General features: G+C 40.9%; 1 protein-coding gene across 1 annotated transcript; it reads right to left on the bottom strand.

Annotated features, from left to right (window-relative positions):
- Positions 1-100,340: 100,340 nt before the first annotated feature.
- LOC143716398 (leucine-rich repeat and fibronectin type III domain-containing protein 1-like protein) lies at positions 100,341-238,309 on the bottom strand. Its single transcript, XM_077208932.1, has 7 exons — positions 237,670-238,309; positions 183,683-183,886; positions 153,024-154,414; positions 123,385-124,016; positions 118,514-118,627; positions 117,781-118,110; positions 100,341-100,743 (listed from the first exon to the last, which is right to left on the bottom strand). The coding sequence occupies exons 3-5, from the start codon at positions 154,400-154,402 to the stop codon at positions 118,560-118,562; spliced, it is 2,079 nt and encodes a 692-aa protein (XP_077065047.1). The 5' UTR covers positions 154,403-154,414; positions 183,683-183,886; positions 237,670-238,309; the 3' UTR covers positions 100,341-100,743; positions 117,781-118,110; positions 118,514-118,559.
- Positions 238,310-288,358: the final 50,049 nt, after the last annotated feature.

Raw genomic sequence — 288,358 nt, 5'->3', positions numbered from 1 at the left:
GTCTATCATTTTCCAGAACTATATTAGAGTAATATAACATGTTTCCTTATTCCTTTTTAGACCTGGAACATTTTTTTAAAGGAATAGTTCACCTCAAAATGAAAACTTTGCCATGATTTACATTTTTTTTTTAAGTTTTCATGCTTCAAAACAGATGCTACAAAGTTTCATAAAAAAGTGTTCCTTATGGCTTGTGCACTATATTTCAAGTCATCTGAAGTAAATGATATCAAATATATATCAAATACGAAATATATAGCAATACGTTAGTCATTATTCAGTGGGTTTATGGGAGATTTAGCGATGAAAAAAAATACATAGTTCAGTCATGAAACTCTAACATAGCTCTGATTGGTTCATCTAACACCATGGCATTAGCCAACCAGACCCTTCCAAATTTACATTTCATTTTACATTTTTATTCATTTAGCTGACGCTTTTATCCAAAGCGACTTACAAGTGCTATATTTCAGAGGTCGCACGCCTCTGGAGCAACTAGGGGTTAAAGTGTCTTGCTCAGGGACACATTGGTGTCTCACAGTGGATTCGAACCCGGGTCTCTCACACCAAAGGCATGCGTCTTATCCACTGTGCCATCACCACCCCTGAAATCTACGATGTTCACCATATGTGTTCCCTTGCCTGCAATCACCCTGCTGCGCAGTTATGAAAAGTTACGTTTACCCCTCCTCCTCCCCAGCACCACCTGTCAGATCTGCTATGGGGGTTTAATATATTTGTTCAGCACCATGTCCTTTATGTATGTTATTTAACTATGCTGAAGAAATTCTTATATTTGGTCAGCAGTAGCTTAGCAGATTTTATCTACCAAAATCAAGCATGTACATTTCATGCCCCATGCCAATAAATGCTGGTTAAATAATTCACTTCAAGAGTTGTCATGATGAAAACTGGTTCAAAATGCTTATTTTACTAGTTCAGCTGATCTGGATTGACGGCTCAATGTTATCATTTCATATATTAATTTTGTCTGTTTCGGATTGCGCACAAATTGCATGGAGTACAGTTTTATGGTGCTTTTGGGTCCTATTTAGAAGTTATTATAACTGCTTGGAACAAACTTGAAATGTTTCACTTTTAGTGTAAATTATTCTTTTAAGTATATGGAACAAAAAACAGTGTGATCTTTTCAACATGTTGAGGTCATCTCTTGTTTAATAATTCCCAAAGACAACATGAACATGAAACACCAGAGATTGCCACTCCCTAAAAATCAATTTCCTATTATCTCACTCACAACAGTTGTGGCGTGACAATCACTTCAAATCCCATTTTGGTCCGACAGCTACAGCCAGCTCAATCTAAGGTTTCACTTCAACTTGCTGTAAAAAAAAATATATATAGATTTTTTTTTCCCAGAATGTTGGAACAGCAAAGAGTATTACATTGATAATAATTACTAAATTACTAAATAAATTACTAAAAACTGATTAAAAAAGTAAAAAAAGGGTTTGAAAGTTTATTTGTGCATTATTTAGGCATGAATTAATGCAAATTAGTGTTACCGTTTGTGAATTGTTACCAGTAGTTGTTTTAGTTATAAATGTGTGTAACATGCTATATAAAAATAATTACACTGTTTCGTTTTTTTTTTAGCAATGTATTAAAGTAATTACAAAATTCTTAACAATAAATAAATGCAGCCTAAAGAATATGAGCATTATATTTTGTTAAAACATATTGTTATTTCATAAATGAGACAATCACTACTGTGAATTTATAGGAATTCCCAAAAAATCGACTATAAAATAAACTCATTAGGGTAATGAGAATTTTGGGGAAAATGCAGTAGCGTATACCGTGGGGTTTCAGTCAGGGCCTTCAGTAACGCACAACCCCACGTGTCGACTAGTCAGACAGGCAGTAGCCTAACATCAACAACAACTCCGACTACATGCTTGTGTTCCTGCTTCTGAAGCTACGGAGCCTCTTTTATTTCTTTATTTATTATTTAGGCCTACTTTAATGTATTTTTATTTTACTTCTTTAGTTACATTTCTTTCTAATGCTATGATGCTTGTATTTTGTCTGATTAAGACATTTCGTATTTTGTAGGGATGGGCATTTCAAGCAAAAATAATATTCGACGATCGCAGGCAATAATTTGATTATTATTATTCAAACCCCGCCCCCCCTTTCCATTTCATTTCATAACATTACATTTCTCAGTACTGTAGGCCTATGTGTTGTAGCCATTAAAGTAAAGTTAGTTTCATATTTATGTTTAAATAATATGGTATTTTTTTCCATTTCATCTTTGTTGATTATATGAAAAGTGATCAGCCTATCAGCCAGTATGAGTAGCCTAATCATAAGATGCGTAATATCGAGAGACATAATTTTGACCGCTTTATTAAGTTTTGTTTTGTATAAAGCCCTTCTTTGAAGTGAATTTCGTTTTGTATAAATTGTATCTTAATTTTAATCAATGTTTCATCAACCAATTTCCTGGATTTAATAAATAAGTAGCAAATATAGCAGACAATAGCCATCAGGACACGGAGGCGCCGACGCGAAATAACTTGCATCGCACGTGAACTGGAGCTTGTCTCATAAATGAACAGAAACTCAGAAATATATCTAAGCTTGAAATGTCTACTTTTAAACAAATTCAAAACGAAACAATTCAAAACGAAAAGAAACAGACAACTCTCTTATAATCCATATGAAGTGTGCATTTCTCTCTGTAGGCACCTTCACAATACTGCGAAGGTGGCGAGTCAGCATCGTCACAGAAAACACTATTTATTAAGAAACAATTAAAATGTCTCCTTGTTATATTTGACACATTCATAATGCTTAGGCTACATTTGCCGGTTCTTTGTGGCAAGCTTTATGCGTCTTCTTACTGATCCAATATCGTGACATCCCTATTTTGTACCGGGCCATTTATGCACATTGTTCAATAAAGTTATTGGTAAAAAAGAAAAGAAAAGAAGCTACTGTGCCTAATATTATTGAATACAGCTTGTATTTATAATAAGTCTTCTTCTCTGTTTAACAAACGGCTCTTAGCCACCAATTACATTAAACTCATAGTTTAGCTAAGGACTTATAGTTTAAAAGTGTATATAACATGGATTTAAAAATAATATGAAACACACAACCATGAATGTTGAAAATATTTTTGTGCATTTATTTAAAATGATTAAAATGTATTTAAAACTGATTACAATATGTATATACATAAAAAATAATTCATACAACGTAACTTTCTTTTATTAATGAGCTAGTCGATGAAAATGCTTGCATAGCGACAAAACTTACTCTTACTCTTTTACAATACATTTACAAAAACTTGGTCCCAACAGGGCCTTTAACGTCAACATGTTGAACAAGTCTGCTGGCTCCAGCATTAAACAGACAGACGTGAACGTGGTTCATCACTGCACTTTGGTTCTTCATCCCGTTCCTCACTGCACTTCCTGTGTGAATAATACTGTGTGTGTCTGTGTGCGTGCGTGCATGCATGTGAGGGAGAGAGAACAGGGGCAGCTCACAGCACTGCGAGGGTAACAAGCTTACTAACACCCCTCACAGTGTTGTCGGCTGCACCCATAGACAGTAAAAGAAAGGCTGCACCCCGTTCCTCGCTGCACTTCCTGTGTGAATGATAAATAACCTGTTCCGCTCAGTGATAGGCAGCTGTTAGCCAGTCATAGCGGTCATAGTTACCCTCAGTGAAGTGCCGCACAAAACCTTTTCCGGCCTTGGTCAGCCCATCCAGCTTAGGTGTAGATATTTCTTTTTAAATGATCTCTTTCTTCTCTCCGAACATACGCCTTGAAAAAGGCACACAAAGAAGATCGTCAACTGGACCGGTAAGAGGTGTGAAGGCAGCGGCCATAGCTCAGTTCACTGACATTGCTCACAACCCGCCATCATTTCAAACGGTTGATGACATCAGCGGGGGCTAGCGCCGACACATTGCTGGGCCCTGAGGGCGTTCTGTCACTGCGCATCGAAATTTGATTGGCTAATGATACACGTCAGTCAAAGTTATGATCAAATGGGAAATGGCAGCTTCAACGGAAGGGTAGCTATACTTCTAGTGCTGGTCCACGGAGCTGTGATGCGTTTAGATGACCATATGGAAAATCCAGCTCAGCCTCACAAAAAATAACCATATTCTTTATGCAAATATAATCGTAAACATGAAAAAAATATATTTTACATATTATATATTATATTATATTATATTTTACATTCTGACAGGGCCAGCAGAGAAGTGAACAAAAATGGGAAACATTGTCATGTTTCCCATTTTTGTCTTGTGATCCTGTCATGTGCTCTTTTCATTTGGTCCATTTATGGTGCGTTCACGCAAATTTTGTAATTACCATATTTACATTTATTCCTCTTCACTCATGCAGCCTATTCTCTGATTATCTTTGAGAATCTTCGAGATGAGCAGCTTCCAGTCGGTGTTGGTGTGACGGCGTGTTCCAGCAAGTTTCACATTCCTGCCGGCTGATCTGTGCAGTGATCTGCAACAGCGTGTGTGTTTCTCCCTGGGCGCTTCAGCACTGCTGCGAGCTTTCCACTCACAAAAAGAGCTCGCACATGGCACGTCTTTTTAAAGATGTCTCGCCTCTGCACTTCTGGGTGCGGTCATTCCGTTTTGTTGTCTGATGGGCACGAGCGCTGTCTTGCGTTTTTGGGTCTAGAGCACGCTAAGGCCGGCCAGCGTCACCCCAATGTGGTTAAAGACAGTAGCGGATGGCAGTGTGTGCCGCTTACAAGCCTCGGCACTCTCGTCCCTCTCTATCGCCAGACCCCCATGGAATGCTGGTCCTTCCCTGGTCTTCTCTGACAGGACACGGCTTATGACCGTGCCCCCACACTGGGATGCTACGCCTCCCACGTCCGGGCCGGTCATTCCGCTTTGCTGCCGCACCGAGGGTACGTCTGTGGTTCCAATGACCCCGCTGGTTCAGTTCTTGGGAGCTTGGCTAGAGCTTCCCAACCTGTCCCGCTGGGTCGTGAGAACCACCAGGCTCGCCTATATGATTCAGTTTGTACGATCTCCTCCCCGCTTCCGGGGAGTCCGCTGCACTATGGTCGGTGGCAATGCCCTGTCATGAACATCATGCATGTGGAGGACGCCACCCTACTGGCGAAGGGTGCGATTGAGGTTGTCCCTCCAGCCGAAATGAGGTCCGGGTTCTACAGCCCTTACCTCATTTAACCTAAAAAAACCCGGTGGGTTACGCCCAATCCTGGACCTGCACATCTTGAACCGATCCCTTCACAGGCTTCCATTCAAGATGCTAAAGACTAAACACATTTTTGAATGTGTTCAGCCACAGGATTGGTTTGCAGCGATCGACCTGAAGGACGCGTACTTTCATGACTCCATTCTTCCTTGACACAGACCGTTCCTACAGTTTTGTTTTCGAGAGGCAGGCAAACCAGTACACAGTTCTCCCAGTCGTCGAGGCAGCCCTTGTGCCACTACGGCTACACGGGATTCGCATTCCTGAACTCGATCCTGATCTCGATGACTGGCTGATCCTAGCTCACTCTCGAGACCGGGTTTCCGAACACAGAGACCTAGTGCTCCGGCACCTAGAATGCTTGGGCCTTCGGGTCAACTGGGAAAAGAAGCAAAGTAATAGTAGCCATGTATTTCCAGAGGGTTTTGGATCTGATGCGGAGCTTGCCAATGCTTTCAACTCTTTTTTTACACGTTTTGAAAAATATGATTTCAGCCAGGAGGTCCAAGGACTCCAACACAAACTCAAGCAAACATTACATATAAAGTTGTTGAAAATGTCTTTAGCAGGACAAAGATTAATAAAAGTCATGGACCTGATAACATTTGTGGGCGTGTGATCAAAACATGTACAAGAAAGCTGAGTCACATATTCCAATATATTTTTAATAAATCCCTGCAGACGCAACGTACCAAAAATTTGGAAGGATGCGGTAGTGGTCCCAGTTCCAAAATGCAGTAGTTCTAAAACTTTAAATGAATTTAGACCAGTCCCTCTAGGGGATTTAGAAAAATTGATAAGGTCACATATTTTAAGGATAACTGAACATGCATTGGATCCAATGCAATTTGCCTACAGGCCATGCAGGGGTGTAGAAGATGCCACTCTCACTCTGCTTCATTTGGTCCTCAAACATCTTGAGGGAAGTGGGTCCCATGCACAAATTCTTTTTATCGATTTTTCGTCTGCTTTTAATACAATTCAACCGTATATTTTAGCCAACCGTCTTATTGAGCAATTAGATTTTTGTCCTAATCTTGTTGGTTGAATTTTGGATTTTTTAACAAATAGGACACAGAGAGTAAATGTGAATGGAGCTCTGTCTGGTCATCTTTGCTCTTCTACAGGTTCACCGTAGAGGTGTGTACTTTTGCCCCTTCTGTTCATTTTATATACAAACATGTGTCAGAGCAAATATGTAAATATGACCATTATTAAATATGCGGATGATTCCGTTATAGTAAGTCTGCTCCATAAAAATGATAGAGGCCATGGTCCAATAATTGAAGACTTTGTAAAATGGTGTGAGGAGTCACACCTTCAATTGAACATATGGTTCAAAAATGGTCAACTAGTGGATCAAGTACAAACATATAGATACCTAGGGACAATTATTGACTCTAAATTAAACTTTCAGGAGAATTGTGAGGCTGTCTGTAAAAAAGGACAACAGCGTCTATACTGTCTGAGAAATTTGTACCATTTTAATATAGACAAGACTATGATGACATTATTTTATATCATATCACATTTGACATACCATCAAATCTTTCTCCCTAGTGGTATGGTTTGGTTGTGTCTCAGTCAAGCACAAGAATCGCCTAAACCAAATTGTAAAATGGTCAAGTAAGCTGACTGGGGAGCCCCAGCTGGACCCCGCATCCCTGTATGCTAAACAATTACAGCGGCTAGCTATGACTATCAAAAAAAGATAGCCTACTGTACATCCTCTGAATAGGGAATTCCAGTATCTCCCCTCTGGAGGGAGGCTAAAAGTTCCTGGTTACAGAACCACAAGATTTAAAAACAGTTTTGACCAGCGGTAATCACTCTGTTAAACAAACGCATAAGTAATCTGGTCATATACTGTTTTCTGTTCCTCCTTTTTTACTACTTGTTTTTTTGTTTTGTATGTTGCATGCTATGTTGTGGTCAACAAAGTTGTAAGGATGTCCTGCCTCTCAGACTGTAAAACTAGTTTACCTACGGGTACCAAGAAAGTAACCTAACCTAACCTAATCTAACCTAAAAGAGCAAACTCTACCCGGTATGAAAATCGACTCGGTCGCCTAGCGAGCGTGCGCAGTCATTGCTGGCTTGCCTGAGAGAGTTTGATTGCTTCATTTGAGGCCGCTTCAGCACTGGCTTCGCGATCGAGTCCCGAGATGGGTATGGCAACAAGGCACGCTCCGGCTACCAGTTACTCAGGCCTGCCGTCTAGACAAACCTCAGCTTTCTACGGGCAAGAGTGCTCTTAGAACGAGTTTCCAGGCATATTGTGTCAACAGATGCCTCTGCCATGGGCTGGGGTGCCATGTGCAATGGACATGCTGCCGCGGGCTCCTGGACAGGACCCCAGCACCTTCTGCATGTCATTGCCTCAAGTTGCTCAGTACATTCCGCTCTGCACCACTTCCTGGCGTTGCTTAAGGGCCAACATGTACTAGTCCGGACAGACAGAAGTGTCTGAGGTCGCTTCGTGTCATTTACATTCCCGGAGATCTGAACCGTGCAGCCGACAAGCTCTCACAGTTTCAGCCACATCCAGTGGAATGGAGACTCCATCCCCAGTCGGTTCAGCTGATTTGGGAACAGTTCGGTGACACACAGGTAGATCTGTTTGCCTCCCACGAGTTTTCCCACTGCAGCCTGTTCTATTCCCTGACCGAGGGCACGCTCGGCACGGATGCACTAGCGCACAGCTGGCCGCGGGGCCTCCGCAAATATGCGTTTCCCCCAGTGAGCCTTTTCGCACAGACCCTCTGCAAGATCTGGGTGGACGACGAGCTGGTCATTTTGGTTGCGCCTCATTGGCCCACCCGGAATTGGTCCTCTAAACTGGTGTTCCTCGCAACAGACCCTCCAAGGCCAAGTCCTTTGAGGAAGAACCTCCTTTCTCAGAGACGGGGCACCCTCTGGCACCCTCGTCCTGATCTATGGAACCTACATGTGTGGCTTCTCGATGGGACGATGCAGGTTTGAGTACCCTATCACCTCAAAAAGGTAGTGGCTACCATCACTTCCACTGGGCCCTGTCTATGCGACACGCTTATCCGTTGAAGTGGAAACCCCTTCATCACCTGGCTCGTTTCTTCCCAAGAAGGCCCCAGAAATGCCCAATCACTGCCGTGCTTCCTCCTGCAGCATGGGATGGAGTGAAAGTTGTCTCGGCTCCTCGTCAGGTTCCTCTCCCTCTTGGAACCTCGTAGTGGTACTATCTGCCCTGCGAGAGCTCCCCTTGAACCTTTGTAGTCAGCCTGTCTATGTAACAGGATTCTGGATGCATTGGCCCCCATCAAGAGACTAGGGGACCTGTAAGCATTTTGGCTGAAGAAGCGTGCCTGGAATTTGGGCCGGCTACTCTCACTTGTTCCTGAGACTCCGCCCTGGATACATGCCCAAGGTTCCCACCTTGGCCAGGTGCTGAACCTGCAAGTGGTACCCTCATAGGAGGCAGACCCAGTCTGACACTGCTCTGTTCAGTACGCGCCTCTGTGCTTACGTAGACATTTCCCCAGACCAGCTCTTTGTCTGTTATGGCGAGAAGCTGAAGGGAAAGTCTCTCTCCAAGCAAAGGTTGTCTCACTGGATAGTGGACGCCGTTGCTTGGTTTACCAGCAGCAAGGTCGACCATGTCCCCTTGCTGTGAGGGCTCACTCCACCTGAAGTGTAGTCCACTCTTGGGCTCTAGCGCATGGCGCCTTGCTAACAGACATCTGCAGAGCAGTAGGCTGGGCGACACCCACACATTCATGAGATTCTCCAATCTCCGAGTGGAGCCAGTGTCCTCTCTTGGACTCGCCCCCAGGGGCCGGTCTTAGGATACACTCTGTGTCATCGTTGTCTTGCCATTCCACTCCTCGGACTGGATACGTACGATATTCTCCTCAGGTGAGTTTCCCCGAGAAGCTCTGAGTTCCTGCAGCACTGTTGAAAAAAAAAAAAAAAAAAAAAAAAACCCCAGAGTTTATGCCTGCGGCAGCTTTCACATTGGCTAGGTGTCTCCATGTGCATGGTTCCCCCCTTGGACAATCCCCACGTGTGTATTTCCACTGTAAGCCTCTCCGAGCGTGAGAGTGAGCGTGCAAGCCTCTCTGAGCGTCTTTTCCTTGGGAAGCCACCTTGCCGCCCTTGGGGTTGAAAGGTTCCACCCTGCAGGCTGGATACCCCAGTGTTCTCCATATGCATCCCGCTCGCGGGTCACATGTGTATTCTGTAAGTCCTCCCTTCGGGCAGGCATTGTTCGCATATTACCACTGAGATATGCTTCCCAGTGTACCTTGGTATTCCTTTGTTAAGTAGGAGTCCTTTTTTCATGCTAGTCTCATGACAGGGAGCTCAGACTTACACAGGGCACTGGAAGACAGCCGAAGTGGCGTGATTATACTGTAGACTGGGAGTGACTGAAACATCTCCCTGCCACTTCCGCTGTACCGCTGGAACAGCATGAGTTCAGTCTCGGCTCCTCAACAGGTACCATAACTGCGTGTTGCCAGCGTACTTCCTTATATACCCACGAGGTGGGGCGGAGTTACGCTATGCAAATTCCACAGACCCATGGCATTTCTTGGCCATTGGCTCGTTTTGTAAGAACTCGAAGCTGATAAGCTTTCTAAGCGAAACCCCATTCATCAACTACTAATTGTAAAATACAATCGAACTACTAAACAATGATTAATCCTAAAACAAGATATAAGCTGCATTGGCATAGCAATACCAGTGTTTGAGACAGAATTTTTGGTAAATCTGTGGTGGGTGGACCTCTGTCCCTTTTGGGGGGTTCGGGGGGGTTCTGGGGTAAGAAAAATCTGTGCTTTTTTATGTTAAATTCATCAATCTGGTGCACTTTGAGAGTTAAAAATTAAGAGCTCCAACCCATAATCAGTGTGCAAATTGAACAAAGAAAAACTCAAAACTCTTTTAGCTGTGATATAGTGTCTGTCTGCATTACACTACTACATAATAATAGTTATAATATTAATTCCATGACAGTAATAGCCATATATATGTAAAACAGTGCACTGAAAATAATTAGTTTACATAATTAGTTGTGTACTAATTTCTATGCTTGTGGTGACGGGAGCTAAGGTGTTGTCATCACTGTCGTAGTCATTACAAATTGTTTGTGGGCTTATGTTTCTTTACATTTGTTATTTAGGGTTTTGTGTTTCTGTTGACTATGGTGCAGTCCCGTAGCTTCATTATTCTATAATACTCATTTATAATAAGTTTAAGATATGCTGTTGGAGTTGATTGCAGATAGGTGCACATATCAGTGGTCTTCACAACATGTTATGTCTACTATAGTTTCTTTTTGATTTTCTCATTAACCACACAGACAAGTTTTTAGTAGTGATGTGTCCTCCCGTATCGAGGCTTCGAAGCGTGTGTCGAGTAGCGTGTGTCCTCCCGTATCGAGGCTTGTGTCGGTGACGTATGTGGTGACGTTTGAAGCCTCGCGAGCCGCCTGTACCACGTGACTGCTTCAGGAAGTGGTTCGCGGTTTTTGCGGTCTATTTGAAATATAAGGGCCAGCAAAATGCAATGGATTCCCCCTCACATTTTGTGGACTTGGGACTTTGCGAGTTTGTTAGCGATCTATTCAAGCTTCTTTTTTTGCGATGGAACCATGCAATGTCATTATAATCACACTGCACGTTTTACATTTATTGTCCACTTGATGGCACAATAGAGCAAATGAAGCACCATGAAGCTTCGGCACATGAGTGAACCAATTGGATAAAACGCTTCAATGCTTTATGAAGCTTCATCTCGCCATCACTAGTTTTTAGTTATGCTTTTTTGTTATTTATTATTTCAAATTTGTATTTATTCCCACATTGCAAACAGTTACCCCACATGCTGTCTACTCACCATTTCCTGTTCCTGTGACTCCTCAAAGGAGGGGGCGGGTCCACAGCTTTCCTTTTCTTGGGTCGAGTTAAACCATTTCTACTAATAAGGAACTTAACCCTTGGTAATGTAGGCATGGAGAAATGTCTTATGGTGTTTGCATTTAGTTTAAGTTGCTGAATGAGTTTATTTGATTTATTTTTGATTTTTGAAAGTTAATTGGATAATGGTCATATATTTAAGCTACAAAGGTTTTGTATTGATACCCCTGTAGTTGGTATGGTCTTGAGAGTAATGAGCCTGTTCTGGGCTATATAAGACAGTCTAAACTGAACCTTGAGAGGAAAGGAGGGGGTTATATTGCTGAACGTACCATGAAGATTTTTGCTGCCTGTAGCAATTTGTTTTTTCTTTGATTATTGTCATATCAAAGTTTGCACTGAGTCCAGTGTATGTGTATTTTTGTAAATATTTTTTTTTTGGTTTAATTTTGGAATTGTTTCCGTGACATTTCACTGAGAGTTTGTATACCCCTACTACTCCACTGGCCTTTAATAAAAATCCTCTTTGGGATGATATCTGAGTCCTGAGCCATATACCACCTCCCCTTGATCTCTATGGGACACGTTATGACAATGCTTGACAGAGATAGACACATTATTTTCTTATTTTGGCGGAAAACATGGTTTACAAACGCATCTCATTACAATTCTAGTAAAATGCGTAATCGTCAACTATGCAGCTGTGTAAATAATGCGTAACTGGGTAATGGGTTCCTACACTCATCGCCTCAGTGTTCTGAGAGTTGCCTAGTTCTGCTACACTCCAGTTCTCTACACTCACTCATTCTCTCCTGATCCTTCTCAATATCCTCATCAGACACTTGAAGGGCCCATTTCTTTTTTCACGCTATTTCTCTGCACATTCCTTGCGTTTCTTCTCCATCTCTGACTATTTTGACAGATACACACTGACACTGCACGGTCGCTCTGAGCCCAAAGGGAGAGGAGTTTAAAGATGTGATTGGACCAGCCCAGTGCCAATCAAGAAAATAACCAATGGGCCGCTGATCTATGTGTTTCATGTGCCGGTCTGTTAAAAAAAAAAAAAAAACTACGCTGACTTTTTTAGTCCAATGCATTACACCGGCACAAAGATCCCAGCGCTGCCAATTAAGCAAAACTAAACGAATGGGCCGCCGATATACGAGTATTATGGGCCGTTTAGACAAAAATAATATATATATTTTTTTTAAAGAATGATCTGTATCGGGCCAAAAAGCACGTCGGCCCACAGGGAAAGTACCCGGTATGCCCGATGGCCAGTCCAGCCCTGTATGTAACTGAGACATTCTGCTTACTTGAACTAAATTTCTTAACCTAAATGTTTTGATGTAACTGATTACCTCTTTTTTTTAGTTCTGCCAACTTATTCAGGTTTACAGTCTATTATAAATAATATTTTTTATATTCTAGTTAACAGATGTTAGAAGGCAGATATTGCAAGCCACAAAAGTTTATTGTGTATAATTAGCTCTCGCTAATCAACTTTAATGACGATTTTTGAAAGTGATGCTCTCTGGAGAAAGAGTCCTATATAATGTACCATCAATTACGAATTAACCATCACAACACAGGAAAAGGTGTAGCCACATGCCCAAAACGAGCAAACAACAAATCACGCTCTTAAAGAGACGCTCACCGCATCTGCCTGCCTTGGTTTCACTTCTAAATAGTTTGCATTTATTTTCCTCCAGAACAGGCTGGGTTGTGGCCTGACACAAGATAGTGATTAACCTTGCAGGTCATTAAAAGTAACACAGCGTGAAGAATTTACAAAGTCTGGCCCATTAAGTGTGCTGGTTTTAGAAGTTTTTAAATTACCCTTTCATTCTTCTATTGGACTCAAGAGTGTAAGATCAGTAAATCTGTAATAGTAGATGAACTGGAACCAATACAATACATCCAGGTCTCAGCTGTGTATAATACAACCTTTCTGACATTGGGAACTTCACTCGTCCCTAAATGAGAAACTGCTAGAGTCTCCCAAGACTTTGAGAAATAGTCTGCCTTTACACCAAGGTCACTCTGAAAGAGGCAGACATTGCTCACAGTGACAGCACAGAATGGAGACAGCGCTAAAACACAGTCATTTCACTAAAATCTGCCATTACAAACTCTTCTCATTTCACAAACGATGGCTTCAAATAAATACTGAATGTGGTGATAAATTACTGTTACAACCGGGCATCTAATACAGCAGTGATTCTTAGCTCATTGGTATCACCCAAAAAGGGGTTTCAGGTCTGTTCTAAATAAAGAAAAAAATAAAGAAAAGAAAAAAAAAAACAATTATAAATGTTTATAATAATAAAAGAATGGAGTAAAAGTATAAAATGTAAATATAAAACAGGCTTAAATCTAAATGATTCATATATGTTTGCCAATTTCGAATTCATTACTACTACTACTACTAATAATAAAAGTAAATAACCATATTTTATTACTGTAATAATCTGAAAAATCAACTCAACTCGTTAAAATTAGCAAAATGACATTAATTTAGCGTAAATCATACATTCCAAACTTTTTATTATTATTATTGAACTAAAATCAATTATGGAAATATTATATACAGGTTAACACATGATAATAATAATAATAATAATAATAATAATAATAATAATAATAATAATAATAATAATAATAATAATAATAATAATAATAATAATAATAATAATAATAATAATGACATTTAAAAAAAAAAGTGGTACAACACTTGTGGGTCGTCTTTAAACCATGTTTTATTTATTGTATCATTTAAATATGGAAATATTATATAAAGGTTACTTAGTGCAAAAAATAAAATAAAAAAATGGAAATTTGGAAAATAATAGTTTAATAAAAATGTGTTATAACAATTTCCAGTCTTTTTAATGACTAACTGATTGTGGATTTTCTTATTTTGTGTCCACAGACCTGAAAATTAGTGACTGTGCAATCATTTGTAAAGGTCATTATCTTTTCCTGAAAGGTTTTGTGAATTAAATAAGACACTTTCATTAATTCTTGGACAATGTGGTATCTGTGTTTGTGATAGTTTCTGTCATGCTTTCCCAAATCCTGTCGGCCAATCTGGCAAAATAATTAAACGCTGAGTTCTCCTAAGACTAATTAACGCTCAAAGAGGAAAGGTTATTTGACTGTTAAAATAAGAGCCTCCCTCAGCTTCCCGTAAGTGGGATGTTCACCAAAGACTTTGGGCTAGAACTGAGCCAGATGGGTGTTTTTGACTTTCAAAATAAAGCTGTAACATATGTTTTCCATGTTTTCCATTTGACTGGCATAATTATTACCTTAAACTGCTTTGACTGGGTTTATTTTTTTATTTTTTTTCACATTATATGTTTGGGTCTGAATCACGGTCCATGAATACCGGTGTGATTACTAGCGGCAGCTGTTTATCACTAACTGGGTGATTTCTCAGGAGAAGATGCTAGTTTCACTGTTATTCTAAGTATTTGTCCCTTTGGATGTACCAACAAAACATGAAGAATAGTGCTTGTTTCTCTCTGCCATAAATGTACTACAAGAGTTGTGAAGAATGTGAGCTGTCTCCAAATGCAAATTATCTGGATACAAGCAGCAAATAAGTGTGACCGGGAGCATACAAAGAAAAAAATAAATGTTATAATTTAGGCTACCTGAATTTCACATGAATGTTTTTAAAGACACTGTTATTTTGAGCCAAGTGGATTTTGCATTCCCAAAAAAATAAATAATTGCATTTAATACATTTAAAAATTGTATCAGTGCTGCAAATTCAGGCTGCATTTATTTAATAAAAAATGTAATACAAATTTTAACTTTGTTAAATATTATTGCATTTTAACTGAAGAGTTTTCTAAATATAAAATGTAATTTATTCTAGTGCAGGCAAAGCTGAACTTTCAGCAGCCATTTTCAGCAGCTATTATGAATATGCTGATTTGGTGCTCAAAAATATCTATTATTATTATCATCAAAGTTCCTTCTAAATATTTCTGTGGAAACTGTGATACATTAGTTATGTATTACTAATATTCAGGAAGATTACATTACTTTTTATATTAATATTATTAAGGAAGATCAAAAGAATAACATTTAATTAAAAAAATAGAAATCTTTGTATGTCAAACTGAACACTTTAGTGTGACTTTTAATCAATTTAATGTATGGTTGCTGAAAAAAAAGGTAAGTACTAACCACAAACCATATATCCATGCTTATATAGATTTTAACAAAATACTTTATCTAATTTAACATTAAAAAAGCAACAAATCAAGAAAAAATATGCCTTATTTCCCTCTGCTTTAATCCGTTTCAGTGGAAGATATCTTTATAGACATAAGACATTGGGCTACAGGGCAATTAGTGGTAGTGTGTGTTGGCCCATCCTTCCCCTCATACTAGTTGAACCATAACCAGCGTAGATCTCTCATCACAGGGGCATCTTTCCATCCCCTCTCGGGCCAAACTGACAGGATTAACAGTGAGGCAGCAGGCTGCTGTTATTAATTGCTCTACCTCAGGAGAAGAACCTCTAAACATTCAGTAGGCATTATATATTTTCACACTCCATCAGCCCGTGCCATTCTGGGAGTTTTATGGTTTTAGTATGTGCCGCTTCGCCTTTGCCAAAATTTCTTCACTTTCCCAGGCCACGTGCCATGTGGTTTCACAGCAATATGCTGCACTAATGTCATTTTGATGTCTCTCCGCATTCGTAAGCCAGTGGTTAACAAAACTTGAAATGATCGCTTTTTTTTCTTAGTTCCTATTCATTTATTCACTCCATCCCACTATGATAAGGCTTAATTCACAGTCACGGTAAAATGGAGCGTGGTCTCATTTGCAGAACTCGCTAACTTTCAGACCGCTCCAGTATATCAAAGAAGAACAAACACTGTCTTTTCAGCTTCTTTCAAGGTGGTTTAAAACACTGCAAAGGGAGTAATAGCGTTTGCAATTCTTTCAACCCATTAATGGGTTTCCTGTCATAGCTTATAGTGTCATAGTGAGAGAGAAAGAGAGAAACCGGCTCCATAATTACATTTGAAGTACCACATTTCAAGCTATATTCAATTATGTAGCTGTCAGTGCTAAGTTCAAAACTGCCAGCTCCAAAACTGTTATTACCGTAACTACATTTACTCACATAATAAATAAGGTGAGAGGTGTACTTTTTAGATAGAATAATTTCTGACCGCCTGGAAATGGATGAAGGGCTCATCCAAGGATTATTATTTTGGCCATGGACGTCTGAACCCGTTTGCATACTGGAAAGTAGTGACCTGATCCATTAGAATCGATGAAACTGTCCATCTAAGTGTTGCAACGCTGCACAGCATTGTTGCTCATAATCAGAGCACTCTAGCCTTGTTGCGGTGCATATTTTCAGTGTCCAATAAGTGACATTGGGTCAGAATGACAATATTCCTGCAATTTTGATTAAAAAAATTATAAATAAAACGCCTGTTTATTTTTCAGTCCAGTCCATTTTCTTTAGTCTATATTCCAGTCCAGGTAATCCAGTATACACGTATACAGCTTCATTTAGCAATTATACTCAATATCTGTTGCTGATACACATCTACTGATATGCAGGAGCAATTTTGCTTGGTGTATTAAAGGTTGTGTCTGCTGGTGGTAGGTCTGCCCTCATATATATACACACTAGTCACATACGCTCTCCATCTGCCCATCTTCTACAGTACATAACAGTCATCTGGTCAAAAACAAAATTTCCCAGCATCCCCCCCTGTTCATCAACCGCACTCACTGCCATCACCTGTTTCAACCCGTCATCTTTCAGCTAGTGTTATTATTTTACAGTATGCAACTACCATCAAATGTTCTTGGAATTGTCTTCATTATGTATGTCAAACATATGTTCTATATGAGGATGGGACTGAGTGGGTTTTCAATCTCCCTTCGAGCTGCATATCTTTTCTTCCATTACCTGTATCAATTTTCTGCCTGAAAGAGCCCTCTTATCGTGCTAACATGCTCACTTGACTCTGGGTCTTATCCAAGAACTTACTGACAGCTACTGTAGACATTGTCTCACACAGCAGAACTGCCTTTGCATGATATTGACATCCATGGAGGGTTGTGGATTTTTTATTAGAAGTGGCATTAGTCATACTGGTCGTGAGGATAAACTGTTTCAGTTCCTGTTTCTTTACAAGCTTATGCATCCAAATTGCACCTTAAAGTAATCTAATGTGAACAGTAGGCCTACATACTTTACAAATGTACAAGAGATACTCAACCGTAAATTGGATAAATGCCCAATTATTTTACTACATTTTTTTACATGAAGTGTTCTTCTCATCCTACATTCCATGGATTCTTCTAGTAAGGTGTCTCTCATCATGTGAATTTATTGCTTTTAAAGGCACACCATGTAACTTTTATCCCTAAAAAACAAAACGTCCCGGGTTACGTATGTAACCCTAGTTCCCCGAAGGGACGGACGCTGCGTGTAATCGCAGTGGGAACGCCCTCCAGCGTAACGCGTCTGAAGCATGAATGAAATCAGTCAATGGAGAGATGGAGCGTCATAGCGAGTGACGTCATCGACCAGGAAGCTATAAATATCCCCTCAGCACACAATACGCCAGCTTAAAGTTACTGAAGCAAGCGACCCAAGGGGATGCCGGGAGTATGGCAGGACACGCAGCGTCCGTCCCTTCGGGGAACTAGGGTTACATACGTAACCCGGGACGTTCCCCTTCAGGGACTACCGCTGCGTGTAATCGCAGTGGGAACGCAATACCCACATCCCCATACGACCAAATCCCCATCGTGTGTCATTAGGAGACACAAACCGACGAGAGAACCTGAGCCCCGGGAGTGGAGCTAAGATCAAGGGAATAAAATCTAACGAAAGTGTGCGGTGAGGACCAGCCTGCCGCATCACAAACGTCATGGAGAGAAGCTCCTGAAAGAAGAGCTGTAGAGGCAGCCATACTCCTGGTGGAATGAGCCCTTACAGCCAAAGGTGAAGGCTGATGGGCCGAACCGTAAGCAAAGGAGATGGCCTCGACCACCCACTTGCTCATCCTTTGCTTAGATGCCGGACACCCTTTCTTAGGTGACCCAAAACAGACAAACAGTTGTTCCGATCTCCTCCACAGGGCAGCTCTGTGGACATAAGCATCTAAAGCCCTAACGGGGCACAGCAAATTAAGTCACTTCTGGTCTGACGTCAGAAAAGGCGGAGGACAGAAAGCCTGCAGAACTATAGGTCTAACAAAAGTAGTTGGCACCTTAGGAACATAACCTGGTCTCGGACAGAGAAAGGCCTTAACCATACCAGGAGCAAATTCCAGGCACGAGGGAGCCACCGAAAGTGCTTGAATATCTCCAATTCTTTTTAGAGATGAGATAGCGAGAAGAAGGATAGTCTTTAGCGTAAGAAACTTTTCCGAAACTTCCTCGATGGGCTCGAAAGGAGCTAGGGAGAGACCTTCTAAGACGATGGCCAGATCCCAAGCTGGTACCCTAGTGCGAACTGCAGGCCTCAGCCTCAAGGCGCCACGAAGGAAGCGAGATATAAGTGGGTGTCTCCCGAGAGAACCTCCGCTCGAAGGGGCGTGGTAAGCAGCTAAGGCCGCCACGTACACCTTCAGTGTGGAGTGAGATAACCCTGTGGGGAGACGGTCCTGCAGGAAATCCAGCACTGTACCAGCCGGGCAGTTAACTGGGTCCTGCTGGCGCTCTCCACACCAAGAGGTGAAAAGTTTCCACCTCGCGGCATATAACTTCCTCGTGGCGGGAGCTCTGGATTGGAGGATGGTCTCAACGACCTCAGTCGAGAGACCAGAATCTATGAGCTGGGCCCCCTCAGAGGCCAAGCCCACAGCCTCCATAGTTCTGGGCGGGGGTGAAGGATCGACCCACTCGCCTGAGAGAGTAGATCTCTCCTGATCGGTATCTCCAGGGGAGAGCCGTCGAGGAGAGACACTAGGTCCGCAGACCATACTCGGGCCGGCCAGAACGGGGCTATTAGCAGAAGACTGAGCCCGTCCCGGCGAACCCTCTCCAGAACTCCCGGGAGCAGAGCGATCGGGGGAAAAGTGTACAAACGTGACCTCGGCCACAGATGTACCATCGCGTCCAACCCCAGTGGGAGTGGCAGGCTGAGAGAGAACCACAGTGGACAGTGTGATGTCTCTCGGGAAGCAAATAGGTCAACCTCGGCACGACCAAAATGTTCCCATAGGAGCTCCACCACCTCGGGGTGAAGACTCCATTCCCCGGGCCTCGGCCCCTGCCTCGACAGGATGTCTGCCCCCTGATTTAAATACCCCGGGAGATAAATAGCTCTCAGAGAAATAATTTTCCCCTGGGACCATAGAAGGATCTGACGTGCCAGTTTGTAAAGTGGGCGAGAACGCAGACCCCCCTGATGGTTGATATAAGAGACCACCGATGTGTTGTCTGACCGGACAAGAACATGGTGGCCCCTTAGGTCTGGGAGGAAATGTTTCAGAGCCTGAAACACTGCCAACATCTCTATACAATTTATGTGCCATAGACGGTGACGGTCCTCCCACAGACCCTGAGCTGGGCGACCAATCATGATCGCCCCCCACCCCGTGAGAGAGGCATCTGTCGTTAGCATGACGCGACGACAAGGAGCTCCCAACACAGGGCCTTGGGACAGAAACCGAGGATCTTTCCACATAACCAGGGCGCGATGACACCGTCGCAAACTCATGATCATGCGAAGCGGATTTCCCCTCGGGGAGAATCCCCTGGTTCTGAGCCACCACTGTAACGGTCTCATGTGCAGGAGGCCAAAAGGTATCACGTTGGACGCAGCTGCCATGAGACCTAACAATCTCTGGAACTGTTTTACAGTGGATGACTGGCCTAGCTTGACCTGATCTACTGCGGCGAGAATCAAAGCAACACGAGCAGGTGACAACTGTGCCTGCATCGTCGTCGAATCCCACACTACACCGAGAAAAGTGGTTCTCTGTAATGGAGAAAGAACACTCTTCTTGGTGTTGCGCCTCAACCCCAACCTCTTGATGTGAGCAAGAACGACATCTCGATGCCGAACCGCCTGTTGTTCTGATTGAGCTAGAATTAACCAATCGTCTATATAGTTCAGAATACGGATGCCCTGCAGCCTCAGCGGGGCTATAGCCGCATCCATACACTTCGTGAACGTGCGGGGTGACAGTGCTAGGCCGAACGGAAGAACCTGTTATTGGTAAGCTTCGCCCCCGAAAGCGAACCTCAGGAACTTCCTGTGTTGAGGTAGGATAGATACGTGGAAGTAAGCGCCCTTTAGATCTATCCTGACGAACCAGTCCTCGGATCTGATTTGACACGATCTGCTTGAGAGTGAGCATCTTGAATTTGAGCTTCCCTACAGCCCGATTTCAGATCTAGAAAGGGACGCAGCCCTCCATCTTTTTTCGGAAAGATGAAGAACTGGCTGTAGTATCCTAACTCCCTGCTGGGTGGAGGAACCCGCTCTATAGCTCCTTTCGCAAAGGCTCTCGAGGCTGGCCTCTGGATGAACATCCCGAGTGACAGACACAGCGCCCTGTAACGTACTGGCAGGGAACAGCTGGTCTGGGCACTCCACAACCCTCCTCGGAGGGGGCGAGCGTCCCTCGGGAAATCGCTCGCCGAGTCTCTCTACGCCCTGTATAGGCAGGGTTAGTACAGCAGACCCCTGAGGGCATCGGGAAAGACAGGGCACCGTGTTTTTGTGCAGTGAACTCAAGTCTTCTACGATGGGGACCACCCTCAGAGTCCTGACGTTCAGCACGTCAGGATTTTTTCGACGCAGCCTTCTTGGCGATAATGACTGTCCTCAGATCAGTCCTACCCCGAGAAGGTTGCGCCGGAGAGCGCCCCGCCTCGTCCCTCCAGTTTCTCTGCGGGGGGGCACGAGACGCGACACTCCGTTTCTGCTGCGCTCTTTTTGAAGTACTCGGCGACTGGGACTGCCCTCGCTCAGCAGCCCCAGCGACACGCACTTTAAGGGGCATAAATTTCTGAAAAGCAGCCGCCTGTTTCTTCTCTTTCTGGAACCTCTCCGTGACAGAGTGAAGAGCGTCACCGAAGAGGCCCGCAGGCGAAACTGGAGCATTAAAAGGAGAGTCTTATCTTTCTCCTTCATAGAGGTCTGACTCAACCACAAGTGTCTCTCTGTGGCCACCATGCCATAGACCGGCCGATAGATTTAGCGGTCTCCTTGGTGGCCCGGAGAGTGAGATCAGCAGTCTGCCTGAGCTCATTAATCATATCCACAGCAATTTCACCCCCCTCACAAGCATCTATAAGCAGGTCAGCCTGATAAGCCTGCATAATGGCCATAGTGTGCCGAGTAAGCCTTCCCCACTAACACAGAAGTATTTTTTTTTTTTTTTTTAGTGGCTTAGAGGGCAGAGCCGGTGCTTTAAGTGAAGATGACGAAGCAGGAGAGAGATAGCTGGAGAGCGTCTCCTCTGCCTTCGGCATGGTCACGTACCCTGAAGCTTTTGCACCAAAAATGTTTCCATAAGCATTAGACTGGTTAGTATAAATTCTATTTGAAACAGGTCTAACCCAGGTCTTTGAAACCTCAGAGTGAAGATCTGGGAAGAATGGTAAGCACCGGCGAGAAGGCTGAGGACGTGCAGACAGAAGTCTATCATCTAATTTGCTTTCATTTCTAGACTCCTGCCTATCAGTTGGCCACTTTTTTTTTTTTTTTTTACAGCCCGAGATAACACATCTATCAGCTCCTCTTCAGCAGTATGCTGGAGTGACGAGTCAGTTTCTTCTGATGCAAAACTTTCGACATCGAGCTCTTCAGAACTGGACAATCTAAGTTCGACATCATGTGCCTCGAGCCGGGCAGAAGTAACCGCCGCAGCGCGTGCTTCCAGAGCCGGGTGAAAGGCAGTAGATCTCGCTGGAGATAGCTGAGATAGGGCGGAGCCCGTCTCAACGTCGCCAGTGAGATCCATCTGCGAGCCCCAAGACAAGCGCCGCCGCTCTGCCTCAACAGAAGCGGGACCCGAGCCTCGGGGAGCTCGCAGCAAACTACTCTCCTCGAAGAGCGATCGCCGCGAGCGCAGAGTTCTCAAGGGAAAACGCTCGCAATGCTCACAATCGACCCCCTCGAGAGCCGACTGGGCATGCATCAATCCCAAACAAGCAACACACAGCTGATGTGTATCCCCACCTGTGATGTATCGTGTACAGGGGGAAACACACTTTCTATATTGCTCGCTCGTCACTTTGACACTCATATTGTTTTTTTTTTATATATATATATATATATATATATATATATATATATATATATATATAGTGAGAAACTCCTGTCTAAACAGACAAACACAATCGCTAGATTTCAGACACACACAGAGCTTGCTGAAGTAACAAAAAGCTGGCGTATTGTGTGCTCAGGGGATATTTATAGCTTCCTGGTAGATGACGTCACTCGCTATGACGCTCCATCTCTCTATTGACTGATTTCATTCATGCTTCAGACGCGTTACGCTTTACGATTACATGCAGCGGTAGTCCCTGAAGGGGAACTGCATTAATTGCGGAATAACATTGTTTTGGTTGTGCTTCGGCTGAATGAATATGGTTATCCTACTGCTCATAAAACATTCACTCCCAGGCTTAAAAGATATTGCCAGTTTAGATGGAAAGGATATTAAACTGACTGGCTGAAGTCGTTACTGTAGATTTACCCATATATAGACACAGTACTTCCTTGAAAATAATTTAGCTTAATTTAATTTACTATTTAGCTGATGCTTTTACAGTATACTCATATTAAAGTGAAAGTCACCTTGGAGTAACCTGAGGTTAGGTACAAAACACATATCATCTAAATTATCATTACAATTTATTGTCATGTTATACCGAGAGCATGAGGTGTGATAAAGCATGCATATCTAATTATATCCTGTTTCACATTCTGTCTAGAGGGGAATTTAGCTTTGCATTCCAGTGTTAATGGATGTTGCAGTGATCTAATTAGTAATTTAGTTAATGCTTTTAACTAAAGGTGCACTCAGTAATTTTGTGCTAATTAAAAATACACAAAGAAAAAAAAGTAATTTTAGAGAAATGTCATGAAGATGTGGTGGACTCACACGCGATGAAGACTCCATTCATATCAGTCTAATAATAAAAAAAAAATCCTCTCATGGGTGCTTTGAGATCACATGACCAGCCATGTTACACAAGTTAATACTACTACTACAAATAATATTAATAACAATAACAATTATTTTTATTTATTTTACAAAGCTCTTTAGCTAAGTCAAGGCATTGTACAACACACACACACACACATGTTGGGTTCTCTTACGAGAGGTTCTCTCGTATTGTGTAAGCTAGCTACGCTATGGGTGAAGTCATCTTTGTTTGAGATATTGAAGCCAAAAATTATCCTTAATTTTGCATTTATTGTCAACGCAGTGCAGCAGTTAGCAGAGCTAGAGCGGGCAATCTTGCGTGCTCATTGGTTGCCCTGCGGCAACTGCTGCAGCCTACCACTGAGCCTCGCACGTGACGTTGCGCCCTCTACGTGTCACAGCCCGCCAAAATGGGGGTGGCTTAGCGTATAAAAGCCAGGCTTAGAGGCTGCTTCACTGATTTCATCATCTTCAGCGAAGCTCTCCGCATCGCTGGACTCTGAGAGAAGCCTTCCACCGTCGAATCAAGCGACCAGCAAGCTTAGGAAAGCGCCTGAAGAAGCCGGCCGTCTTCGCCACCTTCAGCCTTCCGTGCCTGCTTGAGTATCCTTTTGTGTGCTTCTGTGTGTGTTCGCCCCTGCAACACTCACTCTCTCTCTCACACTAAAAGAGCGCAAGCATTTTTATTAAAATGCCTCGCCTTTCCTGCGGCTCGTGTAGAGCCCCGCTCAGCGCAGGATCGCCATGTCATTTGCGCTCTCTGCCTGGGCCCAGACCACGCAGCCCTCGCCCTGGATTCGGGCGGCTGCGAGCACTGTGAAGCGCTTCCGTTGTCGACCCTGCGGGCTCGACTCGAAGCCTTCACACCGGACGCTCCGGTCACTCCACCCTCTGCACCGCGCAAAAAGAAGCGCCGTGCTCAGAGGATGCCGGAGTCTGTGGCCACAGTGAAGTGCTCGTTGGATCGCATCCCGCCAGCCTCACTCTCTCCTTCTCCGCCCCTCCCGGACGCGCAGCCACCGGTTTCGGCCCTCACTGCCGCCGCCTCAGGGGACGAAGCTGACGGGGCATGCCCAGAAGACAGCTGTTCCATCCTGGCATCGGACAGCGAGGACTGGTCGAGCTCTCATCTCTCCGCCTCCTCCTCGGTCCAGGAATCCAGCAGGACTCGGGCTGGCGTGGACGCCAAGCTCATGCGCCTCCTTTCTAGGGCCGTCGACCAACTCGGCCTGGATTGGTCACCGCGTAAGGAGCCCACGCCCAATAGGCTCGACGGCTGCTTCCTTCACAGCAGCCGCCCGTCTCCAGATCTGCGCCATTTCTGCCAGACCTTCATGCCGAGCTTTCTAAGTGGTGGAATGCACCATTCTCCACTCACATGTCTCCTCGGCGCTCTCCCGAGTGGACGGCGCCGCCGAGAAGGGGTACACAGCTATCCCCCCAGTGGAAGACACGGTCGCAGCGCACCTTTGCCCGCCCTCTGCGAGATGGCGCTCAAAGTCTGCCCTCCCGTCTAAAGCCTGCAGGACCACCTCAGTCCTTGTTGGCCGCGCGTTCACCGCCGACGGACAAGCTGCTTTCGCCCCGCACTCGATGACTGTGCTGCAGATCCTCCAAGCTGATCTCCTCCGCGAATGGAACGAGAGAAGCAAGGACCCGATCGCCATCACGGATTTAAGGGGCGCCCCGCACACAACTCCGGTTCAGTTTACCGAGCCCGCGAAGCTCGGCGATTGGAACCCGGATTCCATTCTGCCCCTAGCTATACATGTAGAAGCATGGAAGGCTATTCCAGGTCAGAAAGGGTGCTGAGCACAATAAGACAGGGCTATTCCCTTCAGTTTGCTCGCCGTCCCTCTCCCTTTCGAGCACGGACCGAGACGAAAGTGAAAGCGGATGTAGCACATCTACTCCGCGCAGAAATAGCCAAACTGCTGTGCAAAGGGGCCATAGAACCAGTACCTCCTTCTCTGAACCAGTCAGGCTTTTACAGCCGTTATTTTCTTGTACCCAAGAAGGACGGAGCTCTAAGACTTATCTCAGATCTGAGATATTTGAACAAAGCTCTCATGAGACGGCCGTTCAAAATGCTCACGACCAGACAAATCTTTGCTCAAATTCGCCCGAGGGACTGGTTTATCTCTCTCGATCTGAAAGATGCATACTTTCAGATCCCGATAGTCCCCCGTCACAGGCCATTCTTTAGATTCGCATTCGACAGCTGGGCATATCAATACACCGTCCTCCTGTTCGGCCTGTCTTTGGCACCCCGTACATTTGCGAAGTGCATGGATGCGGCTCTCGCCCCTTGAGACTGAAAGGGCTGTGAATTCTGAACTACTTGGACGATTGGCTGATTTTAGCTCAGTCAGAGATAGAACTGTTATCTCACAGAACAGTGCTTCTCAGCCATCTGGAAAGCTTGGGCCTCACGGTCAACTGGACCAAGAGCTCTTTACTGCTCAGTCAGTCAGTTTCCTTTCTAGGAATAGAACTGGACTCTGTGGCTATGACGGCCCGCCTATCGACACAGCGCGCGCGCCGTGTTCGACACCTGGCTGCGTCTTTCCATGAGGGCAGCATCACATCTCTGAAGACATTCCAGAGGATGATAGGCTGCATGGTGTTAGCTGCGGCTGTGCTTCAGCTGGGCTTGCTGCGCATGTGCCCGCTACATCGCGGGCTGAATGTCCAAGTGCCTCACCATTGGGTTTCAGGCTACAGGCGAATCAGAGTGACTCAGAACTGCGTTTTGGCTCTGCAGCCCTGGTTAGCGGGCAACTGGTACCAGCGGGGAGTGACAATGGGGGCTGTCTCACACCGAAAGGTCATCTCGACGGACGCCTCCAACTCAGGCTGGGGCGCCGTCTTCGAGGGCAGACCGGTCTTTGGTCTGTGGTCAGACCAAGAGAGACGCTTCCACATAAACTGTCTGGAAATGATAGCGGTCGAGAACGCGCTCAAACGGTTCCTCCCATTCATACAGGACCACCATGAGCTAGTCCGCTCGGACAACATGTCTGTGGTGTCCCACATAAACCGTCAGGACGGTGTCAGGTCCAGAAGCCTCTGCCATCTGACAGAACGCCTTCTTGTATGGTCTCAGCACCTCCTGCGCTCGCTGAGAGCTGCGTATGTGCCAGGCCACTTGAACGACGGTCCAGACAAACTGTCCAGGAACTACGTTTCCCCAGGGGAATGGTCCCTGCACCCCCAAATAGTCCAGTCACTGTGGCACCTTTTCGGCAAAGCGATAGTCGACCTGTTTGGTTGTCAAAAGACAACGCTCATTGCCTGATGTTCTTTTCAAAGAACGAGGATGTGCTGGCCCAAATGACCCAGCCTCCCACTTTATGCTTTCCCTCTGGTCTCTCTGTTACCACAGGTAATCAAGAGGATCAGGGAAATGCGCCACTCGGTGCTCCTTATAGCCCCGCGCTGGGAGAATCAAACTTGGTTCCCGGAGCTGATGCGGCTGTCGCACACATCCCCTTGGCCGATCCCGGTGAGGAGAGATCTCCTCTCTCAAGGCCGCGGCTCAGTCTGGCATCCCCATCCAGAGTGCTGGTCTCTGCACGTATGGTTAATCAACGGGTACCCGTTGTCCTGCCAGAAGGAGTGATGAACACGATTACACAATACAGAGCTCCCTCTACGAGGCAGCTTTACGCTTCTAAATGGGGAATTTGCACGCGCTATCTGTTAGCGCGGCGTGTCTTGAGTTCAGGCCAAATGACTCTAAAGTGATCCTTAAACCAAGACATGGTTATGTTCCTAAAGTTTTGGGCACTCCCTTCAGAGCGCAGGTCATTTCTCTCTCGGCTATCCCAGCATCCGATAGTGAGGGTGATGTTAATGTCCTCTGCCCCGTCAGTGCGCTGAGGGCTTACATTATGGCTCCGCCTCTTTCAGGCATTCGGATCAGCTCTTTGTCTCGTTTGGTGGGCGCACCAAGGGTCTCGCCACATCGAAACAGAGCCTGTCTAGATGGATAGTGGGAGCTATCACATCCGCTTATAAGTCTAAATTTCCGCAATGCCGCTTGGGCATCAGGGCGCCTTCCACCAGAGGCGTGGTCTCGTCGTGGGCTTGGTCCAGCGGAATTTCCATTCAAGACATTTGTGCGGCGGCAGGCTGGGCCTCTCCATCCACATTTGTTAGGTTTTATAACCTGGAAGTTCCCGCCTTGCAGGCTAGACTTCTGTCAGTGTGAGTAGTGTGTATACTCTGCCCAGTTTGTCATGTGAAGGTTACTCTCACGCGACGTTGGCTCTCCTGGTTGAGCTGCACTATATGGTGGATAGTTATAATGACCGGCGACGATGCTCTGTATACCCTGTATGTGCTTATAACATGTGCTGGCCACCCGTTTCCCACTTATCTATGTTCCCCGGGAACCCCTGGGACTCATGAATTGGAGGCTGGGCGCGCACGGCGTTGACAATGGGTTCCCATAGCGTAAGCTAACTTACGCAATACGAGAGAACCTCTCATAAGAGAACATACTCGGTTATTTATGTAACCTCGGTTCTCTCTAGAAAAGGGAACGAGTATTGCGTAACCTGACCGTGCAGGTGCCTCGAGAGATTTTTCGCTTCAGCTGATGAAACCAGTGACGCAGCCTCTGAGCCTGGCTTTTATACGGTAAGTCACCCCCATTTTGACGGGCTGTGACGCGTATGAGGGCGCGACGTCATGCGCGAGGCTCAGTGGTAGGCTGCAGCAGTTGCCACAGGGCAACCAATGAACACGCAAGATGCCCTGCTCTAGGTCTGCTGGGCTATCCCACCATCCGATAGTGAGGGTGATGTTAATGTCCTCTGCCCCGTCAGGGCGCTGAGGGCTAACATTAGCTGCACTGCATTGACAATAAATGCAAAATTAAGGATCATTTTTGGCTTCAATATCTCAAACAAAGATGACTTTACCTGTAGCATAAGCTAGCTTACACAATACTCGATCCCTCTTCTAGAGAGAACCGAGGTTACGAATGTAACCGAGTACGTTTCCATGGTTTATGGGGACTTTCCATAGACATGCTGATTTTTATTGTGAACAAACTGTATATTCTATCTACTAGACCTAGACTTAACCATCACAGAAAACCTTCTGTATCTTCACACTTTCAAAAAACATCCGTTAGTATGATTTATAAGCGTTTTTCCTCATGGAGACCAAAACATTTCCCCACTAGGACAAGGATTTCAGACATCTTTGTGGGGACATTTTGTCCCCATAATGGGGTTTACCTGATGGATTTATAAGTGATTTAGTATGATATTCAGCAAATCAAAACTTTATTAAAGCACGACAAAAGATTTTTAAAACAGTAGCTGCGTTTACATGGACCCTTATAATCGGATTGACGGCTCAATCAGACTAAAAAACCTTCACGTAAACACCTTAATCGATCTGATTGAGCTCGATCCGATTGGAATTTCGATCCGATTGAAAGGGGTGGTTTATTCTTTTTGTAATCCGATCGAGAGAACATGTAAACACTTGATAGGATTGAAAAACGAAACTGAAAGGATTGCGCATGTGCAATGATGTTGAAATAGCGTAATGACGTATGACGCGCTGAATGAGCTGTTCTTCCTTTTGAATATATTCTCATCTAAATGAGTGTGTCCCATTATTCTAAAATTCTCCGTTCACTCAGTGTCTGAGAAGTGGAGCAGGACAACGTCCCACCACTCCTTGTTTTAGACTCTCATCCACAGACGACTTGTTTTTGGCGCGGGTTTTATTGCGTGATATAAGCAGAGCGGCAAAACTGTACATATGGTCATTGTCTCCAAATCATGACCATGCAGAGACGGATAAATATTGCTGTTTAAAACAAATAAAGAACCAATAGAGGAGAATAGTTATGCGCGAACAGCAGCAGTATATTCGTGCAGTGAGCGCATGTCAAAATATCAATTCCGATTTGAAGCTTGTGACATTTATCGCTCATGTAAACACCATGTTTGGATTCATCAATCGGATTGATTTAATTCCGATTGAACCAAAAGGTGTCCATGTAAACGTAGCTAGTAATTTAAAATGCACTTTAAAGTAAAACTTTTTATTTGACACTGTTACAAACTGCACTTTTTAAAAGAGTACTTAAGTGTTGAGCAATATAGCCATGAAATGGTACTCTCTTTAAGTAAACTTAAGTGGCCTTTTATTTCATTCATTATATTATATTATATTATCTACAAGAACATTTTTAAAAATATACATTCAATACAATTAAGCACAATTCTTTTTTCACAAGGGAGGCAAACCAAACAATATAATCAGCACAATGGAGTTCTCCAATCCTGTTCCTATCTTCCTGCTTCAACCCTGATCCAGCATAACTGAACCATAATTCATTTCTTCAGGAGCACTTGATAATTACAGACAGGTGTGTTGGATCAGGCTTGGAGCTGAAATCTACAGGTAGGTAGATATCCAGAAAAATAATTGGGCACCCCTAGCCTACACACACAACATAACAACAGAAGTTTAGTCAACAGCAATGTTCCAGGTGATGGAATGGATCAGCATATGTGCAATCCTCCTGGTTGATTAAACATAATAAGTATGAGTGGCAAAATAAAATGTTTAAACAAGTACCTTGAGGTTTTGTAAAAACAAAAACTCAGTGAGTGCGTCTTGTTTCAGGCACCGTAACCCTTGAGTAACCTTAATGTGTCTTGACCAAAAGCACAACTGTGATGTTTCCCCTGCAAGATTTGAATTTACAACCTTTAGCAATCAGCCAAAAATCCATTATGCTTTACCCATTACACAGCAACTCACAATGTGAAATGATATGCTAAAATGACGTCATTGAATCCTCAGTGGTGTTATTTCTGAAAGCTGCATGGACATAAAAAGGAAGAGCTTAGGACAGAAAAGCCTCAATCCCACCTCTAATTTCCATGTTTCACATGTGTCCTGTAGCGCTGCACATCACAGGCGGTGGGAGTTATCTTCTGAATATGCTGCAAAAATGCTGTTTATATTACAGAGAGGCTTCACTCAGTCGGACCTGAAGTCCCTGTTGAGTTCATTTTATTGTTTGACCTCATTCTTGGATTCTGAACACTAATAGACTGGTGAGCTTTTTATGAGTCGTGCACTTTTGAGATGTTCATTTGCATTTCTAAGAGAATTAGCTGCTGCATATGCGGAGTGCAGCGAGTTGGAAACTAATCACTCTAGCCTGTAACCATTACAGTAAAAGCTCTGCAATTTCCTTTTTTGTTATTTTGACCCTCAGTAGCCTACTGCACAGAGTTTTTATCATTCAGTTTTATCAAGTCAGCGTCTTGATGAGATAAGACCAAAGTTAATCAGTGTTAGTCTGTACTTTCACTATATGACTAATGCTAAGTTTAAATCAACCCCAAAAGTCACACTGTACAAATTCCTACTTCGGAAAAAGCATTAGAACGGCACTTGACACACACAAAAAAAAAACATTCAGAAAATTTCACAAACTTTCATTACAATTTCCACGTGAATTATCTGATAAAACCACCATGTAAAACAGGAGACGGCTGAATGAAAATGCAAATTCACTCTCTAAAATTAGGTTGCACTTATGAAGAAGCAGAAATACCGTAACCTTGGTGCACAAAGTGCTGCGCAACTTTCAGTTTCTGCTTGTAATAGAGAAGAAAATAAGTTTTGTATTCACAACAACACCAAATACAAGAGTACAAAGACAAGATGTCTGCTTTCAGATTCTTACTCTGCGTCCACCATAAAAATGGACGATAAGCAAATGTTCGTGTTGATCTGTGCAGATGCGATAACAACCATTCAACATTAAAATGTATAAGATGCCTTTCACACTAACCCTCGTCTTGGTGTGAACAGGCCGGTGATTGTATTTTCAAATTGGAAACTCATGAAAATCTGATCTTGACAAAATGAGGATATAGAATGTCACACAAACATAGTGATGCCCAGGGGCGTCGCTAGGTCCTTTTTAGGGGGGCTTCAGATATTTGTGATATAATGTAGGCTACACAAATTCGTGTTCGCTTCAGTCTGGTTATAATCAGATTCAGCGCGTTCTTCATCTTCAATCCGCAGCGGCGCCGAGCAGAGAGCATGTCAGAAACACAGAACAGGGTGTGTGTGTGTGTGTGTGTTCATCTGAGCCTCATTGGTCTGTCACTGCTCGTCAATGTCAGAATATTTTAGATGACCAATCAAATCAAAGTAGGCGGAATTTATATTCACAGACGCTGCAGAGCGAATTTTAACAGTGCGACTCGACGCGTACGGTCAAGTGCGAGATAAGATGTAAGTAGCTAAACTTAACATTTCATATTTTACATTTTTTAGGTCATAAATGTTAAACGAATGACAAAAATAATCAGGCAAACTAATATAGTTTGTCTAATTTCGCCATTTTGAATGGAAAATATGCCTATTACCTATTTTCAGTTCAAAAAGTAGGCTACGTGACTTATGTAATGTAGGCTAATAATTAGTTTACTGTCATTGTGAGGGGACAAGAAACATTAACAAAGCCATTTTCATCATGTTAGGCACAAGATTAATAATGAATGTGTACATATTGAGAATATAATACAAATTGTAGCCTTTAGTAAATTAAAAAAGCTCAGCTTTAGGAGGGGAAGAGAAAGGGATGAAGAGACGGAGAAAAAATTAAGAGTGATGGAGATGAGGAGAGAGCAGGTATTGACAAATAATATACTGCCCACTGACATGGTTTTAAAGCTATTTCTTATCCTTGTTTATCTTAAAAACATCTTGAAATGCACATCAGAGAAATAAAAAAAATTAACCCCCTACCAACCTCAAATTTTGGACCTCTTTGATTATAAAGCCCTGTATTAGGCATAAGATCAATAATGAATGTGTAGCCTATATTGTGAATGCATTTAATAAACTTAATTACCTAGCTTTAGTAGCTTTCAGTAAATAAACACATCTGAGAAAATGATTCATAGGAAAAATCAACCTATCATTTTACCCTATTTTTACTTTCTTCACTGACAGACAAAAATGAAAAGCCTATATCAGTCAAAGCTCAGCTTTAGGAGGGGAAGAGACAGGGCAAGATAAAAACAAAGAGAAAAAGATTGTGATGCTGATGAGGAGAGAAAAATAATCAGCTGCCCACTGACATGGTTTTAAAGCTGTTATCCAATTCTTTTGGCCTTCAAAACATCTCAAAATATGTAGATCAGAGAAATAAAAATTTTCTCGGGGAAACCCAGAACCCCCCTATCTGCCCTACCTCACATTTGGGACCACAGTGATTATAAAACCCTGACTTTGCATGGTATTGAAACTGGTTAATAGTGAGCATTAGATCCTAAACTAAAGTGTTACCTTTTTTTATAATGTTTTTAAAAATCATACCCTCATTGGGGGCTTAGCCCCCCTAAAATGAAAATCCTAGTGACGCCCCTGGTGATGCCTATGGAACTCTAAAGCTAATCCTAAACAAACTTGTACGCAGATAATATACACGCATGAGTCAGAAAACACGCTAATAAAACTTTAGCAAACATTTGGTCAGACTTTCAAATATGAAACGCATGTGGAAATCTGATTTTGCCAAGATGAGGATGTACAATGTCATGTGAACAGTGACAGACATGAAGCGCTAATGCTAATTATTCACTTCTATAAATGAAAATCATCAATGAGTAAAAGTTCCAATGTAACATGCTAATAAAACGTGTTTAGCAAACTTTTGCAGATGTAGATTTGTAAATTAGACACAGTATATAATCCTTTCTGTTGATAATTGTACACCTGGTAGCATTATCCAAAATTGTTTATCCAAATATTTTTGTTACTTTATTAGCATTTAAACACCCGCAAAGCTAATTTTGCCATTTTGTTTTCTTGTTCAACCTATTTCTAGCATCGCGCAAAGGAACGACTTTATGGAGATTGGAGATCCAATATAAGCAACAGCGAGATTGTTCAAATCATCAACATTTATTTTAGTTTGATTCATGGATTGAAAATAGTTCATCTTGTTCATCTGAAATGATGCATTATACATGGCTTCAGTTAATATACCAAAACTTTCCCCCAATGAATGACATTGTTTAGTAGAGTAAGAATCTATTTTTTTTTTTTTTTCACGAACAATATGTCCCATTCAGCTGCAGTAACTACCAACAATAATACAGTGAACCTGGTGACCTAGGGTGATAGAATCACCATCATTGTGAATAGACATAAGAAGAAAGGAAGGGAAGCAATGTGGCATCAAAAAAGTCAGAGATTTCTTGTGGGGAAACTATTCAAAGCATGGTGTGATGTAGTCCATTGCAGTATATAGATTGGTTTTCAGGATTGACATTGAGGAAAGCAATGAGAAAGAGTGAGATATATAGAAAGTGGGTGAAGACCGGTGTTTTTCTGTGCGACCGTGCCCCAGGGGGGCTTTCACCGACCACAGTGAAGGAAATCCAATAATCAGCCCACTCTGAGTTAGGCACGCCGTCGCCCATCAAAGATAATCTCAGTTTAACAACTCCTTCATGGCAAAGACTGGTACAGAGGAGCCCATCGGATATCCACACAGCTGGCTTTACCTCAAAACATGACGTCTCACAGGAATCTCTTCTCCTTTTTAATGAAAAAGAAGATTCTATAAATCCAAAAATCCCAGATCAGTTTTGATCAGAATCTGTGTTTGACTAGCCAAGTTCAGGACAGATCCTCAAATCAAAGGTATTATTGATGGACAGAAGACTAGATGAGATGAGATTATAGATGTTTTAGGAAGCTTGAGGTATCTTAGCACAAGTGTGCTACATGCATGATCTTTACAGTTAAATATAGATTAAATAATAACAGGTGCAAAAAAATAAAAATATTAGAAAGTGCACATTTCTAGTGGTACATTAAAGTTAACCAAAAACAGTTTTTGTTTTTCTATTGGGGGGGGGGGGGGGGGGGGGGGTATAGGGATGTGTATTAAAATTATGTTTCGATTAGCTATTTTTTTTTTAAATGGTATGACTAATACGTCATGAATGGCCAATATTACAATTCCATAATATTTAGTTTAAGTAAATTAATATAAAACACTAAAAACTAAAATCAGTAATTTTAAATGCCACACGTAAATTTGGGCATCACAAAATTATAATGTACAGTATAAAAAAAAAAATTCAGATTTGAAAGATAACAAGATTACATTATTAGCTTCTTTAAAGATTAACTTTAAGTGAGTGTAACATGATTGCAGAGGTAATCTAAATGTAACAATAGATGACATGATCATGCTCAATTAAACATTCAATATTAACTGACTATTGATAAAAACTTGGTTGAATGGTTGATAACGACTTGGTAAGATTGATTAATGTTTTAAAGAAGTCTCTGATGATCACCAAGACTGGATTTATTTGATCAAAAATTAAAACAGTAAAATTGTGAAATAGTGGCATCATTTAAAAGGTTAAATATTTTCTTTCAAATGTAATTTATTCCTGTAATGTAAAGCTGATTTTTCAGCATCATTACTCCAGTCCAAAGCCGTTAACGGCTCTGCTCCAGTCTTCAGTCTCATAATATGATTATTTGGTGTTAAAAAAAAACATTTCTTATTATCAGCAATATCAAAAAATCATGATACATGTTTTTCATGATTCTTTGACCAATAAAAGGTTCAGAAGAACAGCAACATTTGAAACATAAATTTATTGTAAAGTTATATATGTCTTTGATGTACACCGTTTAATTAATCATTGCTGAATAAAAGTATTAATTTCTTTATAAACATTTTGACTGACCCAAACTTTTGAACGGTAGTATGTTATGGCCAATAATTGTTAAAAGGTCAATAATTACAATTGTAAACTATTTTGTTTAAATAAATAATCATCAAACACTAAATTTCACAGTTTTAAATGCTACAATGGAATTTACACATCACAATTTTAATGTAGGGTATGAAAAATATATTCATTTTGACATGATATATATATATATATATATATATATATGTACACATTTATACACACACAAACTTCCAAATTTGTTGACCACATGCATTCATAATTCAGCTTTGAATAATCTATAATATAACACATCTGACACCTGGAAATATAATACCAATAAATTGTAAAAAAAAAAAAAAGCCATGTCATACAGTAGCCCATGCTAAAGGGGGAAAAAATTGCTATTAATAGTGACGGTGGAACCTTTCACGGCCTAAGAAACTCATTGCCTCTCTTTCCTGCCACCCTGCTGAGCGTGCTGCTTATTCCTAAAGCAATCTGTGCCTCTCCATGCAGCAGCCTAATCTCAGCCTGACGGAACCCCACAGACCACCTTCACATGCCCTCAATGTGTCTTCCTGAAAATACAGCTGTTTAGTCCCCTCCCAGAGCTCCACAGTCTCACTGGAATAATTACTGGCCCAAAGGTACAGCACTCTTCTGTTCCATTTATACGTCTCTTATCATTTGCATGGCAAGTAGTTTTGTGACGCTGGGATGTGTTGACAGTCTGCGAAAAGGAAAGAAAAGTGCGCTCCTGAAACAGAAATCAAATCCTGGATGATCCCATTTTAGCATTAATCTCAGCACAAAACTGAGATGCAAGCAAATAATGTGATTAAGAGGCACTTTGATTAGAATTGGCATCTGATGAATTGCTCTCAGCACTCTACACCCCTAAAGATGGATATATATGTTGCTAAAGAGAATCCAATTACTCAGAAATTGTTGTCCATGGATAGGATAAGAAATTGATATCAAACGTTTCGGTCATGATTAATTTTGCACCTTGGATGGGCCAACAAGAGGCGCTTCCAGCGATGCAGTTTGATGTAGTACGGGTTATTGACTGATCGCGGGCCTTCATCGCAAAAAAAAGTGTGTACTTTTAATCATTGAGGCTCAAGCCTTCGTGGTTGTGAATTGTGCATTTCTTGCAGCCCATAGAATGTGTCTAAATCAAGGCAGTGATGAGAAAAAAAAGTCAGATAAATGATAATGGCAATGTGAGAAGATATTGAGAGGGTAATGTAACACAAGTGTCACGGCGCAGACATTATCGGTTAAGGCTGAGGTTATTTGTGGCTCACTGAAGATAAAAGCACCATTAAAGCGGGGTGATAGAACTTCCCTCCTTTTCCCTGCAATGTGACAGGGCACCAGAGTGTAGAAATCCTTGGATTTGCATTTTAAAAAATGTGAGCAGGGAACTGCAGAAAAGAAGCAAAACATTGGGTGAAGAATATGCTGAAAAAGATAAGTTCAACATGAAGTCATTTTAAGAACTTTTACCTTTCCGGAGACCTGATGTTACTGCTGAAAAAAAGAAAAAAAAGACCACAAATCTGCATGAATCTGGTTCGGTGCTGGTCTAGCTGGTTGGACGCTTGTTAGCTAAAATAGTAAAAGGGATAGTTCACAGGAGAATGAAAATTATGCCAGTTGTTTCATGTTGCAACATAGTGTCGGCCCAGATCCGGGCCATATCTGGTACATGTGGGTTCAAAAGTTTTACTTTAAGGTACATTTTAAATAATTGTTTTAATAATCTTTTGTCATGCTAAGTAAACTTATTTTGATGCGTTGACTAACATGTTAAAACACTTGTAAAGGACTTGATTATATTTTGTATTACTGTAGGGTGTTTTGTAGTTATTTGATTTTTTTTTTTAAAGTTGATACATTTTAAATGTGTTTGACCTACAAGTTTAAATATAAATGAAAGTAAATTTTAGTTTACTAATAAATGCTTGTCATCAGTACATCATATTTCAAATACATTATAATTATAGAATTACATGTAAAGATTTACTTATGTTGGTCAAAAAAGAGCTCAAAAGTTCATGTTCATGGATCAACATATAGTTAATCTGGAACAACTTCCTGTTTGAAAATTTAGTCTTAACCCCATCCCTAACCCTAAATCTAATCCTAACCATAACTTATCTCTAAATTCAGAAGGAAATGATGAATAACACTGATGTAGAAGCACTTAACCCTGGTTGTAAGCCTAAACTTGACAAACTGTAAACTTGTCCCTCAAATCTGATTGGTTGATTCTAATGTTTTTCCAGGATCAACAGAGATGTTTCTACAGGAACATGTTGAACAACAGAAATTCTTCTCCTTTTGATTACCCGGCTTTTCCTGCAGGATGATCTCTCTGTTACCTTTAAGGGGTCATATAATGGTACATGCACTTTTACAAGTTGATTGTACTGCAATGTGTGTTGGCAGTGCCTGTACACAACCATCATATAATGATAAAAATCCATCCAGTGTTTTTGTTTTAATCTCCTTATATGTATTCCCGTCTCAAATCGAGCCGTTTCACCGTTAGACGTCACACGGCACATTACGCCCCTCCCACGGTTGTTGATTGACAGCAGTGTTTCAATTCAATATTCCCCACAATCAACGTAAATGCGTTCATGTTTGCTCGAATCATTTCTCACCAGACTGCTTTTTAAACGAGGGTCAATATAAAGCTGGTTTTGCTAAGAAGCTGCTCCTGAAAAAGGAATCGGTACCAACTATGTGTTCCTGCTGCACCTCCAGAAGAAGTGAGTGTGTTTTATTAACCTTTTTACGATATTAATCTTTGCAAATCGCTTGCACGCTTCACAATGAATGCGGCTAATGTTTACACTCAGGGTACATTACGGCATGTATTCTATGTAACGTTACGACGTTCTCAATATAATTCATAATCCCACGTTTATAATGAACAACACGTTATGGTTATTGTGTTATTAAAAACTATGTACGCAGGTGTTACAGTTAACGTGCTAACACTAAGTAAAACTGTAATAACTTGCAGGAGACAAATCCATTCAATGCAGTTAATTTACTCAAGGAACATCCAGCCAGCAGTACACTTGAGAACAGTCCAGGTGGAACACATGTCTACTCACAGTTTCTTCTTTGCTACTCTTAAGCCCAAAGCCAAAAAACATTAGATTGCCCCCTACAGGTTAATCTACAAAAGCTCACTCTACAACATCCCCTTCCCCCTAAGTTTACAATATAATTATCATATATGAACTTCATGTGACCACAATACAGTAAAAAAAAAAAATATATATATAATTTTTTTTTACCTAATTTCATAATCTTTCAAATGACCAGGCAATTTCCTGGTTCTTTGTGACCTTCTCATAATCACAACAGGACTAACAGATTTGTCCATTTCAGTTATTATCTCAGCAGCTTGAGAAGAATCCCCAGCTGCTTCAAAGGGATCGACGTCCTCCGGAATGTCCTCAGCCCCTGTTGTCTCCGTCTCTTTCGAACCCACAGAAGCAGAGTTGTCAAAAAAGTCATAATCAGGAGATTTACCATCCATTTCCTCCCCTGGACGTTTCACCCGCAATTCCTGTCGGCCATGAATTTGGTCCACATGTCTTCGGACCACTCTCCCATCGCCCAGCATTACTTTATAAGAAAGTGGTCCAGTCACAGTCTCTATGTTCCCCGGAATCCATTTCGGTCCATAGCTAAAGTTACGAACCAGAACTGGATCTCCCACACCAAAGCTACGTTCGTGGGCCTTCTTGTCATGATGTGCTTTTTGCTTCTGTTGTTGTTTCTTAATCTTCCTAGTCAAGTCAGGATGCATAAAGTCCAGAGAACACCTTAATTTCCGTCCTTGTAACATTTCAGCTGGAGAGAGACCGGTGGTGGTCTGAGGAGTAATCCTATAGCTGAATAACACTCGGGCCAATTTAGTTGCAATCGTCCCTTCAACACATTTTTTTAACATGCCTTTAATAATTTGTACGGCCCGTTCCACTAACCCATTACTCGAAGCATGATAAGGTGCAGAAGTAACATGCTGAACTCCATTTTTGTTCAGGAACTCTTTAACTTCAGCACTAACAAAACAAGTAGCATTATCTGATACAATAAGTTCCGGTAGTCCCTGGTTACTGAAACTTTTACGCAAACATTCAATGGTGGCAGCAGATGTGGCTGAGCTCACGGGATACACGTCCATCCATTTTGAATGTGCATCAATCAAGACCAAGAACATTTTACCCATAAATGGTCCAGCATAATCCACATGCAATCTTTGCCATGGTTTTTCTGGCCAATTCCAAGGATGCAGTGGGGCTACAGCCGGAACGTTCCTATGCTCTTGTTTTAACCTACCTTTCAACATCTTGATCTAACTTGGGCCACCACATGTAACTTCGGGCCATAGCTTTCATCCTGGACACTCCTGGGTGACACTGATGCAATTGTTTCAGGACTTCTGATCTACCCACACTGGGAATGATGACCCTGGCCCCCCAGAGCACACAATCATCCTGTACACTTAATTCATATTTTCTTGATGTAAAAGGGTCAAACTCTGCTCCAATTAACTCATGCCCGCCACGTTGCACCATTTCTCTCACCCTGGATAATACCGGATCTTTTTGCGTCCACCCTCTCACTTGTTCTGCAGTTATCAAGGTTATGTCTGCATTCTCCAGCATCAGGACTCTTTCCTCCTGTTCAATGCCTGATTCCATTGACACTGGTAACCGACTTAGAGAATCTGCATTTCCATGATCTTTTACCGGCTTGTAGATGATGTTGTATTCATAGGCTCTTAGTGTCACAGCCCATCGCTGGATCCTAGGAGATGACATTTGGGGAACAGCTTTTAATTCATTAAATAAGGACAACAAGGGTTTATGGTCCGTAACTATAGTAAACTTCCGACCATACAAATACTTATGGAAGCGTTGTAAGCCGAACATGATGGCCAACCCTTCCTTGTCCAACTGCGAATAATTCCGCTCTGCTTGATTCAAAGTCCTTGACATAAATCCAATGGGTCTCTCACTACCATCCGGCATCTTATGCGAAAGAACTGCACCTAGGCCATAAGGAGAAGCATCACATGATAAAATCACATCCTTCTGGGGGTCATAGTGGACCAGAACTTGTACTGAGTTGATAATTTCCTTGGACTGAGCAAAAGCAGCCTCTTGTTCCTCCTCCCAGTTCCATTTTTCATCTTTTCGCAGCAATTTGTGCACAGGGGCTAAAATGGTAGACAAGTTGGGTAAGAACTTATTATAGTAGTTTAACAGTCCCAAATAGGCCTTCAACTCTGTCACATTCTTTGGTGAGGGAGCGTTTTGAATAGCAGTCACCTTTTCTGGTACTGGGTGGAGGCCAGTCTCATCTACTTTATGGCCCAAGAAAGTTACCTCTTTTTCCATAAAGGAACATTTACTCCGTTTCAAACGCAATCTTTACTCCTGCTTCCTGCAATCTTTCCAATACCCTGGCGAGCGTTTGGAGATGCTCCTCATCATTACAACCAGTCACCAGGATGTCATCCAGGAAAACCGCCAAATACGGAAGACCTTGCAGTACTCCCTCAATGGTCCTCTGGAAGATGGCAGGACTAGAAGACACTCCAAAGGGTAAAACACGGTAAGTAAACAGGCCCTTGTGGGTATTCACTGTGACATATTTCTTGGACTCCGCATCTAATGCAATCTGGTGGTAAGCATTGCTCATATCCAGGTTGGTAAACTTTTGTCCACCTGACAATTGTGCAAACAAATCGTCTATTCGAGGAAAGGGATATTGTTCCAACTTTGAAACTCTATTCACTGTTAGCTTGTAGTCACCACATAATCGTACAGTATTATCCGATTTTAAAACCGGCACTACAGGGGCAGCCCATTCAGAGTGTTTAACAGGTTCTATGATTTTTTCTTTTAACAGGCGTTCTATTTCAGCTTCTACCTTTGTCTACCTTTGCCACATACCAGTCTATCTCGAAGCATTTCTGTCAATTTTTCTCCATATTTACAATCATGAGCCAATTTCCTTAATACTGCCACATACTCAAGTACAATTTCCCCCTCTTCTCTTGATCTTGAATTGAATTTAAACCGTTGTACAATTTCACTAGGTTTTGGGTTGAAATGCTCTTTAAGCAATTCTACTAATTCACCAAATGTCTTTGTTCCTGGTTTAACTGGGCTCAGTAAATTCCTCAGTAGACTGTATGTTTGACTTCCTACAGTGCTCAACAATATAGCTTTTTGCTTGACTGCTTCTGTAATTTCATTTGCCTCGAAGAAATGCTGCAAGATCTCACAATATTCTTCCCAAGACTGAGATTGACTATCAAAAGGTGTGACTGTTCCTATCATATTGGCCATCTTCTTTTCCCAAGCTCCAACTTGTATGGATTAAACTTATTCACCTTCCAACACTTTTTCCTCTTCAAGGCGTTTCTTCTCATGCTTTCATCCTCGTCGCCAAAATGTAATAACTTGCAGGAGACAAATCCATTCAATGCAGTTAATTTACTCAAGTAACATCCAGCCAGCAGTACACTTGAGAACAGTCCAGGTGGAACACATGTCTACTCACAGTTTCTTCTTTGCTACTCTTAAGCCCAAAGCCAAAAAACATTAGATTGCCCCCTACAGGTTAATCTACAAAAGCTCACTCTACAACAAAAACATAAAACATTTTCGTACTGCACTAAACATAAACATACAACAAATTCTTAGGCATCCTTCAACTAGCCTACTGCTAGAATCATTACTGACATGACAGGACATGTTTCAGTCACTAGTTGTAGGCTACAGAACACTGAGATAACGTTACGCATCACTGACAAGCCTGTAACCCTGTATAATTTTACAAATTAATTATAAAAGGGAAATTAATTAATTCGAGTTGTTAAAATAATAAATTAATCAGAATTTGTAAAAAGTGTAAGAAAAATTATAAAATCAAAAAGAAATGCATGTCAGTGTGATGATTGACATTTTAATGATTTGTCCAATTACGTGAGGTTTATGTTGAAGTCCCGCCCCACCACGTTAGTTGCTGTATGGGGGAATCCATTTTCTTTTCTCTGCGTGACTGTGTGAGACGAGCAGCAGCGTAACTTTGTGTAAAAGTTAAGATCGTCAGAGAGGACTGAATAATAGACATTTATATGATATATTTTCCTTGGATTTGGTCAGGTCTTTATCCTACGCTGGAACTGCGTTCATTTCAGCGTTACGATCTAAGATGGCGAGCCTTCCCAGCGAGATGAACGTTGATTGATGCGATATTTGAGTTAATCCAACACCTGTGGATTTGGGTAGGAAAGTTCTGATTGCCTGTTATTTTTTTCCCTAAACGGGACTGAGCTTTATTTTGGAAAGACTGCTCAAAGTATTTTGTTCCCTGTGCAAAACGATCTCTGGAACTGTTGAATCACTTTTCCGCGATTCTAAGGAACTGTGGATTTCCTTAACTGAATCAACGAATCGAATCTTTTGAATCAAATTCTTCTAAACGAATTTGAAGTGAACTTTTCCAACTCAGCCTTTTGAACTGAACAGTTCAAACGAGTATTTTGAAGTGATCTATGTGAATTGTTTTCTTCTGAACTGTTGTTTTTACATTTTGTTAATTTTTGTTATGTTTTTGAATGTGATTTAGTGAACTGTGCAATTTTTCAATTGTGAACATTTATGAATATTTATGGGGTTGTATTTATATTGAAAGTTAAGTACCGTATTTTCCGCACTATAAGGCGCACTTAAAAGCCTTAAATTTTCTCAAAAAACGACAGTGCGCCTTATAATCCGGAGCGCCTTACATATGGATCAATTGGTTAATTGGATCAATTGGTTAATAACATAACCAATTGGTTAATAACATAACCAATAGTCCGCGTTATTAAATTCGCCTGCGAACTCGCGCTCGTGTCCATCTTATGCGCATTATGTCACACGGCCAGTTCAACGTCGTATAAATCAGGTTATGTGTGTAAGTCACGTGCCCGCTCACGAGCGCTCACTCTTACTAACCGACATACGAACAGACACACTGTCCCCGGCGCTGCTCGCGCGTCACAGAATGTTCATAAAGCGTTCCCCGTTCACAGTAACCGGGTCGTCTCATTCAAAACAGCCAGCTATTGCTGTCAGCGAGCTGCCGCACATGAATACTCATATGAGTCAGGCTGCGAATGTAAGTTACGTGCTCGCCCCAACGTGCTCACGCTTGGGCTACTAATAAACGCCTCGCCTCCGGCGCCGCGCACTCGCTACAAATGTCTCAGAAAACGTTCCCCGTTCAAGCCAAGGTAACCGGGGCGTCATATATGAAACAGAGTGCCATCGCTGTCAGGGAGCCGCCGCACATGGGCACTCATATGAGTCTGGCTACGAATGTAAGTTACGTGCCCACCCATGTGATTATGAGCTGATGAGTTGAATCAGGTGTGTTTGATTAGGGAGACAGAGAAAACATGCAGTGTTGGTGGGTCGCCAGGACAGGTTTGGGCACTGACCTAGAGGGGTGCACCCAACTGAGTGAATGAACAAAAAAGTCAAGTGAAAGTGTTCACTTATTGTGAATTGAAGTGAATCCCTATAACAGTGGTTTTCTTAACATTTCTTGGCGGCGCAAGAAATGCGGCCGCCATCTTAAACCGGTCATACTCCTATTTGCGTTGCATAGCAGCATTAGATGCCAGAGCACTGTGCAGCATATTCGGCGGACCATCACTCGGGGATTACTTTTCACAAGTAAGATTTAACATTTAACATTACCGCACTATTGGTTGTGTAACACGTTGTATCACTCTATTGTAAAGTTCTAAATAAACTGATCAGGTTGAATGGGCACAGTATAGCTAACGTCTAAGTTCGGAAAGGAGGATTGAGACAGCAATTTCAACACAACTTGAGATATTAAACAAAATGTACTGTATTGGTACCAGTTTGTAAACATACAGTTAACAAAAAAAATAAAATAAAATACAACAGGCCTGTTGAGTATAACAAATAAAATAAATGGTTCCCCCAAACACAGTTCAGAAAGTCTTTTCCTTGTGTTGTTATTTGTTTTTTTTTCCTTTTAAAGTCTGATCCTTCCAGGAAAGGAATATTGAAATAGGAAAAAAAATAGAAGCAGAAGTGGTCACGTGACAGGGAAAAGAAAACAGAAAGAATTTACTACCCGGGTAGTTTTAAACTCAGTTTCACTCAAAGTATCCAAAGTCTATGGTGTGTTGTATTCTCTTATCTGTTTGATGACAGATTAAGGATACTGAGCTTGCTCCAGTGAAAGATGCATTGTCCTTCAACTAGGCACTGTTGGCTCGCCGTTCGCTCGTCCGCAGTCAACTCAAGAAGTACACATCAACTGGAAACAAGGAGGAAGAAAAAAAACCAACCTGCATAATGCAGAGAACTTGTCACTCATTGACATTATCTGAATTGACAACAGATATAAATCACATGAAATTTCAGATCTTTTGCTTTTCTTTGTTCAAATGTATATTAACTCATTAACTTGGTTTACAAAGAAAATCCTGGGAGAATATACCCACTTAAATCAACATTAGACAGAGCAATGTCTGACATATTATTATTGTTATATGACTCAATACTAAATGAAACTACTAAATGTCATATATACATATTCATCAAATCACTTACTCTGATTATTTTACAACAATATCCCCAGAGTTAATTAACATCAAACTATCGTCAAATGGCTCTGTTTACACAAACCAATGCACATTGATTAGTATGTGACGCAGTTGATTTTAACATCACATTGGATTCAACTCCGATTGGTTTAATGACAAAACTATCCTTTATCTATTTGTCACAACATGGATATTTCAATATTTACTCATCATCAGTTAGTTATCAATCATATTTCTTATCGCAAATCATTAATTGAACACACATGACTGATTACAAAAGCAACAACAGAGTAAGAAAACACTCACCGGAGTTCTTCGAAATAAAAGTATGAAAAGATGTTTCTTCCCCCGGATTTCAGTAGAAAAGAACTAAAAAAAATGTTCTTCACACTCTATTTCTTTCTTTTGTTTGAATAGTTACACTCTGAATCGTCTTATTCTTTCTCCGCTCTCTCTTGCGTTTTGTAATAATACTTTTTTTCCCCAATTATTTTACTAGTCACGGAGAAACGCCCTCTAGTGGCAAAATAGTAGTTACTACATTTTTTCCAAGTTAAGAGTCTGTTAACTACCTAAATTTAAAGGGGTTACAGTTGTATTTTATTAACAACATTTTCAATGCGTCCTGTATCGTAGCTACATGTATGACCTTTGCAGCAAAAAAATCCGTGTGAAAATCAGTTAGGTATTCAGTGAGATATGATTATTTAAATGCGCTGACAGCTCATTGCACCTGCCAAACAGATTACACTGAGCGGAGCGGGTGACCAGTTTAAGATGGCGGCCCCACGGCTCGTCCACGCCAATAGGCAGTAGCGGTCGAAAGGGCGTCTATCTATATGATGTCTATGTCCTCAGAGACTCCCGCTGCTATTCTTTCGCCAAAAGATACCATCAACTGTTGTCAAGGCAACACTCCATGTGCGTTGTCAAAAACGCCCCATATAACAGAGGGGCGGAGTCAGCAAGCTCATTATCATTTAAAGGCATGAACGGCATGCTGAAAACAGCTGTTTTTGAGCAGGTAAAATTAGTGTTTTCTTAAAATGCTAATGAGCATTTTTATAAAAGTATATTACAAAGTTTTTATTTAGACCCTAAAGATTCATATTAACTTGTACAAAAATGGCATTATATGACCCCTTTAAAGCCACTTTAATTTCTACCAGTTACCATGATGTATTGCTTTTATTGGCAGCTTGTGGAAACTGCACTTTTCAAGGATTTCATCAGAACAACAGAAAAGTTTCTCCTGGCCCTGTCCACACGTTTGTTAAAGGGGTGGTTTACTGCTTTTTTTCTTTGCATGACTGTGTTTATGGGGTGCAATATAAAATGTCTTTGTGTTTTTTTTTTAAAGCCTTATTTTCAATAAATTTCACCTTTGATGTAAGGCGCTTTCTACTCTGTCATTTGAACGACCGGTTGACTTCCTGATTCTATGAAATCACTCCCTCAGAAACAGGCAATGGGCTCAGATTGGTTAGTTGGGCCGCTGTGTTGCAATTGGCTAAACTGCGTGGCGGAAACGCCCATTACCTTTACAGGCAGAAGCTGCATGCGCTCCGGTCAAATGTAAATAATGGTGTCAATACTGCGTATCAGCTTGAGCCAGAATCGGACCCAGAAAGCGGCAATGAAGAGAGTCAAGCAGAACCTCCCCAAACACGGCTCTTACAAAACGTTTCTGAATGGTACATTTTTGAATCATTATTCTATTATAAGAATTTCGATATGTTGTTACTTGAAAATGCTACTGCTGCTTGTTAGCTTTTGAGGTTTTCTCCTGATTAAATGTTTAATATAACAGAATAAATGACTGAGTAATACCGTTTTTTAAAGTTATTTTGTCGATATAATGAACAACCGTTTATCTATTCACAAAACTTAGTTTACTCGGTGTATCGTTTTCTTTAGGTGTACATGTGGCAACTGTGTTAAAATGCCAACAGAATGTTAAAACATCTGATAACAGCAGCTGAAATTTGCTGTTGCGATAACATAATTTTTTGAACTTTATACACATTTGTCTTATACACACAAAATAGCAAAGAACTATCTAGCTACAAACAGCGTTGGGATTGGTTTACGTTCTTGATCAAATCGAAAAATTAAGTAAAGTATACATGGAAAATACATTTACAAAATTAGTACATAATTACAAATTCAGGTCCAAAATGTTTGTACGCGTTTGTCATAGACACACGAAATAGCATAACTAAGTGGCTACTAAAGCCAGCACTGGCATTTATTTACGTCCTTGATAAAAAACTAAAGCATTACGTCTAAAATTATACATGCAAATACATTTAAAATGATTAAGTCTTACTTACTGGCTGTGGCCCAACTACTGTTGCCTCTGGTTTTAAAGTTGGAACTGCTTCATGCTTTAGTTACAGTTTGTTGTTGAATCCGGCATTGAATTTGTGGAGATTCTGAAAGCTGCGGTCTTCCATAAAATCTGCAGCACAGAGAGCTAAATTACGATTGTAATTTTCAGGAACACAATCAAACATAAATTGTAGCCATTGTTGACGAACTACAGCGTCCGTAGGAAGCCCGAACACAGAAGACCTGACAGCTGGGTGAAAATGACACACTTTCGACGGCATGGCTACTGCTCTCCACTATAACTCTTCCTCTTCGATAAAGCAGCAGAAATATGGCCACGCCCCCTTTTTTGAATTTTCCGGAGGGAGGATTGGTTATGGGTTAGTTACGTGTAAAACCCGGGAGTATCTCGTTGTAGTCCCATTCGAGTCGTTTTTGTAGGCATTCAACTTCCTGTTTTTAAAAGACGATATCTCTGCTTACGTTGAACTTCCAGCACAGAAACTTTGCAGATACTGTTCATGCACCAACAGCAACATTACACACTATTTAAAATGAAAAAAGTGAAATCGCAATCAACCACCCCTTTAAGGTGGTAATGCCGAGTTGCTGTGACAGCGAGCCAGTCGTTCTTCTCCATGCCTCCCGTAGCTTCCAGACCAACCATGTGTGTTTTTCCTTCTAATAAAGAGAAGTTTCTTGTTTAGCAGTGATTATGAAATCAGTTGCATTTATTAGTCAGGCAGCTATATTTGTAAAGGTAACCTGCTCTTTTTCTTTCATGTTGTTTTTTTTTTTTTTTATACAATTTACTTTGCCTGCAGTTTTTTCACCTTCTTTATTTGATAGTTATTTTTCTCTTATTTTCTATATCTGTTCTGTTTGTTGTTATGGGTCGGGTGTCATACTGATGATAAAACAAACATCTGTTGCTGTGTCCTTATTTAGATTATAGAAATATAAAGAAATAGTTTGACTGGACTTGTAAATGAATAGATTGATTGTTCAATGTTATCTCTTTTTTGCTTTTATCATGATGCTAATATTTGGAAACCTCCATTCAAATGTAAATCTGCAGTTCAACTTTTAATAGAAAATGTTTTTAAAAACTCTTTACTTACTGTGCAAGTTTTTTAATTGAAAATTCAGCAGCAATTTATTTTACAGTCCTGTTCCACATTCACTACCGTTTCAAGGGGTGAGTACGATTTTTAAATGTTTTTTTAAATAAGTCTCTGCTGCTCACCAAGGCTGTATTTAATTGATCAGTAAAAAGTAGTATTATTAAATGTTTAAAATAACTGTTTATATTTGGCTATATTTTAAGATGTAATTTATTCATTTGATGCAAAGCTGAATTTTCAGCATCATTACTCCAGTCTTCAGTGTCACATGATCCTTCTGAAATCATTCTAATATACTGATTTCCTGCTCAAGTAACATCTATAATTGTCAATGTAGAAAACAGTTGCTGCTTAACATTTTTGTGAAAATCGTGATAAAACAAAATGTTCAGGATGAACTAATAGAAACTTCAAAAGAATAGCATTTATTTTGAAATTGAAATGTTTTGTAACATTATTAATGTCTTTTACTCTCAACTTTGATCAATTGAATGCATCCTTGATGAATGAAAGTATTCATTTATAAAAAATAAACTCCCAAACTTTTAAAAGGTTGTGTACATATGTACTTATTATAGTAATAACAACAACTGGGTAATAACTAGATAATAACCATTGACCTACCCCTACCTTAATCCATGTAGTTACCTTATATTAATCAGGTAAGTTTGCTATAAGTGCACATACTGTAAAATACAATGCAACTGAATATTCCCATTATGAACATTATGTAATTATAAAACCAATTAAAAACTGTTCAATTTAGCATCAATAAAGTATTATTCACTGAAGTCATAGACAACCTGACAGCTTTGGTCATAAAATAGTTTGAACTCTTCAGGCCAGCAGACATGCGTTGAGATTGATCTTATTAAATCACTCCATAGGTATATGCTGTTAATCACAGGCCATTCAGAATGAAGTCGTCAGTCATGTAGTATAATAACGCAACAAACAATTAATCCCTGTGACTCTCGCCAGAGCTCTCTGACACCAGAGCACCACTTTAACTTACCACATGCCAATCACTTCTGATTGCCTGTGAATTCAACAATATTAGTTTGTTTTTCAGACCATGGTTGAGTTAGTAATGAATGCCAATGTACTTTCAGAGTCGGTCACAGGTGAAAAGAGAGCCAATTTAGCTAAAAAAAAAAATATATATATATATATATATATATATATATAGAATTGCTGGTCTGACTATTAAACTAGAGTGTTTTATTGACAGGGGTCAAAGGAACTGTTGCCAACCTTAGAAAATCATTAAAAATACCAACTTAAAAGCATAAAACTTGCCTTTGAGATTTTATGTTTTGTGTTAGTTGTATTTTTTACAAAAAATATTCAAAATAATTGTACATTACAGTATTTATTTACATAATTTTATAAGTGTTCATATAATGCCATAACATTTTAATATACAAAATTTTTATTTGTCAGGGAAACGTATTGAATGCGCAATACCCAGGTACTGGAACGCGCGCAATACCCAGGTACTGGAATGCGCAATACCCAGGTACGAAGGAACCTCAGGACAACAGGTAAGTATCTTCAGGGTGGTTATCAGGTAAGATGAGTCTGTAGTGTCGAGAGACAAGACCAGACACTGAGGTTCAGGAGACTGTGACTGAAGTAGTGAGTGCAGTCATGACGTGCAGGTGCCGGTGATTAGAAATCAGGTGACTGTGATCTGGTGCAATGATCGGGTGCAGTGGGCGGGAGTGATGACGTGGATGGCTCCGTGACAATAAGAGATATGCTTCGTCTTACCCCAATCAAAAAAAGTCTTAACTCACCACTGATTATGGAATAAACTGCACTGGAACAATGGCTATCTAGTTGCTTATAGTTTTTAATGGATCTGTAATAATAATTGAAAGATTTATCAGAGCTGGCATTTTGTACAGCGTAATGTATTCTAAATCAAATTAAATAGACAGTTTTCTGACTGTAAAAGCATTTTACCCTAAGTACACTCTATTCACAGACATTTTCTCTGGATTTATGCAACATTTTTAACAGACTGAGAGGTTCATTTATAGCCTTACTCAGAATTATACATTTATAATGCACTATTTCAGAGCTGAGACACACAATATCTACAGAATTCTCTCAGGATCCTTTTGGGACTCCAAAATAAAGAGAAAATATTCTACCATTTTGAAAACACCCACCAGTGACTGTGGGGTATGAATGAGTAATATCCAGACACAGTCAATATAATCAGTAAAAGCTATTAACCTAATCAGATACAAGAGCAGCACAGACACAGAGTCTATGACTAAAATCTGCCTTAATCCACACAAAAGTCAGCTGGAAAAGTCGAGGTGAATCCCTAGCATTAGATATTGTGAGCTGTTTTTAAGCTATTTAATGTCTGCATCTAGCTAATATGGCAGAACTAGCATTGCCCCAAAAGCAATGCATCTGTGCTAAGGCTAGCCTGGTAATGTTATTTTACCCAATTAACAGTTAATATGTTGGAGTTCTACAACAGAATTTTATAGTCCATTGATTTTATGGCATTAGGAGAATCACAAAGGCTGAAGTAAACGGATTTAACCAAACAAAGGTGCAGTTCTCGAACAACGATGCAACTCGCTTTAAGGACAATTCTGGCAAAAAATGAACCTGGGGTAAATAACACATGGGTACCGAGTCGACCGTTCTCTGGGATGGGTTTTCATGATAATCAAATGTACCCGGTTTTAACGTTAATTTTAGTTTAGCCACAGATTAGCTTATAACGCTAGTGTATGGGGCATTGAATAAGTAAAAATAAAAATCGCTAATTAATACCACTAACAAGGCTCAAAATAGCCCCACACTAACACAGTAGAATAATTGGGGTCTCTACCTGCAAACTGAAGCACAGTACACTGTACACACAGTACACAGTCTCGACCAGTCGAACCACAAATGCCGTGAGCTGAACTGTGATTATCGACCAGGATGTAGCACGGCATTTGTGGTTCGACTGGTCGAGACTGTTTTCCAAAGATGGCTCCGGCCTATATACGCGAAGTGTACTGTCTTCATAAAGTATCTCCTTATTAAACTGTCTGTACACTTACACAGTTCTCAATTCTTCAGTTTGTAGTTAGGTGTGGCGAGGGGGGCGTGGTTTAGCGGAGTCTGTAGCGGAGAGCGAGGGCGGAGCCGAGCGGTGAGTAAGTAGGTCAAGTGGAAAATGACGAACACCTGATTCTGATTGCAGTAATTGGCGTGGGGAGACCGCATAAAAGCCAGCTGGTGCGAGAGAGTGGAGGACTGGGGACTCGTACCAACACCCGTGACTTGCTGGCTGACAAATGGGAAGAGTTTTATGAATGGACTGAGTTTACACATCGGGAAGAGTTTGATAAAAGTGGACTGAGAGCTGAGTCAGCGGGGAATTGTGTTTTTTAACTGTGCTGTAGACGTGTCCACGGTGAAGGCGCATTTGGCGCACCTTTTCTTTTCTGTTTGTATATTTTTGTATTAATAAAGTGTTTGAGTCCCCGTTACGCCAACCCTTGTCTTCTTTCATCCCCACACACTTTGAACCATCGTTACAGTAGGGAACCTCATTTTTATTTGTACTTAGTCTGTGAATACACTAAAAATACACTAGCGTTATAAGCTACAGTAATCTGTGGTTAAACTAAAACTAATGTTAAAACTGAGTACATTCGATTATCATGAAAACTTATCCCAGAGAACGGTCGACTCGATACCCATGTGTTATTTAGCCCTAGGTTAATTTTTGGCCGGAATTGTCCTTTAATTACAGTATGATGCAATGAATGCGAAACTAAATAGCTAGTTGCAACTGTTTCCTGAGACCGTAGTAACTTTGTCGCACGCCCTTGTTTGAAACATGTTGTTTAGAATGACATCACACAGGTGGTGGAGTGATAGTTTCTGCTAATGAAGTCAGATTATTGATGTGAATAATGAACATAGCATCTGAGGCCTTCTTCGCTATTTTTGTTTTCCATTATGTTGCTTTATTTCAATTCAGTTTATTCAATTGCGGGTTCCCTCTTATGTCACTCCAGAGATTCCCACATCTTAGAGCAAGTTCACACATGCACATTCATCCTAACAACGCTTTAATTCTCTTGACAAACTAAAAAACGTAAGATGAAGTTTGTTTATTACACAGCATATTAGCATAGCTTAGCATATTGCTAAGAACATGATCTGTCCACATCCACAGTCCACATTTCATACCAACAACAGCTCGAGAGCTGTGGTTCTAACCACACAATTTTGCGATGCTGTTTGCTACTGTTCATTGGAACTATGGTTTTGGGAAACAGTGAATCACTTAGCTACATTGGTAATGATGGAACTTGTGACCAGTTGGCTAACAATGCTTTAGGGAAACGCACCCCGGTGAGCGTATTCTTGTAGTGTTGCGGTCTGTTGCGTTTGCGGTAATAAAGATGACTAAACGTTTTTTTTAATGTTATCCAAAGACAGCAAAATATCCAAACATGGCAGATAATATTTCACCTCTGTGCCAGTACTACTCTTTACAGTTCACTGCTCATGTGGATTATGCAAATAGGATTCACAAAATCATGTAGCTAATGTACCCTTGATATGATAACTGCTCAAGCAGTACTGTCAATAGATTATGAATATGCTAATACAAGAAGGTTAAGTTTAAATATATGGTTCAAATAATAGTGATTCAGCACCAGTTGAAGTATATGCAAAAGCTTAAGAGGGCATCTAATTTCTGTTTTGTTGCAATTATTGTTATGCATATATAAATGTCAATATTTCCTGACATATTATGATCCAGACTCTCAGAGAGCTGGTATTTTAAAAGCACTTAAACACAATAATTTGTTTTGTAATGAACAGCATCCGCACATCATACACTTTCTGTCAGATTCTACAAAATAACTAGTTTTTATATTTTTATATTATTTATTTAATGTTAAACCTGCTGACTGTGTGATATGCAACAGAAAAAAACCCTGTATTTTTGTCATTCATGAATATTTAGAATACATCTAAGGGATCATTTACATTTTACAATTTTAAAAGTAATGCATTACTTTACTACTTGAAAGTACTATTGATTGTTACTTGAAGAAGCAAGCACCAACACTATGTGCGTATGCATCATTTGCAGGTTGGACATATCCCCACTTTCTGATCGGTCTTGTCCCCACCACTATTTTTCTATGAAGAACAACTAGAATTTATAGAGAGAGACTGTGCATCTGTTTGTTACCAAGTATTTAGATGAGTGCACCAGATGAGGTGATCAGTTGAGATTTAATCAAACTCTTAGATCACAAGTGCAGCCTACATTTATGCAAATAAGGTTAACTGAGACTCAAGAGTCCTCTTAAAAGGGGGTAATTTTTAGCATTATCTCTCTAGCTTTATTTAGAATGTTTTAAATTGTGGAAATATTATAGGCAAAGGTTGAGATACAGTTAGTAGGCATGACATCAGGCCTTTTTACCACTCTGCAAAAACTACTGTGTTGCAGAGTGTATGTAAAGTGATCCATGTGAAGAGTCATTTAGATTCAGCCATCTAACCAATCAATTCCACAAACGAAGCGCCACCTTATCTTCAGGTGCAATGCACCACTGGTAAGCTTAGCATTGAATTTTTATGTTTAAGTGTCATCTCTGCAGGAAGCATGTGTACAGACTCTAAACTCGTTCCAAGCACCAGTGAAAGATATGAGTTTGTACAGAAGGTTCTGTTTGAGTGTGAGACTGGAAAATAGCTGCAGGGTCGAGAAGTTGCCGCCTCATGGTCTCTCATGATAATTGTGTGTTAGAACAGAGCTTAAGATAACCCAAGAAAGTCAGGCCTGTTACACTCATTTAGGTGGTTTTTGCCCCTAGTGTTTGTTTTTGGCCACTTCTGGTAGTTCTCGCACCTTGTTAGTATATGTTAAAGGAAATCTTGCACTGTAAAAAATGTCTGTGAAATTAACTGTGTAATTCTGTAAAATCATGACATCAAAATTTTGTAAATAGAAAAGCAATGACATTTTGTTGAATTTACAGTACTATTTTGAAAATAGTTCAAATGCTGTTGTAAAATACTGAACCAAACAAAACTGTCGATTTTACAAGAATGTGTTAAAATAATCATATTAATTTGTAGAATTTACAGATTTATGCAATTTAAATCACAAAAAAAACTGTATACAGAAAGCAACAATGCAGTTAAAATTACAACATGACAGTGTTAAAATATTTTTCGGACATACAGATTTTCAATAGCCTATACAGTCTACAGAAAGAAAATGTACATTTTATAAATTCATGTTATATTTTACAAATAAAATATGTTCAAACTAACTGTGTTAATATGAATCTTAAAATTCATATTTAAAAACAGCCAATGGGTCTTTTAGGTCCAACAGCACTGTAAAAATTACTAGCTAAATCTGAACTGGTAGGAATTGCAAATTGCATCTCTCTTCCTAATGGACATTAAAGCTCCAGTAGGTAATTGTCAAAACTGTCATTATGTCCTGACAGTAGAATATGAGACAGATAATCTGTTAAAAAATCAAGCTCCTCTGGCTCCTCCCTGTGGTCCTATTGCCATTTACAGAAATACACCGCTCCCAGTCAGAAACAACCAATCAGAGCCAGGAGGAATGTCTTAGCAGTGTCAATCACGCTCGTGTATACATGAATATCAGATGATGTCACCAACGTCTCCTCACTGACGTCACTCAATTCTAAAACTTGTCTTCCGCCATCTTGAGTACCTGATTCAGCAAGATCGATACATCAGTCGCAAAGGAACTAGAGCTTATTCTCTGGCCGAGCCCGAACTTGCGGGCCGATATTTCCCGTCACTATCCTCGGGCCGGGCCCTTGATCTAGAGACGTGCACTCCCAATGCAAAAGAGTGCGGCGCGGGACTAGATTTCATGGCGAGTGCGAGCGGCAATGCACTCTCTGTGTGTGTGCGCGTTGCAGGGAGAATAAAACGATTCGCGGGACTCCCGCAAACTAGAAATATCTATGAAAAAAACATATAAAAACTAATACATTTTTGCAGAAAAGCAACAAGAACTAAAACAAAATATAAACGATTTACAGGCCAGAGTTTTCCTTTTAAAACACATTTGCAGCGTTGAGCAATGTAGCCAAAAACAGACATATGTGTTGATTTCTTCAACGCAAAGGCCAATCAGAAGCATTTAAGATAGACTCTCCTCACCGCTCAAAACCTCTATGCTCAAAACTGACTTTTTGTTCAAAGCTCTGTATGCTGAGAAATCCTCTAATTGTAACAAACAAAGTGTATATATTATGAAAGATTCATTGTGCAGTCAGCTTAATTGATATTAACAGAGATGTGAGATCGCGATTAACTGATGTCAGCTTTTTAGGAATTATTAAGGGAGCGCACTTTGCGCGCATTCAGTCAAAATCCTTCAATCATATCATGCCCAACCATGCACGCAGCTGCTTGTTTTTATGTTATAACAGTGGTTTGTGTGTGCAAACTCTCTGTGCAGTGTTCATGTTGTCTGTGGTGAGTGGATGTAAATGACAATGAGCTTACGCTAGTTTAGGGCTGTGCGATATCCCGATTTATGGTCGTGGATTAAAATATATCCACCATCTGCTTTTGAAGAAATGTCGTAGTATCGTGCGTTCTATCAGTTGCAGTTCTGGCGCCTCCGTCTCAGCATAGGCTACAACGCGAAGTATATTCACATCAAATGTTAACGCAAAGGAACGGGACAATGCAGTTCACATAAGTTCATTATTTGCATGTGCTAACAAGTCATTCATGTGTTGATGCGCGGTTCTAACGAGCGCTTTTCTGAGCGCATACACCCGAAGCGCACGCACACTAAGCCTGTCTAACAACAGCGACAGGTTACTGAACGAAGTTATCTTTCTAGTCTTATTGCGCGAATACTGTCAAATACACACAGGGTTTACATAAACAAAGTTGGTTATGTATAAATTGAAACAAACAGAGAAAATCTGCTTCCTAGCTAATGCCGTCAGTATTGTAGACAGTACCCGGCAGGTACTCAAGATGGCGGCAGTCAACTGGAAAAAGAGCGGATGACGTAAGAGGTCATGTGACTGATATTCATGTATGCGCTGATCACCCCTCTCCTGCACAGCGCGAGCGCGTACCATCGTTCATGACTCTCCTGTTCGAACTCGTTCATCCAAATGAACGAATCTATTTTAGAGTCATTTTGTTCATTCAACGAACGAAATGATTCGAAAAAAGATTTGTTCACTTTGATGAACGAGTCCGAACAGGATCAAGAACGTGCTTCACAGAACAGAGCAAGGCGAGCATTTGTGCTTATAAAACGTAAAGTTTTTTTATTTATTTTTTAAATGTTTCGCTAAATAAGACTCTTATTCATCGTCTGGTATCGTTTAAAGCCCTTTGAAGCTGCACTGAAACTGTCATTTGGTCCTTGAAACGTTTGTGTCATATTGAAGTCCATTATATGGAGAAAAATCCTGGAATGTTTTCATCAAAAACTTTAATTTCTTTTCGACTGAAGAAAGAAAGACATGGACATCTTGGATGACATGGGGGTGAGTAAATTATCAGCAAAAGTTTTTTTTAAAGGGAACTAATCCTTTAGATTATCTTACTAGCTATTTATAACTTATAGAAAGAGTGCAACGTTATAAAGTTACTTGTATTGCAAAATACATAATGATTTGAGGACCAAGTTTGTAGTCAAAGTATGGGCAGGCCATAGTCAATGTAAAGCATATTGTTGATGTTTCGTCCCTATTAGTGAATGTTCCATAACTGTTTATAATCTGCCATCATCGGTGGTCCTGCTTACTAGCCTGCGCGTTCACGGCAGGCTGCGCTGTGGGGGAGGAGCTGTGGAGGGAGGGATGTAGCGCAGCAGAGAGCAAGGGGGTTGGACCTGTAAGTTGTGCTTGTTCAAATTTTCAGGCTAAGTCAACATTTTCTCAAAACTCCCTACTGCAGCTTTAAGGGACATTTGTACAATAGCCAAACCGTTCATCTGTTATTTTGAACAATTTATTAATTCAATTGTAAATGATAAAAAAATAATAATAATTTACAGAATAATGTAATTTAGTAATATTCATATTTTCTTGATGTAAAATTTACATTCCCATGTAACTTACATGAGCATCTGCGTTTGAATGTCGAGAATCAGATTTTAAATTATTGCGGGATCAGTTTTGATGAACTTCACGAGAGTGCGCACTGAGCAGTCTGTGCACACCAATTCTGCCAGCGAGTGCGTGGAGTTTTGCGTGACATAAAATCTGGTAAGTGAGCGGTTTGTTTTCTACAAACTTGAAAAACATTAACATTACTTGTAAGACAATTATATGTTATGACTGAGGCTATTTTGCCGTGGACTGGGTTTCATGTTCAACTCTTTTAGTTTGTTTCTTTCATGCTGAGTAACTAGGATAAAACAGAGCGGTTTTGTTAGTTTGCTTAAAAACGACTAATGTTAACGTTTCTGCAGCAAAGCATTTTTGTGATTATCACGGGATCAGCCATTTTGACGAACCTAACAAGTGAGAGCACCCACCAATTCTGCCAGTGAGCTAAAGTTAGTGTAGTTTTTGCATGACGTAAACTTGCGAGTTCTTGCAGTGATAAGTGAACAAACAGTTCGTTGTATTCAAAAAAAAAAAAAAAAAAAAAATTTATATATATATATATATATATATATATATTGTAATTATAGTCTTAACACTCCTTGGCCAGTCATCAACAGAACCGCAGGGTCTACTCTTCAGCACAATGGTAACTCAGAAATACCAGAAAAAACTTTTAAATTCCAAAATTATAGAACATTAAACACTAGCAGCTTGAATATTACAAGTAATACTATTTTTGTCTTCATTTATAAATATTTTATATGTATTAATATATAGCCATACATGGTAAATGCATATATTGCAGTGTATTGAAAAATATAAGCACTAGACTGTGTTGGTCACTATTTTTTAAGCATTTACAGTGCATTGGGAGTCTCAATTAAAAGTAAAAAATGCACCACTCTTAAAAATAAAGGTGCCAAAAGGCCGTAGAAGAACCATTATGGGTTCACAAAAACCTTACAGTTTTTAAAATAACTTTTTTTCTTTGTGTGAAAAACCTTTTAATAAACTAAAGAAATAAACTTTTTCTACTGTAGAAAAAAAGTGTCCAATGGAAGTGTTCCATGTATGTTAAAGGTTCTTCATGGAACCACAGATGCCAATAAAGAACATTTATTTTTAAGAGTGTATCATGGAACTGTTGATGCAACATTTTGTGTCAGGAAACGACAAAATGTAAGTCATTATTCACTGATAATGATATATGATTCAGTATGTGTACATATCTCTTCTGTGGAAGCCGCATGACCAAAAAACTTTCATCCAATCATTGCATTTGGTTATGCAGAGCTGTAGACAGACAGTCACCAATCGTCTCAAACAAACAGCAGCCACCGTTTATGCCTGGTTCAGATTACACGATTTTAGCCCGATTTTGGCACGATCCGTTTGACGTAGGGTGTCGTGGGGATTCGTAAACGACAACAGGCGTCGGGACGCAAGATTCGATCGTATCATCTCGTATAGTGTGTCATAGTGGGCGACAACCTACGTCCTACCATCTGCGATGCTTCACGACATCACGACAAAAAGACTAGCATGTTTAATTTTTTTAACGGTCGTCCACGACGGGTTCCGTCACATGTATGAGGTTGACCAATAGGAGCACAGAAGCGTTTCCGTACACAACTTTCAAAAATCGCGAAACGAAAGAGAGATGATGGTGCTACTAGGTGGAGTTATGAAATGGAGGAAAGGTTCGTGGAGCTGTGGCAACAGTACTCCTGCCTATATGATGTGTCATCGAGGGAGTACCATGACAGAATTCAAAAAGAAAAATGCTGGCGAACGATAGCGGAAACACTTCAGCAACCCAGTGAGTACTGAAATTAGCATTTAGCTAGCTAATCATTCATTAAATTTTCCTTCGCTATAGAGCAAATTGTTGTGTGATTATGTATGTAACGTTGTTATGTGTATGAGTGAGTGCGTGCGTGTGTGTGTGTATGAGTGAGTGAGTGCGTGAGCGAGTCTCTCTGTGTGTGTGCGCGCGCATATGCCATGTATGTGTAAATGAACGAGAGTGAGTGAGTTTAGTGTGTGTGATTATGTATGTGTGTGATTAATGTGTATGAGTTAGTGCGTGCGTGCGTATGAGTGAGTGTGCGTGAGCGAGTCTGTGTGTGTGTGTGTGTGTGTGTGCGCGCGCGCGCGCGTGCGCATATGTAGGCCATGTATGTGTGAATGAACGAGAGTGAGTGAGTTTGAGTGTGTGTGATTATGTATGTGTATGAGTGAGTGCGTGCGTGTGTATGAGTGAGTGAGTGCGTGAGCGAGTCTGTGTGTGTGTGTGTGTGCGCGCACGTATGTAGGCCATGTATGTGTGAATGAACGAGAGTGAGTGAGTTTGTGTGTGTGTGTGATGTATGTGTGTGTGTGATGTATGTATGTGTATGAGTTAGTGCGTGAGCGTGTGTGTGTGTGCGAGTGCGAGTGAGTGAGTGTGATTGACAATTACAGAGACTAGATTTTACATTTGTAATCTGATTTCTTACCTACAGCCGGTGAGGTCCAAACAAAAGCTGCTTCCCTCCGAACACAGTATGGGAAAGTACTCCGTTCAAAACCGAGTGGCAGCGGCGACAAAGAATTAACTTCCAGACAGAAGTGGATTTTAAAAAACCTGCAGTTTCTACAGCCTTTTGTTGTACAACGCGTGTCTCAGTCTACACTGAATGTAAGTTTGGGGTAAAGGTTGTTACAGTACTTTCCAACTTTTAAATACATTTGTGAGCTTTCTATAGTATGCTTCCAAACATGTATTGTGCCATTACTTGTTATGCCTGATATTTCATACAGCTTGTTTTATCGTAGTTGGATGACCTGGAACACAGCATCACAGATGAGGGTGGAGAAGATCAGGAGACAGAGGAGGATGTGTTCGAGTCATCCACCTCCACCTCCACCTCCCACCACACATCTGGACCATCAACTCCACAAACCTCACTTGAAGCCTCATCATCCCACCAGCATCGTCAGGTTCCTGAAAGAGCACATTACAAACCCAAACAAAAGTTACGAGACAAATCATTAGATGAACTTGAAATGGAGAAAGTAACCATTTTAAAAAATGTATCTGAAACACTGGTAAATGCCGGTACGGATGTTGATCAAACATTTGGCAAACAGGTAGTTACTGAGATTAAGCTAATTAAAGACCCACTGACCAAGATGAGACTCCGTCGTAACATCCTTATGATGTTATACGATGCACATGAAAATGAGGCCAGATTAGCATTACATCCTGGCCCCCAAACACCTTGGCAGGGACACACAAATTTGAATCAACCCTACCAGAATACATCCATTCATGTACCCTCTGTAACACCTCCAGTGAGCTACCTCAGGGCAGTAGAAGTGGCATATGACCAGGAAATAAATGGGGTGTAAGTTCAAGGATTGATCCCTTTTTTGTGTGTGGTGGTGCTAGACTGCAGTCACATTGTGTCTTAAATGCTGTTTGTTGTTGGCACTTTGAATGCTGTTTATGTTTAAGCTGTTTTGCAATATTTGTACATTTTAAAAGGGTTAATGTTTGCGAGTCATTTACCCTTTGTTCAAAACCTACGACTTATGAAATGAGTCAAGAAAAGTGTTATTTGATTTCAATAAAAGATTTTACTAAAGAAAATGTATCTTGTGCATTTTTAAAACACAAATCATATTACCTTCTTTAACCATCACACATTCTACAATTTTTTTAATTACACATATATAATTAAGTCTTTAAAGGGTTAATTCACCAAAAAAAATATTCTGTCAGTATTTACTCACCCTCATGTCGTTCCAAACCCTTCGTTCATCTTCGGAACACAAATTAAGATATTTAAAAGTATCTTAATTTGTGTTCCGAAGCTGAATGAAGGTTTTACAGCTTTGGAACGACATGAGGGTGAGTAATTAATGACAGAATAAATTCTTTGGGTGAACTATCCCTTAACATTTTACTAAAGTTTTCAACCTTTCTGTTGGTTGTATATTGTACTAATTTGTATAGTGTAAAAAAAACAAAAACAGGACGTCTTTCTGAGCGAGTGTTCTATACGTCTTGCAAAAATGGTCAATATGAAAAGATTTAACCAGTTGGTGTTTAAATCATATTTTCCTGCCAGGAAACAGATCCAGCAGGTGAAAGAAAATATGCCTTTAAATTGTCTCTCTGATTTTTGGCGGCGGTTGTGGCATTCCGTGCACTGCTTGCTGCCACAGAGGGGAGTTCTCCATCCCTTCTCCAAGCTCCAGGAACCATGTTGTGATCGTCATCTTCTACATCTGCAAAGGCTGAAGGCAGGTACACATCTGACGCCTTCTTCCTCAGGAAGTTGTGCACACAGAGTGCAGCTAGTGTAACTGTTGTCACTTTCTCAGGCTCCAGTGCAATGTTGGAAAGAAAAACACGGAGTCTATTGGCCAAAATTCCAAATGCGTTTTCAACTGTACGCCTTGCCCTTGATAGCCTGTAGTTGAATATTCGCTGCCCATGGTCCAGATTTCGGAAGGGGTATGGCTTCACCAGGTCGATTCGGAGAGGGAAAGCTTCATCACCAACAAATGCATAGGGCAAAGATATGTTACTCCCTGGTAGTGGCTCTGGGGGTGGGACATTCAGCAGATCTCTGTCCATGGCAGCTCGGAGGTCTGACTGGCCAAATATTCCTCCATCTGACACTCTTCCTTGCACGCCAACATTTGCATAAATAAATCTGTAATCTGCGTCGACTACTGCCATGAGTACAACAGAAAATCTGGACTTGTAGTTGTGGTAAGTACTTCCAGAGTTTGCAGGTGGCTGGATGTAGATGTGCTTTCCATCTATGGCTCCTAAGCAATTAGGAAATTGCCATTTGTTTTCAAATCCCATTGCCACCTCTCTCCACTCTGCCTCCGTTGTAGGAGTCTGAAAAAAGAAACACCATATATAATTAATACATGTAATGTTCTCTCATTTTTTACAGAGGTTCTAATGTACTTTTTTTTTTAAAGTATTTTTTCTAAAGTCCACTAATTATAATTTAGAAAATTATCCATGATCTACTCTGGTTTTGACTCTCTGGATAAAACACGTGGTTTTGGGACTTCTCCAGTAAAGGCTTCTCTTTGTGTGTCCACCCACTGTTGTGAAATGTACATCTGTCTTTTATTTACATCAAATGACTTACCTTTAAATGATCATCCTTTAAGACTCCATACAAGGCTTGACAAGTCTCCATTACTATCTCACTGATGGTACTACGGCCGATCCGGTACTGGAAGCTCAGAGATCTAAACGTCTCTCCTGTGGAAAGGAGCATGTGTATAAGGTGCATAATACACCATGGCCTGGTTTTACAGAAATGGCTAATTAAGCAAAGATTAGGCATTAAATTAATTAGGGCATCTGAGTAGCTTTTATAAACTTGCCTTAAAAACATTACTGGTGTGCATCTTGAGACAAAACAATGTCACTGACATATTTTAAGTGCATAGGCTATTGCTTTCAGTTTAAACAGCTCAAACTTGCAATTTAGTCTGGGACTAGCGTACATTTTGTCTGTGAAACCAACAATATGATCTTTTTAAATGGACTTTTTTACCGGTAGCAAGGAATCGTAGCGTAAGTGACAGCCTCATTCTTGCACTGATTGCTCTTCTCAGTTTTGTGTCCCTTCTTTGGATACATGGTGTGACTTTGCCAAGCAAGTAGCTGAAATCCTCCACATCCATCCTAAGCAGATCACGAAAACCCTTCCTGTCACTGTCCTACAGTGTAAATAGGGAAAAAAAAACATGGTGTGGTTGTTTGGTTTACAAAGGCGAAAAATAATCACCCCCAATTAAAATGTATGTGCTTTTCACAATACATATAATTTCAAAGCAGCTTTACGATAATGTTAGTGTTTGTAATAATTTAATAGATTAGAGTTGGTCGATAGCATAGTTTACATTTTGTATACTAGTATAATTTACAACACAAAATATTATTATTGAGAGTGAAAAAAAACTCCTTCCCTTAATGTCTTTAAATATTTATTTGTGTACAGTTGGTGACTTTAAAGACATTAAGGGAAGGAGGGGTTTTTTCACTCTCAATAATAATATTTTTGCGTATAATGGTATTGCAATTTTTATAATTAAGATTAAGCCTATAGATGATGGTGTTATGAATCAATCAAAGGCATTAAACCATTGAACTGATATTTTATGTTAAAGGCTAAATTACCCCATGTGACTGCATAACGAAAAATGTTTACTTCTGAACATTAGAAGTATTTAATTACATTGGTGAACAATTACAATTTTTAACAGTCTGTTTTTGTAATATGTTATCGTTGTGGCAAGCTAGCAATATTATTACTTGTACTACTGGCTAAAGTAAAAATATTTAAGAAAACAATATTTTACCTCAAGTTCTCTTTGGAGGATTGACAGCCCATACTGTCCTCTTCGAGCAATCCAGGAACGTGTCCATTGTCGGGTTTTCTTTCTTTTTTTATGTTTTTCTGAACACAGGACAGCCAATACAACACTCACCGCTTCATCCATTGTTTGTTTACGTTCGTTTCCGGAAGTCACTCGCTACTAGCAGTTTCGCCTTCTCGATGACGTCACGCACATCGTTAAAGACGGCACGCGATGACTGGTCAGGAAGCAACGTGTAGTCTGACATGTTTCTTGTCCACGACACGACAAGATTTTAGGAGTCAAAATCGCGTAATCTGACACAGTGACTATCGTAACAGACAAAAAAATCGTGTAATCTGAACCAGGCATTACAGTTCCTCCTGAACCAAGACAACGAGCTTATTATGTGTTCACACCATGTCGTAATTACCGTAATTAGGAGACGCCAACCCGTGATGTTCTACTCGGAGATGTTCACGTCCTCAGTCTTGGATGTGTTTCTATGGCAGCGCTATAAAAGCTGAAATGTAGCTGCAGCAGTCAGTCAGTATAGTCAGAACTCTTTAAGTTGTTTACGGTCATTATTATTCTAATGTTATGTGCTTTGAGACGTGAGGTAATTAAACGCCGTCTCTCATGATGCTTTGCAGACTCTCTCTGGCTGTGCACGTTCATGTGTTTTGAAGGAAGCGTAGCTTTGGAGACGCTCTGAAGGGAGGGTAGGATCTTATCCTTTCAAAGCTAGCTTGCTATTGCTAGCCTCCCTGAAATTGCCTACTCAGTTTTAACTAAATTACATCAGTCACAATTGTAAATGGTTTTGCAAAACATTCTAAGAGATTATAAGAATCAGTGCTTCTTTTACGAACACAGCAAGGAAAAGAAGGATGTCAAGTTTGGTGTTTCTTAGACAAAAACTTACGATCTCTGCCTAAACATTTAATCCCTAAACTACCACTTGTCCACAACATATCAAAACGTTTCCATGCAAGTCTCCAGGACACTTAAAGAAGGCTTTCTAGATAGGAACTGGTTAAAGCCACAAGACACCTGCTACACAAAATCTGGATAACCGCCAGCAATTTTATAACCTTTTTTTAATATTTTACTAAGAATACTGTTACTAATTACACTTATAATGGCAATACCACAGAATATGAAAATTTATCAAATCCACTTACTTGTGTTTTCTATTGGTTTCTGTCCAAAATGATGTCCTTTCATAAGGAAATGGCTTTTGTTGGTTAGATTAAAAGGATAAAAGGTGATATTGAAGTGACACAGGACAAATCTATATGTTGGTTACAATATACTGTATATGAATCAATATATAATAATATAATATAATATCATATAATAATTTTTATTGTAGAAGTTTGTTCACATAGCACCCAGGGACATGGGGAAAAAATCCTTATGTCTGCGTATGATATAAGAAACAAAACTAATATGATTTCCATCTTGTATCACAAAAAAAAGTGATATTAATATTTAATTCAGAATGCTAACAAATATATAATGTGGACATGAATATACAGAAAAGTAGGACATGCCTGTAGTGTTTAGCCTTTTTCAGGCTGCAGTTTTTTTTCTTCCAGTTTAAAAATCAACAAAACATATGTTTATTTTTTAATTTTTAATTTTTGTGTTGATTGTTTGTGGGTTTAGCATCACTGCAGTCATCCAGCTGTCTTACACGACATCCACAAAGCCTGGCCTAGCAGGAGCTCATGTTTCTGTCATGTGAACCGTCTGATTAGGCTGGAAAGAGAAAGGAACAAGGACTGGAACAGAATATGGCTCTCTGATAGCTTTGACAGCAAGTAATGAGCCACTTAATGAAGTCCAGGGTAATTTCGCAACCACAACAAGAGGGAGATGCAAGCCGTGCCGTGTTAGGTCCGTAACAGCCTTTAATCAAATGGGAAAGGCAGGCTGAAAATGATAGCCTGGGTCTGTGGGGATTTTGACGGCAACCGCAAGGTAGCAGGTGCTTCTCTTAACCTGTTGGCATGGCAACCACAGCGTAGGTTCTTCCCCAACAGTACATTTACAGCATCACCAAAATGATCCTCACACAAGAAAATATGTTTGTTTTATTTCTGTTCATCAGGAGGCCTTCCACTGCCGCCCACACATCTGCTACTGTGACTCTGCCTCCTCCAGCTTGTGTGTTTACCATTTGCATGTTTTCAAGATTTCCTCAATCAGCAACATGATGCTTTTCCTTTTCGTCATAAACAATCAGTGCTTTTCGGTTCCTGGTGGAATAGCGTGAGAAACAATACTGAGTATTAGTATAAATACTCGACATTCCTGCACCTCAGAGGTCATCAAAATGTCAGGCGAACACTGTAGCATAGAGTTTTGATAATATTTTTTTTGATAGAAAAAGATAGAAGTCTCTTATGCTTACCAAAGCAGCATTTTTTTATGCATACAGTGAAAACATTAAATATTATTGCAATTTAAAGGTACACTATGCAACTTTTTTGGGTTCAAAATTAACTCAATTTTCTCAATCAATCCTTCAAAAACTTGTTTTTGTCTTATCCTGATTCGCTATGGTAAGCCTATTTTAAGTGTTTATATTTTAGAATTAGCATGATGTTTTTTTTCCATCACTCTCCCATGTGTCTCGTCATATCTGTAAACAGAAAAGTTGCTCTGGCAACTTTAACGCATGTATGGTGTGAGTGTCAGAGGTTACTTGTCACAGCGAGTGAGAAAGGTCGACATGGAGCCGCTAAATCTCGAACTCGGCTCTGGCGAATCACCCGCTTAAAACAAACGCCAAGCAGAGGAGAGTCTGCTGACATTAGCTTGGCTTTTCAGAGGATAGCGAGAACTTAGGGATTTTAAATGTTGTAAAAGCGATGCGGAGATGGTGATTTTATTACTCAACAGGCGAGTAAGGTATTTTAATGAACAGACAAATTGTCGCATGCAGCTCTCTAACAGAGTTGATTGTAAAGCTTTATCTATTGTGAAGGTTCATTTCATTATGGTCATTGTAGCGTTTTGCTGAAATTTATTTTCAAAGAAGTACCCTGTTTATTAAAGTCCCTGTAAAGTCAAAATTAAGTATGTGTTCTGAGTTTGTCACACCACAGAATAATGTGTTATTAGCCACCCAGCAAAATTTGAATGATAAAAAAAACCCGGCAAGTACATACAATAAGCTATCAAAATCTTGGAAAAATGAGCAGTAGTCTCTGCTACGCTGAAACCACGCCCACTCGCGAGAAGTATAACACTCACCAGTTGAAGGAGGATGAAGGCCGAGGTGGGAGATAGTCGGTTCGGCCCCATTCACCAGTAACAGTGGATTATCAGTGAATCCCAGTTGTCTTCGACGAAAGTTTATAAAACTATCCCGTGTAAAATGATCACTACAGAGGCGGGTGTTTGCGGTGATCCTCAGCTCTCCATCAAGGTGTCTCTTCCCAAAATTAATCCACTTCTTGATGTGATCATTTTTCGGAAATGTAAATAAGGACACCGATCTGTTTTGTACGTGACTGCATCCAGGAAGTAAGCATTTCCGTGACGAACGCATAGCTAGCTAGCAAACTGTAGGCTGTAGTAACTAATAATACTGAAAGTAACTCGCGATTGAGCGGCAAACTGATGTTATTAATGTGCTCTATTTATATTGTTAGGGGAGGGGCTAGCGTCAATGGCTCTCGTGCGTCATCAAGTAGGGGCATGTCCAGGAGCTCATGCACTCCAGTGCGCCATCAAGACCCCGTTTTAGCCCCGTACAAAAAATCCGGAACACAGCAATAGTGAAAAACTGTTTAAAGGTCTTACTCCACAATTACTTCACAGTTCACAGTCTTTGTAATATGTTTTAGCAATACATTTCTGACATTTCTAATGTGTTTAGAATTGCCTTTACAGGGTCTTTAACTCTTTCCCCGCCAGCATTTTTTCTTTTAAGTTTGCCAGCCACCACCAGCCTTTTTGTTAATTTTCACAAAACTTTCAGGACCACCCAAAATATTTTGTTGTATGTAGGCTTAGGCTGAGCATGCTACATATGCATCTTCTTACATACAGTATGCTATCATTTGTTTCTGATTCTTTTTCACCTGTGTTTGGAACCGGAGATTCTGTATTCTTTCAGAAGATGCGTAATAGCGGCCCTAACCGTATAACAGTGAAAACACGGAAAGCCGGAAAAATACGTCAATGGCGGGGAAGTGTTGTCTCATAAATGATGGAAAATTCTGTCAACAGTGTGGAAAGAGTTAATGGGTGTAGCTACAGTAACATCTTCAGCATAGTCAGCTTGAGATCCTTTCCATTTAAACTGGTTGGCTGCATCCGACAACATAGACAACTGACTTGTTGCCTCTCTGCCCTATCAGGCAATGACTTTGCAGGCAGCGTTTACGCACAAAATTACCTCACAAAACTGATTTCGGAAAGACTTCTGAGGCAGCGTTATGGTTTAATGATCTACAACAAAATAAAGCGAATATTTAATTACTACAATAGTAATTTATCGCTAGAAATTACATCAAATGTGGAAAACATTGGTCAAAAACATACATTTACACACAAACTGACAACCAAGCACAATTTTCAGACGTCATGTTTATTTTTTTAGCTAAACTGTCACAAAATAGAAAGCACAGGATTGTGTAATATCAAAGGCAGCGAAGGATACATCTCCGCTGCCTTCAAAAATCAATCAGATGAAGGTATATCTGGAAACAGGAAGTGGGGCTAACTTTGGATTCGGGCATGCCTCAATGCCTTCCCACCTTGGAATGCTTTCTCCGAAGGCAGCATTTTTCAGTATTTGGATACAGCAGTTATATCTCTTAAGCCAAGTAGAGAATGTTTTATTAGCCGTAGGATAACCATATTTATCCACAGAGCCAAAGCACAATCAAAACAATGTTCTTCCGCAAAATCCATGAAGTTTTTTTGTTTTTGTTTTTTTTAACCGTTAGAGGGCCTTAAGTTACATAGTGTACCTTTAAAATAACTATTTTCTATATTAACAGTTTACAATTCAGAAGTCATTCTAATACAATAAGCTGATTTGGTCCTCAAGAAACATTTATTATTATTATTATCAATGTTGAAAACAACTATTTAATATTTAGTGACAACTGTGATACATTTTTATCTTCAAGGATTATTTGATGAATAGAAAAGAGATAGTTCTAAAGAGCAACATTTATTTCAAATGTAAACATTTTTGTAACAGTATACTTTACTCACACATCAATTGAATGTGTCAACTGATTCAATTAAACCATCCAATTTAGGAGAAAATATAATGTGTGTGTGTATATATATATATATATGTGTGTGTGTGTAATATATACATAACAATTCTACAATTCTTTCTTTATATGACAGGCTAGCCAAAAATTACTTGGCATGTTTCAATTGCGTCATCACAAATAAACAATTTATATATATATATATATAATTTCATAATATTTTAATACATTTTCCTAGGCCAGACATCACTTTTGGCCACTACTGTATATATTAGCATGAGAAACTCAATATTTGTAGCATTGAAGCACAAATGTTCTGGGCCTGTTGTGTTCTGTTTGTGCTCTGTTTTTCCTTTCAAAAACACAAATAGGTTTTGTTGAAGTTCCTAATTACTTCTCCCAGTCCATTCCTGATTACCCCCTCCCTCCCTCCCTCCCAAAGTGCACACAATCAAAAATAACTCTTTTTTTTTTTTTCTTTGATTGATGCTCAACATGAGCTAAGCATAAAAAATGTGACAACAACAAAAGCAAATCTGAAAATCTGAAAGCATATAGCTGAAACATTATACCATGTGATGTTGAACACAAAAATGTCTCTAAACTCCCAAGGATCAAATAGTATTTCTTTTTTGTTATTATTACTGTTTGTTATTTTTACTTTTTGGACAAAATGATCGGTTAGTATTTGTCTAATAATAGTATCTAATAAATAAACAAAGACAGTAATTATACATAATTATAGTGCTTTACTCTTGTCTTTCTCATTGAAAATGTGCCAATAAATTTGCATGGAAATATAGATTTTATATGAATTCCCAAATCTGTTCTAGTAGATAATGAGTAAGATTTAGTGTGAACTGAGATTCACTCTTCTGCCCAGTTAACTTACACTGCCCAGTAATGGCTAAATTAATGTTATATCAAATACAATGCATTAATTTAATTCACCACTTGAAATAAATAAAAAACATTATAAACACGGAATATATATATGTATATATATATATATATATATATATATATATAAAACACATGACCCAAACTCCAAATATTCCATTAAACTGGAATGTCTTTAAATGATAGGGTATATCGCAGCCACTGCACTTGGTAGGAGTTACGTCCTGCTCCTTATGTGGGGTGGCTAGCATTGAAGTTGCCCCCCTCAGACGTCTTCAACTGAGGGCAGAGCTGCATGATTCCGACCTGTTGACTTCACTGGGTTTGCAAGTGGGCACCTCACCGGTGTTTCGTCAACTAGTCCACGACACCTCAGAATCAGAATCAGAATCAGAATCAATTTTATTGCCAAGTAGTGTTGTGCACATACAAGGAATTTGCTTTGGTAATAAGGTGTTACCGGGGCTGCTATAATCAGCGCCAACTTGAGAAAAAACGCAGCATGACATGAGGAGAGGTGAGGAGAAAAAAGGCAACCCCCAGACTATGCTCCTGTAAGGAGAACCGTCTGGGAACAGGAAAAAACACCTCAGCAACATTAGCACATAAACAGTACACTCTACAAACAAGACATTGCAACACGGTTGGGAGTGGGGGATGGAGGTAGTCCAGCCCAGGCAAGCAGCATCCGGTCCTGCAGCCATTATGGCGCTGGTCACAGACCCGCCTGTCAGACTGGGGGTACAAAGCGGCGAAGGCGTGGGATGGGGTGTGGGGCAGGTGCATATCTGCGTATGTGTAAGTTCATGTGTGTGTAGGCCTGGAGAGAGTCGCTAAGCCAGCACCATAATCTAGGAGCCTCAGTCCGCAGGATTGTCGTAGCGATACACAGCAAGTTGCCATGGAGACAACCTTGATCATGTCCCAGGCAGAGTCAACAATTACCAGGAGCCGATTGCACCAACAGGGCTTTACTAAGCCTGGTCCTAACTGCTAAGTAGGTCTTAGTTAAGACCAGTCTTTAGAGTTGACCTAACGTCGGTTGCACCAACCAAACTTAAGCCTTGGCATAACTACGCCTGGTTTTAGCGATGCGCGTTCCTGTGAATGGCCACGGAACTATAGCGGTTGCCTAGCACCGTGCGTTGCTGTGGTTACGTTGTAAACTATCTTCCGCTGTTTGGTTAACTTGTAGCCGTATCAATGGAGGATCAAAGAAAAAGGAAAGGAAATATCACCGACATTGAGATATGAAAACTAATAGAGCTGTACAGTCAGCACAGACACACACTGACTGCCAAGCAATCAAACGCAATAACCAACAAGAAGAAACAAACAACATGGAGACAGATAACGGAAGCGATTAACGATTGCTCTGACTCCGGCTGCTTTCGGACAGAGAGCGATGTAAGAAAAAAGTGGAAAGACCTCCTGAGCAAGAAAAAAAGATGTTTCTTTAAAAAAACACCACTCGACCGGCGGGGGTCCACCCCCAAAAACGTCTGTGTACAGTGACATAATTGTTGATATCTTTGGAGAGGATTCCCAGGCTTTTATTGGTTTGGTCGGTGCAGAAAGTGGCGGTACCGACCTAGAAACTGCCGTCTCTCCAGAGATGAATGACGACCACTCATGCGAGAGTGTGAATTGTGAAGGTGTGTAGCCTATATATTAGAGTAGCCTACAACAACAGTTTTAGTAGTTGTAAGATAACCAGTATCCCTATGACAGATTCTCTGTATTTTCAGACTCGATAGAGCCACCAGTCACTCCACTAAGTTCGTATGAAGGCAGCAGTGGTGCACCGCCGGTGAAACGGATGAGGAGGCTGGATAATCTGCAGCAGACACTTCTTGAAAAAGAAATTGTTAGAGTGGAGGCTGAAACTAAAAAATTACAGACCGAGCAGGAAAAGCTGGAACTTGAAAAGCGAAAAAATATCATTAGAAATACAGTTGCTCCAACAACAGATAGGCCTAAACAGATCATCTTCGCCTATTTCTGAAGAGGATGGGCGGTCTTATAATTCTGAAAATAAGCCTAATGACAAATTGTGTGCAATGAATCAATGACAATTATATGTAAATTAAAAAAAAAAGTTTATTATAGACCTACTGGACTTTCTTTGTGGTTTATTTTTTTATGGTTTATGGTTTACAACCTGCAGATAATTAGTAGAATTGTTTTAAGTGAAGCAATAATTTTATAATAGTTGTTGTGGAAATTTTAATAGTCATTGATCCCAAACAGGTATCATAAGAGAAAGAACCTATTCAATGTATAAAAGTATATGTGTGTACGTGCTTGTGCGTGACTTTTCAGGAACATATGGGACAGGACCTCTGACCTTAGAGACGGTCAGTTTTGGCCAGTTTATTTCAGTACCAGTTTGTGTCTTTAAGTAGAAACTGAACAGCAGTAAGGACCTTATCTGAGTGGGTGAAAGGTACAGCGGGTGAGGAGGAACCTTGAAAACAGTATAAAGGCTGTCTCATATCTTCCTGTTGTGTGTCACTCTCTTGCACAGCGTAACTTCTGTGTACTAGACTGAACCTATTCTTGCAAGAATAAATACTTCTATTTTATATAATTTGACTCTGAGTGTCTCTTACGCAGTGATGTTTGTTTAAGATGAATTTTTGCCACAACAATTTTGGTGTCAGAGTGGGATTCCTTGGAAGTGCCTTCTGGACCTGAGAGCGGACGGTGTTTGGCCACCTGGACTAAGCAGTTCCAGCTCTACCTCGTAAATTTCAGAGAGAGGGGCCGACCGCTATCAGGGCCAGGAGAAACTCCACTGGAATCAATTGAAAGAACCCGGTGGCAACAGAAGCATCTCTGGTAAGAGACAGTTCAATTTATTTTCTTTTGGGTAAGTTAATTAAATTCAGTTTAATTGGGGAGAAGAGTGAAATTGAACCATATTGGCTGAAGGCTGTTTCTGTGGTACGTAATCTGAGATTAATTGAGATCTATATAGATCAAGAAATTTCAAACAGATACGAGGGAAAATGATCTGAGATTAATTGAGGTCTGTAACAGAACAAGAAATTTCAAGCAGATAAATAATCTGGGATTAAGTGAGAACTGTAACAGATCAAGAGATTTCAAACAGATAGGTACCCTGAAAATTAGTTGTTCCACGACGGAGCAAATTGTTTTTAGGTACTGAGGCTAATTAGGGGGAACCAGAACAGTTTTTGGTAAACCTTAATTAGGAGGGCACTAATAGTGCAACCCGACCGATTTGGGTTAAAAGAAAGAATCGGGTCTGTTGGGGACGCCTAAACAGATTAGAGAAAACGCGCGTTGAAGAGAAATCCACAGGGAACAGAAAACAGCCAGTATGGGAAAATCTCAGAGTAAGCATGCCAAATTTGATACACCGGTTTTCTGTAGAACTAGGAAAGTATGGGGGGAAATGTATGTTTTAGATATTGAAGTAGGAAGAAGCAATAAGGCTGTCTGTGTGAAATAGAGGGAACTGTAAGTGAGACTTGGTGGAAGAGGGAAGTGAAAAAACAAAAAGGTGGTGTGTGAGAGATATGTGTGTGGGGATTGTTAGCAAACAATCATGTACTGGTTAGATAATGAAGGAACTGGCATGTAGAGAAAAGAAAGAATTAGCATGTAGAACAGAGGATGCAGAAGGAACTGACATGTAGGGAAAGATTGAGAAGGAATATAGTAGAAAACTATATGTGATGAAAATAAAATGTCTGACAGAATTTATGGAAGTCAAATTAACTGTATGAAAAATGAGTTTCAGAATAAAAATAAGGCATTGAGTATGATTGACAGGGATTAACATGATATGAAGAATGTTTTAAGCAGAATGGGGAACAATTCTAGATTTTGATAAAATAATGATTGAAATGATGATATATCTGCTTTATTTTATTAATGTTAAGAAAATAAGGGTATTGAAGCAAGTAGCTATAATGGTTGTCTGTGTAATTTACGGACTGAGTAATATAATCTGTTTTGGAGAAACAGTAGAGATAAGACTGAGACAATAATGATAATATTAAGTTGAATCTGCAGACTGACCATGTGATGGAAGGGAAAAGGCTTCAAACCAGTTGTAATGAAAATAATGATGTACAAATTGTTACACTTTATGAAGAGTAACTGAACAGTCCGGGAAAATAAATAAATAAATAAATAAATAAATAGTGAGACAGAAGAGAGCAAATGCTGTAAACAGCTCTGCTCTGAAGATCTCATTTTGAAGAGATTTGCAGATGATGTTTTGTAAAAGATAAGCTGGGATAACAGCAACAGTACTTGTAATTAGTGTTGTTGATGATAATACCAAATTAGTAAGGTAAAGACAGAAAACAAATTCGAATATTTTGAGCATTCTCTGTGCTGCTCATGAAATTATGTTCTGCCAATAATAATGATGAAGAGTATGAGTTGGCTATTGTGATTGAATCCGCCATTGGTGGATGGTCAAAGGAATACAGAGAACTGCTTATCAGTGGGTCTGTTTACATTCCTGAATGGGACACACACTGCTTCAAGGGTGTGCAGTTAAGTTGAAGCCCTTTGGAAGCTCACAGTGATCAAACTGCAAGGTGTCTGATGCTGTAGTTGAGGCTGACACACGAACCAACCAGATGACAGAGAGTGTCTTGATTGTGGTCAGCAGGACCATTTAACACGTGACACATTTCTGATAATAATGTGGGGTTGAAAATAGATCAGTGTTTAAATGACGACAGTGACAATTTTTGGTCTGAGAAATAAGAGATAAAAAAACAAGGTCAAAAGATTGAAGTCTTAAAGTGAATCCTTTTGTGACTCCAACAAATGTGAGTTGCAAAATATGTAAAGGTAATATAGAGAGACAGATCTCAAAGATGATTTATAATAACTGCACAAGATGCAGAGAAGCCTTGTCAAAATTAGTGTGAATCCTAATTGGAGATTGATAAACTCCAAGAGAAAACTTAAGTCAAATATTAAACTATGGTTGAGAACTTGACAATTAAAATTGAGATTGAGAAATGTGAAACGTTAGTGAGAACTAGAATAATTATTTTTATGTAAGAACAAATAAGCAGAAGCAGCAGGCTACTGAATTAACAGTTGCTAAATGTAAAATGTGTTGAAAGGCATCTGATTAAACAAACAGCTTGAAAAGTTGACCATGAAAGAACTAGAAGCTGATGTTTTGCTTTCAAAAGATAAGTCTGCTATTGGCTGTAATGAAACAGTTCGCTTATCTAAATCTGATGTGTGCTGTGGCTGAAACTGCCAGTGCGACAGAGACTCAATCTGAGTGGAAATTTGTAATGTCTAAATTCCCTGAGGTGGGCAAAAGACAAATATAAATAATATGTTTATTTGAAACACATGTAATTTCTGGCAAAGATGCCTTAAGCTGGGCTAGAGTTAAAATATGGTAGATAAAGTCTGATGTTAAAAGTTTTATGAAAATGCAGTGTACCAGTCCTGAATGCCTCAGAGTCTCTCTCTGATTCAATGTCAGCTAAAAGCTGTTATCTGAGCCTGTGTCATAAGTAAAGCACAGTGTTTAAGTTGAAAATCATAGACATGGAGAGGTTAAAAGAAATCATTGCCGTTCAGAGGGCAATTTGTATTTGTAAATGGATTTAAGTAAAACTGAATGACTTTAAAGAAGTCTTTAAAATAATAATACAGACCTTAAACGATAGAGGTGACATTTTGATTAGCGTATTTTAGGACCAGTAACAACTTTGTCTCATTTAGTCTCCACCATTCAGGACCGATGGCTCCGGCTACAGATGAAGTACACTGAATGTACGGTTGTGATATAAATTCACTGAGTATAGTCTAAGCAGCTAGGTTTCTGCTTTTAAGATAGTTAATGGATTTAAGTGATTAAATACTGTTGTTATTAACCTGTCTCCCTGTGAACACTATTAGGCAATCGGAATGGCTCTGGTGACTCTTGAACAGTTTCCTAAGCTCCAGAAAACAGCTGAGTTCTGTTGAAGAAAACTGATTGTATTGGGAATGAGCGGTCACCAGTGTGTACGTGTGTACGAGTGGCTACTCAATGACGGGATGATCTTCCTGGCCAGGGGACAGCCCAACGCAGGGGGTCACGAAACAGGTGTTATTTGTGAGAAAGGTATGAGAGTTGAGCGCTGATTACTGGAGGCCACCGGGGTCAGCAGAGCATTGAGAGGTGAGATGGGCTGTGAGGTTAAAATTAACTTTACGGCAGTCTGACCCAGAAATGTGAGCTCCTCTATACCACTCACCAGAAACCGCATTCGTTGTATGGCTTGTTTTTCATTGTGACAAGTGTCTGAAACTATGCCAGGGGACAACACCCTGAAGAGAAGAAAATTAAAGATAAATGATTAGCGGGAGTGGACTTTCAAAAGCCAGCTGATTCCATGAGGTGATTGCCATTATTTGCTGCGGAGACAGTAACAAAACTTAATTATATGAGGGACATGATGTTGGTTGCCATATGGGCAAGTAAAATGTATAGAAGAGTTAATGTTGAGCTAATATGTTTATAACATAGTTTTAACTCCTGAAGGTCGTTGGACATGGTGGTGGCTAAAGATGAAGACAGGCTTTTGTAGATTTGAGAAGAGTCTGGATAACAAAGGTGAATGGTAAAAGGTTAATGTAATAAATTTAATATTACAATTTGTCTAAATTACAGTCTTAGGAGGCTGTTGAAAAAGATTATTTGTTTATAGTGAGAGAGACTGCTTGAGTGGAGGAAGGGATGGTAACTGTGTCTGTCTTTCTGTTATCGGCCTGATAGAGCAAGCTAAAGAACAAAATAGTGATAATGAACCAAAACAACCCAGCTGACTTTGCTAAGATGAAATGAATAATGAACAGACATGCTTTGTAACTGGTTAAGAGACCATGTAAAAATAGGTAAAAGCTACAGTAAAATGTGAAGTTTAAAATCTTACTTAAAATTTAAATCTTTTTAGAGATGATATAATGAAAAGCGAACATTAAAAATGAACAGTTAAAATATGTGTCTAATATTAGTGTGTGTGATGGTGACTGCACTCTATGTCTTGTATGTATTAGTTTGGGGCACTAATATTCCGCCTGAATGGTGTGTATATTGCGTCATTAACCTCTGGAATGAGTTTATCATTACAGATGGGTTAAGGCAAATGACAAATTTTAAAGAAGCTGATAATTCTGATGAAGAGACAATACAGAACATGGGACAAGCTTTAAGTTGATTGGCCATCAAGCTCTGTCTGGTAGTAATACTTTTGTCATACATAATGTAGATTTGAAGATCAGTAAATTGGAATTGTGTAGTTGTAGATCACCATCTGGCATGGGCTGAGATAAATGAAAATGTTGTAGATTTGAGGGAAACAACAAAGTGACATATTGGCTAAGTCAACATGAAATTATCAAGAGAGCCCCTCACATTTATGATTATTGTGAACAAAGGGGGAGAAATGATTGACTGACATTGACCAAGTCTGCACAGCACGACCTCACCTGATAGGGAAAATTGATGACTTTGGAAATGTTTGTAGATGACTGACTTGAGAGACCAAACAACAGGCCTGAAAAGCAGAATACGCTGTGAAACTGAGGGCCGTTGCCTTTCAAATACTTCGATAAGAAGATGAGATTGTGGCTTTAAGTGAAGAATGTAATATTTTTGTTTCAGAGGCAGAGAAAGATGTCTGGAAGAAATTTGTCTGAAGGACAACGTTTGGGTTAGTGTTGATGGCAAACTTTATAAAAAACACTATGTTAAATGTTATGTTAAATTGATGCTCGAGTTGTGTCGTGCATCAAGAGGGAGATGGTATAACAATTGCCAAATATGGTTTATTAAGGGGTTCACATTTGCTGAATAAATGTTGGGAGAACACTAGGGGTAATTTGATAAAAGCCCTGAAAGAAGCCATTTTTTCTGCCTAACAAAATGGATGTCTGTGAGTGTGCCGCACACACCAATAACAAAGATTGTTTCAACAGGAAACGCCAGGGCATCGAAGGCCACGGGAGAACAGTAGACAAAAGAAACTACGTACTTTACTATCTGACAATAACCTCGAAATCTGTTTCTCTTTACAGAGAGCATGCAGGATTGGGAGACAGGGCAAAATGTGCCCACTAAAATAATGGTTATGGATGAATTTGGCTAACTGTCCTGGCCTGGGTTATTAGTGTGGCAGAAAGGTGCTACACCTGCGCAGCGCATAACTTAAAATTTTCCTTTTACAGAATGTCAGGAAGGATTGGATCAAACAGAACTAATTCTGTTCCAAATGTATAAATATTGTGTGGACATGAGGACAGGGGTTGAGTGTTTTTCAGGGTAAAAGGACCCCGAGTGCTATTAAGTGAGCAAGAAATTATCCGGAGATAATGTTTCAGGTTGTTGATTCCACAGGTCACACCAAAGGGGAGCGGTCAAGCGGTCACTAACAAAATACTTAAGGTCTCCATTCACAGGTGACAGTTCACTCCAGTGGGGGTGCGGTCGTGATTTAAGGGAAAACCTTATAAGGATCAGAAAATGGTTGGAGAGTGTGACACCTGGGTCCAAGCCTCTCACCTACACCAACAGGCCACAACCATCCCATAGTCCATGGGGCGAACGAGATGATCGACACGCCTGGAGGAGGATGTGAACCAACTAATGGTTTAAGAATGTGGTTTTGTGATTATTTTGAGGATTTGATTCGATTAAATCAAAATAGGGCTTAGTATTGATATACACTAGATCAAAAGATTTGATTGGTTACTTATTCATTAGGAAATATTTAAGGAAAATGTTTTTGGGAAGAGAAGATCTATTAATTAATGTAAATTATAGGGATAATTGTTGAAGCTTATTAAGTAGAACCACAGCATGTTTGAATTGAAAGTTAAAGGTAAAAGAACACGGAATGTCCATGGGGTAAACGAGATGACCAACACACCTGGAGGAAGATGCACCAACTAATGGTTTGAGTTTAGCAAAAGAATCTGGTTTTGTGATGATTTTGATGATTTTATTTGTTTGAATCAAAATATGGCTAGATCAAATGATTTGATTGATTAAAGATTCATTAGAAAATATTTCAGGTAAATTATAGGGATTATTATTGAAGAAACTTGATGATTAGGCTGTCCATTAAGGGTAAGAAAGGCCGATCATGGGAGAATATGTATGGTAATAAGCTAAAAGATGGTCCGTATTTGAAATATTAGAGTTAATTTTGAACAAGTACATTGGTTAAAAGAATGGATAAAAAAAAATATAAAACCTTTTCTGGATAGATTTTATTAAATATGGTGTTAAATAGAGCTTACTAAGTAAAACCATTGGCTGAATCGAGTTAAAAGTTAAGAAAATATGGTTAGGAAAATGGAGGCGATGTATGGAAATGGGCGTGGACTGATGGTAAATGGATAAGATTGGTTAATCTTTGGGGGGTTGGGGGTACTGTACTACCAATTTCAGCGATAGGATTATCAATATTGTTATGTTTACCATGCATTATAATGTGTTTCCAGCTCAGTACAGAGACTGGTTAAAGCTGGGAGTCTGTTCAATTGGATGAACAAAATATGATGATACAAGTAGTGGGAGCTACTGTGACATGTGCTAAAGTGTATGTTTCCTTTTCTTTTTCTTTCTTTCTATGAATGTTTTTGATATGAACAGAAGGTTAAAAGCTGTGGTTATCCGCTATGTGATGACGTACAAGGAGAGGGGTCGAAATGAGGGATTTTATTCTACTTTTATTTCTTCGTATTTCTTAGCCTGTTGAAATGCCATGTGGGTTTCAAGATGTGTAATGATAACCAGGGTGTTAAATTGATGTGTTTCCTACTTAAACTATACACTATTTCTTGTTTATACTGAGGTGACTGAGGGTCCGACCTAGGTCGGGAGTGCAATAACAGTGCTTATTCATTCAGCCCGGCCGCAGATAAAGTCTTTACTTGCTTGCTAATACTTAAGGGACTATCCCCACAAAAACAGCCTAGGCTTTTTACTTTTCCAAATGTTATTTCACAAATGTTTAAGAGAGTGGTCAGTGAAAACCAGAGATGAAGAGTATAAGTGTGATGAAATGACTTAAAATTTGTTCTATTATTTTTATTATTATGATTGGGTAATCTGAATGATAAAAAGGGGGGAATTGTTGTGGAAATTTTAATAGTCATTGATCCCAAACAGGTATCATAAGAGAAAGAACCTATTCAATGTATAAAAGTATATGTGTGTACGTGCTTGTGCGTGACTTTTCAGGAACATATGGGACAGGACCTCTGACCTTAGAGACGGTCAGTTTTGGCCAGTTTATTTCAGTACCAGTTTGTGTCTTTAAGTAGAAACTGAACAGCAGTAAGGACCTTATCTGAGTGGGTGAAAGGTACAGCGGGTGAGGAGGAACCTTGAAAACAGTATAAAGGCTGTCTCATATCTTCCTGTTGTGTGTCACTCTCTTGCACAGCGTAACTTCTGTGTACTAGACTGAACCTATTCTTGCAAGAATAAATACTTCTATTTTATATAATTTGACTCTGAGTGTCTCTTACGCAGTGATGTTTGTTTAAGATGAATTTTTGCCACAACATAGTTTACATTTACATTTTATAGTTTTACATTTATAAAGAATTAATAATGCGTGTACGGACTAGTCGTCCACCGACATCTTCATGCCCTGCATGGTCCACAGGCTCGACATCTTCCTCCGGCACTGGCTGATAGTGTTGCCTAGGGAGAGGGATCCTCTTGGTGACACAGATGTTGTGGAGGACAGTGCATGCTGCTATTACGGTGCAGACTCGCTGAGGGTGCATCCATATCTCTCCATGAAGACAATGAAACCTAGAAAAAATAGTTAATGATTACTTACTTTGATTGGTGACTAATCAAAGTTTAACCTGATAAAAAATATATATTTAATGTAATCCGTGTTATATTGTATCTGCAATAACAATGTGGGCTTTTATAAAGATCCGATTGGCCATTGACTTTTAAATGTATCATTATGCATTAATATGAGGAGAGTCTCAGCGATTGCAGATCAACGTGCTGCTGCATTTCTCTCCGATTCGGTAGGAAATTAAATTAAACGAAATGTGGAGGATTTTAACTGCGACAAGATGATGGGCAGGTCAGTTTACTGTGACAGGATGCGACAGACAGCAACTGTTAAAGACGCAATTTTATATTTTGTTATATAGCCTAGGCCTAGTCTATTTATATAGTTTTCAGTGATCGCACTATATCAGTACCATGGATAGCGGCACAGGCAAAGGATTTTACCTATGCTTGAGGACTCCAATGCACCGCTCAACGAGTGACCTAGTGGTGGTGTGGATGGTGTTATACCGTCGTTCTTGCTTAGTCCTCCAGGCAATTATTGGCGTCATCAGCCAGTGTTTCAATGGGTATCCACTGTCGCCAAGAAGCAGCCCGTTTACTCTTCCAGCCTCGAAATCCTGGTATAACGCACTCTCCCGGAGGATGCGTGCGTCATGGGCAGATCCAGGCCATCTCGCCACCAAATTAAAGATGTTACAATTGGCGTCACACGCAATCTGCACATTGATTGAATGGTATCCCTTGCGGTTGACATACAGATACTCATGCTCAGATGGTGCCTGGATCCGGACGTGAGTCCCATCGATGCAGCCCACAATACCAGGAATGCCAGAGGCCCGGCGGAATCAGTGTTTCATCTACGCACACTCAGCCTCAGTGGGAAGGTGAGCAGATCGCGGAAGGCGGCGGCTCAGTGCCAGTGATGCTCTGCGGTTGTCCCGACATGCGGTGGATTTGTGGACATTAATCATGTCTCCAACAGTGTTTTGAAACGCACCATTTGCATAAAAACGTAGCGCTATTAACAGCTGTAATGCCGGTGGCAATGCTGCGTTGTGGTTCGACACAAACTGTAAGTCGGGTGACAGCTCTTCAACAAGTTCATATACATCTCTCCGACAGAATCGAAACCTCTCAATCAGCTCCTCATCATTGTAAATGTCCAATGGATTGTTTCTGTCCCTAATAACTCTCTCCCGTCTAATAGCCCGCTCATTGTAAAGTCTGTGTATAAGGCGCGCCAAGTCTTTCCTTCTGAGTTATCAAGTGGTTACTATAGAAACTTGCCTAGATTTTGACTTTACGCCTGCTACTGACTAGGCGTAAGATTTACGCCCGGTCTTAGCGAGAAGAGGACTTAAGCCTGGATGGTGCAACGGCCGTAACTATTAGGTCGGACTTAGAATGCTGAGTTAAGACCTACTTACCTTAAGACCAGGCGTAAGCCCTGTTGGTGCAACTGGCTCCAGGTGTCTGAGGCGTGGAAGGAACGCAAAAGGGGCTCACTGCAGTGCTCTTCCGGGAGAGTTGTTGTTCCAGCAGCGGCCTTGGCCAAGGCCAGTGCTGGTAGGGGGGTGCAGAAACAGATAAGATTGTGATTGTTTGGTCTTCGGGCGAGTAGCCGCATTCAATTTATACAGGCTATTCTCCTGGTCCATTTTGGTCTCTGAAACGATCCATTTGCCTTTGCAAAGCTGTGAGCTTCTCTATGATGTTATCCATATTGTGGTTCATAGACCCAGTCTGAGTGCTGACAGCTCTGCCCACCGCTTCAATCATGACGTGCAGCCTTGCGGGGCTTTTGACAGCTGTCACCGTCTGTTTAGTTCCTCGATAAACCAGGGCAATGCCTAATCCAATCAGCAGAAGACCTGTTATCATGGTGGCGAATAGGTAAATATCTTCAATGTCCTCCACGGAAGGAGCCGCCAGACACACGACCCGCCACTTCTCCCACGCGTCCATCGTGTAGCCAGCTGCGAACGTTCCGGCAGGGCAGTCAGGTTCCCCCGAACCCAAGCTTCTCGTCGAGAAGATGGTGTCAATTGCATTGAGAGACCAGTTGATCAAATCCATAATTTCTTGGTTTTGGAGAGCAGTGTAGCGAGAGTCTCTCAAAGTACAAGACAGTAGACGTGACGAGAGAAGCAAAGCAGGAGAGGTAAGGGGAGGGAGAGGGAGAGAAAATGCGACCGCCTTCGTTGAGAGCCAAGAGGGATTCAATGGGGCTTGACGGCAGAATCAGTGTCCTGGAACTGCTCCCTCGCCCATTCAGGACTTCACCACTCAGCTCTGACCCCCGCCCCCTCTGCCAGCCTGGTTTAGCCACTGCTCGCTCCTCTTTAACCAAAGCCATCTGGATGCTGTCTCTGCCTGCTTCGATATGCCTTGGAAGGATGCCTTGTTGGTAGCTCCATACCTTGTACTTGTTGGGCAGGCCACTCCTCTCCAGGGCTTTCAGCAAATCTTCTGCTTGGTTGAGCATCTTCTTCACGCTTGCTTTGTCAGTCAGGTCAGCTCTGTACCACCTCCCTAAGCTCTTTACCAGCTTCTCCATGACTGTTGGGATGGTATCTTCACCGATCTTAAACCGGAAGCGGTCCTGGACACGACCACGCTTCAGGACCAAGCCTCTTGATTTTGAGGGTTTGAACTCGATCCTAGCTGCTGTAGTGAGCTCTAGGAAATCTTCCAAGATCCATCTGCCCTCCGGGACTGACCTCGCTGAGATTTTAAAGTCGACCATAAAAGCCCTGATTGGGACCTGTTGGACTCCACTCGACAGCACAGCTCCCCCTCTGGGCTTCTCCACTGACTTGACGAGGAGGTCCATCGCCGCTGTGAACAGAATCACAGAGATGGTACATCCGGTCATGATTCTGACCTCCAATCTCTGCGAGTTGGTAGTGAAGTCACCAGAGGTGAAGCATATCTTGGAGTGCCCAAAGTAGTTCCAGAGGAGCAGCTGTACCTTCTGGGGGACGTGATAGGTTTTAAGTGTGTGGTCGACCAACTTGTGCGGCACTGTGCTATAAGCATTCATTAGGTCAAGCCACAGCTAGATCTCCCTGGTTCCTCTTAGCGTCCTCGATTATCTTGGAGATGACGCTGTTGAGTTCCATACAACCGGGGACACGTGGTCCTCCCTCTTGGCTGGATCAGGCTTAATTCAAACTTATACCAAACATTTATTGTGAGCGAATGTTATCTGCGACTACATCAAAGCGCACCATAAATGCAAATCTGAAATAATTATAATTTCCCTACACTTTATGGACTTAATCTTGCATATTTACCAAAGGTGTTTTTGTTGCTCACCCCTTACAAACAACAACAATAGTAATATATTGATTATGATTATTAAATGATAATAATAATAATAATAATAATGTTTTATGTAGTTTTGCATTTATGCTAATTACCTTTCATTTAATAATTATTACTTAATTAATTTTCGTTATTCATTTAATACTTTTTTTGTATGGTTATGGCTTTTTTAGTCTATATAAATCATACAGCATAACATTAAATAGAATTAATAGAATGAAACAGTTCTGCAACATTTGGTAAATGCATTAACGTTAACATCCCTAAGCTGAAAGGTGTGCATCTGTTGTACCGTAGTCAATTTGTCTGTCGATTAGCACCACCTATTGTACAGGAGTTATGGTTTGAATATACCTTTTGTTTCTTATTGCACTTTCATTTGCATCTGGTGTGGATGGAAGTTTCTTTCCCTGCAAACCAAGCATGTATTTGCTGGTGCTCTGGTGCATACACAAACATCCTTCACTCCCACTCTCCCTCATGTCCTTTTGAGGATGTTCATATAACTTGCCAGCACCACAATTAACTCCCAGAGAGACCTGCTCACCACCCTGTTGTTGAATCGGATTAGGTCTCTCCCCGTCTCCGCCAAGCTCCTGCCAGCTTATCTGGGGCATGTTTGGAGGGCGCAGCAACAGGACAGGGACACATGCCTGGAAATAAACGGAGTCTCGCGGTGATAGCCTCCCTGCTCACCCAGCCATGAAGGTTAAAACGTCTCATTCTTGCCTACAGTCAACTTTGCTCCATGACTGTGAATAAGGATGGAGGAATTCTGCACACATCTGCGTCTGTGTCTGCTGTCATGGGTCAGCAGGTAGACATATGATAGAGAGCATGCTGGGGGTCTCGGTGTGTTTAAACACAGAGGGCAGAGAAGTCAATCAATGGGTAGAAAAAAGAAATGTGTCAGGCATCACAAAGCAGCCAAGTGCCCAATATTTTCTGTATTTATTGTTTTATTGATTTGATCTTTGCTGATGCTTTATTGTGTAGCATTATGAGATAAACTATAAAACTATGTGCATGTGTCAGTACTGACCTTAAGGTTGTACTTTCATGAACCTTAAATGATCAGTCAGCAATATTTTATTCAAAGTGTTAGTTCACCCAAAAATAATAATTAAGTCATCAATTACTCACCCTCATGTCATTTCAAACCCAAAAGGCTTTCATTCATTTTTGGAACACAAATGAAGATATTTGAATGAAATTATATTTAATTCCCTCCATTGACAGTCGATTTAACTACTACTTTGATGCTTCAAAAAGTATTTTTTTGAATTCACATATAAACATTCATCAACGTGCACATCAAATATGGTAAAGATAAGCTGAAGCATGCTTGCTTGATGTGCGAAAACCAAAGATTAATTCTCGTGTAACGCACACGTTTGAGCTTTAGCAAGAACCAATGAGGTTCATTCTCGTGTTACGCAGCACGTTTGAGCTTCCCTAAGAAACAATGAGGTTCATTCTCGTGTTATGCAGCACGTTTGAGCTTCCGCAAGAACCAAGCAGGTAAAATTGAGATTCTGTTTATGTTTGCTGATCAATGTTCAAATGTGAAAAAAGACTAAATTCAATCACAAAAAACTATTCTGATTGAATTGTCCATATTTGTTTCCCCAAAAGTATTGTTGGCCAACTATGGTCGCAAGTTCCTTCGTTATCATAATAGTTCAACAAGTTGGTGTTTCTCGAAACCATAGTTCGAACTAACATCCCCGAAAAGCATGGCATGTGTGTTGTGTGACTGGAATGACAGTTCTCAACCTGTGGTTAGAAGCATAGTTTGTTATTGTTTATGGCATGTGGACTTATGATGCTTTATTAAGAAAAAAAAAGGGAGGAACACGCTCAAATGATCTATACAATCATCATGTCATTCTAACCAGCAGTCAGCAATCAGTAATCAACATGTTTACCCAATCAGCATGAGTGGAGGCCTACAGTATATATACACAGTCAACCCACCTATGTTCCTTGACAGTTTTCAGCATCCCTCCACCACCCAGTCTCCAAACTCACCTGGTTACTTCCCAACCAGAAATATGGAGGCAGTACTCTGGGTTCGGGCCAAATTCCGAGCTCGCAGTCATCCCCTCAGACAGCACGCCAAATATGCAAACTACTTTACTCATTATTTGTAAGTGTGAACTTGTGAAAATAAATCCTTATCTTGAACAAAATAAGCAAGCTGACATTCTATGGGCCCTATCTTGCACCCAGCACAATTGACTTTGTACACCGATGCATTTATCAATCCTATTTTGTACCCAATGCACCGCAGACTTTTCCCTCCACAGACGCACGTCGGTAAATGAGGGAATGTACTTGCGCTCCCGGGGTCGGTTCAGTGAAAAAAGGAGCCGTGTTCCGGCGCAAATGTTCCCTGGTGCTATTATGCGGTTTAAGATAACAATTCCGCCACAGACCAGGAAAAACCTAGTCTAAAGTCAGTGGCGCATTATTCAGATGCTATTTTAAGGGTACATGCTTGGCCATAATGTAGCATGTGCACAACGCGCATAAACTTTGCTTCTCTCATTTACACAGACGCAGCAGTTCCCATTTTGCAAACCATACATAATTACAAGGAAAAATATTACCACACGAGGGAAAGCATTGTGGTGTCCGTGAAGATGTGAAAAAATAGGTATACACCTTGCTAACACATTTACCCAAATTATTATATGCCCGTTTAACCAAAGCTAATTTGGGTGGGTTTCTCCCATCCCCATACAATGTCACTTCTGTCTTTTACATCCGTGATGAGAACGTCGGTCTCCTCGGCTGTGACCCGTTACTGGTGTGCGCCTGGCAAATCCGCCATTATAATAGTAATCCACCATGGAACAAGCAGGCCTGCTTTTAAAGGTGAATGTGAGATGACGCTCTGATCGGTTTATTGCACGTTATGCCCAAACCACACCTATGAGTAATGTAGCTACTTCAGACCAACCCATTTTAGATTTGCGTGAGGCGCAAGAGTTATTTATCCCGCCGGTATAAAAGCAACAGCGTCCGAGATCCGCCCACAAAGTTGCTTACGTTTCGCGTTTGATACTTGTGTTTCAGATCGTTAAAATAGATTTGAAAAATTTCATTTGAAAAATTTACAAATTTATTTAGGCTACGTCTTTTAGTTGAGATTTAAAGCACCGTTTTTGAAGAGTGTGCATACGTGCTCTAGTACATAAGAAGGAGCCTATGATTGAATCTGGAAATAAAGCAAAATTGGACCATGTCCATCATTTATAGTAAAACATCTAGCATTAATTCGATCACAAACAGATTCGTTAAAAGAAGTTATTACTCCACCACCTGTGTTACATCATCAACCAACTTGGCTCAATGACAAATTTGCGAAAATACTGTTTCGGGAAATATTCGTGACTAGCTAGTTGATTTCTTCAATGATATATGATACTATGATAGTTAAGCAGTAAGTTATGTTGTTGTACTGGAAACTCACTCCTGATCAGGCTGATTCATGAACAAACAAGCCTGTTCTTTTTAATTAACCAGTTGAGTTGGCCGTTATATATATATATATATATATATATATATATATATATATATATATATATATATATATATATTTATATACGGATGCATCATTTAGATAATAAAAATACAATAAAAAAATAACAAGCACTTGTTCTTGAGCTAACACAAGTTCACACAACGTATCTGCTTATGAAAAAGTGCATCACTAGCCACATTTCCAAGAGGACACTATTAGATTCTCTCAAACCAGCACATGTAATTGATTCAATAATACAGCTGGGCTGCATTAGCCACCAGCCTTTGCTGGGATGTGTTCCCTGATGGCCGTATAATCAAGGAAGTGCTCTTTGCATTATGTTCCAGTTCAAGTATGAATGAATCATTCTCCATCAGCAAACATCTGTGTGGTCCAGCATTTCACTGATAATGGATCCTGTGAAACCGAGTAGCGAATGAGCCACAGTGGGATGAGGCCTGAGAAAGGAGACCGTGTTTCAAAACAGACACTGTATGTCCATGGCAACATTAAAATAAGATTATTTAATAAAGCCCTAATCAAGGAAGTAAAGCAAGTAATTCTTCTTATATAAAGAACTTAGGTTATCAAAACAGGTATTAAGTGTGTAGGGAATATGCTACCATCAGATTTGATGTGCGGATCACGTAATTGTTGCATAATCAGGATACTCATAATATCATACAGTGACAAAATAATCAGAACACCACTACATTTAGTAAAAAAAAGATTTTATCTTAGTTTTATTGTGTATATAAAGAAATATAGTAACCTACTATCACCAGAGAAGGTAGGAATAGGAGCCAAATTTGTATTCTTTTCCGAGCATCTCTCAAGATGTTGACTTTTGATTCAGTTCACCAAAAAGACTCATTTACAGATTAATTCTGTATTTTTTTTTTCTCTGGGTGCATCTTTACACCAGTAGGTGGATTATTTTTCAGTGTTAAAACACTGTACAACAGTGGGTACAGATTTAAAGTTGATATGCTACAGAAGTGACACTAGTCTTTTCTTCTTGATTGTGATGTATTTTCGAGTGAAATGGCTTCTCGACCAAGACACGATGCCAACAAAGGCTCATTGGAAAAACATACCTGTGGCAAAATTTTAACAAAATATGTACCTATACGGACACATCACTGCAGTTTAACATAAATGAACACTAGAGGCAGTAAAACAGCAAGCATGTTTAATCGTTTTCACACACAATTATGATTACAGGGGCAGATTATGCATTAATAAAGACTTCTTTTCACGCGGCTCCTTGCACAAATATGTTATGACCTCAAAATATATATATATATATTTTTACCATAGTGCATGATTGTAAACTAAACAAATATATTTAGGAGATTGCATCACTTAACCAGCTCCATATGTTCGGTTTTACTGACGCACTTAGATTGTACAAAATCAAATCTTGCCCTACATTTTGTTTTCTTGTTCGAGATGCCATTTTATTTACATCACAATAGAAAAGACAGTTACAACTTCCATTTCATGCCAACTTTAAAAGCTGAACTTCTTATAATTTGAGCATCGTGTTTTTAGACCGCTATGTTCTGCGCGAGACGAAGTTTTCCGCATATAAGCTGAAATATATGACAGAATATACAATGTAAAATGCTCTATTAATCTATTTATTTCTCTATTGTAATACAGATCTTCAAACAGCAATATAAAATTTTGGAGAAATGCTATTCGCCCAACATAAACAACTTGAAAGTTGTTGCTTTTTCTCTCCAGCGTCACTTATGTGCTGCTTATGCATGCGATGAGTGTGAAATGGGCTTTATTGTGTGTTTGGATGAGTTTGCTGATTACGTTTTTGTAATTAATTAGTAATTTCTCCTGGAATTACGGTTCTAAATTCCTCCCATCTCTGGCTGCTTCTGACACATTCAGAAAAGAAAATCCCCTCGTCTCTTTGCCTTCCCAACACATTCCGTCCCTGATCCTGGTGTCAGCTTGTGAGGGAGGTGTGTCTAGGAGGGAATTCGGTAACCACATTATCCATGTTCTCTACAGTGGCTGAGTCTCCTGGAACCGTTCATACGACAGATCAAAGCCTCACGCTCTCTCTGTGCTGGTCCAGCTACTTTGGCGATGCTACCCTTCAGCTTTGGCTCCAGAGACAGGCTTCTGCCTTCACAGACCACGGCTTGGATTGTTTCCTCAAGTGCGGACATTCGGCTTTGATGGTCAGTTTGCTGTGACTGAGACCCAAGGGTAGGCTTAGAAGAGCTGAACATAGGAAAAGAGGATGAAACGGAGGCCGGAAAATATGAAAACGTCAGTTAGCATCCATGCTTCACAAGATGGAGTTAGCATGTTTTCGGTTGTGTCTAGCACTGTGGGAATTGAACCAATACATAAGCAGAAGAGATATCCCACCAATGTCTTTTTTTATAGGGGGGATGACATTTATTTAATTAAAAAAGCTTAACTAAATCAATCACAGACCAGGCTTAAGCCTAGTCCCAGACTAAAATGCATGTTTGAGCTGTTTTAACTGAAAGCAACTTTCACTGGCATATCTTAAAATATATCAGTGCCATTGTTTTGTCTCAAGATGCATACCAATATGATTTTGTTTGTTTGTTTTCTAAGGCATGTTTATAAAAGCTACTTAAATTACATAATTTAACTAAGGCCTAATCCTGGCTCAATCTAAGCCCTGTCTGTGAAACCAGATAGGTTTATAAATAATAAATAAAATACATTTTATGTAAAAAAAAAATTTTTAATAATAAATGTCATTAATTTTAAACGCACTAAATTAAATTTAATAATAATATACTAAATGATAAATTGCCATTATTATCTGACAACCCATCCTTTTTATTTTTATTTCTCTGTTTCCATCTCTTCGCCTACAAATGATTCAGCTATGCTGTGCGTGTCACAAACCCCACATGACTATCATTTAAGTGCCCCTCCTTCTGCTCCTAGATAAAAGCAGTGTACTGGTCTGTCTCGGCTGGACTTCCCAACCAACACTAATTATTGATATGTATTTGTCTGGTTTGCATCAGCCTCCTCTGTGATCTTGGCTTCTGAGGTGCGATTATTCCAGCAATTGTTCATGGAAAAACGCACTGGGACAGGCAGGGCTGTTTATGGATGCATCTCAGCCTCTTAAATTATGGATTTCCTTTGCCCTGAATCTTCCTTCGCTGCCCCTATTTGCTTTGTTATTTTTATTCCACTTTTTATTGGATGAACAACACAGAATTCTTAGAAACGAACATGTAAAAAGAGCTACATTAAAGGTTCAACTATTTATAAAACCTCATATTCTGAATTTAGACAAGCTAATGTTCATTCTTAAAACTAGCCAATTTTAGTTGTGAAACTCAATGAAAAATCATATCTCAGTAGAGACACTTCACACATATGTTCCAAAACCTATAGTGAGCTACCTTTAAGAGAGCTATCAAGGGCATTACAGACATCAGAAAACATTGCTTATAAATATAGTAAGCTGCCTTTTGCCTTAAAGACCCTTGTGAAAAAGGATTATTTTATATTTTTAAAAAGAGAGCTTATAACAGAAATAATATACTTTAAGGTGCCTTTTATTTAATTAATATTATATTATCTGCAAGTAGATTTTTTGCATTTTGTTCAATCTGGGACTGCCAGTTTCAATTAAGGAATTGAAATGACTATTTGCGTGTGCTATATTTTTAGTGCTTATTACAGTATTGCATTGTTAGCTTAGGAACATGTGCAAACACAAAACTTGTTTGTAAGCTCTAACTGAATTCGTAACAGCATACTAGCATAGGCTACTACTCTAATTATTATTTCCATATATGGCAGGAATAGTAAGAGAGAAATGCTAGCCAATCATGCTACTGATGCTAATTCAAATTAAGCTTCTCTCATGTGGTTAACAAGAGGACTGCTAAAAGAGTAGTGCAGGTATGACATCCCTTTGAAGGACAAAACGCTGAAGCGAGTTAGCATTTTTGCACTTCCAGTTCCATTGTCCCGAAGTCAATGGGTTTATAAATGGGATTTTGTTTTGTTTTTGGCTGAAATAAGGTTTGTGGTGAACACAAGCTTAAGACACGTTCACATTTTATTCTACAACATAAAATAATTACCCCACACGTGACTTTTTGAAGCTGTAACGTGTCTTGAAAAAGGTCCTTGCTAACAAGTGGCTAAATGGGACTACAGATGCAGTTGGGGATATTAAACATCATCATGTTAGGGACCGTTCGGTATTTATGGAAAGGGCCACCGGAGGAAAATAGGGGAGGGTCATGTCTTTTTTATTCTTTGTTGAAGGGAGGCTCATCAACTTTTTTTAGTCTAGGGGGAGGGTCACCCAACTTTTGTATTCATGAAAACAGCTACATTTCAAAGTGGCTTGTTTGGTGAATATTTTTTCTATGTAGCTTTATGTAGCTCTCTCGGTCTCGGTCCCCTATCAGATGGGTCTGACCCAACAGAAATCCAGTTTGGCGCTGTCTGACAGTGCACGCGCGCACTTCAGTAGGCGCTCAGAAACAGTGCATCATGTACAGAACGCCAATGAAATGTTTACCCGGCATAGCTTTAAAGCACGAGCAAATAATGAACTTTTGTGATTGCGAATAAGTGCAGTGTCCTGTGAGTGTAACTCTACCACGGCATTAACATGTGATATGAATGTACGTTGAGTGTATTGGGACTGAGGCGCCAGAACTGCAGCTGATAGAATGTGCGCTGTACGATACTACCATATTTTAGTTTCCATTCTTATTGTGTTTCCACAACAATGTTAGTGAGTAAATCTACTGAAATTGCCACCATAACAGTGGAGTGTGATGTGTTAGGCTACCACATTTGTAAATTACTATTAGAATTATTTTAAGTTAACATAATAAAATACGCAGACCTACACCAAAAAAAAATAGTTGAGGATAAATTCTTTAAAATTGTGCAATTCCAGCGTTATCGACTTGACATTTGCAGTCAAAACTTGAAATATAAATTATCAGAAAATGCATTTAATACTGAATCTGTATATATATCCATATACCTTAATGAAGGAGTCAAGAAATTAGAAAAATATCAGTCTACACATGCGTTTTATATTTAATATGAGCGAAATACACATGTGACGTGACACAACAAATCTTTAACTTTTAGGTGGCAAAATATTTTTTTAATAATTCTACGAATTAGGCTACACTGCGCAAAACAAAAGTAGGCTAATAACCGGATGAAGAAGGGTCGGCCTCCACAGAACATAAAATATAATTTTTTATTTTACTGTTCGTGTTCGCATTTATGAGGAAAAAAAACAATGTTACGGACGTGACAGTTCTCCGTTACGGACATGACCGCTCTGAAAACGACTTCAGAAAGCACAAAGCCTTTCTTTAAAGTAAATTTCATTTTTTATTAATTGTATCTTAATTTTAATTAATGTTTCATCAACCAATTGCCTGGATTTAATAAATAAGAAGTAAATATAGTAGAAAATAGATCATCATGACACGGAGTCGCCGGCGCGTGAACTGGACTCTCGTCTCATAAATGAACCGAAACTCACCGTATAATGTACTTGCCTCACAGACTTGAGAAATATATAAAAAGCTTGATGTCTACTTTTAAACAGACCCTTTAAAAACAATATAAAAACAAACAAAAAAAACAGACTGCTCTCTGCTTATGTAATCTGTATGAAATCTGCATCTCTCTCTGGCGCGTTACTGTGCAGATCACGAGTCAGCATCGTTAACTTCATCTTGACACAGAAAAAACTGGTTTATTAATAAACAATTAAAATCTCTCCTTGCTATATTTGACATATTCATAATCATTACTTTTGCCGGTTCTTTGTGGCAGCTTTAAGATACTTTATTGGGAGCGCCCCCCTTGTTACATGAACGCATCACCACTGCATCATGCCTTTTTCCAGGGGAGGATCATGCCTTTTTTCACAATCATTTTGGAGGGTCATAGAAAAATGTATTACTGGTGAAGGGAGGGTCAAGTCTTTTTTGACTACAGATCTCAAAACTCCTCCGGTGGCCCCTTAAATAAATAACGAGCAGTCCCTTACCGGTCTTTTTTTTTTTTTTTTTGCGATAATCCAAAAGCCTATGGGAAAATCCTATTGGGTTTTTATCGAGTTGGGGTTTTATCTGTCAATTGGCCTACAAAGTGACGTCATACCTGCACCACTCAATTGTGCAAGAGTAATGGTTACATTAGCGGCTTGTGTACTAGCAGACAGCAAGGCAGTTTAGTAGGATTTGGAACAGAGCCATTGTTTTGACTAGTAAATTATCTTAGAATCATCATGGTCATTTTCTGTGATCGATTGTGGAGCTTAATTCGTGACTGCATGGGTCTGGAAACACTGCCCTGGAAATTGGCCATATGGTTTGACAAAGTGAGGTTTCCCCTGAGTGATTGCGCGCCGTAGGAGTGTGAGGATGTTTTGCAGAAACACCTTTGAGTAGGTTGTGACATTACATGTCTCCAGATTCTGTGCTGAAAAATACAAATGGAGAGAGATTTCCAGACACACAGAAACAGGGGTGCATACGGTTGACCATATTCAGCCACTCAGTTGCTAATGGACAATTTATGTTAGCTATAGACTAAAAAAGATGAGTCTGAACTCTGAGGTGCAAGTTTTGTCGGAAGAAAGAATTGACATTTAAGACTAAAAATGTCTATGTCTGAGTTAAGGGGAATTGGATGTAATGAATGCAGCACCACTGCTGATGGTGGCCATCCCAAATCCAAGATATTATACAACAGCAGAGCAGCTTTTACTGTAGCAAGATGGTCTCAGATATATTGTTTCAATAAATATATACTGTACACATTATACAGTATAATAATGTGTGGAAGCCTCTTATCTTCACAAATGCTACTCTTCAGGAAATGGAAAAAGCATTTTATTTTAAAAATAATTAAACCCTACATTGTCATGGTTGATATTGTGGCTTTATATATGGTCAGACACTTGAATGTGTCGTTATATTGTTAACATTTTACCAAAATCAAGCACAAATAGAGTTACTAGGTTTTTGACTCGTGAATTTCCGAATTTTCAGAATTCAACATACAGTATGTGTTTGTCCAACATCACATTACGTTTTTATCAACTTACATGTTATAAAGTTTACTGTCGCTATTTGGGCGCTAAATTTTTTCTTTTGTTTGCCTAAAAACTCATATTATTAAAGACAGTATTTCACACCGGCTATTTAACACGCTATGACTTTTCCACATTTTCATGTCACTACCAAACCAGTATGTGTTTTAGTCCATTGGCTGAGAAAAATAAAGTATACTGAATTATCAACTAAGATGTTATTATAGTGGTTGGTTCAATGTATATTCAAACTAATGAATTTTTATTTTTGAAATCATTAACGTAATGCCTTTTACAAAGAAAGATTGGGTTCAAAATACAACAAATCTTATAAATTACACCTGAAATATTGTTAATTTTAATTGTTATTGATTTACAAAGTGAAAACCTTTTTTACAAATAGCAAAAAATATATTTACAAGGTAGACGCAAACAAAATATTAATAGGTCAATATAAGCCTTCTTATCAAATTATTTATTATTGTGTTTCGGTAGTGACAAATTTGGGGAGAGGAAAAATATTCCAAAACTTTCTGAAAATACAATATGATAATTAACTGCACAATTACTAGAAATGTGTACCTTTGGATACATACAATTTGCATACATAAAAAATTGTGGAATTTTTTTTTTTCAAGACGTTTGAACCAATTCTGTAGAATGGCCCATATAGGCTAGTGTTTTTCTTTTTTTTTTTCATGTGTTTGTTTTGAGTAAAGGAAGTGGTGTGGTTATTCAAACAACCATTTCTTTATTTACTTGCACTGCAAACAAGCAGAAAAAGTCCAAACTGTGTAAAGGGTGACCAATAGTATTTATGTTCATCATATGCACACTTCAGAATCTCGCTGGAAGTAGAAAGTCATCCAGGTACTTTTTGCAAACTCTTTTATGAGTACTGTGAATTCAGACAGGAAGTATGTGATTTCGAATGCAGCCATAGCTTTCCTTAGGTAATTTAGAGTACAGCTCTTTAGTGCTCATTTATGTGGGTGTTTACTTCCTCGACCTGACAAAACAGAATCCTGTTCAATTTTAACAGCTTTGACAAATTTAGCACATGCTAAAAATAATTTAGCATCTTTTGTGATAAGTCAAGCATCGCGTTAGTTCTGGCAGTTCACGTTAGTCAAGCTCGCATCAGCTGACTCTCAGCTGATCCACATCTACCTATAGGAATACGACGCCTATCACTGTATACAAATATAAGCTCCTTCAGTATTATCAGCAGCTATCGCGTTTCTCAGGAGCTAATTAAATGGCGAAATTCGGCAGGCAAACCACATCATCGCACAAGGAATTGTGCAAGCGCGAATTAAGCAGAGGAATTCGTTCCCCACAAGGATAGCTGCCTGATTTGGAAGGGTCTTCAGTCTGCATTATTGACACAGGACTTGATGTGATTCACTCTCCATTCATCTCTGAAGTCTTCACGAAGCTAAGGTAAGTTCCTTTTTAAAGGGTTAGTTCACCCAAAAATGAAAATTCTGTCAGTATTTACTCACCCTCATGTTGTTCCAACCCCGTAAGACCTTTGTTCATCTTCGGAACACGAATTAAGCTATTTGTGATGAAATCCGAGAGCTGGATCACTCCTCCATACTAGTCCATAGGCTTCTTCAGGGATTGAAACTCGCCAGCCCCGAAAAGTCATTAAAGACATCGTTAAAATAGTCCAAGTGACTACAGTGGCTCAATCTTAAGTTTATCAAACGACGAGAATACTTTTTGTTCGCAAAAAAACAAAACAAAAATAACGTCTTTATTTCAACTATTCATTTCCTTCTCTGTGGGCCTCTAGTCAGTTCACTAGTTCACCCACGCATCACCCACATGACCAGCGTCGGCCAATAGTGAGCCTACGTGTGACGTATCTCTACGCAATCATACTAAGTTAACTGACAAGAGGCCAATAGAGAAGGAAATGAATAGTTGAAATAAAGTCGTTATTTTTGTTTGTTTTTGCGCACAAAAAGTATTCTCGTCGCTTGATGAACTTAAGATTGAGCCACTGTAGTCACTTGGACTATTTTAACGATGTCTTTAATGACTTTTCGGGGCTGGCAAGTTTCAATCCCTGAAGAAGCCTATGGAGGAGTGATCCAGCTCTCAGATTTCATCAAAAATATCTTAATTCGTGTTCCGAAGATGAACGAAGTTCTTACGGGGTTGGAACAACATGAGGGTGAGTAAATATTGACAGAATTCTGAACTTGGGTGAACTATCCCTTTAATGCTCATTGCTAAAACTTTCAAGGTAATGGCAACATGCTTGTTGCTAATGCTATCCGTGTTGCCTGGGCTTATCTAGACGTTTTCACTAAAATGCTCTTGCTAGGCTTATGTGATCATATTCGCATGTGCGCATGTGAATTGGCAACTGCTTGAGTTGCAAATGCTTGCTCTTAGCACTATGCAGCACAGATTCAAGCCGGTTATGGTGATAGTTAGGAAATAACAATTCATGGTGCAAACGGAATAATTTCTGCTGTGGCACAGCTGTATTGGACATGCTCGGTCAATCTAGTTTTTGGACACACAACGTTCTTAAAGAAATAGTGTATGTATATCTGATTGTTTCTAACTATATGTTATTGAAACACTGCTCGTTCTAAGGATATCTAGTGGCTATTGTAAGCTGATTGCTCTAAAAGCTGTTAGTTGTTATCGGAAACATGGTTTTACTTTTAAGGTTATTTAGCCCAGTCGTTAATCGGAACATGGCTGTGTTTTAGGCTTATATATGTTGTAGTTCTCACATGCTGTGCTAAGCTTATCAGGTATCAGCAATATGCTGTCGTTTCAGCAACATTGCTCTCAGTACTGTACTGATGGTTGCTAGTGCAAATGTTATAGAATATATGCTGGTTACTTAGGCTTCTAGTATTATTGCGCATACTGTCCTAAGCGACATGCTGTGTAGTAATCAAGCGTTGTTTTAGGCTTATCTGGTTGCATTGAAAAAAATCCTCGTCATTTATTCTATCCGATTATTGCAACTTGCTGTGTTAAAGTTAGCACAGGCTTGTGGCTAAAGCTTATTTAGATTATCGGCAGTGGTGGGCCGTCAGGGCCAGCAAGGCCTTTTTCGCTGGCCTAAACACTATCAGAATCACTGGCTTGCACTTTAATATATTTTTTCTTTAAATGAGTATGATTACCAATAGTCCATTTTCTTAATTTCATATATTTTCGTGCTGCTTCCAGCAGTGTATGTTTATGTTAGAGCTTTTATACAATTATATTTCAGCCATCATGTGTTGTCATGGCCAAATAAATCTGCCTTGAGGCCTTGAGATTCAATACTGCTGGCGGCTGCACTTAAAATCAATGGCAATGAAACTGTTGGTTTAACCAATCAGATAATCAGTCAGATTTAAACAGCTAATCAGATTTCGATTTGACTGCATTGGGGCCATCTAGCAGGCGTACAATAATGTCGGCATTTTCATGTCCTTTGATTGGATGGTCAGAGCGGGTATTATTACTGGTAGTCAAAGGCTGAGCTAGCTAACCACATCTGTAGCGAACTGCATGAACAAAAATATATTCTGTAGACTTAATAGTTTTTCAACTTACAATTAATGTTTTCTTTCCCTCCTCGACCCCAGGTTTAAACGTACCTGAAAAAATCCCTTATTCAGCCTTATCCAGCTTAATGCAGAGTCACGAAACTCCATTCGATCTGTCCGGGTTCACCGCAGAGGTCTGTTATTCAACACTAACAACATCATAGCTTGATGGTCCTGTGAAGGAGTGCAGAATCACAACTAATGGAATTCAGTACGATGGGAGCAGAAATCATTTCATGAATGAGGAAGCACGCTGTACTTCATTGCTTAGCCGTGCACTGCATTTGACTCAGAGCTACAGGGTGCATGCTTCCCCGACCGGACTACACTAGTTTTGATACTAGTCCTATGGTTATATAACATGCTTGTTTGTATCAGATTTTGTTGCCGCTAGTCAGACCATTGCTGTAGGGTGTATGCTTCCCCTGCCAAACTACACTAGTTTTAGCAATAGTTCTGTAATTTTACAACATGCTCGTTGTATCAGTTTGTTGCCGCTAGTCGGAGCTATTGCTGTAGGATGTATGCTTTCCTTGCAAAACTACACTAGTTTTAGCAATAGTTCCACGATTCTACAACATGCTGCTTTTATCAGTTTTTGCTCCCGCTAGGGGTGAAAGCTACCCCCAATAGATCCCATACAATTGTTATATTGGCTACAGCAACACGCTTGTAATGTGTCCTTGCTGGATCCAGCTCGGGGTGATGCTTCCCCCATAAGATTGGATCTATAGTGCTCAACTTATGTTGCTAACATCAGGATGTATTAACCATTTTTATTATATCAGCATCAGCATTGGGGGTAGTATGTTTAAAAAAAAAATCTTATTTCTTGGTTTCTAAAGAACTAAACTTCAACCAAGGTCATGACGTCATTGACAGGTGAAAGTGTATGCAGTTATTTAAACCTACATATTTGTGACTAAATATATCTAATTATCAGCATCATGCTTGTTGCATCATACCATACAGCTGTATTAATGACATGCTTAATTCTGTGTGAAAAGGACGTTTCCACAAACATTACTTTAGTATTGTAACGTATTTCCAATGAAAAGGATAATTGAAAGGAAATCTCCATCTCTCATCTCTAGCTCACAGTCGTCACTCAAAGAAACTGGAACTGGACTGTATATATACAACCACAAGCAAGCATCTGATTAATTTTGATATCTCAATTTTCACTTTTTCATTTCAGGAAGCATGTCATTCATGGCAATATGCCTGTTTACAGCTTAAGCAGTTCGGGTATTGAAAACATGCTTGTTGGTATGGCTCATGCGGGTATTGGCAACATACTCGTTTAGGTCATCCAGGTAAGGGCAACATACTGTTGCTTAAGGCTTCCATATTGTTGGTAACATGCTGTTGCTCAAGCTTTTCAGGTTTTGGCAACATACTTGTTGCCTTGGCTCACTCAGGTAACTGCAAAAGCATCCAGAATTACGCTGTCAGTTGGGTTTGGGGGTTATTGGCATATGGTTTTGTTTTGGGGGTTATTGAACAGAACCATAACGCCAATCCAAAATGTATGCTAGTTGTCAATCATATTTGACGAAAGTGGTCCTGACTGAAATCAAGCATCGCGTTAGTTCTGGCAGGTCACGTTAATCAAGCTCGCATCAGCTGACTCTCAGCTGATCCACGTCTACCTATAGGAATACGACGCCTATCGCTGTATACATATATAAGCTCCTTCAGTATTATCAACAGCTATCGCGTTTCTCAGGAGATAATGACACGCCTCCATCCCTAGCTCCTCCTCTCGTCAGTCAGGATTTGGAAATAATTGTACTTTAAAATCTTGAATTAACGATATTGCATGGATTAATATTGGGTCTGTTCTGTTTACCCTAATGGCTGCTCTCCCTGGTATTATCCATGCTAGGGTGCATGGATGCAGGGAGTTCTCGCCCAGAACGGAACCATACCGCCATTCCAAAATGTATGCTAATTGTCAATCGTATTTGACGATAGTGGTCCTGACTGAATTGTACTGCCTGCAACTTTATTGTTTATAAAGGGAAGAGGAAATGAACATTTAGGAGTGTGAATCCATAGACAAGAATATTCCTGAAAGGAATGTCACACGTTAAAATGAGACCATTAGAATTGATCTAGTCTTTTATTTTATAAAAAAAAAAAAATCACACACCATAAAAATTACATGTACAAAACTATAAGATCTTAAATTGATTTATGTACAGTTACAAAAGAAAATGGCAAAATAAAAAGTGACCAAACAACTCAAATTAACATGTATACTTGTGCTCCCATTTGAGACTGTTGTCACCGTCTGTTTGTTGAGTCCTTTGAGTTTCAGTTCTCACTGGGCAGGAGGGTCATGGATGACACTGTAAATCCGGAGGAGGAGGAGGAGGAGGAGGAGGAGGAGAAGGGCAAATTGATGAAAGTGCAGGAAGCACAGACATGCTGTTTACTTTGTTCATCTGAGATTCCTCTCACTGCTGCAGTTTGCATGATTGAATGGGAGGATGATGATGAATATCTAGAGGAAACAAGAGAGAGAAACAAGATCAGAGCCCTTGGCAGAAGGTGTGAAGCATCTGAAGAGATAAGAAAAGACTGCAGCCCTTGCCTAGTCATCGTGGGGCTGCTCGCAGGTCAGCTTACATACAATTTACAAGAATGATCCAGTTCGATACAATTGAAGCTCTATTGACAGCATTTGTGGCACGATGATTACCCAAGTGAATTTATTTGTATGGAAAAATATAGGGAAATCTGTCTGTCTGTCTGTTGCCTTTCAAAAGTTTGGGGTATTATTTAATGTGAAGTATTAAATGACATGAAAGGTTTTAAATGAAAGAAGTATATCACGCTCACCAAACATTAAATTGATCAATAACACAGTAAAAACAATAATAACAGAAATATTACTACAATTTAAAATAACTGTTTTCATTTCAATACATTACTGCAGTAACCATTTACTCCAGGATCCTTAAAAAAAAATCATTCTAAAAATGCTGATTTGGTGCTCAAGAAACATTTATTATTATTATAAATGAATCTTAATATTTTTGTGGAAACGTGATTCTTTGATGAAAAAACAGCATTTATTTGAAATCTGAGACATTATAATTGGCTATATATAATAAAACACCAATATATACAATATGTATGTGTGTATGTATATGTATATGTATATATATATATATATATATTCCTGTATGACTGTGTATTTGAATCTTTATTCCATAAATTCATGGTGGATTACTGTAACACTGTCACTTTTTACTTCAAATTTCATGCAAACCATACATAAACACACACGCTAAAAATGAAAGGGCATAGTCAACCACCTATGACCAACATTATGCCACAAATGCTGTCGACTAAGCTTAACTTCATAGTCTGAAGTCTTCAAAGACCAGAGGGAGCGGGTAAAATTGGCTTTCATAAGTGGTGATTGACATCTAAAATTATATTGATTTTATATGCATAAAGGAACAAAAGGAATCAACAGCAGTGCTGGCATTCTCTCAAATCTATGATGGTGGTCTCCTCTTTGGGCTTCTGGACCCTTTGGATGGGAGAACAGATTATATAAATGTTAATTTGTTGGCAGGAGCAGCAAACGGTGCCGCCAAGCTCTGGAAAGCTAGAGAGACTATGAAAGCAGCCGGGATTAGATAAAATCTCTGCCAGTGACTCGACCCCATGCCTTTTCTGCTTCTTTCAGATAATATATTCGCCGACACCACCTTTAACAGCTCAACACCTGGACAAGGACCTCCATCCATGCACTGTTTCAGCAAACACCACAATCAGTCGTATATCAAAACCTAAATGAACGTCCATCAATATTGATCTAAGCATGTCACAAGAGATTTATTTTTAGCTTGGCCCTGACAAAAGAAAATTCATCGGCATGAATTTGGCCTCTAGAGCGGCCATATGTTCCAGCCAAGCGTGCTCAGCTCTGAGACAGATTCTGGATGTTTCACACCACATGTGGCCTCCGAGATGGATCTGTCTGGAGCCTCGCGGCATAGATGTGATAGAAGACCGAACACACAACCAAAAACATCCAAGCACTGCTAAGATCAACAGCTCCGGGCATTTCCATATTAGGTGAAGTTTCTGTTCCTGCTTGTTTTTAATCTCAGCCGTTTTCTTCTCTCAACTACCCCGAAAAAGCCATGCGGTCCGGTGTTTAATCTTGTTAGGTGAAAAATGAACGTTTTCAGTTTGGAGTGTGACGACGTAAACAGACTACTTAAGATATATGGGAGTTTATACAAAGAGAAAAGATATGCCGGTTGTTCCGGTGAAGAGACTATTTAGAATATAAGAAAGAAGATAAACTTCAAACTACAATCCCATTGTGTCATAAAAGCTTGATCCCTCAGCTCTTCAAATGCTTGCCCTGAAATCTATTTATAATTCCCTGCAATTAAGTCTAGATTTGTTAATATCTTTCGATTGCCCTGCAAAGTGTCTCCTATTTTTTTAAATATATGTCAACAACAGTGTATTCTAATATGCTCTATTGTTCAAAAGTTTTGGGTCTGTAAAAAATGTTTTATTTATTTTTATTGTTCAGCAAGGATGCATCAAATTAATCAAAAAAAGACAGTAAATACATTTATAATTTTACAAAAGTTTCAATTAAATTAAATGCTGTTCTTTTCATCAAAGAATCCTGTTTCCACACACAAAAATAAAAATAAAATACAATAAAAAATTAACAGCATAACTGTTTTCAACATTGATAATAGTGATGAATGTTTCTTGAGCAGCAAATCAGCATATTAGAATGATTTCTGAAAGATTATGTGACTGAAGACTGGATGGAGTAATAGAAGGCAACTATTTTACGGTGTGGTAATCTTTCACAAAATTACAGTTTTTAGTGTATTTTTTATCTAATAAATGCAGTTTGGTGGACTTCTTTAAAAAAAAAAAGACCTACCACAAACTTTTGAACGGTTTATGAAAATACTTTTTTTTTGTATGTGAACAAAAGTACACATTTAAAAGTATTTTTTTTTTTTTTTCTGTTGGCGGTGCAATTTCTTTTAATCAGCCAATTGAGAGGACTGTTTCAAGACTAATCCATGCTTAAATTGAATTGATGAAGAACTATACTAAACTCGTAGATTAAAACTTTAGCGTAAACACGTCCATTCTTTTTCATCAGAAAACGAGGACTGCATTCAGTACTGGGAGAATCTTATTACTTGGTTTTGGCAGCCATTAAAGCTTTCATTATGAGTTATATCGGCACACCTTGTTTCTCGTCAGCACTATTGATTCTGCAATTAAATCCAGCCTGACCATTAGATATCAAATAAAGGAGTCTTTCAATGGATTTTGTGCAAACCCAGGGGCAAACAGTGAATGACAGCTGGGCATAAATCACAGAAGCTCTTTAATAAAACAACAGTCTGTCATGCAAATGACACACAGGGGAATGACAGCCACATCACTTTTCAAAAGAGAGAGATAAGTAAACTCCATTTCAAATCAAATCACTTAAACGCTAACCTATTTTATCGACGCATACACTTGAAAATATGTGTATGGAAGAATAGGTATATATGCATAGAATGTTTATCTTTTAAACAATGTATTTATTTATTTTTTTACTAAAAAAAATGCTACAGTAAAAACGTCTCGGGTTACAACTGTAACCACTGTTCCCTGAGAAGGGAACGAGACACTGCTTGATTGGTGTTGCGTCATGACGTAAAGTGTGACGGCATAAACGGAAGCTACAAAGGGACGCCGGCACACAACAGCATCAGCTTCTGTGATGAAGCAAGCGCTCCCATGCACGGGAAGGCGTGGCGAAGGGAGGCAGTGTCTCGTTCCCTTCTCAGGGAACAGGGGTTACAGTCGTAACCCGAGACGTTCCCTTTCAAGGAAACTCGAACTACGTGGACTATGGCACTTTGGGGAACGAGTACCCACTATGCCACAACGAGCCCTGCCTGTCCCAGTGTTTAGCTGCACACAGGCACACTTAGGACGAGGGCACTAGAGTGCCAGGAGTATAGAAGGGATGTCCAGACTATAAAATCTAATAAAAGTGTGTTGGGCGGCCCATCCAGCTGCATCGCCCCTGAGAGGACCCCGCTCTGAAGGACGCATGCCTCTGGTTGAATGAGCCCTCACGGCCAAAGGTGAAGGCAAACTGCGCACCTGATAATCCATAGATATTGCCTGAATGATCCAGTTGCTGATGGTCTGTTTATATGTTGGAAGCCCCTTCTTGGGCGACCCGAAACACACCAGCAACTGGTCTGACTTCCTCCATGAAGAGGACCTCTGAATATATACCTTGAGAGCTCTGACAGAGTAAATTAAGTCTCTCTTCATCTGCCGTCATGTGAGGTGGAGGATGAAAAGCCTGCAGAACCGTAGGCCGTGCCAAATTAGAAGGCACTTTAGGCACATAGCCCGGCCTGGGATGCAAGATAGCCTATATCGAGAGCGCTTGAATGTCTCCTACTCTCCTCAGAGATGTAATGGCTAGTAAAAAAAGCTACCTTGAGGGAAAGATTCTTGGCCTCAGCCAACTCCAGAGGTTCGAAGGGGGCCTCGACCAGCCTTTTGAGAACCACTGCCAGGTCCCATGTGGGAACCCTGGTATGAGGTCTCATCCTCCAAGCCCCACGGAAGAAATGTACGATCAGCTGATGTCTCCCCAGAGGCCCATCACCCAGAGGACTGTGGAAAGCCGCAATGGCAGACACGTACAGCTTGAGTGTGGACGGGGTAAGACCAGCTGAGAAGCAATCTCAACAAATCTGGAGAAACTCCAGCACTGAAACCACCCACTGGGTGCAGAGTTCTTCAATTTTGAGCGGCGAGGAAGATATTGTTTAACCTCTGTGTGCAGACTGGCACCAGCCCGACCTGCAGCCATATAAGCCCTGCCCACCAAAGATGTATCACGGCAGGGTTTGGTGGGCATCACCGGGGTCTTTAGTGATGAATCAGCATCAGGGGACAGATAGGTGGCCACAGGCTCTTCCACCCGAGGCATCATCCTATAGCCGCTCTATCGTCCCCACAATATTGCTGTAATCTAATACTGGGGGGTTGGACACACGAGATGAATGTGGTTTGTTCCACAATTTACACAACTCCTTGTGTAAATCGGGAAAGAACGGCAAACCCTGGTGATAAGGCTGCTCTCTGTGCTGCAGAAAGCACTCGTCCAACTTGCTTTTTGTGACCGCTTCCTGCCTTTCACGTGGCCAACTGATATTAAGATGGGCCACGGCACGAGATACAACCTCCACCAGGTCCTCATATGCGGCGAAATGGAGTGGCGAATCTTCTCCATAATCCCTGCCATCGATGCTGAGCACATCCACTTCCTAGGAAACAGACAGCTCAAGCATCAGGTTCTCCACTCATGAGGAAGAAGACGCTGGGCGGGCTTCCGCACAAGGAGGGAGAACATCAGAACTGGCAGAGGAATCCTTAGAAAGTACCTCAGCAGTCTCAGGATCCCCTGTCAGATTAATTTGCGAGCCCCATGATGAGCGCCGCCGTGCCGTGCCGCGCCACCTCAACGGACGCGGGATCCGCACCACGGGGTTCGCGAGACTGGCTATCATCATCAAAGATAGCCAGGCGGAAGCGCAACACTCGGATTGGTAATGCTTTGTAATCTGCGCAAGCAGCCCCCTCAAGAACTGCCTGCACTTGCTGCGCTCCCAAACAGTGCACAATTGGTGTGTGTCACCACCCGTGATATAACGAGGGCAGGGATACAAACACCGCTTGTAGCTCTGACTACATATGCTTGTGTACTGACAGACAACATCAAATAAGACACACATGACAGAAAGCGCTTGCTGAAGGACAGAAAGCTGACACGGTTGTGTGCCGGCGTCCCTTTGTACCTTCCGTGTATCCCGTCACACGTTACATCATTATGCAACACCAATCAAGATTGGCTTAGTTTCATTCATGCTTCAGAGGCTCGACATAAAAGGTAACACACAGTTCCCTTTCAGTTGATAACGTCGGACGTAGTCGACGCCGACTGAAATGGGATCACACCAGGGAGCCCATTGTCTTTGACTATTATTGAACGAGCCAATACACATTGGTGTGCGAGATTTTGCATCTCACACTCCGCCCTGCGGCGCGGGTATAAATACGGAAGGAGATGCACGCACCATTTACCTTTCGCTTCGGAGCCGAGCTTCATGTCTGGGTCTGAAGAGTGTTGTTATTCAACGAGCGAGTGTGTCGGCGCTTCTTTGGGAAGTCTCTCCTGGTGTCGGTGTTACAGCGCGAGTGCAGCGGTGATCGCGAGCTTTCAAGCACTCAAACCAAATTTTCTGTTTGTATTTGTTTGTATGGCGGTCGGTTGAGGGCGAGAAGGTGAGTGCTTCACTGACACAGGCTCCATCAGTGTTGCCACGGACATTCCCCTGTGTGCTCCGGCACTGGTGAGAGTTTTTTCACTTCCTAAAAGAGCAACACAGGTGCGTTTGCGTCTTTTTCAAGATGTCATTCCGCCCGTGCATTTCTGGATGCGGTCATTCCCTGTCTCCCTCTGATGGTCACAATTGTTGTATCACGTGTTTGGGCTTACAGCACGCTGAGGCAGCTTTTGTGGACGGTTCATGTTTTCACTGTGGGAACATGACTGTCGCAGTGTTGAGGGCGAGACTCGCCTTCGTTCGCGGAGAGTCCCCATTACCATGCCCCACCCTCGGGTGCCGTGTGGGATGGGTGACCGGAGGATAGTGTTGGATGTCCCGCCCGGTAACCATTCCCTGTGGGCTCCTCACTTCTCCCTTCCACTGCAACCATTGGAGCCCCTGGTGTTATCTGCTGATCCATCTGTAATGGGTGGATCGGCGGTTTCACTCGGGGCTCCCCTGGAGGGCAGGACGTCGATTGCAGCATCGGAGGGTGAGCTGAATTCTGGAGATGATGACTCGGCTGCGTTGTCTCCCTCCGGGAGTGCAACGTTGCCTCAGCCAGATCCAGATCCAGAATTATCAGCTATGCTGAAACGGGCCGCCGAGGCTGTCGGGCTCGACTGGAACCCTCCATGGTGTCCTGCTCAGTCTCGGTTGGATGATTGGTATCTCGGGGCAGGCCGTGCTGGTTCTCAGCCCGCCGCCCCAGTGACTTTCTTTCCCGAAGTGCATGTTGAGCTTACTCGGTCCTGGAAGGCTCCTTTTACTGCTGGAAACGACTTGAGTGGTTCTTCCTCCCTCGCTACCCTTGTTGAGGGAGCGGTGAAAGGTTATGAGGCTATCCCTCCAGTGGAGCGGTCCGTTGCGACAGCTTTATGTCCAGCGGCCCCTGTATCCTGGAGTGGGGATCCTCGTTTCCCCTCGCAGGCCTGTGAGTTCACGTCAGGATTGGCGGTCGGAGCTTACAAAGCTTTGCATGCCTTGGCGTTGTTGCAGGTCTACCAGGCCAAGACACTCAGAGACATGCAGGAGAGTAGTCTAGACCGGGCGCTCATGAGTGAGCTCCGCACTGCTGTGGACCTCGCCCTCCGGGGTACAGGTGTAGGAGCATGTGAGGTCGGTCTAGCGATGTCCACCCTAGTAGTCCAGAAACGCCATCATTGGCTCAGCCTGGTTGAGATGGCGGATGCGGACAAGGTTCGGCTCCTTGGGGCATATGGCAGCTGCAGCCGCAGTTACGCCGCTCGGTTTGCTTCATATGAGACCACTTCAGCACAGGCTTCACGACCGAGTCCCGAGGTGGGCGTGGCAGAGCGGCACGTTCCGTGTAAGAATCACCCCGGCCTGGCGCCAATCCCTCAGCCCGTGGTCAGACCCTTTGTTTCTCCGGGCCGGAGTGTCCCTAGTACAAGTGTCCAGACACGCTGTGGTATCCATAGACGCCTCCAACACCGGCTGGGGGGCCACGTACAACGGGCATGCAGTAGCTGGCACTTGGACGAGGTCCCACCTGCATTGGCACATCAATTGCCTCGAGTTGTTAGCAGTACTCCTTGCTTTGAGACGCCTCAAGACGACGCTGCTCGGCAGGCATGTAATGGTCCGTACGGACAACACAGCGACCATTGCGTACATCAACCGCCAGGGTGGTCTACATTCCCATCGCATGTCGCAACTCGCCCGCCACCTCCTCCTATGGAGTCAGAAGTATCTGAGGTCGCTTCGTGCCGTTCACATCCCTGGCCTGCTCAGTCGTGCCGCCGCCGAGCTCTCACGACAGATTGTGGCCTCAGGAGAATGGCTCCATCTCCAGGCGGTCCAGCTGATATGGGACCACTTCAGGGCCGCACATATAGATCTGTTTGCCTCCCCGGACTCGACCCATTGCCAGTTGTTTTATGCCCTCACCGAGGGGATCCTCGGCACGGATGCACTTGCCCACAGCTGGCCCCGGGGCCTCCGCAAGTATGCGTTTCCCCCAGTGAGCCTTATTGCACAACTACTGTGCAAAGTCAGGGAGGAGGGGAGCAGGTTTTGCTAGTTGCCCCTTATTGGCCCAACCGTACCTGGTTCCCCAAACTTTTTCTCCTCTCGACAGCTCCTCCCTGGCTCATTCCTCTGAGGGAGGACCTCCTCTCTCAGGGACGGGGCACCTTATGGCACCCGCGTCCAGACGGGTAGCGGATTTTCTAGGTAATCTATCGCAGTCAGTCGTAGATACCATCACTTCAGCGATGGCCCCCTCCACGAGGCTTGCCTACTCCCTGAAGTGGAACTTGTTCATTGAGTGGTGTGCGAGAGGACCCCTGAAGATGTTCGTTCATTTCCGTGCTTTCTTTCCTGCAAGAGGGGTTGGAGCGCAGGCTGTCCCCCTTCACCCTCAAAGTGTACGTCGCCGCTATTGCCGCACATCACGATGCAGTGGACAGGAAGTCCCTCGGGAAGCATATTCTGATCGTCAGGTTCCTCAGGGGAGCGAGGAGATTGAATTCGCCCCCCCTCCCCCCCCCCTCTATAACCTCTTGGGACTTATCTCTGGTGCTAACCGCACTGCAGAGATCACCCTTTGAGCCTTTGCAGTTCTCCTGCTTGCTCTGGTCTCCATCAGGAGGGTAGGGGATCTGCACGGATTTTCGGTCACCGAATCGTGCCTGGAATTCGGGCCGGCTAACTCTCACGTTATCCTGAGACCCCGGCCTGTGTATGTGCCCAAGGTTCCTACCACTTCCTTTCGGGACCAGGTATTGAACCTGCAAGCTCTGTCCCGTTTGCGCCCTGAGCTTGTACGTGGACAGAACGCAAAGCTTTAGGACCTCAGAGCAGCTCTTCGTCTGTTATGGAGATCAGTAGAACGGAAAGGCTGTCTCCAAGCAGAGGTTGGCCCACTGGATAGTGGATGCCATCACCTTGGCGTATGAGCCTCAAGGTGAACCCTGTCCCCCCGGTCTGCAAGCTCACTCCACAAGGAGTGTTGCCGCCTCGTGGGCGTTGGCGCAGGGTGCCTCTCTGGCAGATGTCTGTAGAGCTGCGGGCTGGGCGACACCTAATACGTTCGCCAGATTCTATAGCCTACGTGTCGAACCGGTTTCTTCTCGTGTGCTCTCTTCTCATAGAAGCCAGTAACACCGTGAGCCGTGTTCAGTGTCGGCTTGCTGCGCCATTCCCCTCCAATGGACTGGATACGTGCGCCATTCTGCTCCAGTGAGTTCCCTTATCCGAACCCTGTTGAGTTCCTCCGCACCCCTTCGACATCAGACGTGGCGGAACGTCGGTGTTAGGCCTACCACTTGTATGCAGTGTGGAACCTGTGCTAGGCTGGGCCCATAGGTTGTGATCCCTTCGGCGATCCCTTATGTGTTTTTCCACGGTTTGACTCCCTATGGTGAGCCCGTGTCTTTCCCATGGCAGTTCCTGCCGTCACTGTAAATCGGTGTTGTCTCCCCCCTCTTTAGGCTGGAGCCACCCCAGTGACATTCCATATGTCGTACTGCCCGGTTTTCCGCCGAGTTTATATGTGTACTCCGAGTTACGCTCGGCTCCTCAGCGAAAAGCAAATGGTGCGTGCATCTACTTCCGTATTTATACCCGCGCCGCGGAGCGGAGTGTGGGATGCAAAATCTCGCACGCCAATGTGTATTGGCTTGTTCAATAATACTCGAAGACAATAGGCTCCCTGGCGTGATCCCATTTCAGTCGGCGTCAACTACGCCCTCCGTTTCCTTCCTTCAGGAGGTTCACCAATTAACAGGTTCCCTTTCGAGGGAACTCAAACTGCGTCGACTACAACACTTTGGGGAACGCCCCCCTCAAAAGGGAACCTGTTAATTGATGAACTGAATGTTACCTTTTCACATGGCAGAAACATTCTAAACTGTTTAATGTTGCATTATGTAATTTGACTGATATTTTACTGATATTTTGAATAATCTATCAATTTTCCAAACCATCTGTCCTATGTAAGGTCAGAGGTGGGCACAAATACATCAAAAACGATTTTGTTACAAAATACAAATACTGGCTGATAAAATGTAACAAAATAAAATACAAAATACTGATGTGAAAATGTGTTTAAATAAAATACAAGTAATTAGTATTTTGAAAATACAAAAATACTCCCACAATAATCTTGTCTTTTTTTTATTACTGGAAGGTCAATAACACAAATAGTAGCAATAACACAAATATGAGAAATGTGTAAATTCAAAATGGCGAAGAACCAAAATAAAAAAGTATGGGCATTTCACTAAACCTCTACAGGGGCTGAAATAGCTCCCTCTGACGAGGGTGAAACTCACCGAGTGGTCTGAGGTGTTCACTGATATGCTCAAATAAAAATCGCTTGAAAAAGATGCTTCCCAACAGGTGTTTTACCATTCGTTGTAAAACTGTGGACCTATTTTTCCAAATGCCTCACAACCGGACATTCTTCCGTTGAGAGCTGGAATATTAGACACTCCAGCCCAGATGGTGGCGATAATGCACCTTTGCCAATGTTTGGATAGCGTAGCCTACGATACCGCGACTGCATAACTACAGAAATAATACAAACAACCCCATTCTCATTTCCGTCAGCGGAGTAATACCGTACCTCACAGAACATCCAACACAAGTCAATGGAGTTGGACAAAAACTATGATAAAACCTGTTGGAAAGCATCTTTTGCAGCGATTTTTGTGTAAAAAATAACAGACCGAGAATTTTCGTCACAAAATCAAAATTCCATTTTAATCATAATATATATGCTTAATCATATTAATCATAATATTTGGGGGTATGTTTTACACACAAGACTCTAACTGCCCTGACCCCGTGTGCCTTTTCCATAGTAGAATCGCGCTGCGTGCGCAATTACTGAAAAACAATAGGATTGATGATTATTTTATACAAAATCAATATCAATATTTCTCATGTAATACGTTTAAAAACGTGTAAAAACTGCAGATGGTGAACATTATATTGTGAACGCTTTACTTGCTTAGCATGGAGATTTCAGTGGAGTTACGACAGACGCGCTGTTTCATAATAGGTAGGGCCTATGATGTCCGTTTATGAATGACAACACAGTGCATTGGTCTCATAAGGCACAATTATTTTCTCTATAATGCCGTTCAGTGTGCAATATGTGTGTGTGTAGACTGTATATTTATCACAAAACACTTTACCTTAATGACATTTTTAAGAGTTCAAAACTCATTCACTTCTTGGAGGGAGCCCGGTCTACAGGGTGTCACGTGATTTTCGTGCATCTAACCTGGACATTGCCATTGCCAACATCAGACCGAAAATATGGCAAAATCATTTACTATGGTGATTTTTCTTAAGTATTTAAGTATTTGAAATACTCTAAATACACTCCCTCAAAATATTTTGTTACAAAATACATTTTAATTTTTCCACACCTGCAAAATACAAATTACAAAATACACTAAAGTAATTAAATATGTATTTAAAATACATTTAATTGAAATACTGCCCATGTCTGTGTAAGGTGCTATTAATAAAATAAAATAAAAATAAAATAATGACTTTTTGGAAGTAAAAACTATGAATTATATTTATAGTTTATGGTAAAAATGGTCAAATAACTTTCCCAGAAGTCCCTGCGTGACACATCAAATGATTATATATTAATATTGTCATTATATTTTATTTATCAGTAATGCACCTTGTTCTGTTACATTTTCTGTTAATGTTTATTGCATTATTATTTTAGTATCGTGTGTAACCATAATGTTTTTTTGTCTTTGTTTGTATGACACTGTCTATATATGAGTGTTGGTTATAATTGAGCCCGTTCTCATCCTTTGGCGGCATATGTGACGCCATATGACAAAACGGCGAAATACTACGCACATGGCACCCTTTAGCGTGAATATAACACGCGAACCCAAGGCATCATAAAGTTGACTGGCATCCTTTAGCGTGAATATGAGACGCAGACCCTACCCCACACCTAAACCTACCCATCACAGTGCGTGTTATATTGACGATAAAGGGTGCCATGTGAGTAGTATTTCGCCGTTTTGTCATATGGCGTCACATATGACGCCAAAGGATGAGAATGCGTTATATAATTTATCTGATTCATCGTGTCGCTTACTATTTTGTCATCTGTGTTATCATGGTGGTTATCAGTATACGTTTAGGTAAAAACAAAAGCAGATTTTGTCCAAGTAACTTGTTATATTAACACTATATAACTTACTTATCTATCTGGTTATACAATATAGCGGCAAAATGCCATCCTGAAATAGTTCAAATTAGGGGAAATCTCACCTGTAAACTTTCAAATGTTTCAAAAACTTCAATCAAGGAAAGAGTTGCAATATTACTTGAATGTGAATTTACAAACATATTAACATTGTGAATAATCCATTAATATTCCAAACCATATGTGCTTTGTAAAATTAAATTAAATAAGACATTTTTTAAATATATTTCTTCAAATCACAAGCCATGAAATGTGGGCATTATATCCTGGCTGTTGCAATATTTGGAAAGGATTTTACAACCTTAAAATCCAGTGTGACCACCTCCGAACTAAACAAGATGCATTTGGAGAAGTCAATGTGGGCGACCATTTAAATCCATTTGGTTAATCTAAGTAGTGAGTAAATTCGCGTTTTCTCTGACCCTATGAGGGGAGCATCTGGGCTCATGGAAAGGGCAAATACGTGAGTCTTTATATGTTTCATTCCTAATTTCAATTAGCTAGAAAACGCACGCTGTAGGGTCTCCAAGAAACAAAACATTAGCAACAAAACCGGGCCATTAATTTGGAGGAACGCGGCTGTAATATGTGATTAACAATGTTGTGGTAATTACTAATTGCGGAGTACTTATCTCAAAGAGGTGGAAGGTGGAACAAAGAATTAAGGTATCAGCAAACATCCCCTCTGGGTGAGCAGACATAGGCCAGATAACATCGCCGTGAACTCCTTCAACACCGTGTTCACAAGAAACAACAACAACAAATCACAAGAGCAGCTAATTAAAACAGTAGAAACTATGCTTTTCCCAATTCCAATCCAATCCAACATTGGTAAAGGACATTTCAAGGTTTTTACCATGAGCCAACTGTCTAAACCAGAGGTGAGATTGCATTTATGATCCCGATATAATTAATTATTACATATCAATATTTAAAACTGCTCTTGTAAGTGTAATTTATGTTTTAATGGCATGTATATGATTAAATGGCAAATAAGTAATCAAAACAGACAACCTGCATAAGCGTCTGTGGCAGCAAAATGTGTTCAGTGAGCTTATCGCTGTGTCATCGGCATGGTAAAGTGATTAGTCACGTAATGATTTTTTAATTGGCAAAGAAATGAGGCTTGACAAGTCAAAATGAAATGCTAAGTGTGGCGAAGGGGTGCCAACAACTAAAATACTGTGTAATTGCAGTTCAGTTGGACTAACTTTTTTTTTTTAAATATATGAACTTAGATGCACCACTGAGAGATCAAGGTCTGAAATAACAAGGTAGAAAAGCTCAGTCAAAGAAAATGTATATTTTTTAGCATTATTACTCCAGTCTTCAGTGTCACACTATTATTCAGACATCATTATATTATGCTGATACTCAGGTAACATTTATTATTATCAATGTTGAAAAAAGTTGTGCTGCTTGATATTTTTGTGGAAGTTGTGATACATTTTCTTCAGGATTCTTTGAATAGAAAAGCATTTATTTAAAATGTTATGTTTTGTAACATGTAAATGTCTTTACTGTCATTTGTGATCAATGTAATGCATTGTATGCATTGTTGCTGAGTAAAAGTATTACTTTCTTTAAAAAAAAAAAAAAACTATCTTCCCCCAAACATTTAAACAGAAGTCTATAATTTATGTCACAGTTAGAAATGATTGCTCATTTTTCTCTCAGCTATTGTTGTTAGATGCCCGAAGAGTTATATGTGGATAGTTTGTCAATAGCCTCCTTACATAATCAAGATGGTATCACAGAGGTAAATCTCAGTCGACACCTGACAGCTAGGTTTGATTCACAGCTTTAAGCATTGAAACAGGGGAATAAACATCTCAATCCATCTTAACTTTGCATTTCGAACTTTTACTGCTCTCGTTTCTCAAAGTTATGGAAAGCAGAAGCTTTGATTTTGGGATCAATAGCCATGTGAAGCGCCAATCGTTGGCCTGTCAATTTATCCTTGTCAGGTGAGGTCCTTTATCAGGAAGACTTTTAAACAGAATCCCACTGATTGGTTATGACATCGGCATCAAACACCTTTCTGAGGTCACAGACAGCCAGGCCACATGTGTCATCAAATTCAATCAATGTTTCATCAAGAGAGTTGCAACTTAATTGACAGATAAAGTGTTTTTTCTGTTTATTCTCTAACAATACAGCATCGAACCATTAAGTATTAGAACAAAAAGTACAATATAAAATACACATATAAATGTATATTTATATGTACACACACACACACACACACACACACGCACGCGCACGCACGCACGCACGCACGCACGCACGCACGCACGCACGCACGCACGCACAAACACACACACACACACACACACACACACACACACACACACACACACACACACACACACACACACACACACACACACACACACACACACACACACACACACACACACACACACATATATATACTCCTATTTCCTTAATATCTTAACTAATTTTGCTTCTCATGTAAATTTCTCTTGATTTAAGAATTTTTAGATATCTGTACTGGAAAACAAGACAAACATTACAAGAAAATAGTAGTTATTTCTATAACTTCCAAATTCCATGTTCAATTCATTGTTACTGCAGATTATTTTTAATTATTTCTGAAATTATAAACCAGCTTTTTTTGTTGACGTGCTATTTCAATAGATTTTCCAGTGTCTGAGTAACATTCCCTGGTGCATTTGGTTTGCGTGCAGCATCCTGTATATTTCTTTTGACATGCTCTGTCAAACCTCTGTTCTGACGTCACCAAGTATGAATGGTGAGGGAATTTTTAGCAATAGCTAAAATAAAAATACCAGTATGATCAAATAATTCATGAGGCTGTTGCGCTGTTTCTGAGCTTGAATACAATCCTCATATCCACTGTTCAACAACTATGCTGTTAAGTCACCTTAACCCTAATGTAAATTGTAAATTGTGAATGGCTCAATTATAACCTCTGCTTGACGTCTAGTCTTAAATGGGGAAAATGTACATACTTGGCATTTACTATGGCCTTATGTTGGCATTTGTTTGCAGACAGAGGTGATACTTGGAGATGAAAGGTACTGATTATGCAACACAAACAAGTTAATTATATTTCCACATGAGTGATCATGAGTTTTGGTAGAGCTTCTGATACATGAAGCTGAGGTGCAAGACATTAACTGATAACCTCAGGACAGATACAGCAATGTCAACACAAGAGCTGAGAGCTTCCTAATCACTGACTCTGATCTATTTTGAGTGACCAAACTTTACTATATAATATTAGTGTAGTATAGTATAGTATAGTATAGTATAGTATAGTATAGTATAGTATATATTAGACTCTTGTGCTCATACTGTAAAATATTATTACAATTTAAATGAACAGTTTTGTATTTTAGTATTAGAAATGCACCGATTACACTTTTCTTGTGGGTCTCAGTAGGTTATTATTCAGGTAAGAAAGTAATCAAATATAAAATAACACTGGATAGTCTTCATTGTAAACGTTGAATACAGATTAATGCTTACAATTAAAGTAATACAACACATTTTGTAAAGAGCAGAGAGTGATTTTCTTTGTCTTTTGTTCTTTGATTAACATGACAGACAGCAGCAGGAATATCAGACTGTTGTCACTTTAAGAGGTTATGCACAGATCCAATACACTGTTACACAACATCCGTTATTTTTCTCAACTATTCCATTCTGTTTAACTGAATACTCGCCAAGATGGGCATTTTTTGCCTTTATTATGACAGGACAGTTTGTGAACAGGAAGCAAAGTTGGAGAGAGAGGGGGGCATGGGATCAGGAAAGGCCCATGAGTCGGATTTGATCTCGGGATGCCCGAAAGCGTAACTGCGCTATATGTCGCCGTGCTGCCCACGAGGCTATTGGCACCGACCAAGATGGGCATTTTGATATAATTTTGTGTGTAATCCACTCTTGTTGGTACTTGCGACTCGCAGGCTGCTTAGACTGAGAGGTGGCTTGTTCGCTTCACTTATATAGATCAGTGGTGCGTGCAATTTTGGTCTGAGCACGAAACCTGCGGGAAAACTAAAATGATGCACAATACAAACACTATTCAACTGGAGCAAATGAGAGGAGGCAGGTGTGTGTCAATTTGCCGACAGATAGAAGAGTGCAAGATTACAAAGCTGATGTTGTTTCCTGTGCTGCTGGTAACAAAACAGGCTCGGAAAGACTGGGCTCGTGAGAAAAAAAGGCTCGTGAGACTGACCGGCCGGTCACCCGTCGGGACCGATCCTGCGCAAAATTGTCATATTCTGGTCCCTGACCAGTCGTTTTGTGCATCTTTATTTAAAATATTTTTTAAATGTATTCCTGTGATGGCAAACCTGAATTTAAAGGATCCTTGCTATTATATTTAAGTAATATATTTAATTATTAATAACATTTATTTATAATTTTAAACAGATAATAGAATGTGTAATAACACTAGTGTACATGCACATACAAGTGTGAATTGCATCTATACTGTAGATACAGTATTTATGTGTACACATACACACAAATATATGGGTATATAGAGTGGATTTTTATACGTTGTATTACTTGTTTTGACTTGTTTTATTCAAAACTAGATGGAATTGGAAGAATTACAATAACTTTGAATTCTATTATGTTTGTGTAAGATGAGCCCTATGTCAAATACAAAAGCATTATTGAGAATAACATTCTACAGAATTTTATTGACAAAACATTTAATGTTGTTAAACCAGTGAGAACAATTATGAGAACTTATTGGATTTCGATGTATTGCATCTTGATATGAAACATTCTAAGTAAAATGTTAGACTCGTTCAACTTTAAGAAAATGTTTCTAATGTTTCAGTTTGCATTAGCAGGTAGAGACACATTTAAGGTGAATATTCGCTTTCCAAAAGAGCAAGTGTATACTCACCCCTTCCACTGAGGTGTTATTCTCGAACCCAAACCATCCAGTAAACAATGTATACTGAAGTCGGCAGCAAACACATAGACAGTCCCGGCAGCGGGGATGTAAAAGGCAATATGTTCCAAAAGCCAGCAATGGAGAACAATTATTGTGCTCCGTTTCCATTCGTTGCAGTAGTGGATTGAGTCCTCAAATATGTCCCGGTAGGAAACGGTTGGATAGTCCTTGTACAGATAGTACAGTGTGAGAAGTGAACACTCAAGGGAGAAAGTCCAGTAGGGGTTCAGACAAATTATCCCATATTCCTCTCCCCATAATCGGATGACCTGGCGAGCTCTGGGGTGGGTTGAAAACAGAGAGAGAGAGAGATATAGAGAGAGGGCAACAATAAACATAACAGTTTCAAAACCCAAATGATGAGCAGATGTCTCATCTGGTAGTGCAGATTTTTTTTTGGAAATACAAACCCCGAATAGAGAACAAGTGCATCTGTCACACTACAAAGAGATGAAACAGAGCTGTCATATGCACCAGACAGGACTGCAGAAACTATGCCAGAACCCGTGTAAAAAAAAAAAAAAATAGTTTGTCATGGGAAAGGACAGTATCTGAGTCTTATAACTTCTTCGTTTTCAGTCTCTTACAGCAAAGTTTTGACCATTAACAAAAATAAATGAACTTTATAAAATTCCGCAAAGCAGATGACTTTAGAAGAAGTAAAAAAGAAAGGTGGCATTACTCTTTAGGGATGATGGCTGTCTCTTGCGGGACAGCGGAAGGAGTCATCAAATTTTAAAGTCGCTCCAATCTCGTTGAACCCTCTTCTCGTCATTGACCTGTGGGTTTGTGGTGTCTAGGGAAGACAGAAAAACAGCCGTGAGGGATGGGTAGGACTGTGCTAGTGACAGGACAGAGCGTTCTCGTGCCTCTCTCAGACCACTCAATGCGATGAAGGTGAAGGACAACAGCCAGTCTGTGGTGGCAGAAGAGCTACAGTAGTATAGCTGATCTTCTCTACTACCAAAACTACAATATAATGTGTCACAGAATAGATAAATTAGGGATAATATGCAATCAGCTGATTGTGAAAACAAAATAAACACTGGTAAGGTGATCAGGAAGGAGAATAAACCCTGAAATATGATACCAAAATATCATAGTAATACCGATACAAAATTTGATTTGTATCCCACTTATCTGGCTATACGCAATACATAAATAAATTGTGGCATTTAATTATAATAAATGTATCCTTCAAATCTTAAAAGTATGTTTTTTATTATTATATAGTATTAATGAAATAAAATGCCACTTAAGTGTGCTTAAAGAGAGTTCACTTTCATGTCTGTTTCTTAAAGGGTTCAATAGTTCACCTAAACATACAAATTCTGTCATCATTTACTCACGCTCTAGTTGTTCCAAACCTGTATTTCTTTCTTCTGCTGAACACAAAAGGAGATATTTTGAAGAATGTTGGTAACCAGACAGTTTCTGGTCCCCATTGACTTCCATAGTATTTTTTTTTTTCACCATACAGTGGAAGTCAAGTCAAGTCACCTTCATTTAGAAAGCGCTTTTAACAGATCGGATTGTTTCGAAGCAGCTTTACAGTGTTAATATAAATTACCGTAACAGATTGTTTAGGCTTTACCACAGCTCTAGTTATTGTCCAGCTAGAGTTAGTCTTGATTGATTCACTTCCGTTGCGAAGATCATTATTTATTAACTTAGAGGCCGCTAACACGACACCGTTCTAACAGAAAAACCCTTAACGCGCTCCGGCCACCCATCCGCATAAAACAGTGCCTGGTGTCTCGAGAACGCACTGCATGGACGTCAATGGGGTCCATCAATTGTTTGTTTATACACGTTCATCAAAATAGTTTCTTATGTGTTCAACCGAAGAAAGAAATTCATACAGGTTTGGAACAACTTGAGGGTGAGAAAATGATGACAGAATTTTCATTTTTGAGTTAACTATCCCTTTAAGTACACTTTTAAAAGGTGTCATTTGTAATAATGCCAAATTAAACGTTTTAATTTATCAGTTTAAATTGTTTTATTAATATTTTTTTGAGTTAAAAATAAGTATACTTGTTATGACTAGTTTGACTAACATATAAAGCACATGTAAAGTACATGATTATAATTTTAACTTAGTATGTTATTCGATGTTACTTCACATACAAATTTCAACACAGATGACACCATAGTTTACCATACATTTTCGTCAGTACATTTGGAAGTACACGTGAACCATATTTCCAAGAATATAGTAATTATGAAATAACATATAAAGATGTACTTAAGTTGGTTAATTTCACATCATTTAATTTAATGTAAGTGTAAACTACTTTCTACTATTTGACTTTATTGAAATGAAATGTCAGAGAAAATATTACATTGAGTTTGTACTTTTTTAATGTATTATTTCCGTAATAAGAACTCTTCTTAAAATTATGCTAAAGTGTACATCCTATTCACAAGGGGAAAAATTAAAATGAGTGATGAGATACGAGACTGCAAAGCTGCTTTCATAGAACAGGGACAAGGGTCAAATATACAGCTGCAATTGACCAATCAAGATCAAATATTCTACAGAGCTACAATCCTGACTCTTATGCAGTGCCAAAACAAATTCTCTGCTGGTACGAAATCTTTTGATTTACAACAAGCAAACGTCTTTCAGATGTCAAGATCTGTCACTACTCTTGCTGTTCAACTAATCAGCAAACTGTTTGTTGCACATGTAGAACAGAAGGTAAAATACATCATACTATTCCATACACGGTTTCCTCTGATGTATTATGCAATACACAAAGCCATTTTGTATCACTCCGTGTTGTTTATTGACCGAGTGTTGGTGGGATGCCATTTTTGGATTTTCTACTCAGAAATGCAATCCTGTGAGGTATATGTTGGCGCTTTTGAGTCCAATGGTTTGTATTGTTTTGCTGTGAAAACTTATAGATATGTTAGGTGAAATATTAACACATTAACATATAATATATATTATAAAATTAACATATTAGCGTGACAAGTAATATGAGTATCAAATTCCTGTTTGTACATTTGTAATTAAATTCATATGACATTGTTATGTGAAATAATCAGCTCATAATACAATTCACACATTGTAGTAATAGCAATTTTTTTTTAACTACCAAAAACATACTGTGTAGCTAATACTACATGATTTTCCCTATTACAGAAAACAAAATATCCTCAAAAAGTGACTGTTTGGACTCTTTCTAAATAAAAAAGTCAGGCAATAATAATAATACAATTTTCATTGTTTTATATATACAAATTATAGATTTGATTCACCAGGCTCAAACATTCAACCCTATTATTCAAGCTATTGTAAGAAAAATTAGTCAAACATATTATCCATACTTATGACTTATATATATATATATATATATATATATATATATATATATGATAACAGGGTTGAAACTAATCAGAAACCACATATAAAATTAATATTAAATGAACCAGTACATATTATGCACTAGTATATAGTATTCTACTATCTACTGAAGTTGCCTGTGAATATTATGTAGGTTAAGCCTAATTTTTCTGGCCATTTACTAAAAAAGCAAAAATGTTTTTCCCCCCATTCCTAAAGAGCCTGTCTGAGTCATTATGCTCCTTCAGACATAATATATTTTAAGTCACATCCTGTGCCAACTTAGTTGATTGATGATTGCATTTAATGTGTGGTCATTAGGTGTCTGAGTGACTGACGGGATCAGGAGAATCATGGAAGTTCAGCCTTGTGGATCACCAGCTCTTGACTTAATGGACTTTATCGATTTAACGATTTAAGGATGAGGTCCTCTTGAATTCCATGAGCATTCATCTAGAAACTGCAATTACCTGATTGGACCCATAACTCCAAATTCCACAAAAGGAAAAGCTCTTCAAGGAATACCTGGACGTGGCCCATTGAATAAGGTGAATAGCTCTATTCCTGGCAATTACAGGAGTCTATATATATATATATATATATATATATATATATATATATATATATATATATATATATATATATATATATGCATTACGAGCAGCTGTAAAGTGCCAAGGCATTGTTAAAAGCACACTGTCAAAGGGTCATATGAATGTGCAATTACCTGAAACCACCTTAATCATTTTAAATCAAACGATTTGCCTTTGATTTTGGTGTGCTTGCTGTTGTCTGGTACCTAAAACTGTATTAACTAATGCCGTGTACACACTGCATGATTTTCCAAGTCATTGGATCGCTGTACTACTCACACTACACAACTGTCTGGGTTACCATTTAGTTGTTTTTGTCTGCACAGTACACAACATATTAATACAATCACTGACAACTCTGTCTGGTGTACAAAACTACATTTCACAACCAAACACAAGCAAGAATGGAAATAATGAAGCTCTGAATAAACATATAATCCTCCAACTCAATTTGGGACGGAATTAAAACAAACCATTCACTTGTTCATGACTATGGAATCCTTCTGAAGTCCATAAAGAGATGCATTGCAAACAAGCTTGCACACAAGCTGTTAAAACTAGACTTTGTCAAAGTGAACACTCTTTCACCTTTCCTTTTGTCGTGTTCTTGACAGACTCAAGTGCGTGGAGTATGTCAGAAACTTAACACACATCTGTATACTGTATCCAGTGATTATAATGAGCCATTTTTGGAGCTTGATTAAATAAATGCTTTGTTTTTAATAAGGAGCATGTTTTAAAGGGGAAATATCATGTAAAATGTACGTGTTTAAGTGGTATAATTTGGTCCCCGGTGCATTTTATGGTGGCCAGCCTAAGGCACTGTGAGTTGGATGGATTATCTCGGCAAAGGAGAAGTGCTCACTAACACAGATTTAGACAGATTTGTGAACAACATTTGAGAGAAATAGGCCTTATGTGTACATAAAAAAGTCTTAGATATTTGAGTTCAGCTAAGCAAAAACAAAAGTGTTGTGTTTATAATTTTGTTCATTGTAATATTACTACCCCTTAAACTGCACGTTTGCAACCGCAGTGCCACCGTTTGGTTTTGCCAGTTCTAACGCAATGGCAAAAGTTCGAGCAAAACATGCAAACTGTACTGTTAACTTATTTTCAATGGAAATCCCCCAGAAACAGTAAGCCTATATCTTCCTATACCTCTCTGTAATGCTGCACTCCGCTACTGGCTATTTCTGAGATTTGGAAGAGTGTCATTATTCGTGTGTTTGTTATTATCTGAGTATCCGGAGTTTGTGTATAAGGATCGGCCCTCTTCTGAACAGGGGCAGGGAGCAGCAGCTCATTTGCATTTAAAATGACACATAAAAACGGTGCATTTTTGCTCATACCCAAAAAAGGGCAAATTTGACAAGCTATAATAAATGATCTGGGGGGTATTTTGAGCTGAAATTTCACAGACACATTCTGGGGACACCATAGATTTATATTACATCTTGTGGAAAAGGAAATATATGCCAACTTAAAGCTATGAAACTTGCAGGATATTTTAATGATACCTCTTATATATCAAAGATCAATGCAAATTTGATATCTCATGTCATGACCTTTTTGTAAAGTGTAACCACATTTTCTTTGACTTACCTCCTTGTGTGTCCATTGTGCTTGTACCCTCTTTTGAGGAAATCGAAGGACGTCTCTTGAGCTCTACACAAGTTCTGGGATGGTGCCTTTGTGTGGGAGAGACTATGTCCTCACAGGTCATCTCTGAAATCTGCAGAGCTGTCTCAGAGTCTGTGACCAGCACCATGGCAGTGGAGTCTTTTAAACTAGCGGTGGCCCCAGCGGCCCCCCCTAAACCCACTCCCGAGGCCTCCTGGCCCTCTACGATTTTGGAACTGGAGCGCGGGACCTGCCCCGCCGCTTGACCCCCATTTGTTTGCAAACGTACGTTCGTCATGGCGGTTCCCTTTCCAGAATCTGCCCCCTGATGGCTATAGACTTTATATCGGATCATAAGGATGATGATGAAAACGAGGACGGAGGCTACGATGATTCCTCCGATGATGATGATCATGGTGCCGCCCAGGAAATGGCTTCGAAGCGACTGGCACTGACTGTACTCTGTCTCCGTGACAAATGAGACGCAGCCCACCTGGCGCGTGGCGGTCAGCGAGGTCATGCCATCGTCGTACACGGCCAGAACACACAGGTCATATTCTCGTCCGGATACGAGGTCTCGCACCAGGAAGTCGTAACTCGTGGAGGGAATCATTCTGCAAGAGAGACAGGGAAGAGTTTAACATTATCATGTATTCCTCAGATAATACATGAATATAATTAAGATTAGCCAGCATGTGCATGTATTATCTACAGCCACATGATCACTGTAGAGAAACTTGAGTAATAATATCATAATTCTGAATATTATGGACATTATGTTAATTCTCAATGATGAATTTAATATACTGCAATGCAAGTTCTAGTCATTGCAGAACTACTTCCCATCATGAAATACAGTGTCGGCAAAAATGTACTATTTATTAAAAGGCTCCATCAACATAAAGTCAAAATCAATACCCAAGATATTACATTGGTTTCCAATGAAATGTACAACATGAGTAAGGTGTGCTGAACGTGCAATGAAAATCTATAGGTGCAGTGTTAATATGATAGGCAGGATGATTTTCAGATCATTTTGAAGCAAAAACTCTAGGCGACAACATCCATTAGTCAAAAGTATTGTGGACATTTAGTATGTGTTTTGTGGCCTTATTTCAGATACTTTAAGTTTTAGTTTGTTCAATAACCATGCATAAACAATATTCTCTCAAAAATACAAACATGTACATACATGTTACTCACATATTATGGTAGCCCTGTTTGTGCTAAATAGAGTGTAATGACAACTTTGCCATTAATATGTTTATAAGCAACTGAAACACAAATGTCAGGGCATTTCAAAACATCTAAGGGGCCCCAAAACACCTTAGACCCCAGAAGGTTAAACAATATACAGTATAAAGATGTTAGAGACTTCCCAGGACAAAAAATATATATATATATTTTTTTTTTGGAGGAGGAGGGGAGTGGTAAAGGAAAATATAAATTTGAATATATTTTGTATCTTATTGTATACATTGTAGCACATAATTTTATCAGACACTGCACTAAGATCACAACAAACACATTTTGATTGGATTTGAATGTTTTATTGTTATTTACTGTGCAATTACTGAGACAGTATGGGAAATACATTATTTGGAGGCATCTATTGATCTGATTTGCATATACTACAGACAGTGTGTGTCTTAGTATTGCTTTTAAAATTATTACAGATACAATTTATATGCGACACTCCTTGGGGTTGACATCAAGGGAGAAATTATTTTCTTTTAGATAAATTATGTAAGAGCTTGATACAATAAAACCTATATTAAGTATTTTATTGCTTCAATTGACTATTCGAAAAGTCATCAGAGTTCATTGAGGGTATCTGAAAATTGACCATTTATCAAAGCAAACTTTCCTGTGAATCTCTCAACAAGAACTATGGTACCCATAACACAGAACTCAACAGTCATTCGATTCAGTTCAGAGAAATCCTGGTTCTTGTTAATCTGTGCATTTTCCAATCACTAATACTGTACATAATAATCCCACATATCATGATTAAAGCATAAAAAAGACCATTACAAGTCATGGTAGACCTCAGTGTAAATGCATTGCATATTACACTGCATTTATACATTGCATGTGCAATGCAAATGACATTGAGGGATATTTTAGTATTACATTTATAATCTTATGTCAGATTACTTGCACAGTACTACTTGTTAAAATAAATCACTTGCTTTTTATGAGGGCTTCTCATACCATATCGGTCTGAAAAAAAAACAAAGTTCTGTCATAAAACTCTAGATGGCACAGACTGATCGTAAACTCAATATGCTTGTACTCACATTGTCCTCTGTAGGACACAGCTGATTGGTTCCTGCTGTATCAGCAGCCAATGAGCTTTCTGCTCTACTTTCAAATACTTGGTCTTTGGTCTTTCAGAAACCCTACACCTTCCCCAGCTCCACATGTATAGATCTGCACGGGTAATTCATGTATGCTATTGTACAGCAGCAGCATGTCTTACTTCCTCACAACAATGTGCCGTGTATGTATTGGACGTAGCATGTCCAGTACATGCTCAAAACAGCAACAGCAGCATAGCAAAGGCCAAGACCAAACATAATATATAATATACAAATCTCATAACATGCACAATATAAGCGTGCTTATTATTTAGTGGAAATCATACAAGTTATCAGTGATGTCCCACTCATTGTGCCAGTCCTCAGATGGCAATACTGGAAATCTACTGTAAAAAAAAAAAAAAAAAAATTTAGATTCTGCATTCAGGGATATTTTGATTGCATGCAACATTTGAACGGCTGCACCCGGGAGCAGGGGGAAAAAATCCAGCCTTTAATTCCACAGAGGTCACTGTAAAGTCAAGTTATAATAACTTTTTTGCTATAATACCTTTTTCACTAAGAGTATGATGGTGAATAAGAATATGGTGGTGTTACACGTATAGGTCAGCCAAAAAAAGAAAAATTCATGTTTATTTCAAACCTTTATGCTGTAAATTTTCTTTTTCTCTCTCTTAGAACACAAAACTAGAAAATGTTATGCAAAAAAAAAAAAATCAAGTAATGATCCACACTCTTATGGGAAAAAAGGTTTAATGTGGTTTAAGTATATACAAATGAATTAAAACAAACTTAATTAATTAAAACTAAATCCATAAAATGATGATGGGAATCCCTAAAAGATTTTATATGTGAAGTGCCTGACAGAACCCTTTAAGGTAACCTATATAGAGTGCATTTTAGAGGCTGTTCACAGAATGCATTTTTCCATTCCACATGCTTTTACTTTCCATTGTTTGATCTGTTTGACCGTTGTGCTCGCGTATTGCGTCTTTTGCAGTGTCTCCTTCATGAAACTGTGTTTTAAAAATGCGGCACTCAAGTTAAAATGTTAAACTTTTATAAAAATGCATCTCGAAACCTTGCACTTTTTCCCCATTCCACTGCCTTCATCTCACGTTTTTCATAGCAAAAATGCGTTCTGTGTGAACCGGCCCTTATGGTGTTTTCATGTTTTTTTGTTTTTTGGAGCTTGACAGATCCTGGTCACTGTATTCTGTATCCATTGTATTCCAAACAAATAAACAAAAAAGTGTATTGTTTGGAAGAACACAAAGGTGAATAAATAATGACAGAATTCTCCTTGTTTGGGTGAACTATCACTTTAAGGCCTATTTCAAGTTTTATATAAAAAAAAACAATGATAAATTGAAAAATATGCATCCTGTTACAACGTGTCAAAGGAAAAACAAGCAACTTCTGGTTATTGATTTTAAAGCCCTCTTTGAAGTGTTCTCATTTGCGTCCTTCCTTCTGTTCATTCAACAAGAAACCGTGCCTTTGTTTTTCCCATTGAAGATGACATGCGTCAGATCCCTCTGCACCTTAATTCATTACTCAAACACACTTCACACACGCTCGCTTCATTTGCATGCAGTCCAGGGCCTTTCCTTTCTGTATGATATTAGGGCGACCAGTAAAGTCTCAAGTTATTACAGAGGTATTCCAGGCCATCAAAGACCCTTGAAAAAATCGCTTTCAAAAGAAAAGACCTGCTAATAAAGAAACAGAAAGATAATACAATAGAGGACTGTGTGCAGCTGCGACACAATAAAAAATGTTCGAATTAAAACACCCATAATTTGGTGAACAACTGAGAATCCTTTTCTCTCTGGTGCTACACAAATCAAAGGCGTTCTCCATTTTTGCAAAGTGGTTTATTGTCGTCATACTCAATTCTGTTGATTTATCAACATCCCCTGTCTGATAAAGTCTGGAAATAAAGAAAAACAGTATCAAAAGACTGTAAGTTTGAGTTTTAAAACATTATTCTCCTCCTAATGCTGATTCTTCAACAGAAACATGCATTTCGAAACAAGTTATTAAAATAATGTCCTTGAGGGATTCACGTCATCCAATTCCTGCATTCAACCTAAAGTAATAAAACACTGCGGCATGTAATTAACATGGCTGCTACACTGTTAGCACACACCTGCCACAAACCAATCGGTCATTTATTAACTTTACTGAAAAGAAAATAGAAGAAAACTATGCTCTCAAAGAGAAATCACACTAATATGCTGTGGGGGAAAAGCAGTTAATTTCATTGGCAAGGTGAAACATTATCATAAAAAATGTAACTTTAAATAACGCCTAGATTCATGCTGTCATGCTTACAGACAAATGATGCACAAAATACAACATACGCTGCTTTTTATAGCATTACGGGCAAAATAAATCTAACAAAATGTGCTGTAATCCTATTTGTCAATGCAGTTTTTCACAGTATAGGCTTTTATTAGGCAATACGCGAACATGTAAACCCAAATGGCATCAAAAAAGGCCTTCACTGGTCTAGGTGTAGGTTTTTGATTCCCTAATAAGAACTGCTTGAGTGAATCATCTGTTCAGGAATCAGGCTACTCTGGTCATGGATGCTTTTGATTCGCTAAAAAGAACTCGCTCATAAAAGTAATTTGTTTGTGAATCAGACTAAATCACACTGGTAACACTGTATGCTCTTGACTGATTAAAAATAATTGACTCATAAGAGTAATTTGTTTGTGAATAAGACTATGTTACATTGGATGGGCTGTATGTTTTTGATCACTAAAAACGACATACTCATATGAATCAGTTGTTCAGGAATCAGGCTACTCTGGTTGTGATGCATGTTTTTGATTTCTCTATAAAGAATTAGCTCATTATGGTCATTTGTTTGTGAATCAGACTAAACCACATTGGTCACACTGTGTACTTGATTCATTAAAAAGAATTGACTCATACGAGTCATTTGTTCGCGAATAAGACTACACTACATGCGCTGTATGTTTTTGATCATTAAAAAAGTAGACTAATATTATTTATTTGTTCAGGCATTGGGCTACTCTTGTCTTGCTGCATTTATTTATTCATTTATTTATTTATAAATTTTTGGATTAACTAAAAAAAAATCGACTCACAAGAGAACTGGCCCATAAGAGTAATTTGTTTTGCAATTAGACTACACAACACTGGTCATCCTGTATGTTTTTGATTTTCTAAAAATAATAAATTCACATGGGTCATTTATTTCAGGAATCAGGCTACTCTGCTTCCACCGTTTGTTTCTGATTCATTAAATAAATAAATAAACAACTTATAAGAGTAACTTTTTTGAGAATAAGAGAGCATTAGTCCACACAGTAGAGGTAGTGACCCAAAAGCATTGCACGCATTGCAGATTTTTCCAACACGTGTGCATTTTTTTCCATACGTTAGCATCCACTAAGCTTATTTATTTGTAAAATTATCAGTGCTGTAGTCTCCTGCCTACCTGACCAGTTTGTTAACAAGGGTCTGCTTGGGGAGCATCGCTGAGTTCAATCTTTCTGTACGTGCGAGCAGAATCCTGCCACAGCAAGATTGGCTCTCGCAGGTTATGATCTCAATGCTGCTCAGTTTCAGGGACCAATTTATCACACAAATTAATCTCATATTAGGCCACAGCTAAAAGCACACCTGCTAACTAGCAGCTGAAAAGCTATTTGATACAAAATTCTTTATTCACATTGCATCGATATAATAATCAGGCTCTCAAAATTATATGTACAGTCTGCTGTCAAAGCAAAATGAACCAGAATCGAGAAAATTATAGTTTATTAAGCTACAAGCTAGTCATAAAAGTAATTAATCACTCAATATGCTACTAACAAAAGGTAGATAACTGCTAACAGCTATTTACAAAGTTAATTTGAAAATAACAAATGCATAAATCTTAATTAGGGTGATGGTATTTACATTTTTAACTTTCTTTAATGTGCAATGTTGCTGTTTGTGCATGAAAAAGGTCTAGTTACAAATCACAAATACACTCCAAAAGGAGTTATTCTCTATATCAGTGTGCACTATTTCTGAACTCCCTGTTACACCTTGATTGTAGTCGAGTTTTCTTCTGGGAATGTCTACGTCACAATATTCCTCATTTAAATAATTCCCGGACAAGGCATACACAAAAAAGCCTGGTTGAGTTGTGTTAGTAGTGTGTTGAATGTCGTGGTTATGGTAAGGGGCGTGACATTTCTGAAACAGGCTGGAAGCAGTTGGCCAATCATAACATACTGGTCCAACCGACCAACCAGAGCACATTGCGTTTTTCAGAAGGAGGGGCTTAATGGAGACAGGAACTAAACAAAGCGTTATTTACAGACAGAGAAGAGAGGTGGGTCAACAATGTCAAATATGTGATTTTTTTTTGGTTGATTTTTTATAATCAAGCATAAAAAATATATTGTAGTAGTCCCCAAAAACAAAATCGAGATTTTGAAAAAGAGCTCAATAGCTCTTTTAATGATAATCCCCTATAAAAGTAGACCGTAAATACAAATAAGCACCCTCATTTATATTTAATAATAATACATAATTATATCTTAATTAAAATAATTTCAAAATGAGTAAATAGTTTAATTTCAATATTTTGTGACATCAAACTATTATATCTAAAAATGCCATATACACGGACTTGGTGCTCTTATTCAACTATATATATATATATAATTTATTTATTTTTTTACTAAAAAGCATCAACTCAAAAGATAACTGGCTCACAAGAGTAATTTGTTTCAGAAATCAGGCTAGCCAGGTTGTGATGTATGTTTTTTTACTAAAAATAACCAACTCATAATAATAATAATAATAATAATATATTTTATTTGTAATGTGCCTTTCTCAGACTCAAAGCGCTACAGCACAGAACAAAACAATCAAACATGAGGATAAAATAAATAAAGAAATAGTACAAAAAGTACAAAAAAATAATACAATTATATATTGAAAGCTGGACTAAAAAGATGTGTCTAAAGAAGTTTCTTAAAGCAATCCAGAGATTCAGCATCCCTAATAGTTGTAGGTAAAGTGTTCCATAATTTTGGTGCGTTGTAGGAAAAGGCCCTTCCCCCCATGGTTTTTAATTTACAACGAGGCTGCCACAGAGAAAGAGAGCCAGCAGAACGGAGAGAGCGAGCGGGAATGGATGGAGAAACTAAATCACAGATGTAATCTGGAGCCAACCCATGTACTGCTCTATAGGTTAAAATCAGAGTTTTAAAATCAATACGCAGCTGAACTGGAAGCCAATGCAGTTGCTAGAGCACAGGTGTAATGTGTTGGCGTGAGGATGTATGAGTCAAGACACATGCGGCCGAGTTTTGTATATATTGCAGCCTCCTAATAGAATTTGCTGGTAAACCCGCAAAGAGAGAGTTACAGTAATCAAGCCTCGATGTGATGAAGGCATGGATAAGCCTCTCTACGTCAGGCCTAGAGAGAAATGGTCTAACATGTGCAATGTTCCTCAGATGGAAAAAAAGAAACTTTCGTTATGTTTTTAAAATGTGAATTAAAAGTTAACTGGGCAACAAAAATCACACCCAGGTTACGCAACTGGTCAGAAGGGGACAATTGGGTATTATCAACTGAAAGTTTAAAATTAATAAGATTTCAGTTTTGGAACAGTTTGATTTTAGAAAGTTTAGTTTCATCCATGCTTTAATTACCAACAAACAGTCAGCAAGTTTTGAAGAGGAATAATTAAGATTAGGCTGAGAGCTGATATAAATCTGGGTGTCGTCCGCATAACAGTGGAAGCTCAGGCCATACCTCCGAATGATCTGCCCAAGAGGTAGCATATAAATACTAAATAAAACAGGACCCAAAACTGACCCCTGAGGGACACCCTGACATAGAGGCACAGTCTGAGATCTGTTAGAACCCAGGTAGACAAATTGGGAACGATTTGAGAGGTAGGATTTAAACCAGGTTAACACAGTTCCAGACAGACCGGTCCACGTATGCAATCTGTCCAATAATATGCAGTGACATATGGTATCAAATGCAGCATTAAGGTCTAATAAAACCAAAATGCCACAAGCCCCAGAGTCAGCTATAATGAGGAGGTCATTCAGGACCCTGACTAGAGCGGTCTCTGTACTGTGGCCAGATCTAAACCCGGATTGAAAAGTTTCTATTATGCTATACGCAGAAAGATGAGTATGGAGTTGCCCAACAACCACACGCTCAAGTACTTTTGCCAGGAAAGGTAAATTGGAGATGGGTCGATAATTTGACATATCGGTGATATCACTCCCAGGCTTTTTAAGAACTGGTGTAACTGCAGCAATTTTTAAAGCAGAAGAGACATTCCCTGTGTTGAGTGAGGTATTGACAATAGCAGTGATGTGGGGCACAATGACAGGCAGACAGTTTTTCAAAACAGTCGTAGGTAGTGGATCAAGTATGCAAGTAGTAGAATTCATTGACAAAATCGCCTTTTTCAAGTGGAATGCAACATGCATTGTTTATCAATATGTTAAGAAGATGATTGATGAATTAACTAAGATATATGTTTCTATGTGATTGGTGGATTGATTCAAGTGTCTGCTTGTCTTTAAAGTATGACTTAAATGTCACAGGCGGCATTGAATATGTGCCAGCTGATATCTGATTCCGGACTGTGGAAGCACACAGACATCAAGACAGACACATAGAACTGTTCTTCTGCCCAGCATAGACATTGAACTCAGTTGGACGTAAAAATATTTCAGTTAAACTCAACATAAAACAGCATTCAAAACACATCTCACATTATGGAAGTAAAATATATATTAAAAAATTGTGAAATGTGAGCGTTAGAAACGTCTTCAACACCCACATTTGAGGAGGCTTTTGACCAGAAGATGAAGGCTAAAGGTCAAGCTCACCCTCGAGAGAATCTTGACATATTCCAATGGTGACGCTTCTTTTTAAAATCTATTATTATGGCTATTATTGCTGTAACCTTTACTACATGAAGGTTAACCAGTATTAAATTACTATTGTAGACTACTCACACAATTTCAGAAAGGCCACATTACCTACAACTGCAGCCTGAAACAATGCCTGAATAGCTATTTGGCTATTGGTTAACATTAAAATGAAAATAGAAATAAAACAAACAATACATTGACATCCTTATCCACTTTTTTTTACTATCTTCATTTGAGGGCTTTTCTCAGCAGATGTTGACTTGTGCGATTATTTGACTGAATTAATTACAAGACATTCTGATTAAGTAATGAAAATGACAGGCCTAGTTATTACATTCTAATAAATAATAATATTATGAAGACAAAAAGTTTTCTTTTTTTACCTTTAGAATTAAGTGCCCTGATAAATCATACACAATATGACTAAGAATATTTATTAAAAAAAGAATACAATTCTACGTTGAGTTTAAAATCGAACTAAATGATGGAATAAATACACTATTACACCATTCAATATTTTTGTTTATGTTTTTGAAAGATTATGCTCACCTAGTCTGCATTTATCTGATCAAAATACAGTAAAAATATTATTGCAATTTAAAATATGTTTTCTATTTTATAATGTAATTTATTTCTGAATTTTCAACATCATTCCTCCAGTCTTCAGTGTCATATGATTCTACAGAAATCATTCTAATATGCCGATTTGATGCTCAAAACACATTTCTAATCGTGAAAACAGATTTTTTTTTCTGGAAGTTCAAAAGAACAGCATTTATTTGAAATTTAAATCTTCTGTAACATCATAAATATCTTTATTGTCACTTTGGATCAGTTGTACTGGATTTTGTATTGTAAAAAAAAAAAAAAAATCTTACTGACCCAGAACTTTTGAACGGCAGTAAAAGTTGTAGTACAAATTGGAGGACAACAAAAGTCAACCTGAAACTTCATGTTACATGGAGCTGTACTTCATCAGAGATATTCAGAAGCAATTGACATTGGGTTGTCAGACTGCTGGCAGGCCTGTGGAGAGGGAGAAGGGAAGGGGGTGGGGGTGTAAGGATGTTAGAATGGGGGTTTGGCCCATTCCTCATTCCCGGAAGAGATCCAAGGAGACCATGAGCCTCAGGCAACTCAAGATGTTCTCTATCTCCTTTCCCAGCTATAGAGAAGGTCTGTTTCCAGTTTGCATGCGAAACGGAGAGTCGCAATGCATTTGCAAGTCTCGCGTTCCCAGAAAATCCCTGGGAGCCGAGTGATGTACAAATACGTTTTTCAAAAGATGGAGACATCCAGAGAGCCACTAGGTAATGAATTCTCCAGACTTCGCCCCGTTTCATGATACTTCATTACCATTGGCTCCATCCTCATTTGAATTCCGTGATAATAATCGTATGCAGTTGCATAACAGCTTTCTCATTACAAACTCACGGTAACGTAGAGCTAGTGCCCTCCGTCCCAAATGCACATTACACAACGGCGAGCTTCTGCGTGTCTGCGTCTACCTTGTGCATTGTGCCAGGACTTGCATTATTGATGTGTGGTGCATTTCAAAAGAGCTTTGCGGAGGGTAGCCGGTGGGCGGCAAATACAACCCCATGTCTCCAAGCCCTCAACGTCCCTCTTCTGCACTAGGACACCAAGCATAACCGATTGCTGATTCACTTATCACTTATTCATAAGCTCACATCAGTTGTCTGTACCTAGCAAACATAATTTGAGTAATAGAAGTCTTCGCTTGAGTTTGGAGGTCCTTGAATATTGATCCTTGTAACCAGAACAGCCAGAGAAATGGCTTAATGCTAACCTGAAAGCGCAGTCTGTCTTACCTTGTGAAAAAAAGTGCACTTACCTGTACTGAATGTGCACTTGTATTATACTTAAAAAAGTATATTTGAAGAAAAACTGTACTTGTAGATACTATAATTTTAATGAAAAAAGTCAATTTAAAGAGAGTACACTTTCATGACATTGTTTTGTAACACACTTTGTAATTATATCAAATTTGACCTTAAACATCAATCAGGTTTTACCTTAAAGTTAATTTCTAGTCAGTTTTAAAAATATTTTGTTGTGCTATAAAGAAGTACACTTATATAGATCTGCTGACTTGCATATTAAAGCACATGTAAAATACTAGATTATTATTTGAATTATATTGTGTTATTTGATAATACATTTAAAGTTTGTTTTACTGAATTGCAAATTCATTATTGCAACATCTAATTACTAATATTTAAATATATGACATACAAGTTTATTTTAGTTTACCATAAATGCTTGTCCTTACATTCACCAGTACACTTTAGCCATATTTCAAAGACAACAGAAGTAAATACATTTTGAAATATACATATATGTAATTATTTCCTACTTGAATGGTTTAAAAAAGTTCAGTTCTGTCATGAGAACTCTCTGAGTGTTTGGCATGGAAGTGGATATGACAATGTTGATATATTTGGTTTTGGCGGAATAGATCCTCTATGATGTTGGTTATTGCTTCTGCAGAGCAAGTACAGACTTGCTACTGCCAATACACACACAACACGCTGCTGTGAGCAAGACATGCCGCTGTTACATGAATTACCCATAGCAGATCTATACAGTTGGAGCTGGGGAAGGTGGAGGGTTCCTGAAAGCGCGCTGCAAACTGCTACAACAAAAGCTGACCAAGTATTTGAACGTTGAGCAGCGAGCTCATTGGCTACTGATACAGCAGGAACCAATCAGCTATGCCCTATAGAGAATGATGTGATTGCAAGCAGATTGAGTTAAGGACCAATTAGCCTGCGCTATCTAAAGTTTCGTGTCAGAACATTGCATTTAATTGCATTTCACTTTAAATTATTGTCAGTTATTGTCAAAAAATTGAGCATTTTGATTTTCATGGTGACTTTAAGTGTATATATTTTTTTTAAAGTTTATTATTTCTGTAAAATGCTAAAGTGTAATAAAAGTATGCTAAAGTGTACTTCTTTTCCACAAGGGTACAAACCAAAAGCATGCAAACATTTACTCTGAGAAAAAGTGATTGTTGGTGGAAATGTAAAGCCTTGTTAATAATTTATGCGATACATTTCCACTTTGCTCGGACACTCCTTTGCTTGTAAAAGGACACCGCTACTTCACTCTCCAGTTACTGAGTATAAATGAATGGCTTGTGTTGGTTTTAGCAGAAAGCTGAATGACGTACAGTCAACTGTGAAATGTCTGGAGCATGTGTGTGCAGATCCATGCATAAATACCAGCCAACACACGAATGTCATTGAGACTGCAAGTTGTTATCGAGATTCTGTAATGTCTGAAATCAACCTTCCAATTAAATATGGATTATAATGTTGGATGTTTTTGAATTAGAGGTTTTAGAGGTTGCATTTATTGCCTAGATAACATGCATTTATACATGGATTTCATTCCACACGAGTTTTGTTTTCCCACGCTTAGTCTACATCGTTTTCAAATTGAGATCTGGGGATATGAAAATAGGTTACAAAATGTATTTTTAGAGCTGTCAAAGTTCACATGTGCACTTAAAGGTATACAGTAGTTCAAAAAAAGAAAGAACATTCACTCACTCTCATCTAATTTCATTCCAAACCTGCATGACACTAAATAAGATATTTTGAAGAACACTGGGGTTCAAACAACATTAAACCTGTCACTTCTGTCAAAATATTTTTGGGTGAACTATCCCTTAAAGATGTTAATGATACATGTTTAAGTAATGCTTTTAATGTTTGATAATACATGATCATTTATAATGATGATTTCATTCTGGTTTCTAAAGACTGGTTAGAAATTATGCAATTAATCGTGCATTATATTCTATATTTCAATTTTAATCTGTTTGAGCTTTTTACAATATGCAATAGACACTATTCAAAAAAAAGATTAATTCATTTTTGACAGCTATAGATTTATCAGTAAAAATTGTTATTAAAAAATCAATACCTTATAAAATGTTAATGTCAGATGTCAACATAAAAAGTAAATATTTATAACACTTTATTGTAACTAAGAAATTCATTTACAAAATGACTGTAATTCTATAATAAATAAATAAATGCCAATTAAATAGCAGTTATTTAATTGTTGTCTTTCACACTTAAAATTTGCCCCACAAATTGTAATATAGTATTTCATGTACTGTATTAAAACATAAAGAAACAGGATCACTTGAAGGTAATACGTGCCACAACTCAGCATTAAAAACAGAAATGAGATATATTACAAAATTCAGTAAATCTGCTTCATGGCTAACTTTTAATTTTTTCCATCAGAGCATCATAATTATGAAGAATTACAGAGGGTGCCAGCATTTAGCTGCTTAGACTTAAATTAAAGCACGTTATGTCACAGCCAATTATAAGAGGCGCTTCTATAGATTAACTCAGAACAGTAACTTACTGAAGATTTAAAAACAAGTCCCATTTCTTTCCCTAAACACTCTATGTTTTTATTTGTCAGTACCATTTAAACTCAACACAGATATATTTGCATTCAATGCAATACATACGGTTCTATTTTCGGCAAACTGTCGCACTTCCTCATCACAGACCACAGTGAATAGAAGTGTTCAAATCGTTCCTCCTTTTCAGTCATCTGAATAACATCAACTAATTAAGAAAGACGGAGACTGCTTGTTTCCTGCAGGTAAACAGTGGCTTGTGTGACATCAGTCTGACAGTCACCCTGGAGTCAAATAATCACCGCAAATGAAGGTATAACGGTAGCTCGTGCTCAAGGAGATGTCTGATTGGAGTATGATTACATCCAGTCAGAGAGAATATCTCTATATTGACATGAGAATGCGGTTGAAATTGCATTTAGGCGTGCCTGCCAGTAAAGAGGCGGTGACATGCCAGTGCTTTCCTCTGAGAAATGCCAATTCTATCCTCACATGGCCCACGGTCTTCTGGTCGGCCCGCGCTAGTGTGAGTTAGAGCTGTCTCTGAGCTAATGTGGTGTAAAGTGAGCTGGGCCTAATAAAGCATGGAGAAATGGGAGTCGACAGACCCGAGATGTCATCAAGGAGTGGGTCAAGAAAATGAGACATGCTGAATAATGCTATATTAGTCTGGCAGATCTCAAAACTAAACTGCCACAGTTTGAGTCTGTTTAATTGTCTGTTTAATTGTCTATCTGCTTATGCAAGTGATCAGATAAACTGTTAGAAGCATCCTGGTACAGGCATTTAGAATTTTTTTTTTTTGTCCCGTAAAACACTCTGTAGAATGAGAACATCTCTAATACCATCTGTCTGCAATCAGTAAGTACCAAATCATACTGGTGCTGTGCAAGTGTGGCATCAAGCCTCAGAGAGGCGTTTATTAACAAAAATAAACATAAAAATAAACATATAATGTCCAAAAGGGGAATAAAGTGTCTATGGGGATAAAAGTGTCCAAATTAAATAGGGGATCTGGTGTTCTCATTGAGCTTGGGTAATTGCAGGGAAGGTAGTGCTCAGATGGGTAAGTCCAGGTAAACAATTAAATTGTATATTAAATAATATATGAAATGTATAAAGGTTAAATAGATGTATAAAGGTTAAATAGATGTATAAAGATCAACAGATAAATATCAAATACAAAGTTAATAAATATATTTACTGTTATATACTATTATACGGAGCCCCTAAAGGGACGTGGCGAAGAAAAATAGAGAGATGTTTTTGTGTTCTCTTGCAAATGTTTTGCGTTCCACTGAGAAACTTTGTGTTCCCTCGCAAAAACATTTGTGTCCACAAAGAAAATCGGTCACAAAGAGGTCACAACGTTTTGCAAGCGAACGCAAAGATCTTTTGGGGGAAACGCAAAAGCAATAGGGGCTTTCGCACCGAGTAGTTCTAGCAACTTCTAGGAACTAGCCACCAGGGTGGTTCCCCAAGAACTAATGGTTCCCTTGAGAACATTTTCCTGGTTGCATTCGCACCGCCAGTAGGAACTCTGAAGTGACGTAAGCCGTGTTTTTTGTTGTGACTTTTTTTGTTGTGATTTTGACTTGTTTGATTTATTTTGACGGCGCTGAGAACACCAGAGCCTGAGCTCACAGTGCTCGCATTCTCGGTGTTCATTCGTTTACGATCTGTCTAACACAGTCCTGTCTAATACGTTACATAGAAAGTAGACAGCATATGAAAATGTACAGTATTAGCGTATGCCGTGGTTGATGTCCAATGTTGCTAGCTGAGCAGGAATACATAATCATGTTTGGATTGGTCCCCTCAAAGATGCGAAAGGTTAAGAGGAGCACCTATCACTTTTTTCCATGTTCGTATAGTGTCTGGAGTAAATATACAGGCTATAATCTGTATGTTTACAATGCTTTTCTTTTTAAATGGCGGTTGCTGGTGTTTCACGTGTGTTCGGCCAATCAGAGAACACTAATGTCACTGGTAGTTCCTATAGTGCTGGTCTAGACCCTACTCTGAAGTACAGTAGGAGCTAAATTAGTTCCTCCAAAAGGAGTTCCTAGAACTAAAATCATTCCTAGTTCCTGCAGTGCAGACATGTTAAAGTGAACACGTTCTAGGAACTATGAAAAGGTTCCTCCGGTGCGAAAGCACCTATTGACATATTATTTTTCCACCACCATGTCCCTTTAGGGGCTCTGTACATATATACTGTTATTGGTGTAAATGTTATAAATCTAATATCCTCAAATGTAACTTCATTCGGACATTATCCCACCACAATGCAAACTAAACCTCACCAGAGGGGTAGGCTTCCAAATGAGGTTTCTTCTTATTTCATAAAACGTATTTAAATCCCACCTAACCGCCTTAATTGAATATTAGGAGTTCATATTTACTTCATATTCACATCTCAGTACTGGATTCTAATGAGCCTTCATTTTTTTTCTATCAGCCATGGACATTTGAGCTGGCCATAATTAGAAGAAATACAAAATTGGAAAATATACCAGAGGCAATAGAAGTAGAAAGCTACGAGAACATGGGGAGTCAAACCACAGTCCCATCTTTCCATGTAAATGCCGTAGGCGATCTGGCCACGCTGGGAAAGATGCATTCCCGCAATTAAATCGGTACATGCTTAAACAGTCCTGCTGACTCCTCGCTGTACTTCTGAATGCTATCTCGCGTTCAGCCAGGGGAGGAAAACTGTTTGCGGTAACTGCCTGACAGACTGGAGGGGAAGAGGATTGGATTGTGTTTCACAATGCCAGCTAAACAGCTTTCAATGCCAGTTGTATGGATAGATAGGGATTTTGTAGCAAAGCTGCTGTCCGACAATCAACTCGTTAAGTCTCACAATATGGCTTTTCAACTCGCAGACCTTGCGTAGGCCTCAGTTGGGAAGCGCAGGATACTTCATCGTTTTATTGTCACATCTGCCAAAGCAATAGCTATAATTTTACACAGCCTAGTAAAAATAAACGGCCTACTGGATCCAGGTCAAGATCAAACACTCAACAAACTAGGCTCATTCGCAAACTGCCCGGATAATCCATCAGTTCCAGTCCGAAATAAGATTCCCAGGCACCTTGAATATTTCTATATGAATGTCCTCAAAGGAAGAAACCTCTCTCTCTCTTTTTTTTTTATAATGTTGACTGGCTTTTCTTCTGCCACATCTTCAAAAAAAAAAAAAAAGAGATTTTCTGGCCAAAGTTGCACAATAAACAAAATGCTGAGAAAAAAATAAAAATGGTCTGAGAGAGAGAGAGAAAGAGAGAGAGAGAGCAGAGAGGAAAAAGCTGGTTCAACAGAAGAGCTAGGCCTCATAAATCTCTCCTCTTTCCTTCTAAGGATCGATTGATTTGATAAACGGGGAAAAATATGATGGTGCTAGTCACTTCTTCAAATCTGCCTGGTTTCACTGTAAGCACAGAGACTTTAAGTAGCTCTAGGAGGAGATGGTCTGGCTCAGAAATTCCTTTATTGCATTAAAGTGAAACCTCAGTCACACATGCTAGCTAAAGGGCTTTGCTGTCTAGCTTAAGGAAGGGGGTGTACTTACATTACAACAGATGCATTTCGTCCTGCATAGCGTTCTTTTGATCGCTGAACTGCACTGCAATTGCACTGATTTTGAACGATTTGGTATTGAGACCCTTGTAACGCAACCTTGTTTATTCAAGGCAAATGCTGCATCTGAAACGGACCGCTCAATCAAATTTGTTTCACCCTAAAATTCACTTTACGGTTTTTGTTTGAGGTCTCAGACCCCATGGTTATTTTGAAACTAAACTCTTATTTCCCCTTCAAAATCTTTTGAGATGTTCCTCTGGATCAAAGCCCAGACAGATATTACTGAAACTGTATCCCTCAATTTTAGACAAACTCTTTTAGAAAGGTATTTGCTAGGGCCACACTACTTAGGGAATAAATCAAATTACTTTTTTTTTCTGTGAATAGGATTTAAAATGCCCTAAAAGACCATCACACAGATGACCAGCGTTGGCCAATAGTGAGCCTACGTGTGACGTACAACCAGAAGCATTACGCTATCACACTACGTGAACTGACTCGAGGCCCACAGAGAAGGAAATGAATAGTTGAAATTAAGTCGGAATTTTTTTTTTTTTTAAATTGCGCACAAAAAGTATTCTCATCGCTTGGACTATTTTAACGATGTCTTTAATAACTTTTCAGGGAGCAATTTTCAATCCCTTAAGAAGCCTATGGAGGAGTGATCCAGCTCTCAAATTTAATCAAAAATATCTTAATTTGTGTTCCGAAGATGAACGAAGGTCTTACGGGGTTGGAACAACATGAGGGTGAGTAATTACTGACAGAATTTTCATTTTTGGGTGAACTATCATTTTAATATTTTACTAAAAAATCAGGGTAAAATGGAGTTAGGAGGTTTTTGACCAGCGAGTTCCTGAGATTTTCAGACCAAAGCATTTTCTCATGCAGCTGGCGTATAATTCCAATTGTTTTCAATGGGAGCGCCGCATTTTTTAAACGTCATAAGCGTAACGAGGCGCTGAGCGTGTATTTAACGCTCAAGCGCTGAGCGCCCAGCATTTTTTAAACGTCATAAGCGTAACGAGGCGCTGAGCGTGTATTTAACGCTCAAGCGCTGAGCACCCAGCATTTTTTAATGGTCGCAGAGAGTTGAAAAATTTACAACTTTGGCTAAAACGCTGCGCTCATCACTGTCACATTTTAGCCAATCAAAGTGGAGGAGGGGCGGGACAAATACCACACGACCAACTGTCACAACATTCTTTCTGTACAACGACGTCAACCAGCAGAGCTAACCGAACAAAATGGATGAAAAATAAATTTAGTATGAAACAAATTATCTGTGAAATCAGTTACAAGTGAACTGTGCTGCGGATATTCTGTATCATAGCAACGAATCGTCTCAACTGAAAAAACGCAGCGCTGCCAGCAGAACGCTCTCAAGCGCCCACAGCTAGGCATTTTTACAGCAGAGCGCCTAGCGTTTTCAGCCGGCTAAAAACGCTTTGGTGGACACGCGGCCTAAGTGTTTTGTCTGTCATTAGAATGCATCGCATTACATTTTCATCAACTTACAGGTTCTGAAACACACAACGCATAAATGTATTCAATTAATCACATCCTTTCCAATTTAATAATCTCACTATGCCATGTCACGATTTTTTTTATTTTATTTTGATTAATCATGCAGCTCTAGAGACTGCTATCCAATACAGCAACATTGTTTGTGTTGGGGTGAGAGTGACCCCTGCAAGAACCCATTAGGGATGGGACGATTACCGGTTTCACTATAAACCACGATAAAATGTACTGACGGTTAGTAATATCGTTTAAAATTCAATTATCATTAAAACCGTGTTTGATTATCACAATTTTAATATAAATGCTGTACTGCCAGCAACAGTCTGACGCAGGCGCGCAACGCGCAATGTTGGGTTTTTCTTTTTATTCGAGAAGGAATGGCGGAAGGCGGTGACCGTGTTCGGGAGATTTTTCAGCCTTTTAAAAGGACCAAATCTGAGGTGTGGTCATATTTTGCCATTTACAAAAATCCTGAGGGAAACTTAATCGAGGATGGTCACTGTCTGCAGAACATGCACAAAAAAAGTCGCTGCGACAGGGGTAAACACTTCAAATCTGCCGAGCCGTCCTGTGTGACCGTCATCCACTGTTGTAGCGAACGCAAGGCAAGTTAACTTTGACCTCAATACTAAAACTACGTCTGGGAAATCATTGGGCACAAAATGTTGTTTTGAGTTGAAATATTTTATCTCACTCACTTGAAATAAACTTGAAGCTTCCGCAAAGAAAAGTTCGCAACAAGTGGCTTTGAACCAAAGACGAACGAACAAGTTAAAACAAGACTATTAAGAGTGACAATTAGCCTAAGAGATAATAATTTATATGCATTGTGCACTTATAACATCGATTTCTTTTTACCACATAATTACGGGGACATATTGAAAAGAGATTAATGTCTCTATTCTTACCAGTTAAATCCATTTTGTACAGCGGACAAATCTCGTCCAGACAAGATGATCACAACAATATTATCAAATTCTGTAAACAATAAATCAACTCCGATTTCATTTTTAATACAATCAAAACAGGAGACGCAAGATGACAAGTTGTATTTTAATGAAATGAGAGCGCGCGTCCGTTTGATACATGGATGTGTGTTGTGTTATAATATGTTGCTATTGACGACGGTCATTATAAGGAAGGAAATGCCACAGAATAGAATCTTGCTTTAAAAAGTGCATAGAGCTGCTTGTTTTATTTGTTGTTTTTTTGATTCTTAAATATAAAACTTGTTGAAATGTTTTCAGTGTGAGCATAAGTTCTTTTTTAACACTTTCATCTTGTTTTAAAAAAAACGTGATAATATTGATAATCACGATAATTTCGGTCACTATAATCGTGATATGAAATTTTCATACCGTCCCATCCCTAGAACCCATATTAGAAAAATGCAATGAAGCAAATAGAAGTCAATGCCAAATAGAAAATTATATTCTGAGGCCCTGAATCCAAGTAATGTATAATTTTTCAGGAAGATTAAATTGAAATTAACATTGTGATTAGATTAGGAGAAGTCAAAATGGCAAACTGAACATGAGAGTTAAAATACATTCTTCTATAACACAGAACACCCAATATCTACAGTAGATAAAAAATCCCCAGTGTCGCAGCTTACTAATACATGCTAATTACACCCCCAGAAGGAAAATTAATTTTATGCTTCGTTTAGAACGACGACAGTATAGAGGATGGAAAAGACAAGCAAAATATTTTTCAAAATCAATCTTTAATAGGTGGCTGATTCAACCAAAAATGGTAAGTAAATCCAATCCATAAAGACGAGGTGCAGAAATGTTAACTGTATAACCGAAAGGTAAAGTGTTTCAATGTTAAAATACCTTCTTCTACCCCTGCTTAATGTGGACAGACAAAAATTAGTACATCTTATGTACGTATAATTCTCTCTAAAACGCTTTCAAAAACACAAAGAACGGGAAATGTTTTAGTAGTACTAATTAAATGTGTTTTGTGATGTCATTTTAAAGACATTAACATATTTTAATGATTAAGAAATTTAATAATAACAGTTAAGTGCTTTATTATTGTAATCAGGCACCAAATATTAAAACTAACAGTTAGTTTTAAATAATTGTTTGCTTTCTGCAAATATAATTGAACTTTATGCTTTGAAAACAGTCATTATTATTATTATTATTGTTGTTACTTTTGCCATTATGTTAGGTTAGAATGTGTTCTGTTCTGAAATTTAATTTTAAAATTATTAAATCACTTTGTGTTCAAGAAGAAAACATGGTCTGCGGCAGAAAGAACCCTTCTCTTTCATAACAATAATTCCAAGTTATTTTGTTTTGCTAGATTAGCATATTTTTGTATTTTTTTTTTTAAGGCTACCTGTTGTCAGCTGTCATTAAATCATTATCTAGGGCAGGGAGACCTGTTTTATCTGGAGGGCTATGGCACGTCATTTTAATTAAAGCGTGTCGTCTTGCTCCAGTATAGAGCGAGGGGAGTCATAGTGACGTCCATAATTAAAAATTGATCTGGGGCACGGCAGGGATGATGAAATTCCTGGAAGGGAGGAAGAAAAGAGGAGGATCGGTTGATCGAAATGCAAACTCAACATTTTGACAGTCTGCATCTTTTGATGGTATATAAGGTATGCATTGCAATATGGCCGAGTGGAAAATAAACTGTAAAAATCTAGTTAATAGAAAAAAAAAATCTTTGTATGTGTTCTGCACTGTTTTCCACACATGCACAATACTGCTCAAAAGTTTGGGGTCGAAAATATTTTGTTTATGTTTTTGAAATAATTCTCGTCCTCAACAAGGCTGCAACAAGGATTTTATAAAAATAAATAAATAAAAAAAATCACAGTAATATTCTGAAATATTATTCCAATTTAAAATAACTATTTTCTACTTATATATATATATATATATATATATATATATATATATATATATATATATATATATATATATAATTCATACTTTTATTCAGCAAGGATGCATGAAATTGATCAAAAGTGACAAAGACATTTATAATGTTATAAAAAGATTTTCATTTCAAATTAATGTTGTTCATTTGAACTTTCCATTCATCAAAGAATCCTGGAAAAAAGTATGATGTTTTCCACAAAGATATTAATTTATATTAATTGTAATTTATTCCTGTGATTTAAAGCTGATTTTTTTGCATCATTACTCAAGTCTTCAGTGTCTATGCTGATTTGCAGCTCAAGACACATTTCTTAATATTATCAATGTTGGAAAGAATTTGAGCTAATTAATATCTTTGTGGAAAACGTCATACTTATTTTCAGGATTCTTTTATGAATGGAAAGTTCAAATGAACAACATTCATTTGAAATGAAAATCTTTTTATAACATTATACATGTCTTTGTCACTTTTGATCAATTTCATGCATCCTTGCTGAATAAAAGTATGAATTGTTCAACAACAACTAATCTTGAACAATTTGAACCGAAATGATTCACAGAAATTAATCAAACTTACCAACTAACATTGCTTTTCTATTGAAGTATAAAACAAAAAAAAGTTCTGAAATTATCTTAAACACTCGAGAAAAGAAATGTAATGACAGATGTCCAATGACATGATCTTTATGAAACCTTCTACATACTCTTTCCATCACAGCCGGCATCCCGTCATTATCAGTATGTGGGCTGTGTTTGTTTGCCCGTGTAACATGCAACAACCTTATCTGAGTCACGGGAAAGAATCCTATAGCTGGTTAGAAGCCTGGTAGGAAGATCCCATGCTAAAGACTAGCACTCAAAACAACACATAGCTGTAGTCTGCTCAATAGAAATATATTGCTATAACATGGCAACTATATTTTAACATTCACCAGGTGCATGGTTTTTACAGGTGCATTACTATTTATGTAATCATGGCAGGTTGTGCAGGTATGCCTTATTATTTCTAACAAACAGGACATCTTGGTCCAGTCAAATATCTGCATATAGGGTACTTTTAGATGGCACATTTTCATTTGTATTAAAAATCTTTTTTGAAATAAGTCCCTGTGTGAATAATAATTGAGACAATTTCATTGTCAATGGCTGCATCCGAAATTACACACTCTCTTGAGTAGGTACTTATTTTGAAGAAGTAATTACTTTGCAATCCCTAAAAAAAGTATGTTTTATACAGTATGAATGTGTGTAGTGTGAATGTAATCTGGACGTTCTACATTCTCCATGTCACTATCATGTTATCTACCAGCGTCAGTTACGTCGCTTCACTTCCATTCACAAATCCTCTCCCATGGCCTCATGGGATCGTAAAGTGTCCATCGTATCCACACTTCAGAATCTCACCGAAGGTTGTAGTTCATCTGGGTACCGGTTTACTCTTGTATGAGTACTCTGAATTTGGACATACTTCTTTAGTCACATACTCTTTTTCGCCTACTTTAGTAAGGAAGTATCCAGTTTAGGATTTAGGATGCAGCCATGGATTTCACTGTTTACTGGTTGCCTGCGTTTGTGAGCCTTTCTTGTTACCATGGTTTCTAGATGACTTGCACACCTGTTACTTGTTCCGATCAATCCTGTGTATTTAAACTCTCTGTTCAGTTCAGTTTGGTGTCTGGTGTCTTCAAGGTTATGTTTGCTCCTGTGTACTTCTCATGTACCTTCCTATGACAGAGTGTTTTGTTATGTTTATTAAGTTTTAAAAAGTTAGATTGTTGCAAACGGATCCTCTACTTGCGTTCATCGGTTCCAAAAGTTCCATAGGGTAAACACTAATATGGTGAGCTATAACACATAATGATGGGGTCATGAAAATTATAGAACAAAATACATATAACCAACAGGAAAAATAGTTCAAACATATGGAATTACAATCACATAGCTATTTAACACAAGTGGGTGCCAGACAGGCAGGTTGCACCAAACATCTGTCCCACTGTTTCAATAACAAGCATATCCACCTTTTCATCCAAAGGCACAATTTACATTACCTGCTTTTAAAGCACACATGATCTGATCTAATTAAGATTTCAGGGAAGCTCTGGACTTTGCTTTTGTCTGGCTGTGAAGTGGATAATTGCTGTGTTTCTTTAAAAACATCTGGTAGGGGCCCAGTGAAAATAAAACCCTAAATTTTTCGGTGCTGGTCTAATATCCAATAAGAAAGCAATTAGCAGATTGCTAAGAGTAAAACCTTTCTGTCATGTGTATTAGCAGAACACCCTTCTGCCCGTGTTGGGTGGCAACTAATTAAAAGTACCAACGCTAATTACTTCAATTCATTTTCAGTCACATGAAAGTACCTCGGCAGTTTTTAAAATAGTAGCTATACAGTCTTGTCAGTAAACAAACAGTTTTTAAGTTTTTCATCTATTATTTATATATTTTTTCTCATTATTTTAGCTTTGTTTATTTCATAAAACAATTGTAATAGTTTAAGCTTTAGTTAACAATTACAGTACAACACTGCTTTCAGGTAGTGTAAATGTAGGTATTCAAGTCTAATGCAACTTTATATGAAAATCTTATTTGTATTTTTTTTGCCACCGTTTTGATAATGGTAATTCAAAATGGTAATTCACCACTAGTGAAAGTGCTGCTTTATGTAATGTAATAGATTTTTTTTTGTTCTTCTTCAAATCCATTATCCATCCATGTATCTCATGTTCAGTGACATTACCACTGTGTGATTTACAGTTAAACAGTGCAGAAATAACAATAATGCACATGCACATACCCACAATACTCATGGTACTGTCACTCGCACCAACTGTGCATTTCAGCACGTCATTCCCTCTATTTGCTTGTCACACTGTATTTAGTATCCCCTATACAGTCTGAGGAGTTTGTGTTTTGCAGAAAATCCTGTTCAATCCCATCCGAATTTAACATGTCCGGTCAACTCTACTTCTTCACTTATAATATATGTTGACCTTGTCAAGTTCACTACCTGGTGCACCATAATTATATATTTCAACCTTTTTGACAGGGTCAAATAACAGTTGGTGGTTCCAGTACTGCTGGCATCCCATCCAATGCACAAAAGTAAACAATTAAGGAAAGTCTGATCACAAACTCTTCTGAACTACTTTAAAAGTCAGGTATGGTGCTCATTAGATTTAATTCCTCCCATAGTTATAATGCTGTAATTATATCTCACATGCAAGTCTTGCACATTTCAATGGGTTTCGATCCTGTCCGAATCAAATCATATAATAATTGTAAATGAAACATTGTTTGGAAAATGAATCCTATCCGAAGAGTGCTTATCGGATTTCAGAATTAAAATTTGGAATGGAAACAGAACAAAAACCAGCGTTTTGGCTGTTAAACAACAAAGTGCTCAGTCTCTGATTTATGAGGAGTTGCTGCTTTTAACCACTTTTACCATGCGCTACATGGATAAGCTTATTTTCTGCAGTCTTACACAAGGCTTTCTTAAGGATCTTTATTTAGGGAACACAGCTGTGCTCTTTTCTTCCTCAAAATAAAACACTCAGTCTCAGAGAATAAAAGTATTACCATCACAAGATGTGCTTTAAAGACAAAGCCAAGCATATGCTGCTGCTCAGAGCATTCATTTGAAACAATGACAAGCTTAAGTTGTGATCACTTATAGATGTGCATGCTTTCCTCCTATCAGACACCTTTATAAGCAAAGCCACTTAATCAACGCTTTCAACCTCAATTCAGGCACATGTTTGTTAACTCTCCTGTACACATTAGCTTATGGCTATACTAGCAACAAATGCTACTTTCAACCAAATGATAGCATTGAATGTGATTTGGATTACTTAGATAAGAGCCTACCTTAATGTGCATTCTTTCACTGCTTACAAAATCAAATACTTCTCTACTATATAGTATGAGAAGTACGCCAAAAAATTGGTATGTCCAAATCCATAGTTTCCTGAAAAAAAGTGAGCGAAAAATACCCAAGAGGCCATGGGAGAGGATTTATGAATGGCAGTGAAGCAATTTGAGTCTGGCAAGTCTGGAATTTTGAAATGGAAAATGTGTTGGAACCCTGTACCCTTATTCATACTATATTCATACTATATAGTACATACTTTTTTTTAATTAACAGTCACACAGTAAATTCAGATTCAAATTCCTATTCAGATTACATGCAATTTCAAATGCAATGCATGTCTACGTTTTTTTTTTTTTTTTTTTTTACATTTTGCCTCTACTTTTTTCCGATGTTCTTGAATGTTATTCTGGCATCTATTGGCCTGGATGAATAAAGTTTTTTTTTTTTTAAAGCCATCTGTCCCCAATACCTTTTAAACTTGGCTTTGTGATTGTACAATTCAAAGTTTGCCTTGATAAACGGTACCTTTTTATTTACTTTTTATTTTACTTTCAATTCATATTCAATTCAAATTCAAAAATATAATAAGGTCATCAATTCATTTCTGAATGATGCGCAACCCTGGCAAACATGCATTTAATAAATTACTGAAGTGTTGTTGCCTCTATTTTGTCTATTCATATCGCATACCTACGGTGCAGTCTTTTTGATGTATGACTGGTGTTTGGTTGGGCTCTTTGTTTTCATGTGTTATGTGATCCCCACATTTCCCTTGTGTTCATGCCATGTGTTTTTTTTATTATTATTATTATTTGTATTATATTCTCATTGGTTTCAATACATTCAGGTGTTGCTCAATTGCTCATTAGTAGTCTATATGTGTATTTATAGTCCTGATTTTGCCATTCGTGTTTGTCAAGCTTGTCATCTTTTGATGCTGCAGTCAACTCCTGTGAGTTTCATGTCAACACCATGCTTTAGTCAAGTTTAAGTTTAAGTATTTTTATTTTCAAGTTGTTGCTTTGTTTGTTCACTTTTTAAATCATGAAATAAACTGCATTTGGGCTCAGAAAATTGACAGCTTCAATGGCCTATTAGCCTACAGAAAGCTCAATGTTACAAATGAAAATGAAAACAAAAGCAAATGGCATGAACACAAGGGAAACGTGGGGATCACATGACACGTGAAAAAAAAAAGAGAGCCCAACCAAACACCAGCCTTACAATAGGCAGCCTTTAATTTATGGGATAAAAAAATGCATAAAGTTACATGTATTGGTTGAGAGTGTTCTGGTCCCCTCCAGCTCTCCTCTAGTGTGAAGCAGAAACCTATTTTGATATGTCTCTATTCGCCTGTTCTTTCGGAGAGGCTGTTCAAGGTGTTGCTCTTAGCTGTCAGTGGTACATGTACTTCCTGTGGCAGCCTGTCAGAGGGAAGTGTGGCCAGTATCATCACTGATAATAGAGCACAAGTGCCTGTCCAAATCCAGCATAGCCTTTATGGATTTTTAACTGTTTTTGTATGTATTTACCCGTATCATGACTTTAATAGAGAAATATGGTACAATGTGGCCTAGACAAACCTATTGACGCGCTTATTCAATCAGAAAGAGCATTGTGGAAATTTTGTTAAAAGGTTAAGCAAAAGTGACTGGATGCCTTTTTTTAGAATCAATCGCTCTGCTTTAATGTGCATGAGGTTTGGCAGCTGGACTTCTCCTTGGGATGACCCAGTTTCCCAGAATTTCACAGTAATCCACTCTTAAATGAATAGTTCAGCTAAAAAAAATGAAAATATATGTGCTGTTTATGCTCTACTTACGCATGCGGTGTGAAGACTTTTGATGTTATTTGATTGCTTTATATGAATCCAAATTATAATTTGTTATTCCCTTTTCTAAAATTGTCCCCTCTGGACTCATTTTGTGCTACACGGAAGAAAGAAAATCATATAGCTTTGGAAGGAGGGCAAATAAATAATGACAAAATTTTCACTTTGGGTGTACTTTAAAACCCCTTAACTGGCAACCCCCTTTTGATAATGCACTATTCAAACTTAAATTATTGTAATTCAAGAATGCTTTGTAATAGACCTAAGTTTGGTCTTGTTTTAAAGAAAACACTCTGCAGATTATTGCTGAAGTGAAAGCAAAAAATGAAAAAATGAAAAATGAAAGTATGAAAAAGTTATGGAAGTTACAGTAAATAAAATATACTGTACTTAATATTTTTCTTTTATATAGTCAAGTCAAGTCAAGTCATCCTCATTTATATAGCGCTTTTAACAATGTAGAATGTTTCAAAGCAGCTTTACAGAGATAAACATGTAATTTAAGGTAACAGAGATTGGTTTGGTTTTATAGTGGTTCTTGAAAAATGTTTTTTCCAGCTTAAGTTAGTTTTGATTGATTCACTTCCGTCTAAATGATCATTTGTTATTAAATTAGGGGCCGCTAAGACGACACCGTTCTCTCTAAACAGACTTTAAACGTGAACCTGTGATAGACGCTGATGGCGTTCACATGTGCATTAAGAATTGATTCTATAGTTATGTGCGTTTGAATATATGTGTGCAGGTTTGTATTTCCTTACAAACCATGCCTAAACAAACTACTTGTCTTGTCTATTAATTTTGATGCAGAATTTTATTTTATCTTATCACTTTGGGTAGGTACGCGAACCGAAAAATTCCACAACGCTTTAGAATATAATAAAATATATATTTTACAAAATATTTTTTACTATAAAATTACTATAAAATGTAGCTGAAAGGGAGAAGCACGATAAAATAATTCAGTGTATTGTTTCTATGGTAACGCAACGTCCAATTTCAAAATGGTTTTCACAGGATTAATTATGAGTTCGTAAGCTTTCAAATGATATCTAATTTATGATAACTACTAAAATATGTGATCTAATAAAAAAATATATATATATATATATTTTAGACCTTTATTTTAGAGTCTTAGACCTTTCCAGCGATATATAGTTTGTCATGATTAAATTAGGATTTAATAGTAATATATTGACGTAAAGTTAGGTGTCCCGCTAGCGGGATGGTGACAGTTAAAACTTTAATAATTTGGGTCCCTTGAATAATGTTATTGAATGAATGTATAATTTGCATTAGTGTCCCTTGCCTTTTTCTTCAAATCCAGCATGTACAGAATGTTCTTGTATCCCTGACCCAACAATACAGCTACCAGTATCAATGATTCATGAAGCCAAAGTAGCCTATCTTTCATCCATTCAGTTTTTCTTTTCTTCCAGGAAATGTGTTTAGCTTTTATGGCCATTCGTTTCACTGTAGCATATTGCCCAAGGTTGTGATATGGATGCTAATGCACTGTCTTCCACAGCACCCAGACTAATTAAACATACAGAACAGCTGTGAATGAGAAGATATCACAATTGGTGTGGATTCTAAACATTAGAAAAAGACAAATTAGCCTGGTTTGGGCCCACCTCTCCCAGCACATATTTTGTTTTCTCTATCACGTCAAAAAGAGTCATCTGTTAGTCTGACCATAGAGTCATCTTCTCTGATATTTCTGTCTTCTTTCATGAATGGGATTTCTGAAGCTCAAAGAACATTGTGCACAAACACTTTGAATTTTGGATATCCCACAGCTTTAGAAAGTGCTCTGGGAATACATGGCCCATAAACAGTGCAACTTCTGACAGATGAAGCAAATATTTTCTCTTTTATCATGACAAAGACATCCTGCAGTGCAATACAGATAAAGTTGCACCTGACATTTTTTGTTATACTGAAAATAATAACCAGCATAAGGCAGGTCCATGGAGATGAAGGCCATTGACTGTTCAATTAAACAATGCAGTAAATAAACAGCAGAAATATTTAAAGCGAGTCCCAGTAATGAAAGCATTTTAGATACTTAACAACACATGAATATCATATCATTGTAATACACTTATATAGGAGAAGGCTAGATATGTTATTCAACGCCCGATTGCGCAACAATAACATTGCTATGTTAGCACAACCATTTAGCCTTCTATAACTGTAATTAGATTTCACAAAATAATGAGACATCTTACCTGTAGACCAAGGTGTCATCTGTCGAGCTGTTGTACTGAATCTGATACATCCTGATTCCAGGGAAATGTTGTTGCGAAGGCCACCTGATGAGTGCAGAATTTGATGTAAGCTCAGCAAGTACCACCTTCCTCTCCTGAGATCTGGTCTCATTGCTGACTGATGAAGTCGACTTAGCAGAGGTTAGAATATCGGATGGACCTGGATCAGGTTCTCGGATCCGGTTAGTGCTGTTAGCTAAGTGTGGCAGGGGGCTGACCACCAACTCCACCGTGCCTGTAGATTCCCCCGCAGCATTTGACGCAATGCAGGTAAAGACTCCTGTGTCCTTCAAGGAAGTAATGTTGATCTCCAAGCTCCCGTTGCTAAAGCTTAAAGTACGGGAGGTGTTGGCGATTAGACGGCCCTCTGGGGAAATCCAGTGAACGTCTGGGTCTGGGTCCCCATTGGCCTTGCATTTCAGGCTGGTGGGTTGACCTTCCATGACAAAGGTTTTGGGAGATTTCCTTGTAATCACTGGGGGATCACAGATGAACTCCTCTTCTGGAATTGTCCAGAAGTACTTTGCCATAAGGTCGGGTGGTGACGCGCAAGTTTCCAGGTCATCCTCTCGCGTTACCCTTCTTAGCCAGAGTAGTTCACAGTTACAATGTAGTGGGTTCCCTCCAAAACTTAGGACGAGTGAGGAAAGGGGTGACCCTTTTGACTTGGCATAAACTGGTATCCTAAGGAACAATGGATCAGGGGGTATTTTCTTTAGCTTGTTGGATGTCATATCCAGACGTGCTAGTTTGTGTAGGTTCGAAAAGACTCCTAAAGGGACATGCTCTATGAGGTTATGGTCCATGTTGAGAGTGTTTACATTGGTGAGGCGTCCTATAGTGTCCCATGGGATGTCCACCAGGTTATTGTATGAAAGATCCAGGTCCTCAAGAGTCCCTAAAAAGTCATCAAATGCATGTGGCGAGATGTTGTGCAGTTGATTGTTGGCAAGGATAAGGTGCCGTAGGTTGGTGAGTCCTCGGAAGTGGTCGTCCATGATGACGCTTATGCGGTTACTGTCCAGGTGCAGTGCACGCAGTCGCTTAAGATCGGCAAAAGCATAAGGCAAAATCTGGCTGATGGTATTGCGGGACAATGTCAGGTGCAAGAGACTGGTCATGTTTGCGAAATCCCTCCTCCTTACTGCGGTGATAAAGTTCTCTGTGAGACGGAGCTCCACTGTACGCCGGTCGATGACTGTTGGCACAAAAAGCAGGCCAGTCTTGGCACAGAGGATGGCTAGAGATGGCGACAGGTTCTGGCACATGCAACGCTTGGGGCACAGCTGCCCCGAAGCAGACACAGCCAGCACCAGTAGGGAGAAGATCAGCCACTCCATCTCTCGGGGGAACTGCAAGACAAGCAAACACAGTGTGCCAGTGTAACAACATGTAAATGAACTCTACAGCTGAAGTTCTAAGCCAATGACTTCGTAAAATGCAATGTCACTGTATTGGATGAATAGCCCTAATCAACAACATCACATTACTAACACTGGCCTAGAGTAAGGGCAATATTTAGTAAAGGTTTTTTTTTTTTTTTTTTTTTTTGGGGGGGGGTTGTCACAATTGGGCTCTGTATACAAATCCACAATCACATTCATGTTCTTTCTGGAATCGAAGAGATTCCAAGGCTCTATTAATACATTGGAATGTGTACTTAACAGTGATCAAGTGTATCAAGGGATCAAGTGTATGAAGTTGAAACTTCATGGCTTATTTTTATTTTTTATTTATTACTTTATTTCAATAGGGAGAGTACACAAAACATGATTCCAGCCAAAAGCTGAAAAATATGCATTGTGAATACATATATACATATGCATACATATATACACCCATAAAAGAACACTAGATACCTATTTTAGGGATACTTCCAAACCTGGCAGCATATATATAAATGAATAAAACAATGTATTACATTTAAATATGCGTACAGCTCTGGTTTGTTCAAAACCAGTGCTTAACCATCATTGTGAAAGGCTTTATAACATGTACTGATTTAATTTAAATTGGCAACATGTCAAAACAATCAAATTGATCCCAAACAGGAAAAAAAAGTGATTAGAATGGATGGCAACCGCATTTCCAAAATAGTGCACTACTTTTTTTTAGGCTTTGACTAAGTCAGAGAAAATAATACGTTATTTAAATTGCTCTCATTGTTTTTAGACATACATTTTTGGGCCTCTAAGAGAGAAAAAACAATTATATGAATACAGTATAAGGTTAAAAAATAGGTTATTTCTTTCACCGTGCATCACTGCTTACAAGATACACTGATGTCAAAAGTAAGAATCCTTTTGCCACTGCAAAAGCATAATATGGCTTTTCAATTGTTATGGTTACAGAGTAATGTAGAATCAATTCATAAGTAAGTTTGTGTGGAGATGATGCAAGGTGGCAGAAATATGTAACCCCTTCAAACTACATTAGCAAATATGCACTGAAGAAAATAACAACAACAACAAAAAAAGAAATACAGCATGTTTTTCTATATCAAACTAGATTTCTTTGAGTGCAAACATAGAAATATCAGAAGAAAAAAGGGGCCAGTAAAAAAATATCACACATATTTAATTGTGTTCTCCTCTCAATCACAATACAACCAGTTTTCATTATACAGATAAAGTTCAATCAAATATCTGCACTTCATGAAATATGTGCATCACAGCAGGTCTTAAGGTATGCGTAAAATAGGTATTAATCTTTGTGTATAATAAGGTGCCATGCGACAGGACTGAAACCACAAAATTACGGAAGCAAATCTGTCCTGCTGAAACAAAAAAGTATTTTGCTGAGATGCATCTTGTGAACTCTTTAATTGATGTATAGCTGTCATTGTGTGGTTATGCTATGACATCATACAGCTGCTCCTCTTGTTGACAATATTTATGACAATTTCAGCTGCTATGGCCGTTGGTTTTTGCAACATAACGTTCTATGTGAGACTCATTATTGGCCATTCAATTGTGTGTGATTTTGGAAAAAGGAATCATACACATGGAATTAATAAATCATGCCACTGTCTTCAATACGTTTTTTATTCTATTTAGGTATTTAGTACTTAGAAATTAACACAGATTGAATCCAGTGTAACCATGGATTTAATTATAGTTGCTTTGAGTGAGCCAAACGGATTTGCATCTCATAAAACACAACATGGCCATGTTAAAACAAAAAACTTAAAAACATTGGATAAATCAGATACATTCTCTCATGGGACTTGTTTGAAGACTTGTTTCATAGAAAGTTATCTCTGATGTACCCATTTGATTTGGCATCTAGTTAAAAGTGTGTTTTTCTGCACCACTGGCATCAGCAAAAAGCCTGCTGTTCTTTGTACTTCATTACTGAATTATCTGTATTTAACTGGAGATGATGTGACATGATTCTGGATTGTTCTTCAAAGCTCCTCTCGGATGTGTAGTTATAACAAAAGGTATGTAAGCTCAAAACTGAGCAGAAGTAGGTTTATTTACAACCCCAAATCAGAAAAAGTTGGGACATTTTGTAAAATGTAATAAAATCAAGAATCTGTGTTTTTTTCCCCATTCTATTAAACCTTTTATTAGCTGACAAAAGTACAAAGAAACGTTTTCCAAATTCACTGACCAACATTATTGTATTTTGTAAATATAAACAAATTTTGATTTTGATGTCTGCAACACACCCCAAAAAAGTTGGGACAGAGAGCAAATAAAAGTGAAAAGATTATCCAAATTAGATTATCCAACTATTTTGAAACAGTCCACAATGAGCAGGTGAATTGGTAATAGTTGAGGGTATCATGTTTGGGTGTAAAAGTGCTTCTCAGTCTTTTTAAGCAAGGATGGGTCATGGCTCATCACTTTGTGCCAAATATCTTGAGAGAATTGTCAAACAATTAAAAAATCATATTTCTCAATGCAAGATTGCAAAGCATTTATGCCTTTCATCATCTTCCATACATAATATTGTCAAAAGATTCAGGGAATCCAGAGAAATCTCATTCTGTGTTGGGTAAGGCAGTAGACCTCTGTTGAATGTGCGTGACCTTTGAGCCCTCAGATGGCATTGCACAAGATACCATCATGCTACTCTGTCAAATACAGCCACATTTGCTCAGGAGTAATTTGGAAAACCGTTTTCACTGAACACAGTCTGACGCTGCATCAAGAAATGCCACTTGAATCTCTGTTACGCAAGAAGAAAGCTTTACATCAGTTTTATGTGGAGATGCCGGCAAGTTCTCTGGGCCTGAGCTCATCTCAGATGGTCTAGAAGACAGTGGGAATGTGTGCTGATGTCAGATGAGTCCATGTTTCAGCTTGTTTTTGGGAGAAAATGGACATCGAGTTCTCAGTCCCAAAGACGAAAGGGACCGACCAGACTTTCACCAGCGACAGGTGCAAAAGCAAACATCTGTGCTGGTATTGAGGTGCATCATTGCAAACGGAATGGGTAACTTGCATTATTGTGAAGGTACCATTGACATGGAGGCATATATTTGGATTGTACAGAGACATAAACTGCCATCAAGATGACATCTTTCCTGGGAAGCAAGACAATGCCAGGCCTCATTCTGGACATGCTAAAACTGAGTGGTTTCTAGACACTCTTCACCATAGAAGGGATGTGCCTGCCTGTTTACTGCAGTCCAGATATGTCTCTTATGGAAAATGTATGACTCATCATGAAAAGGAGAATCAGGCAATGATGACCACAGACTGTTGAGCTGCTGTCTTGTATCAGACAAGATTGGGCAAATATTCCACCTGCAAAACTCCAACACTTAGTATCCTCAACTCCCAAATGATTAAAAAGTATAATTAAAAGGAAAGGTGAAGTGACACAGTGGTAAACATGTCTCTGTTCCAGCTTTTTTGGGGTGTGTTGCAGCCATCAACATTAAAATTTGTTCATATTTACAAAATTGGAAAACTTTTCTTTGTACTTTTGTCAGTTAAAAAAAAGGTTAAAACGAATGAACAAATAACAGATTCTTGATTTTATTGCATTTTACAAAATGTCCAAACTTTTTCTGATTTGGGGTTGTAACTAACATGATCTGATTGCAGCTATAAAAAAAAACGTATATAAAAGACATAATTTATACTGCCATTCAAAGTTTGGTGTCACATCTGACCTGTGTTAGTGTTTTGCTTGAGTTATACTTTGGTGTTTTCTTTGTTTATGCTCTTCTGTTGCCATGGTTTTTGATTTGCCCTCACATGTTACACATGTGTCTTGGTAATTATTTTGTTTAGCCCCAGGCTGTGTCCGAAATTGCCCCCTATACACTAAATAGGGCACTATTTGAGGGGACAGCTATTTGTAGTGGTGTCCGGAACGTCCTGGTTGCGTATGCAACCCACCGTTCCCTGAAGGAGGGAACGGAGGACGTAGTCGACGTCGACTGAATTGGGGATCTCGCTAGAGAGCCTGTCTTCTTCGAGTACTATTGAACGAGCCAATGTAATTGGCGTGCGTGATTCGCATCACACCCTCCGCCCCCGCGGCGCGGGTATAAATACGGAAGTGGATGCACGCACTAGTTGCTTTTTCGCTGAGGAGCCGAGAGTAACCCGGGGTCAGCGGTGGTCCAGCGGTAGTGGCAAGGGGACTACGTCCTCCGTTCCCTCCTTCAGGGAACGGTGGTTGCATACGCAACCAGGACGTTCCCTTTCAGTCGATAACGTCAGACGTAGTCGACGTCGACTGAATTGGGATCACCCTTTGAACGCGCCACTAACGCTGCCACCTTCCAGTGCCTAAACCAAAGCCTCCTGATGCCCCCGCAAATTTAAGGCGGGGAAGGACAGGGGTTAGGCCAGGGAAGTAACTGCTGTTCCTACAGGACCACTGGGAAAGCGTTCCCCGTACATTGGAAGGAAGGGACGCTGCGGAAGCCATGTCCAACCCAGAGGGAGGTAACGTGGAAAATACACATATGAACTTGGCGGAAACCGGGCAGTCTAACATATGGAATGTCACTGGGGTGGCTCCAGCCTAAGACGGGGGAGACACACGGGACAGTGACGGCAGAGAGACTCTGCCGAGGGAAGACACGGCCTCACCGCAGGGAGCCGTACCGTGGAAGAATACACATATGGGGTCGCCGAAGGGACCGCAACATATGGACCCAGCCTAACACAGGTTCCACACTGCTTACGAGTGGTAGGCCTAACACCAGACGTTCCGCACGTCCGACGTCGGAGGGGTGTGGAGGAACTCAACAGGGTTAAATTTTAAGGGAACTCACTGGAGTAGAAAGGCGCACGTATCCAGTCCATAGGAGGGGAATGGCGCAGCAAGCCGACACTTGAACCGGGCTCACGGTGAAACTGGCTTCATGAGAAGGGAGCCCACGGGAAGCAGCGGTTCAACTAGGTGTCGTCCAGCCCCCAACTCTAGAATCTGTTTTAGCAAAGCATATCGTCAACGCCCAGGCGGAGCACTTTACACTCATCATAGAGGAGCTCAACACCTAAGTGGACATGTTGCATCTCGGATCTTTACCGAAATGAAGGCAAGCACTAAGTGCAACTTTGCATGGAAACAGCCTTCCCTCTCTGCTGAATTCCAACAGATATTTGTAGAGCTGGTCTGAGGTCTATGACTTGCATTCTGTACACGTCCAAGCGAACGGACAGAGAAGCCAGGGCTGGATCTGCCTCCTCCAGGGCAGCGCTTGCAGGCTCACCACCTGCTCCTATTACGGAAGAGGTAGGAACCTTGGGCACAATCCGAGCCGGGGTCTCAGCTTGTGAGAGTTAGCCGGCCCAGACTCCAGGCACAATACGTTGACCGAAAGCGAGCAAGTCCCTACCCTCTAGTAGAGACCACGCAAGCAGGAGAACTGATATAACAGATTTTTTAACTCACTGCCTGCAGTGGCTCAGGGGCGGTCTCTGCAGTGCAGTCGCACCAGGGACAAGGCCCAAGAGGATAAAGAGGGACACAAGGATTTACAAGACCTTGCTCCTCAGGAACCTGACGATCAGAACGTGCTTCTGCATACTTCTGCAACACGATGAGCGTCATTTAAACACCGAGGCAACATCATTTTGAGGGTGAAGGAAAACAGCCTACTGCAACCCATTTTGCAGGAAAGAGAGCACTGAAGTGATCGAAAGCTTTCAGGATCTCCTCTGGAGAGAAGACGCACTCAACGACTAGGTTCCACTTCTAAAGGCGTAAGCACGCTCCCCAATTCTAGGGGGTGCTCGCAGAAGTGATGGTATCTATCACATGTTCTTGTGATAGCCACCTGAACCTCCGCGTTCCGATATAAGACCGCCCGGAATCTCCGGGGGCAGAACGCGTGTGCCATCGTGCCCCGTCCCCGAAAGAGTTTTCAGGGGAAGTCAGGAATGCTGATGATGGGAACCAGGTCCAGTTGGGCCAATAAGGGGCAACTATGAAGACCTGTTCCTCTCCTGACTTGGCACGTAGGTGCAAGCGACGGGCGCAAAAGACAGGAGCCTTGCTCAACACAACATGTGAAGATCAATGGGCTTCAGGAGCATTTTCTGCTCAGCACTTGGGTGTGACAAGTTCACTGAGCTTCAGGAGCATTTCTGCTCAAAACTTGAGTGTGAAGAACTTCACTGAGCGACAGGAGCATTTCTGCTCAGCACTTGAGTGTGACAAGTTCACTGAGCTTCAGGAGCATTCCTGCTCAACACTTGAGTGCGAAGAACTACACTGAGCACCAGGAGCATTTCTGCTCAGCACTGCGTGTGACGAATTCACTGAGCTACAGGAGCATTTCTGCTCAACACCTGAGTGTGATGAACTCACTGAGCTACAGGAGCATTGCTGCTCAACACCTGAGTGCGATGAACTTCACTGAGTTTCGGGAGCAATTCTGCTCAACATGAAGTGTGATGATTTCACTGACCTGAGCAGGCGCAAAGCGACCATGAGTCGCAGTCACTCTTAGAAGGCTCACTGGGGTTAAACACATTTCTGCGGGCCCCTGGGGCAGCTGAGACCCAGTGTTTGTCCAAGGGTAGTCCGCTAGGTTTACACAAACACTGGCGGAAAGATGAAACCGGGGGGGCAACTGAGCGGCCCCGGAATGGTCATGACCCAGCTGGACCCAGGGGATGGAGTCTCCACTTGCCCTGGCTATAACTCTCGTGAGGCTCGATGGCGGCACGATTGAGTAAAGCGGGAAGAGTGGAACAAAGCGTCCTCAGAAGCTTCTGACTCCAAGGAGGAGGTGACGGGTGAGTTGTGACAGCAGCGGTCGCAATGTCTAACAACTCGAGGCACGAATGCCCGTGTAGTCGGGGGTCGCCCAGGCCCCCGTTAAAACACGCCCATGTACATGGCCCCTCTGTTGAAGAGGGTTTGGCAGCAGACCGGGATGAACTATAGTCACACAGGGTGAGCTGCTCTGCCACGGTCACCTCGGGACTCGATCATGAAGCTAGCGCTGAAGCGGTCACATATGGAGGAAGCCAATGGCTGCAACTACCATATACCCCAGGAGCCTCTGAAAGTTCTTCCAGTGGGACCCTTTCTCACTTCAAACACCAGCTGAACACAATCTCATTGGAGAAACGTGTTCGACCGAGTCCATCTCCAAAACTGAAAAAGAGATACTAAGCCCGTGGGCGAGATTACTCTCTTCCAGTTGACCTGAAGACCCAACGGGCTCTGGAGCACTCGAAGGGAAGGACACTGTACTGATACTCCACCCTTACACGCAACCCACAGGATGGCCTGCGGTGCGGAAGGTAGAGATCTGTCTTTAAGCACATGTCTTTCAGGTCGGAGCTGCAGACCAATCCTGGGCCAAGATGGTCACGACCCACCACCTAGTAGCACGAAGAACGAGTTTACAACTGGCCTTCGTACCGGCTGGAGGAGCGGCTATATCAAATCCTTCGCCAGCAGGATAAGATAAGCACACACAAGTCAGGAGCACTGCTCAACGCTCGGTGTGATGAATATCACTGAATTTTCAGGAGCACGTCTGCTCAACACCTAATGTGATGACTAACACTGACTTGAGCGGGGTAGCCGAGCCTGAGGTGGGGCAGCAAAGTAGAGAGAGTGTTGTTAGTGTGCTGTGCAACACTTACCTGTCCCCACAAGCGGCAGGGGGCGCGTGAGAAGGCGGATGACCGGGTCCTCGAACGCACCAAGCTGCCTGCTGGCGACCAAGGGGGAGCTGAGGGGTGTAAGGCTATACAGGGTCACAGCCGCCAGACTGGCCCTCTTGAGACCCAGGAACAGATGAAATTGCTCTCTCTTTGAAGTGTGGGTACCGCTTGCTCCGCTTTTTTTTTTTTTTTTTTTAGGGAGCCAGCGGCGGAACAGACACACACACAAACAAAGGCTCCACCCGGCCCTCACCCGGGGGGAGGGAGTGATCGTGCCACTCCAAGAGCATCTCATCCATTCCTGGGCGGCCCGCTCCGGAATGCTTTCGCTGTCGCTTGCCACCTGTCTTGGCACCGCCTGGAGCGGGCTGGGCGTCCCTACTGCGGCCGGCTCCATGCTGAGGCCTGGGTGGAGGCTGCTGCGGAGGGCCAGCAGGAGCGGCGGCCGGGGAACGCCCACGGCGACGAGCAGGCGGAGGAGCTGCCACCGGCGGCGGGTGGAGGCAGCAGCTGGCCACCGGGGCAGGATGTGCCGGATGACCTCCGTCTGCGCTTGAGCGGCAGAGAACTGTTGGATGCAGTTCTCCATCGCGTCGCCGACCAGCCCAACCTGGGAAATTGGGGAGACCAGGAACCGAACCTTGTCCGCATCCGCCATACCAACCAGGCTGAGCCAACGAAGGCGCTACTGGACCACCAAGGTGGACATCGCCAGACCGATCACGCACGCTACGACACCCGTACCCCGGAGGGTGAGGTCGGATGCAGTGCGGTGCTCACCTATGAGCGCACGGTCTGGATTACCCTCGTGCATGCCATGGGTGCCCTAGCCTGCAGCAACGCCATGGCACGCTAGAGGAAGCGGCTTGCCCACAGGCTTTGTAAGCTCTGCCCGTCGGAACGGACAAAACCTCACAGGCCTTAGGGGGGAGACGAGGATCTGTGTCGACAGACCGCTCCAATGGAGGGACACCTCGCAACCCTTCACCGTTCCTCCATCAAGGGTAATGAGGGGGAAAAGCTATTCAGGCAGTTTCTGGCAGAGAAAGATGCTGTTCACCACCTGATAAGCTCTCCATGCATTTCGCGAAAGAAAGGCACTGGGGCGGCGAGCTGAGAACCAGCGCGGCCCGCCCCAAGATACCAAACTCCAGATTCCAACCGAGACTGAACGGGACACGGTGGAGGTTCCACTCGAGCCCGGCAGCCTCGGCGGCCCGTTTCAGCATAGCTGATAATTCTGGATCCGGCTCGGGCAACATTGAACTCCCGGCGGGAGACAATGCAGCCGAGTCATCATCTCTAGAAGTCAGCTCACCCTCCGATGCTGCAATCGGCGTCCTGTCCTCCAGGGGAGCCCCGAGTGAAACCGCTGGCCCGCCCATTACAGATGGACCAGCAGACAACACAGGAGGCTCCAGTGGTTGCAGTGGAAGGGAGGAGTGAGGAGCCCACAGGGAATGGTTACCGGGCGGGACATCCAACACTATCCTCCGGTCACCCATCCCACACAGCACCCGAGGGTGGGGCATGGTAATGGGGACTCGCTCTCCGCGAACGAAGGCGAGTCTCGCCCTCAACACTGCGACAGTCATGTTCCCACAGTGAAAACACGAGCTGTCCACAAAAGCTGTCTCAGCGTGCTGTAAGCCCAAACACGTGACACAACAGTTGTGACCATCAGAGAGAGACAGGGAACGACCGCACCCAGAAACGCACGGGCGGAATGACATCTTGAAAAAGACGCAAACGCACCCGTGTTGCTCTTTCAGAAAATAGGACCGTCACCAGTGCCGGAGCACACAGGGGAATGACCGCGGCAACACTGAACAGAGAACTGAAACAGTGAAGCACTCACTTTTCCGCCCTCTAACCAGCCATCAACACACACAAACATTTAGAAATTTGTTGCTGTTAAAACAGCAGTTGAGAGCTCAAAGCTCGCGATCACCGCTGCACTCGCGCTGTAGAACACCAGCACTGGGAGAGTCTTCCTGAAGAACACCGACACACTCGCTCGTTGTAGACAACAGCACTCTCAGAGACATCAAACGATCGGCTCCGAAGCGAAAGGCAACTAGTGCGTGCATCCACTTCCGTATTTATACCCGCGCCGCGGGGGCGGAGGGTGTGATGCGAATCACGCACGCCAATTACATTGGCTCGTTCAATAGTACTCGAAGAAGACAGGCTCTCTAGCGAGATCCCCAATTCCGTCGACGTCGACTACGTCTGACGTTATCGACTGAAAGGGAACCACAGTGGACGTTATCAAGTGCACTCATTCAATCCCATAATGCACCACAATAACGAGTGTACGACTGATGTATATTCAAAAGCTAGATAATACCCATAATGCATTGTGAGGGTTGTGCCGAATGAGTTCCTGCGTCTTGCCAGAAGTTTGAGCTCACAGCTGAATCATCCATCCATCCATGCATCCATCCATTTTCAGAACACAATTTCAAACACATGTCCAGTGGGTCTGTATATTTGTAGCCCTGTTTTTGGTTCAGTCTTCGGTCTGATGTCCTCATTATGTTAGTGTTTTTTTTTCCCTTTCTGTTTCTCGAGTTTTTGTTCCTGTTAGCCTTAGAAGTGTGTCCCTGGGTTTATTTTGATCACAAAGAGAAACTGCTTGCAAATAAATCAAGCTTTTTTGTTTTCGTCTTTGTTTGCAACACCTGCGTGACATTTTTGGGGGCGAAGTGACACATTTACAAAGTTACAAAATATTTATATTTCAAATAATTCTTGAAATTAATCTTTTGAACTCGAACCCTCTATTCACTGAAAAATCGGTAAAAAAGCATAATCTCTACAAAAAAAAGAGAAAGGTTTTCAGCATGCTTTCTACATTTATCATTTTAAGAAATGTTTACTGAGCACCAAAATCAACATATCAGAATGATATCTGAAGGATCATGTGACTCTGAAGACTGGAGTAATAGCTACTGAAAAATGTAACTTTAATTGCAGGAATAAATTATGTTTTTAAATATATCAAAAAAGAACAGTTCAAATAAACAGTCAAAATAAATAGTTCAAAACCATTAAAAAAGCTTACAAACCTCAAACATTTGCACGATAGTGTACATTGTTTTAAGAAATGCAAGGGTAAAGACAATGCAAATTATTTTTTATAATGTGTCATTGGTCATGATTCAGACAAAGAATCCTGAATATCAAAAGTATATCAAGAGTCACTGAATTAAGCTAAAGCCACACCACAATATATCGCAATTTCCATTCTGAATTAGAAAAATATTAGTTCATTGCAATTCAGATACAAACCTAAATACCCTTCAGAACAGTAGCCAGTCCTTCTTCTTAAACATCTCCATCTGTAAGCAGCTTAGATTTAAAGAACGAATGGTGGATAAAACTACCTGAAGTAGAAGGAGAGAGTGACACTTCTCCACTTTACTCTGATGTAAGTGAGAGGCAGTAAGTGATTTCCGGAGTCTTTCTACCGTTCCGTGCCTCTGCGACTGACAGAATTCGTAGCCCAGAGAGCTCTGATGCAATGGAGATGGATTACCAAGTCCATGTTTCTTTCTACCAGAGTGCCCATGGGCTCTGTGAGGTAAAAGTGTGGTGAATCGATATGAACTTCCTTATCCTGGAAGGAATGGAGAAAAATAGCCTTAGGAACTCTCAGAACTCTGATCAAATGCACCATTATTTTTTGCTTGTTTTGTTTTTGTCTATCCATTCAAAGCGGCTGTATATTAGTTGCAACTACTTTGCTGCAATGCATCATGTATCATCATATGACTCAAACCCCTTTGTGCTTCAATCAGTGTCATCCAGTGGAGAGCTCTAGAATCAAGCAATCACAGTAATCATATGCTGCCTCGGGACTCAAGACGTGACCTGCAGGGTGGATGTCATACTTGTCTGTCACTCACAGTGTGCGCCGAATTATGAACTGAACGAAGGCTACCGTATAGAGCTTTTCAATTAAAAATTCTCAAAGGATTTAATTTGGCACAATGGAGGCCCAGTTGGGTGTCATCAAAGACAGAGACCCCTTTGGGGTGCACCAAATTAGCTTGCGAAACCAAGTAAAAATATAAAAATACAACTCTGAGACCAGCAGAGACACAGACCTGATCTTTTTACACTGGATATCAGCTGTCTCCAGCACTCATTCATCTCGGGTAAAATTATGCCCATTAGTTCATGTTGCTATGACAATCCAATACAGAGAGTGCATTAATCACATCCCATTATCAGGCATTTTATCTTAACAGTGGGCCTGTGGTTTGCTTCTCAGTATTGAACACTGATCTAAATTATATCAACACAATGACAACCTGCAGAAACAGGCATTTGTTTCTGAGCCAAAACAGATGCTTCAAATACATAACACATTCAAAAAAAGCAGTTAGCCATTTCCACTGTTTCCATGGCCTTTGAATCTATCACAATCCTCCTAGTTACTGAAGGCCTCATTTGACTGCAGATGTTCCCTGGTCCATTTAACATTGCTCGAGTTTCCAAATGAAATGCAGTGGATTCATATATTCACAGTTTGAAAGTCTTCTCATTGAAGAATATGGAGACGTTGTACTCACAGACTCATGCAGGATGGGTTGTTAATTGTTTGTTCTGTGTTAAGTCTCAGAGGGAGACGATGCCCTGAATATCCTTGGCACCGAAGCGTGAGTAACTTCCAGACTTGTTTCAAATGTTCAAAACAGTTCTTTAGTTCGTCTACAAAATTCACCGCTTCTTTACAGAATCATTTGTTTCATTTGTGGTACTCGATAGCATTAATTTCACAGAGCTCAAGGTGTATTTAACCCTGAAAATGTATTTAATTTGTAACGGGACAATTTACAAATGGTTCATAAAACATTAAAGGCCCCGTTCACATGCAAATGTATTCCTGTAATTTAAAATCACTATTGATAAAATGTATTTTATGTTCTCATTGATGACTCATTTTGCACTATGCATATTTATATATATGCACTGTGTGCATATATATAAAGTGCACACACACACACACACACACACACACACACACACACACACACACACACACACACACACACACACACACACACACACACACACACACACACACACACACACACACACACACACACACACAACCATTATATATATATATATATATATATATATATATATATATATATATACAACCCCAAATCAGAAAAAGTTGGGACATTTTGTAAAATGCAATAAAATCAAGAATCTGTTATTTGTTCATTCTATTTAACCTTTTATTTACTGACAAAAGTACAAAGAAATGTTTTCCAGTGTGTTCACTGACCAACATAATTGTATTTTGTAAATATGAACAAATTGATTTTGATGGCTGCAACACACCCCAAAAAAGTTGGGACAGAGGCATGTTTATCACTGTTTCACTTCACCTTTCCTTTTAATTACACTTTTTAATCATTTGGGAGTTGAGGATACTAATTGTTGGAGTTTGGCTAGTGGAATATTTGCCCAATCTTGTCTGATACAAGACATCCGCTCAACAGTCTGTGGTCATCGTTGCCTGATTCTCCTTTAATGAATGGAGGCGGCGGTGCGCGGCGGCCGTTGTCCGTCAGTGAGCGACTCGATTGAAGCCGGTGAAGCTGGCGGGCAAACCGGCGAGCTTTGACGGGCTGGAGAGGGCTCGGGGACCCGCTGAGTACGGCGCTTTACGGCGCGGCACTACAGCGGGCGGGAGTGCAGACTCGGAGAAAAAATGCCAGGTGAGTCCTCAGAGTCACCATGGCAATAGCTTGCAATGATGGCAGCCGCCGTCGACGAGCGCGAGAGCTGCATGATCCTTCCAGGTGGGAAACGCAGAAGAAATGGCGGTCCCCATCGCTGAGTGCGGCTCGGCACGAGCCACAGGAACGAAGCATCTTTAAAAAGACGCTGCTCTTTTAGATAAGAGAGAGAGAGAGAGAGTGTGAGTCGCGATGGCGAACACACACTCTCAGCAGAGTAAAAGGATATTGACGCCGGAAATCGTAGCAGGTACGGCGACTGAAGGCGGTCAGGTGAAGGCCAGCGGCTTCAGGTTCAAGGTCTCGTCCCGCAGAAGGCTTGTGTCAACGACGCGGCTTCTCACTCTGGATCCAGCGATGCGTGAGCTTCGCTGAAGAGATGAAAATCAGTTTGTATCAGCCCATCGAGCTATATTTATAGGGTGAGGCCACGCCCTTTCTGGCGGGACGTGACGAAATGGGCGCGAAATGCCCCCATTGGATATGGTGTCACGCAGGGCCTCTGTCGATAGGCTGCTGCTGTTGCCGCAGGGCAGCCAATAGGCGCGCGAGCCGTCTTGCCTATGTCTGCATGCTGCCGCCCAGCGTTTTACATTAATTCAAAATTAAGGATAATTTTTGGCTTCAATATCTCGTGGAAAAGAGGTTTTCGCCATAGCGTAAGATATTACGCAGTACAAGAGATACTCTCGTAAGAGTACCCCATTCAAATCTGCCTATTCAGTTTGTGTTGTGTTGTGTAGATGCCCGTTTTCTCCATATTAGGATTTTTCCATCTAAAGCTTTCAGCAGTGTGATTGGTGGTCCAGCTGTCGAATTACAGAGGGCCAAGCCATAGCAAGTCAATAAGAGACAAATTTCAAAGGACAGGAAAATGTACCAATCATATCAGCCCTCTAGATGGGCGGGGCTTGTTTTCATCAACTTTATGACAAGTTATGCCCGCTGTGAGGAACATGATCGGAAAAAAAACCATCCGCTGATGAAATAGCTAGTGCTATTCGCTATGGAAACTGCAAGCAGCATTAGTGAGGAGGACATTGTTGCTAATTTATTATCCACACCATTTTCAAGATTAACTTTTAAAGAGAAGCTGGACTTAATCTGCAAAGGAAAACCTACACACAGGCTTAATTTGGTGCAGAAAGCCAAATCTTTTGAAAGCATTTCAGCCCCAGCAATTAGGCTTTTAAGCAAAACCCCAGGATGGCATCATCAACCAAGAAGGAACCGTTTGCTGTTTGGGCAAGTTGTTTAAAATTGAACTGGTCACGTGCCAAAATATTTAATTCTGGCCGCCGCCAGTTTTATGCTGAGTTTACTTTTTCCCGACAAGGGAAGGGGTTGAGAGGGCCAAGGTTCAAGAGTCAAACTAAACTATTCTGACATGTTCTTGCCAACACTTACACACTCATATGCTAATGTCCACACACATAAGTACAGCTTTAACCTACTTTATTCATATTAACACTGAAAATCTCTATCTCTACTTTGTGTTTGATAAAGGTCACACTGTAGGACACAGCATAAATGAGCATGGAACCAGGTGCACATAAACAGTGCAGAATTAAATGACAGTAGGATGCAAAACTTAAACTATTTTTAAATTGAAGAATCTTCACTTCCTGTAGGGATCCTGATTAGCAAAATTATGGTAAGAGCACCAATAGATTGCCTGGTTAAAATGTTATTTTTCACTCGACACCCATCAGTAACTGGTAAAATCTATTACTTGTAAGGTAAATGCATAAACAGTCATTTGTAGATAATTGCAAACATATTTTTAAAAATTTTCAGTCTGTATTTATGTCCATCTTTGCAGTCTAACCAAGTTCTTAATTAACATGCCAGCTGTAGCCTATATAAAAAGTTTGACCATTGAATTTGTCAAATATGCTGATAATGACAGTTTTCTGAATTAAACTCCGTTAATTCAGAGATGTCAAAACACACAAAGACATGAAAATGTATGCTGAGTCAAAAGAGGAAAAAAGGAAAAGTGGCAGTTTGGTTTGATGACCCAATGTGAATTACAGAGGGCATTCTTAAAGAGCTCCTTAATACACAAAGTGCTGCAGGAAGAGAAAACACAAACAACACATACTGAAACACATAATTGACCGTGACCTTTGCGCAGGGCTCCTGCAGAACTGGGCAGCCCTTCAAAAGAGCCGTTTCAAGGAGAAAGGAAAGCAGTGGCATACTCTTTGAGACAGACTTCTATTCAGCTTCCCTACATGCAGCTGTCCCTCTAGGCCACTTTCTTTGATGTGATAAGAAAAAATATTTAAAGATATACGCTCCCTTTAGAAGATATCTTTCCATGTGTTTTCCATTTAGAGATATTCTTGTTGCTTTCCACAGTGACTGTAAGATTCTGTAACTGTCTGGGATTGATCATTTCGGGAGTGGGGGGACGGGGGACGGGGGGGGGGGGGGGGGTGTGGGGGACGGGGGGCTTGGGTTGGGTTTACTGCACCTCTAGTGGCGAAAGCTAAAATTAAGATGTCATTTTTTGAGCAGGTCAATGAAATAAATACAATTAATTAAAGTGACAGGTAAATAAATATGTTTTATTAATATTTTGTGATATTTAAGAGTTAAGAGCAGCTTAACTTTGATATGAAACAAAGACTCAACTTTCTGATTTGTTCATTTTATAAAGAAATTTAAACAATAAATACCTTTTTGTGGCTCTTTAGTGTGTCGAGACAGATCGCTGTAGCACCTCAGTTAAAGCTGCTCCTGAACCGATCATCAATTCCTTCTGGTTAATTTATAGCATCAAAAGAAAATGAATGAACATTAGAAGGAATGTTGTTTCAACCGTGGAAAGACGTCAGTAGACACCGTTTTTTGAGTTCTGATCCACCGATGTTAATCTACTAACATTCCTGACTTCTTTGTCAGACAAAATGGCGGATTCGGCGGATCATGATTGGTCAGATCGCCTGTCAATCAAACTCCCTGGAAAGGCAGAATTGTGATGAAAGGTCAATCTAGAGTGACATAAAAGTTGCATGAATTCCAATATGACTGCATTGCAAAACAATCCGACTTTTATCTGATTTAGGCTTTGATCAATCTGCCAGCAAAAATCAGATTTTTTTGCATATCCAGATTTTATCCAGATGGATTTTTGTAACTCTGGACAGTTGTCTTTTGCGTCACTCTTAACGTGACACACAACAATCAAGTCAAAACCTGTGACGGAAATGCCGGAATTATTCATACGGTATTCAAACGGTACAGTATTCCCAAAGATTTTGGCCATGACTACAGCATGGAACATCACAATACCAGTCTCCTCCATCAATGAGTTTTTCTTGTGAGACGGAGGAGTTCTGCACTGCAACTCGACATATTTTTTCCTGCACGCATTTTGAAAGCCTTATCAGATACACAGGTATGCCTACATCATTAGCAAAGCAACCCATGCAGATAGGTTGGTTGTTTGGACGCACAGACCTGAGTCACATTTGAGCAAAAAAAAAAAAAAAAGTAAAAAATTGGGCCACTTTTGCTTAGAAAGCAATATCTATGGTCAAATTTCCAACTGATGTTCGATATTGTTATCAGTTCCGGATTTAATATTTTTCTTGCATATCTCTAGGATTGATTTGCCCTTTTTAAGCACTGTCTGTTAATCTCTGAATAAAAGTTACTGTCTACTTTAATCTAATTCCTGAATCTTACCAATTTAATTCTAAATGACTCAAATGTGAATGTACAAAGCTTTTATTGAGGCATTATCGCCGTCCCTGTAGAAAGCTGTGACTGTGCAATATTTTTTACTGTTTATTAGCAGCTGCAATCTTTGATTGGCAATCCTAAACATTCCCAGGCCCTAAACATATATTCCAATATGTTAACTTGGCAAATATATATATTTTTTATATATTCAGGCACATATTCCTTCCCCATTGCCTTGCAACAATTCTAAAGAACTTTTTGAAGACCTGCAAATGCAACTTGTTATGCAATGGGACTTGGCCTGCCTGTAATATGTTTTTTTTCAGTTGTTTTGGAGTGATATTCCACATCCTGTTTATTGCACATTTCATGTGCCCTCATTTTTCTGTCATTGATGTCTAACTTGTTCTCTCAGCTCACTATTCTGAATAGCAAAATAAAGACAGCGGCCTATTTAGACTAGAAAAAAACTAAAATTGCCACTGAACACAAGCTTCACAATTTTACATCATGAGCTCCAAACAAAACTCAGCAAAATAGAAAGGAAGTTTGCAGCTGTCATATCTTATTCTGTCCTCCAAATCATTTTTTTTGTGGAGATTATTTGATTTCATTCTTTTCAACTAAACAATAAGTGCTGTAACCATGTGATCTGCAAATCCATCATTGTTAAATAAACCTGAAATAATAATACATGAAACAGTGAAAAAGCAGGTCCCACATTGAAAAAGCAGAACTTATTTTGTGGAACAGCTTGTGATTAGGCATTATGTTAATGTAATAAATTATATCAATGCAGAACGAACATGATCATGTGGGCATGATGATGTATAGTGTTAGCAATGAAAACGTCTACGGTTACGTATGTAACCCTCGTTCCCTGAGTAGGGAACGGAGACGTTACGTCGGATGACGACGAATGGGGTTTCGCTTAGAAAGCCTATCAACTTCGAGTATTACAAAACGAGCCAATGGCAAAGAAATGCCATGGGTCTGCGGAATTTGCATGGCGTAACTCCGCCCCACCTCGTGGGTATAAAAGGAGGAAGCCGGCAGCAAGCAGATATGTTTCTTCGCTGAGGAGCCAAGACTGAGCTCAGGCGATCCCCGCGGTACAGCGGAAAGTGGCAGGCAGACGTAACGTCTCCGTTCCCTACTCAGGGAACGAGGGTTACATACGTAACCGTAGACGTTCCCTTTCGTTGTCACTCCGAGTTACGTCGGATGACGACGAATGGGGTTACCAGTCTAATCACGCCACCTTCTCAGCTGTCTTCCAGTGCCCTGCGTAAATCGAGATCCCTGTCAGCCTGGACAAAGGACTCCATATAACACAGGAATACCAAGGTACACTGGGAAGCATATCCCAAGCTAGGGGAAGTATGCAATTAATGCCAGCCCGGAGGGGGGGGGACTTAGAGAATACACATATGACCCGAAGGAAGCATATGGGAAACACTGGGGTGTCCAGCCGCAGGTGGAATATTTCAACCCCAGGGGTGGCAAGGTGGCTTGCCAAGGGAAAGACACACGCTCAGAGAGGCTTACAGTGGAAATACACATGTGGGGGTCGCTCAGAGGAGGGACCATGCACACGGGAGGCACCTAGCCGACGCACAGGCAATAGACACTGGCGCCGACGTCAGGAGTGCTGGAGGAGCTCAGGGCTTTCGGAGAACCTCACCTGAGAAAAATATCGCACGTATCCAGTCCGTGGAGTGGAATGGCGAGCAAGCGAAGACACCTGAGCGTGTCCGGTACTAGCTGGTTGAAGCGAGTACACGAGAGGACACAGGCTCCACTCGGAGATTATAGAATCTGGCGAATGTGTTAGGTGTCGCCCAGCCTGCAGCTCTGCAGATGTCTGTTAGCGAGGCGCCATGCGCTAGAGCCCAAGAGGACGCCACACTCCGGGTGGAGTGGGCAGTCACACCAAGGGGGCACGGTCGACCTTGCTGCTGGTAAGCCAAAGCAATGGTGTCCACTATCCAGTGAGACAACCTTTGCTTGGAGAGAGCCTTTCCCTTCAGCTTCCCACCATAACAGACAAAGAGCTGGTCTGAGGTCCTGAAACACTGCGTTCTGTCTACATAGGCGCGGAGAGCGCGTACTGGACAGAGCAGTGTCAAGGCTGGGTCTGCCTCCTCCGAGGGCAGCGCTTGCAGGTTCACCACCTGGTCCCGAAAGGGAGTGGTAGGAACCTTGGGCACATATCCAGGCCGGGGTCTCAGGATCACGTGAGAGTAAGCCGGCCCAAATTCCAGGCACGCTTCGTCAACGGAGAATGCGTGCAGGTCCCCAACCCTCTTGATGGAGGCCAGTACAACCAGGAGCGCTGTCTTCATAGACAGGAACTTAAGCTCGACTGATTGCAGGGGCTCAAAGGGAGCACTCTTCAGGGCAGTTAGAACCACTGAGAGGTCCCAAGAGGGAACGAGAGGAGGACGAGGAGGATTCAGTCTCCTCGCTCCTCTCAGGAACCTGATGATCAGGTCGTGCTTCCCCACCGACTTACCTTCGATGAGGTCATGATGTGCGGCAATGGCGGCAACATAGACCTTCAGGGTGGAGGGAGACAGCCTTCGCTCCAGCCCCTGTTGAAGGAAGGAAAGCAAAACACTGATCGAGCATCTCCGGGGGTCTTCTCGGTGAGAAGAGCACCAGTTGACGAAGAGGTTCCACTTCAACGCATAGACGTGTCTCGTGGACGGCGCTCTAGCGGAAGTGATGGTAGCCACCACCGCTGGTGGTAGGGTACTCAAACCTGCCTCGTCCCATCCAGGAGCCACACGTGGAGGTTCCAAAGATCGGGACGAGGGTGCCATAGGGTGCCCCGTCCCAGAGAAAGAAGGTTCTTCCTCAGAGGGATCGGCCAGGGAGGTGCTGTCGCGAGGAGTACTAGTTCGGGGAACCAGGTCCGGTTGGGCCAGTAAGGGGCAACCAGAATGACCTGCTCCTCGTCCTCCCTGACCTTGCGCAAAGTGTGCGCAAGAAGGCTCACTGGGGGAAACGCATACTTGCGGCCCTGCGGCCAGCTGTGCGCCAGAGCATCCGTGCCGAGCGTGCCCTCGGTCAGGGAATAGAACTGGGCGCAATGGGTCGAGTCGTGAGAGGCAAACAGATCTATCTGCGCGTCCCCGAACTGGTCCCAAATCAGCTGAACCGACTGGGGATGGAGTCGCCATTCTCCAGGGAGGGGCAGAAGCCGTGAGAGCTCGTCGGCTGCACAGTTCAGCGCTCCGGGAATGAAGATGGCTCGAAGCGACCTCAGATGCTTCTGACTCCATAGGAGGAGGTGGCGAGCGAGTTGTGACATACGGCGGGAGCGTAGACCACCTTGATGGTTGATGTACGCCACAGTGGCGGTATTGTCTGAACGGACTAGTACGTGTTGACCCCTGAGCAACGCCCGGAAGCGGTGCAGGGCAAGGCGTACTGCCAACAACTCGAGGCAATTGACATGCCACAGCCGCTGGGGTCCTGTCCAGGAGCCCGCAGCAGCATGTCCATTGCACATGGCGCCCCAGCCCGTGGTGGAGGCATCTGTTGAGACAACAACATGCCGGGAAGCTCGTGCCAGGGGGACACCGGCCCTGAGAAAACCGAGGTTCGCCCACGGGGTGAAGAACTGACGGCAGGTCGGAGTAACTGGTACTCGGAACGTGCCGTGTTGCCATGCCCACCTCGGGACTCGGTCGCGAAGCCAAAGCTGAAGCGGTCTCATATGAAGCAATCCGAGCGGCGTGACCGCGGCTGCAGATGCCATATGCCCCAGGAGCCTCTGAAAAAGTTTCAGTGGAACCGCACTCTTGCCCTCGAATTGTCTTAGGCAAGTCAGCAGTGACTGCGCGCGCTCGCTCGTAAGCTGCGCGGACATGGCGACCGAGTCGATGTCCATACCGAGAAAAGAGATCCTCTGCACGGGGCAAAGTTTGCTCTTCTCCCAGTTGACCCGAAGGCCCAGACGGGCTAGGTGCCGAAGCACTAGGTCCCTGTGTTCGCAAACCTGATCTCGAGAGTGAGCTAGGATCAGCCAGTCGTCGATATAACTCAGGATGCGAACCCCTTGTTCTCGAAGGGGAACAAGGGCCGCCTCGACGACCTTCGTGAAGATGCGAGGAGACAGGGCTAGCCCGAAAGGGAGAACCGCGTAACTGGTATGCCTGCCCCTCGAAAGCAAACCGGAGGAACGGTCTGTGTCGAGGAAGAATGGAGACATGAAAGTAGGCGTCCTTCAGGTCGATCGCTGCAAACCAATCCTGGGGCCGTAGCATTCGAAAACGCGTTTGGCGGTGAGCATCTTGAACGGCATCCTATGAAGGGAGCGGTTCAGCACGCGCAAGTCCAGGATTGGCCGTAACCCACCGGTTTTCTTGGGGACAATGAAGTAGGGGCTGTAGAAGCCGGACCTCATCTCGGCTGGAGGGACAGTCTCGATTGCACCCTTCGCCAGCAGGGTGGCAATCTCTGCTCTCATGATAGGGGCATTGCCACCGACCAAAGTGGAGCGGACTCCCCTGAAGCGGGGAGGAGACCGTGCGAACTGAATCGCATAGCCGAGCCTGACGGTACGCGCGATCCAGTGGGACAGACGGGGAAGCTCTAGCCAGGCTCCCAGGAACTGAACCAACGGGATCATGCGGGCCACAGGCGTCCCCCCGGAGGGGCAGCGAGGCGGAGTAACTGGCCCAGATGTGGACGGCATAGCGGCCCGGAGAGGGGGAACAGTTAGCAACCGCACCCTGGCAGAGGGGGCCAGGGGAGGACCAGGCTGGTCGTCCCGCGGGGGCCTGCTCTGCCAGGGGTCTGGCGACAGAGGGGGACAGCGGCGAAGCGGTCCGTGGACGGCACGCCATGTCAACCACCTCCGGGACAGAGGGGGACGAGGAGAGCACGGCTTGTGGGCGGCGCTCTGTGACGTCCGAGAACTCTGTGCTCAGAGACGGGAGAATCAGCTCTTTGGAGAATAAGGATTCTTCCCCGGCCCTCCCCGGGGAAAGGAGTGGTCCTGCTACCAACTCCTGGAAAGAACTGAGTCCCATCTCTAAGGAGCCCAACTCAAGAGCGCCGCTTAACCCGGCGTGTAGCGGGGTGCGGGGCTGGAGAGGACTGTGGCGTCCGACCGCGGCCTCCAGAGCCGACCCGGGTGAACGGGCGGGGTGGGAGCCGCGGGGGGGCGCCCTCGGCAGTGGGCAGACCGGGGGATCTGAGCGGAGGGCGGGGCCGTCGGGACAGAATCAACCTCAGTCTGCTCCATCGCCGAGGTGCCCGTCTCACGAGCGCCGCTTAACCCGGCGTGTAGCGGGGGGCGGGGCTGGAGAGGGCTGTGGCATCCCCCCGCGGCCCCCAGAGACGGCCCGTGAACGGGCGGGGTGGGAGCCGCGGGAGGGCGCCTTCGGCGGTGGGCAGACGAGGGATCTGAGCGGACGGCGGGGCCGTCGGGACAGAATCAACCTCACTCTGCTCATGGGCGGCTGAGAGCTGTTGGGCAAGCCCTCAACCGCACCGCCGAAGAGGCCGACCTGGGATATGGGAATGTCGGACAGACGGGTCCGCGCGACATCCAGCACATCAGACAGGTTCAGCCACAGACTGGTGAGCATCACCTGACCCAGGGAGCGTACGGCCACTTTCGTCGCTCAGAGAGCAAGGTCAGTGGCGGCGCGCAGCTCAGTGAAGAGCCCTGGGTCAGTCCCGCCCTCGTGCAGGTCCATGAGCATCTGGGTCAGGTGGACCAGCAGAATGACCATGGCATGCAGTGAGGCGGCTGCCAGTCCCGTGGCGCTATAGGATCTCGCCACAAGCGTAGACGAAAAACTACAGGCCACGGGCGGGTGCTTAGGATTGCGCCGAGAAGAAGCACTCTGAGGACACATAGCATCGCAACAGAGCGTTCAGCCGGGGGAACCCCAGTGTACCCATGGGCAGCGGCCCCATCGAGGGGAGGAAAGGCGGATGAGATCAGCGAGCGGTCCCGAGAAGACAAGGGGGTCTTCTTGGACTTCGAGATCTCATCATGCACGTCCGGGAAGAGAGGTATTGGGGTTTGCCGTGGACGAGGGTCGGCGGCCTTACCCAAAACCCATCGTCCCAGGAAAGCATGGTCGTCATCTCCGGATCAGACTCAGGCACAGCCGTATGCACACCGGAAGGTGGCAGCTGTGACGAGCCCTCACTTCCAGAAGACTCAAACCCACCTAGTGATGCTGCAACAGACATGGCATCTTCCTCTGTAGCTTCAACTGAAACACGCGGGCCACCAGAGGGTAGACTCGCGGGAATCAGCAGTTCACTAGCGGGCACCGTCATTGAAGAGGGGGGCTGGGGTCACGGACACATAGTCGGCGCCTAGATCCAGACCGTAACCCTCAGGTCACCCTGGCCACCAGCCGAAGATCGGGGGGTGGATGAGGGGACTCTCACTCTTGCGAGTTCACCGAGTCTCGACCTATATATGACGCGATGATCACGTTCCCAGCGAGAACATGAGTCACCCACGAGCGCTGTTCAAGCATGATCAAAGCCCAAACACACTAGACAGCGCTCGTGCCCATCAGAGTCCGATACCAGTCCGCTGCAACCAGAAATGCACGGGCGAGCCGTCTTTAAAAAGACGTGCCACGTGTAAGCTCTTTTAGTGAGAGAAAACTCAAGTGTTGAAGCACCCGGGGAGAAACGCACCGACTGGCAGACCACTGCAACAGATCAGCAGGAAGCACGCTCTCGCCGTAGATCGCCGTCACACCAACACTCGAGGTACTCGTTTGTAAAGCTGACAATTCAGAGATGGCTTGTGGAGAGAAGAATACACTTGGCTCCGAAGCGAAAAACATATCTGCTTGCTGCCGGCTTCCTCCTTTTATACCCACGAGGTGGGGCGGAGTTACGCCATGCAAATTCCGCAGACCCATGGCATTTCTTTGCCATTGGCTCGTTTTGTAATACTCGAAGTTGATAGGCTTTCTAAGCGAAACCCCATTCGTCGTCATCCGACGTAACTCGGAGTGACAACGAAAGGGAACTAAACTGTTAGAGTCATGGCATTTTCTCAGCCATTAAACATGAAGGTCAAACTTCATTGCACACACAAACACACAAATAAGATCTTATCAGCTCTTGAGACAGTATTTCAACACTCCAGAGGCCACGCTGATTTAAACCCCAAACGGTCCCTCTTCCAATTAAGTAATCTTTCCCTAAACAAAAACCAAATCACTGATGCTTTCAGCCATGTAAGCAGGGCATTACATCACCAGAAGGGTCAGCAATATCTACAGAAGTGAATATAGTGTGTCTTACAACTATTACAATTATTCAACTCTATTCAAATAATAAATAAATAAATAACACTGACACATCATGTGCCCTCAAATGTTTAAAGTGGACAAATACAGCAGCAACAACAACAACAACAATAATAGTAATAATTATCTAATACAAGTCTTATCTGGGAAAGGGGACCAAGTGGACTGCCACATAAATTGCCTAACAAAGGATGTACAATGCCCTGGAATGAACACCTGTCCATTTAGTCCATTAATGCCTTTCAAAAGTACTCTTATTAAACTGATATGAGGTTTTTGTTGGATAGACATACCAGACTGCCTGAATGGACGTATTCTAGCCAGAGTGATTTATACTAATGCATCTGAATCAAAACCTATTGTCTATTCAAACTCCATTTTGAAATCACTGTCAAATGAGTTCAAGAGGTTTCGCACAGTGAGAAAATCACTGTATGAAGCGCATCATTGTTATGATTGATCGCTTATATAAGTGTGCTCAAACAACAAGCCTCTATACCGACTGATAATTATATCAACTCAACGGCTTCATCAAAAATGCTGAGATAATTTAATCTGACCCAGTTTGTGTGATTTATTTTTCTAGGTCTTGAACTCAAGATGTATTTTGCAAGTCAATAATCCATCATAAGATGCTTAATCCTGCCCTACAAACATACTCAGCATTCAGCCGTTGTCCTTTCGGTTTGTCTAACTCTTCATGATGTGTTAGTTTCATAGTGAGATTCAACATAAGGAAAATGTAACCAGCGCATACCAGCGCATAAAAACTCAGTGCCCTTGAATGACTAAATTCTGCTGGGCGTTCTGCTGATGTTTGCTTTAATTAGCGCAGCGCCGCCTGGATACCCTCAGGAGAGAAGAGAAGCGACTGGGTTTGATTCCTGCTCGGTTCTGAGATAACCTCTCTCAGTCAGTGAACATATAATATCAGTCAGCTCCCTGCTCTACAGCCCAAATGACCCTGAAACGCTCTGCCGCCCTTCCTCTCCAGATACTGTCATTGTCTACTCTCTTCCGTAGTGTCTGGGCGAGCATGTGAAGCTCTACCGCTGAATGAGGTCAGCCAGACAGATGTGGTCTTGACACATTACCGCTGGTTAGCATAGACAACCTTTTAGACCACCTATTGCTATTCATTCATTGCCCACACTGTGATAAGTTAGTTATATCAGCTGTTGCTGCCCTAACTCGCCATGTTTCACACTCCTACTGTATATGTGTGTGTAACAGAATGAAACAAAACTCAACAAAACATCCATTCTCTAAACCGCTTGTCCTACGTAAGGTCTTCAGTGTATTTTTGTGGAAGACAAAAACGAACAGAACAAAAAATAAATAAAACATCCAAACCAGATGTTTCAACCGCTTGTCCTATGAACAGTAGGACCCTACTTTAGTGTCTTGGGTAGAGGGACAAAACAAAACAAAACAAAACAATTCTCCAAACCAAAACAAATCTATTCTCCAAACCGCTTGTGTTGTGTCTTTAGCGTCTCGAGCCGCAAAACCCAACAAAACAAAAAACAAATTAAACTTCTAACAAATCCAACTAAGTACAGGGCTGATAGAGGGCTTAATTTGTAATAATATATAATAATTACATATATAATAATGGAAACATATATAACATGTATTTTTTTTTTATGCAATAGTTTCACAGCCCTAACATACAGTACACACTTGGATTGTAACAGTTATGTATTCCACCCCTTAAGGAATGAAGGCACAAAACAATGCTGGGCACTGCACCAAAAAGTACAGCACCATTACACACAAAACATCATAAATTGCATCTCTATTTCTGCCCCATACAAAGCAATTTAAGGACATGCAGACAAAACCAACTGCTCTATATAGGTACGGTCAGTGGCGTAACTTTGTTTTAAAAAGTGGGTTGTATACGTACTATACAATAGTACATTATGTTTAATTTGTTGTTTAATGTTTAATAAATACATAGATTCGACCCAATAACTCCATGTATTCTAATGGTCCAGTGGCAGAACTTTTGCCAAGCGTATCAGAGGTTCTGGGTTCTAATCCGCACTAAGTAGTATGGTTTTTTCTTTTTGGATTGTTTATTTGTGTTTGTACATATAAAGCAGGGACACTTTTTTTAGTACCTGATTTCACTGTAACAAATAGAGAGTCTCTCCATAACGGATTGAAGCACGCGTGTGAGGAAAGTGCGCGAGTCACAACAGAACACTGTATCCGCGCCACTGATAGCAGCGGCAACGAGCACTTTGGTCACTTGATTTCAATAACATTTCAGATCGCCTCTTATTTAACAAACAAACGAAATTAATGCTCTACTAGAGTTAACTGGATATGTTTTATAACTTTGTATTGGTACATCTGTGCCGCAAGATGTTTCAAAAGTGGTGGAGACACATTCGACCCTGGCAAAAAGTGATGGGGACATGTCCCATCAGTCCCACCCATAAATTACGCCTAGGGTACGGTACGTTGACAGCACCATTTAGCTGACTTTATTCATTCAATGCATTCAGAGCACCTGCAACGGTTTCACGTGTGTCTGTGGCATTTCGGTCATATTATACCCAAAGAAAAATGATGTTTCGGACTATTGATGCGACATTTAGAGTCAGCTGCCACTGAAATGTTTTGGACTGAGGCTATTACCCAGAGGGCCTCACCAGTCAGCTCTGAAAGCATCATGTTTCTGGAGCTTTAAAGAACCCTTCACATTGAATTAGGCCAGGTAGGGTATGCGCCAGACCGTGGCAGGCGTGTTTTCCAGAAGGAACATACTTACTTCTTCTGTATTTCATTTTTTCCCTTTAGTTGACCTCTGACCTTAGCTGTGACTTTGTTGTGCTGGATGCAGCTTTTTTTCACGAATGCTGCTAGGCAGCAAGCAACTGTATTTATTTTTCTTATACAACTATGACAGTAAAAATGTAATCTCAATGCCACCAAGTATGAGTTATGACTAATGACTGATGCAAAACAACAGCTAGAAACAGCTGTGGGAGGATATTAAATCACAGAAATATGAAAATTAGCTTGCAGTTTGAGTTGAATATAATACATGCCTGTTCTGTGACATGCAAATATAAAAGATGGAAACCATTAAGTATAAGAATATAAGCTGAGGAGAATAGTTTTTATTATTAACTTACAGATTCCTATTTTAATGAAAAAGTAAACTCTAACAGCGTATCTTTGTCTTTTTGTCCATTATATTGCCACTCAAAAACAACATCATACGCCGCATACAATCTAAATTGAATCATGTGGAGAGCTTGGTGTGCCTTACAACTTGATTATGTAAACACATCATATCCAGATGATTAGACAATAGAAAGCAGTGCTTGACATGGATGTGTTTTGAATCACAGATCTGTCATTTTTTGGATATGAAGTAATAAATGAGGAGAAAAACATTCAGGTAGATAGTTGTTCTAGTAGATCTAGTCAGGTAGATCTAGATTAGTTTTCTAATCTTTAGAACTGACTGTCTGCACTTGGTTTGTTCAGAAAGTGTAGTCAATATCCGTTACAGTACATGGTTAACATAGTAATGCTGCTGCATTTTGTAATGTATGAAGCTTGTATGATATTGGGCATATAAAGAACCACTTGAAATCCAAGCTGAAAGTCCAGGCTGAAACATTATGTCCAAAAACAAGAATCTGATTCCAAACCATACATGGCGTTATTTTCTAAACTCTAAAAATAAATGTTTTCTATGTTAATATATTTTTAAATGTAATTTATTCATGTGGTGTCAAAGCTGAATTTTCAGCATCATTCCTCCAGTCTTCAGTGTCACATCATCCTCCAGAAATCATTCTAATACGCCGTTTTGCTGCTCAAGAAACATCATCAGTGTTGAAAATGGAGGTACTTAATATTTTTGTGGAAACCGTGATACTTTTTTTCAGAGTTCATTGATGAATAAAAAGATGATAAAGATTAAATGATACATTTGCATTATTGTTGAAATAAATGCATTACTGCTGAATAAAAGTATTAATTTCTATTTTTTTCTATTGTTTAATACTCACCCAATGTTTTTGCTGTTCATACTATAAACAACATTTTGAGTCAAATATGTAAAACACAAAAAAAATTGCCTGCATAAAACCTAAATGTCTCAAATAATGTTGATAAAGATTCCTCTCTCAGAGTCTCATCAAGTTGCGGCATGACAGCTGCCAACATCAACATCTCTACTGCTTTTTCATTTTAGGTGTGAAATTCCATTTCTAGGACAATGTTAAAGGGACAGTTCACCCCAAAGTGAAAATAAAATCATCTCGTTCCAAACCCACATGGCTTTCTATCCAGATGACTTTCTTTTCCACACATTGACTAAGGCACCATAAAAGTGATCCTGTCTTTTGAAACCATTTGAAAGCTTTGTTTGAGGAAAGTCCTAAATGTAAATTATTCACACTGATAATCTCCACTGCAGCTCTCAAATCTAATTCACATTTCTGTATATTCAAAAAATTAGCCTAAGGGAAGACTTTCTATAAATAACTAAAAATCTAAATTTCAGTCAGAAAAGACTATTTAGTCATATGAACTACTTTAAAGATACCTTTATTTTGCACTATGGTGCTTGACATTCTGTGTTCACTCTTCATAAAAGAGTAGTGCATAACATCTTCTTTTGTGTTCAAAGGAAGAAAGTAAGTCATATTTTTGCAGACTTGTGAGTAAATGATGACAGATTCGTGGTTATATTATTCCTTGAACACCTCCCTGCAGTGTGATTTGAAGTGTACCTCTATCTGAGAAGTGTAGAAAGGCTGGAGATGCTCATGAAGGCTCCACTGGCAGCGTTAGCTCTGAGTAGCTGTAGACTCGGGCTGCTACATGTGGACAGGCTGGCAGAGAGCAGAGACTCGAGGCATTGGCCTGGGAACATCAGAGTATCTGCCGCTCAGAGCCACGACTGACAGCGGTGCCGATTTTGGAGCTCCATCCACCTGTGAAAAGAGAAAGGGAGGACGGAAATTTACACGAGACACAAAGCATGTCTGTCTGGATTTTTCGCCTCTCGGGACAAGAAGGCCAATGCATTTCCAGGACAAAAACAAGAGCTAGACACCCCCTTTTTTTCAACTCAGAAAACAAATGAAACGAAAAGAAAATGGAATGCGGCAAGAGCGAGGACATTAATAACGACCCAGAAGTGTCACGCTGTTTGAACGTTCCTACCATCACTCTTGATAATAGCTGCCATACACAATATATTTAGCTCCATTCTCTTTGAAAACAAATCCTTGTTATTATTTCAAGTGTTTCTTTTACAGTTGTCTGCCTCTTGCATTGATGGTGGTTGTATCTGTCCCACTGGACAGTTGGCACAATAACAGTTTGTACTGTTTTATCCTCTAAATTCATGCCTCTGCACAAACAAATGCTGCATAAACCAGCACTTTTTTTTCTCTCTGTCGATTGCACCATTTTAATGACTTCTTTCAGGGTGTACTGACTGTAGGTGTAATGTAAAATTTCCACTATGAGCTTGTGTTTGAGTAAATCTCACAAAATCTAAAAAATTTGAGTCATATTTTAGGACCATTAGCATCGTGACACGGTTTTCATGATCATTCTGATTAATCTGATGACTCCAAATGGACTGCATTATACAATGGACTACATTATATAACTGATTGTTGGTCATGAAAATAATGCTACAATGCATTCTGTTAGTTGAAGTGTGTATCATATTACCCTTTCCCCACACACCCTATTTTGGCAAGTGGGGCATAAATGACATACCCAAAATAAAAAAGTTGACTGCTCATAAGTCATTCTGAATAGACGCATAACCATATACAATTTTTTCTTAGAAAGTCAAACTTGAGAGTTTACAGTTTAAGACTCAGAATTACTCAGACTGTTATTGATAATATGGAGATATATAAGCTCAAACATTAAAAACAAAACAATAATGATATTAAGAATTAGCCTGACGTCGTCATACTCAGATTCTAGTCAGAATGTTAGTCTGCTGCTCCATTGGGGTTTGATTATGGGGTATGTTTCAACCGAACCAGGAAAAAAAAAAAAGCCTCTGCACTCAATTGGATAGACCGAAAAATTAATTTTAAAATGTATGCGCTGTCTACATCTTCTATAACAGACGCGATGGCTGAATCAACACATTAATTCTCCAGCGGCAGCCATTCTTTTTTGTAAACAAATTCAACCCAAGCGCTCTTTGGTGACGTGAATGATTACGTTACTGTTGATCATCTGTCCATCATTGTATAAAGCCCACCCTGACAATTTGATTGGTCCGAACAGCTTTGGTTCGGGCATACTTGCTTCACAACGGATCAAGTCCAGACCGAACTACCCATCCGCAAATGTTGTGGGTAGGGCTAAGTTCGGCTTGCATCCAGGCTAGTTAAGAATATCCTTTCAACATGAAATCTGTTTATGGAATATTTTAGGGTTCATTATAAATGATTTATGCACTGTACACCTGCACATTCTTTTATTAATGTGTTCTTGTAATCTTTAACCCAAAAACGTTTCTGACATGACAAACCTCGGAGTGTTTGGCATGGTAATGGATATGACCATGTTAATATTTTTGGTATTGGCGGAATAGATCTGCTACGCTGCTGCTGTTGGTTATTGCTGACTTGCTACTGCCAATACATACACAACATGCTGCTGTGAGCAAGTAAGACATGCCACTGTTGTACAATAGCATACATGAATTAGCCGTAGCAGATCTATACAAGTGGAGCTGGGGAAGGTGCAGGGTTTCTGAAAGCGCGCTGCAAACTGCTACAGCAAATGCTGACATGGTATTTGAAGGTTGAGCAACGAGCTCATAGGCTACGGATACAGCAAGAACCAATCAGCTGTGCCCTATAATAGAGAATAATGCGATTGCAAGCAGATTGAGTTAAGGACCAATTAGTATGCGATATCTAGAGTTTCATGACAGAACTTTGTATTAACCTCCACTCACTTAATGTCGACTTGAAGCTGTCAGGTGCTTCCAAATGGTTTCAAAATATGGAGTGTTGTCAAAATGCTGTTTGGTCTGAAGGCAACAATAAATATATGAAACAAAAACAAAAGGGTCATTGAGGCTGTTTGCTGTTGTACATACAATTTACCCCCCCCCCCCCTCTCTCTCCTAATCTGGTTTACTCCCCCTGATGATTTATCAACTCCATGTACCTAATTAGAACTTCTTAATTAGACATTTTTGTCCCTTACTTTGATGAAAGCCAAGGCAAAAAATCCCTTTACTCAGATATCTTCTGATTTTGTGCAGATTTTGCAGATTTTGTTCCTGCATAACTATTTCTATTACTGAACATTTCTTCAACTATGGGTAGTTTTGGCCTTGTGGACAAAATGTATCTTAAAACACACTTTCATGCTCTCACTAGCTTATTTAACAATGTCCACTGAGCAAACAATCACAGGAGAATTCTGTCTTTTTTTTCTGAACATACAAATGTGATTTTCCCTCATATGTCAAACGATGTATTGTTTTCGCGAAATGTTGTAATGGACTACTTTCACATGTTCTAAAATTTCTTCTCAAGGTCTTCATAAAAAAAAGAAGTTTGTTGTGGTGGACACACACACACACACACACACACACACACACACACACATACAGTTAAAACGGTGTAGTGTAAGCAGCCCCTAAGTTAATAACTAATGATTTTTATGTCGGAAGTGAATCAATCAAAAGACAATAACTTTTTTCTAGAGCTGCTATAAAGCCAAAACAATCTCTTTTCCATTAATTTCCTATTATCACTGTAAAGCTGCTTTGAAACAATCTGTATTATTAAAAGCGCCATATAAATGAAGGTGACTTGACTTGACACACACAAGCGAACTGTGTATTATATTCCCTAACCCTACCTCGAAAACCTACCCATCTTTCTGCATTTTTACATTTTCAAAAAGCATGACTTAATATGATAAATAAGCTGTTCGCCTCAAGGATTGGTGGGGGATCCCCCCCCCCCCCCCCCCCCCCACCCCCCCTTATAAAACACTTTATTTTATAGTATGTGCACTTACGTGCACTTACAGTGTACATACCTAAGTACTGGCCCTGCGCAATAAGGTAACAACATGGGTTATGGTTATTTTTAGGGGTAGGTTCAGGGTTAGTACCTAGTTATTACCCAGTTATTGTAATTACTATAATAAATAAATAGTATGTACATGGGGAACAGGACTGTAAAATCAAGTGCTACACAATCATATTGCATAATCTAAAATGTGTGCCATCATTGATCTTATACATGCAAAAGATGTATATGTCTCCTGCAAGAGGAATATGTGCTGACTCCAAAGTTGAAAGGGCAGAGCTCAGCTTAGCAATGCAACATCCTCTCATCACACCGGCTTTATATCACAGAGCTCCCCATCCCTATATCGAGTATGTCACAGGGTGCAGATTAGTGTCTATGTACATGGCCGTTTTCTCCTCAGTGCATCATCAGAATGAGCCCAGCTGCCTGGGGAGAACAGGCGTTTCTTTGTCAAGATTCTGACTCACTTTTGGCCTGTCCTCAGTGACTCTGTGTTATTCGCCTGCTCTGTTGAGCCCCAGAGTGAGGTTAAAAAGACAGAGGAGCAAAGAGCTGTATCCAATATTCTAGTGGGGTGTCACGGCACCCTCTGATCGTTCCATTACCCACCGCAGCACTTATGTATATTAATGGCTGTCGTAGATTGTTTTTTTGACGACAAAGGTCATTACTTCCTGTTAGTTCCTCTCATTTGCTTTGAAGTGAAAGTTTCTTTCACAAAAAGGCCTGGCATCTTAGGCTGAGTACACACTGTGCATTTTTTAACCACAATTTGGCCAACTGGGACACATTTTTAGGATTTCTTTCATCAAAGAGCAAGTTTTGTATGTAGGCATCGCACATTCATTTTGATGGCCATATTAACAGGGAACAGCATTCACATTGCCTGCACACGTGATGCTGTGGAGCAGGAACATAAGCATAGATGCAACTAGTACAGTTTCGGCACTTGAGTCTATTTTCACCACACATATTAACTAGGCACTAAACTTAACAGAAAATTCATTGGAAATGCATTATAATCCTGTTTAACAACACACTATTTTGCATTATGGAATTATTGCAAATGGGTAAATTACCCAAATTAGTTAAAAAATAAATAAGAAATAATATATAACAAGATGACTCCAAACCATATTTGTGTGTTTTATTGAGAATGTCAGACTCCCCCAAAGAACCCGATTTGAAATTTACTATCATTATTAGTAAGTGCTTAGTTCTGCAGCCATGATGTCTTGTCACTCCAATCATCTGAGCCATAAATATCATTTTACTAATTACTTGATGCAAATAATTCTAGACAACATGAAATTAAGATTTTCCTGACTAGTTATTTAGATGGCTAGACCGACAGACAGGATAGGATGATAGACAGAACGATAGACAGTACGATAGAGATAGATAGATAGATGTTTTTGAGTGTTTAAACAACAAAACATTCACTTGCAAATATTTGACAATCAGAATATCAGTGTTTCATACTATAGATAATACATTTGTGAATATTTTAAATAAAAAAGGAAAAATTACATCATTAATTCATCATTCATTCAGTGCTGTTTTGTGGTTGCGCTGTGTCACGTGACAAGCAATGACGTGTCACCTTGGAAACATTAAAGTGACAGGTTCTAAATAACCGCCGCCTTGAAAAACTCATGCCGGGGGGTCAGTTAGAATATTTTTAACTTGCGTGTAAAAAAGGGCTACTAAGGGTTCAACCCACATGACAATGCTTAATCTAACATCAGTGGCGGATTTAGCAAATTGGGGGCCCAAAGCGAAGGTAGGTATGGGGCCCCCCATCCCTTCTTTAAAAGAGAACGAAAAAAAAAAATCAAAATTTTTAAAATGAAGATGGAAAGGAGAGAACACACAAAGTGTAGCACTACACAAACTAATAGTCATGATGGAACACAACAGAGAATATGGTTTCGGATAACACCAGTCTTTGCCAAAATGCCAGGAAAACCAGCACGGTTTATTCTTTTTTTAAGATCAAATTAATATCAATATAACCAGTAAGACAGGTAGTTATGGTTAACCCCCACAAACAGTCATATAGCCTACTTAGCAAAACATCACAAACAGCAACACATAGCAAATATTGCCAAGATGAATAATCGACTTTGTATGAGTGAGGGAGGTTGCAATTGGCATTGCACTTGAGATTGACATTTCAAACATTCTACAAACAAACATTTTTATAGGTTTATATTAGTTTATATATTTTATAATGTAATAATTTCACAGCTAATCTACAAATGAATGTAGAGACAACATAAAGACAGTATATTTTAAATACTTGTTTAATGGCATCTTTTTATGAATGAAGGTCAGTAGACCTATGACTGATACTAATACAGCTATTGATGTCTGGATAAAAATTATTTTTTCCCCCTAATTTTAAACATTAATTATGGCCATCCAACATGACAGTGTAATTGAAAGCCAAAAAATTAACATTTATTAGGCTTCAAAAAATATATAACAACTTTTTATTTCCGCGAACTTCAAACAATCATCAAATAAACCCATAATAAATGTCATATTTACTTTTGCCCTTTCTGTAGGATGTAACGTTATAACTTACACGTTACCTTCACCTTGCATCACTTCACATAACAGCTGCTGCTGTAGCGGCATGTATCCCTAACAGAAGGCGTAAAAAAGTTTGTCATTTTTGTCAGCGTTGCCAAATACATATCGGCGTATTTTTTCTTTTATTTGAGCCGCTTGGGTAACTTCATTTCATTTTCGCGTTTAGACTCATCTTGCTTCGTTGTGTACTTCCCAGTCCTCCTGTCATTGTGTGTTTATCTTTCGCCGTTTCGCGCCTCAGCGCGCACCGTTACGGACTAGTCCATTCCGTTGAGAAAGTAAGGGGTCCCTGTTATGTGTAGGGACAGATAACCTTGAACTGGACATTTTAACTTCTACTTCATCATTTCAACGTATTTCTTAAGAATATTAATAACATTTACTATGCTTTTGAAGTGTTCACGATGATAAGAGGCTTTTCATTTTTTTTCTTTTCTAATTTTCTTTTTTTTTTTTTGGTTGGTTTGGGGCCCCCCTACTACGACCGCTGTTAGGGGGCCCCAAGCAGCCTACCTATGCCTCTATGTTAAGACTGTCACTGTCTAACATGCTGGAACATGTGCTCACGCCCAACCGGCATAGTCTGGAAATCACACGAACACTGTCAGTGGGGATTGCCGTACGACTGAACGTGGGCTCAGTTTGTGATTTCAGATGCCAAACTGCTTTGATTTGAGGGACTGCGCTTAACTCAGCATATGATATGCATCCAGGCACACGCCATTTACATCCCTCTCTTTATGAAATGAGAGAAAATATATAATTGAGAGGATCCATCCTCTAACGATAGAGAGCATCAGTAATTGGCGAGTAAACACGGCTCTCAAGCCTCTCGAAGGAAATAAAAGTGGGAGCACACCAAGCCAAACAGAGAGTGCATTAAGCTGGGATAATGATCCCAGCTTGACTTAGATATTCCGGCTTTATCGTTCCCACCCACACTTCAGGCCTCGGCTGAGCTGCTCTGCTGTGAGTTGCGCATGGAGTTCGGTTTTTCTCAAAGTGTTCCGTGGAGACGTGGTCCTCCCTACAAACTAGTCCATTAGAGGCTGGGTCAATACCACACAGTGGGTGAGGATGAAGGGGTGTGAACGTGCTTCTGCTTGTGTCATCTCAGAGAGTGTCTCTGGATGTGTGAGTTTGCATGCGTGTCCCGATGTCAGTGCACTGCCTTTAAAAGCAATCACAAGTACTGCTGACATATTGTACATGAAAAATGTGATTTGTCTATTGCTATTGAAAAGATAGACGTTGCTTTTCAGCTTAGAAGCGGGTACTTGGGGGGAAGGGGATGGAGGGGGGGGGGGGGATGGAGGGGGGGGGGGGTGCATAAGGATATTCGGCTATAAAAATTCTAATTCCTAATTCTGTTTTGGATGTCTCCTAAAATATGTTTACATGCATACTGTTACAGTCAGCAACTTGAGTGCCCTTGAGAACCACCAGAGGGCATTCCACCTCAGACTATTATCACTCTAGCAAAGACTACATTACCCATAACCCACTGCCCAGACTATCAGCCATGATTGTATTCAGCTATCGCTTGTTTGTTTGTTTACTTTGTGTTTGTGACCTATTGCCTGTATCTGGATTACATCTCTGGATTACCCTTTCAAATAAATACTGCATTTGGATCCTCAACCTTCATGTCTCGGAACAGTTCATGTCACATCCAGAGTCAGAAAACACTTTAATTTTCCCATAATACACATTGCAGTGCTGTTGCCAAGACTTATGATTTTGTTCTCGGCTTAAAAGTTCTGCACTAACTTATGCAGCAATTTCTTCAAATAGGTCACACTAAAAGCACGCATAATGAACAGCACAACATTTGAAAAGTCCATTCTTTCTCATTTATTTTGGTTCCAGGCAGCAGATGGGCTGTGGTTGATAACCAGTAGATGTAGGCTGCCTGTAATAGGCATAAAGTTGTTCAGATAAGAGAGCCTGCTTCATGAAAGAGAGGCTTTAATGGCATTTAAGCAGAGGAGGGGAAAGGCTTCCGGTTTAAGAAGCTTTTCTTAGTAACCGGTGTAAGATTCAGCTAGATATAGTAAATGGGACGACCAAAAATGGATTGATAAGTATGATAATAATCAAAAATTACAGATTAGTTGGGTCTTATGAATTAGTTGGGAACAAATAGAGTCCAAGAGTAAAACAATACTCATTGTTTAAAATCAAATATTTTGTTTATTTACTAGTCACAACCCTAATCTAGTTTGACCAAGCAAAATTCCAAGAGTGCTATTATTTAGTTTAACAGCACTGAAATGTTTAGGACTCCAAATTTGGGTAATTTTGAAGAAAATGGGTAACCAAAACAAGTTGATGGGCCCCATTGACTTCCATAGTATTGAAAAAAAATAAGTCAATGAGGCCCATCAATTGTTTGGTTACCGACATTCTTCAAAATATCTTATTTTGTGTTCAGTAGAAGATTGAAATTTATAGAGATTTGGAACAAATTGAGGGTGAGTAAATGATGAAAGATTTTTCCATTTTTGGGTGAAATATCCTTGTAAGCAGCAAGTTACGTCCTTGTACAGTAAACTCATGCCAGAGTGTTACTGACAGATTGGGAAGTAAAAATTTTGAAAAAAGTGTGTTTTAAAAAATCAAAGCCTATTCTAGTAGACCCCCAAACACAAAATCAAGACATTTTAAAAAGTGCATGATATGGCCTCTTTAAACATTGTCAGTAATTACCCAGGTAGAGAAAATCCTGACCTCATATGTCTTAAAATACAGAGTAGAATGGCTATTAAATATCAGTAAGATTTCATGTGTTCTGTGTAGTTTGTGTCTTTTCGAAACCTCGGAGAAGCCAGTTTCTCCCTCTAATTGAGCATCTGCCTTCCTCCAAGTCTATCCGAGCCCAAACTCCCTCTCCGCACAGCTAATCATTTGCGCTATATTTAGCTGGAGTTGTGCCTGCCTGCCCATGTCTTCGTGTTTAGCCTTATCCCTGGACACATGGTAATTGTGAAACTTGTTTCGTAAAAACAGTACCACCCGAGAAAAAATAAACAAGTCCTTCGGCAGTGTAGGGATTTTGACTACAGGCAAAATGCCAGCAGGTGGTCATGTTTTGCAATCGCGGGGGTAATCGGTGCAAGGCCACTTCAGCTCACCACGAGGGGCTTACTGAATGACTCAAAGAATATGTGCGTCGAAATATTTAAGAAAAACAACAACAATGCCACCAGCATTTTTTGTCCCAATTCACTAAGCACATAGTGCCAAAGGCTCTGTTTCTCTGCACCACAATCAAGAACTTTTCAGAACAGATAGCACAATCTCCCAGAATGCATTTTCCCCCGTAATGTTTGTATATGTGAACTAAAATTGCATTCAAAACAAACACAAAAGCGACTTGGGGACTCCAAAACATTTTCCAGCATGCTTTCAGGAAACAAAACATGTTTTATTATTGATCATCTTTGCAGTCTTGCACTCGAAGGCACCATTTTCCAGATTTTCCGCTATATTTAACTGATTGGGTTACTCTTTTGTTGTAGTTATGGTTGTTTTATCAGACCTATTGTAACTTCGAGACCACGATGATGAGTCTAGAGAAACGAAATGAAACGGAAAGACTATGGTATGAGATGCTGATAGGCTCCAGTATCTCAGTGATTCGACATAGGTCAAGTGGTTTGGAAAACAAATACAACGTAACGTAACGGTAACATAACATAACATAAACGTAATGTAACGTAAAGTAAAGATTTAGAAAAAATAATAATTTAATAATCAAAATAAATAAAGTTTTGCTCTAACCGATTACCATTCGGAATGCTGGAGCCAAAGCATAAAACATGGTATATGCTCAAAAAAACTACTCAAAACTAAAACATTGAGTTTCTAATCCCTGATTTTAAGAGTCTATCGAGCACTGTAAATTGCATATTACAATATTTTGCAGAGGGTTCATTGTGATTGTTATCAGTCTCTAAAAGTGGCAGGCAATGTTCTTTCCCACACACTATCTATATCCTCAGCTATCCATCCATCCTAGTAAAATCAGAAACAAAATTTACACAAATCTGTCCCAGCTGCTAATATATACCACTCACATTCACATATATTTACCATCAGATAACCAGTCGTTCACCCAAAAACTCTCCCTCACATTGTTCCAAACCTGTATGAACACAAAAGAAGATAATTTGATGAGTGTCAGTAACAGTTGATGCACCCCATTGTCTTCCATAGTATTTAATTTTTCACTATGGAAGTCAATGGGTTACATCAACTGTTTAACTTTTTAGAGTGACACCAATGGATATGTGTATTTTTGTCTTCTGCTATTTCTGTGCTGTTATACTCAGCAGAAAAATAAATAGCAATAAATGTAAAAAACAAATAGACTCAAAAAGGCATCCTGCTCTTAAAGGCCTCCATACGATAAAGAGAGAAGAGAGCACAATATTTATGAAATACCTTCTTGTGCACTGCAAAATCTTTCAAACATCTACCTATAAAGTGCACTTCTTTCCCAGGGCATTCATAAAGAAAAATGCAACTCTGTGTATTGTTTATGCAGCATAATAACATATACGTGGCAAGTACCGCCACATCTCTTTATGCAAAACTTCTCTATACAGAGCCACGGGAAAAGGCCAGTGCTCAATGAGCGTCAATGTTTGGAACTCAGTGTAGACTTAGTGTTAAGACGGGTTGTGAGCCGTCATGCTAATGGAGGCTAAGAGGGATTGGATAGACGGGACCCCCCAGCAAGCCTCCTCATCGTTACTGTGAGGGGACCACAGTACACGCCTAATGGGCTCTCCTATTAGAAGCCATCATTCACAAATCCCTTTGTCACGTACTACTGTAGCGCTGCTCAATCGCATAGAGATCCAACACGAGTGCTTAAAGGGGCTGAGATCAACATGTTCATGCTAATGAGGCAGCATGTGGCCACACAGAGACGTCTGTGTGATAATGGTTAAATAGTCACTTGAGAAGTCCATAATAGTGTAATACTGCAGAGATGGGGTTGAAAAATCCACAAAATTATACTCTTCATGCTGGAAATCATTCAGATCTCCAGTGTTGGTTGCGGCTTAAGGAAGAAAAGGAAAGAGACAGAAACATGATCATTGGTCTATGAGATATAAAGCATGCCTGAGTGTAGTATCAGACTCGTTTGCACATAAGACGGCAAGCACTTTCTGGAAAAATGCACCCACTGATCTGAAGTAAATGAATAAATAACAAAACAATGACAGAATGTATGAATAAACAAATGAATGAATGATAGAATGAATGAACAAATGACAGAATGAATGAATGAATGACAGGATGAACAAATGAATGACTGAATGATAGAATGAATAAATTAATGACTAAATGAGTGGTGTTGGCGCAGTGGATAAGACACATGCCTTTGGTGTGAGAGACCCGGGTTTGAATCCACTGTTAGACACCATTGTGTCCCTGAGCAAGACACTTTAACCCCTAGTTGCTCCAGAGGTGTGCGACCTCTGACATATAGCAATTGTAAGTCGCTTTGGATAAAAGCGTCAGCTAAATGAATGAATTAAAATTAAATAAAAATCCCCATACTAACTAACAAGCTTTGCCCTACATAAAACACCTATACAAACCAAGCTTTTTTGCACTTAAAAAATTAACAAACAATAACATATAAATAAACTAATATGCAAACAAAAAAATGAATACATGCTAACAAACAAATGCATAAATACATGCAAAACCATATACAAACTACTGTAACTAGCTTTTTTGCACTGTAAATGAATAAATAAATGAATGCACTTAAAAACTCTTTAACAAAGTAACTAGCTTTTTTTGCAACACGCAAATAAACAAACAAACAATTTTACAGCAACTAGTAGTTTGAAGAGAACTTGGTATGGAAACATTACATCTGCTGTGTATATATTTCACATTTGTGAGTTGCTATGAATAAAAGCTAAGTGAATAGACATAAATGTAATTGCTCATCAGGGCTCTCTTGGTCTGAAACAAACAACAACAAAAAAAAAACAGGATCAGTTTTATGTCATTCAGACTGCATTTCTGTCTGGAATAGGCTGGTTGTTGAGCAGATTAAGCTGCAAAGTGGATCAGACTTTATGCTGACCAAATGTCTGGCTCTGTGAAACTAGCCTATATGCAAAAAGCTAAAAGTGGTTAAAGCTAAAGCAGTCTGCTAGGAAAGTCAAAAATCCGTAATCCCAAACCAAGACTTAAAGATGACAAGACAAAAAAGACTGAGAAACTGCAAAAAAAAAAAAAAAAAAGACATCCCCAGTCTCTGCTGTACATGGACAATTGGACAGCAGTTCTTGTCAGACTGTCAGTTCCAATTTAATTCCTGTGAAAACAGAGAAAATAATACAATAGCAGAAAAGGACAAGGAAGGCAACTCGATGAGAAACGCTTGCTACGTTGTAGTTGTTGTTTTTATGTCAGGCCATGTGCTTAAGAAGACATGATAGATGTTGTAATTAATGTTATTGTTAATCACAGTGCTGTGTCAGGTGAAAACACTCTTTATGAAGCACTAGACAAAATACAACACTAGAGTCAGAGCAAACAATGCTTCTAGCTTAGTAGTTAGTCAAGCTTAACAAACCACAGTCTGTTTTTCTACCTTATCTGACACTTAAAATTACTTTCGTTATTGTAACCTTGTGTAGTTTAAGTTGATCTAGTCACAATTAATCGTATGTTTGACTTATTAAACCTCTTGAGAAAAAAAAGAAGTGCTGTGTTGATTGAATGTGCACTTGTACTCCAAATCTTTTAAGTAGGCTATTGTTTTAATGGTTGCAGAGAATATAATATTAATGAACTAAGGGCTTACAAGTGTACTTTTACTTTTACTGTATGTATTTTTACTGATCGTTTTCATTAAACTTTCATGGCTCCCAGAATTTTTTTGTATGTTTTAATATCTGAACATGCAATATATCAAAAGAAAGATCAGAGCCTCTGCTTAAAAACAAACTTTATTCTAGTTTTGTACTTTCTTTATATTATCAACACTTGAATGTGGGTTAGTTTCATATAAAAAGCAACATTTTTAACAAAAAGCTGAGACAATTTTTGTCCATTTTTGTCCAAGGATCAAATTCACGTCCGGATCGGATTCAGAACGATGATCAAAACATATAGATTGAATCCATCAACACCCCCAAAGCTTCACAGTCCTGCACCTCTTCCTGGGTCGACATTTCACTCAGTAACATTAGGCAGTTTTGCCTGTGCATTATTTTACATGTGCATAAGCAATGCTTCTATCACTTTTTTCTGCTTCTTCTTCGCCTGTTTTTCGATCTGGAGATTTCAGAAGATGCGTATACGCATTATGAATTATAATAGCGCGCACAACCGTATAACAGTGGAAACATGGATTGTTGGAAAATTCTGTCAATGGCAGGAAAGCATGATGTCATAAATGACAGAAAATTCTGTTAATGGCAGGGAAAAAGTTAAGCACTGCAGACAAGCAAACACTTTCACAACAATATCTTCCAGAAGAAGTTAACTTAGTGTTACACACACCAAATTAAGCTTTTTTTTTTCAACTGACATGACATTTTTATAGTGTAGATTTCAAGAAGGCGTCTGAACATTACCAGCATCTGGTCCATGTCTCATTTTACATGACACTTCTGAAAGATGAAACGTCGCCGGGAATAGCATCCAGAAGATTTGATAGCCAGAGAGTCCCACAAACACGAATGAACTCGGAGCGTTAAAGAGTTGTGCTTTTGTCACTCGAGGGATATATTAAAGGTTACCAGAAAGGTGACCTTCAAACCAGATGAATAGAAAATTGACCTCTCCTTCCACATACACTTCTCTGACAGATGTGATCCAGCCTGGAGTCAGAGGAGCTGGTCGAGAGAGTGTTTAAAAATTAAACCCACTCCATTTTAAATGGCTTGTCAACTTCAGCTATGCATCATACAACACGTGTTCTACGTGGTACTTGGATATTGAGCTTCATATCTAATTTTTAAAGCATTCACGTCCCATATACAGTACATTTATTAAAGGGAAAGATTAGGAAATTCTGTAATATTTTACTCACCCTTATGATACGATCATAACACATATACTGTCCCTTTAACATAGAGGAGTAAGAAAAGACCCATGATGCTTCATTAAAAAAATAAAATTACATTTTATTGTTATTTTGTATTATGTATGTGCACACACACACACACACACACACACACACACACACACACACACACACACACACACACACACACACACACACACACACACACACACACACACACACACACACACATCATATTTCTATAAACTTTCTTGAAAATAATGATAAAGGCCATTGCACACTGAGTCGGAAATTCTCATCCGAATTTTTCGCACGTTAAAAAATAAATACGACCTCACGTTATGTCAATCACGCTTGCACACTGCATCCTGCATTGGTCAGTTTTAAAAATAATCGAATCGGGTTCGATTTTTCTGCGTTTTTCGCATGCGTAGCAAGCAGTTTGAATGGTGTTTGAATGGTGTTTTGACAATTCAGAGCCACCGAATCACGAATAAGAAAAAACGCTTATGGAAATTTTTGACTCAGTGTGCAAGGACCTTAAGTGTACAGGACACTTCTGTATTACTGTAAAAGTGTATGGAAAATATGTTATACATTTTTTTACTTGATGGTTACACCACATTAAATTTTTAGAGTCATTAAATTGAATCACTCATTAAAATGTAACACTACACTAAGGTTCCATTAGTTACATTTAGTTAATACATGAACTAACATTAACTAACAATGAGCAATAGCAAATGTACATTCTGATCTGTCATTGTCCCACTGACGGAAATAACACGTTGCTCTAGCTCAGTGTTTACTGAGGAAACCAAAACGGTATTCTCAACTTGTTGTGCCGGCTGCGAGAGTGTATTCAGCTTGAATTATAAATGTATCCCCTCAGCAACTTGTCACAGAAATAATCACACTTTTTTTCATTTAGAGGTAAGGAAAGATTGAAGCAGACAGAGAGGGGAGTAAAATATCTCTCTGAAGAGTAGTAGATCGACTATAAACCAGTCTAACCTCATTCTCAGCTTTAGTGTTTTCCCAATGAGAAGAGGCATACAGGGAGTAAGAAAACAAAAGACATGAAACACATTATACACATACCTATTCCTGAGGCTTTGCCACACGGGATCTTGTTGCTAATTTATTTCATTATTTCAACATCGCTGTAATAGAGAGAAAGAGGGGAGAATGTGATCCGAGGCACATCCGAAAAGCAATCTCAGCTTCAGGCTACCAATGCATGAGAAAAACAGACTACTTTGTATTTAAAATAAAGCAATTTGACTTGATTTAAACTGTTAATACTCTCAAAAAAATAAGCTGTTGAACCAACTTAATTAAATTAAGGAAAACTTTTCCACGAAATTGAATTACACTTTTCCAACAAAATCTAATTGTTGTCAAGTTAACTACTGTCTGCATCAAGGGAAGAGAGTGATACATTTAAGATTAGGAAATGCTTATTATTGTAATTGTTAGACGAACTGAAACTACATGTTTAATTGTGGCGCAGTGGATAAGACACATGCCTTTGGTATGAGAGACCTGGGTTCAAATCCACTGTGAGACACCAATGTGTCTCTGAGCAAGACACTTAACCCCTAGTTGCTCTAGAGGCGTGCGACCTCTGACATATAGCAATTGTAAATCGCTTTGGATAAAAGCGTCAGCTAAATGTAACTACAATTGTCCTAATAGTCCAGGGAGAGATCTGATTGTTCTTTGATTTAAAATTTATTTTTGTTAGGTTCATCAAAAAGAAAACTTTTTTATGTGGGTTAAACATCTTTTAAATGGTCCCAAAACACTTGATTAAGAGAAACAACACTGCACACTGATTTCAATGGCATTGCCTTTGCAGTGTAGATTGGGTCTGGGATATTTTTTGACAATATTTATTGTGAATGCAACTGACAAGCCCACACAGGCATAAGTAGTTGTGTTTAGTTGCTTATTTGATATTTACCATATGGATGGGTGATCATTTAAATGTATTTGATGATAATGTAAATCACAAAGAAGTATATTTAAAAACCAACAAGGTTGCAACTATTTGATCAAAAAAAGCAGTAAAAAAAGAAATACTGTGAAATATTACCATTTACCAAATAACTGCTTTCTATTTGAATATATTTGAAAATAATATCTCAGTCTTCGATGTCACATGATCCTTGGAGAAAAAGGCATTAATATGTTCTTTATAAGTACTAATAAACAGCCAATATCCCAGTAATACAGTAATATTAAACTAGCGGTCTAATCCAAGCCCCTCTAAAGAGACATGATAATAATATGATGCACAGATTTTAATTTAGGCTTTTATTTACATTTAAACATTAATCATTTACTCTATAACAATGATCTCATCTAAATATTTGCACACTCAATATATCTGTGTTTGCAATGGGGTAATTTTGTTGCCATAGCTTACACACAGCACACGAAAGCTTGATTTCAAACTTTTAATTGAAATTACAAATTCATAGAATAAAATAAAGCTACAAATGAAATAAAGAGTGCTTTAAGTTTTTCAGATAGGTCTAACAGTGTAGTATTCAGGTAAGAAATAATCAAATGTAAAATAACACTGGATAGTATTTACTGTAAAATTTTGATACAGATCAGTTCTTACAATTACAGTTACAAAAGTTATTCAGTCAAAAAATTGATTTAGTTCTTTGATTAACATTAGTGCCACAGACAGCAGCAGGAATATTAGGCTGCTGTCACTTTAAGATAAAATGCACAGATCCAATATACTGATACACATGTGTTTTTGACTACACTAACAAATATTTATTAGGTAACCAAAACGTGCTTCATGTTTTAACATTTCAACTGGTTTTAAAAATCAAAATATCGCAAAAATATGATTTAATATTATTTCTAAATTTGGACTAGGTTACACCACCGAATATTATTTTGAACCAGCAGACAATCTCTACTTGTTTATCTTTTAACTCAGAATACATCCCAACCGCAAGTGCCACCCTCCTCCATCCTTCAAAATACATCATCCCTTTCACATGGTCAAACGTGTCTCTTCCTGAATCTTTCAACTCACATTGAATCTTTGACTATTGAGATCAGATAGAAAGATTATAGCCCCTCTCCAACTCATACTTTCGAACTAAAATCTACAAAGAGACATGATATCAATACCATGCCAATATCTGGCTTAGCATTAGGGATGAAGGTGGCAGTGCAAAGCAATTTAACTCAGCTGAGGCTTATTCCCCACAGAGGAATATGACTTCGGTGCCAACTTACTTTTAACTTAATGGATTTTGCCTTTGCTTTCACTAAGGCATCTTGATGTTTGCTGCGCTGTGTTAAAACCCTTTACTCTAACCTAATACTCTTCATAGCCGGAGTACCCAAGACACCACTTAGCCATGGTGTTCTTAACAACCCCCTACAGTTTCAGCCTGCAGATAGAGGAAACCTTCACTAAACCTTCATTAACCCAAATACCTATTTGATTATCCCAGCTTTAACATCTAATGAATTGAAAATAAATAAATGTATATATAAGCAAAATCACAAGAGTAGGAGTGTGATATGGCTCTTAATCAGCACGACTTTGATTCGGCCGATAGCAGCCTAACTGATATAGAGCGATATCGCATGATTTCGAGTTTGACGGCACAATAAATAAATAAGAAATGACAATGGGGTGTCTTAAAAAAACTGTGTGGAACTACTTCCTTCCACCACAGATTCAAATCTCAAGTTAACAGTTTAAGTGAACTTTAGAACTAGTAACAAAGGAACGCTGAGTTGCTTCATTGAAGTTAAAAGCTGGTATTTTTAAAAGTATTATGTAACATATTTTAAAGCTATATTCTATAAGCTCTATGCTAAAATTATTTTGTAGAGTAGAGTAGAGAAAGAGATCGAATGAACATTACCTCCATCTGATACAGCATTCATTCTTCAGGTCAATCTCATATTCATAATAAGCCTCTTTGTCGTAGAATTGTTTCAACGATTTGAATTTCAATGTGCTTGTCTTACAAGGTGTTGTTGAAAGTAAAAATAATGTCCTTGTTTATATCTTTGTTTCAGTCCCTTTCAATATAAAAGTCTTTGTTACTGACTCACCTATAAAGTGTCTTGTCACCATCTAATGGCGTAAAAATTTAATCTGCACTGAAGTCAAAATCACTAACACACACCGTTTCTCAAAACCAAATAATATTATTAAACACTAGCCTATTTTATTATAAAAAATATTATTTGTTGAACACTAATATTTAATAAACAACAATAGCCATTATAAAATTTGCTAAACTATTCCGTCAAAAGCAGCACTGTGATACAGCATTAACATTATATAAAAATAAAAGATATGAAACCTTGCCCTCAGCAACCGAACAAATACCAGCCCTTTCTGATCCTTTGGCGTCATACATGTGACGCTTTGTTCATTTCGTTGAAATCTTACGCACATGGCATCCTTTAGCATCAATATGAGACGCAGAACTACATTTGAAGTACATTTACTATTACATTATCTCCTAAAACACTCCTAAAACTACATTATGTAACACAACAACATATTATTTGTAACATTATGTTGGGTTTGCCCCTCCGCCCTTGCAACTAACTGTGAGAAATTCTGCAAGCGGAGTGATACCAACGGCGAGACGGTTCCTGTGCTAGAATATTGCATGGCAGGAAAGACCTCTCAGCCAATCAGATTCGAGGACCAGTCCTGTTAATTTAAATTTTTTCCTTTTAATAAAACTTTTTTCTTTTTAATTGTTATTTTTTGTTTAAATTTCATGTATATAATAACAAAAAAAAAATTGCTTCCGTTCGGATTGAAGGGTAAACAGTTTTTCCTGAATGCTTTGGGGAATGAGGCAACAGTGGCAAAACGTCCTAATCTCCCCTGAATGACGCCAAACTCCAATGGGAATTTAACACCAAAGTTTACACCACATATCTCATCACCCTGCAATTGGGTTTTCTCTGTTTGCCCTTTATAACAGTTTCTGCAGTCTTCAGGCGCTATTTTTAGTCTGTTGCAGTCAGTTGTGTGCTGTATACTGCCTGCTTTAAGCTCTGCTTTTCCTAGAACTGTGAATATGTGTCACCGATTCTACTGCATCCCATATGCACTATACAGGTTATAATAGAGCATATGGAGGAATTTAAATAGACAGATGAATCGGTGCTAGCACTCAACGTTACATTAAAAAACTTTTTTTTTTACATATGTGTTTATATATTGCATTCACACATATTAAACAATAATACAAAATATATGTACACATTTTTTAAACCTTGATTATTTTACTTTCTGGTTTACACACCGATGCTCACATAACAATAAATATTCATTTCATTTAAATGCAAAATTTTCAGACTGTTCTGTCACTTTTCCAGTCAAAGGTGAAGATTTAATAGAGTTCATCATCAGAAATGACAGACCCGACTCGGGCAGAGACATATTTAGGGATGCTGTTTTCAGAGCCTGTGATTTACCTGTCGTATCTTATGAAACATTCAGCAAAATGTTTGAAGTAGTAAACAGATGCCTCAGGATGTTTTTTTTCCGCTGAAGAGCCTTAAACATGCATATATACACATCAAAACTATACTTAGGTATAATTTCAATATCATTTTTGCCAGACACATTCACCTAGTTGGAGTTTAACTGAACTTCCCCTCAGAACTGCATGAGATATACTTATATATCTTATATATCATATGGTTGAGTGCCATATGCTTAAGCTATGATTCTTATTTTTAATTGAATTATAACCATAACATTTTTTATTTTTCTCGACTCAGATTTAATGGTTAAACTAAATGTTAGTAATCAAATATTATGTTTAATTAAAATCATGAATCTTACTCAATTTGACAACAATTTATTCTTAACAAATAAAATTTTTAGGGCCCTGTGAAATACGTTTTATTTTTTCTCAAATTCCGTTTTATTTTTATCCAGAGGCCATGTTTTTTGTTATAATTTTTCTGGATTCCATTTGAATGGTTTAATTACTTTTTAATAATCAAAAAGCATGTCTAACCAAGTGAATTCATAAAACTTTAAAAACGGCATAATTTATTTTATTTCATTTTTTTTAATAATATGGCCCTATGAAATGTTTTGTGTATATGTTTGTTTGTTTATTTGTTCATTTATTAGTTTAGTTATGAGTGTGTTTTAATCTTTTGGGGATTTATGATTTAATAAAAAAAAAATTATCATATGATCATGATAATAAGGACTAAAACCTGAACAATTTATGTATATTAAAATGCTATCAAATGAAATTTAAACAACTCCTCCACAACAGATGTTTACTTTTAAAATGAAAACATAGAATAAACAATTGTTAGATTATTCCTTGAAGTTTTAATAATTGTGTGTACATCCCTACTTTTGATTTACTCATCCAAAACATGTGGAATTTCACATTATACAGTACCTTGCATTGTATTATATTTTAATAAATTAATACTCTTTTCCACCATAATGTTTTGTGTGTTTTTAAGTCAAATCTGATTCAGTACTTCATCTCCCTCCCAAAAAATTTAATTTATCAGGACTTGAAGATAAAAAAACTGTTCCTAAATAAGTCTTACTAAAGTCTTAGTTTATAGGATCAGTACAAAGGCAATGATTCAGACTCGGCCAAAAAACATTTAATCAACTGATGTGTGCCATATCTGACCACTTATTTTTTTAACTGCCAGTTAATGCTTCTTAAGTGCTGGCCCATAGGGGCTTTAACCTGGGCTTTTATCGATGGGTAAAATAAAACATCAACCATATAGTGTCTTTCTGGATTGGACTTGAGCACCTAAGATTTCAACATACAAACTCTTCTTCCCCTGTGACCTCTAACATGTCTGTGAAACTGAAAACTGAGTTGTTCATCCATCGACATTAACACTGAGTTACTTTGCTAGTAGACACACACACACACACACACGCGCGCAAACACGCACACGCACACACACACACACACACACGCACACACACACACACGCACACACACACACACACACACACACACGCACGCACGCACGCACACACACAAACACACACTACAAAACTTTTAAGATTTTTCTCACTTTTTTAACTTATAGTTTTTGTGGTTATAGTTAGAAAAACAAAAGACACTTTTATTAAAGACACATTCTATAAAGTCTATAAGTCTTAATATCTTCAAGGATTATTTTGAATTTTTTTTCCTGGAAAATAATAACAAACATACTTTCTAAAAATATGATTGTATGCCGTAAGTGCATTCATATTCACAAACTTTATTTTAAAAACAGATTACTTCATTCATAATCGACAACAACAGACACAAACATTTAACTTCAGCAACTTGCTAAAATTGCTAAAATATATTCTCAAAATGAATTTATTCTGTAAAAGATCTCTTGAGTTTGTGGATGTTTGACAGCAACAAAGAGCATGACATACATAGGAGACATTAAATTAAAAGTGCTGTTTTTCTCTAAGTGGTTAATTATTTTGTGATGTTTGTTTTCCCCGTTGAAGGGCAATTGAATTACTAATTTCCCTGTCTGTTTTTAATGCATCAGAAATTAGCTTTGACTATTTGCAAAGTAACTGCACATAATGCTCTTCTACATTCCCACTTTTCCATCATTTATTGTCACCAATTTCAATGACAGTTTTATTCTTTGTACGACTGGTACACATATGAAAATGTCGAGAATCCCTGTTACTAGAGTGCCTTTTAGAAATGTTTAGTTGTGGGTGCATTAAAGATGTCTCACCAAAGAAACTATCTTTTCTTGTGCATCATCTGATGAGTAACGCTGACCAAATTTACTTTTAAGTAGGTTACAAAACATACCCGAAGCACAAAAAGCTTAATGGAATTGTGCTGCCTTCCGGTTTCGTGTAAATCATGAGCCACCAGATCCTATATATTTCATGATCTCTTAGTCTTGTTGTTAGCCCAATTCTTTTTTCCTTGCAAGCACACATACGCAAGTGCCACAGATTGCCTTGCTTCTCAAAATGTGTCTTAACCGGTCTCTTAAAATGACTTCAACGCTTTGTGACAAGAGATTTGGGATTTGGCTGCACTGATTACAGAAGATTCCTGAACTCAAAAAAAAAAAGAAGAAGAAAAAAAGAAAAAAACGCCTCCACAGATCGAGATATACCAGTTATTCAAATCCAACAAATATTAATGATATTTTTCATTCTCAGTAGGATTATCCAATCATGAAGAGAGACCTTGGAAACATGGCGCCTTTAGTAAAGACTCACAAGCTGCTTTTCAAGGACACTGAAGGCTACATAACCATTTTTTGTATTTTCGTATTCAGGCAAGCACAATTAACATAACGTGAAAGCAAGCTCGTTGGTTGATTTTTGCTGTTAAAAGGTTAGCGGGTTCATGATTTGACATTACATTCGAGGAAGACATGGAGGAAGAGATGAAGCAGAGGTTAAATCAACTCTGACAGATGTTCGCCGGCGGGTTAGAAGCCTCTTCACATGTTCCTGTGCAGCAGTCCCATGATTCTCCTTTCTGCTGTCTTACGCCACTTACAGTAGGCACCACCATAGTCTCTTTATCTAAAGCAACATATTCCAGGGAGAGCAGCATGTTCCAAAAAAAGGCAACACTGAATTATTTTATTTTTTTAAGGACTGGGGCTTTCAAACTTCGAAATGTCAAAACAATGCATCAGAAAAGTGGTCCATTTGACGCATACAGTATTTAAAGTCTTCTGAAGTAATACAGTATTTGTGGAAGAAACAGACAGAAATTTGAATCACTATTCACTGAAAATCTTGACATTCGCAATGCAGTGAAATAAGATCTGTGCTCAAATTATTTCGAATGCTTTCATGCACATGTAAATGAAAATGTGAATTGAATGGCAAAGTCACTAGGGTTTAGGGTTCATATAAACATAACTTTTAGAATTTGAATTTGTGCATGTAAATATAACTAATGAGTTGCTTTATCCAGTCCACAGAGGTGGTCTGAATGATTTTTTCATGAATCAGATTGATTGCATCTGCAATAGTTAACAGCTCACTGGAGGTGAAGATGATCAGTGAATAACAAACTAAATGGACTTTAAGCCCAAACGCTTACAGTGTGTGTGATGTACATTTCATCATCAGAGTAGTATGCATACTGTACACAAGCAGCCTGTATTCTGTACGATTCTGTATGTGTGCCTTGACTACATCCGAAATCGCATTCCCTACTGGTAGGCGAAAAACAGTATGTGACAAAAGAAGTATGTTCGAATTCACAGTATTTATAAAAGAGTAGGCAAAAATGACCTCTAGTTTAATAAACTTGTATTTGCAATAACTTCTGGAGAGAAATTGACAAGGAAAAAACTTTCTAGTGTGAATGTTTTGAGTTCTTTTGTGCGCGAGTGCTTTGAAATGTAGTATATTTTGAAAGGTTTTGCATCCTGGTGTATGTACAGTAAATGCTGAGCATATGTGTCAAAACTGCATCAGCACTCACACTTTACTCGTATGTCTTCAGAAGACATAGAAGAGTGTTTTTGAATTGTTCTCGAAGCTTGAAAGCTGTCCCCATTTATTGTAATTGCCTGGAAAAGAGTGTCCAGCTCATTCTTCAAAATTTCTCAGTTTGTGCTCCACATAAGAAAGAAAGTCATACGTTCTCGGAATGACAGGGTAAGTAAATGGCGCCAGAGTTTTTTTGGGTGAACTATCTCTTTAAGCTAAACGTTTCCGTCATATTCAAGACTCTATTCTGCACAATAAATAATCAGTGAATCATCTCAGATCCTCTAGGGGAAGATTACCGGTTAGCATTTAATAGTAACTGACCCTGTACGTCCTTGTAAAACAACAGGAAATTACCCACGGGGAGTTAATTTACTAAACTGTACATGTGCTCTTGTTAATATTCAGACAGAAGCAGACGAAGGTGAAGCAAGATTGGTTGGAACTGTATATCTGTCACATTTATATGTTGGGAGCAGTCAATGCAGCTTCTTAAAGACTGGCACAGATGTCATTGGCAAGTTGCACAGATTCGGAGGAACATCAAGGAAAATGGAGAGAATCCCAAGGACACTAGACATGATGGACAGAATGGCCTCTGGATGTAATTATGTAACTGCGAAAGGTGTGGGATGACGCTAAGATGAGAATCTCCAATGAGAGAAGGCATGAAAAGCACACATTCGCAGTTGTTTCCCTCTGGGAAACTTTCTAAATGGGGATTGTGTCATTGTTGTGCCCTTGTAAGGGCAATAAGGGCCTCTCACATTGTGGGGAAAAACCTTTCAACGAAACACACTGATGGCGCTTGAAAGCAAGTCAATTACGCTTTTAAACAAATCATGCTAATTACCAATTTACTGCTTGCACAAAGAGAGTCCAAATAATAGAGAAACAAACAGAAAAATTTGAGTTGCTTTCAATTCATAGGCTTGGTAGAGCTGTGTGTTTTTTGAGTGTTTTTTCTATGTGTGTGTGTGTGTGTGTGTGTTTTTTTTCGTTTTTTTTTTTTTTGGTAGCGGGTCTCTGGGGAAATGCCGCCCACATCTTGCCCTTACTGCCATCACAAGGGTTTTAACTGAGTGTGATTCTTGTCCTGTTCCTGGCCTTCCATAGATGGCCCTCAGGGACAAGGTGCTTTAGGAATTTATTGAATGATTTATAGAAATGGAAACCACTGCATACAATGAAGAAGCCATTTTAGTTGTAAAACCTGGTTATATAAAATGTGAAATCTTGATGGCACAGAGAAAAAAAAAATCTGAGCTGATCTGTTCTGAGAACAGACTGGTTCTCTGACAACCCTGGTTCCCTGAAGAGGGAATGAGACGCTGCGTCGAGACGCTGTGGGAACGCCTCTGGGTGATTGTGTCATGAAGCACGTATGAAATCAGTCCAATGGTGTGACGGAACATCATGTGATGTCATAGACCAGGAAGATATAAGGCACCCCTGAAGACAGACCACGCTAGCTACTGAAAAGCCGAAGTAAATTGATAACAGGCATGCAGTGAGTATGGCAGGGCAACACAGCGTCTCATTCTCTCTTTATGGAACCAGGGTTACAGTCGTAACCTGAGCTGTTCCCTTTCAAGGGAGCTCAAACTGCTGTGGGAACACTATACCCTCGGCGCCATAGTAACAAGTGCCTGTGCGTGTGAAATCTCTGCGCGCACCATGGCGAAAGCACCTGCACCCCTGGAGTGGAGCCGAAGTCAAGGTCAAGGCAACCTCCTGCCACATGACAAACATATTGGAGGGAAACTCCTGACAATAATGTTTTAGAAGCAGCCATACTCCTAGTATCTTGGTCTGACTCCTCACAGTGCCTCCTTTCGCAGAAGAGTCTGTACTTCTTGCTCCATAACCAGGGCCTGCTGGGGGCCCACCACGTAGGGAGGACCCCTAGAAATCTGGGCGGAAGAACTGAACTGAATTCTGAAACCATTTCTATAGTGAGCAGGACCCAACAAGATATATTTGGGAGTAGCTTACACGCTGCCAGAAAATCTACTAAGGGTCTCTCTAGACTGGCCTCTGGTATTGGTCAAACAGCCACTTCGGTGCCCTGTAATGGCGAACCAGCAGGGAACAACCGCCTTGAATGTTCTACGACCCTCCTCGGAGGATCATTGGGAAATGCAGGCACCTCAGTGCCCTGAAGCGGGGAACCGGCAGGGAACAACCCAACTGGCAGCGCTGCGACCCTCCTCAGAGAGTCACCCCCCCAAAACGGCGCAGAGGAGACACGGATTCTCAAACCCATCCCTCCCCGGAGGGGACCACCCTCAGATGCCTGATAGCCTCGGCGTCAGGACTTCATCTTAGTCGAAGCCTTCTTCGAGATAACGACTGTCCTCAGATATGTCTTATCCCAAGACGACTACAGCTAAGACTACTAAAGGAACCTACTCTTCTATGTCTCTTCAACATATTGAAATTATGATTTCCTAATTTTTTTTATTAAGTTGAAATGGTTGCCGAATGCCCCTTTAAAAGAGTATGCAATTTCAGATGTAGCCAGAGACTTACTCTTTAAGACATTTACTGCCACCTACTCGCAGTTTTCGTTTCTTATTTAGAGTATCATTTCATTTAAAAAGTCATTTATCCATATTAATAAAAAAAAAACATTAAAGGTATACTTCACACAAAAATTTAAATTCTGTCATCATTTAGTCAACCTTAATGGCCATTGAAACTTTATTTGTAATAAATGCTATGTTGAATCAAAAATGAACGGTATATATATATATATATATATATATGGCTGTCATGCGATTACAAGACAAACACATAAAAAGCCTAGTATGCCTATTCCTTTGTGTTTTTTTAGTCTCGATCGGTAATGAACTACATTGGTCCATGCAGCAAGCACTTCTCTGTATCTTGTTCTACAGAAGCCATCTTTCATCTGGTAAGCCAAACATAACACACCAGATATCCAGTCAGTGGGGCTCTTTTCCTCCCAGCATACCCCCCACTTCCAGCGCTTCAGCAGTTGCCCACTGCGGGGAGCCTCTTCCGCTGCATTATGCACAATGATGTATGCCTTGAAACTGGGAAGTACTAAGCAGCGGCAAATCTCCATGTGTTCCTCTTTGTTCTCAGTGAGAAGTCTTGTTTCCTCCTCATCTGTAATTTCACAATCTCCACCCAAAAATCCAGAGCAGCTGTCACTGTTTCCAGGGGAAAATCATCAGAGGTTAGATGCTTTGATGCAACAAGAACAACATACATACTGCGAAACTTCACAAACAATATATTGTCTGTGTTTAATAATGTATACAATAAAAGGTGGATCTTTTTGGAGCATCACACCTCAGGAGGGAATCTGTTTAATGGTTGTTTTTCAAGAAAAGACAGACATGTGGAAGCTTCACAAGGCACGATGGGCCACAGTCAGCTTCCGTGGAGGAAGTGTGAGGATGAGCAGCAGAAAGCAAGAGGAGAGATGTTAAAGCAGACATGAGGCTTGTCTTTCTCACCCCCTTGATAAGATGTCATACATCAGATGGTGTCAGACATTCCAGTACCAGTGGCAACTTGTGATTGCTGTGGTATTGAGGGAATCCAGGTCTTGAGGGCTTGTGATCCAGGAGCTGTCGCGTTCTTGTCACAACAACCATAACCCTTTGATCAGTCATTGGAAACAGCGATCCCTACTGGAACCTTTGAAATGCAACCTTGACAACAATAGCAAGCATGCATGCAGTGTGACGGTGAAACGGTTAGAAACTCTGGAAAGTTTGAAAGGGACAAACACTCAAGATGCTTTGACTCCCACGTGAGATACGACAAAAAATAAACGAGTATCTGTAAGATATATTCTGCCTTGTGAACGTGTTTTTAGATTGAAGAACGTGAGAAAGAAGAGTTGGTCCAAAGAAACATGAGTATCCTAGTGGAAAAAAAATATATACTAAAATGTATCTCAAATACATTAATTGTGTGCTGAGTATACTACAATACATTTACATATTTATGTACTTAATAAAAACACTTTTTTATTGTACTTTTGGTATACTAAACTGGTATACTTAAAGTCTGCTAAATTGGAACAACATTTTTTTACTAATTGCACTTTAATTGTGCAGAAATACTGCTGAAGTCCAACTAAAGATATACCTGATTATGCCAAAGTGGAAACTGCAAGCATACACTTTAAATATCTTGCATTTAAAGATTGATTTTATACAAAAATCATTTTTAATCATGATATTAAAACACACTGTAGGCTTTATGTTGAGAAATGTGCATTGTGCAATAAAGAAATACTCAAAATAAAGTTTAATTATAATTTTATATCAGTACGTCTTCAATGATATGTCAATAAACATGTTAATGGGTTTGAAGTAATCTTAGAATGAAATGAATGTATTTTAAATGTTGGTATATTTTTTTTATTTAGGGTATCCATTATGAAGAATAAAAAACAAAAAGCTAAAATACACATATAATGTCGTAGAAATGTAGGCTACTAGTGAAAATTCTGTGAAAAACGTTTATAAGAGTTTCAATAAAAGTTTCAATTAGCCTAACTAAGAAGCAGTTTACACAACATCGTTTTCAACAACAAATTGAAAACGTAAACTACAAAAACCTGAATTTGTGAAACAGATGCAGTCATATGCATGCATATTACAGATTTTCTGAATTGTTAAAACACTAAACCCCATTCTCTGAACCAAATTCCCAAAAGCCTAAACCAATTTGTCGAATAAATCACTCTTTCTGTAAAACATTAAACAAGTTCAGGTAGTTAAAACACTGTTTGCAAATCTCATGCACTCTTTTTTTTCAAGTCTTTAAACACATTTTCACGCACAAAAACACATTTCGCACACCGATGCACTTATGTCTTAAAATACAGACAGGCAAAAGAACACAGGCAGGCAAAAGTTAAACACACAACAACTCAAAATTGCTCACTTTGTTCACTATTTCTAATGATGTGATGAAACCAACTGTACATAAAATAAGTCGGTTCAGAGTCCCAAAATGTACTTAAAATTTTGCACTGAATGTTGATACCAATAATGCATGGTAACAATATAAGAGGGAGAGAAGGAAGAGTATGTGTGTAAGAGGTGGTGAACAAGGAGGAAGAGGACGAGGACGAGGAAGAGCAGGTGTGGAGAATGTTGTCCAGGCTGGATCTGGCTTTAGGGGTTTTCCCTTTGCCTGTAAAGATGACATTGTCTGTGATGTGGAGAAACTCCTCCGGCTGGACCAACATGAAGACATGATGCTGAAGCAGAAGCAATCTCTCACTGACCTTGATTCTGCAGTTGCGCAACTCTTCTGAGTGACTATAACATGCTTTTCATTTAGAGTTTTTTTACTGTAACCCTTTTGCCTTTTACAGTTGGGTCACTGTATTTTCACAGTATGCAAGTGCTGAATATACAGACATACGTATACAATATCTACTATACAATATCCATCACAATTCTGCACTTGCAGTGCATACAGTATACCATTCATTTACCTTACTACTGTACGTTGTCATTACTATACTTTTTTACGTAATTGGAAAATTAGTTTGTTACAATATACTTTTTTTCCCCTGTAACTGCATGCTTTGATTTCAGTGTTCTCCATTTTTTTAATGTAGTGTCTAACGAATGACCTGTTGTGTTTATATTATTTGGCTCGCTGTGTGTATGATCTGAAAGCTTTGTTTGATTTTAAGCACAGATAAAATGGTTTTGAGGCAATTGGTTTTCTGAATGTGGTTTGAAAGTTTGGTTCCCTTTCGAGGGAACTCGCGATGCGTCACTTGACGCTTTGGGAACGCCCCCAGCGTGCATGCGTCTGAGCATCAATGTCAACTAGTCCAATGGAAAGAATGAGCGTCACGGGCGGGTGACGTCATGACCAGGAAGGGATAAAGGCTCACCCGGTGAAACGCGGCATTAGCTTCTGTGTCTCAGCAAGCGATCTGTGTCATTTTGTCTCTGTCTATTTACTGTTGTCTGTTGCGGAAAAGGATGGAAACTAAACAAGTGTACAAACAGTGTGTTTCTCCCTGCCCGCGTTATTTAACGGGTGGGGACACACACGAGCTTTGTGTCGTTTGTTTGGGAGTGGAGCATGCGGTCTCAGCCTTCGAGGGGGCTGAGTGCCAGCATTGTGAGATGTTACCGCTTCGCATGCTCCGCTCTCGCCTGTCACTCTTTGAGAAAGTGAGTGGGCAGGCTCGCGATCCACAGGGATCAGGACCCGCGTCTGCTGAGGCGGCGCGGAGAATGCATTCCTGGGGATCGCAAAAGGATCTTTCGGAGGGGTTGGAGACGGGTCCGAGGGCTCTTTCTCCTTCCTTACCCGAGAGATCCAGTGCTCTCTCCCCGGTGTCGGAAGCACGCTCTGCGGTTTCTTTCGCCCGGGGAGAGAGCCCTCCACTACTTTGTTGCTCTTCCTCCGAGGAGGTTGATGTGATGAGTGTGGAGAGTGTAAGCACACACATGGGGGAAAGGGATTCACAATTTATTTCCCCAGCATATGATGAGCTGGTGGATGTTATGTCGCGGGCTGTAGAGAAGTTAAATATTGAATGGCCATCTGAGAATAAGGGCGCTCGTCCTAAAAGCAAATTAGATGAGCGCTTTTTATCTTCAACCACATTATCTCCACCACGAGGGCTTCCATTTTTTCCCGATTTACACAATGAGATTTCTAAATCGTGGAATAAACCATACTCATCACGTCTTTTCAGCCCTCATGTTAACACTTATTCGAGAATAAGAGGGCTGAAAGAGTATGGTTATGAGGCGATGCCCCAGGCGGAAGAGAATTTAGCCAGTTATCTTTCCCCTGGTCCCGCATCGTCTCTGAAAGCCTCGGCTTTGCCCACTAGACCGCTTAAAGCCACTTCGGTGTTAGTGGGCAAAGCTTATACGGCAGCAGGTCAAGCTGGAGCATGTCTGCATACTATGGCAGTGCTCCAGGCTTATCAAGCTGACCTGCTGGGGGATCTGGATAGTAGTGAGGGAGTCAGTCATGACGAGATTCGTGAACTTCGTCGGGCTACCGATCTTTCTCTCAGGGCTACTAAGGAGACCGCCAGAGCAATTGGGCGGTCTATGGCAGCCTTGGTAGCTACTGAGAGACATTTATGGTTGAATCTGTCTGAAATCAAAGAAAAAGATCGAGCTTTTTTATTAGATGCTCCGCTTGAACCTTCTGGTCTCTTCGGCGACGCAGTCCACGCGGTCGTCGAGAGATTTCAGGAGTCAAAAAAACAAGCGGACGTTTTTAAAAAGTTTATCCCTCGCCGGGTCCAGCCCCCTGGGGCTGCTGGGCGTGAGCAGCCCCAGCCGTCAAGCTCATCATATCGTGTGCATCAGAAAGAGAGTGTTGCATCTCGTGCACCTCCACGTAGAGACTGGAGACAGACGCAACCCTCTCAACCGAAGTCTTCTAAGTCGAAGCCGGATCTGAGGACCGTTCTTCAGGCGAAGAAGACTTCGGTTCAAAAAAAAAAAAAAAGGTCCTGATGTTCACGCATCAGGCCTGTGAGGACAGCCCCGACCGAAGTGGAGCGGTGTACACCTCATTTTACGGTGCCCGTTCCATTTCGGGGTCCTCACGAGACCGTTCTGCCAACCCTGCCACCCTCGGTGCTTCAGGGCGCAGCGGTCTCCAGCGAGTCGCTGATGCTATGCTGCGGCACAGCATCGGTTTCGCGCCCTCTGAGGGGGGCCTTAGAGCGGCCAGTTCAGGTAGTTCCTGCCATTATGTTTCAGGCTCCGGAATTGGCTGTCTCGATAACACCAGAGACCAGCCTCGAGAGGCTGGTTCCCTTAGTAAATTTTCTGGCAGCGTGGAAGCTTCTGCCGAATATTTCTCATTGGGTCCTGCAGATTGTAGAGAAAGGATACAGAATCCAGTTTGGTTCTCGTCCTCCTCGTTACAACGGGGTGCTGCCCACAGTGGTGCATCCCGAGCAGGCTCTGGTAATGGAGCAAGAGGTAAAGGCCCTGTTAGCAAAGGAAGCTATAGAACAGGTGTACTCACCCGACAGAGAGTCGGGTTTTTACAGCCGTTATTTCATTGTTCCAAAAAAGGATGGGGGGTTGCGTCCCATTTTAGATCTTCGTCTGTTGAATCGTTCAGTACAGAAACTCAAGTTCAAGATGCTGACACTCAAACAGATCGCGACTCAAATCAGATCCGAGGACTGGTTTGTCACGATAGATCTGAAGGACGCCTACTTCCATATCTCCATCCTCCCTCAGCACAGGAAGTTCCTAAGGTTTTCTTTCGGGGGCAAAGAATACCAATATCGGGTTCTTCCTTTCGGTCTAGCTTTATCACCCCGCACGTTCACGAAATGCGTGGATGCAGCTCTAGCCCCTCTCAGGCTTCAGGGCATACGTATTCTGAACTACATCGACGACTGGCTGGTTCTGGCGGAATCAGAGCAGTCGGCGGTTCGGCACCGAGGTGTCGTTCTCGCTCATATGCAGATGTTGGGGTTGAGGCTCAACGCCAAGAAGAGTGTTCTTTCTCCAGTACAGAGAACCACTTTCCTTGGTGTGGTATGGGATTCAGTGACGATGCGGGCCACTCTATCGCCCGTTCGTGTAGCTGCTATCCTGACAGCCACCAAAGAGCTAAAGCTAGGCCAGTCACGCACTGTGAAACAGTTCGAGAGACTGTTGGGTCTCTTGGCGGCAGCGTCCAACGTGATTCCTTTTGGCCTGCTGTACATGAGACCTTTACAGTGGTGGCTAAGGACCAGAGGGTTCTCCCCGAGGGGAAACCCACTTCGTATGATCAAGGTCACGCGGCGGTGCCTTCGTGCCTTAATTATATGGAGGAAACATTGGTTCTTAACCCAGGGTCCGGTATTGGGAGCTCTTTGCCATCGTGTTACGATCTCGACAGATGCTTCCCTCACCGGCTGGGGAGCGGTAATGGAAGGCCGCTCGGTTCAGGGTCTGTGGAAAAGTCATCATCTTTCGTGGCACATCAATTGCCTGGAGATGATGGCTGTCTTCAATGCGTTGAGACAGTTTCTCCCAGACCTGAGGGGCCATCATGTGCTTGTACGAACAGACAACACATCAGTGGTCTCTTATCTGAACCGTCAGGGGGGTCTGCGGTCGCGTCCGCTCTGCAAACTGGCGCACCAGATCCTCCTGTGGTCTCTGGGGAAGGTACTCTCCCTGAGGGCAGTGTATATTCCTGGGGACCAGAATGTGGGGGCAGACATCCTGTCGAGGCAGGAGCTGAGGCCAGGGGACTGGAGACTCCACCCCGAGGCGGTGGAGAAAATTTGGGAGTTTTACGGCCAAGCAGAGGTGGATCTGTTTGCATCTCAGCACACGACGCACTGTCCACTTTGGTTCTCCCTTACTCACCCAGCCCCCCTGGGGCTGGATGCTATGGTGCAGACGTGGCCGAGGCTACGTCTGTACGCATTTCCCCCTGTTGCTCTGCTCCCAGGAGTTCTGGAACGAGTCCGCCAGTACGGAATAAGCCTACTGCTTGTAGCACCACGCTGGCCGAGTCGGATCTGGTTTGCGGACCTGATCCATCTCTTAGACGGTCCTCCCTTGGAGATCCCGATCAGGAGAGACCTTCTGTCTCAGGCCGGGGGCACAATATTTCACCCTCGGCCAGAGATTTGGAACCTGTGGGTTTGGCCTCTGAGGGGGCCCAACTCATAGAGAGTGGTCTCTCAGCTGAGGCTGCTGAGACCATCCTAAGCTCCAGAGCTCCAGCTACTAGGAAACTATATGCGCTGAAATGGAAAGTTTTTTCTGTATGGTGTCACCGACATCAGTGGGATCCGGTTAACTGTTCTGTGAACACAGTACTCGAGTTCTTGCAGGAGCGCTTTACGTCAGGTTTATGTCCTTCCACACTTAAGGTTTACGTGGCGGCCATTGCGGCTTACCACGCCCTGGTTGGGGGTACATCGTTGGGTCGAGACCCCCTGATTACACGTTTCCTTCGTGGCACACTGAGGCTGAGGCCTGCAACTCGCACTAGGGTGCCAGCTTGGGATTTGGCATTAGTACTAGAAGGCCTGTCTAGGGCTCCATTCGAGCCCTTAGATTCGGTTTCAGAGAAATTTCTTACCCTTAAGACTATCTTTCTGCTAGCTATTTCGTCCCTTAAGAGAGTTGGAGACCTTCAGGCCCTTTCGGTTTCCCCCACTTGCCTTGAGTTTGCACCAGGGATGGTCAAGGCATTCTTATATCCAAAACAGGGATACGTCCCTAAGGTGCCGACCTTGATTCCGAGGCCTATCGTGCTGCAGGCTTTCTGTCCTCCTCCTTTTACATCTGCGGACCAGGAAAGGCTGAACCTCTTGTGTCCAGTGCGAGCACTGGATACTTATGTTCATCGGACATCTTCTATGAGGAAGTCCGACCAGTTATTTATTTGCTTTGGATCACCTAAGAAGGGTCTTCCTGCTTCTAAACAGACGGTTAGCAAGTGGATAGTCGAGGCTATTTCACTTGCATACGAGTACTCTGACCATCCGTGTCCCTTGGTGGTCAGAGCTCACTCAACGAGGGGTATGGCGGCCTCTAAAGCCTTGTTATTTGGGGTTTCCCTCCAAGACGTTTGTGATGCGGCAGGCTGGTCCTCACCGCTCACATTCGTCAGGTTTTACAGTTTGGACCTGGATGCTGCCCCAGGTTCTCAGGTGCTTAGTGCTTAGTTCCAACAGACTGACACTCAGGTACTTGGAATTCTGGCGTCTTGGGTATTCTCGTTCCCAAAGCGTCAAGTGACGCATCGCGAGTTCCCTCGAAAGGGAACGTCTCAGGTTACTACTGTAACCATAGTTCCCTGAGAAAGGGAACGAGACGATGCGTCACCCTGCCATACTTCCTGCTTCCCTGTGATCGGCTTGCTTCGACTTTTTGAAGCTAATGCCGCGTTTCACCGGGTGAGCCTTTATCCCTTCCTGGTCATGACGTCACCCGCCCGTGACGCTCATTCTTTCCATTGGACTAGTTGACATTGATGCTCAGACGCATGCACGCTGGGGGCGTTCCCAAAGCGTCAAGTGACGCATCGTCTCGTTCCCTTTCTCAGGGAACTATGGTTACAGTAGTAACCTGAGACGTTTTGTGTTTAAGGTTTTGAGAAAGTGAGTGATTGTTTCAAGAAATGTGTTTTAGCAACTCAGAAAAACTGTAAGTGTTCAGTATTTAGGCTTATAGTGTTTCTTTACAAAGGGACATTGCCAACAAGTGGCCTGGCTGCAAAATATAGCGTTTTTAGTCATCTTCGCAGATCCGTGTGAACGGGGATCGTTTTGACAACATTGTTGTGTGTAGGCAAAAAAACGCTAAGGAAAAACTTGTGTTCTCATGTAAACGAACCCTTAATGACTATAAACTGTCATGTGGTGTAACCATCATACAAAAATGACATTTCACAACCTGAACTTACCTTGCCTTGTCCTAAAAACATCTTCTGTTTTTCTTTTGCTCAGCATGTTGGTTGCACCACATGACATAAAATCTGCGTGCAAATCAAAGGGATTTTGTCGTTGTTGTGCCCTTTAAATTTTACATTCTGTAAAAACCTGCTGAAGTTTGAAGCAAGTCAATTATGCTTTCAAGTAAATTACCACCTTTGATCAAAACACTTCTGGAATAGCCCATTTCTTAAACCATACACTCGTTGCATGGTCCTAATGTGTGGTAGAGCTAGTAACACCAAGAATGTAGTAGCAAAGTGGTGTTAGAAAACTCAACACCTCCTACATACAAGGACTCATGCCAACTATCCATCTTAAAAGGAAATTGTGAAGGAGTACTGGCTGTGTACAAAATGTATTTTGCACATACTCATAAAACCTCCTCTTAGAGTGTGTTGTAATGTACTAGACAGTTGTACTGTGTGAGCAATAGTTTCATAACAGAAATATATTTTTATTGCTTTAGCTGCAGTAAACATTGTTCTTCCTCTGGACATTATTATTCATCATTGCTGCTGAATACTTCAGAAGATCTGACAGAACCGCTCGGTTTTCCCACAACACAGTGACAAGTTCAATACAGGAATAGTGCTTGAGTAAATAATTTATTCCAAAACCTCATTTATTTCAGTTACAAAATGTAAACCAGAAGAGTATCATTGTTTATATTGTATTAGCTCTAAAAGTGCAAATGAAAGTAAAAGTATGAGATAGATCGATAAATAAATAAATAAATAAATAAATCTTATTGATATATTCTGATTTTGAATTTTCTTCTTTTTTGTCTAAAATCATTCAAATGTATCTGGTTAAATAATAATGTTAATGATAATAATAATAATAATAATAATAATAATAATAATAATAATAATAATAATAATAATAGAATGAATAAAATAAATACATACAAATATACACAAAACACATTATGATAAATAAATAAATAAATAACACATCACTATTGCTCATATCATATTTCTTAATTAATAATGTGATTTATATATTTTTTATTATTATTATCCATGTACTATGTTGACAGCTTGCAGCAGACCTAGTTGTCTTTTTTTTCTTGTTTTTTTTTTTTTTAATTCCAGCCATTCCCATCATTCCCCCGCACAGACGTGTCACTGTATGTGCAGGCCCTTCTCAGTCAGCGTGTGCCCAAAAAAGAGAGAGAGAGAGAGAGAGAGAGAGAGAGAGAGAGAGAGAGAGAGAGAGAGAGAGAGAGAGAGAGAGAGAGAGAGAGAGAGAGAGACACAGAGAGACAGAGAGACAGAGAGAGAGACACAGAGAGACAGAGAGAGAGACACAGAGAGACAGAGAGAGAGACACAGAGAGACAGAGAGACAGAGAGACAGAAGAGAGCAAGAGCGAGAACATAAATGCTCAGAATAAATGACTTAATGACTGTGAGGTGTTCTTTGGGAGATGCCACACAAATTGTAGTTACCAAGCAACCCACTCATTATCATCCATCCAATTGTAGTGACTGTGAATTAAGAGAATGGAAGAGACGGGGATCGTAATCTTAGAATGAAATGAATGTATTTTAAATGTTGGTATATTTTTTTTATTTAGGGTATCCATTATGAATAATAAAAAAAAAAAAGCTAAAATACACATATAATGTCGTAGAAATGTAGGCTACTAGTGAAAATTCTGTGAAAAACGTTTATAAGAGTTTCAATAAAAGTTTCAATTAGCCTAACTAAGAAGCAGTTTACACAACATCATTTTCAACAACAAATTGAAAACGTAAACTACAAAAACCTGAATTTGTGAAACAGATGCAGTCATATGCATGCATATTACAGATTTTCTGAATTGTTAAAACACTAAACCCCATTCTCTGAACCAAATTCCCAAAAGCCTAAACCAATTTGTCGAATAAATCACTCTTTCTGTAAAACATTAAACAAGTTCAGGTAGTTAAAACACTGTTTGCAAATCTCATGCACTCTTTTTTTTCCAAGTCTCTAAACACATTTTCACCCACAAAAACACATTTCGCACACCGATGCACTTATGTCTTAAAATACAGACAGGCAAAAGAACACAGGCAGGCAAAAGTTAAACACACAACAACTCAAAATTGCTCACTTTGTTCACTATTTCTAATGATGTGATGAAACCAACTGTACATAAAATAAGTCGGTTCAGAGTCCCAAAATTTACTCAAAATGTTGCACTGAGAAACGTCTCGGTTACGTATGTAACCCTCGTTCCCTGAGTAGGGAACGGAGACGTTACGTCGGATGACGACGAATGGGGTTTCGCTTAGAACACCTATCGACTTCGAGTATTACAAAACGAGCCAATGGCAAAGAAATGCCATGGGTCTGCGGAATTTGCATAGCGTATCTCCGCCTTACCTCGTGGGTATAAAAGGAGGATGCCGGCAACAAGCAGATATGTTTCTTCGCTGAGGAGCCAAGACTGAGCTCAGGCGATCCCCGCGGTACAGCGGAAAGTGGCAGGCAGACGTAACATCTCCGTTCCCTACTCAGGGAACGAGGGTTACATACGTAACCGAGACGTTCCCTTTCGTTGTCACTCCGAGTTACGTCGGATGACGACGAATGGGGTTACCAGTCTAATCACGCCACCTTCTCAGCTGTCTTCCAGTGCCCTGCGTAAATCTGAGATCCCTGTCGTGAGACTGGCACGGACGAAGGACTCCTATTTAGCACAGGAATACCAAGGTACACTGGGGAGCATATCCCCAAGTTCAGGGAAAATATGCAATTACTGCCAACCCAGAGGGGGGGACTTAGAGAATACACATGTGACCCGAAGGAGACATGGAGAACACTGGGGTGTCCAGCCGCAGGTGGAATATTTCAACCCCAGGGGTGGCAAGGTGGCTTGCCAAGGGAAAGACACATGCTCAGGAGGCTTACAGTGGAAATACACATGTGGGGGTCGCTCAGGGGAGGGACCATGCACACGGGAGGCACCTAGCCGACGCACAGGCAATAGACACTGGCGCCAACGTCAGGAGTGCTGGAGGAACTCAGGGCTTTTCGGGGAAGCTCACCTGAGGAGAATATCGCACGTATCCAGTCCGTGGAGTGGAATGGCGAGCAAGCGAAGACACCTGAGCGGGTCCAGTACTAGCTGGTTGAAGCGAGTACATGAGAGGACACTGGCTCCACTCGGAGATTGTAGAATCTGGCGAATGTGTTAGGTGTCGCCCAGCCTGCAGCTCTGCAGATGTCTGTAAGCGAGGCGCCATGCGCTAGAGCCCAAGAGGATGCCACACTCCGGGTGGAGTGGGCAGTCACACCAAGGGGGCACGGTCGACCTTGCTGCTGGTATGCCAAAGCAATGGCGTCCACTATTCAGTGAGACAACCTTTGCTTGGAGAGAGCCTTTCCCTTCAGCTTCCCACCATGACAGACAAAGAGCTGGTCTGAGGTCCTGAAACACTGCGTCCTGCCTACATAGGCGCGGAGGGCGCGTACTGGACAGAGCAGTGCCAAGGCTGGGTCTGCCTCCTCCGGGGGCAGCGCTTGCAGGTTCACCACCTGGTCCCGGAAGGGAGTGGTAGGAACCTTGGGCACATATCCAGGCCGGGGTCTCAGGATCACGTGAGAGTAAGCCGGCCCAAATTCCAGGCACGCTTCGTCAACGGAGAATGCGTGCAAGTCCCCCACCCTCTTGATGGAGGCCAATGCAACCAGGAGCGCTGTCTCATAGACAGGAACTTAAGCTCCACTGATTGCAACGGCTCAAAGGGAGCACTCCGCAGGGCAGTTAGAACCACTGAGAGGTCCCAAGAGGAAACGAGAGGAGGACGAGGAGGATTCAGTCTCCTTGCTCCTCTCAGGAACCTAATGATCAGGTCGTGCCTTCCAACAGACTTACCTTCGACCGGGTCATGGTTTGCGGCAATAGCGGCAACATAGACTTTCAGGGTGGAGGGAGACAGCCTTCGCTCCAGCCTATGTTGAAGGAAGGAAAGCATGACACTAATCGAACATCTCCGGGGGTCTTCTCGGTGAGAAGAGCACCAGTTGACGAAGAGGTTCCACTTCAACGCATGGACGTGTCTCGTGGACGACGCTCTAGCGGAAGTGATGGTAGCCGCCACCGTTGGTGGTAGGGTACTCAAACCTGCCTCGTCCCGTCCAGGAGCCACACGTGGAGGTTCCAAAGATCGGGACGAGGGTGCCATAGGGTGCCCCGTCCCTGAGAAAGGAGGTCCTTCCTCAGGGGAATCGGCCAAGGAGGTGCTGTCGCGAGGAGTACTAGTTCGGAGAACCAGGTCCGGGCGGGCCAGTATGGCGCGACCAGAATGACCTGCTCCTCGTCCTCCCTGACCTTGCGCAGACCCTGCGCAAGAAGGCTCACTGGGGGAAACGCATATTTGCGGCCCCGCGGCCAGCTGTGCGCCAGAGCATCCGTGCCGAGCGTGCCCTCGGTCAGGGAATAATACAGGTCGCAGTGGGTCGAGTCGTGAGAGGCAAACAGATCTATCTGTGCGTCCCCGAACTGGTCCCAAATCAGCTGAACCGACTGGGGATGGAGTCGCCAATCTCCCGGGAGGAGCTGAAGCCGTGAGAGCTCGTCGGCTGCACAGTTCAGGGCTCCGGGGATATAAATGGCATGAAGCGACCTCAGATGCTTCTGACTCCATATGAGGAGGTGGCGGGCGAGTTGCGACATACGGCGGGAGCGTAGACCACCTTGATGGTTGATGTACGCTACAGTGGCGGTATTGTCTGAACGGACCAGCGTTCCACGGGGGCCTGCTCTGTCAAGGGTCTGGCGACAGAGGGGGACAGGGGCGAAGCGGTCGTGGACGGCACGCCGTGTCAACCACCTCCGGGACAGAGGGGGATGAGGAGAGCACGGCATGTGGGCGGCGCTCTGTGACGTCCGAACTCTCTGTGCTCAGAGACGGGAGAGTCAGTTCTTTGGAGAATAGGGATTCTTCCCCGGCCCTCACCCGGGGAAAGGAGTGATCCTGCTACCAGCTCCTGGAAAGAACTGAGTCCCATCTCTGAGGAGCCCATCCCAAGAGCGCCGCTTAACCCGGCGTGTAGTGGGGGGCGGGGCTGGAGAGGACTGTTTTGGCGTCCGACCGCAGCCTCCAGAGCCGGCCCGGCTGAGCGGGCGGGGTGGGAGCCGCGGGGGGGCGCCCTCGGCGGTGGGCAGACCGAGGGATCCGAGCGGACGGCGGGGCCGTCGGGACAGAGTCAACCTCAGTCTGCTCCATCCCCGAGGAGCCCGTCTCAGGAGCGCCGCTTAACCCGGCGTGTAGCGGGGGGCGGGGCTGGAGAGGGGCTGTGGCGTCCGCCCGCGGCCCCCAGAGCCGGCCCGGGTGAACGGGCGGGGTGGGAGCCGTGGGAGGGCGCCTTCGGCGGTGGGCAGACCGAGGGATCTGGGTGGACGGCGGGGCCGTCGGGACAGAATCAACGTCAGTCTGCTAATGAGCGGCTGAGAGCTGTTGGTCAAGCCCTCAACCGCACCGCCGGAGAGGCCGACCTGGGATATGGGAATGTCGGACAGACGGGTCCGTGCGACATCCAGCACATCAGACAGGTTCAGCCACAGAATGGTGAGCATCACCTGACCCAGGGAGCGTACGGCCACTTTCGTCGCTCGGAGAGCAAGGTCAGTGACGGCGTGCAGCTCAGTGAAGAGCCCTGGGTCAGTCCCGCCCTCGTGCAGGTCCATGAGCATCTGGGTCAGGTGGACCAGCAGAATGACCATGGCATGCAGTGAGGCGGCTGCCAGTCCCGTGGCCCTATAGGATCTCGCCACAAGCGTAGACGAAAAACTACAGACCACGGGCGGATGCTTAGGATTGCGCCGAGAAGAAGCACTCTGAGGACACATAGCATCGCAACAGAGTGTTCAGCCTGGGGAACCCCAGTGTACCCAAGGGCAGCGGCCCCATCGAGGGGAGGAAAGGCGGATGAGATCAGCGAGCGGTCCTTAGAAGACAAGGGGTTCTTCTAGGACTTCGAGATCTCATCATGCACGTCCGGGAAGAGAGGTATTGGGGTTTGCCGCGGACGAGGGTCGGCGGCCTTACCCAAAACCAATCGTCCCAGGAAAGCATGGCCGTCATCTCCGGATCAGACTCAGGCACAGCCGTATGCACACCGGAAGGTGGCAGCTGTGACGAGCCCTCACTTTCAGGAGACTCAAGTCCACCTAGTGATGCTGCAACAGACATGGCATCTTCCTCTGTAGAGCGCCCACGAGCGCTGTTCAAGCATGATCAAACACACTAGGCAGCGCTCGTGCCCATCAGAGTCCGATACCAGTCCGCTGCAACCAGAAATGCACGGGCGAGCCGTCTTTAAAAAGACGTGCCGCATGCGAGCTCTTTTATGAGAGGAGAGAAAAAACTCCGCGATGTTGAAGCGCACAGGGAGACACACACACACTGGCAGATTACTGCACAGATCAGCAGGCACTGTGAGCTCGCTGCAGATCGCCGTCACACCAACACCGGAGAGAGAAGCTCGTCTCGTAGAGCGAAGTCAGAGATGACTGTGGAGTGAAGAAATACTCTTGGCTCCGAAGCGAAAACATATCTGCTTGTTGCCGGCGTCCTCCTTTTATACCCACGAGGTAAGGCGGAGATACGCTATGCAAATTCCGCAGACCCATGGCATTTCTTTGCCATTGGCTCGTTTTGTAATACTCGAAGTCGATAGGTGTTCTAAGCGAAACCCCATTCGTCGTCATCCGACGTAACTTGGAGTGACAACGAAAGGGAACATGTATATGTGAGAAGAACAATGCATCGGTTCATTGGTTTTACAATTGGGGGAAAATGTAAAGTATGGAAGCTTGTTTCCACCACAGAATAAAAAATTAAAAACGTAATTGTGACTTTTTATCTCACAATTCAGACTTTTTTCTCACAATTGCGAGTTTACATCACATAATCTTTTACATATTTTCATCTCAGAATTGTGTGATATGAAGTCGCAATTGCGAGTTATAAAGTCAGAATTATGTGATATAAAGTCGTGATTGTATTATAGTCACAATTACGTGTTATAAAGTCAGAATTGTGAGCTATAAACTCGCAATTGTGAGAAATAAATTCGCAATTCTAACGTTTTTTCTCAGAATTGCATGTTTATTTCTCACAATTCTTTATTACAAACAATTGCATGATATAAAGTCACAATGGGATGTTATAAAGTCACAATTGCAAAAATAAATTCGCAATTCTGACTTTTTTTCGTGCAATTGCGAGTATATTTCTTGCAATTCTGACTTTACAACACGCAATTGTGAGTTTATATCTCGCAATTTTAACTTTATAACACGCAATTCTGACTTTGTCACGCAATTCTGACTTTATAACTCACTATTCTAAGAAATGAGAGATGTAAAGTCGCAATTTAAAATGTTTTATTTTGTGGCGGAAACAAGCTTCCATAGCAAAGCCATGCATGAGATTTAAGTATAGGCTACTTGTCAAATTTATGCAGAAGTGGTTTTGGATAGTTCCATAATAAAGGAAATTGCACATGCAAATTGTTGTTCAACAGGTACGCACAGAATATCTGCTCAGAGATCTATCTGAAGTGCTCACGGTTTCATTTAGAGTTGTTTCCTTGGAAATAATATAATAATTAAGCTACAAACTAGCTGCATTATTACATAAACAAAAGTTTATGTTTAAGGAATGTGCGAATAAAATCAGAATTAAATTTGCAGCCCTATTCATTAACATATTTTACACATTACTTGTGTAAACACTGTGCCAGTGATTGCATTTAAAAATAAATGGTTATTCCAAATGAATGTTCACAATGCTTTTTTCTTCCCCTTTTTATAGATTCGTGATCATCACAGCAGATGTGACCCGGCAGATCTGGATGTTAAATGAAAACAAAGCACGCTTGGAGTGAGAAAATTATACCTTATGTTAGTTGTTTGGCAACTCAAATATAAAACCCTTTGTATCACCAGTAAACACATGTGGATTCATGTAGATTCGGAAACCCTTCTCTGCCCTCTCCATTCTCTGAATCACCTCTCACCTCGACGCGTGATTCGCTGCCTCTGTTGTTCTGATCTCTATCAAAGTGACACAGTTTTAACTCCCCTGCCTTGTAAATGCCATGTCTGACTAGCAGCACATGTTCAACAAGGCACTATTCAAACCTCAAAGTGCAAATTTGTTTATTTCAGTATGCGGTATTAGTTCCATAACAACTAATGTTACTGGCAACAGAACAATTAGTCGGACTCCACATGGATTCGAGAAGTGAGCTACTGTTAGCAGTAATGCCCTTGAATTTAAAGAACCAATGAAATGTTTTGATGAGCGCAGTTTTGCTTCATGTATAAATTAAGGAGATCTATAATACCAGGATGAAGCTATCTGTTTGCATTGCCATTCATCTCAACAGTAGTTGCTCGGCTAGTTCGTAGAGTTTGTACCATTGGCAAAATCAAATGAAGACACCTACATATAATTAAGTCAATCGTCACGACTAAAAACGACGATCTTTGATTTTCTAGCTGCTATTGTTAGAGGTAGGTGGTGTTGATATATTTTATAGCAAAGAGGTGTTTTTGTCATTACATTAAAAAAAAATGTAATATGATAAGCCCTCAATATTTATATATTAGAAATAGTTGCAATTGTAAGTAAAATCGAAATTGTAAGATAAAAAGTCACATTGTGACTTCTGTTACAACAATAGTTAGATATAGTCACATTGTGAGATCAGGGCTTGACATTAACCTTTTATGCTCACTAGCCACTGTGGCTAGTGGTTTTCCAAAGTTACTATCCACTTAGGATTTTCACTGGCCACAATTTTGACATCAATAACATGGGGGAAAAAATGTCATATAGATATTTTTTGTACAAATCTTAATAATAATAATTTTGCAGCATGCATGCATATTAGGCTGCTTTCACTTTAAGACCTGACACACAAATACATTATACTGTTACACATGTGTTTTCTTTCTCAACTGTTTACATTCACCTAAAACATATCTGACTGTGTTTACGTGAATTCTCACCAAGACCGGCATTTTGACATTATTTTGTGTGTAATTGACTGTTCAAGAGCAATAAGCAGTGAAAAATTTAGTACAGAGATGCTTTATCTGCGCGCACTTTGGCTGCGTTATCCGGGTGTTAATGACAAGCCCTGTGTGAGATATGCAGTCACAATTATGAGAAATAAAGTCACAATCAACTTTGTACTTCTTTACACTGAGGCGGAAATGGGCGTCCATAATTTAGAACAACAATGCTAAATGCTAAATTAGTTATTTTACTCTGATAGATTAAGGGCTATAGATGAATACAGATACAGCATCTGAAAAGTGGAGGCATCACATGACTCAGGCACTTGTATTGCATAACGATGTTTGTTGACTCATCAGTGTTAGATCCTGTGGTCGATTACACATTGTGTGCTCTGCATAGTAGCAATCAAGTCACTGCTACATAAGGGGAGGTGGGTAGGATTAGTTTTACTGTACTCTAAAAAGGCTTCTTGTTTGCACTCTTTGAAACTGTGAAAACTAAGGCCAGGCACAGAGGACCCGTTTAATGGCTTTCAAGTCATTCCTAGATCTGCCCAATTATGCATTACAGGCTGAACTGGTAACATTGTATTTGTGGATCCAAGGTCAAAAGTACAAATGGGTGAGAAAAAAAAAAAAACATATCCTGCAGCATTCTGGATTGTGTTTTGATGAAATGCTTTTGTGATAATTCAGCAGTGGGGGCAGATTAAGAGTTGTTTGAGGCCAATAAACCCTGAGTGACTCTTAGCTTAGAGAGGGGGCATTTTAGCTGTCAAGCATGTGCTTAATCTAGCATTAAATCATATGATCGGCATTAAGTATCCAGGCCATACAGGATCTGATTGAAGAGCAGCTGGGGCAGCCTCTCTCTCTTTACCACTCTCAATCCTGTTCCCACGCCATTATTGCTCCTATGACATTAGTCCTCATGTACAGTGTCCATACAAGTAGCTAGACCATATTTGCACATACTTTCACTCTGAATACTCGCTTTACCACCAAAAAGTCTGATCACTAAACAGTGACATTCTCGAGCATAATGTAGGTGATAAGCACTGTTCATAACACAGCTGTCAGAGAAGCACGCTCCATTTCTCCTTTCCAATGAAATCGCTATATAAAATGTAAGAAAATTTGCAGCCGTTATATGGGTCACTGACATTATGAGTCACAAAAACAACACTCTGTGAAAGATTTAAATCAGAAATAAATTCACAATTGTAAGATTATATTGTGAGATAAAGTTACGCTATGAGATATAGTCACATTATGAGACTTATGAGAAATAGTCACAATTGTAATATATAACTTCACATTGTAACATATAAAGTCACAATTATGAGGGGGGGGGGGGGGTTCAAAATTGATTATGAAAAAAAAATATATTGTTAAGTACAGTTTGCTTGGGATCATGTTTTATTCTTATTTCTTTAAGACTTGATTATTTTTCTTTTTGAAATTTCATATATTAGTTACTAATTACAACATGTTCATTTAATACATATTTATAAATTACAACACTCAAATTTGAGTCATGCGGTGTGATCAGCAAAGTCATGTGATACACCAACATGCAGAACAAATAAATAAATAACAGGAAATTATATCATAGAGAAGAACCCTGCAGATCTTAAGGACTATATGTCAATATCAATAAGTGTCTTAAAATAGCAAATAATTAGGGATTTTCATCTTGATCACATAGGGCCAGATTTACTAACAAAGCAAACCCTGTTTTGGAGTTAAAAAACTACTGTTAGGATTTACTAAAGACATGCAGTGAAAAAATATGTGGACACAGTTATTATGCATTTGTAAGAGTTTCAGATTCAAAATGTATGGGAGGAGAGGATTTAAATGAATCATGCAAGGTTTGCTCTAGTCAATTTACTGGTATATAAAAAAGCATGTCTTAAACCAGATGCTAATTTGGGCCTGACCTTTATGCATATGCAATAAGATCAGTTTTTACTGCTCTTGGTAGATTGCGTTGGTCATTATGGAAATGATCCGGCTGCATCTGTGTTCTTTTCTTTGCGTATCTTAAGTAGATCACGTGCAGAACATTTCACCCCATCAGCTCTTTTTTGAAATTGCGCTCTCATGTTAATTTGCCCTGTTTGGTCAATATGGCTCATGGGATGGTAACGCTGCTTTCTGCAAAATTCAAATTTTTTCCCACAAGTTAAACTCACAACTTTCAATGGAAACATAACTACTACTGTACATGCTGTTTTAATTCCTCTAGTCTATTTAAAAATAGTCAGAGCCAGATTCTAACTCGTAACTTCAGGCAAGAAATACCGTCTCAGCCACATCAGCTCATGCTCAGGTATAGGGGGTAGAGCCCTTCTAAGACCAAGATTCTAGAAATCGCCCCTGAAACGTGTCATTGTTTTTCCTAGATTGCTGCAGTAGTCTGCCATCGACCCCTTTTGGGAACGTTGATCCGCCCCAGAGTGTAATCCTTCCGACGAATACCCACAAAACACACATACAAACTATCCCTTGCAACATATCAGCTGTATCACTTTCAATAAATCCACAGCTCAAGAGAGAAGCCCCTGCTATGTAACCCATAGTAGCACATCTGTATGCATTTGGGCAGAGGAAGGACTGGAACAGAAGCAAAAACCATCCCGCCGGATGTCTATATGAATCCCATAATCTGACCCGCCTCACCTGCCAATGAGAACAGGCAGATGGTTACTGAAAACATTTCTGTTTTTTCTGTATGGCGTAGAAAGAAGCAAAGCTGAGCTTAGCTGTACAGAGAGACTGAAAGATAACTCCAGAGACAGAAAGAGAGAGAGTAACAGAGAAAGGTGTAGTCGAAGGTCATGGATGATTGACTCCATCACCACTGGAGGTGCATCTGGAGACAATTGTGTCAAGTGAAAATGCTGATAAACACACTTCTTCATGCAGTTACACGCCAACCAGTAAAACACTGCGGAGATAAAATCCATTTCAGGATGCTCTGTTTTTTGGGTTTACAATATCTCACTGTGTATGACAGCTACTCACACATCTCAATGAGCTGGGAAATGATGAATACAAAAATCAACGGGAAGCAGAGACAACTGTAAAAATTCACTTTGGCAACCTCTTTACTTACTCAATGAAGTGAAAGCATACTGGGTTTTTTCTATGCAGCTAGCAGCACCAAAGGGAACTGAAAAAAATGATCCAATTTCCAAAAAGGCTTCCCCAAATGCTTCCCAAAGCCCCTTCTGCCCATCACGACAGAGGGGCGCCCTGGGCGAAAACTGTTGTCTCTATCAGAGTCTGCCAAAAATGAAAGCTACTTTCTGCCTCAGAGATATAGTTCATATTAAGGCTATATCACCTATTATGAGATATGAAGTCCCATTGTGAGATATTTAGTAAAGTCACATTGGAATTATAAAGTCTCACTGGCAGATATAAAGCCGTAATGTTGATACACATTGTGGGATATAAAGAGGGTTATTATAGTTCACCACAACTAAAACTGGGCAAAACAAGATCCACTGTCCATTGTCTATACGGTAGAGAAGTCACTTTCAAACCAAGCAGCTTTCTGTTGGTCAAAAGGGCAAATTTGACTAGAGGAATCTGCATGGGTAACTTTTTCACCCTGACGCGAAACCCCTGATCGCATTGATTTCTATTCTAATCCTGCTATAAAGTCACACTATCGGCTGTGTCAGAAGTTTAAGTAATTCGACCGTACGAACAGAGCAATATCACAGAGACACCACAGAGATAGTTTTCACACTCTTTGAGAAATCAACTTATGAACACAGGTTGTTGGCTGTTTTTGCACATTAAACCGGAACAGGGAGAATTTAAACCCTTTATTTTAGGGTTTAAATGCTCAACCTTCACTTCACGAGGCATATCTTTGTTATATTTAAGAAAGAAGTGGCCTTCACACTTTTGGCCTGATAAGGGAAAGTGGCTCTGTGCTAAAAATGTCACCCTATTCAAATCCTACTATCGCAAACCACTGAGTCACTTAAACTCTCTCGGCTCCAGGGGCATGTATGATTCGCTAATATTATGAAAAGAAGATAAAAAGAAGAGTTAGAGAATTCAACTGTATGGCTGGGTTTCTTAAGGATACGGATATGAAAAGACAAGTTGTCTTTGGTTCTGACTAGAACTAGAAATGTCTTTAAAGTATAGCCTAAAGTTTCTGAATGTTAACTTTCAAGGACTGACACTGGCACAACAGATTATATAATTAAGCCACACAACCTCTGCTGAATGCAATTTGTGTGCCACAGTTCCCAATATTAATACCAATAATTCCCAATAAAATGACAAAAGTGAGCTTGACTACACTGCAAAAATGATTTTTCTTGAAAAGTTGTTTTACAAGGCCAACATATGATTGTCTCTGTTTTGTGGTCATGTGATCATGCTCTACCATTCCCCTATATGCCAAACTCAATCTCTTTATTGGAGGCCACATAACATAACGTATCAGTCCCGAATGAAGAAGGCAGAGCATTCACTGTAAGTTAAGGGCAGACCCAGCGTCAGTCAGGCAGCAGTGATCACGAATGTGCCGAGACAGTGTCATATTTTTTTTTTTTCATTGAGCCAAGGAAAGAAGAAGACAGACTGTAGGGATCGGTCATCCTTGAAAGGCCAAATAGGAAGTGATGGTTTCCCACAGTGCTGGATCTGTTTCTCTGCAGGAACCCCAGAATGGATTAGTAAAGGCTTTGGCTGTGGTTTCACTGGCTGTAACCGTAGATCAATGGAGGGGTTTGGAGTGCAGGACAAATACATAAAGTGCACTTAAGAAAACCTTAATTATACCAACAGAAACAATGTTGAAGATATACTGAACACTGGATTTGAACTGAGAAAGCCGAATGCTACATTTTCTGGGTCATATTTCATGTAATTATTATACATTTGGAATTTAAAACTGCTTATGGTGCAAGAAGAACTGTTGGTAAGGACTGGATCAAACACTATCAACATGCATTTTTAATATATGAAACACTAGGAACCTTTTACAGTTCTGGGTTTTGGAATAAAGTTGTGTATATAACTTAAATTCTCGAAAAACAAGTAACATTAAAATCAGGGTCCAAAATTAACATTTGTCAAGCACAAAGAATCATTGAAAATAAAATGATTAATCAGTACTTTCACAGCCGTAAACCGTAACCAAAAATAAAATATGAGGATTAAAATCATGTCTATTTTTGTAAGAGGTTCAATTTCTTTGCTGGAAAATACTGTATGTAGCCTAGAGAAAATTAACAAATAGCAAAACAATTACATAGGGACAAGATGAAAAATAAATTGAATTATGATAAATCATATAATCGCTGTTGGGTGGAAAAATCAAATCTTCATATTTTGTCATTTTTATTTTTATTCTTATATCATTACTATTGGTCACCATTTATGTCAGTCTGTGGGTTTTGCAAATAGGCTATTAAACGAATGAAAAGTTTTAAAAAGAGCTTGTGACCAAACTTTGCAACTTCATTGAATCCTCAGACTGTCGGTAAAACCTCATAACTCCACACCGCCTGAACCGCGAATGATGTGTGGGACACAGTTTGCACTGTCTCTGTTTGCATTTGAGCTTGATTTTGGTAAAATGTTATGACACATGCAAGTATCTGACCATATATAAAGCCAAAATATCAACTTTGATAACGAAGTGTTTAATTATTTAAAAAATACAGTGTTTTTTTTTTCCATTTCCTGAAAAGTACCATTGTTCCCTCCCGGCTGGACAGTGATGTCATATATATATATATATATATATATATATATATATATATATATATATATATATATTATTATTATTTTAAATAAATATATAATTAATTATTAAAATAATAACCGATTTAAAAAAAATTGGCTGGTTAAAGAAAATAAAAAAGTACAGCACATTTTCTCTATTTGTCTGCCATTGGTAGGCATGACAAACCGCTTATTTTGGATCCTGATTACAACTGGTTTCATACAAAAAGTAACTGCCAAATCCTTGTATTATTCCAAATGTGAGTACTCCAGTGAGAGCAGTGGTAACTGCATACTGTTAAATCTCCTGTTCTTAAGCCCTTTTTTGGACAGGACTAGTTTTCCCTGAGGAGGTCAGGTTAATTTGTATTTTCAAAGACATACTTTGTGATTTTAATCCTCTGAAATCAAACGTGTCTGTGTTTTTTTTCTCACACAACCAAAACAATAGCAAATCACCTACTTGTTTTACCCCTCTAACTCAGGGGTCCTCTGAGAAATGCAATCCTGTCCGAATGGGAATGTCTGCGGAATGACACTACGCTTCTCCTCATTTATTTTGACCTTCAGTGAAAACCACAACTAAAGTCAAATTTCTCATTGCTCCGCCTGCTGCACCTTCATTATGGATTTCAACATTTTTGCCAGCTTTCTGGGGGGCAGTAACAGTTGGTGGTTCAGGATCTGCTGGCCTCCTATTCAACGTTAAAGGAAAATTAATTCAAGAAAAGTCTGATCGCTGACTCATATTCTTACAATAAAACAAGACAGACAGAAATTTGTAGTGAGTTGTCGCTAATACCAAAGATAAACACATGAGCCTTTAAAGCCCACAAGCTTAGTAGCATCCTGAGGTTGCTGAGGTGTGAAATGTTTATGCAGAATATTGATGTGCTTACAACATATAGGAGGAACAAGCCTGACCTCCTCCATCCTTTACTCTGCTTCACTCCCCACCCATATTACAGCCTCGCCTACATCTCGCTGCCCGCATTGTGTATCAGTGTTGGCTTCCAGAACAGATCAACTGGAAAATTACACGTCTGGCCGTTTAAGCTCCATTGGCGAAAAGTCTGTTGTCGGGCATCAACTCAAAAGTGGCAAGAGTTCATTTAGAGCGGTCGCCGGCATAGTGGGAGGAGGAAGAGTAATAGGTAATAGAAGAGCAACACACAGGCTAATACATCGGAGCAATTAGCCGCAAGCCGAGGCTTCTGTGGCGTGTCGGAGGCCTGAGGGTAATTGCAGACCCCACTCATCACTGCCTCTAGTTAATACAGAACTCTGCACCACAGGGAGAGAAGGGGGGGGGCAGGGGGCTTCCTATTCTTCGCCCCTGCTCTCTACTTCCATTCCAATCATCCCTGAGCACCACTCTGCTTCACAGTGAGCCCACTCTCTGTCTTTCTCTCTGGAGATTGGAGTGTGCACCCTAGTCCTACCACCTGCTGAAAATATGACAGTCTGTTTGAAAAGCCCGGGATGGAGTGTTCAATCTTGAGCACACACTCGGAATACGGCCTCGTCTGCATATTTGCTGTGCGCTATGGCTCATGATGGATGGCAGAGAAGGAGGGGAAAAAGGAAAAATCTGAAATATTCCTCTCAAACGCACTTAACACTTATGGAATTACGCAACAACCGGTGGTTAAATTACATTTAGTGACACCATGAAACCAATAAAGCTAACTAACGTAAAACGCTTACAGTTGATGTGGAAAACAAATTTTAAAAAGTATTGGTAACACTTTAGTTTAAGGTCCAATTCTCACTATTAATTAGTTGCTTATTAACACAAATATTACTTGGCTGATTATTAGTACTTATAAAGGACATGGTAATGCCTTATTCTGCATGACATTCTACATCCATTAATTCTACCCAATACCTAAACTTAATAACTATATTGCTACCTATTAATAGGTAGTAATAGGTGGGTTTATTGAGGCAAAGCCTTAGTTAATAGTTAGTTATTTGTGAGAATCTGACCCCTAAGCTTAAGTGTTAATAATTAATAAATCTATAAATAAATAATTAATTAATAATCTTAATAGATCATTTTCTTTTTTCTTTAAAATCATGGTTGGTAATTAAAATCATAGTGATTATTTGATCAAACTACTGTGAAAACTAAAACGTATTGTGAAATATTATTACACATTAAGATACTGATTTTCGATTTGAATATATCCTAAAATGTAATTTATTCCTCTGATGTCAACACTGCATTTTTTTTCTAGCCATTACTCCAGTCTTCAGTATCACATAAATAAACAATAAACAATGAATGATTAAATAAGTAAATAAATGTGCAAATAAAGGACTAATAACTTAAATAAGTACATAAAAAACTTATAATTACATAAAAAAAGACATGACTGATTTCCCCCTCTAAACCATTAGAATTGCACAGCTCAGATGGAGGAATCAGGATGAGGTTATTATTTCAAAGATTTTTTGCTAAAAAAAACTCTCAAAAACAGTCCCTTTCTAACAGGATCATTTGGACACCGATAAGCTCAGAAAGGTTTCACGAGGAGAGTAGAAGTCCAATCAGAGCCATTTTAAGCTTTTAGTGAGCCATTTTCACCCATGTGTGTTAACACTGCTCATTTGACACTAAAAGAAACTCTAAAATGCTGTAAAAAAAATCTTGCAAATCAATCTAATTCAAAAGTCACTTCTTCATTTCACGCAACAGGGAATGCATCATGATGCAGCAGACAGAAAATAGCCATACCGTGTTCGCTGTGACAGATGCAGCAAAACCAGACTGTTCTTCCATCCCAGTTCTCACAGTTAAATGGTGACTCCTTAAAAAAATGACAGTGCCATGTGCCTATTAACGGGATGTGCTTGTCCCAAATACTGCTCTGGAGATTTATACAACACACGTATTTCATTTGTCCTGCCATGTTATATATCACCAACCATCCATCATCCAATATCTTATAAGGGAGAATGCAATAAACTAGCTGCATGTGGATAATCTAGAAAAGATACAACTGAATAATATATTAATACTAAAGTCAGAATTTAAACAAAAAACCATTTGCATATCACCGTAAAATTAAATATGGCAAAAAAAACACAACTTAGATAGTGAAGGACGTTAAAGGGAAAGAGAAACGTATGTTTGCTAACAGCACATACAGATTAAATTAAGACCGTTATGAAATAACCACCTGCACCTAACATGACTCAAATGTTTTCAGGCTACATGAGCTATAGGTGATACAGAACACGCATGCATCTACACCCCCTACCTGTGGACAAGAATATAAGAGCTTTGCAACTTGACATTCAAAACTCCTCCAATTCCTGGTATTTGGGTGTGAAGAGACAATTAAGGGGGTTTATCTTCATTTTAAAGTAGAACAACACTAAAAATGTATTATTTAACTAATGTAGAACAGTGTTTGTTAATGCATCAGAAAACAATAATGACACATGCCACCTAATGGCTTCATGATAATTATCGCAGGACATTTTTTGCATTAGAATGAAATGTCAAGAAATCCACATGCATATTAAAGACAAATAACATGGTTTTGATGACCTGGCAGTGACTCAGAATAATGTATACATATTTTTTCCCCCTGGTAATTGAACACATCTTTGCTGTTAAATTAAATTAGTGTTGTAACAGAGGTCTGGTGTATTTAATACATTTAGTAATCTTTGAAATGGTAAAACATCTAGCCAAAGAGAGAGAAAAAACAACTGCTGAAAACGTGGGTAGAACATCTTGTCATGCAGAAAACCCTATCAGGGTGTACTGCCACCATGGGTAAAATATATTGTCAGGCAGAACTAACCCACAACCCTAACCCTAACATTAGAAGGACTATTACATAGCATATCGTTTGTCTAAACACAATTTCGCATCATTTCATGCCCCCGTTTTAAAGTCATTGCACCGCTGCAAACCATTCAAGTAATTGCATATGCAAATAAAGAGGAGAAAGTGAGCTATCAAATTCACGAGGGGTAGAATCGTGGCTCTGGTGCATTGCTGACCATTACTCAGCATCGAAAGAAACATATCGAGATCTTTGCACTGGGACGCACATCACACTACTTATAATAATAACTAACCCATTAGTCATCAGAATGTGCTTGAGATTAATCTGAAATCAAATGATCGACAGAACAAAAAAAAAAAAAAAAACGTCCAAGACAAGCCGAACAGAGAGAAATAGTTTGTGCTGCACAGTCAATTAATTCCAACAATCTAGAGAGTCTTTTAAGAAAAGGGTTACCTTTCCTCTGCGATGCTACTTGTCCTCCGGTGTAAAGTGCCAGCCGGTGGTCGTTTGGTGAGGACAGGGTGGGATAGCTCTAATTAAAGCGGCATTAAAGCCGGGGGAAAAGATCAGACAGGTTCGGTACGATTGCACAGTAGCTTAATGTTCTTTACAATGTGCAGCAAAAAACAAGATGCTCTCATTTTCTTTACCCGATACAATTTGCCGTTACTTTTGCTTTCTCGCAAAAATAGTTCCCATTCTCGTGCTCGACCCTTTCCAGGTGCGTCGAATCAGATATCTAGTTTCCTTGGGTTTTCAGTTTCACCTTGCAATAAAGAATACATATCCATATGCTGCTGAAATACAGGACAATCCAATCCGTCAGAGGTGTACATCCTCGAGAACGAACCCTCTTGCAAAATCATCCTGATAGATGGGTGAGTTAGAAGACAAATACACACGAAGCGTCTGCTCGTCTTGGAGCATGCTGGAGAGTGGGCGTTATTAGGGTAGATCTTCACGGCTCACTGCCAATAAGCATGCATGCCTCCGCCTGAAGCGCTGCTCCTCGACATGCACACAAACAGGCTTTCTGTCAGTGCGGATGGAAGAAACGTGTGACTTTGAGCTTGGTAAGAGGTAAAAAGGACACATCATTACTCAGAGTACGATAGGGGAAATGGAGTCAGTTTAAACTAACGGATAGTGCTGAAATGGTTACCTAGCACGTGAGCGCGGGTGCAAATAAACGATAATCTGACCAAAGAAGCACAGGCGCGGTGATTCAAATGCGTTATTGCGCGCTTTGGTTTTTCTCTGCCCAGTACCAGTGTCAGTGTTTGTTCAGGACCAAGGACAGCGCACAAGAGCTCGGAACGTTTAGAAACAGATTGTATGAGTGATTTATGATATGACTGTTTGTAACAGTAAAGCATTTAGACAAGCGTGTCTCCTGTCGAGGGATTGGAATTTTGTCAAATGACGATTAATTCCTTAACGATTCCATAATGATTCATTAATTATTTGCTTACTATTTATTTAACATTTACAGTCATTCACACAGACTACTTTAGTTTCTGTAGTATTTCTACCCTGATTACCTCTTTTAGATAAGCCATGTTTATTTCATTTGTCTCTTTATTTTTATTTGTGCTTTGTATTTATTTGTGCTATTGTTTGCAATAGCACAAATAAATCTATCTATCTATCTATCTATTCCATTAACTTCTATTTCAACACTCTTCTATCTATTCCATTAACTTCTATTACAACACTCTTCAGTAATGTGCTATATAACCAGTAGAATACATTTACAAACTTAAGTGAAAAACTTTTGGTCCCCATAATTGAGGATTTACCAGGTACACACACACTGTGATCACATGATCTCAAAGCCTTTGTCACTTGACCCTTAGCACATTGCATATTTAACTCAACAAGTGGTGTCCATTTATTATTTTGGAAATACAACTGTTATTATGAATTCTTGTTTATTTTTTTAATTTTTAAATCGTCACTAACCCCACTAAACCCCTCCTCCGAGAATACTAAATAAGGGCTAGGCCATTTTATATTTCTTTGGAGAAGAGTTGTTGAGGTATAGTAGGCTGTTGTTGCCGCAATGCCGTCGAAACGCTGTTATTTTCATCCGGATTGCAGGTCCACTTTGTTCAGCCTTCCTAGGGAAAGCTTCCACAATCTTCGCGAGCTCAATGCAGGTCAATGCTAACCAATCTGAGCCCATTGCATATTTTTGAAGGACTGGCTTCATAGAACCCGGAAGCCATCAGATCGTTTTTACAAGGAGGGCCAGGGCAGTATAATAAAGGTAAAATATATGAAAAATAATGCAATTTTTTAAAAACAAAGCATGAACACATGTTACAGTGCACCCCACAAACACAATCAAGCCTTCGAAAAAATGTGTTTTACCACCCCTTTAACAAAAGTGTCAAACGATCACAAAAGAAACAAAACAAAAAAACAAAACAAAATAAACAAGTCTTGACTTGAACAAAACCTGGAGCCATGAACTCACCTACAGCAGATTACACAAACAAATCTAGACAAGAGACAACAGGAACACGAACTATATATACACAAAAACTGATTACTAACAAGATACACAAATAATAAATAATAAAAAAATAACCTATCAGATCTAAACACATGAACAAAGGAAGCACATGACAAGATCACATGAGTGGCAAGGGAATCACATGACAGTTTAGCATTTATCAAAAGTTGGTCATCAGGAAACTTGGTCAAATACTTTCTATGATTGATTGTTCCTTAAATATTAAGAAAGATTCAAATGTAACTGTTGTTAATAATTGCCACAAGAGTATGTTCATTCATTCAGAAAATAAATAAATAAAAACCACCACTATACCTTCCACCAAGTCTGTATGATGTTATTATGAAAACTTAATATGCTCACCCTTGTGGCACAGGATGAATAGGTTACTGCAGCTAATATGACCCAGGGACCTTGGGAATGTCACTTAACCCCAAGAGACCCTGAAAGAATAAGGAAAACGGATGTGAAATCTAACAAAATGGAGGTCTGGTGGAGGGATGAAAGAGAGAGCATGCCTGCTGCAGTACTCCTTTGAGACATTAAAAGCGATTGGCGGCTGATAAAGAGAAGTAGGAAAGTCGATAGGACACTGAGTGAAAAGAAAAGCTGAAGGGTTAGTGTGAAAATACACAAACACTCCGGAAACAAAGCGTGTGTCTAAAGGGTCGATCACTGAATCAGAAAGAAAGCAAGAAGGATGAAAAGTGAAACAGGTTGGTGTGTGCTGTAGAAATAATAAAAATAGCTGACAGACAGGAAAGGAATGACTAAAGCTGAATAATTGATAATAACTACCTTGCAGAGTGTCAGATGTGGGGAAATCATTTCAAGGCTTCTGCATAAGTTAATTTTCATAGCAGGCATTTATTCTCTGTCAAATCACCTTCAGTTTTTACTATTTGGAATCTGCATGAAATCAATATCAGCCATATTTAGCTGGTCTTATTGTGAACAATACGCCACTTTTTCCAATCCAGCACAGCCAGATAAAACTCAAGTCCAATGGATAACTGTTGGATAAAATCCGCCCTCTTATATTTTTTATTATTTTTCTTTTTTCTTGTTCAAGAAGAAGTTTCACTTAGAAGTATTTCCCAATACAGCAGTTAAGCTAGTATTCCAATTCATGCCGACTTTAAATTTAGACTACAATTGCTTAGAGACAACTTTTGCTAATCTAAGGAAAAATACAAATATGTTTGTTACAGATACGTACAAGTATGGTTGTTTGACTTGTTTAGATAACTTGTCACAAATACAAACTTGTGTTGGCCATTTTTTAAGTGACCGTTTTTTCACATAAGAATGTTTTACTCCTAAATAAATTAAGAGTGCTGGCCAGCCGAATACTCACTTGTTATCTGTATTAAACACTTTAATTTGTGGAAAAATTTGATAATGATTATAAATAATATGTATGTAATGGCATTCTAATATTTGCCTTTGTTTGATGCATCTATACCAATATGTGTAAAAAGTCCAACATCACTGTTAACTAAATATATTTAACTTCTTCCTGTTTGTTTGTATGTTTTTATAAGGGCTTTTGCTGTTCAGTTGGGAGTTTGTTTTACCATCCTTAGCATGATAAGTCTTGTGTTGTCAGCAGTGTTGGGGAAAGTTACTTTTAATGCATTGCAATATTATGTTACACCCTTAAAAAATTAACCAATTGGGTTATGTTAATTTTGTGTTACTTTTCCTCCTCTGTGCTGGGCTTGCTTGTTTGTTTTTTGATAAAAAAAAATATATATATTTCACACCACAAGTGAAAATAATAATCCTCAGGCTGGAAGAAATGCTAATTCACACCTGTACAGTAGAGGGCGCAGCTCAAACAAACCTTTCAGCAGTTCTGCCATTCTGGATCTGAGTCTCAGTTTGCCTGCTTAAACTACGCTCTAAAAGTATGTACTCTTTTTGTGAAGAAAAAGTACATACTTTTGAGTGTGTAGCAGAAGAGTAGACAAGCTGTGGGTCATACTATCATGTCATACAATTGCGTTTTTAACGGTTGCTCTCTGTCACATCCTCACACAGTTAACTGGCCTGTCAATCATCTTTTCAAATATAAAATCCTCCACATTTCATTTCATATGTACACTTCAGGCAGCTCCATATACCACAATGCAACACGATTGTGACGTCAACATATATTGCGTTTAATTTACCCAACCACAAATAACTTTATGATATATTAATTGTTTAAAAGAAATGTAACAACTCAAATAAACCTATTTACATATAAAACGCTGAATTAAACAATTTCGTAAAAAAAAAAAAAAAAATCAACCACATAGTGATTTTTAAGTGATCAAGGGCTTAGCACGTTCCAATTCAGCCTATTGCAAAGGTTCTGCCAGTAGTGGGCACTCTTGCAACAAAAGCAATGACGTACATCCGAGTGAACGAGAAAGAAGGCAGTTAGCGAGTGAAGGGCATGACAATTATGGACTGGAACATAGTGAGCACGGATCCACACTTCGAAAATCTACCGAAAAATAGACCATCCGGGGACGTATGGCATACTCTTTTCAACATACTATGCTTTGGGACACACATATTTTAATCTCACATACTGTTTAGGATGGATAGTACGGCTTGAGACACAGGGTAAGTTAAAAATAAAATAAAAACAAATGTAAGCAGAATCTCGTTTTATTACAATAACCGGCTTTGTATAATTAGGTTGGTAAATACCATATATATTCAGTGACCATTATTAGATTATAAAATATTTTATTGGCTCTAATATAATCATCCAATTCAATGATGACAGACAATGAATAATAAATCATTTAATCACATAAATTATAAACAATTAAATGAAGAATGAGATTAACTTTGCAACTAATATTGAAATAGGGCATTAATGCACTGTAATTAATACAATTTATGATTTATTGTTAATTTTTAAAAATTAAAAAAGATAATACAAATATTGAAGTATTATTTATTTATTTCTACACTACACTTACAAAACCTTCATTGTTTTCTTATATTAAGCGTTATCATTTGATAGCATGTCACTGTATTTACGTAAGATGTATGACTTATGCAAATAGTTCAAGAAAGTTTCTGACATCATAGAGTTCACAGTGCAGGGCAGTCACTGCAAATCACTCAGACCAAAACTGACACTGCAACACGGTCTTAAGGCATTATAAATATCAATCATATGTGTACACATGGATCCGCAAGAGAGGACAGGTGTTTGTAAGGTGCCTGGTGCCATGTAAGTAATCTGTTTAAACAGTCTCAACCCTGAGGGTGAACATCTTGTCAGTACCTCTTCTGTTTTACATATAAGATCTACATTGCACTGGTCTTTAAATGTGCTATCTGGAGCAAACTTGTATGCTAGCCAAGAGCCATCTCTGCTTTTTCTAGAACATGCAGTGACTCTCAAATTGATAGTCTGCCAAGGATTGGCTGATTTAAAAAACTAAAAAAACTAAATGCAAAGTAATTGCAAGTTACAAAAAATATATAATATTAATTGACTAATCAATCGCCTCATAACAACGAATTAACTGATTGTGTTAATATTAATTCTATGATAAAGTGTTTTTGTTTCACTTCAGTAATGTAACTGTTACTGTATGTGTACATAAGCGTTCAGTCCAACTTCTTGTCTTGGTCTTTAGCTATATAATTAGAAGTAGTTAATTTCAATATAAGAAGAACAAAAAAAGTCTAGAGATAATGCCATTCCTGTGATGGCAAAGCTGAATTTTCAGCATCATTACTTCAGTTTTTAGTGTCACATTATCCTTCAGAAATCATTCTAATATGCTGATTTGCTGCTCAAACATGTATTATTATTAATGTAGAAAAGAGTAAATATAATATTTTTGGGAAAACTAGTACATTTTCAGTACTCTTTGGTGAATACAAATCATTTATTTGAAGTAGAAATATTTTATAGCATTATAGGCTAAATGTCTTTACTGTCACTTTTGATCAATTTAACACTTGCAGAATAAAAATATTTGATTCTTTAAAAAAATATTATATATATATATATATATATATATATATATATATATATATATATATGGTATTTTATGTCATTGTAGATTTAGATTGTTTCATGAAGTGTTCACATTGTGCACCCTGACAAGGTTTTAATATAACATCACTCCCAACAAACCATTGTGACTAATGAGTAACCAACCAAATGCATATCACTAAATCCACTTTAAAGGGGTACTTCAGTGATTATACAGAAGACAAAAAAGAAATAGATAAAAGCAGTGCTACCTAACTAGATACAAACTAGAAAAAAGAGTCTTTGCTTTTACTTTTGCCAAATAATTAGGAAAACTTCAACACCCGTAATGCACTGGTCCTGTTGTCGTCCAAGGCCACTTGACTTGACCAGAGTCAAACACCGCCTTGCTTAAGAAGGAATTACTTCTTTGCAAACTTTTAGTTGTAATGTTGTTGCCTTGTATTGTTCCCGGATCCAAAGAGTAAACATTTAGCGGGAGTGAGCTACTTTCAGTTTCCAGTGAAGGATCCAGCGCAGTAGTTGTAGTCAACATGTTAAACTAGATAGGCTATTCTACAAAATAACAAAATAATTATTGTTTTCTTTTTCAGTTTCTTAAAAAAAAAATTGTGGGAGCGGTTATAAAAAGGCAGGGGAAATATGTTATTCTGATCCCCACTCCATAACTGTCGGTGGGGGTAATACACCATTTCGTTGTTTGTCAACTGCCAATAAAATCACAAAAGAAGAAGAAGAAGAAGCTTTCATCCATCCAAGCTAAACGGCGTCGAGTAGAGGTAAGGAAGCTGTTGCCATAGTGTCCCGTTTTTTACCATAATGTTGTTTTAAAGAGAAGAAAAAGTACGATATGATTTTAGTGATAGACATACTGTACCCTTACAACTGTTCTTATATAACCCTTATGATCCGACTGTCATGGAGCCCTGGAGCTGTCAAAACAAACGTGAATTTCTCGGTCCAGATAAAACAGACAACGAGTAAACATTGTTAATTTTCTACCGACATTGTCACAATACAGAGTTGAAAATCGGCGAAATTACACCTTAAGATTCTGAACAGATACTTTCTCATCACAACATTTAGCAAGAAACACCTCTCAATGCTATAGTTCCATCAGGTCAGTTTAGGTCTCAGGTAGAGCTGCACATTCAGGATAAATTGAGAATCACGATTATTTTGTTTCAAATAGAGATCACGATCCAACAATTCCGAACAGTGAACTACACGTCTCAGGTTACGACTGTAACCCTATTTCCCTGAGAAGGGAACGAACCGCTGCATCGACGACACTTTGGGAACGACCCTGCATGAATGCGTCTTAAGCACGTGTGTCAACTAGTCTTCTGGCGAGAGTGAACGTCATGGGCAGATGACGGCACGACCAGGAAAGTATAAAAGCACATCCGGTCTGACCAGCATTAGATTCGATATAGCCGAAGCAAGTCGATGACAGGAATGCAGGAAGTATGGCAAGGCTACGCAGTGTCTCATTCCCTTCCCAGGGAACTAGGGTTACAGTCGTAACCTGAGATGTTCCCTTTCAAGGGAACTCGCGCTGCGTCGACGACACTTTAGGAGCGACAATACCCAAATGCCAGACTTACAAATGCCTGTATGGGAAACTGTGGCACTAAGTCATAAGCACCTGAGACCCTGGAGCAGCTTCCAGGTCCAAGCTATAAAACCTCACAAATGTGAGTGGGGAAGACCAGCCCGCTGCATCACACATCTCCTGTAGGGAAACCCCTGAAAGTAAGGCTTTGGAGGCCGCCACACTCCTAGTAGAATGAACCGTGACCACCAAAGGTGATGGTTGGCCAGAGGACTCATAACCTCAACATAACCTCAACATAGCCTCAACTATCCACTTGCTGATTGTCTGCTTAGATGCTGGAAATTCTAAAACTTTTCTGAAACTGATTCCAGGGGCTCGAAGGGAGCCACAGATCAGTAAGGTCCCAAGCCAGAACCCAGGTACGAGTTGCAGGCCTCAGCCTCAAAGTTCCACGGAGGAAACGAATAATCAGAGTAATTCTATTAATTACTCGGGGATAATCCTTTTTTGGAACAATGAAGTATCGGCTATAAAAAAACCCCTTTCTCTGTTGGGTGATTACACCAGCTCTATAGCTTCCTTCGCTAACAGAGCTTTCACCTCTTGCTTAATTACCAGAGCCTGCTCGGGATGTACTAACATGAGCAGAACCGAACTTGATTATGTAGACTTTTTTCTACGATCTGCAGGACCCACTGAAATATATTCTGTAGATTCTTCCACTCTGTCAGATAATCGACTAAGGGTACCAGTCTGTTTTTGAACCCCCCTCAGAGGGTGCGAGTTTGACACAGCGTCGAGTTGACACTGCGCTGTGTGCTCGCTGGAGATCGCTGTCCCCTGAGGCACCAAGGGTGGCGGGGTTGGCAGAACGGCCCCCTGATGACCCCGAGGTGGAGTGGGCACCGTATACTGAAGTGTACACCACTCCAACCCGGTTGGGGCTGCCCTCATACCGCTGACATCAGGAACATTTTTGAGCTTAAGCCTTCTAAGCTTGAAGAACGGTCCTAAGATCCTTCTGCCTGAAGGCTTCGGCTCAGAGTGTTGGCCCTGCCCCCATGATTTTTGTGGAGGAGCGAAAGTTAGAGGAGGAACACTCTCCTTCTGTTGCGCCCTGTATGAGGAGCTGGACGGCTGGGGCTGCTCACGCCCAGCAGCCCCAGGTGGTTGGGAGCGGGCCAGGGAGGTATTTTTTGAACGCCTCTGCATGTCTCTCGGCCTCCTGGAACCTTTTGACGACTCTATTTACGGAGTCGCCAAAGAGACCAGGCGTTAGTGGGGCATCCAGCAAAAAGGCTCTATCTTTGTCTTTGATTTCAGCTAGATTGAGCCATAAATGCCACTCAGTGGCCACCAAGGCTGCCATAGTCCACCCTATTGCTCTAGTGGTCTCCTTAGTAGCCCTGAGAGAAAGATCTGTGGTCTGACACAGCTCTCGAACTGCATCGGGCCCTACCCCCTCGCTCTCATCCAAATCCCCCAGCAGGTCAGTCTGATATGCTTGCAGGACTGCCATGGTATGTAAGCACGCTCCTGCCTGACCTCCTGCCATATATGCTTTCCCACTACTGGGGCCTTCAGGGATAATGCTGAACCAAAAAAATGGAAGGCCCTGTGATGGAGGTGGCACATTAGTTTTTTCACAAAAAACGCTCATCTAATTTGCTTTTGGAACAGCGCCTTGTTTCTCGGCCGGCCAGTCAATATTAAGTTTAACCACGGCACGAGTCATCATCTCTACCAGCTCCTCATATGCTGGGGAAAGAGGTGGCAAATCCTTTTCCCCCTTATTTTCACTTTCAATGCTCAGCACATCTAAGTCCTTAGAACTAGAGCACTGAAGCATTGGGCGCTGGGCGGGCTTCCGACACCGGTGAGAGAGCGCTGGATCCCTCGGGTAAAGGAATAGAAAAGGCGGAGCCCGTCTCTAACCCCGCTGAGAGATCCATTTGCTATCCCCAAGAATGCCTTCTGCGGATCCCTGAGGATCGCAAGCCTGGTCACTTTCCTCGAAAAGAGACAAGCGATAGCAGAGTGTGTGAAGAGGAAGCCTCTCACAATGCTGACAGTCAGCCCACTCAAAGGCTTACATAGCATGCTCCGCTCCCAAACCCATAACACACAAATCATGTGTATTCCCACCTGTTAAACAACGCGGGCAGGTAGAAGCACACAATTTGAATGATTGCATTTGTTTCGCCTTGAAATACTGAGTGAACAGACAGTACAACGGTGAATAGCTCCTCGAAAGGGTACATGTAATTTACTAGAGGTTCTGACAAAATGTTAATTGCTGCTTACGAATTTAAAAAGTTTCATTAATTTTAAATAATATATATATATTAAATCGGTTTGAATAAATTATTCAATGACTCCCTCATAAATACTTCACTTGTTTCATTAATGGATGAATCAGCATTTTTGAACGAATCTCTTGAATGAATGATTCACTGAGAAATACATTTTTGGTAACACTTTATTTTGATGGTCCCTTTTGAACATTCTGTTAACTATAAGTAACTTTGCAACTACATGTCAACTAACTTTATTAGTTATTAGTATTATTAGATTATTAGAATATTAGATTATTAGTAGTCTATCTGCTTCATATCTGCAAACTCTTTATTGTGATGGTCCTCCAACAGAAACTCTATTGACTATAAGTAACTTTGCAACTACATGTCAACTTATTCTAACCCTAACCCTGCCAGTCTACTAATACTCTACTAATACTCTAATGAGAGTTAGTAGACATGAAGGTGCAATTTTACTTATAGACAACAGAATATGTTAAAGGGACCATCAAAATAAAGTGAAACCACATTTTTTAAGTCACTTGTCGTTACATAGTGGTGTAACGATGCAATCGATACAATCGTTAATTTAAGCGCCAAGTTACTTCCAAAAGGTGATTTGCTCTATTTTGATTTTTATACTGTAGATATCAGTGTTTATATCCCAACTATAAACTTTTATCCCTGTACTTTCTGTGATAGTTTGCTCTTGTCTCAGGTATACTAAAACCCCTGGGGCCTCATGTACAAAGACTTGCGTTGAATTCATACTAAAACATTGCGTACGGACAAAGCTGTAAATGTGCGTACGCACAAAAAAAAAACAGATGTATGAATCTCTGCGTACGAAGGATCCCACGCATATTCTCTTTGTACATCCCAATTAACGTAACAATGAGCGCACATGCACGAGTACAACGCCCCACCCAGTCTCCTCCCTTAATTAAATACATTTAAATATGGTAATGAGTCAACTTTGGATGTAGAAAGAAATGAGTAAGAAAATGGCTAAAGCAAGCGGCAAGAAGCGCAACTTTACAGAAAGTGAATCGGAGGTGCTACTATCGGAGGTAGAAACGAGAAAAAAATATTTGGAACTTTGTCCTCCGGAATTAACAACAAAAGGAAAAAATATGAGTGGGAGAGTTTGGCTGATGCCGTCAATGCGTGGGATCTGAAAGTCGCACTGTAAATGACCTTAAAAAGAAATGGTCTGATATAAAGGTGGACGTTAAATGAAGAACTGCTGCGCACCGACAAAGTTTGGGCAGAACAGGCAATGGTAAAGGGGTCGATGAACTTACACCCTTTGAGCAGAGAGTTGCCTCAATTATGGGTGACACTTTACTCTCTGGAGTAGTATCTACTGCTGTGGGAAACTCGGATTTACTACAGGACTGCCACGAAGGTAACCGATATTATCTGCACATTTATTGAATGGAAATGTTTCCGATTCACATATGCAAATTCTTCTTCAGATGGCGCCTTTATAGCAATGTGTTGTGCAGTCGATCGCTCCGATTACATTAGGAAAACCGGCTATCGCTGCAAATTGCGTTTTAATGTTTGGCTGGTCAACTGCATCATATGGGAACTTTATATACCTGGTAGACATGCGGATGATCCCGACCCATACCGCTGGCATTGCGCGGCTCAAAGACGACTGGCTTATTCCTGAGCGGTCTGCCAGTTCCCTTTGGAAAGAAGCGGTTGCCAGGAAACGTCTCGGTTACGTATGTAACCCTCGTTCCCTGAGTAGGGAACGGAGACGTTACGTCGGATGACGACGAATGGGGGTTTCGCTTAGAACACCTATCGACTTCGAGTATTACAAAACGAGCCAATGGCGATGAAATGCCATGGGTCTGCGGAATTTGCATAGCGTATCTCCGCCCCACCGCATGGGTATAAAGGAGGACGCCGGCAACATGCAGGTATGTCTTCGCTGAGGAGCCGAGACTGAACTCAGGCGTCTGCCCAGCGGTACAGCGGAAGTGGCAGGGAGACGTAACGTCTCCGTTCCCTACTCAGGGAACGAGGGTTACATACGTAACCGAGACGTTCCCTTTCGTAGTCACTCCGAGTTACGTCGGATGACGACGAATGGGGGTCCCCGTGAAATCACGCCACCTTCACAGCTGTCTTCCAGTGCCCTGCGAAAATCTGATCCCCCTGTCGTGATACTGGCACAGACGAAGGAGTCCTACTTAACACAGGAATACCAAGGTACACTGGGAAGCATATCTCAGAGGAGATATGCCGCAGCATGCTTACCCGTAGGGAGGACTTAAGATACACATATGGCCGGAGGGCTACATATGGAGGAACACTGGAGTGACCAGCCCGAGGGGTGGCAACTTTCAACTCCAGGAGGGCAAGATGGCTTGCCAAGGGAAAGACACATGCTCAAGGAGGCTTACAGTGGAAATACACATGTGGGGGTTACTCAGGGAGGAACCATGCACACGGAGGCACCTAGCCGACACCCAGGCAATAGACACTGGCGCCAGCGTCAACAGTGCAGGAGGAACTCAGGGCTTCAAAGAGGAAGGCTCACCTGAGGAATAATCGCACGTATCCAGTCCGTGGAGTGGAATGGCGAGCAAGCGAAGACACCTGAGCGGGTCCAGCACGAGAGGACACAGGCTCCACTCGGAGATTATAGAATCTGGCGAATGTGTTGGGTGTCGCCCAGCCTGCAGCTCTACAAATGTCTGCCAGCGAGGCGCCATGTGCTAGAGCCCAAGAGGAAGCCACACTCCGAGTGGAGTGGGCTGTCACACCAAGGGGGCACGGTCGGCCCTTGCTGTTGGTAAGCCAAAGCAATGGCGTCCACTATCCAGTGAGACAACCTCTGCTTTGAGAGAGCCTTTCCCTTCAGTCTCCCACCATAACAGACAAAGAGCTGGTCTGAGGTCCTGAAACACTGCGTTCTGTCTACGTAAGCGCGGAGAGCGCGTACTGGACAGAGCAGTGCCAAGGCTGGGTCTGCCTCCTCCCGGGGCAGCGCTTGCAGGTCCACCACCTGGTCCCGGAAGGGAGTGGTGGGAACCTTGGGCACATATCCAGGCCGGGGTCTCAGGATCACGTGAGAGTGACCGGGCCCGAATTCCAGGCACGCTTCGTCAACGGAGAATGCGTGCAGGTCCCCTACCCTCTTGATGGAGGCCAATGCAACCAGGAGCGCTGTCTTCATAGACAGGAACTTAAGCTCAACTGGTTGCAGAGGCTCAAAGGGAGCCCTCTGCAGGGCATTTAAGACCACTGAGAGGTCCCAAGAGGGAACGAGAGGAGGGCGAGGAGGATTCAGTCTCCTCGCTCCTCTCAGGAACCTGACGATCAGGTCGTGCTTCCCCAGAGACTTACCTTGAACTGCTTCGTGATATGCGGCGATAGCGGCCACATACACCTTCAGGGTGGAGGGAGACAGCCTTCGCTCCAACCCATCTTGCAGGAAGGAAAGCACGACAGAGATCGAGCATCTCCTGGGGTCTTCTCGACGAGAAGAGCACCAGTTGACGAAGAGGTTCCACTTCAACGCATAGACATGTCTCGTGGACGATGCTCTAGCGGAAGTGATGGTAGCTGCCACCGCTGGTGGCAGGGTACTCAAACCTGCCTCGTCCCGTCCAGGAGCCACACGTGGAGCCTCTAGAGATCGGGTCGAGGGTGCCAAAGGGGCCCCGTCTCTGAGAAAGGAGATCCTTCCTCAGAGGAATTGGCCAAGGAGGTGCTGTCGCGAGGAGTACCAGTTCGGAGAACCAGGTCCGGGTGGGCCAATACGGCGCAACCAGAATGAGCTGCTCCTCGTCCTCCTTGATCTTGCACAAGGTCTGTGCGAGAAGGCTCACTGGGGGAAACGCATATTTGCGTAGGCCCCGCGGCCAGCTGTGCGCCAGTGCATCCGTGCCGAGAGAGCCCTCAGTCAGGGAATAGAACAGGGCGCAATGGGTCGAGTCGTGAGAGGCAAACAGATCTATCTGTGCATCCCCGAACTGGTCCCAAATCAGCTGAACCGACTGGGGATGGAGTCTCCATTCGCCGGAGATGGGCCGAAACCGTGACAGCTCGTCGGCTGCAAAGTTCCGATCTCCCGGAATGTAGATAGCACGAAGGGACCTCAGGTGCTTCTGACTCCATAAGAGGAGGTGGCGTGCGAGTTGCGACATACGGCGGGAGCGTAGACCACCCTGACGGTTGATGTACGCTACAGTCGCGGTATTGTCTGAACGGACTAGTACGTGTTGACCCCTGAGCAACGTGAGGAAACGGTGCAGGGCAAGGCGTACTGCCAGCAACTCGAGGCAATTGACAAGCAGAAGGCGCTGGGGTCCTGTCCAGGAGCCCGCGGCAGCATGTCCGTTGCACATGGCGCCTCAGCCCGTGGAAGAGGCATCTGTGGAGACAACAACATGCTTGGAAACTCGTTCTAGGGGAACACCGGCCCGTAGAAACTGAGGTTCCACCACGGGGTGAAGGTCTGACGACAGGTCGGAGTTACTGTAACTCGGAGCGTGCCATGATGCCATGCCCACCTCGGGACTCGATCGCGAAGCCACAGCTGAAGCGGTCTCATATGAAGCAATCCGAGCGGCGTTGCCGCAGCTGCAGATGCCATATGCCCCAGGAGCCTCTGAAACAATTTCAGTGGGACCGCACTCTTGTTTAACTTCTGAGTGGAGAAGGCGACCAAGTCCATGCCGAGAAAAGAGCTCCCCTGCACGGGGCAAAGTTTACTCCTTTCCCAGTTGACCCGAAGGCCCAGACGAGCTAGGTGCCGGAGCACTGGGTCCCTGTATTCACAAACCTGGTCTCAGGAGTGAGCTTAAGACAGCCAGTCACCGAGATAGTTCAGGATGCGAACCCCGTGTTCCCATGGAGGAACAAGGGCTGCCTCAACAACCTTGTGAAGGCGCGAGGAGACAGGGCTAGCCCGAATGGGAGAACAGCGTACTGACATGCGCGCGCCCTGACAGCAGAACGTAGGTACGGTCTGAGTCGAAGGAGAACGGAGACATAAGAGTAGGCGTCCTTCAGGTCGATCGCTGCAAACCAATCCTGTGACCGCACACATCCAGAAATGCGTTTGGCCAGGAGCATCTTGAACGGCAGCCTGAGAAGGGAGCGGTTCAGATGCATAGGTCCAGGATTGGCCGTAACCCACCAGACTTCTCCGGGACAATGAGGTAGGGACTGTTAACCCGGACCTCATCTCGGCTGGAGGGACAGTCTCAATCGCACCCTTCGCCAGTAGGGAGCAACCTCCGCTCTCATGATAGGGGCATAGCCACCGACGAAAGTGGAGCGGACTCCCGTGAAGCCGGGAGGAGACCGTGTGAACTGAATCGCATAGCCGAGCCGATGGTTCGCACGACCCAGCGGAACAGATAGGGAGCTCTAGTGCAGGCTCCCAACTGTGCCAGCGGAGTGAAGAACCACAGACGTCCCCCCGGTGGTGCAGCGAAGCGGAAATGACCAGCCCAGACGAGGGCGGCATAGCGACCCGGTGTGGGGGCAAGGTCATAACCGCACCCTGACAGAGGAGGCCAGGGAAGGACCAGCGTTCCACGGGGGCCTGCTCTGTCAGGGGTCTGGCGACAGAGGGGGACAGGGGCGAAACGGTCCGTGGACGGCACGCCGTGTCAACCACCTCTGGGGCAGAGGGGGAAGAGGAGAGCACGGCTTGTGGGCGGCGCTCTGTGTCGTCCGAGAACTCTGTATGCTCAGAGAGGAGAGAGTCAGTTCTTCCTGAATAAGGATTCTTCCCCAGCCCTCCACCGGGGAAAGGAGTGGCCCTGCTACCAACTCCTGGAAAGAACTGAGTCTCATCTCTGAGCAGCCCATCTCAAAAGTGCCGCTTAACCCGGCGTTTAGCGGGATGCGGGGCTGGAGAGGGCTGTGGCATCCCCCTACGGTCTTCCAGAGCCAGGCCCGGGTGAACGGGCGGGGTTGGAACCGTGGGAGGGAGCCTTCGGCGGTGGGCAGACTGAGGGATCTGAGCGGACGGCGGGGCCGTCGGGCAGAATAACCTCAATCTGCTCACGGGCGGTTGAGAACTGTGGGCAGAAGCACTCAACCGCACCGCCGAAGAGGCTGACCTGGGAGATGGGGGTGTCGAGCAGACGGGTCCGCCCGACATCTTGCACATCAGACCGGTCAGCCCCAAACTGGTGAACATCTCCTGACTCCGAGAGCGTACGGCCACTTTCGTCGCTCGGAGAGCAAGGTCAGTGGCGGCGCGCAGCTCACTGAAGAGCCTCGGGTCAGTCCCGCCCTCCTGCATGTCCATGAGCGTCTGGGTCAGGTAGACCAGCAGAACGGTCATGGGATGCAGTGAGGCAGCTGCCTGTCCTGTGGCACTATAGGATTTCGCCACAGATTACTGTGACGAAAAGAACTACAGGCTTGGACGGGTGCTTAGGATTGCGCCGGGAAGCACTCTGAGGACACAGGAGCATGGCAACAGAGCGTTCAACCGGGGGAACCCCAGTGTACCCATGGGCAGCGGCCCCTGAGGGGAGGAAAGGCGGATGAGACCAACGAGAGGACCCGTGAACTCATCATGCACGTCCGGGAGGAAAGATATTGGGGTTTGCCGTGGACGCGTCGGCGGCCTCACCCAAAAACCAATCGTCCCGGGAAAGCATGGCCATCATCTCCGGATCAGACTCAGGCACAGCCGTATGCACACCAAAGGGTGGCAGCTGTGAAGAGTCGTCATTTCCAGAAGAACCAAGCCCACCTAGTGATGCTGCTACAGACACAGCATCATCCTCTGTAGCTTCAAATGAAAACACACGGGCCACCCGAGGGTAGACTCGTGGAATCATCAGTTCGCTAGCGGGCACCGTCATTAAAGAGGGGGGGCTGGGGCGTGGACACAGAGTCGGCGCCTTGTTCCAGACCAACACCCTCAGGTCACCCTGTCCACCAGCCGAAGATCGGGTAGTGGATGAGGGGACTCTCACTCTTGCGAGTTCACTGAGTCTCGACCTATATATGACGCGATGATCACGTTCCCAGAGAGAACATGAGTCATCCACGAGCGCTGTTCAAGCATGATCAAAGCCCAAACACACTAGACAGCGCTCGTGCCCATCAGAGTCCGATACCAGTCCGCTGCAACCAGAAATGCACGGGCGAGCCGTCTTTAAAAAGACGTGCCGCATGCAAGCTCTTTTATGAGAGGAGAAAAAAACTCCGCGATGTTGAAGCGCACAGGGAGACACACACACACTGGCAGATCACTGCACAGATCAGCAGGCACTGTGAGCTCGCTGCAGATCGCCATCACACCAACACCGGAGAGAGAAGCTCGTCTCATAGAGCGAAGTCAGAGATGATTGTGGAGTGAAGAAATATTCTTGGCTCCGAAGCGAAAACATACCTGCATGTTGCCGGCGTCCTCCTTTATACCCACGCGGTGGGGCGGAGATACGCTATGCAAATTCCGCAGACCCATGGCATTTCATCGCCATTGGCTCGTTTTGTAATACTCGAAGTCGATAGGTGTTCTAAGCGAAACCCCCATTCGTCGTCATCCGACGTAACTCGGAGTGACTACGAAAGGGAACCAAGTGTTGTCAGCACCTGTAAGGGAACGGGTATTGCGTGGCTCCTCGTTGTCTCTCTCTCTAAATTCAGACCCAACTCAGCACAGAGCTCCAAGAGGATAGCCCTTGGAAATCTGAAACGGCTGATAAGCCAGTCATCATCCTGGGCCAGAAAATCATTGTTGTCCCTAAAAACTCATTCTCTTCGGATTCTGCCATTAGCAATGTCCTCTAATAAGGCCAAAGCTGCCATTGCCATAGACTAAGGGTTGTATCAATTTGCATATGCTTTTATATGTTCTTACTTAATTGCATAATTGATAGAATATTCCCATAAGGCTCATGTGACAATATATGTAAAATATTTTATAAATTGCAAATTAATAGCAATGCTTCCCACAGGTGGTAGTGCGATAGACTTGTAGAACAATTCGTTGTGTAATGTTTGCAACTTAACTTCATTGCCTGTAAGAGTCACGAGCGGACAAAAACTATGAGAAATGTACGTACGCCAGACATGAAATTGGCGTGGCGGAACGCACACTCACGTGAATTTCACTGTTAGTACATCCGACCGTGAGCGTGAAAGCTGGCGTAAACAAAGTTTTTGTGCGTACGCAAGATTGATACATGAGGCCCCTGGAGTGGGGTAATGTGTGTTAAATGCTGAAGCAGCCATGAGAACTAATACTCACGAGGCCTGTTGTTGTCAGCATTAACAGAACTAACCCTTGGATTCTGTCCAGCTGAGAGTGTCAGTGTACTCAAGGCCAGGCTTAATCTGTGTTGCTGTATAACAAGGACCCTCACAAAATCCCTCTGAATGTACAAGAATCAAGCTTTAAAGTGCACAGGTTCATGCATCTTAAAACACTCCACAGATCCCCGGAGTAACTGGATAAAACACAATAGGCCTTACATGTACATATTTACTCTAAAGCTGTCTGACACAGCTGAACTTCAGTTTGATCCACACTGATAGAAGCTGAAAGCATACAGTATAAGCACATACTGCAAATGTGTAGCCAATAGTTAGAGCTTATACTGTGTTTATGTGTTTAATGTATAAATAAGCTATATTTAGCTCTAGTTTTAGATGTAATGTTGAAATTCATATTTAATATTTATTTTCACACTAGTAAATTAAAGTAAAATTGATGTTACATTAAATCTACATATGGAATAATTAAACTTAATAGCAATCCTTGTAAATTAAGTCATACAATAGTACAAATGGATGTTTGATTATTATTTTCACATTTCAATGCTTTTTTTACCTTTAAGAACTGTTCTTTTGTTCTTTTTTGTACTTTAAATAATAATAATAATACTTTAGTCCAGAAGGGATGCATTAAATTTATCAGAAGTGACTGTAAAGATTATTTTATTATTATATTTTATTATATATTATATACATATATTTATTATTATTATATTTTTATTTATTTTTTAATAAAGTATGATATTTTTAACTTTTAATCCATCAACAAATTCTGAAAAAAATATATCAGTTTCCACAAAAAAAAAAAAAAAAATATATATATATATATATATATATATATATATATATTCATATATATATGAAGCAGCACAACTGTTTTACACTATTTTAAAGATGGTAATACACATGTAGACATCTCCACATTCAAGCATTTTATACAATGGGCTTAAACAGCTCACCTTTTACAGCAGATTTAGTTCATAAACCACCGACAGTCATCAGCATTAGTAACTTACTTTTCACGCCATCAGTCTCGCGTTAACTCAAGCTCAGAGGATCTCCCAGAGAATCAGTGAGTTGTTGATTTGAGAAAAGAATACGATCATATCGGTCCAGTTCACAAATGAATGGTTCAATGCGATTTGCAATGCAATTTAACAGGTTAATTGAAAAGAATCAGCTCGTTCACGAATCGGACAGAGATACATCTTGTGATTCGCCTCTCTGAGCGGATGACAAATTCTTTAGTTGAAAATAACGAGAAGCAATATGTTTTTATTAAATGTAGTTGAGTGAAAAAATACAATATTATGCTTTGTAATGTGAAATAAGTTTCCCAAAATAAAAATACTCTTATAAAGTAACCAAACAGTTGATGGGCTCCATTGACTTCCATAGTACCCGTATATTTATACCCCCCCCCCCCCCCCCCCTATTTTTTTAAATACTATATTTTAGTATTTCAAAATATCTTCTTTTGTGTTCAGCAGAAGAAAGAAATTTATACAAGTTTGGAACAAATTGAGGGTGAGTAAATGCCAGGATTTTCATTTTTGGGTGAACTATACTTTAAAATACTTTGTTACTGTCCACCTCTGCTGGCGGGCCACAGTGGTCTAGCAGAAGTCTCCCGGGTCCCACAGGCCCCACGTATAGCGCCAACCGCAGAATGACTAAGAGAGTGTGTATCAACCCTCTTGACAGATTTCAGATCTCCCACAATCCACATGCACAGAGTTTGAGGGAATATAAATGAATAAATTGAATTAATTTTAATTGAAATTTCCAGCAGTCACGCCTCAACGGTCAGAACAAGACCCCCCGCTATAGGCCCCGTGGCACTTTGAAACCTTCTTGTCATCAGAGTTGTTTTAAGGCTATAAGCTGTTTTTATACAAGTATGATAAATTGTGCATGTTGCATTGTTGATATTATCTCCCAGTTGTGCCATTTTGCTGTGGTTTCTGAACAGCGTTTTCCAGCTATCAAAGCATTCAGTTATGGCACTTTGATGCCAGAGCTCATATGAAAGGCCTTTTTCTGAACACTGTTCTGCGACATAAGGAAAGAGAGAATGGTTTAGGCGAAGACACAAAGCTTTAAGTAATCATTCCTTGGGGTATATTTCCTTAACTGTGCCCAGTTCACAATGTGCCGTTATTTATTTGAATCCCATTGTCTACTGTACTTGTCAGAAAGGGAAGATGGAGAGAAGGATTTATCCATACACTGTCATATAATCCTCTTACATAATACTAATTCTAAGGATTGTTCCTGATGTATTTATTTTAATTCGTATTTATTTTGTTTGAATGCCATTTTCATAGATGCCAGGAATGGGTTAAGTTGCAAAATGTAAATCAAACAGCAAACATGATGAAACAGACCCATGAGGTTGAGTGCGCATTAGATTACTGTCTTGTTGGCTTAGTGTCGGCGTCTTTTGGGATGTACTTTTACACTTATTAATCCATAAATCTCAAAAAAATTCTTGTTAGAGTGTTTTGCAGAAGCCCTATGTAGCATCTCATCACAACCACCAGATGGTTTAGCTGCGGACCTGCGATGATGCAATAGTGCGGTTACATCCAAACGAAGTGTTGACCTCGAAATACAATGCCTTTGATTAAAAAAAGATGTGTTGCATCCGAAATCGCATAGTTCCCTACTATGTAGTAGGCCGAAAATCAGTATGTGACAAGAGTAGTATGTCCGAATTCACAGTACTCATAAAAGTACCCATATGATCTAGTTATTCCAGCGAGATTCTGAATGGACACTTTCATGAAGGCGATGGGAGAGGATTTATGAATGGCAGTGAATCGAGTAACCGTAACTGGTAGATCACATGAGAATGACAACATGGCGAATCTTGTACATTCATAATATATAGAACATATTTTTTTAGAGGTCACAAAATAAGTACTTATTCCAAATTACTCAAGAGAGTGTGCAATTTAGGATGGAGCCATGATAGTATTTTTGGTTTTGGTTGAAGATGGAGGTAAGATAATGGCTGGTGTTGCAAAGGAAAACAAATAAAACACGGAAGCGTAGGAGTAATTGTCACCTACATAGTACTTTCTTGCTGTTATAATTGGTTTCTGAATTAAACCGTTTCACAGAAATATGCTGCTGATGAAGCCGTTACAGTTCCCTATATGAAACTGTTGAAGAGAAGGAAGACGCGTGTCATATTGTGTCGTGTTGCTAGGGTTCTTAGTGAGCATCTCCAGATGTGCAGGCTTTCAGCTGTGGTGAAGTACATCTTTCACCTTGGAATATTTTTTGCTTGACCTTGTCCAGTGTGATATCTCTTCACACGTCCCTGTCTGCTGTAATGTGAAGGCGTACAGTGTGTATATAGGGAAGGCTGTTGTCATGCATTTTACTTTGCTGTAAAAACAGCATTTGAAAATTTGACTACAAAAAAAACTATTACACATTTACACTCTTATTAGCCAGATTAAATATACAGTTCACAAGTTATAGTTAGCTGAACAGCTGAAGGGTAATGCTGTTGTCAAGCAACAGTATGTGCAGTAAACTGTCACAATAACATCTACCATTAAACATATATTTTGTACCCTTATATAGTAAATTATTTGACTGAATTATGTATATAAACATCAAACCATTGTTTAGGCCAACAAAGTTTGTAAGTAATAAACTGTAATAAAATGGCAACATTTAAAACACATGTGACAAGCTGCCCTGACCGGATATTTATTAAAGTCAATTTGACATTCATGGATATTTAGCCAAATATATGCTTGTTGCTATCTGGGGTAAATGGTTTGAAATAAAATAATGCAATTTAGTATGAGTGACAATTTCACAATATATAAACAGTGATATATATATATATAGACCCATTTTCAGTTGGTAAACATGGTGACGTTTTTTGTGGGCGGAGCTTAGGTGATGGCAGAACGATCCCTCTGGTCGCTTCCCTAACGTTAGTATGCAAGTTTTGTTAGGTTGTTTTTTTAACAATGACTGGAGAAAATTCGATTTTATCTTAATGTGCAAGGTCACTCACCGTCCAGGACCGCGATTGTTATTTGCAAAAGTTAATTTTAACGGACGGAACCAGATTGGCCGACCCATAGCCGTTACACGCTCACTCAATGATGGGCGATCTGACAGGATTAACGTTAACGCTAGGCTACCTCCGGTTGAGTGACCTGACTTCTACACCTATCCAATAGAGAAACTGAGGGCATATAAATCTTTAGATGCCTAGAACTATGTGATGAATGGTCACGTACAAGACTTGTGTGGTACGATCCGCAGTTCTGCCTAGCCAGCGCCAAGAAGACGACAATGTAAAGAGTGACATTACGGTGCAATTTTAATAATGTGAATATTTTCTAGAAATAAAAATTTCAGATACAGCATATTCCTTTTTCATTGATTCTTGCACCCAACAACACAACAAGATGACATTTAATAATAATAACAATTTAAGCTCCTTATTATGTAGCCGAATCTGTGCTGGTTTGTATTGGCCGCCTGAAGTTTTCCCTTTGTTTTGCCTCCAGCTAGCGCTGTGACGTAACTGTTACGTTGGCTCGAAAATACATCAATACATCAAATACTCCAGAAATAAAAATGTAAATAACTGTTTTCAACATTGATAATAATGAGAAATGTTTCTTGAGCATCAAATAATCATATTAGAATGATTTCTGAAGGATCATGTGACACTGAAGACTGAAAAAGTGAAAGTGAAACGTTATGGCCAAGTATGGTAACCCATACTTGGAATTTGACCTCTGCAATTAACCCATCCAAGTAAGTGCACACACATTAGGAGCAGAGTAGTGAGTACTGAACACACACACACTGCAAACGTGGATACACACACCAGGAGCAGCGGGCAGCCTTGAGTGGCACCCGGGGAGCGATTGGGGGTTAGGTGCCTTGCTCAAGGACACCTCAGTAATGTTCCTGCCGGTACTGGAATTGAACCAGCAACCTTTGGGTCACCAGTTCAACTCTGTTACCATTAGGCCATGAGTAGTGATGCTGAAAATTCAGCTTGGATCACACGAATAAATTACACTTTACTATATATACACACACACACACACACACAAACACACACACCCACGCACGCACGCACGCACACACACACACACACACACACACACACATATATGTATATATATAATGTGTATGTGTGTGTGTGTGTGTGAATATATAGTATATATATATATATATATATATATATATATATATATATATATATTATATACTATACGTATATATACTATATATATATATTGCATAATATATATACACTATATATATACACTATATATATATATATATATAAAATGTTATATCAATTTTAAATATACACTGTTTATATTACGAAATTGTCACTCTAATATGCATGTTTTTTGTATGTATCTATTGTATATATGTGAATGTTGTTTTTGCAGTCAACTGATTTGTTTTAAATGTAAACTAAATATAATTGAAAATTTTAATTCAAAATTATTTAATATTTCTTTTATACAAAAATAATTCAAATAAATGTATTTGCTTTTAGCATTTAAGTTGATTCATTTCGAACTGATAATATTAGTGACAATTTCACAATATAGTTTGTCCTGTCAATTAATTTAATGTTATTTAAACTAAATATAAATGTAAAATTTTAATTAAATTTAATATTAAGTGCTAATATTAAGTGCAAAATGAAGTGCTTGTGGCATCTCAATTCAATACAATTTGAACCGATATCATTGACAAATTCACAATATTAAAAAAAAGTTAAAATCGGACAAAATAGCGATCATTTTGATGTGTGTGTGTATATATATATATATATATATATATATTAGTGCTGTCAAACGATTAAAATATTTAATCGCGATTAATCGCATTAATGCCATAGTTAACTCGCGATTAATCGCACATTTTTATCTATTCTAAATGTCCCTTGATTTCTATTTGTCTCATTATTTTTTCTAATTTTAATGCTCTTATCAACATGGAAAAGTGGATCAGCAGTAAGTTTGTTCTTAGCTGTGGTATCCATGTGCTTCTGTCTGAAGTCATCCATTGTAGAGCTTAGATCGGGCCCAAAAAATCTAGCCTGACCCGAGCCCGTGCGCATTGTGTCCGAGCCCGGCCCGACACATAAACTGTAATTATGAGCCCGAGCCCGATTTAAACCCGTCCATTTTTTTCATACGTGGGTCGTTATAACTGACGTTCTCAACTATTTTCTATGTTACTTTCTCCCGCCCGCAACATTGTTGTCCCGCTCCCGCCCGCAAATACACTCTTTTTTTTGTAGGCTACCTCCAAATACTTTCGCCTACGTGTCGCCACCATACACATCAGCATAAATGCTCCTGATAAATTATTTGTTATTAAAGCATTAACACACAAACCACTGCTATAACATAAAAGCAAGCAGGCTACTGAGTGCATGGTTTGGCATGACTGAATGCGCGCAAAGTGCGCTCCCTTAATAATTCCTAAAAAGCTGACATCAGTTCATCGCAATCTCACACATCTGTTATTATCAGTGAAGCTGACTGCACAATGCATCTTTCATAATATATACACTTTGTTTGTTATAATTTGAGGATTTGCCAGCTTACAGAATTCAGCACTGAACAAAAAGTCTGTTTTGAGCGGTGAGGGGAGTCTATTTTAAATGCTTCTGATTGGCCATTGCGTTCAAGAAATCAACACATATGTCTGTGATTGGCTACATCCCTCAACGCTGCAAACATGTTATAAAAAGAAACTCTGGCCTGTAAATCGTTTCTATTTTGTTTTAGTTGTTCTTGTTGCTTTTCTGCAACATATGAATAAAAATGTATTAGTTTTTATGTTTTATTCATAGATATTTCTAGTTTGCGGGAGTCCCGCGAATCGTTTTATTCTCCCGTATCCGCACACAGAGTGAGTGCATTACCGCTCGAGCCCGCCCTCGCTCTCGGCCATCAAATCTAGTCCCGCGCCGCACTCTATTGCGTTGAGAGTGCACGTCTCTAGATCGGCGTCTCGCGCTCGCGCCATCCACTCAAAACGTACCGTTAGCCTACTACTCTTTGGCCGGCGCGTAAGCCCAAACAAGTACGTGCGGCGTGCCTGTTGTTTTGTTTCCGGTCTAGCTATCCGGTGTGATGTTGTAGTTTTTCTAACGTTACTAGTTGTTGCAACAGCATGTGAAAAAAATACAAAGTTTGCTACGCCAAAAAGAGCGTTAATCTCGCGATAAAAAAATTGACGCCGTTAAAATGTGTTTGCGTTAACGCCGTTAAAAACGCGTTTAACGCACAGCACTAATATATATATATATATATATATATATATATATATATATATATATATATACAACTGTAGCGATTTCTAATGACATGAGTTGTAATAGGCAGGCAGGAGAGATGCTGATGCTCAGTTAGTCATCGTAGGATGAGAACCTGCGATGGCAGATGTGGTACAGATGTGAGGCCAGGAGTGAATCTGGGTGTGTTAGGACCCAATGAACCTCGGGATGGGTGTCTTACGCTATGGGTAGAGAAAATAAATAGGAGAATCAAACTGTATTTCTCAGCATACAGACCACAGAGCTGGATTAAAGCAGGATTAAAAGCAGAATGTGGGAATTGAACTATATGCCTGGATAAACAGAGTCTTCTTTCTTGACTTAAACACAGAGTACAGTATCTCTCTTGAAAATTGCTAGGCATGTAAATATGGATTATTTATACTTTGCATAGTAGTTACCTTAGAGATGTATAGGGTAATAAGGTATTTTAGGTACTTACTGTAGCAACTTTACAAGTATTATTTTGCAATTGATAAAGAACAAGTAATAGGCAATCAGTGTATCAATGATAATATGACTGATATAAACAAGCATATTGAACAAGCTGCAGCATAATTATGGGGACATTTGAGGTCTGCATAACTATAATCCAGGAACGAAGCTATGAACATGTTACATAACTTTTCTGTCTTAAAAATAAACCATATTCCAACCTTGCAATATTTCTGATATCGAAAAATACTGTTATAGAGACGGATATGTGGCTTTTAAATGACAATTCCAACCAAAAATGTCCCAGTTACTTTGTAATGAATCACAACGTGCTTCTTTATTTTTTATGTTTTTTTTTAATCCTTTATACTACCAGGTGATGTGCCATTGAGATATTCAAATCTCTTTTACAAGAGAGCCCTGGGGCAACAATTGCACAAATTTCACAGAATCAAAATAACAAACAGAAAAAAACAAAACAGATTTACATTACATGTAAAACAATTTAAGAATGACATAAAAGGGTCATTGAAAACATGTGCATGGTTCAAATTTGGAACATTTAAGTAATTGTTTAAAAATGTTCAAGTGGGGTAAAAACAGAAAGCTTCAATACTTTTTGGAGTAAATTCCAACACCAAGGAGCAGTCTTACCAAATTCAGTTGTTATGCGTGTGATATTTAGAGCCAGAATGTCAACGGAGGGGAGATTGTAAATGGAATGATTCCAGGTCAACAAACTAGTAAAATAACTTGGTAAATTACCATTAATGACTTTATAAATAAAAATATGCCAGTGAAACCATCTATGTAGACCTAAAGAGTCTATAGTTTAGGTCTTAAGTCTATACACATACCTATAGACTGAACACGTAATAATATACATCTGTATTCATTACTTCACTGACTGTGTTAAATTGCTTGTTTTTGTTTGTGTTTGTTTTAGCATCATAGAGTGCCTATTTGACAACAATACTAATAGACATAGATAATATGATTTGTGTATCAAGGGAGTGGTACAAAATTGTTCTTGTTTTAAGGGGAACAAAAAGAATATTATTTATTTTTTATATTATTTTATTGCTTTTTTGGGGGAACTTAAACTACAAGCACTTAAGATGCAGAATCACTCTATAAATAACCATGTGTGTATTTTATTGATCTTTATAGGGAATAACTATGGGCTGTTTAGAGGCGGTCCTTTGTGTAAACATGTAGAGCAAAATAACATATCGCATTACTGTTCATCTTGTCAATAACACAGCAGGGAGGACTAAAGGCTTGTTGCATTATCAACTTTTTAAATGGTTTTCCATATGTAATGGGGATATTGGGGATATGGTATATTTCCAATGTTAAAATATTTATGATATATAGATAAGGAAAGCTACATGCATTTTATAGAGATGGGTCATAGTAGTTTAATGACTCAAGTTGCTTGACTATTGCTTCAGCTTTTGTGTGTTATTGTTAAGGACATACATTCTAATTAATGAGCAGAATAATACAAATGCAGCATAACAAATGGCAAGATGCATAGCACGATTAAGTGAAGTCGTATGCAGATGTATGACATGTATAAGAACATCATGGCATATAATGAAGGCATACGAAAAAATACACATGTTAATAATACAAACTGTCCATAACTTGTAATGACTGCAATAGTTACATAGATGGATTATTAGATCTATACCCTCTGTTTAGACCTATATGATTTTAAAACCAATTGCTTTTGATGTGAAATTTTATAGAGGTAAACACATCTTGAAAACTTAATTGATTGCACATAAATTATCTTTATCCCGCTCCTGGATGACCTGGTTTCATAAATCCTAGTACCATACATCTAATCCAGAGGGAAACTCAAATGAATCATTGAAAGCGTGGGATTCAGAGATCTGCAGCTTTCATGCAGTCCGTATCATTAATTAGTTAGCATCGCCATGGGTATCGCAGCCCTCATCTCCCATGTCTAATAACAATCGAGAAAACCCAGAATATCAAATCATTAATAAAGTGTATTACAGTTCAAGCTCTTAGGGTAACTAACTAGTACATCAGCCTCTGTAGGCATTGTGATGGAATTCCCACACATATTATTTAAAACTACTGGAAAGAGCTATAAAGGTTTTTTTTTTTCTTACTGGAGCTAGCTAATGCAATTTTCCATGACATAATGACATCAGTGATATGAAAAATGAATAACGTGATACTGTACTGTAACCTAATGTGTGGTTACTGCTGGCTGGTGTTCACTTAGTGGCTTAAGCTTCAATATGTTATGCTTCCATGGGAAGAATGTTAGGGTATGTTTACATAACAATGATGCTAAAACGTTTCCCTGTGCGTTTTTGTGCACACAGACGGCAACATTGTCAAAATGATCCCCGTTCACAAGGATCCGCGAAAACAATTAAAAAGCTGTATTTACCTGCCAGGCCAGTAGTTGGCGATGTCACTTTGAAATAAACACTACACGCTTATAGACTAAACACGCAATACGCATGTGCATGTTATCACAAAAAAAAGACTTCCACTTTGAAACCTGTTTTTGAAGTTTGTGTTCTCAGGCACTCAAAATGCAGTTGTTGTGTAAATGAATGGCCAAAATGCAAATATATATATATATATATATATATATATATATATATATATATATATGTTTTTAGCTGATAATAGTGTTGTGTAAACAGCCCCTTAATTACTCTAAATTAAATTAAATGTACATAAATATTAACATTTAAATATTAAATAAAAAAAAGTCATTGTCAATGCAGAAAAGGAACAAGTAACCAACCGATATTTATTGTTGAGCCCTTCTGAACAAAGCAGAGCATTAATAATGTATGATTACTATACAGTTCTCATTTCTACTGCTATTTAATTGCCCTCTGCAAATATAATTGGATTCACCTCTACTAAACTATACGAAAGCCTTTCTGACATATCCACTCATGGGATTTTTCACACGTTTGAGCCCTAATCGCAGCATTTGGAATATCATCAACCCTTCGTTCACTTACTCTTCAGTGTGTGCTAAAATACAACAGACCCAAAACAGATTAAGAACCGCTTACCAGAGATCTACTCACTCAAAGGTGCCGTAATGAGGTAAGGCTGCCCTCTCTGACAAAGTCAATCCATTTCCATAGACGTCTAACCTTTAATCGCCCCTTTGAATTGCCGCTTGTAAATCTCGGCTCACAGTGGGGCTCTTCCTAAGTGTCTCTTGGTTCTCTTTCTTTCTATATTCTTTCCTGTCCTCTTGGGCTCCGTGGGCAGTGGGGCGTGGAATTTAGAGTCACAACAATGTTACTGGACGGTGTGGGGTTATATTGTTACGAGATGAGCCCTGGATAATTCATGGCATCACAGAATGGCTGTCTGCGTCTAATGGGCCACTTAATGACATTTTCAGTGGCGTTGACGCCACATTGGTCGGCATAAAGTCTGGCACCTTTGTTGTGTTGGACCAGCATAACACTCACATGCAGGGTTGCCAACTTTCATGCAATAGGTGTGTCTCAGGCTCACAAAATTAAACTAAATCTCATGCCAAATGACAGGACAATTCAAAATGTAAACATTTACAGGAAGCGTACAGGACAGTAACACTTTCAGAGGAGAGAATATTTGTGTTCCTGAAATTAGTTTGTGGTTTATTTTTCTTCATTATCTATAATGATTTAAAACTGTCTTGCTGACTCACAACTGTGGACAAATAAGCCATATGCAGTTTATATATTAAACATTTATTCTTGTACAACATAAATGTTAAGTGGTCGAATTATCATTTCCGGAATACTGCGTTACCAGTCCAGCCACCCTGTTCAGCTCAATTTGTGCTGTTTGTTGTGCAGAGAACATGGTGCCATATTTTGTACATCTCAGAGAGTTCATGTTGGGATAAATAATTGTGTGGTTGGTTGGGTTTGCAAATAAACTAATAAAAATACTGACGCATGTCACAACATGTGATCAAATAAAATGGAGGGCACTTTAAGGACAAGATGCTCACTTAGTATAACTCTATAAAACCTTTTGGATTTAAAAAAAAAAAAAAAATATATATATATATATATATATATATATACATTTTTTTTTTTTTTGCTGTCTTACAATGACTTCATTGTCTTGACCTTCCAGAAAGCATTTTTGGATGAAGGAACTGTAGCTCCTAAAGAAACTGATTTCAGACTTTCAAGGGACTGCAACATCTTAATTGTGTAGATTATTTTTTTACACTGGGCAAACTAGAATGTTGTTGCACATTTTCCAATATTTTCACCAAAATAATGTTAGCTGGCTAAAATAAGCCAAGTTTCCATCCAGTTCTTCTGTTCTGTTATTGACAAATGTAAACATGCGTAATTTTGTTTCAAATAATTACTATACTATATATAGTTCCCTATCAGGGAACTCGAGCTGCGTGAAACGCTGTGGGAACGCCCCTGCGTGAGTGCGTCATGAAGCACGTATGAAATCAATCCAATGGCGAGACGGAACGTCATAGGCGGGTGACGTCATCGACCAGGAAACTATAAAGCACTCCCAAAACACAAGAGCTTCAGCTTCTGTTACTTCAGCAAGCGCTCTGTGTGTGTGAAATCATTCAATTCTGTGTTTTGTCTGTCATTAGTTGTCACTAGGCAGGAGTTTTCACTTATATATTCTCATATATATATAAAAAACTATATATCATTATGGCGAGCGAGCAACAGTTTGGGAAGTGTGTTTTCCCCTGCACTACTACGGACGCTGCGCTCCCGCCGATCGCTCTTTGAGGAGAGCGGTTCGGTGCGCGCTCCCCGTGGATCGGGTCCCGCTTTTGCTGAGGCTGAGCGGCGACGTCTGTCCTGGGGATCGCAGTTGGATCTAACAGAGGGGTTTGAGACGGGCTCTGCCTTATCTCAGCCTTTACCTGTTAGATCCAGTGCCTCAGTCCCGGGTTCGGAAGCACGCGCTGCGGTTTCTTCCGCCCAGGCTGAGGCACCTGTTCTTCAACTATCCAGTTCTGAGGAGCTGGATGTTGAAAGTATTGATAACACACTAGACACTGGGGACTCGTCACTTCAGTCTCCTGCCAGTGAGGAGCTTATGGAGGTGCTCACTCAAGCCGTAGAAAAATTAAGCATTGAGTGGCCAGCTGATAGGCAGGAGTCTAAATTAAAATCTAAACTAGATGAAAGATTTTTGCCGTCTCGCGCTATGCCTCCGCACCGGTGTCTTCCTTTCTTTCCAGACCTCCACACTGAGGTGTCGAGGTCCTGGAAAAGACCTGTATCTTCTCGTATTTTTAGTCAACAGACCTCCACTTATTCCAATATATCTGGGGCTAAGTTTTATGGGTATGGGGCGATGCCGAAGGCTGAGGAGACTCTCGCTAGCCATCTCTCTCCCGATTCGGCATTGTCTTTTAAGACACCGGCATTGCCCACCAAGCCCTTAAGAAATACTTCGGCTTTGGTGGGCAAAGCTTATTCAGCGGCGGGCCAAGCAGCATCATGCCTTCACACCATGGCGATACTTCAAGCGTATCAGGCTGATCTGCTTAAAGATGTGAGCGAAGGGGAAGAGGTTAGTGCTGACGTGATAAGAGAGCTTCGTCAGGCAGCAGATTTATCTCTCCGTGCCACCAAGGAGACGGCCAAGTCAGTGGGCCGTTCTATGGCAGCCCTGGTGGCCACGGAGAGACATTTATGGTTAAACCTCTCCAATATGAAGGAGAAGGAGAAAACTTTCCTCCTGGACGCCCCGCTTTCAACTGCTGGCCTCTTCGGTGACTCTGTAAATTCTGTCATCGAGAGGTTTCAGCAAGAAAAGAAGCAGGCGGCGGCGCTCCAAAAATTTCTTCCCCTTCGCGTACACGTCTCCGGGGCTGCTGGGCGGGGGCAGCCTCGTCCGTCTACCAGCTCCTCACACCGCACGCAACAGAAACAGAGCGTCGCGTCTCGTGCTCCTCCTCAGCAAAACTGGGTCGAGACGCGGCGCTCTCAGACGAAGTCTTCGAGGGGTGAGGCTGATCTGAGGACAGTCATTATGGCCAAGAAGGCTTCGTCAAAAAAGTCCTGACGTCTCTGGCGTCAGGATGCTGAGGGTAGTCCCCACCGTGAGAGAAAGGAGTTCACCGCATTACACGGTGCCCATTCTCTCTCGGTGCCCTCAGGGGTCCGTTCTGCCAACCCCGCCTTCGTGCCGGGGCGTAGACGGTCCCAGCGAGTGTTTCCCAGAGGGGCGCTCGCTCCCTCTGAGGAGGGGTCCAGAGCTGTCAGACCAGTTGTTCCCTGCCGGTGCGCTGTTACAGGGCACTGTGTCTGCAGCTCCAAATATTCCAGAGGCCAGCCTCGAGAGGCTGGTACCCTTAGTAGATTTTTTGGCAGAGTGGAAAAACCTTCCAAATGTATCTCATTGGGTCCTGCAGACAGTCGAAAAGGGTTACGCTATTCAGTTCAGGTCTCGTCCGCCTCGATTCAGGGGAGTCCTACCTACAGTGGTGGGCCCCGAGCAGGCTCTGGTTATGGAACAGGAGGTAAAAACTCTTCTGCTGAAGGGAGCTATAGAACGAGTTCTTCCTCCCAGCAGGGAGTCAGGTTATTACAGCCGGTACTTCATCGTTCCGAAAAAGGATGGGGGGTTACGTCCAATTTTAGATCTGCGCATATTAAATCGTACAGTAGGGAAGTTCAAGTTCAAGATGCTTACGCTCAAACAGATCGTGTCACAAATCAGATCCGAGGACTGGTTTGTCACGATAGATCTAAAGGACGCATACTTTCATATCTCCATCCATCCACAACACAGGAAGTTCCTGAGGTTCGCTTTCGGGGGCGAAGCGTATCAATATCGGGTTCTTCCATTCGGCCTAGCACTGTCTCCCCGGACTTTCACGAAATGTATGGATGCAGCTCTGGCTCCGCTGCGGCTCCAGGGCATCCGCATTCTAAATTATATAGACGATTGGTTGATTCTAGCTCAATCGGAGCATCAGGGGGCTCGGCATCGAGATGTCGTTCTCGCTCATATCAAGAAACTGGGGTTGAGGCTCAACGCCAAGAAAAGTGTGCTATCTCCACTTCAGAGGACCACTTTTCTGGGTGTAATTTGGGATTCGACGACGATGCAGGCACGTCTGTCTCCTGCTCGTATCACTTCGATCCTTATGGCCGTCAAACAAGCAAAGCTAGGCCAGTCACTCACTGTCAAACAGTTTCAGAGATTGTTGGGTCTGATGGCAGCAGCGTCCAACGTTATTCCTTGCGGCCTGTTGTACATGAGACCGTTGCAGTGGTGCCTCAAGACCAAGGGGTTCTCCCCGAGGGGAAACCCGTTCCGCATGATCAGGGTCACGCGACGTTGTCTTCGCGCCCTGACCATGTGGAAAGAACCTTAGTTCCTATCTCATGGGCCCGTGCTGGGAGCTCCTTGTCGTCGTGTAACGCTAACGACAGATGCCTCCCTCACGGGCTGGGGGGCGATCATGAGTGGTCGCCCTGCTCAGGGTCTGTGGCAGGATCATCATCTCTCTTGGCATATAAACTGTCTAGAAATGTTGGCTGTGTTTCAGGCTCTGAAACACTTCCTCCCAGACCTGAGGGGTCATCATGTTCTTGTCCGGTCAGACAACACATCGGTGATCTCCTACATAAATCACCAGGGAGGTCTGCATTCGCGCCCGCTATACAAGCTGGCTCGCCAGATCCTTCTATGGTCCCAGGGGAAGCTTCTTTCATTGAGGGCGATTTATATCCCAGGGTCTCTAAATCTAGGGGCAGACATCCTGTCGAGGCAGGGGCCGAGGCCCGGGGAGTGGAAACTCCACCCCGAGGTGGTGGAGCTCCTGTGGAAACATTTCGGTCGTGCCGAGGTAGACCTGTTTGCATCCAAAGAGACATCACACTGCCCGCTGTGGTTCTCTCTAAGCCTTCCAGCCCCTCTGGGGTTGGACGCTATGGTACAGGCGTGGCCGAGGTCACGTCTGTACGCATTTCCCCCGATTGCTCTGCTCCTAGGAGTTCTGGAAAGGGTTCGCCGGGAAGGGGTCAGTCTACTGTTGGTAGCCCCGTACTGGCCGTCCCGAGTATGGTTTGCGGACCTGGTATCTCTCCTTGTCGGCCCTCCTCTGGAGATTCCGATCAGGAGGGACCTTCTCTCTCAGGCGAGTGGGTCGCTTCTTCACCCCCGCCCAGAGCTGTGGAATTTGTGGGCTTGGCCTCTGAGGGGGCCCAGCTCGTAGAATCTGGTCTCTCGACTGAGGTCGTTGAGACCATCCTCCAATCCAGAGCTCCGGCCACGAGGAAATTATATGCTTTGAGGTGGAAACTTTTCACGTCCTGGTGTGGGCAACAACGGCTGGACCCAGTTAACTGGGTGCAGTGCTGGAATTCCTGCAGGAGCGTTTCTCCACAGGGTTATCCCACTCCACACTGAAGGTGTACGTGGCGGCCTTATCTGCTTACCACGTCCCTTTAAGTGGAGCCTCTCTCGGGAGACACCCACTTGTAACTCGTTTCCTTCGTGGCATTTTGAGGCTGAGGCCAGCAGTTCGCACGAGGGTGCCGACCTGGGACCTTGCGGTTGTTCTAGAAGGTATCTCTCTAGCACCGTTCGAGCCCATCGAAGAAGTTTCTGAGAAATTCGTTACTCTAAAAACTATTTTTCTTCTTGCTATCTCTTCTTTAAAAAGGATAGGAGATATTCAAGCTCTATCGGTCTCTCCCTCGTGCTTGGAATTCTCGCCCGGCATGGTAAAAGCCTTTCTCCTTCCTAGACCGGGCTATGTTCCTAAGGTCCCTACTAATTCTGTTAGGCCTATTGTACTGCAAGCCTTCTGCCCTCCTCCTTTTCTGACGTCGGACCAGGAGAAGCTTAATCTGCTCTGCCCAGTTAGGGCTTTAGACGCTTACGTCCACAGAGCTGCCCTGTGGAGGGAATCTGAACAGTTGTTTGTTTGCTTTGGACCACCCAGAAAAGGGTGTCCCGCGTTTAAGCAGAGGATGAGCAAGTGGGTGGTTGAGGCCATCACACTTGCCTATGAGTCGGCTGGTCAGCCTTCACCCTTGGCTGTCCGAGCTCACTCTACTAGGAGTATGGCTGCTTCTAAAGCTCTTTTGTCAGGAGTCTCTCTTCAAGACGTTTGTGATGCGGCAGGCTGGTCCTCACCGCATACATTCGTCAGGTTTTACCACCTTGACTTCAGCTCCACTCCAGGGGCGGAGGTGCTTTCGTCCGAATGTGCGCCTTGACTACACACGACGGACACTTGCTCGTATGGCGGCGTTGAATTAGCGTTCCCACAGCGTTTCACGCAGCTCGAGTTCCCTGATAGGGAACGTCTCTGGTTACGTATGTAACCTTAGTTCCCTGAAGGGAACGAGACGCTGCGTGTCTGTGCCATACTCCCGGCATGCCCGTGAGCACTTGCTTCAGTCTTATCAGAAGCTGATGCGCTTGTGTTTTGGGAGTGCTTTATAGTTTCCTGGTCGATGACGTCACACGCCTATGACGTTCCGTCTCGCCATTGGATTGAATACGTGCTTCATGACGCACTCACGCAGGGGCGTTCCCACAGCGTTTCACGCAGCGTCTCGTTCCCTTCAGGGAACTAAGGTTACATACGTTACCAGAGACGTTCTTATCTAACATTTACAGTGAAAAATGTTCAGAATTTAGATTTCTTTTTTGCCAGTCCACAAAAGTTTTAATACATTTAACATATTGGACACAAGACTAATTCTGTCATGTGACGCCAAATTTATTTACATTTAAAGCAATTTTCTTGATAAAACATGTTTCCAAACTTGTTTTAGCAACCTTTGAAGTACTGACATATAGAATTTATGTGAACAAATTTAACAAAACCGATTGTGTTGAAAATTGCGAAATTTGATTGATTGATAATTAGCATTTCCATCAGCCATACTGGACTGGTACTGTAAACTTTTTTATGCGCTAAACCTTTTTCTGCTCTTGGCTATACACAAGTTTTTTTTTTTGCAGAAGTGATGTTGTCTACGGCATGTTGTGGTAGATCACATAGAACCTCCGCGTCCCGTCCTTTCGGGACCAGACATGGAGTTTCCAGAGGTCTGGCCGCGAGTGCCAACGGTGCCCCGTTGCTGAATACTGTCTGATGAGTAAAACAACTGGCAATGGGACGAATCCGGAGAGGCAAACAGATGTAACTGTGCGTCCCCAAAGTGGTCCTTGAACAGCTGGACCACCTGGGGATGGAGTCTCCACTCTTCCCTGGGCCCCAGGCTGTCGTGAGGCCTAGTACGCAGCACGATTGAGCAGTCCAGAAAATTAAGTGGATTGAAGCGATCTCAGAAGCTTCCCGCCCAGACCCCCGTTACTGCATGCCCTGTTGTACGTGGCCCCTCAGCCGGTGTTTGGTGGACACTTATTCTAGGGGCGGCTGGCCAGGAGAAACAAAGGTCTGATCACGGGCTGAGGGTTTGGCGGTAGGCCAGGTGATTGTCTCACAGAGCGTGACGCTCTGCCACGGCCATATCGGGAGTGCTGAAGCGGTCATCATGTGGAGGAAGCCATTGCGGCTGCATCTGGCATTTGCCCCAGGAGCCTCTGAAAAGGTTTCAGTGCGCCCCTTTCTCACTTCTGAAAGCACTGACCAGACACGTTCCTGCTGTGAGGCGTGTTAGAGTCCAGCTCCTTACGGGAAAAAGAGATCCTCAGCCCGTGGGCGAGCTTACTCTTTTTCCAGTTGACTTGAAGACCCAACTGGCTTTGTAGCACTCGAAGGGTAGGATTTGTACCGAGACTTCGAACCCTCAAACGCAAAAACACAGAATGGTCTGCGTTGCGGAGGCTAGAGATCTGAAGTACGCGTCCTTCAGGTCGAACGCTGCAGACCAATCTCGGGGACGGAGCATTCGAAAATGAGGCTTGTACAGGGCCCGAATCAAGAGTCGCAGGTCCAAGATTGGCCATAACCCACCACCTTTCTTGGGTACAATGAAGTACGAGCTAAAGAAGCTGGTCTTCATATCGGCTGGAGGAACCGTTTCAATCGCATCCTTCGCCAGTAGGAGTGCGATGTCTGCGCGCATGACAGGGCACATTCGCTCAAAACCGAAGTGTAACGAAGAGCGCTGAACTTGATGGAGCCGACTGGACCAGTTGGGAAGCACTTTCCAGGCTTTTACGAACCGGGCCAGAAAACGGTCATTCCCATGTGTGCTCCGGAACTGGTGACGGGTACCATTTCCTGAAAGAGCAACACGGGTGCGTTTGCGTCTTTTTCAAGATGTCATTCCATCCGTGCATTTCTGGATGCGGTTGTTCCCTGTCCCCCTCTGACGATCACAATGGTTACTTCAAGTGTCTGAAAAAATAAAAATAGGTCACAGACATAATATATAATTATGTAGTTGAACGATGTTTCATTATAAGTCAGTCAGGAATTGTTTTGGGATGAATTTATGTATTTTGATATGCAAAGTGTCAGTCTCTGTGATTTTTAGAGATTTCAACTCTGGGGTCGTTCTGAGGTCCTTAAGAAGAAAGAGGTCTGTTTTAAAGCCTTTGTTCCTGGGATCAAACCACCTCAGCTGTTATCTTGGTAGGTCCTGAGCTGTGCCATTTCTGAACCAATCAGTCTCTTCCAAACTACACTGACACATCTCTTTGAAGCTTACATGGCCGTAAAGTTCTTAGCTGTGGGTTTTCGTTGGTTAGGGTAGACTAGCTGGAGCCTGGATTTTATAGTTCTGGATTGGTGATTTTGGGTCTGAGGTGTTGAGTTTTGTGTGAAATTATGCTTGAACGAATTATCTGGAAGATTAATTTGTGTTTGGTTCGCCCTCAAATCCTACAATAGAATAACCATATAGACATGAACTAGTAATTTTAACATTGAAACACTGATGCAATGTTGATCAAGAGATGCTCCCAAAGTCTCATCCATTTGCTCTCTTCACTTCAAACAGATGAGGAAAGCCAGGCAGTTTGGGAATAATTTAAGGTACTTTAAATGTATATGGGACACATTGCCTGAATTAGTCTACCTGCTCAGACTGCAAATCAGCCTTCGTCCTTAAAACCCTGATTATTGGAGGATCAGTGCCAGGAAGAAATGTACGTTGATGTCATATCAAGTAAGTGACTTGTGACACATAAATAATATTCATATGATAATGTCAATGAAATGTAATGCATAGTGACAGTCACATGATAGACATCGTGTTCCAAAGGCTAGTGAGCTGCCAGGAGCTGTACTGTAGGTAGGAAGCAGTGCTGGGAAATCTCCTTTGAAAATTAATTAGATGCATGCTGCTAACAAAATGTAACATTGAATATATTTTATCAGACTACTGTATAAGATGATTGAACAGATTGTGCACTAAATACTACAAATAAATATAGAAAAATGCTTCCCTTCCTTAATCTGATGGGGGGGGGGGGGGGGGGGAACTACTTCACAGGGATTTCTCCACAAGGACACAGATGAATCTGAATTGTTTTTAACAATTTCCATTACCTGTCTTAAAAAATATGATTCACCGAAATTAATTTCCAAGTGGAAGTGTGTCAAATTCTACTGAATATGTTCTTGTAGTGTACTTCAAATATTAAAAATAGGCTACTGTAGTTTAAAAAACTGCAACAGATATAGAATACTAAAGAGAGTATTAATATTAAATAAAAGACCACTTAAGTGCGCTTGGAGAGTACACTTTCCTACTTAAGTATACTTTTAAAAAGTGTCTAATAATGAATGTAAACAACTTATAGAGCTCTTACTTGTACCACCTGACTGCTGCAGATTCATTTTGGCATTGATAGGGTTGTTGTAGAAACGCAAAAATCCAAGTCTGAGGACGTGAACGCAGCATAAGCTCGTTATTTGTTTCAGGGGAACTGTAAAAGACTACTGCTGCTTGTTTCAGGCGCTCGTTGACGGTCTGTCTACAACTCTGCATAGCCTCATGTTTGCGCTGTTGACATGTGATGTCTGCGCCAACAGGGTGCGTGGAGGTATGGAAAATATATGTTGACAGGCAGTTGAAGGTAGGACTATCATTGCATCGTATCATTGTTCGTCCAATCGTTGCATCTGACCGAATACAATGGTTGGACGACGAACATTTTTTGGTCCTGATTCTTCCATAAGACATACATGTACATGTTTTGATATTTAGACCACGTCTATTATTGATTGCTCTCAGGAACAGTATAACAAAAAGTGTTTATGAAACAAATTTAGGACACTAGCTATAAGTCCTACTTAATTGAATCAAAACACACTCTACAGTTCAGCTAATTAAGAGTCTGAAAAACATTAGGCTTACATTCAATTCATACTTACATATATTCTTCCTGCTTTATTTTTTTTAAAACATTCTTAAGTGCACTTCTTTTTCAAAAGGACTGGATTTCCTAACACTAAAAATAAGAGACTGTATTTAAAGAGAACATTTTGTCATGCTACGTCGCTACATGTAGCCTGCACTGTAAAAGCTCCACATTTTAAAGCAGCTAAGCTGTTGTTATGCTAGTTGGTAGAATCACTACCTTTAGTTACTTCTTGACATTGCTACAGTACGCAGCTCACTTGGTTTCAATCACAGATTCAGTCATGGCACTGTTTTCGAGAGACATGTGCCAGAAAAAAAAATACTTTACTGTGTAGCCTTTTAAGGGGGTTCAAATGTTTCAGTCCCAAACCAGCAAAATAACTTTGTACAAAACAGCTTTGAAGACCTGTAATAAGTGCCAAGCAGCTGGATGGCTGAAAACACTCTGAAATGTTAGCAGTGTCATACTGCACTCAGGTTCACTCAAGTCAAGTTATTCTGAATGGAGTGACATGTAAATCACCACTGTATGTTGAAGCCCATATATTTTTGTTGAGTACTCTTTTGAGAGACTGGCGGAAGTCATTGGGCATGTTACATTTACATCATAACAAGCAACATCCCGCTGTTTATCATCAAGTGCTAGGACTATTTTGTGTGATTGCAAAGTTTAGAAGTAAAACATTTGAATACATTTAAAACTCATGAAGTGTTTTTCTCCTAAATGTTGAGTACTAATATATTTTGATTCAGCTTTATATTAAGTAAGCTCTTACTTATGCAAGAAAAAGAAAATGATTTCACAACAAACAAGCCCATCTCCAAATTGTTATTCATTCATCATCTAAGGTGCCATGAGGGAAACAGAGGCACTGATATGTACCTCTTTTAACACTAGTTCATAGAGATGTCAAGCCAAATGAATGAGAGTTCATAAAGTTCCTGCATAGGTAGAGCTGCCTAATTTAATAAAATACATTAAAGTACAGAGAATTCTGAACAAGTACAGGTCCTTCTCAAAAAATTAGCATTTTGTGATAAAGTTCATTATTTTCCATAATGTAATGATAAAAATTAAACTTTCATATATTTTAGATTCATTGCACACCAACTGAAATATTTCAGGTCTTTTATTGTTTTAATACTGATGATTTTGGCATACAGCTCATGAAAACCCCAAATTCAAAAAAATTATCATATCATGAAAAGGGTCTCTAAACGAGCTATTAACCTAATCATCTGAATCAACTAATTAACTCTAAACACCTGCAAAAGATTCCTGAGGCTTTTAAAAACTCCCAGCCTGTTTCATTACTCAAAACCGCAATCATGGGTAAGACTGCCGACCTGACTGCTGTCCAGAAGGCCATCATTGACATCCTCAAGCAAGAGGGTAAGACACAGAAAGAAATTTCTGAACAAATAGGCTGTTCCCAGAGTGCTGCAGAGTGCAGAGTGCTGTATCAAGGCACCTCAGTGGGAAGTCTGTGGGAAGGAAAAAGTGTGGCAAAAAACGCTGCACAACGGGAAGAGGTGACCGGACCCTCAGGAAGATTGTGGAGAAGGACCGATTCCAGACCTTGGGGGACCTGCGGAAGCAGTGGACTGAGTCTGGAGTAGAAACATCCAGAGCCACCGTGCACAGGCGTGTGCAGGAAATGGGCTACAGGTGCCGCATTCCCCAGGTCAAGCCACTTTTGAACCAGAAACAGCGGCAGAAGCGCCTGACCTGGTCTACAGAGAAGCAGCACTGGACTTCAGGCATTTTGGAATTTCCTTCTCCCCAGTCTTCCTCCAGACTCTGGCACCTTGATTTCCGAATGACATGCAAAATTTGCTTTCATCGGAAAAAAGTACTTTGGACCACTGAGCAACAGTCCAGTGCTGCTTCTCTGTAGCCCAGGTCAGGCGCTTATTTGTATAGCGCTTTTCACAATACATATTGTTTCAAAGCAGCTTTACAGAAAGTGCATTTCAGAAATGTACATAGAAAAAATACAGTTAGTTAATCATAGTACAGTTAGTTAATCGTAGTAATTTAGGGCATAACATATCGCCGGCGTTGAGTCATCTCTTCACAGGCGTTGAGTCATCTCTTCACAGGCGTCGAGTCGTCTCTTCACAGGCATTTAGTCATCTCATCGCAGGTGTTGGGGCATCTGAAGTCTCCGTTGGAGGCTGGATACAAACTGGAGCTGACAAACGCTATTTACCTCGGGACTGGCGTCCCGAAATAACAGCAGAAGAGCAGATGGGAGATAATTAGCATAGCTGCTGTTCATAATATTAATGCATTCGATCTGATTCAACAGTGGTATAAAAGGTAAGTATTATGTGAATGCTTGGATATTTTCCGTAAATGACGGAAAATATCATCTATGGTGGGGAAAGAGTTAAAGGAACAGGTCACCCAAAAACGTCTCTGGTTACGTATGTAACCCTAGTTCCCTGAAGGGAACAAGACGCTGCGTGACAACGCCTTGGGAACGTCCCTGCGTGAGTGCGTCATGAAGCATGTATGAAATCAGTCCAATGGCGAGACGGAATGTCATAGGCGGGTGACGTCATCGAACAGGAAACTATATAAGCACCCCAAAACACCAGCGCGTCAGCTTCTGATAAGACTGAAGCAAGTGCTCATGGGCATGCTGGGAGTATGGCATAGACACGCAGCGTCTCGTTCCCTTCAGGGAACTAGGGTTACATACGTAACCAGAGACGTTCCCTATCAGGGAACTCGAGCTGCGTGACAACGCTTTGGGAACGCTAATACCAACGTCACCATACGAGCAAGTGTCCGTCGTGTGAAGTCAGAGAGCACATTCGGACGTAAGCACCTGCCCCCCTGTAGTGGAGCTGAAGTCGAGATGATAAAACTTCACGAATGTGTGCGGTGCGGACCAGCCTGCCGCATCACAAACATCCTATATTGATACTCCTGACAGGATAGCCTTAGAGGCAGCCATACTCCTGGTTGAATGAGCCCGGACAGCCAAAGGAGAAGGCTGACCGGCAGACTCATAGGCAAGTGAGATGGCCTCGACCACCCACTTGCTCAACCTCTGCTTAGATACTGGACAGCCCTTCTTAGGGGGTCCAAAGCAAACGAATAGCTGTTCACTCTTTCTCCACAGGGCAGCTCTGTGGACGTACGCATCTAGGGCCCTAACAGGGCAAAGCAGATTTAGTTTCTCTTGGTCCGACGTCAGAAATGGAGGAGGACAGAAAGCCTGCAGTACAATAGGCCTGACCACATTGGTTGGTACCTTGGAAACGTATCCCGGCCTAGGGAGAAGGAAAGCCTTCACCATGCCTGGTGCAAATTCCAAGCACGAGGGAGAGACCGACAGAGCTTGGATATCTCCTATTCTTTTTAATGAAGATATAGCCAGAAGAAAGATAGTTTTAAGAGTGAGGAATTTCTCCGAAACTTCTTCAATGGGCTCGAACGGTGCTAGAGAGAGACCTTCTAGAACAACCACCAGGTCCCAGGTCTACACCCCTCGTGCGAACTGCTGGCCTCAGCCTCAGAATGCCACGAAGGAAACGGGTTACAAGTGGGTGTCTCCCGAGAGAAGCACCACTCAAAGGGACGTGGTAAGCAGATAAGGCCGCCACAGACAACTTCAGTGTGGAGTGGGATAACCCTGTGGATAAACGCTCCTGAAGGAATTCCAGCACTGCACCCACCGGGCAGTTAACTGGGTCCAGCTGGTGATCTCCACACCAAGAGGTGAACATTTTCCACCTCAAGGCATATCATTTCCTAGTGGCCGGAGCTCTGGAGTGGAGGATGGTCTCCACGACCTCAGTCGAGAGACCAAATTCTATGAGCTGGGCCCCCTCAGAGGCCAAGCCCACAACCTCCATAGATCTGGGGGGGGGGTTGAAGTATCGACCCGCCTGCCTGAGAGAGAAGCTCCCTCCTCATCGGAATCTCCACAGGAGAGTCGTCGAGGAGAGAAATTAGGTCCGCAAACCGAACTCGGGCCGGCCAGTACGGGGCTACCAACAGTAGACTGACCCCGTCCCGGCGAATCCTCTCCAGAACTCCTGGGAGCAGAGCAATCGGGGGAAATGCGTACAGGCGTGACCTCGGCCACTCCTGTACCATCGCATCCAACCCCAGAGGGGGTGGAGGACTTAGGGAAAACCCCAGTTGCCAGTGTGTTGTTTCCCTGGATGCAAATAGGTCTACCTCGGCACGACCGAAATGTTTCCATAGGAGCTCCACCACCTCGGGGTGGAGTCTCCACTCCCCAGGCCTCAGCCCCTGCCTCGACAGGATGTCTGCCCCCTGATTCAAATACCCCGGGATATAAATCGCACTCAGTGAAAGAAGCTTCCCCTGGGACCATAGAAGGATCTGGCGAGCCAGCTTGCATAACGGGCGCGAACGCAGACCCCCCTGATGGTTTATATAAGAGACCACCGATGTGTTGTCTGACCGGACAAGAACATGGTGACCTCTCAGGTCTGGGAGGAAGTGTTTCAGAGCCTGAAACACCGCCATCATTTCTAGACAATGTATGTGCCAATGAAGATGATGGTCCTGCCACAGACCCTGGGCCGAGCGACCACTCATGATCGCCCCCCAGCCTGTGAGAGAGGCATCCGTCGTTAGTGTTACACGACAACACGGAGCCCCCAACACAGGACCTAGGGACAGGAACCAAGGTTCTTTCCACATAGCCAGAGCAGGGAGACACCGTCGCGTGATCCTGATCTTGCGGAGCAGGTTTCCCCTCGGGGAGAACCCCTTGGTCCTGAGCCACCACTGCAGTGGTCTCATGTACAGCAGGCCGCAAGGTTTAACATTGGACGCTGCTGCCATCAGACCCAGAACCCTCTGATATTCTTTTACAGTGAGTGACTGGCCTAGCTTTGCCTGTTTGATGGCTAAGAGAATCGAAGCTATACGAGCAGGAGAGAGACGTGCCTGCATCGTCGTCGAAACCACGCCTGGAATCAACCAATCGTCGATATAGTTTAAAATGCGGATGCCCTGGAGTCGCAGCGGAGCCAGAGCTGCATCCATACATTTCGTGAAAGTTCGGGGAGACAGTGCTAGGCCGAACGGAAGAACCCGATACGGGTACGCTTCGCCCCCGAAAGCGAACCTCAGGAACTTCCTGTGTTGTGGAAGGATGGAAATGTGGAAGTACGCGTCCTTTAGATCTATCGTGACAAACCAGTCCTCGGACCTGATCTGTGACACGATCTGCTTGAGAGTAAGCATACTGAGCGATTTAACAGGCGCAGATCTAAAATTGGATGCAACCCCCCATCCTTCTTTGGAACGATGCAATATCGGCTGTAATAACCCAACTCTCTGCTGGGAGGAAGAACTCGTTCTATAGCCTCCTTCAGCAGGAGAGTTTTTACCTCCTGTTCCATAACCAGAGCCTGCTCGGGGCCCACCACTGTGGGGAGAACCCCTCTGAAGCGAGTTGGGCGTGATCTGAACTGAATCGCGTACCCCTTCTCGATAGTCTGCAGGACCAAATGAGATACATTTGGAAGGCTTTTCCACTCTGCCAAAAATTCTACTAAGGGTACCAGTCTCTCGAGACTGGCCTCTGGAATATTTTGAGTGGCAGACACAGTGCCCTGTAACGGCGCACCGGCAGGGAAAAACTGGTCTGACCACTCTAAACCGCTCCTCAGAGCGGGCGAGCGTCCCTCGGGAAAGCGCTCGCTGGGACCGTCTACGCCCCGCCACGCAGGCGGGGTTGGCAGAACGGGCCCCTGATGGCACCGAGAGAGAACAGGCGCTGTGTACTGCGGCGAACACCTTTCTCTCTTGGTGGGGACCACCCTCAGTGCCCTGACGTTTCTGGCGTCAGGGCTTCTTCTTCGACGAAGCCTTCCTGGCGACAATAACCGTCCTCAGATCGGCCTTGCCCCTGGAAGACCTCGTCTGAGAGCACCACGCCTCTGCCCAGTCTTGCTGGGGAGGAGCACGAGACGCGACACTCCTTTTCTGTTGTGCCCGGTGTGAGGAGCTACTCGACGGCCGGGGCTGCTCCCGCCCAGCAGCCCCGGAGACATGAACATGGAGGGGGAGAAATTTCTGGAGCGCCGCCGCCTGCCTTTTCTCTTCCTGAAACCACTCGATGACCAAATTCACTGAGTCAGCGAAGAGGCCAGCAGTTGAAAGCGGGGCGTCCAGGAGAAAAGATTTTTCCTTTTCTTTCATGTTGGATAAATTCAACCATAAGTGTCACTCCGTTGCCATCATGGCTGCCATAGAACGGCCCACTGATTTGGCCGTCTCCTTGGTGGCACGGAGAGATAGATCTGCTGCCTGACGCAATTCTCGAATTACGTCTGCACTAATTTCATCCCCATCACTCATATCTTTTAATAGGTCTGCTTGATATGCTTGTAATATCGACATAGTATGTAAGCACGCTGCCGCTTGACCTCCCGCCGAGTAAGCTTTGCCCACCAATGCCGAGGTATTTCTTAATGGCTTTGTGGGCAATGCCGGTGTCTTAAATGATGATGCCGTATCTGGAGATAGATGGCTCGCTAGCGTTTCTTCAGCCTTAGGCATCGCCCCATAACCTTAATTCTTAGCCCCAGAAATATTTGAATAAACAGATGTTTGCTGGCTAAATATTCTGGATGACACTGGTCTTTTCCATGACCTCGATACCTCGGTGTGGAGGTCAGGAAAGAATGGAAGACACTGGCGTGGAGGTGCAGCACGAGACGGCAGAAATCTTTCATCTAGTTTACTTTTTGAACGAGATTCCTGTCTATCAGCTGGCCACTCGATGCTTAATTTTTCTACAGCACGAGTGAGCACCTCCATAAGCTCCTCACTAGCAGGAGACTGAAGTGATGAGTCCCCAGTCTCTGCTGTATCAATACTTTCAACATCCAGATCCTCAGAACTGGATAATTGAAGTGATGGTGCCTCAGCCTCGGGGGAAGAAACCGCAGCGCGTGCTTCCACACCCGGATCTGAGGCACTGGATCTACCAGGTAAAGGCTGAGATAAGGCAGAGTCCGTCTCAATCCCCTCTGATAGATCCATTTGCGATCCCCACGATTGAAGCCTCCGCTGTGCCTCGGCAGCAGCGGGACCCGAACCGCGGGGAGCGCGCACCGAACCACTCTCCTCGAAGAGGGCTCGGCGAGAGCGGAGCGTTTTCATTGACATACGCTCGTTATGCTCGCAACCAGCTCCCTCGAGAGCTGACTGGGCATGCTGCACTCCCATACAAACAACACACAGATCGTGAGTGTCCCCACCCGTGATATAACGTGGGCAGGGATGAACACACTTTCTGAACTGCTGTTCGCTCGCCATATTGTATATTTATATCGTCTCTTTTTTGTTTTTTTTATATGTGAAAAACTCCTGCCTAGCAATTTCTAAGGACAGACAAAAACACTTTGAGACACAGAATGATATATTCACACACAGAGCGCTTGCTGAAGACTCAGAAGCTGACGCGCTGGTGTTTTGGGGTGCTTATATAGTTTCCTGGTCGATGACGTCACCCGCCTATGACGTTCCGTCTCGCCATTGGACTGATTTCATACGTGCTTCATGACGCACTCACGCAGGGGCGTTCCCAAAGCGTTGTCACTTAGCTCGAGTTCCCTGATAGGGAACTTAGATTCTGTCAGAATTTACAAACCTATATGACTTTTTTTATTGCATGATCCCCAAAAGTAGATATTTATCAGAATGTCCAAAGTGCTTATATCCATACAATACAAGTAAATGACAACCACATCCAAACAACATTGGACCCAACTGACTTTTGTTACATGGACAATTTACATTGTACGGAGAATGTTCTCAAGTGTAGACATGAGTGTGAGTACATTATTTTTGTTGAACTAATCATTTATATCCTAATTTATCCATTGTTTTTACTATAGATACTATAAAGATGAACTATAATTCCAGCATGTTTTCCAGAGGATTGCAGAATTATAAAAAAGTTACTATTAAAAAGGTCCCATGTCATTCCCACTTGAACAGTTTGAGCAAGGGGATTTCAAGGGTATTGTTTTGAGAACCTGTCAAAACATGATGCAGGGTTTGCACAGAGGCTGTTATTGAAGTCTATGGGGCAGCGCTGACCAGGGTGTGTATTACAAAGTGACCTTTGGTAGAAAGTTTGAATGTTATGATTTTATGATGTATTGTTTGAACAGCTTTATGTGACAGCTGGTGGCATGGATGGCCTACCTTAGAAGTACTTTCTCAACTACTCCTCCTCAAGTACAGTAGGCCTAACGTTTCTTCAGTAAATAGTAATAAAGAAAGCCTCTAAAGGATTGTGAATTAAATCTTTTGTGTAATGGCCTTAGAAGAGGTCAAAAGGGTATTTCAAAATGAAATGTTTTGGAAAAGTGCAGACTAATAAAAAAGTGCAGACTAGCAATACATCACAGGATCAAAGAATTTAGACTTACCCAAAAAGTGCTGCACACAGTAGAGCTAACAGATTAGCTTAGAACATTACAAACCAACCACCAGATCAGTATAACCAATTACAGTGAAGAAAAGTGAGTGGCATTGATTTTTACTCAACTGCAAGGTATAAATGTACCTGTATCTTTCTCTCTCTCTTGATTGTTGTGAACAGTTAGGTCCTGACAGGGAATAAACTTTAATTCCTGCAAAGAGAAATTCGGGAGTCGTATCTGGTCCTGCACACCTGCGGAATAGAAGTACTAAAGATTCTATGCACAGAGGACCACGGCTGGGACATTGCTAGTGTTGGAAGTCAATAGACTTGCACTCGGGGTGAGGCTTGTAATACCCGGAATTAGTATTAACGATCATGTACCAGACCAGCGTAAACCAGTGAGAGTTAATAGATGCTAAAGACCTTATGTTATGTGTGGTTTGAGGTAGGGATACACCCTATCTCAGGGTGTGGGGGGGGGGGGGGATTGCATAAAATGCATGCAATCTGATGAATATTACTGTTTATGCATAACTTGGAAACAATCAAGGTTGAGATCATAAACACCAAAATTCTAATCCATCTCCAATTTCAGCAAGCCAGACAATTTATGTTAGAATGAAGACAAGATCGAACACCACGCTCTCTCCCATCTCATTTCACTTGTCAGGCCAGTTGGGAGCATCAATTTCAATATATCTCTTCATCTCAAGTGATTCTGACAGCATTTAACATATTCTAAAATATTAGACGTGTCAGGGACAGAGAAAACTAATAACAAAATCTGTTTTGATCTCTGCTATAAATAGACACAGTAGAAGTCGTTAAAAAAGCTTGATGATTTACAGCTGCCGTTTTGAATATGAAGAAATGTAGTCTGTAAAGTTTCACGCTTACCAAAGTAACAAATGAACAAAGACACATTTTACATTTTGCATTATCCTTTAAACTGGCCTCTCAAATGTGTGGCTGAGCTCATTTTGAATTGAAGGAATAGTTCATCCAAAAATGAATTATTCATATTATTATCTTTGCTCCATGATACAAGTGAATATTTGTAAATGACAGACATGCATCAATGCACTATATACGTATTTATATATATATATATATATATATATATATATATATATATATATATATATATATATATATATATATATATATATATATATATATAATATATACGTATTTATATATATATATATATATATATATATATATATATATAATATATACGTATTTATATATATATATATATATATATATATATAATATACAATAAATGTGAGATAAAATAAAATAAAAAAATTAAAAACACACACACACACACACACACACACACACACACACATATATATATATATATATATATATATATATATATATGTTTTTTTTATTTATTTATTTTTTTATTTCAGCTCACATTTAATGTTTTCAAGTAATGAAATGGTTTTAATTTCAGTTTTAGTTCACAATAATAATGCTGATTCTTGGACATTAATATGATCATACATTGATTATTGAATATATATATATATATATATATATATATATATATATATATATATATATATATATATATATATATATTAAAAACATTGTTTGTTGTTTCAATATTACTGCCCGAGGGAACCACAAAATACAAATGAATAATTTATCCTTTGTTTTGTTTTTTTGTTTTGTTGCTTTTCTAGTTGTGCCAATTAAAGGGTTATTTAGAGACATAAATAACCCATCTAGCGAATAAAATCTCAAGAACACCTCCAAAACTTTTGGTTTCTTATTTGATGTGTGCATAACCAGCACCTGTGGGGTTGTTTTTTTGAGAGCTCAACCCGTGGGCAATCATAGCTGTCATCGGACTCCAGTATCTGAAGAGGAGGTTGTCAAATTTACCACATCGATTGGTGGCAGCAAGGGAAAATTGTGATGTTTTGAGATGGTGAAACATGAAAGCAAGAGAGAGTGTAAATATCGGACATGTAAAAGGGGAAGCTTGTTCCTGGATGTTCAAGAAGAGACCTAATAGAGCAGTAATTAAAGGACGAAGGCTAGTTTTGTGTTCAGAAACACCAAATAGGACTAGTGGACTGTATTTTTCAAATTCACACTCAATTTCATTAAGCTCTTATACTGTTATTTGTGACCAATGCAAATTATTTGAACAATAGAAGAATATTGCAGCAAATACTACACTCTGTCCATCTAAAGTATTGCCTGGTACAACTATTCGTCATTTAGTATCTTGTATTATTGTTAACAAAATACATCATGTTTTCACTGAACAATTTGCTACAAATTATTAATCCTGATATAGTCAATATTTCTCTCCCCTGGGAATTCAAAAACTGTCCAGAAAAGGACACATGCACACACAATATATCACAAGTCTTAAACCTCATTTACATTATGCTACATTCAATTCAAAATACTCAAATGTCCATTCTGTAAGAATAAAAAAGTGAAAGATGACAGAATTATTATTCTTGTGTGAACTATTTCTTCAAAAAAAGTTAAATAAATTGCTTTAAATTACTGAGTGGCATCTAAAGAGACATAACTTGATTACCCATAAACATAGGGAAAAGAGAGGCAGACAGAGGCAGAAAGAACATGTGTGATCCTATAGCAAACGTGATTTAACGGTGAAGTGATTGTGTTCTTTGTTCAAAACGGGCATATTATTATTACAGCCACTGAACCTCAATAAGCATAATTAAATTAATTAATACAATCATTGTGCCACAAGACACATCATGTTTGTTCGACATTATTGTCAGTTGAAGCTTCTTGTCAAAAACGTTTTGCAGAAACAGAGCTCAGATAACTGAACTGTGGGCTGTGCTTATTACAGTCCATATAGTCCTTATATACAGTCATAATTGTGGAAGAAGATTTGGGGAAACGAAAAAATTCAATAAATGTACACTA

This window comes from Siphateles boraxobius, unplaced genomic scaffold (assembly GCF_051911475.1).
Source record: "Siphateles boraxobius isolate OS27281-9 unplaced genomic scaffold, OSU_SipBor_1 6, whole genome shotgun sequence".
NCBI classification, from domain to species: Eukaryota; Metazoa; Chordata; class Actinopteri; order Cypriniformes; family Leuciscidae; genus Siphateles; species Siphateles boraxobius.
This window is presented reverse-complemented; position numbering and strand designations above follow the sequence as displayed.

Excerpts from the sequence above, each read along its gene's own strand:
- LOC143716398 (XM_077208932.1), bottom strand. The coding sequence starts at position 154,402 with ATGGAGTGGCTGATCTTCTCCCTACTGGTGCTGGCTGTGTCTGCTTCG. Across the intron at positions 124,017-153,023 it reads GATGACACCTTGGTCTACAG|AATGATTCCCTCCACGAGTT; the intron begins GTAAGATGTCTC and ends TCTCTCTTGCAG. Across the intron at positions 118,628-123,384 it reads CACAATGGACACACAAGGAG|ACACCACAAACCCACAGGTC; the intron begins GTAAGTCAAAGA and ends TGTCTTCCCTAG.